Source organism: Macrotis lagotis, chromosome 5, assembly GCF_037893015.1.
Source record: "Macrotis lagotis isolate mMagLag1 chromosome 5, bilby.v1.9.chrom.fasta, whole genome shotgun sequence".
Lineage (NCBI taxonomy): Eukaryota > Metazoa > Chordata > Mammalia > Peramelemorphia > Peramelidae > Macrotis > Macrotis lagotis.
Window position 1 is genome coordinate 119,264,683 of NC_133662.1, and position 288,358 is coordinate 119,553,040.

Genomic DNA, 288,358 nt, shown 5'->3' on the forward strand with positions numbered 1-288,358 from the left:
AAGAAATATTGAAAACCCATAATATTTCAGGCCTTGTTCTAGGAACTGGATTTGAAAGGAAAAAAAATCAGTTCCTATCTCTCAAGAACTCACTTGAAAGGGAAAGAAATGTCAGGGGAGGGAATGATAGAAAATAGATGGTTGTAGTAGATATGAATAATAACTGATTATATTTTATCAGAAACTTAAACATAATGAGTAGAGGTAGCTAGGTAATGCAGTGGATAGAGCACCAAGTGTGAAACAGAAGGACCTGCATTCAGATCCAGCCCCAGACATTTACAGTTTTCTTCATTTGTTAGAGAGAGCGTTAAGCTTGGAAAAGAAATGAAGCTTCTAAAGGAAAAACGAATTAGACTAAGTAGGGAGAGCTTCATATTCTAGTGAATGTTGTGTCAGAGGCATGGAGGTTAGTTGAAAACACTCCTTTGGCTGATTTCAACTTAACCTTACGAATAGTTTCTATGTCACAGCATATTTCCTGGGATGATGGGAATCATATTATGAAGCAATTTCATTTAAGGTTTTCATGAGAGAGGTGCACAAGATGAGAACTATCTGATCATCCATTGATACAATTCTACCTAAAACTAAAACTAAAAATAGTCATTTAGAATGTAGCTTGGAGGGGAAAATGTTGAGGAAATGCCTCTGCTTTTGGACCCAAATCCCCATGTTAGGAATGGTGGGGGAAAGTCTTAGAAAAATGCTTCATGTGGGATAGGGAGGAGAAAGAAAGCCTAGGAGGTGTTATTAACCTGATAGAGGTGTAACAGTGGTAGAATAGCTCACCCAAAATGCAAGAAAGACTTGAGATTTCACATTTGGGGGTAACATGGATAATTTTTGTGGGAGTTTCAAAATAAGTCCACTTTCAATATAAAACAGATAGTAGATAGAGCAACTCCCTCCCCCATTTCACCCTCTCCACCCACCTACACCCACAAACCCCCATACAACCCCCCCACACACACACACACTTATTGAATTCAGTCCTAGCAAGGTAAGGGAAAGGAATACAGAGATGGTAGAGGTGGAGAAGGATATGTCAAGCAGAGGGGTATGGAAATGAGAGAAAGTTAGCCCCTGGACTGGGTTAGGCATTTCAGGCAAAGGAAAATGCGTAACAAAAACAGGAATTTCAGAGACTCCCAGATCTGGTAAGAAAGAAACTATTGTTTCAAGATGTCAGTTTCCAACACATCTTTGGAGAAAGCAATGAGCATCCTACCCAGTTATACTTATGTATAGACTTGATTACATTTCTCACCCCACTCCTCATCTCCCATTTTTCAGTTCTATATTATTGTGACTTTACAACAAAGACTAAAGGAGAAGAAAGAACTTTTGAGCTATATCAACATTCCCAATAGAAGTACAATTAGTTTTTGGTAATAAAAATCAGTTATTATTTTAGGGGGTCATTCAAATGATTGAGATCTAGAAGCATTAGTTATTCCAATTACCACTTCATATAAATAGATCATAATATAGACCTAAAAATTCAACTGAAATTCTAAAATGATGCACAAATGCTTTCTATAATGACAATAAGCATGAAAACCTGAAAATCCATGCCTAAATAATATGAAAAAGTAGTGACTTCTGACCAGGATGGAAGAGAGAAGACAGGAACTATTTTAAACTCTCCTATCTTTCCCTCAGAACTGACATGAATCAATTCTCTCTTAACAGATTTTTTGGATCCATAGAACTCAAAGAAGGGCAGAGGGGAACATCTCCCAGCAAGGTCTATCATGAGGGGAGCATGAGCTCGTCCAGGGCAGAGAGTAAACACCCATTTCAAGGGAGAAAGCTTCTGGAATTCCTTACTGGTAGGTCCATTGAGTAACCCCCTGGGGTTCCTAATCCCAGTGAGCAAAGTTTTGAGGGATTTCCACACCAAAGTTCTTCAAATCAACCCCTCCCCCAACAAAAAACACTATGGAAAGGCTTCAAAAATGAAGAAAGATACATGTAAATGGGATCCATTGAATATTACCTTGGAGAAAAGGCTTCTAGCTCAGAAAGGGAAGGAGCTTCAGAGGAGAATATGATTTGGTTTCCAGCCCAGAAAGATTTCTTAGAAGAAAGCAAAAAGGAATTTAAAAATCAAATGGAAAAAATGGAAAAAGAAATGCAAGAGAAAATTAACACTTTACAAGAGAAAATTAACATTTTATAACTAGAAAACAAAGTCTGAAAATACAATTGAACAAGGGAAAAAGAAAATAATTCTCTCAAAAGCACAATGGGCAAATGGAAGAAGAAAACAACTCCTTCAAAAATAGAATTGATCAATTGGAAAAGGAGACATAGAAAGTAAATGAAGAAAATTCTTCTCTTAAGAAAAAAGATTGGAATCTGTGGAAACTTATGGTTTCATGAGATACCAAGAATATGTTAAACAAAATAAATGAAGTAGAAGAATATGTGAAATACCACAATAAAAAAAAAGCAATAGATCTGGAAATAGATCCAGAAGAGACAATTAAATTATCATAGGACTACTGAAAACCTTGAAGAAAAAAAGCCTGGACTCCATATTCAGGATATAGTACTTCCCTGATATCCTGGAACTAGAGGACAAAAACTGTAATTGAAAGAACACATCAATCCCCTCCTGAAATGGATCCCAAAATGAAAATTGTGGGCAAATTCCAAAACTAATGGATCAAGGACAAAATCCTGCAAGTGTCCAGAAAGAAACAATTCAAACACTAAAGAGTCACAGTCAGGATGACACAGGACCTGGTTTCATCAACATTAAGGGATCAAAGGACTTGGAGTATGATATTCTGGAGAGCCAGGAAGCTTGGATTACAACCAAGAATTCATCATCCAACAAAACAGCCTTCTTTTTCAGGGGAAAAGATCAACATTTAATGAAATAGGAGATTTTCAAACTTCCCTGATGAAAAGAATAGAACTAAACAGAAATTTGATCTTCAAATAGGAGACTCGAGAGATACATGAAACAAAACAACACACACACACACACACTCACACACACATGCACGCAAACACATACAAACAAACACAACCCTTTAGAATCTGATGAACACTTTATAAAAATTATTTCTTATGTATCTTTTTCCCTTAATCCTAATTCCTCCTACCAAAAAAAAAGTAATCTTTTACCATGTTTATCAAAATATGGATATACAATGTTAACATGGACTGCTCACCACTGAGGGGGTGGAGTGGGAAGGGAGGGTGGAAGGAAATTTTGTAACTTAAAAATGGATGGAAAATAAATAAATAAATCTATAAAAAATATAAACTGCAAAAGAGATACATGAAAAGGTAAACAACAGAAAAAAAATCTGTTATTCAATAAGATTAAACTAGTTACTTAAATTCATTCATGGGAAGATTCTTATAACTCTTGAGAACTGAGACTCTATTTGAGGGAATATACTTTGGTAGACGGAATGGACATTCATAATTTGTCCAGGATTTTGATGGAAAAATTTTTTTAAAAAATCTCATGAAACAGAAGAGTCAATAAAGAGATGGGAGGAAGGTGGAGATTGAATGGAGTAAATTGCATCCCATGAAGAGATGCAAAGGGACTATTACAAAAGAGGGAAAGAAGGAAGGAGATGATAATCACTTGAATCTTACTCTCATCAGATATGACTCAAAGAGGGATTAACACACACACACACTCTGTTGAGTTTAGAAACTTATCTTACCTTTCACATATTAAAAGGGGATAGGGGCAGGAAGGGAAGGAGCAACTGACTGAAGGATGGAAAGGAAGAAGGGTTAAAGGAAAAGGGAAAATAAAAGTGATGGGATTGGATATAATGGAGTAAATACACTGAAGGAGGTAGCATTGAGAAGCAAAATATTGGGGAATAGGGGAAAGGTGAACAAAGGGGGAAAATACAAATGGCAGAAAGAAAGCATGGAGGGCAATGAAGAGTAATTATAACTTTGAATGTGAATGGGAGGAACTCTCCCATAAAATACAAGCAGCTAGCAGTGTGGATTAATAACAATAATCCCACAATATGCTGCTTACCAAAAATGCATTTGAAGCATACATACAGAGTAAAGGTGAATGGCTGGAGAAGAACATATTATGCTTTAGTTGAAGTGGAAAAACAGTTGTAAGATAGATCTCTCTTTAAAAGCGATAAGGAAGGAACTATATCCTCCTAAAAGGTACTATGGACAATGAAATAATTTTTTATTAATGTTTTACTTTTCTAAATACATGTTATGAAAGTTTTTTATCATTCCTTCTTATACCTATATATATTTCAAATTTTTCAAATTCAAATATTTCAAATTCAAAATTTCCTTCTGTCCCTCCTTCCCATCCTCCATGAAATGATTTCAATATTATATATGTATGCATCCAAATTATTAGAAGAGAAGCTGAAAGAACTACAGGAAGACATAGACAGCAAAACTCTAGTTTTGGGAGACCTCAACCTCCCTCTCTCAGAATTAGATAAACTAATCATAAAATACACAAGATGGAAGTTAAGGAGGTGAATATAGAATACTAGAAAACTTAGATATGATAGCCGTATGGAAAAAATGAATGGGGAAAAGAAAGAAATATATACAATTTTTTTTTGCATTGCGTGATACCCACACAAAAATTGACCATGTATTGGGGCACAAAAGCCTCATAATGAAATGAAGAAAGGGAGAAATATTGAATTCATCCTTTTCAGACCATAAACATAAAACTAATTGGAAACTAAATAACCTAAATCATAGAAAGTTTTAATGATTTCATCTAAGACAATGACAATAATGAGACAACATACCAGAACTTATAGGATACAGCAAAAGCAGTTATAAAGCGATAAATTATATCTGTAAATGCATTTATGAATAAATTAGTGAAGGAGATCAATTAATTGAGCATGCAATTAAACATTTAGAGAAAGCAAACTAAAAGTATGAAATTAAATACCAAATAAGAAATTCTGAAAATTAAAGGTGAAATTAATAAAACTGATAGCAAGAAAACTATTGAACTAATAAATAAAACCAATATTTGGTTTTATGAAAAATCTAATAAAATAGATGAACCTTTGGTTAATTTGATTTAGAAAAAGAATAAAACCAAATTACTAGCATCAAAAATGAAAAAAGGTGAAATTACCACCAATGAGGGAGAAATTCAGAACTATTTTGCCCAACTATATAGCAATAAATTTGATATTTGAAGTGAAATGGATGAATATTTGCAAAAATGTATATTACTCAAGTTAAAAGAAGAGGAAACTAAATACTTAAATAACCCTACCTCAGAAAAAAGAAATTGAACAAACTACTAATGAAATACCTAAGGAATAATATCTAGGATGAGATGGATTCACAAGTGAATTCTATCAAACATTCAAGAAATCATTGATTACAAGTCTACTTAAACTTATTTGGAAAAATATGTGAAATCTTAACTTTACATAAATTTTTTCTATGACATCAATATGGTGTTGATACTCGAACCAGGAAGAGTCAAAATAGAGAAAAAAAATTATGGCCCAATTTCCCTAATGAATATGGATGCACAAAATTTAAATAAAATATTAATAAAGTGATTACAGAAAGTTATCACTAGGATAATACAATATGAGCAAGAAGGATTTATTCTAGAAATGCAGGGTTGGTTCAATACTAGAAAAGCATTTAGCATAATAGGCAATATCAATAAAAAAAACCTAACAGAAATCATATGATTATCTCAATAGATACTGAAAAAAGCTTTTGACAAAATATAGGGCCCATTCCTCCTAAAACACTAGGGAGGGTAGGAATGAAAAGCAGTATCTATCTGAAACCATCAGCAAGCATTATATGCAATGGGGAAAGTCTAGAGGCATTCCCAATAAGATCAGCAGTGCAACAAGGATGCCCATTAGCACCACTACTATGTAATATCATTAAAAAATGTTAGCTTCAGCAATTAGAGAAGAAAAAGAAATTTAAGTTATTAGAATTGGGAAGGAAAAGACAAAACTCTCATCTTTTCAGATGACATTATGGTATACCTAGAGAATCCCAAAATGTCATCTAAAAATTACTAGAAATTATTAGCAACTTTGGTAAAGTCAAAGGATATAAAATAAACCCTCATAAATCCGGGACATTTCTATATATGACTAGTAAGATACAGCAGAAAGAGCTAGAAAGTGAAATCACATTCAAAGTAACGGCAGATAATATAAAATACCTGGGAGAATGGAAGAATTTGAATGAATTTATGCTGAGCAAGACAAGCAGAAGCAGAAAAACATTGTACACCCTAACAGCATCATGGGTGTGGTGATCAAACTTAATGGACTTGCTCATTCCTTCAGTGCAACAACCAGGGACAATTTTGGGCTATCTGCAATGGAGAATACCATCTGTATCTGGAGAAAGAATTGTGAATTTTGAACAAAGACCAAAGACTATTTCCTTCGATTTAGGGAAAAACAAAGTTATCTTATTATGTAATTTTGTGATGTCTTATACTTTATTTTTATTCCTTAAGGATATGATTTCTCTCTCAACACCTTCAGCTGAGATCAATGTATACCATGGAAACAATGTAAAGACTACCAGAATGCCTTCTCCTTGGGGTGTGGGGGAGGGAAGCAAGATTAGGGGAAAAATTGTAAAACTAAAAATTAAATAAATCTTTCTAAAGGAAAAAGAGGATGCTCATGAAGGGACACAGACAAGTAATGCAATTTTAGAATTTTGTTTAATTATTTAGACTTTAAAAATATGCATACAAGTTGCATGCAGTCTTTATATTCTTTTTTCTTGAATAAGGTAGTTTTCAACTCCTAATTTTTTTTCTTTTTAAAAAAAGTAAACTTTCATTTTCTTTCAAAAGAATAGCAAACCTAACAAAAATCATATGATTATCTCAATAGATGTTGAAAAAGCTGTTGACAAAATACAGTACCCATTCCTCCTAAAAACTCTATGGTGGATAGGAATAAGTGGATTGCTCCTTAAAATGATAAGCAGCTTCTATCTGAAACCATCAACAAGCATTATATGCAATGGGGATAAGTCAGAAGCATTCCCAATAAAATCAGGGGTAAAATGAGAATGCTTATCATCACAATAATTATTCAATAATGTATTAGAAATGTTAGCTTTAGTAATATTAGAAGAAAAATTATTGAAGGAATTAGAATTGGGAAGGAAGAAAAAAACTAACTCTTTGTAGATGGCATGATGATATGCCTAGAAAACCCTTAAAATATCATCTAAAAAACTACTGGAAATAATTAGCAACTTTAGCAAAGTTGTAAGATATAAAATAAATCCCAATAAATCTTTAGCATTTCTACATATTATTAACAAGATGCAGCAGCAAGAACTAGAAAGATAAGTCCGATTTAAAATAACATCAAACAACATAAAATACTTGGGAGTCTACTGTCCAAGGCAGAACTCAGAAATTTTATGAAAGCAACTATAAAACACTTTTCACACAAATAAAATAATATCTAAACAAATGGGCAAATATCAGTTGCTCATGGTTTCAGCTAATATAATAAAAATGACAATTCTATGTAAATTAAAATACTTATTTAGTGCCGTATGTATCAAACTTTCAAAAAATTACTTTAGTGTGCTAGAAAAAAATGTAACTAAATTCATATAGAGGAACAAAAAAAAAACCTCAAGAATATCAAGGGAATTAATGGGGGGAAATGCAAATGAAGACAGTCTAGACATACCAGTTCTAAAATTATATTATAAAAACATCAGTTATCCAAATTGTCTGGCTAAGAAACAGAGTGGTGGATCAATGGAATTGAGTAGGTACAAAAGAAACAGCAGGAAAAGATTTTTTTAATCTACTGTTCAATAAATCTAAAGAGTCTAGCTTCTGGGATTAGAACTCAGTCTGATAAAAACTGCTGGGAAAACTGGAAGATAGTGTGGCAGAAACCCAACATTTCATACCCTCTACCAAGATAAGGTCAAATTAGGTACAGGATTTAGACATAAAAGACAATATTATAAGCACATTAGGAGAACAAGGAATAGTTTAATCTGTCAGCTCTATGGAAAGGGGAGCAGTTGGACCAAAGAAGAGCTAGAGAAAATTGTAAAAAAATGAAGTGGATTATTTTGATTAAATTAATTTTACAAAGTTTTTGCATAAACAAAATCACTGTAACAAGATAAAAAAGAATGTAGTAAATTGGGAAACAATTTTTCTTTTTTTTCTATTTCCATGTATTTACTTATTTATTTATGCTTATTTTGTACAAATAATATTTTTATACCTTACTAAAATATTCTTGTTTAAGAGTAAAAATAATACTCCCATCCCCCCCAAAAATATAGACCCACATGAGTGATAAAGTAAAGAGAAAAAAATTAAAATAATAATAATAACAATAATAATTGTTATTATTGTTGTTGTTGTTGTTCTTGTTGTTGTTGTTATTATTATTATTATTATCATTATTATTATTATAGCCAGAGTGGTGCAGTGGATGGAGGACTGGTCCCGAAGCCAGGAGCACTCAAGCCCAAACGTGGCCCCATACACCCAACAATCTCCCAACTGTGTCACCACATGCTAGCCACCCCAAACCCATTGCCCTGCAAAAACCAGAAAAAAGACCCAAAATAAAATGAAACAATAATAATAATAATGATAATAGTGATGATAATAATAATGATGATGATGATGATGATAATGGTGGCCGGGTGGTGGAAAGAGCACTGGCCCTTGAGCCAGGAGCACCCAGGTCCAAATCTGGCCTCAGACACCCAACAAAGACCCAGCTGTGCATCCTCAGGAAGGCCACCGAGTCCCATTTGCCCTGCAACACACCCTCCCAAAGAAATAATAATAGTAAAAAATGTGCTCCAGTCTGTGTTCCAACACCACAAGCTCTGTCGCGGGTGGATCACATTCTTTATGATAAATCCATCACAAAAGTTACTTCCATATTTTTCCACCTTTGCCATTGCTGATCACAACGCCGTCCATTCATACTTCTCCACTACCATGTACTATATTTTCTCTCTCCTTTCACTCTGTCTCTGCTGTAGGGTAGCTGAGTGATGCAGCAGACAGATCCCTGGCCCTGGGGTCAAGAGGCCCTGAGCCAACATACCACCCCTTAGAACCAGCATCCACCAGGTCCTATGGGCCCAGACAGGCCATCCAATCCCAGCCTCTTGCAAGAAGTAAAAAAGAAAATGTATTGTATCTGACCACTCTCCCCCCCATAGTCCATCCTCTCCTCCATCACTCACACCCCCCCACTTCCCCCTGTCCCCCTTCTCTCCTTCTTAATCTAGATGTCTATATCCCATTGAGTATATATGCTGATTCCTCTCCTAGCCACCTCTGATGAGAGTGAAGATTCCCTTATTCCCCCTTGCCTTTCCCCCTTCCATATCATTGCAATAGCTCATTATAATAAAGAAAAATCTTATTATATGAAATATCTTAGCCTATTCCTCCTCTCCTTTTTCTTTCTCCCATTACATTTCCCTTTTATCTATTGACACCATTTTTACACTACATTATATCTTCAAATTCAGCTCTCTCCTGTACTTCATCTATAAAAGCTCCTTCTACCTGCTTTATTAAATGAGTATTATCAGTATCATTTTTCTATACAGGAATACATGTTGTTCATCATCATTAAGTCCCTCATATTTTCCCCTTCTCCTCCACTCTCTATGCTTCACCTGAGTCCTGCATTTGAAGATCAAGCCTTCTTTTCAGCTCTGGCCATTCCAACAGGAACATTTGAAATTCTCCTGGTTCACTGAAAGTCCATCTTTTACCCTGAAAGATGACATTCAGTTTTGCTGTGTAGATGATTCTTGATTGCATTCTAAACTCTTTTGCCTTCTGGAATATTATATTCCAATCCCTATGAGCTTATAATGTAGTTGTTGCTAAGTCTTGTGTGATCCTGACTGCAGCTCCATGATATTTGAATTGTGTCCTTCTGGCTGCTTGTAATATTTTCTCTTTGACTTGGGGGTTCTGAAACTTGGCTATAATATTCCTGAGGGTTTTTTTTTTTGGATCTCTTTCTCAGGGAGATCGGTGGATTCTCTCAATTTCTATTTTGCCCTCTGCTTCTAGGATATTCAGGGCAATTTTACTGTAGTAATTCTTTGAAAATGATGTCAAGGCTCTTTTCCTGATCATGAGTTTCAGGTATTCCAATAATTTTTAAATCATCTTTGCTAAATCTGTTTTCCATATCAGTTGTTTTTTCATTTAGATGCTTTACATTTTCTTCTAATTTTTCATTCTTTTGGTTTTGAAGTATTGTGTCCTGATTTCTCATAAAATCAGCAAACTCCCTCAGTTCCATTCTTTGTTTGAAGAATTTGATTTCCTCAGAGAGCTTTCTTATCTCTTTTTTCATCTGGCCAATTCTGCTTTTTAAAGCATTCTTCTCCTCAATAACTTTTTGAACTGTTTTATCTATTTGACCTATGCTGGTTTTTAACATGTTATTTTCTTCAGCATTTTTGGATCTCCTTGACAAAGCTACTGACTTTTTTTTTCATGTTTTTCCTAGTTTTTCTTCTACCTCTCTCACTTTATTTTCAAAGTCTTTTTTGAGCTCTGTCATAGCCTGAGCCGAATTTCTGTTTTTCTTTTGGAGTCTTTAGATGCAGGAGCTTGTGCTTCCTCATCTTCAGTTTGAGTGTTTTTATCCTTCTCGGGATCACAGGCAAAGTATTTCTCAATGGTGTTCCTTTTTTTCTCTGTTTATTCATTTCCTCTGCCAAAGCCTGGTTTGGGGGTGCTTCCTGAGCTTTTGATTATTATTGAGACATACCCTCCACAAGGATCTCCATGTGTGAGGCTCTGTCTTCCCTCCTGGTCTGTCAATGACCATAAGCACACCCCTCTACCATGGGGCTGAGGTGGGGGGGCGGGCTACTGTTCTATGGGGCGGGGATCTAGACTATGATCAGGATCTGAATGTGGTCAGAACCCTAGAGTCCTGTTCCAGGGACAGAGGACAGAGCTCTGCAATCTCTTTTCACTCTCCTCCCTAGGCTCAGTGCTCATGCCCTGGGGGCTCCTGCTTACAGTCTCCTCCTACTTCCAGTTCCTGGATCTGGGCTGCCATGGCCACACTGGTTGCTGTTTGCCCTGAAGGCTGGTCTTCACATGCTCACTTTGCAGAGGTCCACCCCCCTGCTGATCCCCAAGTTATGCTTGATGCTCCCTGGGGTGTAGTACAGGAAATTGCCCTCACTGCTGTGAGCCAGGGTTCCCAGTGCCCTAGGGCTTCCTCTGGGAGGCTTAAGTTCCTTCACTCTACTGGGCTACCCCTCCAACCCCAGGGTGCAGAGCCTATCTGCTCTTTTCCAGGTTACCTTGGGTTGGAGAACTGCCTCACAGCATCCCTCTTTGGGTTGTGTCTCTTGAAAATTTAGTTAGAGTCCTTAGTTTATAAGTTTTAAGAGAGAACACCTAAGAGACATCCTCTCTTGTCGCCATCTTGGCTCTGCCTCCCCCACAGGAAACAAATTTTTCAACAAATGTTTCTCATAAAAGATTCATTTCTAAAATATATAGGAAACTGAGTCAACTTCATAAAAATGTCATTTCCCAAATGACAAATGGTCAAAAGTATATGCAAAGGCAATTCTCTGATGAAGAAATCCAAGCTATCTATAGTCATATGAAAAATTGCAATAAATTAAAATTGATTAGAGAAATGCAAATTAAAACATCTCTAAGGTACCACCTCATTCCTCTCTGATTGACCAATATGACCAGAAAGGATAATAATAAATATTAGAGGAAATGTAGGAAATCTGCAACACTAATGCATTCTTCGTGGAGTTGTGAATTGATCCAACCTTTCTGAAGAGCAATTTGGAATTATACCCAAAGGGCAATAAAATAGTGCATGGCCTTTTGTACACAATACCACTTCTGGGTCTGCATCCTGAAGAGATTATGAAAAAAAGGGTAAAATTCCTCCATTAAAAAATATTAATAGCAGCTATATATCTATATATATATATATGTATATATGTAAATATATACATATATAGTAGCAAAGTAATGAAAATTGCGGGGATTCATCAATTGGGAAATGGCTGAACAAATTGTAGTATATTTATGTGATGATATACTACTGTTCTATAAGAAATCATGAGGGATGGTATTTTTGAAAAGCCTGGAAAATTTTGTTGAGTAAATGAACAGAACCAGAAAATCATTATACACACTAACAACAAAACAGGATGATGATCAACCATGATGAACTTGCTCATTCCATCAGTACAATAATCAGGGACAATTTTTAGGGGATTTATGCTGGAGAATACCATCCACATCCAGAGATGGAACTTTGGAATTTAAATGAAGACCAAAATTTATTATTTGCAATTTTTTAAAATTATTTTATGTGTAATGTTGTAATTTCACTTATTATAAAGTTTTCTATCTTCCTTTTGGATGAAGGGAAGAGAGGAGGGGCAAAGAATTGTAAAACTCAAAGCCTTGCAAAAAATTGATAGACATTACCATTGTTTGTAATTGAAGATAAATAAAATATTTATATAATAAAAATATAATATGCAAAAGTAGACAGCAAATGCATAATTCAGTGAAGAAAATGAGGAGAAAATGGCATTGTTCTCAATTGGGCCTTTATTAGTTTATCTTTACTCAATTACTGGTTTTAAGGTTCCTTGGAGGTAGGGACAAATTAAATATAGAGTAGGATATTGTGAATGCTTAGTAAAGAACTTACATTTACTCAGCAGATATTTATTATTGATCTAATTTTTAAATTCATATATAGGTAGGTGTATATGTATGTATGTATGTATGTATGTATGTATGTATGAATCTATCTACCCCTTTATCTCTTTCTAATTATTTGAGAAAGCCATCTTTTACTTTAAAAAAATAAATAAAATCAACAAGAGGGAACAGAAACCTTCTAAAGTGATGTTATATATGCAAAGTTCCATAGAGATGGATCCTTCTCTTCCAACACTATGCAAATGTTCCACAATTTCAGTCATTCCTCAATCTATGGATATCTACTTAAGAAAATTGATTGAGCACATATCTCACTTCAAAAGTGAGGAAATTGCTATAGTTTTAATAGCCCTTAAGAACTAAGCTTCTCCCAGAGGGAAAATCATTACAAAAGATGATTTGCATAAATTTCTAGTCAAGAGAAAAATGACTCTGTTGGAGCTTAGTAATTGATGGGTCTTTCTGGACTTCCAAGGGCAGAGTTAGGAGAATGGAGGAGCAGTAGTACTAAGGTAAGCTTTCCCAAAATACCTCAACCAACAACGTAAAAAATGACTCAGATCAAATTCTCACGTACATGACAGAGTCAACAAAAGGTCAGTATGAGCCATTCTTCCAGTCTAAGACATCTTGAGAGGTCAAAAGAGAGAAATGTGACTTGAGGGTAGACATTGGTCAAGAAGCAAAGTAGAGGTAACTTGAATAATGGGATTAGGTGGTGATGACAGAAGCAGAATCAGCAGCTTCAGAAGCTCTCTCTCTCTCAAGCCAGAAATAATAAAAGGATCTGGCAAGTGGTCAGTATATTTTAGAAGACCCTCTTTGTTCACACTGTTCATAGGACTAAATGCTGTTTGTTAACTCCCTTGCCTAGTAGTATTTTCAATCAAGAGGAAACAGTGGGGGGGTGGAGGTGGGGCAGTTAGGTAGTGCAGTCGATAGAGCACTAGCCCCAGAGTCAGGAGGACCTGAGTTCAAATCCAGCCTCAGACACTTAATAATTGCCTCCCTGTGTGACCTTGGTCAAGTGATTTACCCCCATTGCCTTAAATAAATAAAAAAGGTATCTTATGGTCACAAGGGAACAGTGATCCTGAAGATTAGCTTCCCTTTTGGTTCCAAGGGGCAGGGGTCTTGAGGAGGAATATTGATTGGAATGCTAAGGGAAGAGGAACCTTTCCTGGTTACGGACTAGAGCACAGACCAAATATGCTATTTTTCATTTTTTTTATCCTTTCTTTTTTCCTTCCTTCCTTCCTTCCTTCCTCCTTTTCATCTTCTTTCTTTTTTCTTCCTTTTTTTCTTTCTTTCATTCTTTTTTTTTAGGTTTTTTTTGGTAAGGCAATGGGATTAAATGGCTTGCCCAAGGTCACACAGCGAGGTAATTATTAAATGTCTGAGGCCAGATTTGAACTCAGGTATTCCTGACTCCGGGGCCAGTGCTCTATTTACTGCCCCACCTAGCTGCCCCATTCATTTTATTTTTTTAATTTGAAACTCTTGTACAAATTGACGAATATAGAAATGTTTTACATGATTATGCATATCAATTTACTTACGGACTTAGGCTGAGCATAAGAGATGGAGGAAGGAAGGGATAAAATTAAGAACTCAAAATTTTTTAAAACATCAAAACTCTGGGGACAGCTAGGTGGCGGTGCAGTGGATAGAGCACTGGTCCTGGAGTCAAAAGTACCTGAGTTCAAAGCCTGCCTCAGACACTTAATAATTACCTAACTGTGTGGCCTTGGGCAAGCCACTTAACCCCATTTGCCTTGCAAAAAAACTAAAAAAAGTCAAAAATTTAAAATGTAATTGAGGAAATATAAATATTATATATTAAATTAATATATTAGAATAAAAATGATATCAGGTTGATTTAACAATGTGGTTAAAGAGAAAAGTCTTAAGTAAAGAAGGAATAGAGAAAATAGTGAAAGATAAAGCAGATAACGTTGACTCCATAATGTTATTAAAAAGTAGTATATGATTTTGGTGAAAAGTTGTTATAATAAATGATGAGAAGGATGATTTCAGAAAAAAACTTGAGAAGTCTTATATGAACTGATGATTCCAAGGGAAGTGAACAGAACTAGGAAAGCATTTTGCATTGCACAAGTAATATTATGAAGATCGACTGTGAAAAACTTAGCTACTCTGATTAAGACAATGATCCAAAACAATTCCAAAGGATTCATGATGAAAAATGCTATGTACCTCCAGAGACAGCTAATGAACTCTGAGATCAACTTGAAGTCTAAGTTTTTCAATTTATTTTTCTTGTCTATTTGTGTTTTATTTTGCACCATGATTAATATAGAATTGTTTTGCATGATTTTTACATTTATAATTGATTTCAAATTGCTTGACCTCTCAAGGGATGAGAAAGAGAAAGAATGGGAAAAGAGAATATGGAATTCAAAATTTTAAAAAATGATTGTTAAAAAAATATTAATTGGAAAACTAAAGTAATTAAAATTTTAATTCAATTGTAATTTAATGTAAATATAATAAAAAATTAATGAAGCAAATAAAAGATAATAATGACCTAGGCTTTAGACACCCAACCTGATCAGTGCCTAATGCTTACTTGACATGCAGGTTCTCTTCTGAGTATATATTTCATTCCTTCTTTTCACAGGATGAATCAAGGGAGCCAGAAAGAGGGTGTCAGTTATTCTTTCCGTGAAAACCTAACTACCAAGTAGTTTTACAACCAAAAGCCTGACCTGCTCTTCTTGTTGACTCAGTTCTTCCTTCTACATTCACAGCACCTCTCTATGCAGTCCTCTTTACTTTCAAAGATGCCTCAAAGATGAAGCTTCATGAAACTTAAACCCATTGCCTTAAATAAATAAAAATTTTTTTTTAGATTTTTGCAAGACAAGGGGGGTTAAGTGACTTGCCCAAGACCACACAGCTAGGTAATTATTAAGTGTCTGAGGCCGGATTTGAACCCAGGTACTCCTGACTCCAGGGTTGTTGCTCTATCCACTGCGCCACATAGACACCCCGTAAATAAAATTTTTTAAAAATCTTCATGAGAACAATTACAGTCCCTCCTTCCAGCACACAAATCATTAGATTGTAGGAATTCATATTCTCCCTTCTCTACTTCATCATCCACAACATTGTTATATTATCTTCCTGTCTGTCCATATCACTTCCATGTTCAAAAAATCATAAGTGCTTTTTAAGTTAGGGTCCATATAATTGATTTTCTTTATAGTCCTATGTATTTTATTTTATGAATTTCAATGCATTTTCTAAGAAGGTATTCATGGACTTCACTAGAATGAACAAAACCTCCATAACATGAAAAAATATTAATAACTCTTGTTACAGGATGACATTTAAAGTCCTTCCACAATCCATCTCCAAATTCCCTTTCTAGAATTATTCCATCTGATCCACCTTCACACACTCTACATTCCAACAAAATTGCTGTACCAATTATTCCGTGAATTGACACTCTATCTCTTATCTCCTATTCCCACAGACTGCCTCCCATAGGAAATAACTTCCTCCTCATATCTATTTCTTTGGATGTTTAGTTTCCTTAAAAGGTTAGCTGAGTTTTTACCTTCTTTATGAAACATTTCCTGATCCCCCAGGTGTTACTATTCTTCTTTTGCTCACTTCATCTTATGTTTCATTATTTTTTACAAAAATTGTATCACCCTCCTGGTGAGTTCCTTTATGGCAAGTTCTGTTTGGTTATTTTTTAATGCTGAGGTATGAGGACAATGTCTTTACCTAGTGGGTGCTTCATAAATATTAATGAATCAAACAGAATATGGATCTACAGGTGTCATCAGGAGAGAGCTTGTTCAATAACAGAGGAAGGAGAAAAAAGGAGTGGTGGTTGTTGATTCCCTGCTGAGGGATATTAATGTAGCTATTTCTTGATACGATATGAATAATAGGGAGGTCTGCTCTCTCACTGGAGCATGTAGCTATATTTAAACAGCAGGGGATCTAAGTTCAGGATCTTGGAGAACACCATGGTAATGAGTGCATCATAGTCACAAAAATAATGCTATTAAAGCAATAGGAAAAATAAGTGGAAGTTTACACTTCTAAAAGCAGGTTGTATGCCCTGATAACATCCCTGTGGAACAGACTGAACAGATGGGAAGTTCCATGCATCATGGGTTTTATCTGAATAGAAGTATCACTGAACTAGCCCTGAGTAATATTTTTATAGTAAATTAAAATTATTGTGTGCATCACAGCTAAGTAAAAGTCTTTTTCACAATATATATCAGTCAAAATTTTAGCTCTTGGGTATAATATAAAATATTAAGACAAATAAATGATTATTATGATAAGGTCCAGATAAAGGTCTAACATTTAAAAAGTTCTTGTCTTTACATAAATAATATCTCCTACAGAATTCCTCATTAAGTATTTGAGGAAAACCTCTAGATATGTATAACTTGTGAAAAATATACTAACTTTGGGTGATTCATATAAAGTTGAATGATACTTCTAAAATGAATATAAAAGTGTTGCTAAAAATTATTAATTCTTAAGAAAATAAAGTACAATGAGACTGCAAAAAAAGATGAAAATGAAATTTTGAAATGTTAGAAATTATCATATCAAATATATGCCTACAAAGATAAAAATGAAATGAATTTCTAAATATTTGTAGAAATATCAAATGCCTGACTAATAAATTAGGAAATAAAGGATTTAAATAATATCACCTCAGGAAAAAAATTACAAAAGCCATAATAAATCCCTAAAGAAAAAGCTTAGGCATCAATTTACTTACAAGTTAATTATATCAAAACAATAAAAATAATATTTTTATTGTATAAAATATCTTTAAAAAGAAGGCACACTGTCAAATGACTTCAAGGATAGGAAAAAAGTCCTATTTTTGAACAGAGAAAGAAACGAAAGACCAATATCATGATGAATATTGATACAATTTATTAATAAGATTATTGAAGTTTTCTCAGGAATGCAGAGATAATTCAGTGTAAGAAAACATATACAAAGAAAAATACATATGAAATATATAAAACATTTAGCAAACTGACAAACTTCATAAATGTCCATTATCATAGCATGTATTAGTAAAACATTAAAATAAAATGTAAATCATATAAATATATGAAGAAAAAATTTTAAGAAAATACAGAACTTCAATAAAATACTTTAAAAAGCAGTAAAAACTTCTTATTATGATAAATAGTAACCTAAGACCAAGAACTTGTTAGATTTATAATGAAACAATATCAGAAATAAAAAGAAAAGACTTCCATTGTGATCACTATTCTTTAATTAAATTCTAGAAATGCTGGTCATAGCAATAAAATAGCAAAAAAGAAATTTCATAAATAGGCATAGGCAAAGAAAGTCAACCTTATCATATAGATAATATGATAACTTAATTATCAAATCCTAGATATTGAATGGAAAAAATTGAAACAATATCAGAAAAATTGTTTTATGGGAATACCACACAAAAATTTTCAATCTTGATGCATATTGAAAACAAAACTAAGAAGAAAAAAGTGGAATTTCATTCAAAATATCCACAATATACATAAATTATCTTGGAATTAATCAACCAAGATACTCTCAGGTCACTTAAGATAGAGTCAATTCGAAACAATCATTTTTATGCTTATCTTACTGTAAGGAAAAGGACCCATATATATATATATATATATATATATATATATATATATATATATTAAAATATATGTAATATCTATTTGTGTTTCCCTTTAGAAAGTAACTGGAAACTAAAGGGACACATCAATTTGAGAATTTGTGAGCAAATTATGCTTTATAATTATAATGGGTCCTATTGTCGTTCCCTAATAAATTATTGCATAGAATCCTGAGGAGACTTTGATGAATTGATTCAGAATAAATCAAAATAATAATTTCTACAATAATAACACTTTAAAAATAAAATCACTTTGAAAGCTTTAAGAAGTGTGATAAAAAAAATGAATACTCATGATTCCAAGGGACATATAATAAAGCATAATACTCACCTCCTGACAGGACTGATGGACTCAAAGTATAGAATTATCCAGACATTTTTAGACATAAGAAATGAGGAAGTTGACTTTTCTTTGTTGCAAATATTTCTTAAAAGTGTTTCCTTTTTTCATTTTTTCCCTTTATGTAAGGGAAGAAAAGAAGGGAAAAATAGGTTTTTATTTATAAAATAATTTAAATTAAAAATAATGCATCATTCTTTAGATCACTGTCCATGAATAATTTTCTTATTTTCCTACTTTTACTCTGAGTCAGAACTCCTTAATGTCAAATTAATACCTAAGTTCACAGAATTCCTTTTCCTATCACAATTTCTTTGCACGGGACATTCTCAATATCTTAGATGATCTCTTCCTCAACTCTACATTTTCTAAGTTCTAACTCCCTTCAAGATTGTCCTTAAATGCCACCTTTCCCATCTTCCCCTATTGACAGTACCTATGTAATATGAAATTTGTGCAGAAGGGAATTGCAAACCACTCCAGTATCTTTACAAAACAAACAAACAAACAAACAAACAGAAAAACAATTTGGTTCAGAAAGAGTTGGAAATTAATAGAATGACTGAATAGCAACGGTAACAACATACTTTGTGTTTACTTATACCCATGTTGCTTTCCTTTAGTAAGTTCCTTGAGGACAGGGATTGTTTCATTTTTTGCCTTTTTATCCCATAGCTGATATAGTGTTTAGCACATAGTAAATAAATGTTTCTTGAAATTAGTTGAACTGAATGGAGAAAGATGAGTAGGAATTTAAAAGTCACAAACTTTAAAGCTTCTTTTGTGTCCATCCTTAAAATTAGAGCTCTTGCTCACAAAAAAAAAAAAAACATGGAGTGATATTTTGAATTCCCTAAAAACGTCTAAGTTCCAAACTTCTACAAAGAAAATTTGTCAAAGATATTGAATTTGGCTCATTCCACATATTCTGCAAGTTAGGCTCAGTTTTATGTGAACCAAGAATTACCAGAAGAACGGGTTGATTTTAAAAGAGGCAGAGGGGGTGGCTAGGTGGCATAGTGGATAAAGCACTGGCCCTGGAGTCAGGAGTACCTGGGTTCAAATCCAGTCTCAGACACTTAATAATTACCTAGCTGTGTGGCCTTGGGCAAACCACTTAACCCCGCTTGCCTTGGAAAAAACCTTAAAAAAGAGAGTCAGAGAAACCAGAAACTAATTTGCTAGCATTTACTGGATTATAGAGAAAGCAAGGGAATGCCATAAAAACATCTACTTCTGCTTCATTGACTATACTGAAGGCTTTATGTGTATTACAACAAATTATAGCAAGTCCTCAAAGAGATAGGATTAGCAGATAATCTTACTTGTCTCCAACAGAATCTGTATGTGTCCAAGAAATAACAGAATCTAAAATGAAACAACTGATTATCTTAAAATTGGAAAAGAAATATGACAAAGCAGTATATTGTCAGTCATCTAATTTATTTAGCTAAAATTTAGAGTACATCATGTGAAATGTCAGACTGGATGAATCAAATATTGGAATTAAGGTGGCCAGGGGAAATATCACTAATTTCAAATTTGCAAACAATTCCATTCTGATGACAGAAAGTGAAGAGTATAGGAAGCTTTTAAATGAGGATGAAAGACCCAAAAACCCTAAAATCTTGGCAACTAGTCCTATCACTTCCTGGCAGACACAGAAAGAAGAAATGGAAGAAGTGTCAAATTTTATATTCTTGGGCTCAAAGATCACTGAAGCTAGTGACTGATACCATGAAATTTAAAAATGTTTGCTCCTTGTCAGCATACTAAAATGCAGAGATATCACCTTGCCAACCAAGGTCCACATTGTCAAAGCTATGGTTTGTCCCTTAGCAATGAATGACTGTGAGAGTTGAACTATAAAGAAAAGGGAGTGCCACAGAATCAATGCTTTAGAATTGTAGTGCCACAGAAGACTTTTGAGATGCCCCTATCAAGCAAGGAGGCCAAATTAGTCAATACTTAAAGAAATTAATTCAGGTTATTAATAGGAAGATCAAATACTGAAGCTGAAGATTAAATACTTTGACTATATAGTGAAAAGACAGAAGTCACTGGAAAATTCTCTGGTGTTGGGAAAAGATTGAAGACCAAAGGGAAAAAAAGAATAGCAGTGTATGAGAAAGATAATAACATGGAAACAGCAAACATGAACTTTTACAGACTCCAAAAGACTGTGGAGGATAGAAGAGCCTGGCATGCTATGTTTCATGGGATCACAAAATAGTCAGCCACAGATGAAAAGATGAAAAGCAACAAACTGAATTTGAAAACAGCTAAGTGGTGCTGGGGTCTGGAAGACTTATCCTCCTGAGTTCAAATCTTGCCTTAAACAGTTACAAGTTGTGTGACCCTAAGAAAGTCTCTTAAACTTGTTTACTTCAGTTTTTTCATCTGTATGTAATGAGCTGGAGAAGGAAATAGAAAGCAACTCCAGTATTTTTTTCTGATGAAACCCCAAACTGAGTCAATGAAAAGTTGGAGGCAACTGAAACAACAGCAGCAACAATGAGTTTGCAATCCTATTTTATAGAAACACTACCTCCTCTAAGTTTCTTTTGCATTTGCCATATATTGGGAAGTCAACTTGCTAAGTCTGATGGCAATATTTTTTTAAATTAAATTGTTTAAAGTTGGTAATAAATCAATAAATCTATGGTGTAATTTTGGATTTGTTGGAAGCATACAACTTCATTTAAATTATTTCAGTTTGATCATTAAGCCTTACAAAATTTTATATTTTAGTTAATATATATTAGTTAATATTATTTAACATATATTAGTTAATATTTAGTTAATATATATTAAACATTTGATTAAAAATGCATCATCATCAGAAATAATTAAATTTTTTCAGAGTAAAATCTCTGTCTCATAATAGATTAAGAAGGTTTCATTTTTGGTATAGTATATTTATTTATTTATTTATTTGTTTATTTATTTATTTTTTATTTTAGGTTTTTGCAAGGGAATGGAGTTAAGTGGCTTGCCCAAGGCCACCCAGCTAGGTAATTACTAAGTGTCTGAGGCCAAATTTGAACTCAGGTACTCCTGACTCCAAGGCCAGTGCTCTTTCCCCGCACCACCTAGCCGCCCCTAGTATATTTATTCATTGTCACATTTATCACAACCATATCATTTGTACAATTCCATTTGAATGCCCCCATATTTTCTTCCTATGTCCAAAATACTGCAAATACAGATAGAACACAGAGCTAAGGCTCAGTCTCAGGCTTTTAAGGTTAGAGGAACATCAATCTCTGCTGTAAAATAGGATCTTTCTCTCCACTACCTCAAATGTAGGTTTATTCTCAATCTGCCAGATCTTCATAGTCAGCCCAGCCTTCATTCACCCAATACCTATTAAGCTCTATCCTCTGCCTTCTTTCTATTCAGCCTACTGACTTCCACTTCTACTTAGTCATTGCTACCCTTCTCTCCTTTCCCAGGTGTCAGTTTTAAGAGAATCTCATTACCTTTCCAAACTTGATCACAGTGTCAAAAGAATAACTGATACATCCTGACTGGACTGAGTATGTCCAGACAAGTCAAAGGCCTCACCATCTTCCATGCATAACTGTTTGATTTACATCCTAATCACTCCCAGAGGCTAGCTTATCTACCTGTGAAAATTGTCAGAGGCCAGTGGACCACCTGTCAGGAATATCATATGGGGGATTCTTGCAACAGGTGGGAGTTTGACAGGATAAATCTTGAAATCAGTTTTCATTTCTAAATTCAGTGATGCAAAAGTATTCTCATGGACTTTATATTAAAAACATTTTCTCAAAAAACAATATTTTAGCATTTTCTTAATTTATTAAATTCTTTCACCAGGAAATTTAAGTTAAAAGCAACAAAATATATGACTGGAAATTATGTTAGAACTTTAAATTCTTAGTATTATTCAATTATAAAGATATAAGAAAACTAACTCACCTAGAACAACAATTTATTTTATAGACAGAAACTGTGCCTCAAAGAAGAGGCTGAGTCAGGATGCTGCTGATTCCAGATACCTGAACTGTTTTGTTTTGTTTTTTTTGCTATAATCTAATGTATGAAATTACTGAATATGACATATTGAATAAAGTTTCTGAAGGATGTCACTTTGAGCTCAAGTCATCTTTTCTATGTAATCTACATTTTACTTTATAAGATTCCCTATATGTTTTTATAAGCATGTAAATTTATTTTTATATTTTCCTTCCTAAATTATTTTCTCTTGATTGGTTAGAGGAAATTATCCTTTCCCCATTTATGGAAAACCTTCCATCTTTTCAAATTACTTTGAAGGATTGGCTTACATCTCACTATTTTTTTAGGTTTGAATCTTACGGCCCCAAAGGACTGAATAAAACATTTCTAGTTTTATTCAGTGTTAACAACCTTTACTCTAGAGAGTACATATAGTAGCTAATGTAACAAGAACATACAAGTCATTTGATAAAATTAATGAGTTCCTCTCATCCTCATAATAGCTTTGCATATTTCCTGTTGCTTGTTGAATCTCTAAGACAATGTGTTATTTTTGTCTTTTCCTACCCCCATCTCATCATATTCTACATTTGAATAGAGAAGTTAGCTATCTTTTGGAAAAGATAAATATGAGAACAAATTTAATATCATTTATTTGCAATAGTTACATGTCAAATGATTATGACTATAATTCCATATTATGGAGATGGTGGTTGAAATACAATATGAATAGAATTCATCTCTTCCTGGATAACACTGCTAGATTCATTACCATGATCATCTGACACAATGTGATTTTTGACGCAAACATAAATAAGAAATCTGCATGAGTTTTTGCTGTGAAATGCTAATAATCATTGTTAAGAAAAAAAAGAATTACTTTGAAATTAAATTTGAAAGGAAAAGCCAAAGTAGTTTGATGGGCAGCAGGTGGGATTGGATTTGAAGGCCTATGGCTTCTGAGCCTAACCATGGCAGCAATTATGAGGACTCTGGGGAAATCATCTCACTTCTTCAGTATCTATCTTCATAGTCTGGGTAAAGGAGTATTAACTTGGAACATGTTGTATTTGTGAGATATTTTTAAAGGAATGGCAAAGAACTTTGCCAATAAAATGATATACATTATGCAGTTACAATATTCATAAAAACCTAAATTTCAAAAATGCAAGAGTGGTTTTATGTTTACAGTAAAATTTAAATTTAATACATATTTTATGGAAAGTTTTTCATAGGAACTTCCTATCTTTTTATTTTTCTCCCATATTTCTCCATTGATTTCAATAGAGAACTGTTTCTAAGACATTTAACTTTGTATTTTGGTTGAAAAATGGATACATTTTGGCTTTCATTTTGCATAAATGTATGACATTTGCATATTATATTGGACCACTTTCTCCTTATAGATTTCATGAGAAATTGCAAATTTGAATGAAAATCAGAATTATTCTCTTAGAAAACAAAAAAGCCCCTTTATAAGCTCAGCAAGGATATGAGAGAACTTGCAAGAAAAGGACCTGCAGAATATGAATTAGGTTGTCTTTTAGGAACTTCTTCTGTATCATTCTCTTTGCCAGAGGATGGGTCATGCAGGATTGAAGTCAAATTTTGATAATTTACATTTCCTGAGTATGTGTCTAGGGGAAAGGCTGAGGGAAAGACAAAAAAGGGAAAGCTCAGGAGGTTATGCAAAAATTAGGCAGAAGAATGAAATGAAAAAACTCCAATCTTAGGTAGCTAGCTAGCTTTAAGCCATAGGCAAGTTTCCCAGCAAACTAGTAATAATTATAGAAGTTTCCATTTCATTCCAACTTTGAATGGTGTGGCTCAGAGATTTTTAGATGCCCCTTTCAAACTAGGCAATAGCCAATAGGGTGTCCTGATGGCAGGCACAACCAAGGGTAGGTGAGTTCGAAGGCTATACCGATGAAGACATTCAACTTTCTCAGACCAGGAACCGTCCCAGTCAAACAAGAACAAGAGAGCTATAACTTCACTGTACAAGAGGGCTTTGTGGGAGCTAGGTTCTCCTTCATCTTCTTAAGATCAATACTATTTAATTTATCTCCTAGATTTGAGACCAGAGAACTGATAATGGGTCATTGAGTTGAGCTTTCATGAAATACAATTTGCAAAATATCTATTTTATGGAAAGCTTTACATAGACTTAGTATCTTTTTATTTTCTTCTTTATTTCTCCAATTGATTTTAGCATAGAACTGTTTAACATTTAACTTTGTATTATGAAAATTTATATCTGTCATTTATATAATGTCTATTAAATGCCAGTACTATGGTAAGCACTTTACAAATATTATCTAATGTTATCCTTACAACAACAATGTAAAATAGGTGGTATTAATATTCTCATTTTATTCTTGAGGAAGCCAGTTCAGATAGAATTTAAGTGACTTTCCCAGAATCACACACTAGGAAATATTAAAGACCTGATTTGAACTCAGATTTTCTGATTCCAGATCCAAAGTTTGTCTCACTATAGCACTTAAATGCCTAAAAACAATATTTAGTGTTTGTATAGAGTTGGGTTTTTTCCTTGCAAGACAATGGGGTTAAGTGGTTTGCCCAAGGCCCCACAGCTAGGTAATTATTAAGTGTCTGAGACCACATTTGAACTCAGGTACTCCTTGCTCCAGGGCTGGTACTCTTTCCACTGTGCCACCTAGCCACCCCAGTATTTGTATAGAGTTTTAAGGGTTGCCAAGTATTTCATAAATATTGTCTCAGTTTACACAGCAACCCTGAGAGCTAGGTGAGCTGTTATTGTTACCTTTTTTTACAGATTAAGAAATTTTGATGGACAGAAATTAAGTCCAGTTTGAGATTGAGATTAGATTTGAATTCAGATCTGCTAAACTATGTCAAATGCCTTCTCTCTCTCTCTCTTCTCTCTCTCTCTCTCTCTCTCTCTCTATATATATATATATATATATATACATATATAAACATATATACATATATACACATACTTACCATATGTGTACATCGAGGGACAACTACTTGTATATTAGTAATCTTTGTCTGGAGTTCTTCATTCCTGTCAAGAATTATCATCCCTATATTTAAAATTATCTTCCAAAATTCAGAATTCTTTTCTTAGACATCATACTTTTAACCAGCTTTCACTTCCCAAATTGGCCTTTCTCTTCTGAAGTCTTGCCAATTTCAGCAGCGATGAAAACACCACATGTGGCAACAAACTTTATTTCCTTTTTTCTTTTATTTATTTTTAAATTTTATATCAAAGTTCTTTTTGTTGTTACATTCACTGTCATTTCTCAATGATTCACCCATCCTTCAATAGAAATATCTTTGTAATACAACTAAGAAATATACATCATACAATCACCATGTATTCTTCACCCAGTCAAATGTAAGCTTCCTGAAGTCAGAAATTATCTCATTTTGTCTTGTGGCATAGGATATCTGTTTTATAAATGTTCATTAATTAATTGATATGTTAAATACATGTTTTATTCCACATTTATAGTCTGCCATATCTCTGGTGAGAGACAGGAGGCACACTTCACTGTTAAGTCTCTAAGTCCAAGTTATTCATTGCATTGATCAGAAAGGTTCTTCAAACAAGGTGTCACCCATGCATTTATCAAAATTTAACAGGATTCCTTGAGAGATATCATAAAAGAGATAACTTTGTTCTTTGACCCTTGATCTTTAATGTCAGAAAAGTTAAAATGCAAAGAGCCATGACATACTATTTATCCCATGTCATGAAAAAGAGACAGCCCAGAGTTCAAATGGGGAGAAAAATGTCTATAGATATCATGGTATTTTTAAATGATAAAGTGAAACTGGGCAAGTCCCATAAAGTTGCCAGCCTTCCTGTATTAGACAGACAGACAGATAGATAGATTAGACAGACAGACAATCAGAAAGATAGGTAGATAGATAGATAGATAGATAGATAGATAGATAGATAGATAGATAATAGATAGACAAATTCACGTTTTTCTTTGAAGAAAGTAAATAGGAGAAGTGGAGCCAAGAAAGCAGAGTAAAGGCAGGGACATGCCTGAGCTCTCCCCCACTCCCACTCCAGACCCCTTTAACTACCTTTAAATAATACTTTAAACAAATCCCAAAGCAGTAGAATATGTAAGAATATAGTCCAAAGCAACTTAAGTCAGCAAAGAAGTGTCAGAAGCACTTGGGTACAGTCCAGTAAAGGACATGTCAGAGCAGGCCCCCCCTCCACTCAGCAAACTGGGAATCCACTGCAACAGTAACAGCAGCACTCACCTCTAGAGTGCTCAGCCCGCAGATGCTAAGAGGGGTCAAAAAACTGGTTAGGATTAAAAAATTACAGTGGTCTCTGGAGAACTGAGGAGGAATCTGTTGCTTTGCCCATACTTGTATATGAATGATATGGGTGGCAGTCAAAGGGTGAAGAGAAACACTAGCACAATAAAAAGTGAGGCCTCAGAAGAGCAGGAATCTGCCTCATAGTACTACAGCAGAAAAGAGTGTTTGTTATCACTCATGGACCATACACAAGCCAAGAAAATAGCAAAGATCTTTCCTTAAATATTACCACCTTGGAAGAAATGAAAATTTGGAGCACTAGAAGTATCTATGAAAACAGTTCGAAAAAATATCTTGAATTTTGGAACAGTCTGCAGTTTTCAGACAAAGTAATCAGTTACCTATTTTCAAGTGGAAAAAAAAGCAACTATTGATGAGAGAGATATAAATTTTAAAAACTGAGCTACTAACTCACACCTGTCAGATTGGCTAATGTGACAGAAAAGGAAAATGACAAGTCTTAGAGGGGGTATGGAAAAATCAACATACTGATGTATTATTGATGAATGGAATACTGATTCAATCACTCTGGAGAATAATTTGGAACTAACCTCAAAGGGTTATAAAACCTTTCATACTCTTTGACCAAGTAATACCACTACTAGATCTCTATCCCAAAAAGATATTTTTAAAAAATGAAAAGGATATATGTGTACAAAAATATTTATATCATCTCTTTTGGTGGTGTCAAAGAATTGGGAATTGAGGGAATATCTATAAATTGGGGAATGGCTAAACAAGTTGTATGTGACTGTGATGTAAGACAAATATACTTTAAGAAATAATGAACAAGGTTGGCGAGGTGGCACAGTGGATAAAGCACTAGCCCTGGATTCAGGAGTACCTGGGTTCAAATCTGGTCTCAGACATTTAATAATTGCCTAGCTTGTGGCCTTGGGCAAGCCACTTAACCCCATTGCCTGACAAAAAAAAAGAAATAATGAGCAAGATACCTTTACAAAAATATGGAAACAATTTTCACACTGAGTGATTCTGGCAAAGGACTCATTTCTAAAATATATAAAGAATGGAATCAAATTTTAAGACTACAAATCATTCATCAATTGATAAATAGTCAGAAGATTATGACTAGACAGCTTTCTGATAAAGAAATTAAAGCTATTTATGTCATATGAAAAATGTTCCAAAACATTATTTAGAGAAATACAAATTAAAACAACTATGAGGTACTACCTTACACCTATCAGATTGACTAAGGTGACAAAAAGGAAAATAATCAATATTGAAGAGGTTGTGGGAATATCGGAATATTAATGCATTGTTCATGGAGTTGTGAACTGAATCAATCATTCTTGAGAGCAATCTGGAAGTATACCAAAGAGCAATAAAACTATTCAAATGTTTTGATCCAGCAATACCAATATTTAGTCTAAAATATCACAAAGTAATCACACACAAAAAGGGAAAAGTCTCACATTTCCAAAAATATTTTTAGCAACTTTCATTGTAATAACAAAAAATATTGGAACTTGAGAGAAATTCTGTAAAAAGAGGAATGATTGAACAATTTATGATATATGAATGTTCTGCTGTATTATTGATCTGTAAGAAATAAGGAGCTGTCAGACTTTAGAAAAACACTGAAAAACTTGCATGAACTGATATTGAGTGAAGTGAGCAGAACCATAAGACAACAACATTGTAAGATGATCAACTATGATGGATAAGACTCCCCTCAGAAGTTCAGAGATCAAGAATAATCCTGAAAGAAGTGCTATGGACAATGCCAACCACATTCAGAGGAAAAAAACTGTAGGGTCTGGGTGCAGAGCAAAGAATATTATGTTTGCTTTTTAAAAACTTTTGTGTTTTTTCTTTCCTTCTCATGTACTTTTTTTTTCCTTTCACCTTAGTTCTAATTATCCTTTCACAACATTACTAATATAGGAATATGCTAAACACAATTGTACATGACCATCCCCATCTGCATAGCTATGAAGACTCAACTTCATTCTCTTAAGGGAAACATGGACAGAGCTGAGAGTTAAATAATTTCCCCATTTCCTTTAAAATTCACTCAGTGTCCTTGGTTAGTGACAGTCAACTGAATTGGAACTGGCAAATACTCCTCCTGTCTCTCTCAAAATCCATGATTTAGGTATCTGTGGTGAAAAGCTATATTTTTAAGTTCTTTTCTTTTCCCCATATTAGCTTATACAAAGCTATATTTTTAAGTTCTTTTCTTTTCTTGCCTACTCTGTGTATCCCCATTATTCCATCCTTCTCAGCCATCTCACATTTATGCCCTTCTGCACTTCCATTCTACAGTCAACAGACTGACTTTCATCATAGATTACTTACTTATATAAGGTTAATTTCATCTTCTTGCAACCCCCCAAATTCTCCATGTCTTCTTTTTCCACTCACCCTAACACTAGATGCACTTTCTCTCATTTCCCCCTTTACCCTAATTCTCTTGCACAAATATACTAGATTGGGCTGGAGACATGTGAAAAAGATTTCTTCTTTCCTCCTCACTGTCACTACCATACTATCCCTTATCTACTCTCACTCAGCAAACCCTCCTACTTCAAATTACCCTTCATCAAGATAGAACTTAATCCAATCTCAGATTCAGTCATCTACTGACTTCTTGGTCCTTTGCCCTCTTTTTTCAATATTTGACCCATAATCTTTCTTTTTACCTCAACCCTCAATCTAAAAATTAAATACACACATTAATATTTCATGAAGCAGGGGCAGTTACGTGGTGCAGTGGATAGAGCACTGACCCTGAAGTCAGGAGTACATGAGTTCAAATATGGTCTCAAATGCTTAATTATTGGGGGTGGCTAGGTGGCACAGTGGATAAAGCACCGGCCCTGGAGTCAGGAGTACCCGGGTTCAAATCTGGTCTCAGACACTTGATAATTACCTAGCTGTGTGGCCTTGGGCAAGCCACTTAACCCCATTGCCTTGCAAAAACATAAAAAAAAACAATAAAAAATGCTTAATAAATGCCTGACTGTGTGACCTTGGGCAAGTCACTTAACCCCATTGCCTTAAATAAATTTAAAAAAAAATTTTAAAAATATTCCATGAAACACAAAACTTGTTTCCCAGTTAACGACTCCAATCTATTCTCATATTTTTAGTCTATCTCAGTCACAGGAATGATCATATCTCATTATTTTCAACAATAATTACACCTTTATAACAATTCTAAAATTCATCTACCTGACCATGATCACTGTCCTTTTTGTCACTTATCTTATACCCAAAGCTAGTTTTATCATCACTGCAAACTCCAGTCTCACCTGCTCTCCTTCCTTTTGCTATATATATCACATCTGCTATGCATGTACTTACCAAGCATAAGAATCTTGATGTCATCAATAAGTTTAACTTTGTTTTCATCTTTTTGTAGATTTCTTACTCCTTTTCAAATTGCTTCTCACCCTTTCCCACAATTCAAACCTGAACTACAGTATTATTCCTAGCTTTCTGTGCTTCTGCTGATATTCTGCAATAATAGTGGAGGAAGCTACACTAGTTTATTGACAAGACCTCCCTACACATGTATAATAGCTAATCTTAACTAGTCTTGCACAGACATATAGCAATAACATTTCTGTAATTACCAATCACATTCACAACAAAGTAAGTTCTAAATTTTCTTTTCTCTCCTGAAGCTATCCATACCATAACATCACTTCTGTTTTCATTACCTCACATTTTTACTGATCAATTTCAAATCATCCATCATGAGCTTCCTCTTTTCCTAAATCTATAACTCAAATCCTGTCAACAACATTTCCAATTTAATTCTCTTTGGTTCTAATTTTGTATGGAAAAGTAGACCTCCACAAGGTTATGATTTCTTCTAGCTTTACCCTTGATTTTATACTTCCCTCTTTTCTTTTGACTCTCCTTAACCATTATATTGTTTGCCTTAGTGTCTACAAACTTTTTCAGATTTCCAAAATCCTAACACAAAACAATTTCAAACAAAAATTTCAATTCTTCCTTAAGATACGATTCTCACGATGTCTTCCCTTAATAAACTAGTCATCAATACTCATTTGCAAACCCACTTTTCTTTTTTAACCTAAATCTGTTCTTTCTTATTTTTATGTTAATAGTATTTTTCCATTACATTTAAATATGTTTCTAACATTCATTTTTTTAAAAATTTTCTCCCTCTTTCCCTTTCTTCCTCCTTCCTCAAGAGAGCAAGCAATCTAATATAGGTTATACAATGATGTTAAACATTACATTTCCACTTTTCAACCGCTTCCCTTTCTAGTTGACTGAAACTGATCTCAGTTAAGGTTATTAATAATCTTTGTTATAAAATATAGTGAACTTTTATTAGTTCTCATCCTTCTTGAACATTCTGTACATTTAACAATATTAACTAACCCTTCCTCCTAATTATGCTTTCCTCCCTAGACTTTTAAAACATTGTTCTCTCAATTATTTCTTCTACATACCTGACTACTTCTACTGAGTTCTCTTTTGTCTTTTGTTATCATTCATGTCCCATCTTTTTTTGTGTGTGGTGGGGAGAACCCAAACCCTGTCTGGGACCTTTCATATTCTCTATTTACACTTTTTCTCTCTAGTGATCTCATGAATTCCCAGGATTTCAAACACTGTTTCTATAAAAAGATACCTCCAAAATCTTCAAAAATTTCCTTCACCTCTCTCTCCTGAGTTTAAGCTCCAAATTATCCACTTACTAGACGACTTCTCCACCGATTTGTCATACAGACATCTCTAACACAAACTGCAAAACAGAACTCAGTTTTGTGACTCCTAAATCTCACCTTTTTTCTCTCCAAATTCTTCTAGTCATCCTAAAGTGAACCTTGATACTTCATTCTCAGTGTCCAAAAGAAGTAAAATAGGTCTACTTCACATTGCCACTGTCAGATCACATCTGGTACTATGTACAGAGTTCCAGGGGCAACCTTTTAGGACTAACATTGGAGAGGAAGTATCATATACAGAAAATAAAGAATATATTATGGTATTTATTTGCCATATGGGGATCATATGAAGGAACTAGAATGATTAGTCTGAAGAATGACTTCAAGTATTTTAACATCTATCAAAAGGAAAAGACATGAGATTTGTTATGCTTCTCCCAGAAGACAGGACAAGAGCTAGCAAAGAGCCAGATCTCAATTCTGTGAAAGATTTCTGATTAGGTATGATTTGAAAGAGAGATGAAAAACAATTAACACAGGTGATAGTAGGAGAGGAGGAATTGGCTAGAGTCAAGATGATGTAGTAATGAGAGCACTAGAATGGATAGCAAAGTCAGGTTTTGTTAATATATTTTCCATGTGTTTGAGGGGAATTTACTTCCCATCTCTTGTCCTCAGTTTCTTCTTTCATGAAATAAGGATCATTGGATTAAGTTAATTACTAACGAAACTTTCATTTCTCATTCTGAGAGATCATTAATTTCACCTTGTACAAAATGTTCTTCTCATTTACTTTGATCTTAATGCAATCTATTCATCAGACAGCAAATTCTCTTGGGTTCTACCTAATTTTGAAAGTTGGCATTTGAATATCAAGCAGCCTGTTGTATTATAGTCATGCCAATGTCTTACTAACTCGGATGCAATTAATCTACTTAATTCCCAGAACAAATATTTAAAAAAAGAGAATAAGGTAAATTTGAAAACTTATACAAGAGTATATTGAAATATTTTAGTAGAAAAGGAGGGGTGGTTGCCAAGAGTCTGAGGAAAATTTACTTTCATGAATGAGAAATGGAATCATGCTTTATGAGCAAACTGTATTTGGAAGCATGAAAAAATGTCTCTAACAACTCCCCTCCACTTTATTTTTCCTTCTCTCTGTAGACAAAGCTTACTGGCCCGATACCAACTCATACATCAATGAAAATAAAATGATGGTGGATTTTTCCCTTGTTGCCATTGGCTAATTTCATTATACTTTTCTAAGGCATGTGCACATTTGAGATAACACACTCTCCAAGTCACAAGGCTTTGGAGGCATTTATTTCAGTAATTCAGATCTAATTGCATAATTATTAAATCTAATGCTAGGTTTTGAAACATTGTTAAGTAACAATGCCTGCCTTTTCCTAAAGCATTACTTTTGTTCATCAGGGGTGAAAAATCCATTATTGAAATCTCTGCATGCTCATTTCCCAGCAAGTTGCATGATCATTTGGGTTGGGGGAAGGATTGGTATTAAGTTTCTCAATGTTTAGGGGCACCTGTCAGCCAGTCTCAATTAAAAACAGGGCCTGATTAAATGACCCTCTCTAGGGCCATTTTGGAAGCTTCATTAGTACTTCAGTTTATGACCACTGAACAAACCACATGGCTATAACTCCTGACGATTTTTGGAAGTCCTATTTGGGAACATAGGATAGTAGGGAACATTTTTGCACAGTTACAAAGTTTTGATTACATGAATTATACATGAGGAATGACCACTTTTGATTAGAGTGACCTGCAAATGGACACAGGTGTAAAAGCTATTTGAGAAAAAGCCTATTGGAGGAGAAGTTAGAGCTTAATAACAGAGAAGATCTCTCCCTTGCTGCTCCCTTCTAATCATGTGGCCCTGTGAAACCTTGGCTGAGTGCTCTCTATTACTTCTTGATGCTTTCTAGGTGAATTTGGAATGTAGGGAATAGACAGATGGAGAGAAAAAGAATAAAAGATGTGAGAAAGGCTCTGCTGGACAATTATTACACGCATCAAGGATTTCTCTTGCATGAATGCAGCCAAAGATTTAAAAGCTCTCAATGTCACTTGATGGAAGATGATACTCTACCTTCCAACAAATATCTGCCTACTGTGTTGCTCAGCACAGTTTATTAAAGCTTTAAGGGCTTTACTTTCTTCTCATTCCTGTTTTCAATGACAGCAAAGAACTTCAAATATTTAAGAGGAAAAAAGATTTAAGGAATAATTTATAGAATTTGTCTATATCTAAGATGTTCCATAGGATTTTTCTTTCAATTTGTTTAAAGAAAAACATATAGTTTGAACAATGATTATCTCACTACTATTTGGGGTAAAGGTAAGCTTTTCCCCCCTTCTATCCTTTTTGTTTAATTTGCAAAGCACTGGGTTTTATCAATAAATTTAGATGTATAGCTGTGTAGAAAAAGTAGATGAATGAGCATACTTTTCCTTCTATTAAGTCCCGTCTGAATAATGTACTTTGGAAACAAGCTATAAATACGATTTGGCATACCTATATCCCTTTATTTTATAATGATGACTTTGATAGAATTCCTATCATCATAGGAGTTAAGATGAAAATTGCATGAGACTGCCAGAAAATTGGGAACTCCTTTAGAAAACATAACTATATCACTTCCTACAAAGCAGCAATGAAGTACTGAGAAGAGAAATGTGATGTGGAATCATTACTGAACAAATAGATAATACTCCTAGTATGGCTTTAGAGGTAAAAAAGCATGGGAGTCAAACTGAAATAAAGCACACAAATACACACAAACTGACTTATATTTGTTTAGAATGACAGTATGCTTTATGATGGTCCCACCCTCTCTTTAAAGTAATTCCCATTCAGTTTATAGTAGATTGGTATACAATGAGGTCAGTCACAACAAATCAATTCTGCATGGATTGCATTTTAGCTATAGTCATATTTCACTAGGAAATCTTGCCAGAATCAGCTGTTCATTTGGAAGAACATTGATTTCCCTTCTTGTCATATCATATTCTCTCTCTCTCTCTCTCTCTCTCTCTCTCTCTCTCTCTCTCTCTCTCTCTCTCTCTCTCTCCCTCCCCCCATCACTCCCTTTTATCCTTCCATTTTAATCTCCCTCATATTTTCTTCTTTCACCATCATCCTCTTTCTTACCATTTGATTATATAATTGTTGGAGTTTGAACCCATTAAGTTGATAGAAAATGAGCTCTCCATGAGTTAACAATCACTATTATTAAATAAGAAAATCCTCCTCCTAATTCTTATATGGAAGGCTAATAATTTTTCAGTAAAATTCCATTCCAATCAATACTATTCCAAAACTATGTACTGCTAGAATTATTTTCATGTTTCTGGGGATGAACTATGGTGATAGTATCTTTGACCTTATCAAAACAATAAAAAAAAAAACAAATGATTCTGAAGTACTGCCAAAACATTCATTTAAACATCTTTCACTTATCACCAGGCTACAGTAATATGTATATGTTTAGTTTCACCTACAAATTGTTTAAAATCCAAGAATCTATTAAAAGCCAAGAAGTTCCATAGGTGTTGGGGATACAAAAAAAATGAAATAGTCCATAGTCTACTTTGAGCCTGTCATTGTATAAGTGGTAAAGAAAGACTCCATGTGTTCAGGTTTCAGATCTTCTCCTGTCAATTTAATTAAATCAATCAGAAATTATTTAAAAATTATCAACTTTTTACAAAACATAGACTAATTTGTGATTTATTGCTGGGGAGAAGTTGGACAAAGTTTTAAACCCTTCCCAACTAGCTGAGTACTTACTATTTTGTGAACCAAGAATGATGGAGAGAGGTTCAAATTTTTCCTCACTGGTATATTATTCAACTGTATTTCAAATTAGGATTTAGAAGATCAGCTATAGGCAATGTTATCTCCATCCAGAGGAAGAAAAACAAAACAAAAAATAAATAAAACAAAAAGAAAAACCTTAGGGGCAGCTAGGTTGCGCAGCAGACAAGCACTGGCCCTGGAGTCAGGAGTACCTGAGTTCAAATCTGGCTTCAGACACTTAATAATTACCTAACTGTGTGGCCTTGGGCAAGCCACTTAACCCCAATGCCTTGCAAAAAAAAAGAAAGAAAGAAAAACCTTCAGCTTCTGATGAATACTTAATAAAAATTATTGCTTATATATCTCTTTCCCTTAATCCTAATTCCTCATATCAAAAGTGACTAATATATAAACATGATTATCAAAAATATGTATGACAATGCTAACCTGATTGCTCACCACTGAGGGGAGAGAGGTGGGAAGGGAAGGTAGACAGAAATTTTGTAATTTGAAAATAAATATAGGCATATAGATAAAAGTTTTAAAAAACTTTCATAACATATATTTGGACAAGTAAAACTTCAATGAAAACAAAAATAAAAATTTTAAAAAGATTGAGAATAGCCTATCATCATTCATGTCAATGCAAGAATGCTATGACAAAAACAAAAGGGAGTTCAGATCATGATATTTAATAATTTCCCTCTCAATCCTATGAACCATTGATAAATATTCATTAGAGAAGCTGACAAAATTTAACTGGCAAGAAAAAAATTAAAAATACTGAAATTGATTTTAAAAAGACTCAAATACAGGGGTGGCTAGGTAGTGCATTGGATAGAACACTGGCCCTGGAGTCAGGATTACCTGAGTTCAAATCTGGACTCAGACACTTAATAATTACCTGTGTGGCCTTGGGCAAGCCACTTAATCCCATTTGCCTTGCAAAAAAAAAAATAAAAATAAAAAAAACAAAAAAAAGATTCAAATACATATATAAATATTCACACAAATTAATACACATAAAGAAAAATTTCCTGAGTACAATAGGAGGGAGGAGTGTGTCTTAGCTGAACAACAATTGATATAAAAAAATATAGATGACAAGTTGAATATAAATTAATATATCAACATGAAAACAAAAACAAAGAAACAATAAACAAACAAATGAAATGGATATTTAATTCACAATAGTTAAAGGTTAGTGTTTAAAGCAAGGAAGTTTCATTTTACCTCAATATTGTCTTCTTCAGACAATAGTTGAAATATTGTGTCCATTTTGAGTCAAAACATCCTAAAAGAAATACTCACAGATTGGGGCAATTTCAAGCAAAAATGACTCAGATTTTCTTTTTTAATTTATTTTTATTAAAGATATTATTTGAGTTTTACAATTTCCCCCCATCTTGCTTCCTTCCCCACCCCACCCCCACGGAAAGCACTCTGTCAGTATTAACTGTGTTTCTATGTTGTACCTTGATCCAAATTGGGTGTGATGACCGAGAAATCATATCCTTAAAGAAGAGAAGAAAAGTCTAAGAGGTAACAAGATCAGACAATAAAATTATCTGGTTTTTTTTCTTAATTAAAGGGAATAGTCTTTGCACTTTGTTCAAACTCCACAGCTCCTTATCTGGATACAGATGGCACTCTCCTTTGCAGACAGCCCAAAATTGTTCCCAATTGTTACACTGATGGAATGAACAAGTCCTTCAAGGTTGAACATCACTCCCATGTTGCTGTTAGGCTGTACAGTGTTTTTCTGGTTCTGCTCATCTCACTCAGCATCAGTTCATGCAAATCCCTCCAGGCTTCCCTGAAATCCCATCCCTCCTGGTTTCTAATAGAACAATAGTGTTCCATGACATACATATACCACAGTTTGCTAAGCCATTCCCCAATTGAAGGACATTTACTTGATTTCCAATTCTTTGCCACCACAAACAGGGCTGCTATAAATATTTTTGTACAAGTAATGTTTTTAACCCTTTTTCATCATCTCTTTCAGGGTATAGACCCAGTAGTGGTATTGCTGGGTCAAAGGGTATGCACAAAAAATGACTCAGATTCTGAAAAGATTGAAAATGATCCCATATGGCTGCTGATTGAGATAAATGGGAATATTATGGTTTAGAAGACATTTAGTTGGGACCTGTCCCGATATTCCTCTATGGGACTCAAGACTTCTGTCTTAATATGGCCCAGAATTCTCAAGATACCATCATCACCAATGTCAAGCAGCCTTCTCAATGTATAAAATCCCTCCTCCATTGTAGCCTCTTCTTCTTATTAGTCGATTACTCCTGGAAGCTCTATTCTGAGATAGGGCCAAGACCAGCAATGTTCACTCCTTTAAGTCTTCAAAGAGCTCCACTCCTGGTTATTTCTCAACTTTCTCTACCACATCTTCTTTTCTCTTTTTCAAACTTCTCTCCTTCCCTCACTTTTAAATTTCCATTTATGTTTTATATTTCTACCTCAAAATCTATGTTGACTGGAAGTGATTTTTTTAAATCCCCTTTTATATGCATCCCCAGTGCTAATCCCGATCATAGTAAGCATGTAATTAATGCTTTCCTGACTTTTAGACTTGACTATTTTCAGATCTTTAAAGGATTATCATTTAAAGAATCATTAACTTTGTTTTTCTTAGTCTAATTGACAAAACTATGAATAGATAGACAATTCAGAGAAGAAGATTACAACTAATCATAAAGAAAATGTTCCTATCAACTAAAAACTATATAAAATAGAATGTATTAGGAAATTTTAAAGAAGCTGAGAGATACCTATTTGAGAAGATCTTCAAGTAAATAATAGGTAATCATTTGGGAGTTGATGTTTTAGAGGTGATTAATATGGCTTAGATTAGTTGGATTGTAGTCCAACTACTCACTCCACAATTCTTAGAAAATTCTTGTGCTGATCTAAATTGTAAATTCTTGTAACTTTCAATCAGTGAAATATTATAGAACAAATATACTCCCTTTTCTCCATATTGACCCTTGAACATTTGAAAAAAGCTATGATATCTCCCCTAAATCTTTCTGGCTGCCACTGTGAAGTTGGTGATTTAACTGTAAAATGATTAGGGCATGCATTAGCCTTAAATGAACATGTTGCGTGAAAACAGAAGAGTACTTCCTTCTTTGCCTAATACAAATCACTAAAATGGGACCATGATCCAAAAGCACTAAAATGTACCCTAATATCCAGAATTGTGCTGGTAATCCTGGAGGAGGAACCTGGGATCCTGTTTCCCAGTAGGAGTGGGAATTGGCTAAAATACACTAGTCTATATGACTACACACACACACACACACACACACACACACACACACACACACACATACACACATATATACATAATGAAATTTGCTTTCTTAAGATTAATGAAGGGACAAAAGAGAAGTGTTTCAGATGAAATTTAACATTCTAACCTTTGATTCAAAAAAGAAACTACAGTGTAAGAAAAATGTAGTTGTAAATCAGTATTAGGGAAGGAGAAAGGACTAGAAGAAAAAAATAGAATACAAGTTTAACATGAGTCAGTCATATGATAAATCTGGCCACATATGACTTTAAAAAGAAAAAATACAAGAAATCATGAGGGCATTAGAGTAGATAACATTATTGTGTTAATTGTGGAACATGAATATAATAGAATATAGCTATTGAATAAGAAATGCATAAGAAGTCAGAGAAGTATCATAAGATTTGCATGAACTATTTCAGTGTGAAATAAGCAGAAAAAGAAAAATAATAAGCTGAATGATTACAACAAATTAAAATGGAAATTTTAAAACAGACTAATTATACATTGAAATGAATAGGCCTGATACCAAAGAAAGGATGAATAAATTCATTCCCATTAGTACAAAATGAGAAGATCTGGATGAATTAGGCTAAAACACCCATTTTCATAGCATATTGTTGTTGTTTTTATCTATTTAAATAATATTTTTGCTGTTATCTATTTAAATAATAAACCTTCAGTATTCTTTCATAAATCATAGCACCACACGTATTATTTTTGTAGCTTATATAATTATTTTTAAATGTTAATATCACTTCTTTCCAAATATGTATTTCCCCATCTTCAGTTAAGCAAGCCATAATTCATAACCAAAATTATAAAAAGATATGGAGGAAACAATTCAACAAAATTAATCAACAAAAAGATTCATAAGACTATTGCTCATTCTCTTAACTCTCCTTTATTCTTTCTTTCCTAATGTCACATAGAGTCATCTAATTACAAATCAGTAATTAATAATCACCATGATGTTTTTTTTTATATTACCAGAAAAAGGTATCCATCATTACTTCATGGAGTATAGAATGATCCAGCCAACTCCAGAATGATACAATTTTAAGGTTGTAGAGAATCTCATAGGCCAAATACTTAAGCAAGAAATGAACTACATCTACAACAAAATTTCAAGCCTCATTAGAGTGATCAAGAATCAATTATTTTTGGACTTCCACCCCAAATGGTGGGAAAAAAGACAGGCACTGTGTTAAAGTCTCCTGATCTTCCCTCATAAATAATATGAAACAAATCTCTTAACAGAAATATGATCCACTAAACCTAGAAAGAGAAGAAAGGAGAAGCACATCTACCTCAAGGTTTGTCTTCTGGGATCATGAGTGAGCCCAGGATCAGAGGGCAGACTCTGAAAGGAGAGCAGAACAGGGTGAGATCCTAAGAGCCTGAGAGAAGAACTGGCCTGATCTGCCACAGGGGTGGGGGCTAAATGTGGAGCAGAGGCATTGGTAGAATTGATGTTGTGGAGCTTGCCAGCAGGGCTGGAGGGTAAGTTCAAGTGTAGGAGAGTTGCAGACATAAATCCCTGGGCTCCTCTGGTCCAGAGGAACTCAGAGTCCATGCCTTCATTTCAACTGAGGCCTCTTCCCAGAAGGAACACAATTACAGCCTACCTCAGTCCTTGGCCCAGCTGTGAGCAGCATGTGAATAGGGAGAACAATTACCTTGCCCTAGGGCAAAGTCCACCATTGTTCAAAGATAAAATCTTTAACCACCCCCCTCCAGGCCAAGGGAGAGGGCCTCAAGTTAAGGACACAGACACTCCAGAAAAAGCACCCTGCACTCCCTATGGGCCAGTACACATGGAGTCACTAAATCCAGTGAGTAACACCAAAACTCTATGAACCAGCCCCTCCCCAACACAACATCTTAGGAAAATGAAGACAGGCCGGTGAAAAGGAGGATCCATAGAAAAAGTCCTAGAAGGAAAAGAACCTAACTCAGAGAGACCTAGAACTATAAGGTGAATATCATTTGGACTCAAGCACAGAAAGACTTCCTTGAAGATATCAGGAAGGAGTTTAAAAATCAATTGGAAAATTAGGGAGAGAAAATTAACACCTTGAAAAAAGAGAACAAATCCTTGGAAAATACAATTGGACAAATACAAAGTAAGAATAATTTTCTCAGATTGTGGATTGGGCAAATGCAAAAAGAAAATAATTCTCTCAAAATCTTAATTGGTCAAAAGGAAAATTCTTACAAAAATAGAATTGACCAATTGGAAAAGGAGTTGCAAAAGGCAAATGAAGAGAATTATTCTCTAAAAAGAAAGAATGGAGTTTGTGGAAACTAATGACTTTATGAGACAGCAAGAGGCTGCTAAACAAAGCCAAAACATTGGGGGGGGGGGGGAGAAGAAAATGTAAAATACCTCATCAACAAAATTGCTGACCTTGAGAACTGATCAAGAAGGAACAACCTGAGAATTATTGGTCTTTCTGAAAACATTGAGGCGAAAAAAAAAGTCTGAACTTAATATTACAGGATTTCATGATGAAAAACTGCCCTGATATCAGGGAATCAGAGGGCAAAACAATTATTGAAAGAATACATCTATCCACTCTGGAAAGAGATCCCAAAATGAAAACACCAAGGAATGTTATGCCCAAATTCCAGAACTATCAGATAGAAGAGAAAATCCTGCAAGCAACCAGAAAGAAACAATTTAGATGCCAAGGAGAAATGGTAAGGATAACACAGTACCTGAGTGCATCAATATTAAGGGATTAAAGGGCCTGGAATAAAATATTCCAAAGAGCAAGGGAGCTTAGAATGCAGTCTAGAATCCACTACCCAGCAAAGCTAAGCCTTCTCTTCCAAGGGAAAAGATGGACATTTAAAGAAATGAGGGTTTCCAACAAATCCTGATGTAAATACCAGAGCTAAATAGAAAATTTGGACATCAAACAGGACCCTCAAGAGATACATGAAAAGATTAAAAGGGGGGGGTAAAAAAATTCAATAAAATGAAACTGGCTATAACCTCAATTGGGAGATTCTCATAACTTATGAGAATAGAAACTTTACTAGAAAGAATATACTTAGCTAGAAGTGATGGACACTCATGACTTATCCATGAGACTGTTTTCCAATCAGATAAAAATGGCTATATCCCCACCTGAGAAGAAGACTCCAATAACCCTCGAGAATTGTAACTATTAGAGAGAATATACTTAGTCAGAAGTGATGGCCACTTATGACTTTTTTTATAATTTATTTCTGTTAAAGATATTATTTGAGTTTTACAATTTTCCCCCAGTCTTGCTTCGCTCCCCCCACCCCACCCCCACAGATAGCACTCTGTCAGTCTTTACTTTGTTTCCATGTTGTACCTTGATCCAAATTGGGTGTGATGAGAGAGAAACAATATCCTTAAAGTGAAGAGAATTCTCAGAGGTAACAAGATCAGACAATAAGATATCTGGTTTTTTTCTAAATTAATAGTCCTTGAACTTTGTTCAAACTCCACAGCTCCTTATCTGGATACAGATGGCACTCTCCTTTGCAGACAGCCCAAAATTGTTCCCGATTGTTGCACTGATGGAATGAACAAGTCCTTCAAGGTTGAACATCACTCCCATGTTGCTGTTAGGCTGTACAGTGTTTTTCTGGTTCTGCTCATCTCACTCAGCATCAGTTCATGCAAATCCCTCCAGGCTTCCCTGAAATCCCATCCCTCCTGGTTTCTAATAGAACAATAGTGTTCCATGACATACATATACCACAGTTTGCTAAGCCATTCCCCAATTGAAGGACATTTACTGGATTTCCAATTCTTTGCCACCACAAACAGGGCTGCTATAAATATTTTTGTACAAGTAATGTTTTTAACCCCTTTTCATCATCTCTTTCAGGGTATAGACCCAGTAGTGGTATTGCTGGGTCAAAGGGTATGCACATTTTTGTTGCCCTTTGGGCATAGTTCCAAACACCTCTCCAGAAGGGTTGGATGAATTCACAGCTCCACCAACAGTGTAATAGGGTCCCATATTTCCCACATCACTTCCAATAATGATCATTTTCCTTCCTGGTCATACTGGCCAATCTGAGAGGTATGAGGTGGTACCTCAGAAAAGCTTTAATTTTCATTTCTCTAATAATTAATGATTATAATGCATTTTTTCATATAGCTATGGATTGCTTTGATCTCCTCATCTGCAAATTGCCTTTGCATATCCTTTGACCATTTATCAATTGGGGAATGGATTTTTGTTTTAAAAATATGACTCAGTTCTCCATATATTTTAGAAATGAGTCCTTTGTCAGAATAATTAGTTGTAAAGATTGTTTCCCAATTTACTACATTTCTTTTGATCTTGATTACATTGGTTTTATCTGTGCAGAAGCTTTTTAATTTAATGTAATCAAAATCATCTAATGGGTTTTTGGTGATGTTCGCCAACTCTTCCTTAGTCATAAACTGCTCCCCTTTCCATAGGTCTCACAGGTAAACTAGTCATTGTTCTTCTAATTTGCTTATAGTATTGTTTTTTATGTCTAAGTCCTGTAACCATTTTGATCTTATCTTGGTAAAGGGTGTGAGGCATTGGTCTAATCTAAGTTTCTTCCATGCTAACTTCCAATTTTCCCAGCAATTTTTATCAAAGAGGGAGTTTTTATCCCAATGGCCAGACTCTTTGGGTTTATCAAACAGCAGATTTCTATAATCATCTCCTGCTTTTACACCTAGTCTATTCCACTGGTCCACCACTCTATTTCTTGGCCAATATCAAACAGTTTTGATGACTGATGCTTTATAATATAATTTTAGATCAGGTAGGGCTAAGCTACCTTCATTTGCACTTGTTTTTATTAAGCTCCTGGCAATTCTTGACTTTTTATTTCTCCATATGAATTTACTTACAATTTTTCCTAACTCATTAAAGTAATTTTTTGGAATTTTGATTGGTAGGGCACTAAACAGATAGTTAAGTTTTGGTAGAATTGTCATTTTTATTATATTAGCTCTACCTATCCATGAGCAGTTGACATTTGCCCAGTTATTTAAATCTAATTTAATTTGTGAGAAGTGTTTTATAATTGTTTTCAAAAAGATTCTGAGTCTGTCTTGGCAAATAGACTCCCAAATATTTAATATTGTCTGAGGTTACTTTGAACAGGATTTCTCTTTCTAGCTCTTCCTGCTGTTTCTTGCTAAACATATATATAAAAGTTGAGGATTTATGAGGGTTTATTTTATAACCTGCAACTTTGCTAAAATTGCTAATTGTTTCTAGTAGTTTTTTTAGATAATTTCTTGGGATTCTCTAGTTAGACCATCACGTCATCTTCAAAGAGTGAGAGTTTTGTCTCTTCCTTCCCAATTCTAATTCCTTCAATTTCTTTTTCTTCTCTAATTGCTGATGCTAACATTTCTAATACAATATTGATACTTATGACTTTTCTGAAACTCAGATAGAATGATTAAAAGACAATATCTCCTTATAAATGGGGACAGTAAGGAGATGGGAGGATAGAGAAGATTGAATGGGGTAAATCCCAATACATTAAGAGGTATAAAAGACATATTCTCATAGAGGGGAAGAAGAAAGGAGGTGAGAAGCACCTGAATCTTCCTTGCATCAGATTTTCCTTAAAGTTAATTTACAGACACACTCAATTACGTTAAGAAACTTATCTTGCCTTTCAAGTATTAAAAGGGGAAAGGGGAGGGGGGACGAGGAGGGAGAGAAAAAGGAAAGGAACGAAAAAGTAGAAAGGGGAAAGTGGAAAGAAAAGGGGAGGGGGGGGTGTTGATATAGGTGGGCAAACACACTGAAGGAGGTGATTTTCAGAAACAAAATACTGGGGAATATGAATAAAGTGAAAAAAGGGGGAAAATACAAACAGAGGGAAGATAACATGGAGTGCAATAAAGAGTTAGTAATTAAAGCTTTGAATGTGAATGGGAGGAAGTCTCCCTTAAAACATAAGTGAATCGAAGACTGAATTAAAAACCAGAATGTTACAATATGTTGCTTACAAGAAACATATTTGTAGCAGAGGGAGATAGATATATAGATAGTAAAGTGAAGAGTTTGGAGCAAAATAGATTTTGCTTCAGCTAAAGGGAGAAAAGCATGGGTTGCAATCCTTATCTCACACAAAGCAGCTGCAAGAAAAGATAGCATTACAAGAGATAAGGAAGGAAACTGTATCCTCCTAAAAGATAACATAGACAATAAAGTAATTTCAATAAGAAATGTGTATGCACCCAATGAGATTGCATCCAAATTCATAGGAGGAGAAGTTGAAAAAGCTACAGGAAGACATTGACAGCAAAACTCTACTAGTATGAGGCCTCAACCTCCCACTCTCAGACTTAGAGAAATCTAATCATAAAATAAACAAGAAAGAAATTAAGGAGGTAAACAGATTGTTAGAAAACCTAGATATGATAGACCTATGGAAGAAATTGAATTAAGATAGCAAGGAATATACTTTTTTTCCTGCATTACATGACACTTACACAAAAACTGACCATGCACTAGGGCATAAAAACATAATGATTAAATATATGGAGATTACCATCTGTATCCAGAGAAAGAATTGTGGAGTTTAAACAAAGACAGAAGACTATTACCTTTAACTAAGGGGAAAAAAACTGTTATCTTATTAAATTTTGCTATCTCTTATACTTTATTTTTCTTCCTTAAGGATATAATTTTTCTCTCTCATCACATTCAACTTAGATCAATGTATACCATGGAAACAATGTAAAGACTAACAGACTGCCTTCTGTGGGGGTTGGGAGGAGGGAATAAGATTAAGGGAAAAATTGCAACACTCAAAATTAATAAAATCTTTCCAAAAAAGAATCATTTTTTAAAATGATAGCAAAGGGTGAAGGAGATTTGAAGATATGAATATCTATATTACTGAATCTTCCTCTAGGTTAACTATGATAGATTCAATTTAACAGAACCATTTGAGGTTATGGAAAGAAGAAGGTTGAAGTTTTTTTTAGATTGTACTTTTGATCACCACATAGTGATAGAAGTTAGAGAGAAGTTAAAGTAAAAGGAAATTTATGTCAAAATTTTTCCTCTCTCTCCTCCAATTACTATGATACTGATGAAGAAAGAGACTTCATTACACAAAGGAGAGTAGTCCTCCAACTTAGAAAGTCACAGGTTCATAGCTGGTCATCTGATCATGGGCAAGTCACGAGCTCTCAGTTCCTGGTAAATTCTTAGACTATAAGTTTTGAAATCATTGCTACTCTATTTTGATTACATACATTTCCTCTCTAGGAGTTTTTTATATAATGAATCCAGTTTGAAAAAAATAAAATTAAATTAACAATGAATATAAACCATACAGCTTTACTTTCTGAAGTTGTAAATTACTTAGAATGAATAATTATAAATATTTGCAATCAAAAGTTATTTTACTGAATAAATTTGAATTATTTTCTATAAAAATATTTTCTTTTTTATTTCTCAAGCATCTCTTTAATAGCTTTATAGTATTCCTCAGGACTGTGATCTAATTTCTAGTAAAATTATAATGATTATGAATGTATTCTTGTTTCAAATTTTGTAAATATTTCAACTTGATCGTAAGCAAATTGTGAAACAATTCTGCAAATCTATCTTAAATTTTAAAATATTTCTTGATTTTTCACCATATGACAAAAACCTATTGGCTTGATTTTTGTGGTATTGTCTGACATAAAATGCTATAAGCACATTCAGGTTCCTGATAACTTTTCCCTTATATAAGCCCCTATGTCTAAAATTAATTGCCTTTTTAATTTTGCAGACTTCAAGTTAATCATGTGCAGTTAATCATGTGAAAAAGAAAGATAAGTAGATAAGTACTTCACTTTGCTGAAATATTCCCTAAAATTTGCCAAAGCATTTTATTTCAATATACATAATAACAATATTAGCTTATCTACTGCATTTCCCTGTCATAATATAGATCAGGACAAGACCTGAACATCAAAAATGCATAAAATTCATGGATTCAAGATTTCTATAGAGAACTTTCAAATGTTGATTTATCATTGACCCCAAACATGAAAAATCAGACTTTGTTATTTGAATGCCTTATTCAAGGAAACATTCCTCAGTTTTAAGCACTCACATTAGGCCCTTCATTTAATACCAGTTTTTGGATTGTACACATTAAAATCTAATCAACAACCAATTCCAACATCAGTAACAAATTAGCTCTTGCCAACATCCTACTCACCCATTAGCAATAAACCATTAAAGAAATGGCATTTATTGCAATCTATCATACCTTCCCACACTCAGCTTTCTTAAGTTTTCCCAATCCTTTTGCTAATGACTGTTCTTCCACATACAGTACTTTATTGTTTTAGTTTATTATTAAATATAAGTAAATATAAATATATGAAAATGATACATAAACATTTATATGTTATATTAATATTATTATTTATGTAGTTATCTCCTTATGCTTAATTTTGCATACATCCATAGAGTAAGATTCCATTTCCAGGATAACTTTCCATTTTGGATTTAATGTCAAATTTCTTAGTACACCAATGATTATAAAACTTTAGTTTGGATTGAGGGACAGAATTCATTTTCCAGTTGTCTTCCTTTTTTATCATCACTATTTTATGAAGATTTCCTTTTTCCCTCATTATAAGGATCATGAGAATGTATCTGCTCTTAATATATAGACTAGAATTATTATTCATGAAATCTCTCATTTCCATTCAGACAAACGTTTTCAACCATTTTTAAACCTATACAAGCAGAATTCATGAAGGTAAAACCTAGGCTTTAGAAATCATCTCTTTGAGAAATGATAGCAGATGCACTCCATTTATTTACCAACTGTTTTCTCCAGTGTGGGACCATTGTCCCTTACAATAAATTATTAATATGCTGAGTTGGCACAAACAAGAGCCACATCAGCAAGTGGCATGTGAATCTCTGGAAACACCAGGGTGTTGCAAAGGTTACTTCTTCTACATATGAAAAGGTTTCTGCCTGCTGCCTAGAGAATTGTCAAGGAAAGGCATATTTTTGAGGTAAGGGACTATTTCTCTATGTATTTCTCTAAACTGCTTCACATAGATGGTAGCTTATTCTTATAAAGCTATTCATTCCATAAATAATTGCTTTGTAGTTTTTTTTTGCTATTGTGATTGTTATTGTTTATTATCTTCCCCATTAAGTAAATTCATTAGGGTAGAGGATGTCTTCTGATTCTTTTTTGTATCAGCTGCACTTAACATTGTGCTTGGTAAATAGTAGTTGCTTAATAAATATTTGTAGATTAGTTGATTGGATAATATATTTATTATTATTATTATTATTATTATTATTATTGTTATAATATTATTTTCCCCATAAACATACATCCTTCTTCTGATTTCAGTGCTTTGTTCACTGATATTATCCTTTTTTTTAATTCTCCCATGCCATAAATTTAGGGATATTTCAAAGGAAGACCATGCTTTCTTTTTAATGAGACAAGTTCCTTCCTTATGAATTTTATACTTCTCATCCCATATATATAGAATTTTCCCATCACATGACAACTCTTAAAATAATTGAAGACAAGTATCATGCTACATTTTTTTCTTCTTTAAACTTATTTCTTCAGTCATTTCTGAAATGGAATGAATTCAACTCCCTTTACCATCTTGTCAGGTTCTTTTATACAATCTCCAGCATATTAATAGTTTTCTAAAATGCAATAGGCAGAAATTCCACATCAGCACGGAATACAGAGAGCCCATAAAACCTACCTAGCTCTGACATTTGTGAGATTTCCTTCCAAGTTGATGATGAATTATTATTGAGCATTCTTTGGGTCTAGCTATTAAACCCATTGTGAATCCTTATAATTACAGGATAGTCTATCCTATATTTTTCCATCTTACCTATAAGAATAATATCAGACATTTTTGTCATATACTTTGACAATATATAACTAGATTATGTCTACAAATTTTTTCTGATACATCAGTCAACTAAATCTGTCAAAAAATAAAATGAGGTTAGTCTAACATGCTTTTTTCTTAATATAGCCTGGCTCTTTGTGATCATTATTTCTTCTGATATTCACTAACTGTCCTTTTAGTGGTTTATTCTACTGTGAAATTTTGCCAACACTTGAAGTCAAGATCACTGGTCTATAAATTTTAGTGTCCATTCTCTTGTCTCTAAAATAAAATCAATGTACTTGAGTTCTTCAGTCCTCATTTTAATATTTTTTTTTCAAAAAGTAACTGACTAATTTAGGAATTAAATCTGCCAGGTTTTTTTCGGTCTCCTTTGAATTAAGACAAGTAAATACTCTTAATCTATTCTTACTTAAATTTTAGGTCCCTACTAGCCATTGGTTTTCTGGCCCTTTCCAAATAAGGATCATTTTACTCAGTTATGAAAGCAGAAACAAATCTTCCCTTCTCTCTTTCATCCTTCAATACTGCACGTGCATCTTAAAGTTCTACAGTCTTGTTGATTCTATTTTTATAATATACCTTAATAAAATTTAAAAATAGTTTTTTTTTTTAAAAAAAAGAAACTTCTGGCACAATGTAATTATATTTGAAGTCTTTTCATGTTCTTGTAGTCTGATTCATTCATTCAGTTAGCAAACATATCCCTGGAGTAGTTGTACTATCCTTACTAAAAGAATAGATTTTGTAATACCTCCCTTAGATTGACAACACTTTGGATCCCAGTCTCCCTTCTCTCCTTCATGAAAATATGCTTTCAGCTAGTTGTGACAATTAGAAACAATACTGCAATATTAATAGAGTGACAAGTCTTTCTTTGCCACTAAGAATTTCAATGGAGAACACTGATTTTATAATAAAGAAGTGAGCTCTAATGGTGGAATGTAAAGGCATAAGTGACAGATTGAGGGATAATGCTTGATCATTTTGGGAAATCCCCCTTGTAATCCTCCAGTCAAACAAATACTATGATGAAGGGGCAGACCCCTTATGCTATACAAAGACCAAAATGTTAAAATCAAACTATAACCCTACCCTTGGGGACTTTGCTTTCTAAACTGTGAAAAATTTCAATTATGGAAATTCTTTGTGTTTTTATATGAATGAACATGACTACAGCATTGTGCTTGAAAGCATCACCAATTTCTACCATAATTAGTTAGACCCAAGAATTTTAATTATATTACTAATTGACCCCACAAGAGTATAAGAAACAATAATGAGAACTAATAGAACCACTGAAAAACAAAAGTTTAAAAAATCCAGGGTTTGAATATTAATGTGAAATTTAAATAATAATGACAATAAAGGCATCATCTTATTAACAATAATATTTGTATTTATGCTAATTTGAAGAATTTAAAGGTAGTGTACCTTTTAATTGCTACAGGCTCTTCTTTTATTTATATTTTAGCAATAACTGAGCTATCAACTCAGACCATATAAAGGGATGAATGGTTGAGGGAATTAAATGTGGCTTCCCTTTTGTTCATTGCATTAGTGTGCCACTCTCCTGAAACAAAAGTCTCTTGAGAATCTTATTAAAATTTAGTATAATAACTGTATATTTCTAAGCTCACAAAGTACAGACTAAAGAAAACATCACTTTTTCTTTGTTCAAAAAATGATATTTCATCAGAAAAAGGAACATGAAATTCAACTAAAGAAGACAAATAACCTCACAGTTTAGAGTCTTCTTACAACTTTAAATTTTTTGTCTGATGTTAATACTGAATCATTTTTAGATGACATAGAGAAGCAAAGAAAAAAAGGGAAAAACTTGACTTTCAATTAAGCTTAAATGCATATACAAGTCAATTTCTAATTAGTCCAGTTCACCATATATGATCTGCAATTATAAGATAAATCTACCCACAGAGATTCATTAAACCTTAAAATTTTTGAACTGAAACTTCAATGGAGTTTCCTTTAAGCACTTCCCTGCAGGGACTGACACTAGTTCTTTTCCTAATCCTGCCCTGTTTCACAGGTACACTTTCCAAACAACTCTTTGAGGGAAATTTCTTTGTGCTAGAGAAAATGAAGTCAGATTTGTTTTTGGCAACCCTTACTGTTTTCTCTTTCTCTGTCCCCTTCTACAAGCAATGACAATGGGAAATTCATGTTGGAGTTTCCATTCTTTGTAAAAAGAGAAGAACATCAGGAAAGACAGTTGTCAACAACTGCTGCTTCTTCACCTAGTCAACACAGCTGGAGCTGACTCTGCTGTCAGTACAGTGAAAATCAACATAGTGTTTTGTATAGTTTTCGTCAGCCTAAGACTATTTTTAATGGTCTATCAGAGTCAAAGGTGTTGACTATCCTAGGGAACATTAAGGTGTGAAGCAGCTTTTAAGGGCAGCTAGATGGCACAGTGAAAAAGATCATTGGTCCTGGAGTAAAGCCTTCAAAGTCCAGAATCCAGTGCTCAAATCCCCCCCTCAGATACTTGACACTTACTAGTTATGTGACCTTGGGCAAGTCACAACTCTGATTGACTCACATCTAAGGTCATCTCCAGTTGTCCTGATTCATATCTGGCCATTGAACTCAAATGGCTCTGGAGAAGAACATGAAGCTGGTGCCTTAGCACAGGTGACTGGAGTACCCTCTGACTCAAATACAATTCATGTGCATGTCATGGCATCACCTCCCTAATAGACTGGTCTTCTTTAAAAAATCAAGGATAAACAATAATAAGATATGAAGCAATGTAGAATCCCATTTGCCATATGGAAACATAAGCTAAATTATAGGAGAAAAATTGCATAGCTTAGAAAAATAATTTCCATGTCATTTCATTCTGACCATTTACCCCATTTGGAAAAACCTTTTTAATAAAGAATTTCTAGTCCAGATTCTTAATTTTAAAGATTAGAAATGAGGAATACAAAAAGTTTTAAGGGCTTGCCCTAGGTCACAAAAATATGACTAAAATGAAATTTGTTTCAAAGTCTTTTGTATTCAAATAAAATAAAGGTCATACTATAAAATGTCACTAGGTGCTCCATCTAGCTTACTATTCAAATCCCAGTAAGTAGGAGTTCCTTGAAATAAAAAAAATATAACAAATTTCCATTGGGTCTCACATTATATATCCATCTATTCATATTCCTCTTCTTCCATGCAATTAGTCAAGCTACATACCTCATATTTATAAAGTGTGTGATCTTGGCAACTTAAATGGGTTCACTCATGACTAATGTGGAAATAAGTTTAATATGATTGTACATGTATAACCTATATAAAATTGCTTGCTGTCTTGGAGAGGCGGGAAGAGATGAAGGGAGGGAGAAAACCTTGGAGCTCAAAATCTTATAAAATTAATGTTAAAACTTTCTTTATATGTAATTGAAAATATAAAGTACAATTTACAAAAATAACTAAAATTTAAAAATCATTAAATGTTAGAGTTAGAAGTCTTAGAGATCATTTGATCTAATCCTTTCAATAAGGCAATAAGGCCAACAGAATATGAGATTTGTCCAAAGTTGCTTCAAATACTTTCTCAACAGCAAACAGAGACATATGTTGCTCTGGAACTAAGGAACAGAGTTGATTAAAATGTGCCATGTGGAGAGTAAATACATAACTTTGAACTCATTTATTCCACATTCTAAATAAATGAACTAACTGACCATAATGAGATAAAAAAACTTTGAGAAGAGAAAAAACTTCAACTTAAACAAAAAAATTAGCTACATTGATCGCTTAGAGGCTTCAACCCTTTTCCTGATACAGTTGTATTTTATGTTTGCTATCCCATATCATGTTTCCCTATAGGGCATAAGTTCTTCAAGAAAGATAGAGTTTCTAGGAATAAGAGAATTATTTTTCCACTGACCTTGATCAGAATATGGCAGATTATGTCCAGTTTAGGATTCTACAGTTTTAAAAGGCTATTAATAAACTATAGAACATCCAGAAAAAGGTAAAGAGAATGGTAAAGGTTTAATTCACAGGATTGGTCAATTGTTCCTTGAATATCCATTTTAAGGAAATTGTCCTGGTCTGCAATGTTCCCTATAGTGTTCTTCTAAGACTCCACTTATAACTCCCTGAAGTTCTTTTTCTACCATCACCATGTGGATACATATTCCATTTCTCCATTCTTTTATTCCCCATTTTCAACTTCCTTTTTCTATGTGCTCTCTTCCCCAAAATAAGCTCCTTGAAGTCAAGTTCTTTCCCTAGGATTTAGCAAATTGTCTGACACATTATAAGGCTTTCATATGTTTGAATTACAACTTTAGAATTCAAATATCTAGCAAAAAAAAATACTTCTAGCATGCTTGAATTAGCTATAGCTGAAATGTTTTTGAATTCTTAAAAGAAAATAGGAGATTAAATGTCAAAGATTCTGATAACAAGTTTCTCTTTTTTGAAAAGTGAAGAGAGATAGAGCTAAAATGAGAGACTTCAAAGTAGAAAATTTTCCTTAGTTCTGTTTCCTCCTACTTCACAATGACCTAGAAAATACACCAAATAGAATTCTAATAAAATCAAGCTAAGGAAAAAACGTATGTATATAGATAGATAGATAGATAGATGGATAGATAGATTGATAGATAGATAGATCCCAGAGTATCTTAAGAAATTAGAGGGGGAAAAAGAAATTAGAGAGATTTTGAGAAAAGGTTGTGTGGGTTGGCCCAGGAGTCTTATCAACAGAATCAGCAATTCTGATGCTCATTACCTTATTTCAGGTTGCAGTCATTCAAGTGAGCAGGGACCACAGGATTGCTAATGAATCAGTCCAGTAACAATCTACAGAAACTCAACCACACATGAGCCAACAAACCTGAACTAGGTAAAGGAATTTGCAGAGGAAAGACCACAAGGGTAGTGAACAGAATTTTTCCTGGATTATATATGACTTTTGAAGCCACAAAAATGTAATGGAGCAGAGCCAAGATGGTGGAGTAAAGGCAGGGACTTCCAAGAGTTCTGCCCAAAACATTCCAAATACCTATAAATAATGACCGACCAAATTCTAGAGTGACAGAATCCACAAAAGACTGAGTGAAACATTTTCCAGAGTGAACCTGCCCTAGCCATCTAGGAATAGGTAGCAGGGCCCCTGGGTCAGTGGCAGCAATAGTGATGGCAGTTTCCAGACCTCTTAGCCCAAGGATTGCCTAAATCAACTGGAAAACTCTGTTGCACAGGGGTGAGAGGGGAGCACAGTCTAATGGAGACCACAGAAACACAAACTGGACCCCAGTGGACTGGTAGCAGACTTTGAGAATCATTTCAGGAGCTCTCAGTCCATAAACAGTAATGGTAGGAGTTGAGGGAGATTGCAGGAGGTCTCTAATATTCCTGAGGGAGGACTTAATTGTTTTGTCTATACTCAGACTCAAGTCAAAATCTGGGGTTTCAGGCTCAGGAAAAGCAATAGAAGGACAAGAGAGATTACTGCCTTGGTGGAACAGGGACTCTCCACACAGTTCCAGGACAGAAAGGAGTGCATGTGGTCATCCACAGGTCTGGAGAACAGTCATAAACTCTCATAAGACCTTGGGGAAATTGAAAACTTGCAGGTCCCTGGGGGTTATCTCTGAAAAAAGTTTGAGAGAAACACCCCTCAAAAGCTTTGGATAGTGCATGTTCCACTATGGAATGGCCCATGGTAACAAAGAATTAAAATCAAATCATAAGTTGGGGAAATGAGCAAACAACAAAAGAAAAAACTCTGACTATAAGCAATTACTTTGGTTTTATGGAGGATCAAAAACAAACTCAAAATATAACAAAGTCAAAACTTCTGCATTCAAAGCCTCTATGAAAAATATGAATTGATCTCAGATAATGGAAGAGCTCAAAAAGATTTTTAAAAAAGCAAGTAAGGGTGACAGAGGAAAAGTTGGGAAGAGAAAAATGAGAGTGATGAAGGAAAATCATGAAAGTCAAGTCAGCAACCTAGTTGAATGAGATACAAAAAATACTGAAGAAAAATAGCATATTAAAAACTTGACTGTCAAGTGGAAAAAGTGATCCAAAAGACTAATGAGGAGAAAAGTGTCTTTAAAAATTAGAATTGGACAAATAGAAAAGAAACTACAAAAACTCACTGAAGAAAATAATTCCATAAATTACAGAAAGAAATTAAGCTGATGACTTTGTAAAAAATATCAAGAAACAATAAAACAAGACCAAAAAAATGAAAAACTAGAAGAAATGTGAAATATCTCATTGGAAAAACAAATTAAGGAGAGATAATTTAAAAATTGTTATCTGAAAGACATGGCCAAAACACATAGCCTAGATGTCATTTTTCAAGAAATTATTAAGGATAATGCCCCTGATATTCTAGAAGTAGAGGGTAAAATAGAAATTGAAAGAATTCATTGATCAACTCCTAAAAGAGATTTCAAAGGAAAACTGACAGGAATATTGTGGTCAAATTTCAGAACTCCCACATCAAGGAGAAAATATTGCAAGCAGACAGAATAAGCAGTTCAAATACCATAGAACCATAATCAGTATAACACAAAAATTAGAAACTTCAACATTAAGGGATCATAGGATTTGGAATACTTCCAAAAGGCAAAAGAGTTTGGATTACAACCAAAACTGAATTTTTCAGCAAAGCTAAGATGATGTTGATAACTCAAATGCACTTTCTCCTTAATTAGGAAAGTTTAAAAAAAGAGTATATTTAGTCAAGGAACAGGTGGGAGTTGAATTTGAAGGTATATTATATTTAAAAATTGGAGTTAACAGGCAAGGAAAAGGAGAGGTAGAATGGGATATTTTTTCAATAAAAGAGGCAAGAAAAATCTTTGGCAGTGAATTGGAAGAGTGGGAAGGAGTGAACCTTACTCTTATAGGAATTGGCTCAAAGAGAAAATTACACACTCAAAATTACACACCCTAGAGGAAGGTAGGAGAGGAAAGGGATGGGGAAAGGGGTTGGAGGTGGAGGTAGGTGATAGGAGGAAGAGTAGATTATGGGAGAGGGTAGTCAGATGCAAATCCTTTTGAGGAAGGACAGAGTGATAGAAGAGATAATAAAATAAATGTGGGTGGGGGAATAGGATGGAGGGAAATACAGACAGCAATAGCAATTGTGGGGAAAAGATATTGAGGCAAGTTTCTATGATAAAGACCTCATTTCTCAAACAGAGAATTGTGTCATATTTTTAAAAGGTAAGAATCATTTACCAATTGATGAATGAGCAAGAGATATCAACAGTTTTCAGATGAGGTTAGCAATGAAATCTAATCATTTTTTAAAAAATATTCTAAATCATTATTGACATGAGAAATGTGGGTTGGAATTATTCTGAGGTAGTACCTTATACCTGTTGGATTGATTAATAGGACAGAATGAGAAAATGACAGATATTGAAAGGGATATAGGGAAATCAAGACATTGCACTGTGATAGGAATTGTGAAAAAATTCAACAATTCTATGCCATGCCTTCCTTTTGGCCTAGTGGTGTCAAGGCTATTGCAGAAGAGATGAAATGTAGGAATAAAAGAACCTATAGTGGGTTTTTTTTTTCTGATAGCAGGGAGCTGGATAATGAGGGTAAGCCAATTGTTTGAGGAATGACTGAACTAATGTGGTATGTGATTGAGATGAAATGCAGTTCTATTATAGAAAAGAATGAAGAGGATGCACTTAGTAAAAAACTTACATGAGCAAATGTAATGGGAAAAGTACTGTAAACAAATTAACAGCAATATTAGAGATTGATCAGCTATGAATGATCTACCTCTTCTCAGCAATGCTATAACCCAAGAGAATTCTGAAGGATATTTGATAAACAATACCATCCATCCCAAAGATAGAGTTGATGACTGATTACAGATTGAAGCATGCGTTTTTCTTACTTTGTTTTTCTTGAGGTTTCTCTTGTTTAGGAGGGGGAGACTATGTTTACTTTAACAACATGATGATATGGTAATTTTTTTTTATGACTGCACATTCTTGACCTTTATCAAATAATTTGTTTTCTCAAGGATGGGCAGTGGGGTAAGAGGAAGGGAAAGAATTTGGAACTCAAGGTTTTAGAAGTGAAACTTGTTCTTACATTAACCAGGAGGAAAAAAATAAAACAAAATTTTTAAATGGAATAAAAAATAGAATCGATAATAAGCTGTGAAAGCTACAGGAAATAAAAGATAAAACCTCAGGAAAGGTACCATTCCCCCCAAGATTAGAAGAGCCCAAAATTAACATAAAGTACAAACTTGAGAAATAGGGAAGAAAAATCAGTCCCCCCCCAAAAAATATCCATAAAAATGTTACTATGGTGACTAGGAAACTGAAAACATGAATAAAAAAAGAAGAAAATGACTTAAAATATATCGATAAGCAAAGAAAATATGCAAATTAGACACAAGTCCAACAAAAATTGCTAGGAAAAAAATTATAAATAGCAAAAAAGTGATTGTAGCGCGGCTAGGTGGTTCAGTGGATACAGCACAGGCCCTGGAGTCAGGAGCACCTGAGGTCAAATTTGACCTGAGAAACTTAATAATTACCTAGCTGTGTGGTCTTGGACAAGTCACTTAACCCCATTGCTTTGCAAAAAAAACTAAAAAAAAGTGATTGTAGACTTCAAATAAAACTGGTAGAGGAAAATATTGGGAGGAAATTATGAAAAGATATTAGCATCTTAGTAGTAAAAGAAGCAAAATAAAAGTACTGAAGAAAATAATTCCTTAAAATTTAGAATTGGTCAAATGGAAGCTAATCTTCAAGACATCAAAAAACATTAAAAATGAATCAAAAGAATGAAAAAAGTAGAAGAAAATATAAAAATGTTCATTAAAAAAGAAAACAACTGGCCTAGAAAATAGGTCAAAGAGAGTTCATTTAAGAAGCACTGAGTTACTTGAAAGCCATGAATAAAAAAAAGAGACTAGACATCATACTCAACAAATTATTAAGAAAAACTGGCCAAATATCTTCGAATCAAAGGCAAAGGTAAAAATTAAAAGAATCTACCAGTTGCCTCCTAAGAGAAATCCCAAAATGAAAACACACAAAAATATTATAGTCCAAATTCAGAATTCCCAGATAAAGGAGAAAATAATTAAATCAGTATTCAAGCAATAATTCAAATACCATGGAACCCACAATAAGGATCACACAAAATTTAGCAACCATCAATATAAAGCTTGGAATGATATTCTGGAAAACAAAGGAGCTAAAATTACATAAAGCATAAGGTATACATAAAACCAAGCATAGTCACATAGGGAAACAATAGACATTTAACAAAGTAGGGAACTTTCAAGCATTTTTGATTAAAAGCCCCGGGAGGAATAGAAAAGTTGATATGCAAATATAAGACATATAATTGTGAAGGTGAATTGATGCATTCAATAATGAAAAGAGGGCAGATAGTAGAATGTATTAGTCCAATAATACACTCTTGGCAAGAAACAAATTTAAACAAAAAGATGTATAGAGTTAAAATAATGACCTCAAGCAAAATCTATTTTGGTTCAGTTGATGTAAAAAAAGTCAGAGGTGGTAATCATGCTCCCAGGAAAAGGAAAAGCAAAAAAACAAATCCCAATTAGAAGAGACAAGAAACCTCCATTTTGTTAAAAGGTAGAATAAATAATGAATTAATATCAATGCTACATATGTCATTTTATATATATATATATGTATATATATATACATATATATACATATATATATATATTTCAAGTAGCACAAGATCGAAATTCTTGAAGGAAAAATTAATGTTACAAGAAGAAATAGCTGAAATCAGAAGTGGGAAATATCAATTTATCATCCTAATCCTTAGCTAATTCTAACTACAAATTAAAGAATGAATTTAAGGAGATAAATAAAATTTTAGAAAAGTTAAATATGATAGATTTTAGATAAATATTTAATGGAAATTTTTTAACAGTTCATCCATTTCTCAACTCTGCAAGGCATCCTCACAAAAATTAACCATGCATCAAAGCGTAAAAATATCACAAGCAAATGCAGAAAAACAGAAATATTAAGTGTATTTTTCTGTCAATAATACAATAACATTATATTCAATAAAAAAGACCTTAATGACAGAAATGATTATTTAATTATAAAGTAAATAACCTAATCCAAAAGACTGAGGTCAAAAATCAAATTATTAAAAAAGAATCATTTCATTAAAGATAATGATAATTTAAGATAATATATCAAAATTTGGGGGATGCAGTGAAAGCGGGAATCAGGGGATAACTTTATCTTCAAGCTCTTATATCAATTAAAGGGAGAAAACATGGATTAACAAACATGCAAAAGCAACAACAGTAAAACTAGGAAAACTGACAAATGAAGAAATATCAATTATCAAAATAGAAATACTGAAAATCAGAGATCAATTAAATTGAAAGTAAATAAATGAATGAACAAATAAAACAAGTAGATGCTTCAAAAATGAAAGAGACAAACAATTGGCTACTTTGATTTAAAAAAAAAGAATGAAGGAAACCAATGTACTGGTATCAAAAATGAAAAGGATGGATTAAAAGGCAATGAACATGAAATTAAAACAATAATTAGGAGATATTTTACTCAGCCATGAGTCAATAAAATTGGAAATATAAATGAAATATATTAATAATTATAATAACACATTTTTTTAGGTAATTTTTCTGGCCTTTATATATACATGTAAATAATTTATCTTAGTAATTATATATATATATATATATATATATATATATATATATATATATATATATATGGATATAAACCCCAGATAAATTATCTAAGAAAAAAATTTAAAGTCATAAACAAGCTTATTAAGAAAAATCCTCAGGTTGATTTACCAGTAACTTCTACTTCTACCAAATATTTAAATATTTTTTCTAATAATATATAAATTGTTTGGAAAAAACAAGTAAGGAGGCAGTCCTACAAAATTTATTCTGTGACAAATACATTGCCATGATACCTAAACTAAGGAGAAAGAGACAACATTAAAAGTAAATTGCAACATTTCCCTAATGAGTATTGGTTTATTCTGTGACAAATACATTGCCATGATACCTAAACTAAGGAGAAAGAAACAACATAAAAAGTAAATTGCAACATTTCCCTAATGAGTATTGGTGTAATTTTCTAAAATTACTATTTATTTATTTTTCCAATTATATGAAAAGATTATTTTTTAACATTCATTTTTGCACCTGAAGTACTTAAAGCTATCTATAGTCATATAAAATTGTTTGAATCATTATTGATTAGAGAAAAGAAAATTCAAACTATTCTGAGGTAGCACCTCAAACCTATCAGATTGGCTAAGATGACAAAAAAGGTAAAATGACAAATGTTGGAGAGGATGATGGAAAACTGGTTCACTGGTGCATTGTTGGTAGAATTGTGAGCTGCTCCAATCATTCTGGAGAGCAATTTGGAACTATGCCAAATGGGCTATAAAACTGTGCATATCCTTTGAACCATCAATATCCATTATCACAAAGAGATCATAAAAAAAAGGAGAAAAGACCCACATCTACAAAAATATTTATAGCAGCTTTATTTATGGCAAAGAATTGGAAGTTAAGGAGATTCCCTTCAATTGGGCATTGGCTGAACCAATTGTGACATATGAATACAATGGAGTATTATTATTCTTTAATAAAAAAAAGGATTTAAAAAGCCTGTAAAGATTTGCATGAACTAATGCTGAGCAAGGTGAGCAGAATCACAAGAATATCATACACATTAACAACAACATTGTGAGGTATCAGTTATGATGGATGCAGCTCCTCTCAGCAGCTTAATGATTAAGGACAATCCTAAAAAACCTGTAATGGAAAATGCCATCCACAACCAGGAAAAAAACTAGTCTGAAGGCAGAACAAAGCATTCTATGTTCATTTTTTAAAACTTATTTCACATTGTTTTCTACTTTCTCAGTTTCCTCTTTGATCTAACTCTTCTTTCACAACATGAGTAAGATCGAAATATGTCAAACACAATTGCACATATGCAACTTATATCATATTGCTCACTACCATGGGGAGGGGGGACATAAAGAAGGTTGTAGAAAAATGTGAAACTCAAAAAACTTGCAAAAAGATGAATTTTGAAAAGCCATCCTTGTGCATGTTTGTAATTTTTTTTAAATTAAAAATGTTTTTAGATAAAAAGAAAATTATGGGAGCATGGAAGAAACTGCCTTTATATTCTATGGAAGGGAAAGATTTCCTAACCAAAGAAGAGATAAAGAATATGCAAGAGGTAAAAATAAATATTTTTGTTCATGTAAATTTTTTAAAGTTTTTATCCAAATGAAACCAGTTTAGTTAAAATTAGAATAAAAGCTGGAAACTTGAAAATCTTTGAAGCAAATTTTTCTAATAAAATTTCATCTCTCAACTATCTGAGTAAATATGCCAGATTTATAAGAATAAGAGCTATTCCCAAACTGGTGAATGGTCAAGATATATGAACAGGCAGTTTTTGGAGAAATAAATCTAAACTAATAATAGTTATATGAAAAAATGCATTAAATCATTACTAATTAAAAAAGTAAAAATTAAAACAGCTCTATTATACCCTTTATACCCATCATATTGATTAAGATAACAGAAAAGAAAAATGGCAAATACTGGATAGTATATGGGAAATTAGATACACTAATGCACTGTTAGTGAAGCTGAGTCCAACCATGCTGGAAATCAACTTGAATTATGCCCAAGGAGATATTACATTGTGCCTTTGACCCAGAAATATTTCTATTAGATCTTTTACCACAAAGCGATCAAATAAAAATGAAAATAACCAATATGTACAAAAATATTTTAGAACCTTTTTCAGGAGAGAAGCAAAGACCTGGAAACAGGTTATGCCTGTCAATTGAAATGACTGGATGTAATGGAATGCTATTGTGCTATAAGAAATGATGAGTTAGATACCTTTAGGGAAAAAAATCTATGAAGACTTATGAATTGATACAAAATAAAGTAAACAGAACTAAGAATAGTTCATACAGTAACAAAAACATTGTAAAAATGAAAAGATTTTGTAATAATCAAAAAGATTTAGTAATTCTGAAGAACACAATGCCTACCACAATTTCCAGACTCATGATGAAATTTTTTTTTTCCATTTCAAGATAGAGAATTAACTGGTGGACTCCTAGAGTGCAAATTGGAGCATTTTTTTTATCTTTGGGGAACATGGCAAAAATTGGTTTTGCATGACTTTAAATTTAAAATGAGTTGTAAATTTCTTTGTCTTTTCAATTGGTTAGTGAGGAGAGGGAGAAGTAGAAGCCTTGGAGCAAAAAATGTTTCTTTTTATATATGTTTCATTGTGTCCTAGCCTGCCAACATCACAATAGTTTTAAAATGTCATAAATCTGCAAAGATTTGATTATCCTATAACTAGTATATAGTAACCAATTATCTTAGAACATTCTGGGTTTTACAACTCTCCTAGCATCTAATCCTCACAGCAGAAAAGGAAATTTAGTGGAGAAAAGTGTACAGCTAACTTCTCCAGTAACTACTGGGCAAGAAATTACTAGGTAGAGTGCTGGGCCTTGGATTAGGAAGATGAGAGTTCAAATATGACTTTAGACACTTAATAGCCTCTGTCTACCTCAGTTTCTCATTGTGTAAAATAGAGACAATAGCAACTACCTTTGAGAGTGTTCTGGAGTCACCTCAAACTCATTCTCAAGAACCTATTTTTAAATATTCAAACTAAGTATTTTAACCTTGGAAATTGCTATATCATGATTCTTTATTACTTCTTTATTGATCATTTAGTCTTTACAATGATGGAAAAAATGAAAATCATAATAATGTATAATAAACTTAAAAATGATATTGTACCTGCAAATTTTTTTCAGACTTAGAAAAAAATTAAACAAATATATCACCAATTACCTCTCTGAATAAAATATGATCTGCTTTATAAAGCAAACCTTAGAAAATGCATATAGATGCTAGTGATGATGATGATGATCTTCATCCTGATCCTGATCATAATCATGATTTCATGATGATGATGATGATGATGATATCCTAAGAGACAAAGACAATGATGAGATAGGAAATTATACATGCCCAGTTGTTATTTTGTCTTAGAATTATTCACTTTAATATGTGATCTGCAGGAAGAGTTGCGTCTAAACATATGTATATATATACATATATATATATATATATATATATAATGTGATATATATATATAATGTGATATATATAATGTGATATATATATATACAAATGTATATAATGGTATATACATATGTGCATATATACATATATATGTATATAATAAGAGCAGCTCTTTGGTTTTACCCTGGAATGTTTAAGTGCTTCCTTAAATTAAACTGAACAAATTAAAAATGAAATTTAGTAATAATAAAAAAGACAAAATGACTGAGTTTTATTAAATACTTATTATGAGTCAGGAACTATATCAAGTGATTTATGAATATCTCATTTTATATTCACAGTAACCCTGGAAGTTAGATGCTATTATTATCTCCATTTTTTTACCAATAAAGAAACAGAAGCAAACAAAGCTTAAGTGACATGTCCAAGGTCACACAATAGTAAGAGTCTGAGTCTAGATTTGAACATAGATTTTCTTGTTTCCAGGCTCAGGCCTTTAAGACACCTTGTCATCTAGCTGCCTCCCAGCTAGGAATTTCTCAGAGAAGATCTACTGGCTAGTGATTACAATGGAGAAGGAATCATATCAATCAATCACAAATGGAGAAGCACAGCAGCCTGAGGTCAATGTGTGTGAGGTGATATATCTCAACATGCTTTAGTAACCCCAGAGGACCTTGCTGTAAAATCATTTCTGATCATAATGGCAACCCTAAAACATTGTGAAAAGTTTGGTGTGGTCAATATGCTCAATTTAATAAGGCAAGGAATTTGTTAATATGTTCAGAAGTATTTTAATTAAAAATTGGTAAAATGAAAGAAAAAAATTGCCACTTGATGAGGTAAAGTTCAATTATCTAGAAAATTAACCACTAGCACATCTCATTCCCTGACAATTCCCATATAGGGTATCCCTACAAGGTGAATGAAAAAATAATTTTGTCACTTACATATTAGTGCATACATCTTTATGGGTTCATAATGAGGAGTCATGGCATTTGCACCATTCTTTATTGTAACCTACATGTTAATCTCTAACCTTCTTGATAATAAAGTATAATAGTTTCTTCTCTCTAGATAATTACATGAAATGACAAGGTCAGTTGAAAATTGTACAGATTCAAATATTGCATCATAAAATGAACCAGTACAATTCAAGCAGCTAAAGTTGCATTATTTGCCCCCCTCTATAACTCTGAAATGTCTAATAAAAGCAAAACCAAAGGGTAGCATAATAATGTCTAATCCCAAGTCCAGTATTTCCAAAAAAGAATAAGATATACAACCCAGCGTTCCTTTCTTTTCCTGTGTCAACAACACCAAGAAGCAACTCACCTAGTAGAATGCAGTATCCTGCCATGTTCAAATCACATGAAATGAGGAACAGCCAATATTGGCAAAACAAAACACCTCTTTCTCCTTGACAGAATGACCTTGTTTAAAGTCCTCCACGCCATTCACCCTTCTATAGTTGATCAGCCAATTCCATTTATCATTCTAATTAGGCAGCATCTTGCCAGTTCAATCAGCCTCAATTACTTTAGGCCTCATTAGTGACTGACATTCTGTAACAAGTGCATCTCTGAATGAACAAGGTCAAATAGAGAAGTAAAGCATCCAGACAGCAAGTACATTTATGACTTGCTACATAGTACTATTAATTTTGGCAAGAGATTCAAAAGATATTCAAACTTTTTCTTCCTTATTCAGGTTGTAAATCTTCACATGGAATCAGCAAAGTGCTGACCTCTGTGTCTCAGGACAAATAAATGTATCTACATTATGTAAAGCAAATGTTTTCACAATCATTACTAGGATCCATATGTTTTTGTGGATAATCATGGTATCCTAAAGTTGGAAAGGGTCTTAGAGATGATCTATTCTCAGTCTCCTTGAAATATGAAGCTTTCTACAATATCCTTGACAATATCCTTTTCTAGTTTCTACTCAGAAACCTCCAGTGACAGGCAATGTTTCCACACAGAACAGTGCATTACATTTTTATACAGTTCAAATTCTTATGAAATTCTTCCTTATAACTTGAACAAAATTTTGCCTCCCTGTAACTTCAGCACAATGAAGCTGCCTGGACATGAATTCAAATCTAAACTCAAATAATTACTATGTGACCACCTAATCACTTGCCTCACTTCCCTCATCTGTAGTGAGTTGGAGAAGAAATGGCAAAACACTCCAGTATCTTTGACAAGAAAACCTCAAATGGGGGGAGTCACAAAAAGTCAACCATAAATAAATCAACAGAAACTCAGCAAAAATATTTTATCAACTATTCCTTGTTCTGATCTTTAGATTATATATATAATCCATTTTCCAAAGCAACCTTTTGTTTACTTAAAGAAAAAAATAAGAAAATTGACTCACTTAGGTCATGGAAATATTTCTCTTTCTTTTCATCTGTATTTCAAAGTCCCTTTTTTTTCCACCAGAAGTTCAATGCATCAATGGAATCCCAAATATACAAACATTTGAAAGGGCTACATATTTCTGGAAAGCTAGAAAAAATACATTCCAATATTTGCAATAATTGGCCACGTTTTATATTGTTGGCTATTTGAATGATCCTAAATTATTATTTCAGTAGAATGAAACCCTCCAGAGCACTTTAGCATGAGCTACTTCTTAAAACTAACTCAATTTAACAAGCATTTATTTAGTAATATGTATCTTATTCAAGTTTCTATGCCTGATTCTGAATATACAGAAACAAATTGAGAAATAGTTCCAGTTCCCAAAGTACTAGCATGCAAATGTGTGAAGGGTAAATAGACTATAGACATGAAAACATATAAATACATAGATGATAATTTAGCAATAAATATGAATAAAAACTTCCTATAAGCAGTGAATGGCACATGAACTTTGAAGGACATGAACTTTCCTTTGAAAGAAAGGAGAAATCAGGATTATTGGAATTAGCTTATGAAAAGACCTTGGAGATAATTTAATCTAACTACCTCATTTTATAGAAAAAATATAACTTAAAGAATCAGATTGGAGACCCAGGATTCAAATGTGATAGAGCATGAAATTAACTAAGCAAGGTGCAATCCATTCATACTCACACACATACACACATACATACATAGACATTCACATGCAAATATACATATACATAGTCATAATACATACAACAACATATATATGGCTGTGTGTGTGTATTCTATGTCTCTTTACAAGGTTTCATTTTCTATAATATGTACCTAGGATCACTAATAGATTCGTCCATAAATACCTAGTGATTGACTAGGAAATGTGCTGAAAAATCTTTTGAACTTGATTTATCTGACATTGAAACATATCTTTCCTTCTTGAAAGTTAGAAAAATTTTGGAAAATCATAGAAATACAGAGCACAGATTTATATTTAGAAGAAAATTTACTCATTTAGTCCAATCCCCTCATTTTACAAATAAATTAACTGAAATGTATTAACTCATTCTGGGAAAGTTGAATACCTAATTATCAGAAGGAATTGGTTCATGATCTTTCAATTTTAATATAACTTGTGATCTCATATATTGAAATATCTTTTCCACATAAAATCAGAAATAAATATGTATTGTCAGCACATCCAGATACTGGTATGTTCTTGCTAAATTATTTATGATTGAATAATTGATTTTTCTAACAATAGGAGAACTTCTAAATCAAAAATCTTGAATTTTCTAATGGGTCAACTTCAATACTTTAAAAAAAATCAGAGGACCATACACAATAGATTTAGAATTGTACCTACTTACATAGACACAAGTTATCTGTTCCATAACCTCCCTAAGAGGGATGACTATTATTTTTAATTATTCCCAGGGCTTAGTATATTGCATTAGTGCCTAAAATAAATATTTTTATTGAATTTATAAAAGGTGATTCTTTTTGCTATTTACTGTCTCCCTGTTAGGTTGTGAGTTCCTTCAGGGCAAGGGCTATCTAGAACCAAATAAACTGCCTGACCCAAAACAGTAATTTAATCAATATATATTGACTGATTAAATATTTATGATTTTTAATAGTTAACCAACCTCTTTGAATATTATTTTGTTAATCTTTCATCTGAAATTGTTGAAGTAGATGACTTTGAAGGTTCCTCGAAGTTTTAAATTTAGGATCTCATCAACTAATCTTCACCAGAACTTACACCAAGTTCCATTTCTTCTTAATTCTGCCTACAGAAATTAAGACCTCAGGCCAGGAATTCATCAAACCCCATACATTGTGCATTGTTGACCTGCTTTTTTTTTACAGGCCCATGTCCCCAAATCAAATGTCCCTAAAGTACTTTTTATCTTGTGATAAAGTAAAAAATATTTGGGAGGTTAATTTTCCCCACACCACAAAGATAAGACAAAGGGCAAAAAAAGAAGAAAGGGAAAACCCCTAAGCCTTCAACTCCTCAACCTGCTTGCTCTAGAATCTTTTGTCATTAAAAGATTAGGTACATGTATGAAAAGGTGATGAGCTGTTCATTGAACTTAATGAATATTTGAGGTGCCATGACATATATTTGTATGGTGGGAAATTCCAAATTATTTCTATTATACCTTAAGAATTTAAGTGCATGGTGAAAAGGCTAAGAATGTTTATAATTTTTTGGCATAAAAATATTCTTAAGCAGGGGAAGCTAGGTGGCACATTGGATAGATTACCAACCCTAGAGTAAGAAGGACCCGAGTTCAAATCCAGTCTCAGACTCTTAATACTTAGTAGCTCTTGTGAGTATATACATATATATACTCTCTCTTGGGCAAGTCCCTTAACTTATCTACTTTGCAAAAAACAACAAAAAAGATATTTTTAAGTATTTGAAAACTTGGATTCCAGATACTTCTTTTGGAGGAAAAGCAGTGACACAAAAACTCTGAGATTATGAATAGTTTCTCATTTTTTAAGTCTTTCAGGGTCATATTTTAATACTAATATTTTTCTTTGAAAATTAATTTTTGGGGCAGCTAGGTGGCATAGTGGATAAAGCACCGGCCTTGGAGTCAGGAGTACCTGGGTTCAAATCCAGTCTCAGACACTTAATAATTACCTAGCTGTGTGGCCTTGAGAAAGCCACTTAACCCCATTTCCCTTGCAAAAACCTAAAAAAAAATTATTATTTTCTATAATTGCTTAAATTCGAATGTTTATTAAGCTCCTATTTTGAAACTAGCATTATGCTTTGGGAGTAGAAATTTAAAATAAAAGAGATTATAAAATGAGTGATTTTATTGGAAAGATAAGTTGTTCACTTGGGGTATTTGTACAAAGTCAAGGATTCAGGAGATGGCATATCATATGCATATCAATATAAAGGCAAATTTTATTGGCACATAAATTATATAAGTGAAAGGTAGATGTGATCCCATCTGGAAAGATAAACTAGGGCCAGGTTGTGAAGGGATTTCACTGCCTTGATAATACTCAGACTTTTCCCTACAATATGCTCAGAAATATTAAAAAAAGAAACTGATTCAAGTTGTGGGATGGAGTGTCTTGTTTGAGAAACATTTAAGAGAAAAGGAGGAGAGGCTGTCAAGGTACAAGAAAACTGGACAGGTAAAAATGCCTCAAGTTATGAAGGGCTCTAAAAATTAAAGGAAGAATTTCATATTTTATCCTGTAGCCAATGGGAAGATATTGAATTTTGTTGAGTAATAGAAGTGACATGGCCAGACTTAAGTTTTAGGAAGGTCAGTTTGGCTGCTAATAATAATACTAATAACCCTAACAGTTAATATGTATAAAGCACCTATGATGTGTCAGTAGTCAGTATGAAACACTTTATATATATATATATATATATATATATATATATATATGTATATATATATATATATATATATATATATATATATATGATTTCATTTGATCTATACCACAACTGTGAGAAGTAGGCACTGTTATTATTCTCATTTTTCCAAGGTTAAGTGACTTATCCAGGTTAATACAGTTAATAAGTATCTGAGACAAATTTTGAATTCACGTCTTCCCTATTCTAATCCTGGAATTCTATGCATTGAACCATATAACTGCTCATTTGATAGTTGAAGGGAGGATGGACTGAAATGAGATGTGAGCAAAGACTATTTTATGTTTGTCTTTGAATGTTTAATTTCTAGCATAGGCCTGGTCTACAGTAACCACTTAATGAATGTTATTTGATTGACTGATTACTTGAATTCCAGCACAACCAAGAAAGTGATTTAATAGGATCTATGGAAGTGAGGAAAGGAGAAAGTACCAGGTAGTGACCTGGAAGTTAATTGTTGTTCCTATATTATGATGTTTACAATTAATTATCCATTGTATATAAATAATAAGCAGCTATATATGGTTGTTGCTTCTCTAAAACTGGACTTCCAATAAACTTCTATATCCTTATGTACATGAATGTGTGCTCAATTCTTCCTGGCCCATAGATCACCAATAGGGAATGAGTAAGTGATAACTCATGCTTCACATTAAATTCTTGGTGTATACAAAGACATTCCCTTTCCTTCAGAGAACACTGGCAGTAATTATATTGTAAAAATCTGAATATTTGCCAATCCACTACTATTAGATGCTAGTTTCTATAAAGTTAGAGATCTTAATTTATTGACTTTGTATCTCTTCAGTTGCTTAGTTTAAGAACATACATAGAGAAGAAAGTTAACAAATGCTAACTGAAATCAAATAATTATTTTAAAGTTTTAACTAGTCTATTAGGTATGCAATATCAACAGTAAAAGTCAAAAAGAAAAAGCATTACTCTAGATGATATCATTCAGCATCATATACTAGTGCACAGCATCATACAAACATACATACATATATATGTATAGGTATATATAGCATAGAATTTTGCAGCATAGGATGAACTATCCTCATTAGTTTTCTCATTTCGAATTCTTTTCTTTCAGACTCTTTAAATCAATGCAATTGGATTATCTCTCATTAAACTAGAAATCAAAGAGATATGTTGGTTCTTGATGCCAAGAACAATTAATTGATCCCCAAATCTGTTCATCCTACCTATATGCTTTAAGAAAGCTGTATCTAAATAGTATGAAATAAAGCATAGCTACAATGACTTATAAATAACAAAACTAGATTCAATTTAGAAAAGATGGAATTACTAGATGAAAAGCACTCTTAGATAAAAAGTTAAGAGATAATTTCTTCTTCATGAAGGTACAACTTGATATTTATTTTGGGTCAAAAATAAATCAAAATAAACAAAATTTAAAACCAAACCATGTATGATTTATATTTAAATAAACTAGATAAAAATAAGAAAAAAAATCTAATATATTTTCACATTACTCAGGGAAAGAATAATCTAATGCCATCTTTCCATTTTAAATATCTATGGTTTTATGACATTACCAATTATATTACAAAATAAATCACTATATCTTTGTTATTTACTACAACTGTCTCTGAATTTAGACTTTGATTAGAATGAGGTAAACAAACGTGCTCATAAAATTATTTAGGTCAAAATGAAAAACTACATCCTGTTATTTATGGGATTAAATTCTGTCTTCCTATATTTAACATATGACTTCCTCAAGGTAGAGTAAGAGGATTCTCTAAATACTTGATTAACTTTCATACAATTATTCCTTGGGTAAAGACAGTTATCATAACTAGGGAAAGAAGTAACCAGAGGAGAAATAGATGAATGAGATTGAATAGGAACATAAAGATATTGCCTGGATTCTTGAAGTAGATGATTAAATATAATTTACTTCTAAACTAAATAAAATTATTCATTTATTACACTTAATACTTTACAATTTATAACGAAGAATCATAGAATCACAGCATTTGCATTGAAAGAGACCATCTGGTCCAATGCATACATAAAGTAATCCTTACAATAACATAATTAGACATTGGCCATTTAGCCTCTGCTTGAAGATCTCCAAGGTGTGGGAATCTACCAACTCTCAAGGCAATCTATTCTTCTTTTAGATAATTCTAATTATTCAAAAGTTGATTTTTCCACACTACCAAGTCTAAATTAGCCTCTCTGTGAAATGTCTATTCATTAATCCTGATACTTCCCTCCCAATTCAAATGCCATTATGCAAAGTATCAACATTATCAACAATCTTCATAAACTAGTACCCAGATCATTACACAATACCCTAGATAACTTCTGACAAGAGCAGAGTACATTGAGATTTTCATCTCTCTGTTCTTAAAAGAATACTTTGCATAAAATAGTCCTCAATTTAGGTGAAAATAATCTATTGTAGAGAAGAGGTTGGCAAATGGGAGAGCTTGAAGGCAAGGAGATTGGGGAGGAGATTATTTCAATAGTCCACCTGAAAGGTGATTAAAAACGCCAAAGTGAGCCTTCTTAATGGAACAGAGGGAAGAAAATGTATATGATACACTTTATAGAGGTAATATCAAAAGGATTTAAGAAGGAATGGCTAGATGGCACAGTGGATATAGCACCAGCCCAGGAGTCAGGAGTACCTGCATTCAAATCCAGTCTCAGACACTTAATAATTACGTAGCTGTGGGGCCTTGGGCAAGCCAATTAACCCCATTTTCCTTGCAAAAAACCCCCAAAAAACTAAAAATAGAAAAAAAAGATTTAAGAAGTGGATATGACAGGAGGAGGGTGGAGAAAAGATATAAAAGTTGAGAATGACTCCAACATTGTGAACATGGATGACTGGATACACCATTTTCAAAAAAAATAGTTTTATGAAGGAAGATAAACTCTCTTTTGTACATGATGAATTTGCAATAACTGTGTTAGAAATGCCTTATTTTTAGATATATCCAATATATCTCTATGTTAGAGAAAGGTATGTACATATAGTATGAGATAAATTATAGCTACAATGACATATAGATTTAATTTAGAAAAGAAGAACCTCTAGATGAACCTGTGTTAGAAATTCCTTACATTTCGATATAACTAATAAGCATTTAGTGATATGGAACTTAAATCCAAAGGAATAACTAGAGAAAGAAATCTGGTCTTTTAAAATCATAATTCTGTGAGATGAGCAGAACCAGAAGAACATTGTATACCCTAACAGCAACATGGGGGTGATAATAAACCTTGATCAACTTGCTCATTCCATCAGTGCAACAATCAGGGACAATTTGGGGCTCTCTGCGATGGAGAATACCATCTGTATCCAGAGAAAGAATTGTGGAGTTTAAACAAAGACCAAAGACTATTACCTTTGACTAAGAAAAAAACCTGTTTTCTTAGTATGTAATTTTGTTATCTCTTATACTTTATGTTTCTTCCTTAAGGATATGATTTCTCTCTCATCACATTCAATTTGGATCAATGTATACCATGGAAACAATGTAAAGCCTGGCAAATTGCCTTCTGTAGAGGTGGGGGGAGGGAATTAAGATAAGGGAAAAATTGTAAAACTCAAAATAAACAAAATCTTTAAAAAAATAAATCATAATTCTTTCTTCCACCACTTTTTATATTGTCTTCTAATAACTTTGCCATAGATTTGTAACCTTACTTTTCTTCAGAATCATCCTTCTATCTAAAAATCCTAATATAGAAAGTGAGGGGAAGAAGAGCAACAAAACTTTGCTAGGGATTTGAATTGGATGTTAAAGTTTTCCATCAACATTTGGTGATTAAATAAATGAGACCTACATTATTAAAATAGGTTGCATTTTAACACAAAATGAAGAATGAGAATCTCAGAAGCAGGAATAATCAAAATAATGTCTGTGAACTTTTATTTCAGTAGTTCAAGAATTTGATCTCAATATTTTTGTCTTTGTAATTATATATATTTTATTTTACATTTTAAAAAAGGCTTTTTTTTCCTAAGAGGGGATTCATCAACTTCATCAAACTATGGAAGTGGTCCATGTTCTCCCCACAAAAACAATGGTTAAGTATGCTTACAGGTATTTCCACAGAGACTTATGACTTTATTTTTTTGCCATAGCTCTTGTCAGTTTCATCCAAGCTGCAGTTTTGAGACTGGTACATCCCATCTTACCAAGGATGCAAATAATATAACTAACTGATCAGCAGGGAAGCTTTGCCCTGTTCTTTTTCTTAATTGCATGACTTACCAATCCTTGGGCATTATGGGTGGCTACCTGCCAAAAAGATTTCAACCTATTAGGGAAATTTTTAGTAATAAAATATAATCCACTTAATCTTTAGGAGATCAGAAGACATTAAATTCAACTCTCAACTACTTTAAATCTCCCCAATAGGAGGAAGCTACCACACCTTGTATATCATCCAGGTCTTTTGTGAAAATATCTGCACTTCAAGATAACTTTTTAAATAATATCTGTCTTAAATTTAAATTTGAAATCAACATTTCTTAAATCAATCAAAATTTCTTAAATTCAAGAATTAACTTATGTTGATAAGAGGGAAATGTGTATTTAAAATTTTTTTAAAAAAAATTTGTTATTAATGACAAGCCAGGACACATTCCAGAAGGGTGCATGCAAAGCTTCAGAGAAAAGTGGAGAAAAATGAACAATGAAGATTTTTATGGATTCTCAATGTAGATATCTCTAAATTCCTTTTTAAAAGAGAGGATCTGAGAACTGAAAAAAAAAAAAGCTAAACTTCACAGAATTTTCCCAGCAATGGCTGCTTATTTTTTCCTTTGAAAATATTGGTTAAAAAATCATCTGGGAATAAATGAGATTCTTCCCCCTTCTCTTTTTTGTGAATGGAATTTAGATTTACCAAAGGGACAAAACACGCTTATATTATTAATAAATGACATACTTCAGTATCAAAGTACATTTTTTCTCATTAATCACAGTTCCAGTTCTTTGACATGTTTTATTTGTCAAGCAACTTCTATTACTACACCTACAATTCTCCTAACATGCTTTCTGCACTGCTCGTGATACTCTAGGAAAATTATTAGAGTCAGTGGCTAACTGGGTCACCATGATGAGAAAAAAAGGAGTACAAAGTTTCTCTTCCTCCCAAAGGACATGAGTGATAGAGCAGGTAGAGAGTCCAGTGGGTTATCTCAGTAATTCATTTTTAGATTTCAAATCCTTCCTTTTCTAATAGACCTAATTTTTTTTTAAAGTACAGAAAATGCTTTGTATTGTAAATCTTGCTTCCCTGAATTATAAACTTTTAGATGATAGGAAATTTGTCTTCTTTCCCCAGTGTTTTGAGCAGGGGCAAGTGTTCTGACCTCCCAAATATTAAATCATCCAATCCTTGGGACAAAGATTTTGCAAAAATATAGTTTCTCCTTAATATTCCTAGCTTTTTGCTTTCCAGTGAAGATAATGAAGAGAGTTAATCATATCATAGGTGCCAACTTTTCATTTTCCTGATGAATAGTCTTGTACTAAATCCAAATATCTCTATTGTAACAAACTTAAATTGGAAAAGACATGGAATATTAGGTCATCTTGTCTCATGAACTTATCTTCAGGAGGTGGAAGATTGCTTCATAAAACATGCTCCTGAGTGCTCACCCAGTCCTTTTTTAAATTATGAAAGCAATAGTCTAAGTAAATTCTACTTTACAAAATTAACATAGTGTTCAGCACAGAACTCTGTTTTTCTTTCCTTTAAACTTTAAAAAATAATAATAAATAATTTGATGGAATTGCATATTCTTATACTTTTTATTCTTTCCCAAGGAAATTAAAAATGTATGCATATGGAAAAGGTATGAGACCCTCTCTGCTTCATCTCATAATGTGGTGGAGTGAAAATAAGAGACAAACAAATTTAGACTGGCTATTTGGTGTGTGGGGGTAGGGGGTCGGGGTAACTATTAATAATTAAGCCTAAATAAGGGGCGGCTAGGTGGTATAGTGGATAAAGTACCGGCCCTGGAGTCAGGAGTACCTGGGTTCAAATCCGGTCTCAGACACTTAATAATTACCTAGCTGTGTGGCCTTGGGCAAGCCACTTAACCCCGTTTGCCTTGCAAAAAAACAAAAAACAAAAAAAAAATAATTAAGCCTATATAAAAGGAAAATAGGTTATCTCAGGAGTTAGTTGGCCTTCCTAGTTGGTACAGCATGCTCAATAAAACAATTATAATTGAACTTTATGACAGCAGATTTTTCTTCCAGACAAGCCATGGAAGATGACCTTTCTCTCAATATAAATTGAGAGTTGAGATTGTTTTGCTTTGTTTTGTTTTTCCACAGTACCTAGAAAAAGTTAATAAATGTTTGCTTGCTTGTTTGAATCTCTTTGTCTACAGGTAATCCGGATTATGAGTATGTTCTTCACCTTTATGTCCCCAAAGGTAGTTCTTTGATCTCAAATCTAATTGGTGCACTAGTTGATGTCCCTAACTCCGAGGACATTTTCATTACCTCTTTTCATTTTTTTCCCCCTTGGCAATAGCACTTAAGACAGACTTTCAGTTAATAGGTGGCCTGGCCATCACAGCTTTTCTCTTCCTTACAGTGGCTTTGCATAAAACTACTCTGTTCTCAGGTGGTAAGGTTAAGGGACAATTGCCACTGATAAGAAATGACAGTTCAGGGCCCTGACCATTCTGTTCCACTGACACTAGAAGAATACAAGAGAAGAGGGGAGGAGACCCTGGGCTGTCAAGGGAAGAAAAAGGTTAGCTAATTGGCAAAGTACAGGTGGGACAGTGGGAGTCAGGTGCATAAAGCATATCACCACAAGGTGCTGTCAAATATACTTATATGTTTCATTCACGTGGATGGCAATAGGTCCTTTACCACATTTTCAAACTGTGCCCAAAATGTGGAATTATTATTCATTCCTTTTTCAGCAGAAAAACACATTTTCTATTTTCTTTATAACTATAGATTTTTCCCAAATATTGATTTATTATCTCCTAGAAAAGAGCTCATAAATAAGTCTTTATTGTGACTTATTTTTCAAGAAATGTAAAATCTTCAAGTTGAAAGGTTAGAGGCAGAAAATCAATGTGATGTACATTCATTTCTTAAATCATTCTGACAATGTCATACTCTGTGACTTCCCTAAGTCACTGTGGGACATTTTTCAGAAATATACAACATGAAGTTCTTTCTTGCCCTATATGAGATCCTAAATTAATGGATGTTGAACATTTACAGGAGTATTAGTCTATTTCCATCTGGTGGCATTTTCATTTCCTGTATTTCAATAAAGTTTACAGGCTCAGTTCCAAATTCCAAATTCATTTACAAATGTTCCTGTGTTTAGGAAATTGAGAAGTACAATAGTGTAGTATATTGTGTTGGATATAATTGTTGCTGTTATTTTGCTTTGTTTGTCCTCAGAGAGTTCTTGGCCTAATTTAGTACACTGGTTACACAGATGCCATAGTACTCATCCTCTTAAGAATATTTACCAAGATAGGCAAAAGTATTCATGTTTTCTTGATTGATCTGCAACACTTGTACATGAGACAATTTAATGATAAAATGTTTTAGCTGCATATCATTGGACAAAAAATTCTCTAAGATCTTCCTGTCTTTCCTCAGGTTTTAGGACTTCATCTTTTTTTTTTACTCTTATTACTGCTATGCCATTCATTATATGCAAAAAAGATCACCAGTTTTAATGAAGTCTTCCTATAATCCTATCTTTTTTACAACCTCTCTAATCATCCTTTCCCCTTTATGTCCCTTCATAGTATTTTCTCTTTCTTGAGTAAGGAAAGGACTGTTGCCTCCTCATACATATTTTGCAGGAGTTAATTGAGACAAGTGATTAAGGCAACTAAATGACCCAGTGGAGTAAGTGCTGGACTTGAAGACAGAGAGATGTGAATTCAAATCTAGTCCCATACATCTACTGATATATGATCCTGAAAAAAAAGACACTTAACATCTATCTACTTCAATTTTCTCAGCTGTGAAATAGGAATCATAACAGTACCCATGTCCTAAATATAATGAGGATTAAGTAAAATAACCTACAGAATTATCACAATTCCTGAAGGATAGCTAGGTGGCACGGTGGACAGACCACAGACCTTGGATTCAGGAGGATGGGAGTTCAAATCCAACCTCAGACATGACTCTAATTTGCTATATGGCCTTGGGCAAGTAACTTACACTGATTGCCTCACATCCAGGGTCATTTCCAGTTGTTGTGATCCATATCTGGCCACTGGTCCCAGATGGTTCTGGAGGAGAAAGTGAGGCTGGTGACTTACCACTGAATCCCTCACTCAAATCCAATTCACTTGCTTATTATGGCATCATCTCCCTGATGTCATAGTCTTCTTCAAAAATGGACAAACCAAACAAACAAAAATCACAGTTCCTGACACACAGGAGGCATTTAAATATGTTGTTCAATTGTTTTTTCATCCCCTAGGACTTTAGCCAAATGTCAATAGCACCAATTTCAAAGCACTATGTGGAAAATTTCAAAATATCAGCAATAAACTGTTCTTTCCCCATGAAATGAAGCACCTGGATTTACTTAAATTTTACTTATTTTTGTTATCTTTTGTTTTAACATTATTACCATTTTCCCAAAAATAGGATTTCTCCTCATGTAAGGAATAAAATAATTCATTATATTGCATTACATTATATTATGCTACATTATATTATTATGTTATAATAATAATTATAGTGATTATTTTAAAAGGAAAAAAAGAGAAATAACTTCACCAAAACCAGATCAGATATGTCCAGTAGCATGTTATGTATTCCATTCCAAGAGTTCTTCAGATCTTCAAAGAGAGAAAGATGAATGTTCTCAATCCTTCATGAACAGGTTTTATTTATGAGGTTCTTCTCATTCCCATTCTCCTTTATGTTTACTAACTCTGTATTTCCCTCCATTCTATTTTCTTCCTATTTTTCTCTCTAAATTTTGCTTCTGTCTACCACCTCCGCTGTTCTGATCTTTCTTCCATCAGTCCCTGCCTCTTTACTTAATCTCCTCCCTGCTCTTTGCCCCAATCTTTTTTACTTAAATCTCCTTCCCTAAGACTTCCCTGATGTATAAGGTAGATTCCTAAATTTAGTGAATATTACTCTTTTCTTGAATCAATATTAATGACAGTAAGGTTCAAATGATACCCATTGCCCATCCTATTTTCCCCTTTAGTGTAATATATCTTTTGCACCTTTTCATGTGAAATAATTTAGCCATTGTACCTTTCCCTTCCTTCTGTAAACCTCTTGTTCATCCTTAAATTATTTTCATGTCATTCATTCAAATTCACTTTATAATCATACCCTCTACATATATTCCTTCTATCTGTATTATTAGTGATACAATTTTTAAGAATTAAAATATCAGGTCTTTATGCAAGAATGTAAATAGTTTCATCCCTTTGAAACCCTTGTTTTCTTTTACTTTTTTACATATTTATGCTTCTCTTGGGTTTTCATATAGAAACCAAATTTTTGGTTTAGTTCTGCTCTACTCTCTATGAAAACTTGAAATTTTCCTATTTCAATAGTGTCCTTCAATAGTTTCTGTTGATGCTTTATTTTTCTGGGTAAATAATTCTTGGTTATATTCCTAGTTCCTTTGTTTTACCTGCTAAGAGGTGTGTAATTCTGATTGTAGCTCCCCAACAACTGAAATTTCTTTCCTGTCACTTTCAGTGAATTTTCCTTGACCTGTCCAAAAAATTTGGCTATAATAGTTCTTGAAATTTTTACTTTGTTGTTTCTTTAAGGAGGTTATCAGTGGACTATTTCAATGCCTATTTTACCCTCCAGTTCCCAGATATCAGGGCAGTTTTTCTTGATAGTTTTTCCTGAAAGATACTGATCAAATACTCCTTTTGATTATATTTACCTTGCTGTCCAGTGATTCAGATACTGTCCTTCCTGGATCTATTTTCCAATCAGTTGGTTTTTTCCACAAGTTATTTTATGTTTTCTTCTATTTTTTATTCTTTTGAATTTGTTTGATATATTATTGATGTCTCATAGAGTCATTAGTTTCCACATGCCTAATTCTAATTCTTAAGGAGTTGCTTACCCCCCATCAAGTTTTTTTTAATTTTTTTTCCTATTTGACCAATTATACATGCCAAGCAATTATTTCTTTTTTCAAAGCTATTGACTCTTTTTTATAATTCTCTTATATCACTCTGATTTCTTTTCCCAGTTTTTCTTCTACTTTTCCATATGATTTTAATCTCCCTTTTGAGCTCTTGCATGAGTTCTTTCTGGGCTTGAGACCACTTCCTATTCTTCTTTGGGGTTTTTCCCACAGGTGTTTTGGCATTGCCATACTATTTTGAGTTTGTGTCTTGATCTTCCCTGTCTCCATAATCACGTTCTATGAACATATTTTTCCTATAGTTTGTTACTCATCTTTTTGGGAGGAATTTTTCCTTTCTTTAAAATTTGATCTTTGCTCCTAGCATGGAAAGGGCACTTTCTCAAGTTTCTTGTGTCAGGAGCTACAAGTCCTGCTCATCTACCTGATACTACAATGATGTTGCCCTTAGATCCACAGGGCATATTCATGTCTGTTGCTGTGCTAAAGGTTGAGAGGTGACTGGTGCTGCTGAAAGTTGTAGAGGTCTGGCAGTTTACCTGGTGCTGAGCCAAAGCCCTTGTTCTAGTGTCTAAGTTGTACTGAGACTAGTGGGGATGTTTCTGCATTTCCTGAGAACATATACATATATATATATATATATATATATATATATATATATATATAAATATATATATATATGTATATATACATATGTCAATAAGTGCTCTAGCCACTAACAGCTATCTGTTTAGTTAGGCATAGGTAGCATTGGCATTTACCTGGTTGCCTGGGGTTATACTGATGGGAATATGATTGAAGGAGGTTGTTTGATTGCCAAGGACTACTCTAAATCTTGATAATTCTCTGAATTGGAATTTTCCTGGTCCCCTAGCTATGTTGACTCTCTTTTGTGTGGATGGGTGTTAGAGGGAGGGGGGGAGTATATTGTTCTTGCCCTTTACCTGTTCCATGACATCAGAGCTCATGATCTATCATTGTTTTGCTAAGGTGATGTTTGCTGCTGGCTTCCTGGGATGTTTCTTCCTTAAACTACACTCCCCCTTTTAGATGAGTGAGACAGACCTATCCTGTTGATCTTCTAAGTTTATAGAACTAAAAGATTGCTTCACCCAATCTGCTGTTCTAGGATTTACTTTGGGCAGCTATGTTATGATTGTTTGGGAGTTAATATGAATTACTACAATTTACTGTTTACTCTGCCATCTTGGCTCCTGGAAGTCATCTTCCTAATATGTATTTTTGAATACAAGGCATTGACTAAAAAGCTGTCAGAGTCTCTGATCTCCACAAATCCCCAATCTAATTAGGGAGACAAGACACATACGAACAAAAATCATAGTCAATATTACTGAAAAGAACACTTGTTTTTTATTGGATACCTGGTTTCAAATGCTATCTCTGATACTTTTGAGTCTCTGTTTCCTCAAAAGGAGATCGTAATATTTGCACTATAAATCTCACATAATTATTGTAGAGAAAAGATTTGTAAACCTCCAAGTACAATACACATAAAATCATGATTATTAATTTAAACATTTCCAAATATCTGTGATTATGTCAGTGTGTGTACTTCCCCCACTGAAGTACATTGCATCACACTATGTCCTCAGAATAGAGTTTCATGGATTATTGGAAATTTTTTTTCAATCATTATTATTTGATCACTATTTTGAACACATCTTAAAAATCTCTAAACTTAGCTAGATTGATCCTTAGGACATAATCACCTGAACTATTATTGAAACCTTTTCCATGGTGAAGATGCTGTCAGAGAATGAACTTTATTCTGATACTCTTTAACGGTTCAGGGGCACCTTCATGTGTGATGTTGGACAAAACTCTCTAGGTCCCAGTTTTCTCATCTGTTAAGAAATAAGAGAAAATTAGACTAGATTTCTCAAAGGGCTATCTAGTGCTGAAATCTTTGATTTTAAGTGGCATCAGAGTAGGATGTTAGTGGAGGATATCTAACTATATAAGGCAGTAAATGATGTATCAAGTTATTAGTATAGACAAGGGATGCCCAACAGGTCAATTATAATCAAAAGGTCAATTGCAAAATTTAACCTGGTACATTTGGGGCCAAGACAAACTGCCACATTCTCTTCTCTTGTGTTATTCAATTTTACATTTGAATTTGAAGGAAGAATGGCTCATTGGCTGTCTACTTTAAAATACTAACACATTATTACTCACCTTTGTCCGTTCCCTCATATTCATTCTTTTTCCAAGACCTAATGTTTTCCCGTTTTCTACATATTTTTAATATGGACCTTTTTTCCTTCTTTAATATTGCTACCAACCTGGTAGAAACTCTTATCACTTCATTCCAGAACTATTACAAAAACCTTCTGGTTGATGTGCCTATCCCAAGTCTCTCCCTACTCTAGTCCTTCCTCCATTCAGTTACTAAATGATTTTCTTTTTTTATCTTTGATTGAATATTTTATAAATTTATTTCTCAATTAAATCTAAAGATAGTTTTCAACATTTATCCTTTCACAAGCTTTTGAGTTCTACATTTTTCTATCTCCCTTTCTTTCCCCTCTCCCCATGGCAGCAAACAAATTTGATATAGGTTGTACATGTATAATCATGTTTAACATATTTCCATATTAGTCATGCTGTAAAAGAATAATTAGAGCTAAGGGTGTAAACGTCTCACAGTGGAGCTGTTAATATGTGTGATGTTCTCTTGGTTCTGCTCATTTCATTCATTTCATCAGTTCATGCAAGTTTTTCCATGCTTTTCTGAACTCAGGTCACTCATGATTTCTTTTTTTTTTTTAGGTTTTTTTTTTTTGCAAGGCAAATGGGGTTAAGTGGCTTGCCCAAGGCCACACAGCTAGGTAATTATTAAATGTCTGAGACTGGATTTGAACCCAGGTACTCCTGACTCCAGGGCCAGTGCTTTATCCACTGCACCACCTAGCCGCCCCCACTCATGATTTCTTAAAGAACAATAGTATTTCAGGGTGGCTAGGTGGCGTAGTGGATAAAGCACCGGCCCTGGAGTCAGGAGTACCTGGGTTCAAATCCAGTCTCAGACACTTAATAATTACCTAGCTGTGTGGCCTTGGGCAAGCCACTTAACCCCATTTGCCTTGCAAAAACCTAAAAAAAAAAAAAAAAAACTATAGTATTTCATAACATTCATATTCCATAGTTTGTTCAGCCATTCCCCAATTGGTGAATATTATAAGTATTTCACAAAAATTCCACAAATACATCTCTAATTAGCTTTAGCCTTACAATGTCTCTCCTTTCTTATCCTTTTAATTAGATCTATTTTTACTTTTCGTTTGACTGAAATCAGGATTGCTAGCCTTGCTTTTTTCACTCCAGTTGAAGTGTAATATATTTTGCTCCAGTCTTTTACCTTTACCCTGTGTGGATCTCTCAGACTCAAATGTGTTTCTTGTAAACAACATATTGAAGGATTCTGGTTTTCAAACCACTCCACAAATTGTTTCCATTTTATGAGACAGTTCATTCCATTCACATTCATAGTTAAGATTATTGGTTCTGTGTTTCTTTCTATTCTACCATCTCCCTCATTATGCTTTTGTCTCTCCTTTCCCCTTATCTCTTCTTACTAGTTTTGCTTCAAACTGCTGCCTCTCTCAATCTGTCCTCCCTTCTATCAACCCACTTCCCTTTATGTCTCCCTTTCTACTTTTACTTAACTTTTTTAACTTTTACTCTAACTTCAACTTTATCTTTGCTTTTACTTTCCCCTTCATTTTTTATCAGTTTTACCTTCCCCTTTCTTTTTTCTTTCTTTTTCTTTCTTTTATCAGTTTTACCTTCCCCTTTCTTTTTTCTTCACCTTCCACTTCCACTTCCCCATAGGGAATAAATATATAATAAATATAAATATAAATATAATATAAATAAATATATAAATATATAAATAAATATAAATATAAATATAATATATATAATAAATAGAAATAGAAATAGAAAAGTATGTTATTCTCTTTTTGAGCCAAATTTGATGAGAGTAAGATTTTCTCAGTGTTTACATTCTCCTTTCTTTAACATTACTATAATAATTCCTTTGTGCCTCTACATGTGGTATTATTTATCCTCTAATATTTTATTCTCCTGGTATAATCCTCTTTTTCATGTCTTAATTGTTGTATATTTAACTTGAATCCTTATCCTCTGTCAAAGTATACTACTTTTATCTGTCCTGATAAAAACACAATTCTCAAGAACTGATTGATTTGTAAGCTTTATCACATCATAATCACTTCATACCAATGGCATCTTTTCCACTAAAAGAATATGCAGAATTTTACAGGAAAGTTGATTCATGGTTGTAATCCAAGCTCCTTTACTGTTTGGAAGAACATACTCTTGGTCTTCTAATCCTTTAATGTTGAAACTGATAAGTCCTGCTTAATGCTGACTGTGCTTCTCTGGCATTTAAATTGCTTCTTCTTGAGGGGTGGAGCCAAGATGGCAACATGAAGGGATCCAGTCTTAGGAGCTCTCTGATAAAAACTCATGAGCTAAGGACTCTAACTAAACAGAACCCACAAAGGGACCCAGTGAGGCAGTTCTCCTACTCAAAGTAACCTGGAAAAGAGCAGAAAGGCTCTGCTCCCCGGTCGGAGGGGTGGCCCACAGGAGGGGTGGCCCACCAGAGCAAAAGAGTGGAGGCAGTCCGAGGGCTCTGGGAGCCTCTGCTCACAGCAACAGGGAAGTCTCCTGAACTGCACCTCGGGGAGCACCGGGCACAAAGTGGGGGAACAGCAGGGGACCTCAGCCAGAGCAAGCACGTGGAGCCCAGCCCTCAGGGCACACAGCCAACAGCTTGGTCTTTCCGCAGCCCAGACCCCGAAACAGAAGCAGGCCCAGCCTGTAAGCAGGAGCTTCCAGGGCATGAGCCCATTGAACTGAGGGAGGAGAGTGAAGAGAGACTGCAGAGCTCTGTCCTCTGCCCCTGGAACAGGACTCTGGGGCTCTGACCACATTCAGATCCTGATCCCAGTCTAGGCCCCCCCATAGAACAATAGGGCCCCCCCCACCGCGGGCCGTGGCAGAGGGGGGCACTTATGGTCATTCACAGACCAGGAGGGAGGACAGAGCCTCACACACTGAGACCCTTGTGGGAGTGTCCCAAAAGCTCAGGAAGCACCCCAAAAAACAGGCTTAGGCTGGGAAAATGAGCAAGCAAAGAAATAAGAGGAAGACCATTGAGAAATATTTTGCAAATGAGTCCAAGAAGGATCAAAATTCTCAGTCTGAAGATGAGGAAGTACAAGCTCCTGCATCTAAAGACTCCAAGAAAAACAGAAATTGGGTTCAGGCTATGACAGAACTCAAAAAAGACTTTGAAAATCAAATGAGGGAGTTGGAAGAAAAACTGGGAAAAGAAAGGAGAGAGATGCAGGAAAAACATGAAAATGAAGTTAGCAGCTTAGTCAAGAAAATCCAAAAAAATGCTGAAGAAAATAGCATGCTAAAAACCAGCTTAGGTCAAATGGATAAAACAGTTCAAAAAGTTATTGAGGAGAAGAATGCTTTAAAAAGCAAAATTAGCCAGATGGAAAAAGAGATAAGAAAACTCTCTGAGGAGAACAAATCCTTCAGACAAAGAATAGAATTCAGGGAGATTGATGAATTTAACAGAAATCAGGAATCAATACTTCAAAACCAAAAAAAAATGAAAAATTAGAAGAAAATGTGAAATATCTCATTGAAAAAACAACTGATATGGAAAACAGACTTAGGAAAGATAATTTGAAAATTATTGGAATACCTGAAAGTCATGATCAGGACAAGAGGCTTGACATCATTCTCAAAGAATTACTACAGGAAAATTGCCCTGATATTCTAGAAGCAGAGGGCAAAATAGAAATGGAGAGAATCCACCAATCCCCCAGAGAAAGAGATCCCAAAAAAACAACCCCTAGGAATATTATAGCCAAGTTCCAGAACTCCCAAGTCAAAGAGAAAATATTACAAGCAGCCAGAAGCACACAATTCAAATATCATGGAGCTGCAGTCAGGATCACACAGGACTTAGCAGCAACTACATTGGAAGCTCGTAGGGCTTGGAATACAATATACCGGAAGGCAAAAGAGCTTAGAATGCAGCCAAGAATGAACTACCCAGCAAGGCTGAATGTCCTCTTCCAGGGAAAAAGATGGACTTTCAATGAACCAGGGGAATTTCAAAGGTTCCTTTTGGAATGGCCAGAGCTGAACAGAAGGTTTGATCTTCAGATACAGGACTCAGGTGAAGCATGGAGATTGGAGGAGAGGGGGGAAATATGAGGGACTTAATGAGGATGAACAGCAGGTATAGAAAAATGATACTGATAATATTCATATGAACCTTCTCAATTAATAGAGCAGGTAGAGGGAGCTTTTATAGTTGAAGCACAGGAGAAAGCTGAATTCTAAGATAAAATATGGTGTAAAAATGGAGTCAATAGGAAAAAAAGGGAAATGGAATGGGAGAAAGAAAAAGGAGAGGGGGAATAGTCCAAGATATTTCCCATAATAAGTTTTTTTTTTATTACAATGAACTATTGCAATGATATGGAAGGGGGGAGGCAAGGGGGAATGAGGGAACCTTTGCTCTCATCAGAGATGGCTAGGAGAGGAAACAGCAAATATACTCAATGGGGTATAGACATCTGGAGTAAGAAGGAGGGGGGAGCAGGGGGAAGGGGTGGGGATGTGAATAAAGGAGGAGAGGATGGACCATGGGGGGAGAGTGTCTCAGATATAACACATTTTCTTTTTTACTTCTTGCAAGGGCCTGGGATTGGAAGGCCTGCCCAGGACCATAGGGCCAGGTGGATTCTGGGCCTAAGGGGTGGTATGGGGACTCAGGGCTTCTTGGCCCCAGGACCAGGGATCTGTCTGCTGCACCACTCAGCGACCCTACAGCAGAGTCATAGCGAAAGGAGAGAGAAAATATAGTACATGGTAGTGGAGAAATAAGAAAGGAGGGAGTTTCAATCAGCAATGGCAACAGTGGAAAAATATGGATGTAACTTTTACCATGGATTTATCATAAAGAATGCGATCCACCCATGACAGAGTTGTTGGTGTTGGAACAAAGACTGAAGCACATTTTTTGTTATTATTATTTTGGGGAGGGTGCAGGGCAAGTGGGGCTGGGTGGCCTGCCTGGGGTCACATAGCAGGGTGATGTTTGGGTGTCTGGGGCCAGATTTGGACCCAGGTGCTCCTGGCTCAAGGGCCAATGCTCTGTCTGCCACCCAGCCACCCCTACTATTATTATATTTTATTTTATTTTGGGTCTTTTCTTCTTTTTGATTTTTGCAGGGCAGTGGGGATCGGGTGGCTTACATATCATATGGCTGGGTGATTATTGGGTTTACAAGGCTGGATATGGACTCGGGTGCTCGTGGCTTCAGGGCTGGTGCTTCGTCCATTGCGCCACCTGGCCATACCTACAGTTATTACTATTATTTTTTTGAATTTTAATTTTTTTTCTCTCCCCTTTACTTTTTTTCGCCCAAGCAAGTCTATCTATATTCATGGGGGGAGGGGTATTTTGTTTACTTGTAAACAAGAATATTTTATTAATGTAAAAAAACATTTGTACAAAATGAGAATAAAAAATAAATTAAAAAATAAAAATAAAAAAATAAATTGCTTCTCCTTTTTGGTAGTTTTCAGTATTTTTTCTTTATCTGAGAATTCGTAAATTTGATGATAATATTCCTTGGAGTTTTAATTTTGAGATCTTTTTTTTAGGGTAGTCACTGGATTCTTTCAAGGACTGTTTTACCTTCTTGTTCTAGGATATTAGAGCAGTTTTCCATGATAATCTCCTGCAAGATATTTTCCTTTTTAGGGGTGACTAGGTGGCGCAGTGGATAGAGCACTGGCCCTGGAGTCAGGAGTACCTGAGTTCAAATCCGGCCTCAGACATTTAATAATTACCTAACTGTGTGGCCTTGGACAAGCCACTTAACTCTGTTTGCCTTCCAAAAACCTAAAAAAAAAAAAGATATTGTCATTTTTGTGATCTTGACTTACAGGTAGAACATTACTTCACTAATTATCTCTTCTGGATCTATTGTCCAGGTCAATCATGTTCCCTAAGAGTTATATTGTTTTTTTCTTTTTCTTTTCAGTTTTTGGGGCTTTTTTATGATGGAGTCTTAATGTTTCATAGCGTCATTGGGTGTCATTTGCCCAATTAAAGTTTTGAAGGTTTTATTTTCTTCAGTTAGTTTTTATGTTTCCTTTTCCAATTAATTAATTTTACTTTTAGATGAGTTGTTTTCCTCTTCTAATTTGTCGGGTTTAGTTTTTGATGAGTTAATACCTTTTCCAGTTTGCCATTTTTATTTTTGATGGAGTTGTTTTCTTTTTCTATTTGACTAAAATTCTGTTTTCTTCAGTCAATTTTTCATAATTCTCCTGCATGACTCTCATTTCCTTTCTCCATTTTTTATTCTTCCTCTCTTCTTTGATTTTTTTAAAATACTTTTTGAAAGCTTCTATGTCTTTTTAGAATTTGAATCCATTTCTTCAATCCCTTTGAGGCTACACAGGTGCATATTTGGTCACTGATTTCCTCTTCTGAGATATGTTTTTTATCATCCCTGTTTTTTATCATCCCTATGAGAATAGTAACTATCAGTAGTCAACATTTTAAATTTTTTTCTTTTTTTTTTCTTAGGTTTTTTACAAGGCAAATGGGGTTAAGTGGCTTGCCCAAGGCCACACAGCTAGGTCATTATTAAGTGTCTGAGACTGGATTTGAACCCAGGTACTCCTGACTCCAAGGCCGGTGCTTTATCCACTATGCCACCTAGCCGTCCCAATTTTTTTTTCTTATTTTGTTACTTGAGCTCTGCTTCCAAGCTTTTTTGCATTGGGGGCAGGGATCTGACACCGGACTTCTCACTCTGACATTTCTGGTGTTCACTTTTTTGATCCCTGCCTTAAAATAGACCAGCACACTGCTAGCATTTCAAGGTTCAAAAACTTTCTCTCTGAACTAGGTTTGGGACCTCATTACCAACCTGCTGAACTGGGGTCTAAACTATACCAGAACTGTGCTGTGGCCTGAAGCCTCTCACTGGCTTTCCAGCATTCCTACCTACACTGGATTATATTTGCCATTTATCCTTGACGCAGACCTTTTCCTAAAGTTCCTCCAAGGTGTCTTGTTGAAAAGTTGTTTCATTGGGGTTTTTTGCTTGTTTTTTAGTTTTTGTGGGTTCTAGGATCTCTTCAGAGGCTTCATTCAAAGTTGTTTTGGAAAAAGCTCCAAGAGCTAACTAAATTTGTTCAATCATTGTGGTTCCACAGAATTCACCTATACTTCCATATCCAAATTCAGCTCAAGTAAAGGGCAAAAGTCTGTCATCTGTCAGTCACATATGATATTTACATGGCATTTTCATGTTTAAAACCATTTTCTTTATAAAAACTTCGTCAGTCCCATAATAATTATATTATATTCTTCATTATCATATGCAACTTAATTTGATTTCCATAATAGTCCATTGAGATAGTATAGGTACATTTTATTATTAGATTCTGAGATAAGATATATTGCCTATCCAGGATCACAGAATCATTAAATTCCAAAGTTAATATTCCAATCCTATATGTTAGAATAATTTTCTAGATGGAAGAATCTTCAGAGAAATCAAATCCACACCTATTTTAAAGATTAGGAAACTGACACCCAGGGTATTTAAGTCACTTGCCTAAGGACACATAAGTATTAAGCATAAGAGATGAAATATAAACATGTCTGTGTGTATATATACGGAGGAAAGGAGGGAGAAAAAGAAGGAAGGAAGGAAGGAAAGAGGGAGGAAAGAAAGGAGGGAGGGAGAGAGGGAATCACTTATTAAGCATATTCCATATGTCAGGCACTCTGCTAAGTACTTTGCAATTTTTGTATTATTTGATACTCACAAAACCCTGAACTATGGCAATTGTTATTATCCCCATTTAATACATAAAGTAACTCTGGCAATTAAATGTGAAGTGACTTGCTCTAGATCACACAGCTAGTGTCTAATTTCAGATTTTAACTAACATCTTCCTGATTCCACACCCAGTGCTCAATTCGAAGGTTTGTATAATCATGATTCTAGGGGCGGCTAGGTGGCACAGTGGATAAAGCACCAGCCCTGCAGTCAGGAGTACCTGGGTTCAAATCCAGGCTCAGACATTTAATAATTTCCTAGCTGTGTGGCCTTGGGCAGGCCACTTTTAACCCCATTTGCCTTGCAAAATCCTAATTTAAAAAATCATGATTCTAAAACCTCTTCTAGACAGTGGTAATTACAGGGGGGAGAGCTTTGTAGCTTCTTTCTTCCTCCCCTAAATATTCAGAGCCATTTGAACCACCCAGAAAGAATCACTATGAAATGAGAAAAAAGTAGTAAAAGATCAAGTGTCATTGACCTAATCTTGGGAGGAGAAGGGACATAGATGATCAAGTTGCCATATCCCAGAAAAGAATAAAAGCTAGAGACCAACTTGTAAAGTTGAAGAGGAGATATTTCCTGTAGTCCTGAAAGATTTCACTCTTGAAAGTCCTAAGCCATTGTACCAAAGAGGACTTCAAAACCAAGACAGTCTATTCTGCCTTTAGAGATTTAAACATGCAATAAGAAGAGAAAGTCTCTGGGGTGCTCTTCTCTTACACACTATGATAGATAATATTTCCCCTGGGAAAGGGAATGATCATCATTTTCTGAGACTGAGAATTGGAATTTTCTTTTCTTCATAACAACAGATGAGATAGGTAACCTCAGAATTATCTCCATTTTACAGTTGAGAAAATTAAGGTAATGGAAGAGTAATAGAAAACCATGTCACAGTCCATTAGGAATAGTGGCAAGAGTACTGAAACCCAAAAAATGAGTGGAGAGGCTGATTAGGAAATCTAAGGACAATAAGAAGAGATGTTTTGTTTGTTTTAAGTTTACTTAGTTGAGGAAAAGGCAATCAAAGGCCATATAATATGTTGTCCTAGAATAGTTGAGATGAAAATAGCTAGAATTTATCAACTCATATCACTTTTGTTTTTAGTAGCAAGAATAATGATGATTGGCTTAGAAGAGAAGATCAAAAAAAGCATGGATATAGAGTTGAAACCAAAGATAAGGAGACAGGCCATAAGAGAATCCCTAGTTCCCCTTAATGAGTTCAATTCACTAGGCCAAGATTAAACTACATTTTTAGTTGATATTTTAATTTATTTTTGAAGTGCATTCATCCACTTGTATATTTAGGTCATACAATTTTCTTCCAGCCTCCTTTCCCACCCCACTTCCCTTTAGCAGCAGTCTAAGGAATATTGTATAAGTACATTTGTGTTTAGCATGCTTACATATTAGTCATTTTTTGTATGAGGAATTGGGACTAAGGGAAAAGAAAGAAAACCATGGGATTGCAAGGAAAAACAAGAGAAATTTTTAAAAATGAATGTAGGGTTCATTCAGATTCTGTGGATTTTGGGTTTGTTTTTTCATCTGAATGTGGAGATAAACTACATTCTTGTTGCAAAAGTAAGAAATATATCAAATGAACTAATAAAAGCACAAGAATAGAATGGAAATGGTTTTCCATAAAATAATCCCTGTGGGAAAGGGAGAGAGAGAACAAGAAATTGTGTTCAATTTAATTCATCAATTCTTTATTAAGTACCTATTAATGAAAAACAATTCAATGCTACAAGAATATAATAAAAAACACAATACTAAAATACAATAAAAAGCAATATAAAAATACAAAAATAAGATTGAGATAATCTCTGGCCTCAGGAAATATTGTTGGGCTATTGAATATGCACATATATAAATAAAAAATGAAGTCAACACAAAATACTCTCGAAAGGAAGAAAAGATTAGTAACTGAAGAGATGATTAAATCATGTCATTAGAGATGAGGGAATCTAGATCAATCCTCTCATTTTACATATAAGGAAACAAGGTTTAGAAATATAATGATTTACACAAAGGTAGTAATTACTAAGGTGCTGAAGTTGTCTTTTAACACAAGGCAATTAATTTCAAATCCAAACCCTTTCTATTATAGTTCCAAACATCCATCCTCAGAAAAATTTCAAGGGCAAAGCTACAGCTCAACTATACTTTGAAGAAAGCAAAATTTTTCAATCATTACCTAAAATTTCTAAAAACAGTATTGCTTCTAATATGAATTCTATGTGTGTGCCATTGAACTAATCCATCTGTTCTTTATTTTCATTTAATGTTCCTTCTATTAACTCAGGCAACATATTAGGGACTATAATGTTAGAGTTTTATTGTGCTGACCAACATTTTATGGTCTAAACTATTTGTTATAAATATCTACACAGATCTGTTATATTCTTTTTTTTAGGTTTTTGCAAGACAAATGGGGTTAAGTGGCTTGCCCAAGGCCACCCAGCTTGCTAATTATTATGTTTCTGAGACCCGATTTGAACCCAGGTACTCCTGACTCCAAGGTGGGTGGTTTATCCACTACACCACCTAGCCACCCCAAGATCTGTTATATTCTTATATATTTTATTGGCCTTCCAGTTTTGTCCTTATATGCCCAGGGATGATCTTATTGAATTGTATTTCTCACTAAGCTTTTTGTAAATTTGTTTTTCCCTCCCCTGCTTTCTACAACTTTTGAGATAGTTATTCTTATTTTTTTCACCATTCTCCTCCCTAATTACTTGAAATTTAATGCCTATCTAAAGCAGTGTTGCCTTTTGACGTTATTTCCTCTCCATTTTATGAGATCAAGAGATTGCTAGCTGAGGTAATTTTTAAACTCTTGATTGTTTTTTTTTAGGTTTTTGCAAGGCAAGGGTTAAGTGGCTTGCCCAAGGCCATACAGCTAAGTAATTATTAAGTGTCTGAGGCCAAATTTGAACTCAGGTACTCATGACTCCAGGGTCCATGCTATATCTACTGCTTCACCTAGCTGCCTCATAAACTCTTGATATTTTGATTGATTTATAAGTTAAACTTCCTACTGGTTTGTGTTTCTGTATGTTCTTTTAACCATTTCCTTTTTCCTTGAGTCAGAACCTTGTTTAAATAATCTGTTCATGTGATTATATACAGATTGATGATTTAGAAGTTATCCCTATATTGGTAACAATTAGTTTCCTATCCACAAAAGAAATTCCATTTTTATGATTAATTGATAAAAGTTTATTAAACATCTATTATGTATAAAACACTAGATTATGCCTTGGTGAGACATAAACAAAAATGAAATGTTTTTAAGCACCATATATTATATCATGGAAGACAATATGATTATGTTAAGTATATAAAAATAAGCAAATTAATATAAGGTAACACAGGGGAGATAACAATAGCTAAAGAAATCAGAAAAGACTTCATGTGAGAGGTGACATTTGCCATGTTCAGTACTTCCCATCTCTTCTCCAACAAACTATTCATTTTATTTAGGAGTAAGATTTTTGCTTCATCTATAAGATTTTTAGCTCTCATGTTTTTTATTCATGAACTGTTTTCCGACACATTTTTCATCCTTCTACGTTATTCTCATCTTTGAAGTATAATTATTAACTGAAGGCTTATTGAATTTTTTACAGAATTTCTCTACCTCTTTTTCTTCTGCAATGGAAGGCTAATGAGATGCATTTATCTTGAGAAGCCTTTTTCAACTGAGCATTTTAGTTGGAAATGACCAAGTCTCCCATTGAATGATGTCTCTTTTTGCCTTTCAACAGAGGTCAAAAATAACTGCATCGACTCCTTTATTCTGCAAGGAAAAAAACCATCAAGCAGTTTTCCATAATTCCAATCTATATGTCCATTATTTTTAAACTTCTTAGTTTCATTCAGAGTTGGAATATAAAAGTAGAAGTGATTCATTTCTTCCAATAATATATTCTCTTTTTTGGACAAATGAAGAAAAATGAATGAATATTTTTTAAACACATATGTGTGTTAGATCCTTTGCTAAGTGTAGGGGATACAATTATAACTCAAAAGAAAGACAACCCCCCCCCCCAAGGAGCTTGCATTCCAATGTGGGGAGACAATTCATAAAAAAGGAACTAAAAAACAAAAATTGGAAGAGGAAATAATCAGTAGGACATGGTGCCAAATCCAAAGTTAAAAGCAGAGCTAGGACTGGATGGCTAGGCTTATTCCTTTCTCAAGTCCCACCTGGCCTTTTACCCCAGTGAGGCTAACCCAAATTTTAGATGGAGGTGTTTTCCTAAAATTTTGGAACCCCAAATTGCTAGAGACAGTAAACCACTAGGTTTGCTTCATTCCTGCATTTAACCATACATCTCTACTTCAACTCTTCCATTGGGCTCCAATAAAACATCAAGGAGAGGCATCAGTAACTTCTTTGTCCTATAGAGAAAGGTCCCTCCCTGACCTTCTTCCAGATTTTCTCCACAGCAGTAACTCACCTGAACTGTTTCTTTCAGGGTGAAGAAAGTCTGTGTCCCTCCTCTGCTTTCCTGCTCCCAGTTTCTTGTCTTTTAGTTCCTTCTCAGGGTCATCAGCTGTAGGTGGTTCAAGGACAAATCAACTTTGCTTTTTATTAATCTTCTGATATTTCTGGATTCAGCTGGTGTGTACCTGTTCTGAAGAACTGATATCTAATTTTATGTTGAGTTTGGCGAATCTGTTGTTAAAATGGTACTGTAGCTGCTGGATTCTTGAGTTCAGTTCTGCCTATGAGGAATCATTTATTCAGACCTGAGAAAGCAAGGCTGGAAAGAAAATAAAAATTTATTTAAAGAAGTTACAACAGACGGAAATGATAGGTAAAGAGAGATAGGGACAAGAGAGCAGTCAAGCAGAGCCTGACTGGGTCAATGAGTCCCAGAAGACTGGTGTCAAATGAAGATCCCACCCAGATTTTTATAGTCTTGTCCTTATCCAGAGGGCAAAAGGTGAATTCCCTCCCCCCTTATGGTCTCAGAGTTAGATAGATAGTGAAGCCTAAGGAGATCAGAATACAAATTTTACATTAAACAATGAAACAATGGTGGTCACTTTGCATCTCAAGAGTGGGAGACCTCCACCCAACTTAACAAGATTTAACAGCCTTTAAGATTTCAAGTTTCCTTTCGGCTACATTCATAATTCTCTACTTCTAGTCAATTTACATTTCAAGAGTAGGAAAGCTCTGCCCATTTTTAACAAGATTCAACAGTCTTTATGATTACAAATTTTGTTTCTGTTACAATCATAATTCTCTATATCTTTTCCCTGCATCAGTACTTGTAATCAGGGTTTTCTCAATGGCAGTTACCCAATGTGAAAACCACAAATTTACAATTCCTTATTCTTTTTTAATGTTCATCTCCCCAACACAGTTTTCTAAGCAAAAGTAGTAATGTCCATTAGGTTCACAGAAGGTAAAAAAAATTGATGGAATTATGTTTGTAACATTTATGCATTTCATAAAACTCCTTATACATTTGATGAAATACATTTTAATTCCCTCAGTTTCTGTTACTTCAGTAAACAAACATATAAAATAAAGAGAAAAAGTACCAAACAACCGGGGGTGACAAGCTGTCATTTGCTTCCACTTTGTGTTACACCCAAAATTACTTTGAGATATTATGAGTACCCTGATGTTCCCTGAATGGTGAAACCAATAAGAAACTGGAACACAATGAACCAATAGAAATATAGATTTCAAGGGTTATCTTACCCATTCCAAAAACCATGAAGTAGAAGGGAGAAAAAGTTAAATAGGAAGAATGAGTTTTGATTGTGTATATGTCCCAAAACTGAAAATTGTGGTCACATGGCTGCTTTTGCTCCATAGGGATACATTTGCTTAATGAGAGTAATAGACATAATTTAGCTTTGTGTACCTCTTTTATTGTTCTTTTTTGGGTAATAAATGCATGAAATATTAAACTATCTTCGGTTTATCTTTTTTGAATACTTAAAATGGTCATTAGGGCAAAGAACTGGTTGTTAATATATTTGAATTCCACCACTGTTCTGCTTACTTTATTTTTATGGCTCTGCCTGTCATAATTGGTCTCCAAGCTAGAGCATGTAGGTGATACAGTAGATAAAGTACTGGGTCTGGAGGGAGGAAAGACTGAGTTCAAATCTGATCTCAGACACTTACTATCTGTCTAGTCCTGGGTAAAGCATTTAAGCTTAAAGGAGCCTCTTGATTTAATTTTAAGTAAAATTTATCTTTCAGTTAAAAAAAACTCACTTAAATTTTAATTTAGTGAATTAAATAGACAAGAACATTGTCCTTATTCAATAAAGTTTTTCCTTTATTTTTACTAATTGCCTGGTTATGCATCCTAACAGAATATGCTATTGAATACTCTGGGACCAAGATGGGTCCTTATAATTGCTCATATTTTTGCTTTCCTTTAATGTTTTTTCTGTTTACATTTTATAGCACACTTTTTGTGTATATTGCCCTCTTGGGTCTACTTAACCAAGAATTAATTCATAGAAATCTTCCCAAGTAACTCTGAATTCCTCATATTCACTGTTTCTTATAGTTCAGTAATAGTGTATAGAATTCATTTGCTACAGTTCCTTACCTGATGATCAAATAATTCTCATTTGGTGGGTGTTCACTTTGCTTCCAGTTTTTGTTTTGTTTTGTTGTTGTCAACAAAAAAAGCCCAACTCTGAACAGTCTGATATTCAGGTTTGAATATTCTGATTTTGACCTCCCCAGGGATCATGCTAACTTGGGGCTAGGGGGGATAACTAAGAAAAAAAATGTGAAAAACTCAATGACTTCTCACAATTCCAAGTGACTTTCTAGAAACCAAAGCTACATGAATATTATACCATCGTGCTTTTGTCCCCACAGTCCCTGTGAAATTATTTCTGTCTTTATTATCTTTGCCAGTTTTCTAGGTATGAACTAAAACCTCAGAAAATTTTTAATATACAATATTAATTACAAGTGATTTGGAGAAATCTAGGGTATTTTTAGTTTGCATTATTTCTTTTGAAAAAAATGTTCGGGTCATTTTATTTAGCTCATTTAACAAAATGGTCTTTTTTGGTATACATATGTGTCAATTTAGGGAAATATTTTTTTCCATTATATATGCTTCAATTATTTTGGAGAACTTGGATCAAATATTGGTTCGCTTAAGGTTTTGCTCAGAGAACATTTTAATTTTAGTGTCTGGTTCCAGTGATGGAAAATAAATATTTGGTTCCTACTTGTTTATTAGAATTTTATCAAAAAATACTGGCATTACTCATGGTATAACTGAAAAATATTGGTTGTTGTTTTTGTAGTAGTATATTCAGTTTTTATTCTAGTCCAAGTTGCTACCACTTTGCTAATTTTAGAAGATAACTGCTGTTTATTATCTGAGGTTAAAAGAAGCATTCTTGCTAAAAATATCCTTAAATAACAATAGAAATAACATAACAGTATTAAACTCTCAAATGAGATGTATTTGTAAAGCAACTATTAAGCATTACTTAATTGCTTATTCTGTTTTCCTCTGTCTCTCTCAAAAGACTACTACTGCTTTGTTCAATAGCACCCTTCTTGCCCTATCTCCTTTGCAGAGGAGATGGAGAAAAATTGCAAGAAGAAGTTAATAAATGTGGTTTAAAAGGAGCTGGGGGATTACATAGGCAAAATCATTGAATTTAAAGCATAGAGGTCATGTGGCCTACCTCCAGAAGAAGAAGAAAGATAAGGATCAGGGACAAAGGGATTCAAGGACTATCTCTTCCTCTGTTTCATAAGCAATAAGAGAACCAGCATGAGATACAGAAATCCCTGCCAGTGAAAGTACACCAAAGAGAAAAGTATTAAACCTCTTCCTGAGCTAGAACTAGAATCTTCATCTAAAGTCCAGTCCTAATAGAGTTGAATATCAGATAAGAACTATGTTACATTATCTGTATTCTTTTGCCCATTTTCCACTCTTGGAAGGGAGAAAGGGGCAGCAAGTTAAATGGTGTATTTCCTAGAACTCCTAGGTTTGGAGCAGTCTTTTTAATTTATGGAGACTTTTGGGTATGGGAAAGACAGAATTCATGAAGCCAAAGTGGAAGATGTTTTTATTATGTAATGTTTATTGCATTATTGCTCTGTGCCAAAAGTAAAATATTGTATATTGTTAAGTATGTTCTGCTGATTCCTATAGGGAACAACTATATTATGCAAAACCCTTTTAAATAGGCTAAGGTTCAAGGAAGAGGCAGGGTTTTGACAGGAGTTTGGGAGCTCAGTGTTAACCTAACTTGATCATTCTTCTGCTGGCTGATGTATTCTGGTGTAGCCATAGAGAGAGATTTAAGTATAGAGAGAGTACTGGATCTGAAGCTGTGTGATGCTAGGAAAACCCTGTTTGCCTCAATTTTCTTATCTTTAAAATAAGTTGAAACAGGAAATAGCAAATCACTTCAGAATCGTTACCAAGAAAACCCATAATAGGATCACAAAGAGGTGGCCATGACAAAAATGACAGAAAAACAATAAAGCACCATAACCCCCATAATGTGGAATTTCCTCTATTCCTTTATTCCAATTAATGTTGAGCAGCGTCATCGTGGGAAAGGGGATTAGAAATGAGTATGGTTTTTAGTATGAATAAGGTGGTTAAGTAATTTTCCTATCCATAGTTGCACTGGGAGAACATTTGCTCTCAGAATATAAAACAAAAGGAAGAGGAAATGGGGAGTGTGAAAAAAAAATTTGCCTTTCATAGCAACTCAAAATAAAAAGGGAAGCTGTCTGTAGTGTTATCTCTATGGATATAGCCTGGTCAAAAGATTTCAGTTATAGTTCTATCTTCCCACCTAACAACACTGAGATTTTATTGACCTGGATGAGTCTTAGCGCCATCACCTATGAAATAGTGTTTGAAATAGACAAATCACAAGGTCCCTTCCAAAACTTATATCCTAATTCCATGATTATATTTCTATACAACTGATAAAAACCAGCACTTTCTTTCTCTCTGTAGGAGTTCTGATTGTATTTCAAATGTCCTACATAAATACTCTATCCTCTCATGCCAAAGAGATAATGTTTAAGAGAAATGATATCCTCTTACACAATTACACCTCTAATAATCCTCTGGGTAGTTAATTTCTAATATGGGTCTTTAGGGGTCTTTCAAGATTTCAGGAGTCTTGAGATTAAAGATAGTAAATTTCCTTACTTCATTTACTTAGTAAGGGTTCATTAAGAACCTCCCATGTGAAAAATACTTTGCCAGATGTTATGGTAAATACAAAGATATATGACATAGTTCCTTCCTCTAGGAGTGTATAATCTAATGGGGAAGATTAGGCAGGTACACAAATGTCCCTTGAACAAAGTCAGATAGGTAAATATCAAATAATTGAGAAATATAATGTGAACATTTAGAAAAGAATGGGTATATACAAGTATTCACTAGGGTTTGTTACTTTGTTTTGTCCAAAGCTAAGATTTAATCAGTAGAGTGCTTCTAATGTGGAAACTCACTCTACTTATACATTTTGGCTACTCATCTTCTATCTGGAGTGACTTCTATTACATTGACATTGCTTTCAGTGTCATAGGACCATTTCCATAACACAATGAAACTTCAGACTCAATATATATACTGAAACATCCCTCTAGATGAGGATTCCTTAACAAGGATTAATTAATTTCTGAGTGTCAAACACTAAGCAAAGCAATGGTAATATAAAGCCAAAAATAAAAACCCACTGTCCTCAAGAAACTTACATATAAGTAGGGAAAAGCCTTGAATAATTCTAGGTATATAACAAATGTTCACAAAATAAATATTATGTCATTGGGTTATGGTGAAGCACTAATTTTTGGAGAGCCTGGGATATAATTACATCTGTACTTTAGAAACATCCCCTTGATAGCTGTCTACTAATTTTTGCATCTCTTGGAGCTGCCATTGACCCCTCTCTGTTTTCTCTTCACACTCTTTCACTTGGTTCCTTTGGCAGTTCCCATGGGTTTAATAATAGTACTTAACCCACAGGGTAGATATGAAGCTGAAATGAGATAATATTGTAAAATCTTTTACAAACCTCAGCATACTATATGGGTGAGCTAATATTGTCAAAGGAAACATTAGTTCATATTCCCATTAAGAATTGTGACAGTAAAAAATAAATTAGGTTCTAGATTTTTCTGTTCCCTAATAGAAAATAGAACCTAATTCAAGTTACATAGCAACAGAAAGCAAGTGGAGTGAATTTTCTTGGCACAAAAGCCAGGTAAGAATTTACTGCATGCATCCTATTTATAAAAGAAAAATGAGGGGCAGCTAGGTGGCCCAGTGGATAAAGCACTGGCCCTGGAGTCAGGAGTACCTGGGTTCAAATCCGGTCTCAGATACTTAATAATTACCTAGCTGTGTGGCCTTGGGCAAGCCACTTAAACCCCATTTGCCTTGTAAAAATCTAAAAAAAAGAGAGTACTCCAATGGACAATTTTTTTCAACTATAATTTTGCAAAAGCTACAGAATTCATTTTTTAACTATGTAGGTCTCATAAAAAAGGGCTCACCTGTGGAATAGATGTTGGCCCCCCTCTTTTCCCTTCCCTCATGTCCTAGCTCTGTCAACTGATGGTAAGAATTTATGTCTGCTTAATTACCTATGGTCTTTCAGGGCTGAGAGATTTAATTAATGGCCATGAGAGTGGATAATAGATAGAGAGAGGAAATGTAAAGTGTAGAAGCATAAACCTTGAGAGTACCTCTAAAGAAAAGGGAGGATAAAGGAACTGATAATCTGAAGGAAAAAAATGTGCTTTTTTAGCTGACTTGAAAGTGGTATTAAGCTGTGTCCAAAAGATTTTCATAGTCACGGACTTGAAAGTTAAAAAAAATCCTGTAATAACTTTCAGTTTTCCATGTGTCCAGTCATCCCATCTTATTTGATATTTGGTGTATCCTCTTCATCTGGAATTGTCAAGTATGATAAAGGGATCAACAGACATGCATTGATTTCAGGCCAGTAGGACACCACTGGCAAGTCTTAAAGGAGAAAATCCTAATAGTTGTGGAAGAAAATGGTCTAGTGAACCCAAACAAGGAAAACAAATATTAGGAGAAGTGTGACCTATTACATACTACAGGAAAGAGTCCCAGACTAAAAAACAATGTGAAAATTCTGGACAACTCTAGTGCATCAGATAGATGAATAAATAGCTATTCAGAAACTTTCATAGCTATCAAATTTGAAGAATAGTTATCCAACAGTTACAAGCATTTGTCAAATAACTCCATGTATCAAACTCTGTTCTAAACAATGGGGGCTACAAAGACAAAAGTGCAATGGTTTCTGACAATAGGAAGTTTTCATAACATTAGCATACTCCTCACTCCAATCAACCTATGTTTAAGGAAGACAGGTCCTAGTGGACTAGACAAGGGCCTTGGCCACTTACTCTGAGAATGTAGTCACTGGGATTCTACTTCCAGGGGAGCCAAGATGGTAGCAAGAAGCTAACATACTCCCAGAGCTTCCCCTTACTGAAGATAAATGAAGCTCCTTCTCCAAAATTCAAACTGCAGATACCCCCAAGGCAAAAAGAGAAGATTAAAAGAAGTTTCAACTGAAGACATAGTGGAGAATCTTCAGTGAAGGTCTGTCAATTTGGGGGAGAAATGGGAAGTAAAGTACATGAAGTGGAAGAGCAGGAAAGCCAGCAGGAGGTTCTTAGTCACAGTGCAACCCAGGAACCAAAAGCTTAACAACAGCAGAGGTCCCAGCTGCTAGACAACAAGCCAGCAGAGAAGATCCCAACCCCAAACAAAGTCTGAACCCTGAAAACACCAGGGTAAAAGACAGGACTGGATCGGGAGCAAACCACTATTAGAGCAGAGCCTGGACATAAAGGAGGGGATCAAACTCATTTTTAAAGGCAAGGCCTGGACTACAAAGGTATCATCTTGGCCAACAACAAGCCAGGAATCATATCAGCCCCCCCCCCAAAAAAAAACACTTAGATCTATAATCCATATATGCCAGGAGCAGAGATAAAACAATAAAGATGAGCAAAAAAAGCTAAAAGAGCTCTCACTATAGAAAATTACTTTACAAAATTACATTACAAAAATGGTAACATTGTCATATCTGAAGAATAAAACAGTGAAATAACCCTCTGTTAGAAATAGATAAATCTATTATTGTTGTTGTTGTTATTATTATTAATAATGATAATAATTTTAATTCTTTTCTCTTTACTTTATCGCTCATGTAGGTCTATATTTTGGGGGTATTATGTTTACTCTTAAACAAGAATAGTTTAGTAATGTATAAAAAACATCATTTGTACAAAAATAAGAATAAATTAAAAAAATAAAAGCAAACAGTATATAAACAAGAAATAGAAAAATCTAACAACATAATAAGAAGGTGAATGAAATCCTAGAAAACTTAGATATGATAGATCTCTGAAGAAAATTTAATTGGGATAGAAAGAATATACCTTTTTCTCAGCTACACCAAAATTAACCATAAACTAGAGCACAAAAACCTTATAATCAAATGCAGAAAGGCAGAAATAATAAATATATACTTCTTGAATAATGATTCAAAAAAATTATGTGTAGTAAAGGGTCATGGAAAAAGAAACCAAGAACTAATTGGAAATTAAATAACTTTTTCTTAAATAATGGGTGGATCAGACAGCAAATAATAGAAATAATCAATAAACATATCTAGGAAAATGATAATAATGAGACAACATACCAAAATTTGTGGGATGCTACCAAGGCAGTTGTATGGGAAACTTTATATCTCTAAATGCCTATATGAATAGAGAAAGAGATTATCAGTGAATTGGGTATGCAATTTAAAAAAGCTAGAAAAAAGAACAAATTAAAGATCCCCAATTAAATACCAAATTAAAAATTCTGAAAATCAAGAGAGAGATTAATGAAATTGAAAGCAAGAAAACCTCATAAATTGATCTCATAAATAAAACAAAGATTTAGTTTTATGGAAAAAAACCCAATAAAATAGACAAATCTCTGGTTAATCTGATTTTTAAAAAAAGATAACCAAATTACCAGTATCAAAAATGAAAAGGGTGAGCTAACCACCAATGAAGAAGAAATTAAAGAGATAATTCAGATTTACTTTGCCAAACTATGCCAATAAATTAGATAGCCTGAGTAAATGGAAGAATAATTACAAAAATACAAACTACCCAGATTAACAGAAGAGGAAAGAAATTACTTAAATAACCCCATTTCAGAAAAATAAATTGAAGAAATCATCAATAAACTCCCTAAGAAAAACTGTCTGGGACAAATGGATTTACACATGAATTCTAGCAAATATTTAAGGAACAACTAACTCCTATTCTACATAAACTATTTAATAAATAGGAGGGGAAGGAGTCCTGCCAAACTCCATTTATGACAACAACATAGTGTTGATACTTAAACCAGGAAGAAGTAAAGGACAAAGAAAATTATAGCCCAAACTCCCTAATGAATATTGCTGCAAAAAACTTAAATAAAATTTTACCAATTAAACTACAACAAATTATTAGTAGGCTAATATACTACAAACAGATAGGATTTATACCAGATAGACAGGGATGGTTCATCATTAGGAAAGCACTCTACAGCATTAAACATATCAAATAGCAAAACCGAGAGAAATTATATGACTGTCTCAATAGATGCTGAAAATTGCAACATCCATTGATAAAATATAACTTCTATTTCTATTAAAAACCACTAGAAAGTTTAGGAATAAATGGAGTTTTCCTTAAATTAATAAATAGTATCTATCTAAAATCATCAACAAATATTATGTGTGATAGGAATAAACTCAGAGAAATTCCAATAAATTTGGAGTGAAACAAGTATGCCCACTATCACCATTACTATTCAATGTAGTATTAGAAATGCTAGTAGTAAAAATAAGAGAAGAAAATGAAATTGAAGGAATCAGAATTCTCAATGAGGATGCAAAACCTTCACTCTTCACAGATGATATGATGTTATACTTAAAGAACCTGAGAAAATCATCTTAAAAAAAGTCCTTGAAACAATTCACACATTCAGCAAAGTAGCAGGATATAAAATCAACTCATATAAATAACCAGCATTATTTTTGTGCTTTAATTTATACATACATATATATATATAGTCAAATATTTCAGGATTACATTTTTTCTTTAATTTATTTACACTTTACTAACATATTATTGTTTAAGACTAAACACATTACCCCATCCCCTACAAAAATATAAAACCTCATAAGAAATAAAGTGAAAGGGAAAAAAACCATGTTTCAGTCTATGTTCTGAAACCATCGGTTCTTTCTCGGGTGGATCACTTTCTTTATCATAAGTCCATCATAGAAGTTACTTACATATTTTTCAACAGTTGCTGATGATAATTGTAATTCCCTCCATCCATTCCTACCCAATACCATCTATTATATTTTCTCCCTCTTTTCACTCTCTCCCTCTTCAAAAATGTGCTGTGAGGCAGCCAAGTGATGCAGCAGACAGAGCACCAACCCTGGGGCCAAAAGGCCCCAAGCCTACATCCCACCCCCAAAATTCAGTAAACACAGGTCCCTGTGATCCCAGACAGATCACTCAATCCCAGCACCTTGCAAAAAGCAAAAAAGAAAATGTGTTATATCTGACTGTCCCCTCCTATGATCTACCTTCTCCTCTATCACCTATACCTCCTCTCCACTCCCCCATCCCCCTTCTCTCTTTTTTCTTCTAGATATCTATACCCTATTGGGTGTGTATGCTGTTTTTTTCCTTTTTTTTTTTTTTGGTTTTTGCAAGGCAATGGGGTTAAGTGGCTTGCCCAAGGCCACATAGCTAGGTAATTATTAAGTGTCTGAGGTCAGATTTGAACTCAGGTACTCCTGACTCCAGGGCTGGTGCTCTATCCACTGTATCACCTAGCCACCCCTCTGAACCATTTCCAATGAGAATAAAGGCTCCTTCATTCCCCCTCACCATTCCCCCTTCCACACCACTGCAAAATCTACATGAAATACCTTTTATATGAAATATCTTAGTCTATAACTCTCCTTTATGTTACTCCCAAGACATTTCCCTTTCACCCATTGACTCCATTTTTGCTATATATTATATCTTCAAATTCAGCTCTCTCCTGTGCCTCATCCATAAAAGCTCCTTCTACCTGCTCTATAAAAATGAAAAGGTTAATATGAGTATTATCAGTATCATCTTTCCATGCAGGAATTCACACAGTCCATCATCATTAAGTCCCTCATAATTTACCCTTCTCATCCACCCTCTCTATGTTTAACCTGAGTCCCATACTTGAAGATCAAACTTTCTGTTCAGCTCTGGTAGTTTCAGCAGAAACATTTGAAATTCCCCTGTTTCACTGTAATTCCATCTTTTCCCCTGGAAGAGGATGTTCAGTTTTGCTAGGCAGTTAATTCTTGGTTGATTCCAAGCTCTTTTGTGTTCCAGAATATTATATTCCAAGCCTGATGAGCATTTAATGTGCATGCTGCTAAGTCCTGTGTGATCCTGACTGTAGCTCCACAATATTTGAATTGTGTTCTTCTGAGTGTTTGTAATCTTTTCTCTTTGATTTGGGAGTTCTGGAACTTGGCTATAATATTCCTGGGGGTTGTATTTTTTGGACCTCTTTCTGGGGGATATCAGTGGATTCTCTAAATTTCTATTTCTATTCAAGGATATCTGGGCAATTTTCCTGTAGAAATTCTTTTAAAATGAGTCAAGGTTCTTTTCCTAATCATTGTTTTCAGGTAACCCAATAAATTTTTTTAATTTTTTTAGAAAGATTTTATTTATTTTGAGTTTTACAAGTTTTCCCCTAATCTTGCTTCCCTCAGCCCCAACCCTCACAGAAGGCAGTCTGTTAGTCTTTACATTGCTTCGATGGTATACACTGATCCAAGTGGAATGTGATGAAAGAGAAATCATATCCTTAAGGAAGTAAAGTAAAAGAGATAGCAAAATTATTTATAAGGTAACTTTTCCTAAGTTAAAGGTAATAGTCTTTGGTCTTTGTTTAAACTCCTCTATTCTTTCTCTGGATACAGATGGTATCCTCTATCGCAGATAGCCCCAAATTGTCCCTGATCGTTGCACTGATGGAATGAGCAAGTCCATCAAGGCTGATTATCACCCCCATGTATCTGTTAGGGAGTACAATATTGTTCTGGTTCTGCTCATCTCGCTCAGCATCAGTTTGTGCAAATCCTTCCAGACTTCCCTGAATTCCCATACCTTGGCTCTGCCCTTAGCATTTATGTCTATATATATATATATATGTATATATATTAAAATGACTATGGACAACATTAAATTCTTTAGAATCTGCCTCTCAAGATAATCTCAGAAAAATCTATGAACACAATTCTTGCCTAAACAAATTCAGATCTGAATAATTGGAAAAATGTCAAATGTTCATGGTTAGTTTGAGCTAATATAATAAAATGACAATTCTACCCAAATTAAATTACTTATTCAGTGCCTCACCAATCCAACTACCAACTAACTACTAAGCTAGAAAAATTAATTAAAAAAATTCATTTGAAATAAGAAAAAAGGCAAGAATAGCATGGGAACTGGTGAAAAAAAAATGTAAAGGAAGGTTGCCTAGCTCTACCAGATCTAAAACTATACTATAAAGCAGCAGTCATCAAAACTGCCTGATATTCATTAAGAAATAGAGTATTGGATCAGTGCATTAGGATAGGTTCAAAAGAAACTGCCGTAAATGACTACAGCAATCTACTATTTCACAAACCTAAAGACATCAGCTTCGGGAATAAGAACTCACTATTTGACAAAATGGTTGGGAAAACTGAAAAATAGTATGGCATAGATCCACATCTCACGCCCTCTACCAAAATAAGGTCAAATTGGTACAGGATGTAGATATTATAATGAGTGATACCATAGATAAATTAATAGACCAAGAAATACTCTATCTATCAGATCTATGGAAAAGGGAAAAATTTCTGACCAGACAAGAATTAGAGCACATTATAACCTGCAAAATGAATGATTTTGACTATATTAAATTAAAAAGGTTTTGCACTAATAAAATCCATGCTGCCAAAATTAGAAGGAAAGAAGAACATTGGGAAACAATCTTCACAACTAGGAGTTCTGATAAAGATCTAATTTCTAAAATATATAGATAATTGCATAAAATTTATAAGGTGGCAAGTCATTCCCCAAATGATAAATGGTCAAAGGATATGAATACTGTTTTCAAATGATGAAATTAATACTATATAAATAATCTTATGAAAAATGCTACAAATCATTATTGCTTAGAGAAATGCAAATTAAAACAACAATGAGGTATATCATCTCACACCTATCAGACTGGCCAAGATGAGAAAAAATGAAAAAATTTTGGAGAGGTTGTAGGAAGACTGTGACATTGATGCATTGTTGTTGGAGTTGTGAACTGATCCAAACTTTCAGGAGAGTAATATGGAGCTATGCCTAAAAAGCAATAAAATTGGTCATAGGCTTTGACCCAGCAATTCCACCTCTAGGTTTATATCCAGAAGAAATTTAAAAAAGGGAAAAGTTCCAAATGTTCCAAATATTTATAGCAGCTCTTTTGGTAGTGGCAAAGAATTGGGAATCGAGGAGATTTCCATCAATTGGGGAATGTCTAAACAATTTAAGGAATGATATTGTTCTATAAGAAACCATAAATTGTCAGCTCTAGAGAAGCATGGAAAGATTTGTGGGATCTGATGCTAAGTGAAGGGAGTAGAACCAATAAAACAAGAAATACATCAACGACACTGTGAGATGAACAGCCTTGATGGAAGCAGCTCCTCTCAGCTGTTCAGAGAGCTAGGACAACTGTATTATATTGGTTATGGACTATATTATACTCATCCAGAGGAAGAAAAATAAAACAAAACACACAAAAAAAGAAACAACCCTTCAGAATCTGAACATTTTATACAAATTATCTCTATAGATCTCTTTCCCTTAATCCTAATTCTCCATACCAAAAAATCACTAATCTGTAAAGAGTTTTATCAAAATATGTATTTAAAATGCTAACCTGACTATTTGCTCCTGAGAAGAAGAGGATGGGAAGGGAGGGTGAAAGGAAATTTTGTAACTTAAAAACATTCTTGTGCATATGGATGAAAATAAATAAATAAATTTAAATTAAAACAAAGAAAAAAATAAATAAATTAAAATTTAGAAAAAGAGAGAGAGAGGCAAAATGAGATGCGTTTTAAAAGACAGATTAACTTCGACAGGTTAAAATGGGAATGAAACACATGCCAAGCATAATCATTTGAGTAAAATCCTGTAAAAGTACAATGAATGAATTCTCAGGGAAGAGAATTACAGTTTATCAGGAGAGCAGAGGAATACAAGAACAATCTAGAAAATACAGTGGTACCAGTGGAAAACCTTGAAGGTCAGACAGAAAACTGAGTCTTTATTTATTATATATGCAGTAGAGAATCATTGAGAATTTTGGAACACTGCTAACATCTATGGTAAATTCTTTATATCCTAAGTACATAGTACCCTAGAGCCTGGCACAAATCAAGCATTTAATGAATATTTATGGATTTGAATTGAATAACCTGACCAATTGAATTTTATAATCTCACTTGGAAAGAGATAGAGGAATTTATGAGCATAATAGTTTTGAGGATAACTGTGGGATCATTTGAGTACTTCTAAAAAAAGTTGGCTGGGGCAGCTAAGTGGAGTAGTGGATAGAGCACCGGCCCTGGAGTCAGGAGTACCTGAGTTCATATCTGACCTCAGACACTTAATATTACCTAACTGTTTGGCTTTGGGCAAGCCACTTAACCCCATTGCCTTGCAAAAACTAAAAAACTAAAATAAAATAAAAACATAAAAAAGTTGGCTGCCTGAATTGAGATAGACAGATTAGGTCCTCTATACCTACTCCAACAGAAACCTAAAAATTAAAAGAGGTTTAATCACGGTCCTGAAATAAAATAGAAAACTCTGAGAAATGACATTCTACCCCCAGAACCAGCCAAAAAGCAAGATAGAAGTCAATGGGCAATTGGAAAGGGGGACACACATAGAAGCTACAGTATAGGCAAATAAGTTGAAAGCCTCCCAGATCAAACAGAGCTAGGCCAGAGATGCTCATAGCCTATGTAATTTCTTATCAAGAGGCAATAAAATTGAAAGCCCCATGATGGTTAAAAACTCTCAACAGGGACCTTGGAAGTCATGTAGAGGAATAGAGACTAACACAAAATGGGAACTCTCAAGTTAAGATACTAAAGGATTCTGATTTGCCCTGCATTCTGTCCATAGACACCAAAGATAATAGGTTTTTGTTTTTATCATAAAGTTCCAAGAGGATATAATCCCAGGAAATAGAAGTCATTACAGAAACCAAATTGAACCAGGGTGAGATTAAACCATAGCCACCCTGACATCTACAAAGTACAGCAGGAAACAAAACCTGGACCTAGGAAAAAACTTCCACTTGAGGAACTAAGGGTAGAGAAAGATGAGCAAATATAAGATGATATTCCCCAAATTGTCTAAATCTTTCTGAAAAAAAAAAGTTTAGAAAGTGTTTAAAGACAAAAAATAAAATTCAAACAGAGGCTTAAAGGCAAAAAAGAGACTTTCCACAAAGATTACATAAATACAAAAAGGAAACAAGATATTAAAAAGTGAATAAAAATTAAGGAAGAATTGGAAGAACAGATCAGAATAGCAAGTGGAAAACCTTACCCAAGTAACCAACACTCTGAAAATTAAAATGAATTTGACAGAAATCAGATTTCTTAAGACAGCAAGAAATATTAGAGGAAAAATATTTTAAAACTGAAAAAAGTAAAAGAAAATGCAAAATACTTGATATGGCCTTCTGCAAGAAATACCAGAGAATTGCAACAAGGATGAAAATATAGGATTATCTTTTGTGAAAATCAGGAATATTTATCTCATAAATAGAGGAGAAAAGAGAGAATAATGATACTAAGACGGTTTGAAAAGAAAATTAATGACCTGAAGAAGCTGATGTTTTATAGTGTCATTTTTTAGTTAAATAAGATAGTGAGTCATGTGGTGTAAGTAGGTAAGGGAAAATTGATTGTACATGATCAGAGTGAAGAAATGGCTTGTAATTATTGGGCAATATAATTAGGAGTCTATGAGAATAGAATAGGGAGATTACTAGGAAGTTTCAAGAGTCCATATGAGTTCATATACCTTGGATCTGTGGAATGACTTTAAACAGGAAGAAACCAGATTCTAGATGTGATTTGCATCTAAAGCAGCAAAACAGAATCATGAACAATGAGAAGTTAGTACAATGCTTTGGAGAAGAGTGTGACATGCTCCCTAAATGGTTATTTACAAATCACAAATGGTGAAAGGTCATGGAGAAAAGAGATTTTATTGATTGTATCTATTAAGATATTAAAGTCCATAAGGCTAAGGTCTCTTATCTTAGATAATTAGAAACATGTAAATAGAAAAAGGTAAAGCAACTAAAAAATCCATGCCAGAACTTGATACCAAAGGAATCCCACCAAACCTAGTGTTTATGCCTGACTTAATCATTCATGATTAGTGCATGCAAACATATCTGTGTTTGTGCATTTATAAAAGGTTCAGTTCCCTTCTTTCAACCTCATATAACTCTAAAGATTCTTTCTACCTTTCTACTTTAAGCAATTCTGAAAACTTCTCTTTATAGAGTTGACATCCTGGTTTGTGTATATATATTTTTGTTGTGAATATATATATATATATATATATATATATATATATATATACATATTTATTAGAATTGTCTTAGAAAGATTCTGAAGATCATATATGTGTGTGCATGTGTGTATACATATACATATATGTATATATACATATATATATATATATATATATATATATATATATATATATATATTAGAATTGTCTTAGATTCTGAAGATCACCTGGCAAGAGAAGATATCAGACACTTAGGTCCTTTCTCAAGCTAAACCGCCTAGTATTCCAACATTACGACAGAGAGTACAAATACAATAGCCTGGACACATTGTTAGAATACCAGATGTATGCTTGCCAAAAAACAAAATGCCGAAAAGCTATTTAATGGAGAACTCTTACAGGGCTAATGCTCACAAGGGGCCAGGAGAAACAATACCAATATACCCTGAAGATGTTATTAAAGAACTTTAAAATTAATTGTACAGCATGGGAGATACTGGCACAAGATCACCCAGTATAATGTGCCCTTATCAGTGGGGAGCTGCTATGAGCAAGGCAGAATTGAAGCAGCTCAAAGGAAATATGACATCCATAAGTGTAGCGTATCTACCCCTGGCATTCACATGGACTATTTGTTCCCAGTCTGTAGTAGAACATTTCAAGCTCCTATTGGTCCTTCTGATCAGTCACAGTCAGATACACCGTAATTTGTCTCAAACATAGTGATGTCATTTTGTTCTTCTTTGATAATGAAGTATAAGAACGAACCAACTTTCATTTTTTAGAAACAAACCAAGGCTGAGATATTGGTAACCGTGACATGCAAACATGGCTCCTTGTATCCTTTTTAAGATGGATATTGTTTCAATTTTTTGTTTTTATGTTTTTAGAAATCTTATTAAATTAGAGGTAGGTGTAACTCATTCTGCTCCTTGAATTGAAGAGTTAGATTAATACAGTAAATATAAAGGTAAATGAAACTATGAAAGGGAAATATAGATGAAAGGAATAGGGATGAGTTAAGCAACTGGAAGTTTAAATAGCTAGGGAGAGTAGATTTAGTATGAATCAGAGAGGAAGAGTATAGAAGAAGGTATGATGAAAAAACAGAATTTCAGAGTTCCATATTTTGGAGGTGATTTAATTTGTAGAAATGATGAGATTTAGGAAGCAACCACATGATACTATAGTGGAAACTACTGAAGTTGTAGTACCTGGGGAAATCTGAAGTCAGAATATTAGACATAGTTACCCAAAGACAATGGAAAGGGATGAAGAATATAGAAATTAAGGGAAATGATTGAAACCTTTAAATTTTTGAAAAGCTTGATAAAATGACTTAGAATTTAATTTGTTACAATTTCAAGGATAGGAAGATAATACAAAGTAGACTTCATGAACTTCCAAATAAGAAAAGATCATTGAGGAATGAAGGAATTTGCCCACCCTTCCTCCACTTGGTCCTATGAAATGAGAGAAGTAGAACAAAGAAAGAACTCTCATGCATTTGTTATAAAGGATAATGCCAGCCTCAGAGAAGACTCAGTTTTCTGTTCCATTTAAGCAAAAGCAAGAATATAGAAAATAGACATGGGGTGGGGAGATAAAATACACTTGGAATCCTAAAGGGTAATAAGGATTAAACCAGAAAATAAGTATCTCAAATTAAAATTAGCCCACAGAAGGGGAGGAGTGATCAGAAGATGAAAGTTTTTCAGGAACAATTTGGGCATGTGATTTGCATCTAAAGCAGCAAAACAAAATCATGAACAATGGGAAGTTAGTACAATGCTTTGGAGAAGAGTGTGACATGCTCCCTCAACAGGTAGAGCAGGTCACACAAATAAGCCAATGAACTTATATGGATTTACAGAGTTTATCTGTTCTGAGTTTTCCTATAGAGGCATTTTGTTATTTCTCCCTTAAGATTTACTTCATTCTGTGTTTTGACTTGTTAATTAAGGGAATGTGGCTTCCATTATCAAAGTTCTAAACTCTCATGTTCTGGGATATAGATTTCATCAAACTGTCAAATGAATTTTGCTTTCCCCCATTGACTAAGTATATTTTAGAACATTAATTATTTTGATCAGTTAATTGGTTATTATTATCATACTCATTGAGCAGATGAGGAAATTATGATAAAATGCTTTGCTCAATATTTGTAGCAGAGGCAGTATCAAAAATGAAGTCTTCTGATCACAATCCTATCACTTCTTTACTAAGGCACAGTGACTTGTGAAGAGAGAAGAGTCAAGTGGACAAGAGAGGATAAAAAAGGTAATTTTTTTTCATAAATACCAATATAAATGTTTTGTCTTTCATTCTTGAAGAAGAACATGACATCAGAGTAGATGATGCCATGACAAGTACATAAACTGGATTTGAGTGAGGAGATACTGTGCTAAGTCAACAGTCTCACTTTTTCCTTCAGAGTTATCTGGGTCCAGTGGCCAGATACAAATGAGGGCGACTGGAGATGGTCTTGAATGAATGACTTGCCCACACATACCTAATAAGTGTCTAGTATATTAGGCTAGATTTCGACTCAGATACTCTTCACTACAAAGTGTTCTGTCCACTGCCTCACCTAGTTGTCTCACCAATAGAAGTATTATACAAAAAAAATCAATCCCATTCACTGTCTAGACATTGAAATAATTCAATGTCAGGTGTAAAAGTGTGCAGCATTCCCAACACTCTACAGGCTTTTTTTTCTCTTCCTGTGCAAAAGAAGCAAGGTCTTTCATTCATTCTGTGCTCATAGACAGGAATTAGGATTAAGGCACTGGTTAGGGGGGCTTCTCAGATTTAGTGGTCATTCAACTACAATTCATTCTTAAGATCCTAGACATAAACCTGGTGTTGGAGAATAAATACACTCTTACATTTCAGCAGTCTATATTAGAACCCCCCCCACTGAAGTGCTTCCCATTTAAAACAATCAGTTACAATAAAAGTATTAACTTTTTTCTTTATTATGTTTATTTGCTGATTTTTTGACATTTTATTTTAATTTGGAAATCCAAATTCTTTCCCTCTTGCTCATCCCCCCACACATTAGGAAGATAAGTAATAAGCTATCAATTTTATGGGAGAATACATGCAAACCATATTAGCCATGTTATGAAAAGAAAAAAAAGCATAAAACAAAGAAAATAAAAAGTAGGTTTCAAGCTGCATTCAAAGCTCTATCTAGATGTGTATGTCATATTTCATCATGGATCCTTTGGAATTATCTTGGATTATTACTTATTATTGCTAAGTCTTTCACAATTGATCATCATTACAATACTGCTGTTCCTGTGAACAATATTCTCCAGGTTCAGTTCACTTCACTTTGTTTCAATTCATGTAAGTCTTCCCAGGTTTTTCTGAAATCATCCCCTTTATCATTTCTTTTAGTACAATAGAATTCCATCACAATCATATACAAAAGTTGTTCAATCATTAATCATTTGATGAGCATTCTTCAATTTCCAATTCTTTACCAGCAAAAAAGAGAACTGCAATAACATTTTTGTTCATCAGCATTTCTGTATATTACTAACAAAGCACAGCAGCAAGAGACACAAAGAGATATTCCATTTAAAATAGCTGTAGATAATATAAAATCCTTGGGACTCTATCTGACAAGGCAAACTCATACTATATGAAAACAACTATAAAACACTTTTTACACAAATAAAATCAGATCTAAATCACTGGGAAAATTGCTCTTGTATAGACTGAACTAATATAAAAAAATTACAATTCTATCTAAATTACTTATTCAGTGTCATACCAATCAAACTTTCAAATAATTACTTTATTGAACTAGAGAAAATAGTAACTAAATTCATGTGGAAGAACAAAATGTCAAGAATATCAAGGGAATTATTGGGAAAAAATGCAAAGGAAGTTAGCCTAACCATATCAGATCCAAAATTATGTTACAAAGCATCAGTCATCAAAATTATTTGGTACCAGCTAAGAAATAAAGTGGTGTATCAATGGAATAGATTAAGTACAATAGAAGCAGTAGTCAATAAGTATAGTAATCTGCTGTTTGATAAACCCAAAAATTCTAGCTTCTGGGATAAGAACTCAGTCTTCAATAAGAATTCTTGTTAAAACTGGAAGATAGTATAATAGAAATTAGACCACCACACACTATTTCAATGTAAAGTCAAAATTGATACATGATTTTAACATAAAAGGTGATGCATAAACCAGTTAGGAGTATACATGTCAGATTTATGGAAAGGGAGGCAATTCCTAATCAAAGAAAAGATAAAGAACACTATAAAATGCAAAATGAATAATTTGAAAAGTTGTTGCTCAAATGCCTCCCAGATTAAAAGGAAAGCAGTAAATTGGGAAACAATTTTTATGACTAGCATTTCTAAAAAATGTTTCATTTCTAAAATATGGAGAGAAACAAAATTTATAAGAATACAAATCATTCCCCAATTGAGAATTGTCGAAGGAAATTAAAAGACAATACTCAGATGAAAAAATTAAATCTATCTATAGTCATATAAAAAATTCTCTAAATCATTATTTAAAGATATTCAAATTAAAACAAACTGTGAGATACCACCTCACACCTATTAAATTGACCATGATAACTAAAAAGAAAAATGAAGGATGTTGGAGGGGATGTGGTGGAAATGGAATACAAATGCATTGTGGCTTGAGTTGTGAGCTAATCCAATCTGTCTGGACAGCAATTTGGAATTATCTCCAAAGGTCAATAAAACTGTGCATACACTTTGAACCAGCAACATCACTACTGTATTGGTATCCTGAAGTGATCATAAATAAAGAAAAAAGATGCACAAGTACAAAAAATATTTATAGCAGTTTGTTTTGAAGTGACAAAGAATTAGAAACTGAAGGGATACTCATCAATTGGTGGAATGAAAATAAGTTGTGGTGTATAAGAATGAGATGGAGCACTATTATTTTATAAAAAATCAAGAGGGACAGAACTTCAGAAATGCCTGGAAAGACTTGCATGAACTGATGCAGAGTGAAGTGAGCAGAACCAAAAGAACATTATACACACTAACAACAAAGAGTGATAATCAACTATGATGGATTTGTTCATTTCAGTAGTTCAATAATCATAGACAATTTCAAAAGGCTTGTGATGGAGATTACCATCCATATCCAGAGAAGGAACTGTGGAGTTTAAACTCAGACTAAAGCTTACTATCTTCAATTTTTTAAAATTGTCTTATGTTTTATTATTTTCTATTTTTCCATTTTGATTGAGTCTTCTTTCACAACATGATTAATGTGAATCTATGTTTGCCATGGTTATACATGTATAACCTATATTAGACTGCTTTCTGTCAGGGAGAGGAGGAGGAAATGGACAGAAGAAGGGAGAAAAATGAAAAACGTAAAACCTAGCAAAAATGATTGTTGAAAACTATCCTTGCATATAGTTCTACAAATAAGTAAATTTTGTATATATAAGTCTTTTCCTTTAATTTCTTTGGAAAGACCAATAGTAGTATTGCTAGTCCAAGGGAATGATCTTTGGGCAAGTTTTCTATGGATGTGGATGACCTTTTCCATCACAAGTCTTTTAGAATTGTCCTTGATCACTGAACTGCTGAGAGGAGCAAAGAGCATCAAAGATGATCACAGTATACTATTGTTGTTAATGTATACAGTGTTCTACTGATTTTATTCAATTCTCCCAGGATCAATTTTTGAAATCCTCTCATACATAATTTCGTAATGAATAATTGTATATCATCAATTAACATGCCATTATTTGTACAGTCATTTCCCAATCAATGAACCTCAATGTCCAATTCTTTGCCACTCAAAAAGAGCAACTATAACGATTTTTGTATGTGTGGGTCTTTCCCCATTATTTAATGATTATTTTGGGATATAGATCTATTAGTGTTACTTCTGAATTAAAGGGTATGAGAATTTTATTGTTCTTTAAGCATAGTTCCAAATTGCATTCCAGAATGCTTGAATCAGTTCACAGCTCCACTAACAATGTATTACAGTTCAAATTTTCCAGTTTCCTATTCAACATTGATCATTTTCCTTTTTTGTTACTTTAGGTAATATGATCTGTGTGAGGTGGTACCTCAGTGCTTTATTTTCTATTTCTCTAACTTTGATCATTTATTTATTAGGGGATAGTTCTTATTTTTAAAACTTTGGCTTAGTTCACTATATATTTTAGAAATGAGGTCTGATAAATTTGCCATAACTTTTCCCAGTTTTTTGGATATGATTATTTCTTAAACATAAAATGTTTACTTAAAAAAGAAAAGAAAAATAAAAAATAATTATTCATGACATTTACTGAATATAAGTCAAAAATAAAAATCATTAAAATATATGGGATGGTGAAACGAAGCTAGGAAGTTCCCAGAGTTTTTTCCCAAACAATTTTAACGAAGCCTCTAAATAGATGCTAAATGAGCAAAAATCTCCCCAAAAGTGCTAATCACAAAAAAGCTACTATTTTTATAAGAACTATTAAAAATGCCATCTCAGAAGAGGAAAAGTAGTGACAAAAATGCCTAATGTGAATCCTCAAAGTAGTTTTTGAACTGGTCTAATAACCAAAAAGATCTCTTGGAAGAACTCCCATGAATTTAAAGACCAAAGAAGAGAGGAAGAAGAAAAATGGAGAAAAGAAGTGAGAATCATGCAGGAAAATTACAAAAAAAAATTGACTGAAAAAATACCTTTAAAAGCAAAATTGCCAAATAAAAGGAAATCAAATCCCTTGAAAATAAAATTATCCAATTGGAAAAGGAGATAAATGAAAAAAAAAAACAAAAACAAAATCCTAAAACTTAGAATTGGACAAATGAAAATTAATGACACTATGAGACTTCAGGATTCCATAGAACAAAATCAAAGCACTGAAAAGATAGAAGAAAATGTAAAATAATTCTTAGGAAAAATGACTCACCTGGAAAACAGATCAAGAAGAGATAATTTATGAATTATTGATCTACTTGATAGAAATGATCAGAATGCCATGAACACAGTATAAAGGATATTATGATGAAAAACTGCCTTAATATCATAGAACACAAAAATAAAATAGTCCTTGAAATAATCCATTGATCGCCCTCAAAAAAAGAGATTCCAAAATAAGAATAAGGAATATTACAGTCAAATTTCAGAATTCTCAACTAAAAGAGAAAATAGTGCAAGTTGCCAAAAGAGAAGTAATTTAAATATCAGGGAGTCACAGTCATGATTACACAGGACTTATCAGCTTCAACATTAAAGAATTGGAAGGCCTGCAATATTATATTCCAGAGGGCCAAAGAGCTTGAATTACCATCAAGAATTAACTGTACTTCAAAATTAAGCTTATTCTGTCAGTGGTAAAGATGGCTTTTCAGTGAAATAGAGGACTTTAAAACTTACCTGATAAAAAGACAAGAATGGAACAGAAAATTTTATCTTCAAATACAATATTCAAGGAATACATAAAAAGGTAAATGGGAAGAAAAAAATGTTAGTCAATAAAACTAAACAGGAAGACAATGCCTATAAATCTTGAGAATTGTATTTCTCTTAGGACAGTTGAAAGGACCATAATTAGACAGAGAGTGTGGGTATAAAGTGATCATGTTATGATGATTTACTTTAGCACATGAATATTGTATTTGTAATGGGATGGTTGAAGGCAATTTATTGGATCAGAATGCATGGGTACAAATTGATCATGATGGTGATAATGCATATGACTCTTAAAAATTTTACTTCAGGAAAGTTGAAAAGAGTATGCTTTGACAGAGGGTGGGTGAACCAGACAGGTATAAATCAATTAAGACATGAAAATAGGATTATACTGGGAGAAGACATTCATTAGAGGATAATTAATACTACAGGAAGAGGCATAAAGGACCTATTATAGTAGAGGGAACAAAAAGAGAGTATAAAAACTGAGTAAATCTTACTCTTTAACTTACTCAGAGGGAATGTGATACATTCCCAATTGACTTTAGAAGTTTATCCTATCCTATAAGGAAGTAAAAGGGAAAAGAGAAAAGGACAGTGTGATACAGTTACCCAATCAGTAGCAAAACATTTGTGAGAAGGGATAAAGGGAAAAGAGAAAGAAAAATAAAAATGGCAGAGGGTAGGATGGAGCACAATAAATAGTTTTTGCACAACTAAAATCAATGCAACCAAGATTAAGAGGATCATAGAAAGCTGGAAAACAATTTTCACACTTAGTGTTTCTAATGAAGACCACATTTCAAAAATTCATAAGAAGTCAAATTCATAAGAATGCAAGTCATTCCCCAATTGACAAATAGTCAAATAATATGAACAGGCAGTTTTCAGATCAAGAAACTAAATTTATCTATAGTCATATAAAAATGCACCAAATCATTAGTAATCAGAAAAATGTAAATTAAAGTAACTGAGATATCACTTCATACCCATCAGAATGACTAAGATGACAGAAAGGAAAATGATCACTGTCAGAGAGGATGCAGGAAAATTGAGGTACTAATGCATTGTTGGTGGAGTTGTGAACTGATCCAATCATTCTGGAGAGCAATTTGGAACTATACCCAAAGAGCAATCATTCTGTGTATCCCCTTTGGCCCAACAATAATGCTATTATGTCTATATTTAAAAGAAATCAAAAAGGGGGAAAGCCCCATGTACAAGAATTTTATAGTCACTTTTTGTAGTGTTAAAGAGTTGGAAATTATAGGAATGCACATCAATTGGGGAATAGATGCTATATGAATACTAGGGGATACTATTGTTCTGTAAAAAATCATGAGTAGCCAGACTTTAGAAAAGCCTGGAAAGACTTGCAAGACCTGATGCTGAGTGAAATGGGTAAAACCAGAAGAACATTGTACATGTTAGCAGCAACAGTTTGAATTGATCAACCATGATGCCCTCAGCATTCAGTGATCAGGGACAATCCTGAGGGACTTGTTGATGGAAACTGTCATTCACATTTATATTAAAAACTAAGGACTCTAAATGTTTCTTTTTCTTTCTCATTATTTATTTCCCTCCTTAGTTTCAATTCTTCTTTCACAACATGCCAATATGGAAATGTGTTAAATGCATGAACAACCTATATCAGATTGCCATGGGGAAGGGGGAGGAAAGAGAGAGTGATAAAAATATGTGGAACTCCAAAGCTTGCAAAAATATAAAAGCTGAAAACTATCTTGAAAAAATATGGATAAAATTGGAATTTTTTTAATTAACAAAAATAAAACATAACATTGCACCTATAAATCTGATTCACAATCCCCTACCAACAGACATGGTATCCATTGGTAAAAAGTGAGTACAAATTTAAACTAACATTGAAACACATAAATAAGGCAGCTCACAACTCTGAATTGTAAACTCAGTTTTCTATAGTCTCTTTAAAAACAAACTGAACCATGAGTCATAGGGAAAAAAAAATTCTCTTTTTAAGGCTCTCCTTACTGCTGCACACAATCATTTCTCACCTCTCATCCTCTTTCTGAACCAAGTTGCTTCTCTTGTTTTTCTCTCAGGCTATGGATGATAAATTCCTTTAGGTAATATGTAATTCAATAAAAATTTATTAAGTGCCTACTATGTGTCTAGCACAAAAACCCTAAAGGCAATCAGTATCTTTAAAATGGGATCTACATAACTTGGTGTGATGTGGAAATCTTCCAGTGTAAAGCAGTTTCCACTAGATCTGGGATTTATAAAGCTTTTTTATGTGCAAAGGTTTGTACCTTTCAAGCCGAAGAGGTAAATAAAAATCAACATAGATTTGTAGAGTTGTACCTTGACAAGCTATAGATGGTGAAAGAGAGCAAGAAAGCATTTTCCCTAATCTTTCACTTTAGAGTGTTTTCCACTTTCCAATAAGATTTTTCAAATAGCAGAACTTTTATTGTTCAATCAGATCAGTTCCCCACATAAATCAAGCTGCATAGGTTTCTGAAGTAGCAGTTTTGTAAACTTCTTAACTTTTCCAAATTGTCTTCTGAACTACACTTCTGTTCTAACCTCTGACTTTATGTTTTCTGACTTCTAATGATTCATCTCTAATTTAATTGGAGAAAGTCCAAATCCATATTTCTATTAAATATGATATATATAGTTATTATACAATAGGCCCATAATGGCAAAACAGTTCTGTGATTCCAGTTTCCAACAATAATCTCCAAAATCCTGAAAACAATTTTATATAGAACAATGTATTATAATCGGAAGTCAGTACTTTTACCTCAAACAATAGGAGTCTCAGTAATTTTATTTAAGGTTCTGTCTTCTCTCAGGTCCTCAGAATTGTCTGTGGTTTTCTTCAAGATGTTTTTCACGTGAATGTCCTTTTCCTAATTATCTCAAAAAAATAAAATGTCCACCCAAGAAATAAGTAGTACTTTAAAGGCATATTTCGATTCAGTACTTCTACATCCAAGGGAAATGAGAGACAGAGGCATTAAGGAGAACATATTGATCTCAGGTTCAACATAATCAAGACTTAAATACTGCTTTTGGCATATCCTAACTATATGATCTGGATATGCCACATTATCCCCCTATTCTCCAGGTGATTCTCTAAGGATTAGGTATTTCAGAGTAGTCACTTACTTGCATCAGTGGAAAAAGCTATTTCATTATGAGTCTGGAGCACCAATGAAATCATAGATCAAAGAAGGAAAGTAGTAAGGAAATCTACAGTACCACAGTGAAGTCAACCTTAAAGAAAAGTGCCTTGAATTTTCAGAAATATTGAGACATTCATAGAAATGGATAAGAAGTATGGAAAGACATAAAACAACACACTGTATCACAGATATCTCATCTTAATATTGTCAAGACAGAGTCTACAGAGTTGTAGAAATACAAAGAAAAACATAAGATCCTTCAATGTAGAAAATAATGAAATAACTGCATAAGACATCATAAATTTATGTATGTTTAAATGGCAGAATCATTCCCCCATCTTTGCCTATCCTAGAGAAAATTTATTTTCTAAATTATTTTTGACAAACGAAAATGAAATTGACCACTACAAGGATGTCAATTACTTTATAGTTTAATGATTATGTCAAAATTTCTCTCTTATTTAAGCATCTTATGGATCTGAAAAAAATCTGTTTATTTGGTCTAGCCCTGTCCAATAGATTCTATTCCCTCAATATTACCCCTTCTCCTATCTCATAATTCAGCTTTCTGACTTACCCCCTTCTCTGGACTCCCCCATTCAGCATGCCATTCTTCCTTGACCTTCCTTTAATTTTGGAATCTTCTATCCTAGACAAGAAGTATCTAGTTTCTTATTGGTTTGGATATACAGGCCTGAGATCAAGGGGGGAGGAAAACAATAAGAACTCCCTAAACAGGACTCTTGCCTTCCATATGAAACACTCACAAAAGTCTTGGTATTTGACTTTTCTTGCTTAGCAAATTGCTTTGACTTCAGAATAACCATGCCACAAGGGATGGAGCTGCACAGGAGTCAAAAGTCTCATAGATTCTCACCTCCTGCTATAGCCTGAGGAGTTTCCTCATAATAACTTCCATTTTATCTAATGATGACCTTTCCTAGACCTTCATTGGAGGTTCCAATTCCAATGTGAGGAAATTTAGTGGATCACCTAGGAGTTTTTAAGCCTTAACACCATGATAATACAGATGCCCTAGTGTCAATCTCTTGCTCTCACCCCTATTTGATTGCACCTTCCATTGTTATTTGACTTTCTCTTTTGGATCTTTCCTTAACCACGCACAATAATATGCCTATTACTGTCAGCATTGATCAGCTAGTCTAATTCTTCTGCAAAAGCCTTTTAGTTCCAACAATGGAGCCTGACACATCTTCAATATTTTTTCATTAATTATGCAATATAAAGAAATATGTAATAATTTCAATCAGCTAGCCTCAAGCAGAACTTTGGAAAAAACCACAGTACTTTCATTCGCCTCTCACCCAATCCTATACCCCTCCCCTTCTTACCAGATGCTACACTCCCACCCACCCTCTGACCCTGACCCAACTTAGAGAACATATAGCATCAAAGGAATCATTCTTCACCTATGATTATTGATTCCTTCTAATTTTAATACTGTCACTCATGATGGATACAGTTAATTTTTGCTGTTCTGTATGTATATTGGATATTGTCATTTATACCATTAATCACAGCCATAATTGTCATAAGAGCAGAAATGCCTTTTCCCAGACATTTCATTCTAAAATATAATTATCCCGACATCCTGCTGTTAATGGCATTGAATTCTAATTACTTCAAAATGAAGCCATTATTCATAAATGTAGTGCCTGTAACATGCATGTTTACAGTAGATGGGACGTTATTATAAAATTTATCATCTATGGTGGAGTTTTATTTTCTAGAAACTGATTTAACTGCTCTCCTCCTTAGTGATGCTTTTTTTCCTATCCCATTAACAGATGACAAAGTGTTTCCATTCTTATTTTTTCAAAGGATAGAAATAGAAATCATCCTTTGCTGACTACTAACATTCAGAATCTATATAAACAAACCTCAGCAAAACTATATAGGTAATAAAATTGCTTTAAATTTAAAATGTGAACCATAGAAAATGAAAACTATCATTGAAAATACTTAACTGAAGTAGTACAGGAAAAATTGCAATATAAAAGCTTATCCTAAATGTCTTTGTGAATAGGTATATGCATTCTTACCTGCATATAACCACACATATGTACCTATATATACATATAGAAACATATAGAAACACACTTTGATTTCTATATGCATATATATCATAATTTATTTGTACACTACTATAACAATCAACTAGTACTTATTTTGCACCAACTATATAAGCACCAATCTATAAGCATTGCTTATAGATATGCTGGAGACACAAAGAAAAGAGAAATTATAATCCCTGCTCACAAGGAACTCAAGATCTAATAGGGAAGAAAATATTCAAACAGCTATGCGACTAAGTGGGATTTTGGATAGGGTGTTGCGGTTGGAGACAGAAAGACCTGAGTTCAAATATGACCTCAGATACTTTAATTACATGATCCTGAGCAAAACACAACTTGTTTTTCTCTCAGTCTCACCCATAACTGGTTATAACAAAATATATCACAGGGTTTTATTGAGGATCAAAACATTTTAAAGCTTGTGGCCTAGTACCTGGTCTATGACATTATAATCGTTGCTATCTCATCACCATTATCATTATCGTGGAACTGTTATTAACAAGCAAAATATAAATGAGATGAATTAAAGAATTAAAGATGAATGAACCTACCATTAAAGAGAACTGGGAAAGCATTCTTGCAGAGTCAAGAATTAACTGAAACTTAAAGAAAATTAGGGAATCCAAAGGGGAGAGGTTATGAGGGAAAAAAAAATTTGGATTGGGAGATAGCCAAAGAAAATACTTAGGGTAGGAAAATAGAGTGTCTTGTTGGGAGGTGGCACAAAAAAGAGTTCAGTCACTGGATCACTGTAGGCCAACAAGGTATGTTGGGGGAAGGGAGAAGACTAGAAAACAAATATTGGGGGCATGTTATAGAGGGCTTTCTAAGTCAAACAGAGAACTTTGTATCTGATGCTGTTAACAATAGGAAGTCACTGGAATTGATTGAATAGAAAGTTGACATGAACTGATTTGAATTTCCGGAAGATTGCTCTGACAACTTAGTAGAAAGCAGACTAGGGAGAAGTAGGTGATGCAACTAGAAGTCTATTATAACAGTTCAAGCATGGAGTGATAAGGGACTGGACTATGGTCATGGCAATATCAGAGAAGAGAAGGAAGTGTACATGAGAGATGATATGTGGAAGAAATGACAATACCTTGATTCAATTTGAGGGGTAAAGTGAGAAAGATGAGGATAATACTTAGGATATGAACAGGATGACTGGGAGAATGGTAGTATTCTCCACAATAATAATGAATTTATAAAGAGTGGAGGAATTGGGAATAAAGAGAGTTTTACTTTTGGTTTTGTTTTTGTTTTGGGGTTTTTTTGGACAGGTTGAGTTTAAGTTGTCTATGAAATAACCAATTTGAAATTTTCAATAACCACTTGAAGATGAGAGATGGGAGATCAGGAGAGAAGTTAGGGATAGATAAATAAATTTGAAAGTCAAATTCTTTGAAATATTTCATTAGAGAGCATGAGATGGTCAAATGAAGTAGTATAAAAAAAAGAAGATAGGATACAAGACAGAAACTTAAGGGACAAAAAAAATGTGGAGAAAGATCCAGCAAAAGAGAAAGAGGACTGGTCATACAGTTAGGATGAGAACTATAAGACAGCAATATCATGAAAAATTTTAGAGAAAAGTGTGATAAGGACATGGAAATAAAAGAGGATCATCATTGTCAAAGATTACAGAGATGCAAGTGTGAAAATGAAACTAGGTCATTAGATTTGATAATTAAGATATCTTTAGAGAGAAAGTAGTTTCATGGGAATGATAAAGTCAGAAGTGAGACTGCAGAGAGTTAAGATAAAAACAAGTGGAACCACTGATTGTAGATAGCATTCTCAAGAGTTTAGTTACAAAAAGGAGAAGAGTCATTGGGGGTGTATGTTTGTATATTGAATTGAAGACAGCAATTTTTTCCACATTTGATTTACATTAAGTTGAGACCTGAATTGAATATCAGTTCCAGTCTTAAAAACCTAGGGCCACAATATTGAATTCTTAAGTCAGATGTCTTAACATCAGATGTCTTATTTGTTTTTTTTTAATCAAGTCATTTAATGAAAGAAGATAGTAAAAAAAAATAGAAATATAATTCTTCCATTATCCTGTGACACATTTCATCAGTGGAATGGAATGTACATACAGATCATTCATTGGAAGCATACACTTAGGCAAACTATGTCTGAAACTTGTATGTAAGGTTACAAATTAGGGAACATGTGACCAGAGGAAACATATGAAGGGTCTACTCATGCCACTAATACTTCAGGTTTTCCCCTTTTCTTCTGATGATATCATTGTGATGCTTTTGTCTTGGTCTACTCTAAAGGGTGTGGTGTAGCTGCTAATCCAGGCTTCTTAATTTTAAAAAACTGCAATTCACAAAATGGACATTGGACTTCAAGCAAATTCTTTTCCAAATAAATGTGGGGAAATAGAAACAAGCACCCTTTCTAAGTGCACAGTTCTATTCATGAATAGGTTTTTAAATATGTTCCTCTAAATCAATAAAAACTATATCTAATTTTAGGGGCAGCTAGGTGGTGCAGTGGATAGAGCACTGGCCCTGGAGTCAGGAGTACCTGAGTTCAAATCTGGTCTCAGACACTTAATAATTATCTAGGTCTGTGGCCTTGGCCAAGTCACTTAAACCCAATTGCCTTACAAAAATCCAAAAAAAAAAAACTATATCTAATTTCTAGACATTTTGAGTCCTGTGATGATACATTATTGGATTTTTTTTTAATTCTAGAATCTTATAACATTGGAAGGGAAGATAATTAGATTCAGCAGAGAATTATGGTTTAGTTTATGTGAAACCATAGGTTATATCAAATGGAGAAATTTAAAATGCTGTGGACACTTACCTTGTCAGTATACTTTCCAGGGATATATAGACACATGTATTTTGAGGATGATACATGTATTAATAGAGCTAACAGCATTTCAAAGGTTCTGAAAGAGTGGGAGAAAAGAGTTGGTTAGACTGCATAACAAACTGAATGCCTACAGAATTATTGTGCTGAACTCATGGTTGTGTGCTTATGAAACTTGGACAGGCTATCAGTGCTTCAAAATTAAATCACATCCATTTGAATTGTCTTAGGAAGATTCCGAATATTTCTGGGCAAGATATGTCTTTGAACACTGAAGTCCTCTTTCAAGCTGAACCTACAAGCATTCAAACTCTACTTCAAAGAATATAATTCTAATGGACTAACCATGAATGCCAAAGGTTATGTTTGCCTAACTTGTTCAAGAGAAGAATTCACCTCGTGGCCAGAAGAAACTGTATGAGGACATACTAAAAGTCTTTTTGAAAAGCTTTAATACTGATTATGAGACATGGGAAATACTGACATGGGACTGTCTACCAGATGCAACCACATCAAAGAAGGTGCTGTGTGCTTTATGAGCAAAGCAGAATTATGGAAATACAAAGTAAATGTAAGATATGCTAAGTGAGAAACATCCCCTTTCCAAATATTCAGATGGACTATTTGTCCTCAAACTATGGTAGAGTCTTCTGAGCTTGTTATCAGACCCATCAACAGCAGTCAAACACACTGTATCTTGACTTCAGCACAGTGATATCATTTTGAGTCTGTTCCAGTATAAAAGATGAACAACAATGGGTTTGAAATCTACTGTGGACATTTTCTAGATCTGTGACCATGATCACTTAATCACTCAAAACCTAAATTCTGTCATAAGTGAGTTGGGGAAAATAATGTTTATAGAATATCTGAATCACAGACTGTTACATATATCAGATGAGAAGATAATGTAAAGTGTTACACGGTTATTCATCTTTATTCTAAAATTGAATAAGAAGTCTAATGCTAATTTTAGGGTCACAAGCACATAGATTTAAAGCTATAAATGATAACAGATGTTATCTAAGCCAACCTTTTATAGGTAACTACTCAAATAACTGAATCATCAAGAGTAAAGAGGTTGCCCAAAGTCACAAAGCTACTAAGTTTTGGAGATGGGATTTAAAACAATGTCCTTTGAGGCTAAATTTAATGTCCTTTCCTTTTTAAAATCTAATTTGGTTAATTTATTTTTCCAATTTATATAGGGATAATTTTCAACATTATTTTTGTAAGTATTTTTTCCCTCTCATCCTTCCTTCTTTCACCCTAAGAAGACAAGTAATCTGATATAGAGCATAAATTAACAATTGTGCTATACAAATTTCCATATTGGTCATGCTGGGAAAGAAGAATCAGAACACAAAGGAAAAGACCATAAGAAGGGAAAAACAAAAAATAAAAACTAAAACAAAATTAAAAAGGTGACTCCATATTTTTTTTCTCAGAATGTGGTTGGTATTTGCAATAGCAGATCTTAGACTTGTCTTTGATCCCTGCATTGCTGAGAAAAGTTAAGTTCATCATAGTTGATCATCACACAATATTGCTATTAAGAATGTGTGTTCTCTTGTTTCTGCTCACTTCACTCAGCATCAGTTCATGGAAGTCTTTCCAGGTTTTTCTGAAATTTTCCTGTTCATTTCTTCTTATAGAAGAATAACATTCCATTATAATCTTATGCTACAACTTGTTCAGTTATTCCCCAAATGATGGACTTTCTCTCCATTTGCAATTCTTTTCTACTGTAAAAAGAACTGAGATGCATATTCTTATACACATGGGTCTTTTCCCCTTTTTTGTGGATCTTTTCCCCTTTTTTGGAATATTGACAGTAGTGGTATTGCTAGATCAAAAAGTATTCATAGTTTTCTTGTCTTTTGGGCATAGTTTTAAATCACTCTTCAGAATGGTTGGATCAGTTCATAATCCCAGATTAATTTTTTTTTAGTGTACCAATTTTCCCCACATCCCTTCTTACACTTATCATTTTCTTTTTCTGTCATATTAGGTAATTTGATAGATGTGAGGTGGTACCTCAAAACTGTTTTAATTTGCATTATTCTAATTAATAGTGACTTACAAGATTTCTTCATATGACTATAGATCGCTTAATTTTTTTCTGAAAACTGCCTGTTCATAATCTCTGATTATTTTGCTATTGGGAAACCACTGTTTTCTAAAGTTATTTTATGAATTACATGCAAAGATAGTTTTTAACATTTATCTTTTTGTAAGCTTTTAAGATCCATGATTTTGTAATTCCCTTCCTTCCCTCCTCCATCTCCATGAAAATCAATTATCTGATATAGGTTTACATGGGCAATCATGTTCAACATATTTCCATATTAGTCATGTTGTGAAAGAAGTTTCAGAACTAAAGGGGAAAAATGTGAGAAAAATACATAAATCAAGTTTAAAAAGTTAACATACACTGCCTTGTTCTGTCTTCAGACTCCATAGATTTTTCTCTAACTGTGGATGGCATTTTCCACCATGTCTTTTAGAATTGTCCTTGATCTCTGAATTGTTGAGAGGAGATATTTCCTTCATAGTTGATCATCATAGAATATTGCTGTTAATGTCTACAGTATTCTTCTGGTTCTGCTCACTTCATTCAGCATCAGTTCATGCAAGTCTTTGTAGGTTTTTTCTAAAGACCTCCTGTCCATGATTTCTTGAAGAACTATAGAACTCCATCATACTCATATATACCATAATTTGTTCAACCATTCCCCAATGAATGAGCATCCTTTCAAATTTCAATTATTTGCCACTATAAAAAAGAACTGCTTTAAATATTTTTGTACATGTGTCTCTTTTTTTTCCTTTAATTGTGGTTTCTTTGGGATAGAGACCTTATAGTAGCACTGCTAGATCAAAAGATATACACAGTTTTATGGCCCTCCAGATATAATTCTTAACTGCTCTCCAGAATGGTTAGATCAGTTCCACTGTACCAACAGTGAATTAGTGTTCTAGTTTTCCCACCTCCAACACTGATAATTTTCCTTATTATGTCATTTTTTGCCAATGTGATATGTGAAGTGATACTTTAGAGTATTTCTTTAATTTGAATTTCTCTAGTTAATAGTGATTTGGAACTTTTTATATGACCATAATAGCAGATATTTTTTCATTTGAAAACCACCTGTACATATCTTTTGATCTTTACTCAAATGGGAAATAACTCATCTTCTTATAAATTTGACTCAGTTCATTATATAGCTTAGAGTTGAGGTCTTTATCAGAAAATGACTTTAAAAATTATTTCCCAGCTTTCTGCTTTCCTTCTAATATTGGATGTATTGATTTTGTTTGTGCAAAAACTTTTCAAGTCAATGTAATTGAAATTATCCATTTAGCATTTCACAATATTTTCTATCTTTTCTTTGGTCATAAATTCTCCTCTCTATAAATGACAAAAAAAAAGGATTCCTTGTTTTTCTAATTGACTTTATGTCTAAATCATGTACACATTTTAATTTTATCTATGTATATGGTATAAGATTTGTTTTTTCCCTAGTTTTTACTAAACTCTTTTCCAGTTTTTCCTGCAGTTCTTGTTAAATAGTTTTTAACCCCAAAAGCAGGAGATTTTGATTTTATCAAAAAGTAGATTTGTATAGCGGAATAGTCCATCAATCCACCACTTGGTTTCTTAGGCAGCACCAAATAGTTTTGATAACTGCTCCTTACTAATATAGTTTTAGATCTGTTATGGTATGATCCCATTACATTTTTCTTCATTAATTCTCTTGATATTCTTTATCTTTCATTCTTCCACAAAAATTTTGTACTATTTTTCTAGCACTAAAAAGGATCTTTTGGGTAGTTTGATTGGTATTCACTAAATAAGGACAGCTAAGTGACTCCATTAAGGCAATGACCTTGGATTCAGGAGGACAAGATTTCGAATCTGGCCTCAGTCACTTTCCACTTATTAATTGTGAGACTGACCTTGGGAAAGTCATTTAACCCTGATTGTCTCATATCCAGGGCCACTTCCAGTCATCCTGATTCCTATCTGGCCACTAGACCCAGATGGTTCTGAAGAAGAAAGTGAAGCTGGCAACTTAGCACAGTACCCCATCACTCAAATCCAATTCATGAACTTGTCAAGGATCACCTCCTTCATGCCGTGGTCTTCTTTGAGAGTGAAGGAAAAATATTATTATTATTCATTAAATAAATAGATTAATTTAGATAAAAATGTCATTTTCCCCACATTATTTATTTATAGTAGTTCTTTTTTAGTGCAAAGAATTGGAAATTGAAGGGATGTCCATCAATTTGGGAATGACTGAATAAATTGTGGTATATGAATGTTACTGAATACTATTGTTCTTTAAGAAATCATGGAGGACAGGACTTCAGAAAAGAATGGAAAGACCTGCATGAATTGATGCCAAGTGAAGTAAGAACAGTATACACACTAACAGCAACATGGGATGATGATCAACTTTAATAGACCCAATCATGTCTGCACTACAATAATCAGACTTCTGATGGAGAACACCATCCATATTCAGAGAAGGAATTATGTAGTGTAAATGTTGATTAAAGTTTTTATCTTCAAATTTTAAAAAAGGGTCTCACCAATTATTTCATTTTTCTCTCTAATTTTTTTCTTCTTTCATGTGGTTAATATGAATCTATGTTTAGTCTGATCATAGATATAGATCCTATATTATATTGCTTTCTATAACAAGGAGGGGGAGAGAAGGGAAGGATACAGAAAAAATGTAAGAAAAAAGTTTGTTGAAAACTTCACTGGCATGTAATTGGGAAAATAAATAAATTATAAACAACAAATATATTTTTATTTTATTAGCTTGGTCTACCCATGAACAACTAATTTTTTGCACTTATTAAGATCTGACTTATGCGAAAAGTATTTTGTAATTATATTCATATAGTATATTCATATAGTATACACATAGTATAGTATTTGTCTTGGCAGGTAGATTTCCAAATATTTTATGTTGCCTACACTTGTTTTGAATGGAATTTATCTTTCTGTCTCTTACTATTGGGCTTTGTTGGTAATGTATAAAAATGCTAGCGATTTACATGGGTTTATTTTATATCCTGCAGTTTTGCTATAGTTGTTAGTTATTTTAAGTACTTTTAAATAAATTTTCTATGATTCTTTAATTATTCCATTATACCATCTGCAAGGAGGGATAGCTTTCCCCTCATTTCCTATTCTAATTCCTTTCATTTCTTTCTCTTTAATTGCTAAAGCTAAAATTTCTAGTCCAATATTGAGTAATAATGATAACGAGCATCCTTATTTCACCCCTATTCTTACTAAGAAGGTTTCTAAAATACTCCTATTACATGTTTCTTGCTGATGCTTTTAGATAGATACTGCTGATTATTTAAGGAAAAATTTATTCCTATATTTCTAGTCTAAATAAGAATGGATGAGGGGATGGAGCCAAGATGGCAACAGGAGAAGAGCCTGTCCAATGTGTTTTCTGCACAATATATCAAAAATCTTAAAATTAAGACTCTAACTAAATTTGTGAGAGACAGAATACAGAGAAAGATCCAGTGAGGCAATTCTTCATACCAAGGTAACCTGGAAAATAGTGGAAAGGCTCTGCTCCATAGGGATAGAGGGGTGGCTGACCAGAGTGAAGAAACTTCAGGCTCTAAGAGGCAGCCCCAGGGTACCTGGGAGCCACAGCTAACAGCAGCAAGGGTAGTTTCCTGACCTATACCCCAGGGAGCACCCGGCACAAATTGGAGGTTCCGTGGAGAGGACTTCTGCCAGAGCAAACTCGCACAGAGAGCCCAGATCCTCAGGGCAGTTGCAGCAGTCAGTGGTCAGCTCAGCAGCAGCTGCCACAGGGCAGCCCAGATCCAGGAAATGGAAGCCAGCATGGAGCCAGTAAGCAGGAGACCCCAGCCAATTGAGCCTTGAGTGCTCAGCCCTCTAAAGGTAGGGGAGTGGAGAGAGTCTTCAGAGGTCTGTCCTCTGTACCTGGAACAAGATTCTGGGGCTCTGAATACATTCAGATCCTGATAGCAGTCTAGGCCCCCGAAGAACAAGGCATGCCCATCTTAGTCCTGTGGCTGGGGTGGTGCACTTGTGTTCACTCACAGACTAGGAAGGAAGTCAGAGTTTCACACACTAAGATCCTTGTGGGGGGGGTGTCCCAATAATTCTCAAAAGCTCAAGAAGTACCCCAAAAACAGGCACAGGCTAGAGAAATGAGTAAACAGAGAAAAAAGAGGAACACCACTGAGAAATACATTGTCTATGATCCCAGGAAGGATCAAAATACACAATCTGAAGATGAGGAAGTACAAGCTCCTGTATCTAAAGACTCCAAGAAAAACAGAAATTGGGTTCAGGCTATGACAGAGCTCAAAAAAGATTTTGAAAATCAAGCAAGGGAGACAGAAGAAAAATTGGGAAAAGAAATGAGAGAGATGCAGTAAAAAACATAAATAAGAAGTCAGCAGTTTAGTCAAGGAGATACTAAAAATGCTGAAGAAAAAAAAACATGTTAAAAACCAGCTTAGGTCAAATGGATAAAACAGTTCAAAAAGTTACTGAGGAGAAGAATGCTTTAAAAAGCAAAATTGACCAGATGTGGTCTGAGGTGTTAAAAAAAGACAAGAAAGCTCTCTGAGGAAAATGAATCCTTCAGATGTAGAATGGAGCTAAATAAAGCTGAACTTTTTGAGAAAACAAGACACAATATTTCAACACCAAATAATGGAAAATTAAAAGAAAATTGAAAATTGAAAAAACAACTGATCTGGAAAACAGATTCAGGAAAGATAATTTAAAAATTATTGTGATACCTGAAAGTCATGATTAGGAAAAGAGCCTTGACCTCATTTTTTAAAAGAATTTATATAGGAAAATTGCCCAGATATCCTAGAAGAAGAGGGCAAAATAGAAACTGAGAGAATCCACTTATCTCTTCCAGGAAGAGATCCAAAAAAAAAAAAAAAAAAACAACCCCCAGGAATATTATAACCAAGTTCCAGAACTCCCAAGTCAAAAAGAAAATATTACAAGAAGTCAGAAGAATACAATTAAAATATCATGGAGTTGCATACAGGATCACACAGGACTTAGCAGCAACTACATTAAGGGCTCATAGGGCTTGGAATATAATATTCTGGAATGCAAAAGGACTTGAAATGCAACCAAGAATCAACTACCCAGAAAAGCGAACATCCTCTTCCAGGGGAAAAGATGGACTTTCAATGAACCTGGGGAATTTCAATTGTTCCTGTTGAAACAACCAGAGCTAAACAGAAAGTTTGACCTTCAAGTACAGGACTCAGGTGAAGCATAGAGAGTGGAGGAAAAGGGTAAAATATGAGGGACTTAATGATGATGAACTTCATATATTCCTGCATAGAAAAATAATGCTGATAATACTCATGTAAAACTTCTCATTTAATAGAGCAGGTAGAAGGAGCTTTTATAGATGAAACACAGGAAAAAGCTGAATTTGAAGATATAATATTGTAAAAATGGAGTCAATGGCTAAAAAGGAAAAGTACTGGGAGTAAGAGAAAGGAGAGGTGGAATAAGCTAAGATATTTTGTACAATAAAATTGTTTTATTACAATCAGCTATTGCAATGATATGGAAGGAGGAAGGGGAAGGGGAATGAGGGAACCTCCGCTCTCATCAGAGGCGGCTTGGAGAGGAAACAGCATATACATTCAATGGGTTATAAACGTCTAAGGTAAAAAGGAGAGAAGAGGGACAAGGGAAGAGGGGGGATGCAGATGATAGAGGAGAGGAGAGGTCATAGGAGAGAATAGTCAGATATAACACATTTTCTTTTTTTACTTTTTACAAGGTGCTGGGATTGGGTGGCCTGTCCTGGATCACAGGCCGGGTGGTTTCTGGATCTCTGAGGTGGAACGTGGACTTGGGGCCTCTTGGCCCCAGGGCCAGTGCTCTGTCCGCTACACCACTCAGCTACCCTGCAGCAATTTTAGAAGAGGGACAGAGTAAAAGAAGAGAGAAAATATAGTATATGGTAGTGAGGAGGTATGAATGTAGGGAGCTGTGATCAACATCAGCAACAGTGGAAAAGTATGGAGGTAGCTTTTGTGATGGACATCAAAAAGAATGTGATCCACTGGAAACAGAGGTGGTGGTGTTGGAACACAGACTGAAGCACATTTTTTTTTCCCTCTCCTTTATTTTTCATGAGAGTCAATATTCTTTGTGGGGAGGGGGTATTGTGTTTCCTCTTAAACATGAATATTATAATAATTATTTTAAAAAAGCATCATTTGTACAAAAATAAAAATTAATTAATAAAAAAGGAAAAAGAATAGATGCTGTATTTTGTTAAAAGCTCTTTCAGCATCTGCTGAGATAATCATATGATTTGTGATAGTTTTTATTGATATGGTCAATTATGTGGATAGTTTTCCTAATATTGAACCAGTCCGAATTGGCTGATTGTCCCATGGGACCTGAATTTTTATTAAAAAAAAAAAAACTAAACTAGTGTTTAAAGCATGCCTAATTGCCCTAGCTATCTCAGTAGGAATGTGACCCTGGTCCAATTTTGTTGGTTTTTGAAACTGGGGACATGATTAAGAAAGACATCTGGGGGTATTGGTCTTGGGTCACTAGTGGTGAAATTCCCAGGATACAAGACAAACCAAAGCAAAAAATTTGACGAGAATATCTGCAGTAGTCTAGAACAAGAAGTCTTTTCATCCATTTATTCCCATAAAATCATATACTGTCGCTTTGTGCAGTATTGCTGGAGCACTGTGATGCCTTGCTCATATTGGAGGGACCCATATCCACAAAGCCAAGGTCTCCTACAGATCTAAGCCATCATTGGAAGTCATATTTCCTATTAAAAGAAGCCTTGGGGCAATAATGGTTCCAGAAAAAAGCAGTGAGAAGGCTGTATTTGCTCAATTTTCCCCTCACTATAATCAACATAATATGCATGGCATGCCATCATTACTTTGATGTCATGTTATTCTTCTACTACAAAGGACAACAATCAATCAATTAATTTCTAGCATAAATTCCACCTGGTCATAGTATATTATCCTGTTAATAACTTGCTGTAACTGCTTTGTTATTATTTTATTTAAAAGTTTTACAACAACATTCCTTATGGTAATTATTCTATAATTCTCTTTCTTGATTTTATGTCTTCCTGGTTTAGGCATCAGCACTATATTTACGTCATAAATTAGTAGAACTCCTTCATTTACTTTTTTCCAAAGTTGTTTATATAGTATCAAAATTAATTGTTCTTTAGATGTTTGGTAGAAATAGCCTTTGAATCCATCTGGTCCTGTAAAGTTTTTCTTAGGGAGTTCATTGATGACTTGTTCAAATTATTTTTCTTAAATGCAATTACATAAATTTTTATTTTCTCTTCTGCTACTTTGTACAATTTATAGATTTGTAAATATTCATCCTTTTCACTTAGATTGCCAGATTTATTAGCACATAGTTGGGCAAAGTAACTCTAAATATATTGATATAGTGATTATTATACTAATTAATTGATATTATTATTATATTGATATTATTTTATTAGTTAACTAATATTAATAATTAATGATATTGATTGGTTAATTGCTAATATAATTAATATGCTCATTAATATTAATTATTAATTATTTTCTTTCTATTGCAAAACATTTACACCCAAAGTGGTGTAAATGCTGATTAATGAATAGATGGTGTGATATTTATATGGACCTGTGTTGAATCATATGCAATTCTAGAATATTTTGTCTAATGTTCACTGTGCAATGTCTAAAACATAGTAGTAAATGTGAACATCAATTGCTTCTGTTTTGACCAGAAACTCTAAGAATCTTCTCTTCCCAAATTGATTCCCAAATTTGCCACATCACTTATCTATTATTAATCACTAAATGGACATTACCTCAATCAAACTGAGACTTGTTAAGGACCTTAGTTTAAAAAAGGCCACTGCATCCAGAGCCATCTCCACTCATCTTAATTGATATTTTGCCACTGAAATCAGATGACTCCAGAGGCAAAAATAAGACTTTGCACAATCCTCCCTCACTGAGATCCAGTTCACTTGCATGCCATGTCCTTACCTCTGATACCTTGATCCTTTTCAAGAATGAAGGACAAACATTAATTGATTGTTAGGATAGAGCAAAAAACAGTATGTTTTACATAGCATAATTCTATTCCTTTCAAAATGGCTACCAATATTTGGTTTGACAAAAAAAATCCCTTAAACTAGGTACATGAATAGTTTTGTGTCATATGATGAATAAAGAGAAATCTCTGAAAACGAATCTCATGATGAAAAGACAGCATAAAAATTTATCTAAATATGTCTATTATCTAAAATAATGTAAACTATATAAATAAAATAAAATAATCTAAAACAACATTCTAAAGAATTTTATAAGAACTATGACTTCATATATGTGAGTATACAGTCTATAGAATAGATAACAACCTATCTTTAGCTTCCCCGTCTTGTGCAACTATTGTCTTCGTGCTCCTATCAATCTTCCCTACAAATGCATAAAGAATTCTTCCATATATTTTGACATGATGTGGAAACCAAGGGAGCATTAGGGTTATTCACCCATCATTATTCCTCTGTGTTTCTATCTGACATCTAGTCTACTTCCTTTTCAAGTCATAAATCTCTCTGGTGATAGTCATCATGCCCTTTCTCCCACATAATGCACAATTAATAATAAATTTTAATCTACTTATTGATACTATACAACACTCCATTTGTTCTTTAGGTGAGTCAAATTTTATTATTTCAGGATTAAATATAAATAATATTATTGAGTAACATTCTTTTAAGTGAATTTTGATTCCCCTTATTTTTTTCACCAAACCAGGTTGTGCTTGAAATTTGAGTTCCAAGCTCTGAAACTACTAGTTTATTGGGATTTATTATATTCCAGCTAGCCTTATCTTCTGCTAACCATAATTTTTCTTAGGCTAAAAATGAAACAGCAAGGTTAGTTTATGAATGAAGGTTTATTCTCTAGGATCTTATCAAAATCCATGGGTGTGTGACATTCTTATGAATGCCAACCCTGATACAAAATTTGGGGGAATGGCATTTTATACAGAAAGGATAAACTAGGGGTAGCTAGGTGGTACAGTGGATAGAGCAGTAGCCCTGGAGTGAGAAGTACCTGAGTTCAAATCCAGCCTCAGACACTTAATAATTACCCAGCTGGGTGACCTTGAGCAGTAACTCCATTGCCTTACAAAAACAAAAACAAAAAGGACAAAGAATAATAAAAACTAAGTTAAATAACCAATGAGATTTCACATAGATGACATGGTTTTACAATATGATCCTCTCATATAATATTTGCTTAAAATTCCTGTTCGCCATAATCCCACTGAGATTGGAGAGTAAAAGTTTGCAAATAACAATAGAATTGCTTTCTTTTCATCCAAGATGTTTCTTATCTTGAGGTTTGTTGATCAGGTAAAAGGAATTTACTAGTGCTATTACTGAGTTTTCAAGGTAATAATGACATAAGCTCAGTCAACATTTGGGATGTGGAACTTTTTACACCCTGAAATATATATCTAATAGTTAAAAATTAAGAGCAAAAGTATCAGATGTATTAATTCCAAATTAAAGTGTATCAGATTAGACATCTCATATCTCCAAATGATATTTTGTGCTATATTACTTTTTTATAATTTTTTCAATTAATAAGGATTTATTTTTTTCTCTCTCCCACCTCCTAATATTTAAGAGGGGAAGGCTTCGGGTTTGGAAAATATTTAAATGTTAGAGTCGTTTCTATTCTATCTGGGGAGTCACTGGGAGTCACTGGAACTTGTCAAATAGGGGAATGGCATGGTCATATCTATGCTTAAGGAAAATCATTTTGTTTTCTGTGAAGGTAGATTGGAATAGGGAGAGATTTAAGGTACAGAGACCAAGCAGGAAGCTGTTGAAATAAGGTATACTAAAGGTGAGGAGGGTCTTATATAACATATGAATAGAGATTATCTAGTCCAACATCTTCAGCTTACATTTGAGAAATCTATAGTTTATGTAAAGTTTCAAGATAAGTATGTTACAGAGTCAAGGCTGGTACCAAATTTTCTTACTTTGGGGTCAGTCTGTTAAATATCCTCTCTATTTAAATTCTGTTATCTCATTGACTTCAGAATTAGAGAAGTAGGACAGTAGAGTCAGTGGCTAAAGGAAGGAGCAATGCAAATTTTATAAAATATTTTGAATGAGTTGGTGATAGTTGGAGATGTGTTTTTTCTCCTGAACATACTTGTAAGATGGAACTAACCAACAATAAACATTGCAATACAAAAGACCAGAGTATAGGGCCTTAGAGATTTGCTTAGTCTGTGTCTCAAGTAGTGAAGTTTCGGATTGTATTCAAAGATCCCCAGACCCTAACAATTTATCATCTAAGGCACATAATAAAAGACAAGGTAGGACTATAGAGAATGAAAACAGGAACAAAAGGGAATCATCAATATAACTGCCTTATTTGAAGGTGAGAAATGTATAGCTTTCCCTAAGCTTTCCAAAGATGGCTTTGGGCCAAGTCTTAGCTGCTGTCTGCTCTTCAACTGAGAGGTATTTGGGTATGTTACTTTGGGGTTTGCTTATTTTTTTAAAATAATGAATTTGCATTGGAAACTTACTGCAACAGTAACATCTTGTTGTGATTTGTCTTACCTTCAAAAAATAATTAAATTTCACTCTCATCAAGCATCCCTATTCATGTGGATTTTTAATGCATTCTTTAGGTCTCTTGAGAATTCAGTGGAATCAAACCATAGCCATATTCAGAAATACATTAGTGAGTACCTTGAAATGACAGCTAGCCATAATGTGATGGAGGATATGAAGTTACAATTTTTGGTGATAATTCCTATTTTCAGTCTATCCTTTGAATCCATTTATGCTGGCAGCTAGAATGTCATTGAATAAGGGTATATGGAAAATGGGTCACTTTTACAGACACTGAAAGATCAAAGGGGACTTATAGATCAACATCCATGAATATATAATAATAGTTGACCTTATCCTTTTCCATAAAGAAAATAAAGTCTGTTACTATCCCATCTTTCAAATTTTCAAATACAAAATAAATAAGTATTTAATAGCTTTCCTTCTTTCACTTCATGATTTATGACAGTATAAATATACCTCTTGAGTTTCTTATAATTAGACTGTTTATATAGCATTTTACAATTTATCAAAGCATATAACAAACCTGATAAAAATGTAGTACAAGTATTATTTTCTTTTAGAGATAAGAAAATTAGATTTCAGAAAGATTATTTACAATAAAAATAATAGCACATTTGCATAGCATGTTAAGATTTACAAAACAACTCCAGTTTCATCCTTTAAACAAACACTTCTAATGGTCTTTTATCTTTAAGGCACTGTTTTAGGTCCTGAACATAAAGAAACCAAGATGAAAATCTTTACCCTCAGAGAGCTTATATTATACCGACAATATAGATAAGTATTAATAGATTATAATTTAAGAAATAAATGAGCACTAATGGTCATCATTTTGATATAATGATGTTAATATGTTTGACTTCCAAATTTGAAAAGTGAATAGTATGTAAAAACTGAAAAATGACTGTGATTCTCTTTGTCAAGAATGTTGAACTTGAGGCCCCCAAAATTTTCAAGTAATGTCCAAGACAGAGTAAAATACAATTGAGAAATGTTTAACAAAATGAATAAAAGTATAATGCAGCATGCATAAATGTTAATTTGTAAAATTTTAGCTTGTGGGACCAATTTCTAATTCTTTGTTATAGTAACTGATTTCAAAAGTTAAATGACTCTGAAAAATAATGGTCACCCATTTCTTCACTTTCATTCTTTTCCTTTGTCTAGAGTAGACCACTCATGTAAAGAATACAGGATAGAATTATAATTTCTATCCAGTAAACTCTTACTGTTTTCTTCTAATTTGTTATTGAATATGACCTTTGATCTAAGCAATTAATAAGCTAACTAGGGAAACACATCTGATGCTAAATCTTTTTAAAAGTTATTTCTTTTCTTGTGATCTACTTATTTTCAATTTTATATGATATCCTTTGGCATTTGGCTTTATCTCTACCTTACATAAATATTCCTTAGGAAAATATTCACCCTGTTTTAGTGTCTCTTTTAAGTATCACTCAATCCATATTTTCAATCCATGAACAAATCTTGACTTTTCTACTTTTAAATATTTCTCTTACATTCCCTTCTTTCTACTCATGTAGCCATAATCCTTGTCATGTATACTTTTTGTAAATAGTATTTTATTTTTCTAATTACATGTAAAATAGTTTTCAATATTCATTTTTATAAGATTTTAAGTTCCAAATTTTTTCTTCCTCTCTCTCTCTCTCCCCCAATCCCTCTCCACTAGAGGGTAAGCATTCTAATATAGGTTATACATGTGAAATCATGTAACATATTTCCACATTAGTCATGCTGTGATAGGAGAAAAAGAACAAAATCATCTTCTTTATAGGTTTTCATGACATTCCTATAGTTTATTCTCCTCTTATCTGAATGCTCTTTCTCAGTCGCCCTTTATGATTCTTCACTCATAACTTACCCACTAATCTTGGGTCTTCCTAAGGCTTTGCTCTGAGTCTTCATTTCTTTTTTGTGATCTCATGAGGCCCTATGAGGTTTAATTATCATCTTTATGCAAATAATTCCTAGATCAATATAGCCCATCTTAGATCATCTCTTATTCTACAGTCATGGATCTCCAATTTCTTCATATACCTCTTGAACTAGATGTCCCATAGGCATTTGAAATTCAAAATATCCAAAACAGAAATCCTTATTTCCCCCCAAGTCCTCCCTTCTTCCCATCATCCCTTCTACAATCAATGATACCATCATTCTCTTAAGGTTTTCCTTGTGCTATTCTTGATTTATCAGTCACTTAATCTATAAATCCAATTCATAAACAAATCTTTCCTTTCTATTTTCACAATATTTCTCCAATATTCCCTTCTTTCTATTTGTGTAACCAAAATCCTTGTTCAGGTTTTTACACTTCTTTCCTGAACTCTGTAACAACCTTTTAAATGGTCTCTGGGCTTCAAAGAAATCATTTCAACTTATTTTCTGCAATCTGTAAATGTGATTTTTCTAAAGTGTAAGCTCATTCAATGAATTCCAGTGGTTCCCTATTACTTCAAGGATAAAAGTCTAAACTCCTCTGATTATTTACAACCTATATCTCTCTCCATTTTCTCAGTCTTCTTATATTTTGCCTCTCTCTACAGACTCTACAATCTAGTTAAAATATGCTACTTGTAGTTCCTCAAATTCAATACTCCATATCCTGTCTTAATGCCTTTGTACTGACTGGTCCCAATGCCTAGAATTTTCTGCCCAATCTCACCTCTACCAAGTTTTGATTTCCAAGAATTCCTTATATTCAATCTCCACCTCCTGAAGAAAGATTTTATTCCCACTCACCCACCTACAGTTGCCAGTAACTTCCCCCTCATAGTACTTTCTATCAAGTCTATACATATAAGTACCTAATTAATTTTTTTAACATTGCTGAATCCCCATTAGTCCATATGCTCCTTGAGGGCACATATTTTCTTTCCTTTTCTTTGTATTCTTCCAGATCTCATCACAGAATCTGGCATATAGTTATTTTAAACCATGTTTAAAAGCACTTATTGATTAATTGACATTAATTTTTGCATAATCTACAAGACCTATCTCAATTTACCTCTTCCTAGAACCAAATGTTATTGTTATCTGCCCTGTCATCTAACTTTTCATTTTTAATGTGAGAAGAGATGTGTTTACTTGGTTGGAATATATCAGCTTCTTTATAACCTTTTTCAACTTGTTTCTCTGCAATAAATGCTATCACATAAATTTCTATTTGTTTTACGGTGGTCTATTTGCTTGTATTTATCATAACCACAAAAACTAGATTTCTAACTATCCCACAAAGAAATGCTTTTTCTTGTCTTTTTTCAGAAAAATGAATCAATTCTATCAACGACTACCTTTTCTTTTCCTCTAAAGAAAACCTAAGAGCCATCTTTCCGTTTGGCTAGTTCTTCTTTGCCTTGTGGTTTCATGTTTTAATGTGACTGCATTTCTGTTCTTTCAGTACTGTATACATATTTAGTCATAGAATAGTGGTGGAAATGCCAAAAGATTCAACAGTTCAGGTAGAATTTTGCAGACAAATTAAGTACTTTATGATTATTAGCACACTGTCTCATTTTCTGCCATTGTCACTGCAGAAGTAGATGTAAGGCACAGAGGACCATTTTGCATTTTACTTACTACCAGATCAATATACCTAGTCCTACTATGTCTTCATCTATGATCACAGATCTCAAATTTCCTTTTAGACACCATGAAATGAATGCTCTGTTGGGCATATCACACTCACCACGCCTATAGCTTTAAAAGTCATCACCAATCATCACCAATAGTCAGCCTCTATGATGAATATCTTTATACTAATCTAAGGTTGTTTCAAGGTAAGGGGCTAGGTATATGGTCAAAGACTTTACCAAAAGCTTTCTCATTGTGGTGAAAAATTTCAAAACTTAAACATCATTGGTATAGATCTTTAATATGTTTAAGGATTCTCAACTCTGACACAATTTTCTTTCAACATAGAAAGATGTATAGGTCATAGATAGACAGAATAAAAAAGATAATCACATTTATTATAAGACTTATAAGTCTTAAATACATTTTTTAAATGTTACAAACATTACTTCATTTGATCTTTACAATAATTTATGGGGTAGGTTCTATTATTATCTTCATTTTGTAGATAAGGAAACTGAAGCAGACAATGGTTAAATGACTGACCAAGGATCACAGACATAATAAGTCTCTTTGAACTCTGATCTTCCTGACATCAAGTGCCAGAGCTCTCTCCACTATACCAACTAGCTACCTAGATGACAGAAGGATATTGATAGGTGAAGAGATAAATGATATTGATAAATAAATATAAAGCCATGAAAAAATGATAAATGGATCAATACGTCTTATTTATTTTCATTTTGTTTGATAGAAGGATATACAAACAAAACTATTTGATATATAGAGTGCATGTTTAATTAAGTTTTGTATTATTTGGCAGTGTTCACTTCTATTTTTCATAGCAAATGCACTGCATTTTAGCTACATTAATAGGTTTTGTGAACTAGTCCCAGTCTTCCATCTATAGCAATCTTTCTTAGGGAAAATGTATTTCAAACACCAAATAACTTACTTAAAAAATGAATTTTTGGAGCATGACCCATTTGTAATAAAGGACCTGGCTATGCTATTTATTCTTTGCCTTCGCTTGAAGATTAAAATATTAAAATGTAAAATGCTTCCATTTCTAATGGACAATCTTATGAAGACAAATTTGGGAGATCTTTATCATTTACTAATTACACAATAGTAGCTAAAATTGATACTTATTGCAAAGCTTAGCACAAATCCTTAAATAGAATAGCAATTGAATCCAGAAATCAGTAACATTTTGACAGGGTCTTACAGGAAAATTATCATTCATTAGAACTATTGTTTAGAATGGATTAATAAACTTAAGAAAGTTTTTTTGGGGAATATGACCAGAATTTGTAGTTGGAGTCCAAGAAACACCTTGAATTATAAGGACTGAAGGTTTTGAGTATTGTTGAAAATAATCTGTTCTCACCTTACTACTAAAAGAGAATCATAATGCTCCTTCTAAAGTAGAACTATGATGAGAGCGATTCCAGAATCAATAAAAGAATAGTATTGAAAATCAATTAAGCTAAACTATAGATTTTTTCAAAATTCTCAGGCCAACATGAACCCTATCTGACTAAAAAGCTTTTTTATCAGTGTCTAAACTGAATTACTTGTATGGAAACTCTAATATGCCAATGGAAAAGAAGATGAATATTCTACTACATTCCATTATTTAATATGTTTAGCTCTTTATTTTTAGCTGGTAATAAATTATTTGACTTAATTTAGATGGAATGTATGTGGTCATTGTGACATAACTGGGTTGTTTTGTTCTTGTTTTTGTTGTTTTACTGAGGAAAAGCTATAGTCATGCTATAGCAAAAAAAAGAAAGTTTTTTTTTTTTCCTTAAAAATAAGGTTTATCTGAAGCTTTGTATTTTCTCTATATGTATGTCTGCAGAGGATTTAAGTACATGACTTTGTAAAAAATTTTAAAAAGTCAATTCATGTTTCAGAGATCATCATTTGTTTCTGTGTTCTCTATTCCTTAACTATATATTAAGAAAAATGTGGGTTTTTAAAAAAATATATATCTTTATTTCTCAAACTAGGAGTCATGTTTTTTCCTAAGTCATTTCTCTAGTTTGAGTATAAAGATCTAAGGAGTATTACTAAGAAGATTTCTAAGAATCTAGTCAAAAGACTCTGGTGGAGAAGGGACTTATTCATTCAATGTCTAACTAATCAGAGCTTTGAATCACTTTGGAGACAGTGCCTAGGAGGTCAGCATTGCTGTGGGTTTGTAAAAGAGCACTGGATATTTGTTTATAAGTAAAGAAATCATATTATATGGCTCTCTGACCCAGGAGAGCAAGCAATGAACTTTAATCCACAGCTTACTGAAAAGGGTTACAAGTAAATTCATGGAGTCTTTTTTAGTTGGTTTTTTTGTTTGTTTGTTTGTTTTTAGTTTTTACAAGGCAAATGGGGTTAAGTGGCTTCTCCAAGGCCACACAGCTAAGTGATTGTTAAGTGTCTGAGGCTGGATTTGAACTCAGGTACTCCTGACTCCAATGGTCAGTACTCTATCCACTGTGCCACCTAGCCACCCCCATGGAGTCCTTTAAGGAGACAACAAGGTAAATAAAGTAAGGTGATTTTTTGTTTGTTTTTGCTTTTAAGAAAAATAGTAAAGTTAAGAAAAAAAAGGAGAGGACAGCTGCAAGGTCTTGCTTGCATCTGGGCTGGTAAGACAGCAGCAGGAGCAGTTGTGTCAGCCTTCACAGGTAGCATAAGATGAGGATAGGTAATAGCATAGGAGAAGCATGAAGAAGAGAAGGTTGGATCAGCTGCAAGAGGCTTGAAGGTGGGCTGAGAACAGCAACCTGGCAAAGAGGGAAGGCAGGGATTAAAAAGGAACCTAGAATGCTGTCTCTGTCAAGAGGAGCTGGGGAAGTGGCTAAGGAGTAGCTAACACCTAAACATGATTGGTGACAGACATATACCTTAGCAGGGTATATGACCTTTGAAAACCAATGAAAATGGGTAAAGGAGGAATTGGGTTGGGGGGAAGGGTTGAGGTTGTTCCTATTATCTCAGTGGAGTTATATCTCAGAAGTGATCATGATACTAGATAACAATGGGAAGGAAATTAGATAATATTAATATTTCCCTTAATATTTCTCCAGCATTTTTCCCCAGTCAAACAATTTGAACCAAATTTCTTTGGAAGTTGGGACAAAACTCTCTTCCTTTGGGTATTTACCAGGTTGTGTCTCTGTTAACAAGGCAAACATGATTGATGCCAGACCTTCAACTTGCCCGCCCCCCACCATTGCTCTGCAAAGTCAATACAGAAGGAAAAAGATTCTAACAATACAGAAAGAGGAGGATTATAACATTTGCTGGTTTACAATATTTGTTTCTAATACAGAAAGAGAAAAGATTACAATATTTGCTTCTAATACAGAAAGGGAAAAGGTTGCAATATTTCTCTCTACCTAGTGCTCTCCTGCTTTGACTTCTCATTTTTTTTTGTTCCCTTATTGGTGTATTTCTTCCCTTATCTAAAGCCCCCAATAGATCTATAGACTTCATTTTTCACAAATAAGAAACAAATCATGTCAGAAATTCATTTTCAAACACAGTATCTTAATTTTTAATAAATTTCAGCAAAGGTCAGCTAGATGGCACAGTGGATAGAGCACAGACCCTGTAACCAGTGGGACCTGAGTTCAAAATTGACCTCAGACATTTAATAATTGCCTGACTGTGTGACATTTGCCATTTCACTTAACCCATTGCCTTAAATAAATAAAAATTTTTAACAAATAAATAAATGTCAAGATCTGGAGCTAAGAAAGAAAAAAAGCAGAAATAGTTCTTGAACGCAAGAGCTTACACTTATAATGATCAATCCCAACTTTTTCTTTAAAATAGTTCTCTTTAAGTTTTGCCCATGATGAGATGCCTTTCCAATACTTCTCAAATAGTCAGAATTATCTTCACCCTTTAAAGTCCAACTCAACATCTCTTCCATTAAATCTTCCCTAATTCCCCAAACTAAAAGACATTTTGATTTCTCCTGAAACTCTATAAATCTTTGCTTTTATCTCTTGCAGAACTTAAATTTTGTCTTGAACTTTCTTAGTTTTTTTTAAATTCTAGTCCTATTATTTCTTCAGTGTTCATAATCCCAAAAATAGAAGTTCTTTCCATAGATCTGCAACTCATTTATAATTTATGATCATAAAACATTGAGTGAGGCACCAGGATGTAAAATAGCTTACATGTTCCCACATAGGTAGTTTTTGGAAACCTTAAACCAAGACTGAATTGTTATAGTCCTGAAGACTTTAACTATTAAGTTTTGCTACCTCTTCCAATATTATTTAATCTCCATTTTATTCTCTTCTAAAATTAAAAGATCTAATTTCCTTGAAGCAGGAGCAATATTTTAACTCATTTATAGTCTGCAGTTGAAAAAAATTTGAACTGTTTGTATGTTTGTGTGTCTGTGTGTGTGTGTGTGTGTGTGTGTGTGTGTTTCCCTTAGGGGAAAGTATAGGAAGCCAAGGGTTTATTTAGGAAAGAAAGAGAAATGAAATAAGAAAAAAATTTTGAACCATTAAAAATTTTAATATGTCAATGCATCAAGGATCTGTGATATTATTTCAGTTATAAAAATACCTCTCCCAAGATCATGAACATCTTTATCATATGAACTTTGAAGTGTTGAACAATGTTCTGAAAGCCTGAATGACTCATGCATAACCATAGAACAAACAAGTAAAGAAGGAGAGATTTGAATCCAAGTCTTCATGACTGCATATTGGCTATCATACTTTCATTATTTATATAAACACAAATGTATCTAAATATGTATAGTCTAATAACTGACAAAGAACTGAATCTATCATGTTTACTACAAAATCCAAGCACATATTTATCTATTTCTAATTCAAAGATGCAACAGTACTTTCATTCCTAATATTTATCTCATTCAGGCAACAAAAAGTCTCTATTGAATCTATGGCATGATTATTGTCTGGATGAATTCTGAAGAGCTGCAGTTCCTAGGAAACACATCTCACAAATAGATAAAGTCAAAGAAAAGAAGAAAATGTTCTAATATGTCATAATGTTTGAATTTACAACACTCAAGATTTAACCTGACACAAACCAGAGCAAGGAATATACCTGTGTTCAAGTCTCTTGAATTATTATGACTAGAAATGCAACTTCTCTGCTATTTATGTATTTATGAATCTCTAAATAACATCAAATATAAGACAAAAATAGAAATTTTTCTGGTTTTTTTATGCTCAGGACACATAACATCTTCCCTGTGGTATTATGAAGGAGAATGGAATATTGAATGAGTTGATTGAACTGCTTTTTTCCCCCTAAAAAATTTCTAGATTTTTCTCCATCAGCATAAACATTTCCCTTTTGTGTTTTATATTTCTCTATATGTCAGATTTTGTGATGTGCTTTTCTGTGATCAACAGTCAAGTGTGCAGGTGACTAAATATCATCTTTGCATATGTTAATTGGGAGAATCATCTTTGCTTATATAAAAATTGAAATTGCGGGGGTGTGAAATTCTCATCCTTACAGAGAGAAATAATAATATAATGACTAAGCACATTTGCATCCATCTTGCTATAGGTAAACATTTTTAATGTGTTAGTAGCAGTATACAGAGAGACTTCCAAAGTTTTCATATAGTGGTCCTAGCCTTGTCTAAACCAAAGATAATAGGACTTGGGAAGTCTTTCTGAAAGAGTTCACATTTAAACAAATTCAATATAAGGACCCTAGGAACAGAATTATATAATGTGTTATCCATTTTTCTCATTTACATAAGACTCTATGAGTTATAGCTTTTGCATTTGTGCAAATAAATTCCACAAACATAAGCAATTTTTCATTTAAAGTGCATTAATTGTTTGAGAAATCACCGAGCAAGACAATACTCCATAGTCTTTGGCCCAAATCCAGTTTCTTTACAGAAGATAAAGTGGGGAAAAGGTGCAGGGATACATCAACACTAACATGAATATGGAGCCAGGATATTAAAATTCATGAAGACCTGTCAACTGAACTGATGCAAACTCTATTTGCCAGAAATACATGATGACAATGCAAGCCAGCAAAGATGAAAGCAGCTCAAGAAGGCTCTTTCTGGTGCTATTTCATTCCTCTGAATGTCAAGTAAGTTACCTTTCTGCAAGATGGAGCAACATCCAAATTCACCATTCTGCTGTTAGGTCAGAATTGTCCTTGGTACCAAAGTGGTCTATCACTCCATCTTTACTACCACCATTCTCTTCTCTTCTCCCACCTTCATTCATCTCCCAGCATGGTCCTATCATTGCAAGTGGCATAATACTCTGAAGCCTGAATTGTATTTTTTTTCAAATTGGCAAAATCATCTTTTGTCATGGTTTGTATTGAAACTAAGGAGCACAATGTATGTTTTTGTATTTACATTCAGTAAAGCTAGCCCTCCCTTAGAATGCTAACTTCAAGACTATAAAGCTCAGGATATTTTCCTAAGCAAGAGAGATAGCTTCAACAAAATGTGGACATAGGCTGGTTGATTCACCAGTCTGCTAGAGGAAAAATTCTGACAACTAAGGGCTCTTAGGAAAGGATCTAATCAAACATGCAGCAAATGTTAGTAGTTTAAATTGGGGGAGCTTCTAAAGTTTGCAAATTAAATGGGACAAGTCTATTTCATTTACTTTGTACATGACATAGACAAGCAAACACTGGGATCTAAGTCTGACAGCATTCACTTCTCTCTTGGAGTCATCAATCATCTTGAATCCTTTCATTAAATCTCTTGTAGAATATGATCTGTTCTGGAAAAACTGCTTGAGGGTGAGAAGAATTGCTTATGATCAAGGAACATGTGTATTCTGTGAAAGACTGAGTGCTTGGCAAGGCATAACAGAGGCTTAATTATAACAATAAAAATAATTATAAATAGAACTGGGAATAACTTGTAAAGTCATCTAGTCCAACCATCTCTCTTTATTCAGAATCCCTCTTAAATCATGGAAGAAGATTGAACATCTGAACTAATTTTATAAAATCCTAGAAAGAAGATCCTATATTCTTATTTAAATAATCATTCTTATTAGTCAAAAATTCTTCCTTTTCTCCAACTTAACTCTAAATTGTGGCTTAACCACCTCATTTTAGTAGCATATAACTAATAATAATGATGATAATAATAGCATTTATCTAGCACTTTAAATTTTAAAATCTAATTCTCTCCTACACTAAACTATCTCCCAGTTAAGACACATCATATATTCAAGGAATGTTCTCAAAAATTCATAGCTTCTTGATTTCATTTCTTTTACTATATGATTTTTTTAAAATTTGTGATTTTTTTCCCCAAAACTAATCCTGAAATCCTGGACTTGGAATCATGGATATTTGGCAACATGTTGATCTTTCATACCAGTGCACACTGTTTTATTGATCTTTTTCTGACAATGAAACATTGGATACAAGAAGCAGGTTCAAGTCTCCCATTCCTCACAGCATTTAAAATGAAGTATACAAAAATGGAAAAACTATCTAATATTTTAGGGATCAAGACCAACTCTGATCTTTTAGTGGTGACCCTTGTTTGTTAATTACCATTTAGTGGACAAATCTGCATTAAATTGAATTCCAGGAAATAACTACTATTCACTTAAGAAGCATTTATTCAATGCATAATGTATGTTGATTTTTGGCAATGCAAAAAAAAATAACCCAAATCATTCCCTGCTTTCAAGGAGCATACATTCTGTTGGATGATTCCAGGTTCATATTAGGTATATACAGAGTTTGTCAGGCACTAGCAAATAGGGTAGTGAAAAAAATGTTTTCCTGCAGATAGTATGATATTAACAGAGTCATGAAGAAAGTCAGGGAAGCCAAGAGAAAAAAAAATAGGAGCATGGACTATTTGAGTTTCAAGCGATAGTCAGGACCAAGTGCAAAATAGAGAAGATGTCAGGGTCTGAAGAACTGCAAATAGGCCAGAATAGATAAATTATAGCATGCAAGGAGGTGAGCAAAATATAAGAATAAAACATAGAAAGAGGCTGGTTTATGAGGAGTTTTAAAGGCTAAGAGAGGGTTTTATATTTGATCTTGGAAGAAATAGGGAACCACTGAAATTTAATGAGTGGAATGGGGGAATGACATAGTCAGACTTACCCTTTATAAAAATCACCTTGGCAATTAAATACTGGGTGAATTGGAGTGGGAGACAGTCAAGACAGGTAGTCTAGTTGAAAACTTTTGCAATAAAATGGATGAAACAGACTGCTATATTCCATATCAATACATAAAATGTGAAGGATGGTTGATAAATTGGGTAGTTTTACTGACGTACTTTCTTTTCCCTTTTTCTCTATTATTTATTATTATAAGAGATGACTCCTTGAAGAAGGGACCTGTGAAAAATATAGATATAGATAATATAGGTTGTAGTTCAAGATATCAAGAAATAAAATTGAGATGAAAACAAATATCAATAATATTTTTAAAAGCAAGAAATGTGATATAACTTTGTTCCAATTTTCTGTGCTCTATTTTATATAACTAAGGTTCCAAAATGATTCAAACCTTCTTTAACTTGAAAAACTTAACTTGGGAAGTAAATTTTTCTTGATATCCAAAGAAATATTATAGGGAAGACCTAGTTCTTGTTACTGTCTTTCAAAGGATGTTATGTGTTTTCTTTAGTGAACAGCTAAGTTATAGCGTCCCAGGCCCTAGGTGAATGACCTTGAAAAAATGTTTCCTTTCTTAGGATGATGTAAGGTTTACTCATGTATAAAATGTATGAGAGAGGTGCCATAGTCTCTAAGGCTTTTGCCAGCTCTATACCAGTTGCATTTATCTCAGTTATTCTTTTCTCCCAGTGAGCTAAAATTCAGTCAAAATCACTAGTTTACTAAGCATTAAATATGTATTTATATTCATGTAAACATATATTTATACATGTTTTGGTTTACTGTATAAGCATTTCAAAGAAAAGTAAACTGAGGCACAGAGAAGACAGTAGGTCATCAAAACACAGAAGTTTAGTGCCCTTCCCTAAGAAAGGTCATTTAGAATGTATATGACTCTTGCCTGTGAGATTTACTCAAATCCTATACTTTTTTTCCTATTAAATTGATTATTTCTTTCATTGGTCTCAGTTTCCATTTGTTTGCTGTTTTTAAAATGTAATACAATAAGCTCTACCTTTTCAAAATTAATGTGTTATGAATTTATGTTTTGACCTCCTTGGTTTATTTATATGCTAACACCATCAATTCTTGAATACCTTTTGACAGAAATCCCTTTATTTCAATAAGAAGCATTTATTTTTAATTCAGTTTCAAGTTGAGCTTGAGACATTGAAAATAGTTTGGTAGAGGCAGTTAGGTGTTTCAGTGGATGGAGCACCAGTCCTGGAGTCAGGAGGACTGGAATTCAAATCCAGCCACAGACACTTAATAGTTAACTAGCTGTTTGTCCTTGGACAAGTCACTTAACCCCATTGCCTTACAAAAAAACCCAAAAAAAAAGGAGGAGGAGGAGGAGGAGGAAGAGGAAGAAGAAGAAGAAGAAGAAGAAGAAGAAGAAGAAGAGGAAGGAGGAGAAGAAGAATATAGATTGGTAAGTTAAGTCTCTATAATATGATCTTTTGGAGACAAGAAAAAAAGCAGATTCCATTTTTCCCATCACCCCCAACAGTCTACAAAAGTCTAACTCTTAAAACAAAACTGGTGCAGTTTGAGGAGGGAAGTATGAAGGGATTGAGCTCCCCCCTCAGAGCAGGTTATAGAAATAGGTCAGGCCTTGTCCCAGCCTTACAATTAAACAATACTCATGCAGAAAAAGAATAATGAAAGAATGATCATGCCTTATAAAAAATAGTTAAAGGAAATAGGAATACTTGCCTTGAGGAAAAGAAAGTTTAGAAGGGACTTATAGCCATAGGTGGCACAATATATAAAAAATGGTCCTAGAATCAAAAGGACCTGAGTTCAAATGTGAACTCAGACATTTGACACTTACTAATTGTGTGACCTTGGGCAATCTTATCTGGTCACCAGACTCAGATAACTCCAAAGGAGAAAGTGTGGGTGGTAACTTAGCATAGAATCACTTCATTCAAAGTCAATTCACTTGCTTGTCATGACATCATCTCCCTGTTGGCCATCTTCAAAAATGAAGGACACATATCATCATTAAGGATTCGTCTTGTTTTGCTGGGTCCCAAAGAGTATAGCTAGGATGTAAAGGAAAACTAAGACCATAACTATAACAAATAAATTTATAGTGAAGGAAAGTCATATAATTAACAATTAGTAGAATCAAGAAGTCTATAGGAGGTGTCATTTGAATGAAGCCCTGAAAAGAGAAATATCCAGTCAGTGGATGTGAAAAGGGAGAATATTCCAGACATGTGAGGCATGCTTTGTAAAACTATGGAGAGTAGAAATAAAATATCAGGTGTAGAGGGTCAGCAAATAAGTCAGTTTTGTTAAAACTTAGAGAGAGTAGCAGTGATTAAATGTGAAATCAGTCTGGAACAAAAGTTGAAATCATATTGTGAAGGAATTTAAATGCCAAATAGTGGACTTTACATTTTATCTTAGAGGCAATAAGAAACCAATGAAACTTCTCAATGGAGAGAATGAAATGCTTTGACAGTTGGATATGGGTTTTAGGAATGTCATCAGCCTGTTAACTGTGTGAAGGATGGACTTGAGAGAAAAGAGAATGAGAGAAGCAGGAAAATCAAATAAAGGAGGGCTTACTTTCTACTTAGTGATGGAAATATAAAGAATAGTAAAGGATAGTTTCTGATCTTAAAAACTCAGTCTAATGAGATTGCATGCAAGCAAAAATATACTAACAAGTTATACCAGGGCAACAAGGAGGCAGGGATGAGGAAGGAACATTTCAGGAATGGAGGATAACTTGTGTTTGAGATGACTGCAGTAGTCTGAAATAGTCACATCATGTGAGAAATGTTATAGTTGGGATTCTTGTTCAAGTACAGGTTTAATGAGATAGTCTCAGAGATCTCGTTCAATTCTCAGAGTAATGTTTATATATCTACCAGCACAATGTTTTAACATTTATTTGTTTGTTTTCCAGCTTGAAGATATAACCCATAACTAGAAAATGCTCAGACTAGTGGATTGTGCCTCAGCATTTTCACATGCTCAACAAGTATATTCTGCTGAATTTTGCTTCAAAACTATGTATCAAAATGAATGAGAGGCCCTATTAGCAATTTGGAAATTTCTATCAAAGTCACTTGAAGGTACTCTTTATCAAATGTAGAAAATAGTTTATATAAATCCTTCTGATGGTGGCTGAAGATAATATCAAAGTTCATAAAATTTTTAAATGTCATATTTTTAAAAGTATATAGACTTAATGATATAGACAATGACTGCTGTTCCAGAGCAAATGGGACCTAATTGCCTGCAGTCCTTGAATGGTGAGAAAGTACTAGCTTTCTTTCAAAATTCAGTGAACTGTCTTTACTTTATGAATAATGACAACCATTTCCCCAGTTCTTATTCCTCCTGAAATTAGCTGAGCAGACATCCTAAAAACATACTAAAAACATCAGTTGTACCTTTACCTGTGTTACCAAGCTGAAATGATGACTGTAACCTTTAATGGATTTTTCTGGCAGGGGGAAAGATTATCTGAAAGCCCAAACTAATAAATGTCTGTCTCTTTTTTGTGACCTAGAAAAGACTTCTTTTAGTAAGCAGGGAGAGTCTTTCGCTGCCATGTCATGGAAAATTGCTTTGAAGGAATGTCTTGATTACCCGTTTTGTGTGTACATGTGGAACGTACTCATTCTGATCAGCTCTTAACAACAGTCTTGAAATCAAAAGGGAGAGTGGCATGCAATTGTGAAGAAAAAGCCTGCTGCTCTTTCCAAAACAACTAGTGACCATATCACAGAAGAGTTATAATAAGAATGCCACTTGCTCTGCATAAAACTAACTACACTCTATGTATGTTAACTGCCTTTATTTCATGCTTCTCTTTTTTACTGATTGCTTCTACCCAGGGAAGGCTCTGCCCTCTTCCCCATTCCCAATTTCTTTTTTTTCATAATCCTAGTCATTCTTTAAGGAATAAGTAGAATAAGATTTCTTTTCTGTGGTTCCATAATGCAAAATTAAGAATAATAGGTAGGAGTTACTGTGAAGCAAATTGCCACTGTAAATTACTCAATCAACAAGCATTTAAACATTTACAATATTTCAGGTACTGTGATGAGTATTGGAGACAAAAAGAAATGTAAAAGCAATGTCTACCCTCAAGTAGCTCACATTCTAATGGAAGAAATGACAAGCAAAAAAAATGTGTACAAGAATAAATAAACAACAGATGGAAGGTTTTTTCAAAGGGGAGGTGCTAATAGTTGTAGCCTCTGGAAAAGAACTCCTACAGACAGGATATTATTGATGTGAGAAAGGAAGCAGGATTAAGAAGAAAGAAACTACAATCATGAGGGAGAGTCAGTGAAAAGGCATAGATCAGTAGAATGGAGCATCATGTCTGAGAAAAACCATGTAGGTCACTGTTACTGTATACAATGTGGAAGGGAATAAAGTATAAGAAGTCTAGAAAGAGAATTTCTTATTCAAAAATGCAAGCGATAATAGGGAGCCATGGGAGTTTGTTGAACAAGGAGGAAGAATCACATGGACATAACTGTGTTTTAGGAGAATCATTTTGACAGAGCTGAACGGATGATGGATTGAAAGGGGAAAAACTTGAAAGAGTAAGATAAATTAGAAGACTACTGTGATAGTTCATGTGAGGAATGATAAAAGCCTACACCAGGAGAGAGACTCTGTAAATTGAGGAAAGAGATAGGATATAAAATATGCTGTGGAGGTAGAAAAAAGACCAGGCAATATTTTCAATATAGATAGTGAAATTAGAGAATAGTTGAGGATGATACAGAGGTTGTACACCTGAATGGAAGGGTGGTGGTGCCTTGAGTAATAATAAGTAATTCAGTAGAGGGGAAACTGATGGGAAAGAAAATGAATTCTCTTTTAGCCAGGTAGAGTTTGAGATATCTATGAGACATTTAACTGAAAATATTCAAGAAGTATGTGATGTTCATTTCTGTCATACTTTAATGTCACAAAGGACTATAGTTATCTTATCAGATATATTTTAGCAAAGAATATATGGTCACCTGTGAGTGATATTCTAGGTTAAGATGGAGGAGATTCCTGTTTAAATTTGATATTGTTTAAATATATGCACTAGTGGTATCATTCTAATTTTATATTTCTATAAAATGTCATCTCCTACTTGATGGCATCTTTGATCCTCCCTCCTGAATCAAAAACAATCTTTCTCCTCTTGAGGCATATTTTATAACATAGACATTTGTATCACAGATCAAAAAGAAGCATATGTTGATATACTTAGTCTACAATAGTTAGCTAATGATGGTATTCCAATAAATGTTCCAAAGAATAGGTATACAGTATCTCAATGATATAGCAGAAAGAGGATTTGACTTTGACATATGGCAAGACTGAGGAATTGTAAAGATATAGAGGACTCTACTGCAAATTCTTCTACCCTCCCACTATCATCAATAACAGGAGAAATCCAGGAAGGCCACCAGTATATTGAATGTTCCCTTTATGGTAAACTTTTGAGTGAACATGAGCAAGATTAGCACCTAGACCCGTATGGATGTGTTAACAAACTTCATGTTTAGGGAATTCCAAAATCATTGAAATAAAAATCTGTTTTATTATTTGAGTATCTGAGAGTTATTTATGTATATATGATATTCCCCCTACTATCTTGTAAACCCCAGGATGGCTGATATTATGACTAACTTAACTTCTTATCCACAATTTAGATTCTGGATCATTGCCTTCTATATGGAGTTAATTTAATTTCTTACATTCATTTGGTCTGAGTACATCAATGAAAGTCTTCTCTCTGCTGAGGTAGGTAATAGCACAGTCAGAAATTCTTGATCTTTGCAATTCAGTGTCCTCCCATAAATCCTCTGAAGATGGTCTTTCTAATGTAGGAGAAGTTTTAGTAAATAAAGTAGTCTTTTGATACATATTTCTGGACATGTTATTTCAATGAAAGGAATTTAAATTGGTTTATAACACTAATGGGCAAAAGTGTCATTTAGGTTTACTGGGGTAAAATATAGAAGCAAAGATTTATCAAGCTGAAAGAAATCATAGGATCATTGATGTAGATATGAAAGAGACTATCTTATAAAAACCTCATTTTGCAGTGGAAGAAATTGAGGCTCATGAACATTAAATGATTTTCTCAAGGTTATACAGGTAATGGGAACCAATGGCAGCAACAAAAATCAGGTCTTCTAACTCCATAGTAAGTTTTCTTTCCATTGAGCAATGCTGAGTTTGAAGACATTAGAATTCTGACTTGTGTAATGACAAAGCATAGTCCAAATAAATGAAGGGTAAATATATCAATCAATTCCTAAAAAGATGATAAACTTGGATTGCGGGAAGAAACATACAATTTGGAAACAATTGATGCGGAAATTAGTCCCACCAGATCATTCAGTTATGCATTGAGGGTTTAAATTTTTTTAAAATTTTGGTCCAATGGGGCTGGAAGAGAGTGAGAGGATGTAGTAATAAAAATTAGTGTTAATTGAACATGTAAAAGATAATTCTTTTTTTCTTTTAGGTTTTTTTTTTGCAAGACAAATGAGGTTGGGTGGTTTACCCAAGGCCACACAGCTAGGTAATTATTAAGTGTCTGAGGCCACATTTGAACTCAGGTACTCCTGACTCCAGGGCTGGTGCTGTATCCACTGTACCACCTAGTCACCTCAAAGATAATTCTTTAAAAAAAAAAAAACAAATATCACCAGTAAAATGGTGAGTCATGATAATGATGTTTCTGAGGAACAACAAAATTCTATGAGGTTTTTGAATCATCAAACAGTTAAAGTTGTTTTTAGTTTAGTTTTAAAGACAGAGTTGCACATATTTTTGACTATGGTCTATACAATATCTCTAACTGCCTTACTCTGGCACTATACCCTAAGGAAAGGTTTATCTGGGCAGTCCAATTTTATAATTAGACTATGTTTATGTACCACGATTTCACAATAATCCTAAGTACAATATTTCACTTTATCTCCTCCTCTTGAGCTATCTGCCCGTTCCTCCTTCCCCCAACTCCACCTCATTTCTCATGCTGGAACTATGAATAATGATCTAATAATCTCCAAAATTGTTCCTAGAGAGTGCTGCAATCTATTCCCCTAAGGTCTTACTCACCATCTATTACTGTATCTTTCTGGATGGATTGGTCTTCTTTGATCAATACTCCATTATGTGAACTTTCTTTTCCATGAGAATACAGGCTCCTTGAGGCCAAGAACTAGCATGGATTTTATATTTGCTTCTGCTTTGCTTAGTACACAGAAAGTTCTTAATAAAGGTTCAGCATTCAATAACTCATTCAGTTATTAATTATTCATTCAATTATTATTATTACTCATCCCTACAGGGTACATTTAATAACTTTCCACCAAAGTATTTTATGAACCAAAGAATGCAAGATAATGGCAATTTTTTGTTTCATCAGTTGATTTGCTAAATAGACATCATAGTTAAATTACTAAATTCTATAGATGAAATTATGCATCAATCATTTCATTACTAGTTGTTGGATTCCATAAATTCTTCCCAATTCTCCTTACATTATTTTTATTTTCCTTATAGATCTAGTTCTCCTTTTTTGTTTGTATATTAAAAAGCTGTTAAAATTTTTCTTCCATTCCTATATCAAATAATATCAGTAAAGAGCCTCCAGATGTTGCAATGTCAGGAAGAAAAAACAAAACAGAAGAACTCACAGTGTATATTTTAGAAAAAAATTAAAGATCATCCCACAAGTTCATCAGTTTTTGCAATTGTGTGCCCATCTGGCCTCCCCCCCCCCCAACTCCAACAGTACTATTCCAGGGTAGCCTTGAAATTACTGTCATTTCAAAAGAATTCAAAGGCAGTTTTTTGTTTGTTTTTTTCATGGCAGGTGCACATTTTCTTCCTCTCATATGTAGAGGTCCAAGAGCTACTATTGTGCCAAAAGTTTTCATATAATGTCGGCACAAGGACAATCATTAAAATAGAATAGGAGAAAAAAAACAGTGATCAGTAAAAGGAGAGAGAAACAGAAGAAACTGAAGTGCAAAGGCATTATGTAATATAACATTCAGCAAGGTCCTTAGGGACTCTCCCCAAATCCCCAGTGTAACCAGTCTAAGAACTAAAGTGAGTCACAGAAAGGAGAGTGAAATACTGAAGATGTCAAGTGGCAAAGGTGAAGAGCAATCATACTATAAAGATAAATGCGATCTATCTCTACCACTCTCTCAATTGTTCATTTTCATCCTCTAAAGAAAACAATCCATCTACCTATGATGTACTGAGAGAACACAGACCAGGAATCAAGGTGGAAAAGGGAAGAATTGAACTAGGCCTTCCTAGAGGAAAGGATTGGTGGGAAGCAGCCTGCTTTCAGTTGAAAACGAAAGTATGAAAGAAAAAAAGGTTTTGATAAACAGTGAAAGAAGAGAAATAAGCATTTCCATCTTGATGGTCAAGTAGTCTTCTACAAAGTTAAGTAAACCAAAATTACTTTAAGAAGATAAAAGTATTCTCTATAATCTATTAAAATATAATGAAGCAAAATTAACAACCACCATAATGGTTACAAAAATGTTACAAAACATTAAAGACTAAACTGAAAATATCAAAGAAATAAAAATAGAAATTAGAACTCAAAGACAAAAAATCAGTAACTAAATAGAAAATAAATCTAAACTAAATTAATCAGGGATTTAGAGCAAAAGTCAGAGACATTAACTAGTATAATATATTTTGGGGACAATTTTTTTAATATTTATGAAAAACATGAGAGTAATGCAAAATTATAATAAGAAATCTAAAGATAAATTGTAAAAATATAATTAAGGTAAAAATGAAAAACAGAATCTTAATGCCCTTCTTTAAGAAATTATACTGAAAATAGTTCAGCAAGATTAGAAATAGATACCAAATTATAAATTGAGACTCCATGGAGCATCAACAGAAACACCAAACTTAACCTGCAAAGAAAACTTGCAATCAAATTTCACAATAGTAGCATCTAATAACTTTTTTCAGTGTAACAAGGGAAAGTATAAACCAAATTCCAATGAAAATCAATTTGAATAATACAAAAAAATCAAAGTAAATGTTGGAACTGTTATCCCAAAGACTGAGATTAGTTAGCATCCCAGAATAACATATTCTATAAAGTTAAATCAAGACATCAAAGAAAGTACTAAGCATTCAATGAAAGGAAAGTATTTATACCTTCCATTCAAAATGATATATTGCATGTAAAACATTTGTAATCCATGGAAATAATTTATATAATAGCACCATTGAAAAGACAAGCAATTTGGAAAAAAGAACTACAGTCAATACAATAGCTATCAGAGACCAATGCCAAGGCATGTGATCCACTTACTGATGGAGGGATCGTCCATCTAGGCTACAGAAAGAAAAATATGAATTTTAATAAATATATTTTAAAAATAAATTTTACCAATATGGAAATTTATTTTTCATGACTTCATATTTCAAAGCATTTTTATCTTTATTTTTTCCCAGTGGAGTTGGAGGTAGCAGAGAGAGAAAATATATCTCTGTTCATTAAAAAACTGGGAAATTATTGTATTTGTTACAGAAATGGAATGTTGCATGCAATTTCATATAAGGTCACTATTTTTTAAATTTTACTAAATTAATTACTTAATTGTGATGTTTTACTTTGTTGTAATAGATTCCTAACTATATGGGCATGATTTGTAGCTATAATAATAATTGGGGGAAAATTCCATCTATAAAATATTATTTAAAGAAATTTAGCTCCAAAGTAGATAAATTGTGAGATGTCTTTTCCTTCTGCTTTGCATGGCTATATTATTTTGTTTAGAGAGTATTGGGGTGTAAAGCAACAATTGCACAGGTATGACTCATACATAATGTCTGATTTTTTTCAATATGCTGTTTGTTGCTGAAATTTTTTCTCTTATCTTTCTTTTTAGAAAAAAATTTTAAACAGAATGAGGAATGGTAATTATATGAGAGAAAAGGGAAGAAGGAGGAGCACAGGTAAAAAATCTAGGATATATAACAACAAAAAAAAGTATTTTTAAAATCTCTTAAAAGGTAGAATATTCCTGGGAAGAGAATTCTTGTAGGACTAAGTGAATCTGATGAAATTTAAATACAAATTTTCTGCATTTTATTAGTCAATTTTTAAAACTTTTTTTAAAGAAAGATTACAGCTTTTTATCATGTTCATTTAACCATTTAACACTGATTAAGTTTCAAAATTCCTTACAAAACAAATAAATAAAATCATAAAAAATGAATTTGTAGGAAACAATTATTTTCATCCTTCTGCATTAATTGCTTCAGAAGTCCTTCTATTACCACTTTGCAGTTGATTAGAAGTAGAGCCGAACCTTTTTCATGAATTACCTATCTCCTCCTGGTGTTGGGAGGTAGGTTATAATCTTTTCTTTGACCATGGCTCTTTTTTCCCCTACCTTCTTATTCTCATTTCTATAAGATATTTATGAAAAATACATGCATTAATGAAAATACGAGAAAGAAATATTTCATTTGTAGATACTATTCTACAACAGGTTATATCTTCACCATCACCTGGAAGGTATACTACATTGTTTGCCAATTAGGAAAAAAACACTTGAGTAAGTAAGGGAAAAAACTTCCCAGAGTTCTCTCCTCAGACAAGGAAAGTTAATGCTAAAATCATAGGTCCCTTGTGGATTATAATGATAGAAGCTGACTTTGGAGTCAGATGACCTGGATTCAAATTCTATTTCAAATTCTTCATTTATAAAAAACACTTTGTTGCTCTGGTGGATTTGTGATTTCACTGATGAAGGTAATTTTTAAATTTATTTTTTAATCCATATGCACATGTATTTTTTTTTGTATTTTTTTAATTCTTTTTTTGTTTTTCTTTTTTTGGTCATATGTATATTTTTAAGTTACAAATTTTCCTTCCACCCTCCCTTCCCACTCCCCTCCCCTCAGTGACTAACCCTTGTACATACATATTTTTGATAAACATGTTTACAGATTAGTCATTTTTGGTATAAGAAATTAGAATTAAGGAAAAGAGATACATGAGATAATTTTCACAAAGTGTTCATCAAATTCAAAAGGGTTGTTTTTTCCTGTGTGCTTGTTTCTTCCTCTGGTTAGGGATAAATTGGTCCATGATGAATGAGATACAGTAGTCCTAGCTCTCAGGACTGCCAAGAGGAACTGTTTCCATCAAGGTTGTTTATTTCATAATGTTTTTAGTGTATACTTCATTCATCATCAGATCCCATAAATCATTCCATGCTTCTCTAGAGGTGGAATTGCTGGGTCAATGGGTGAACAGTTTTATCATTCTTTGGGTGTAGTTCTATATTGCTCTCCAGAAAGGCTGGATCCATTCACAACTCCACCAGCAAAGCATCAATGTCCCAATCCTCCCAAACACTTCAGAAGTGAGTAAATTTGCAAAACAAGACTTGATTTATTGTTTTGTTTATTCTGTAGACTTAAGAAAGAGATAGGAAAAAATGTTAATAAAGTAGATTAAACTTAAAAAGGCATCATGCATATTTTTTTTGTGAGTCAGTTGTTAAACATTTAATAGCACACCCTTCAATATATATAAGTGGCAAGATATTACCCATAATTACTTATGCTTGAGAAGTGGTGTAAAATGCATAATTAAGTATAAGCATGATTGAAAACAGAGTTTTCTAGGCATATAATAGCTAGAATGAGGGAAGACAGTTTAATAATTCATTCATTTCATTGGCATCTGAGAAATAAAAGAATCATCAGTCAATAAACATTGATTAAGGGCTTCCTATAATCTAGATACTGCACTAAGTAATGGCAATACAAATATGAAAAAGAAAACAGTTCCTGCCCTCAAAGTGCTAACAATTTAATGGGGAAGACAACATGCAAAAAATAGTCTAAAAACTGGGTAAAAGAGAAAAACAAAGGTACTCCCTACAGGGGCATAATGAAGTCCAGAACAGTGAAACTCAACTGAGTTGAGGGCATGGGTGCCCTTCTAAAATAGAGAACTTGTATGGAGCCATATTTTCTCCAGGCAGAGGAAGTAGGTTTAAAAGCTAAAAGGTACATATGAGGTTAGTTCCAGAGCTAAAATGACTTTTCATAACTAAGATTTCTGAAACATGAAGAAATTCAGAAAAGTGCAACTTAGGTTAGTGTTCTAGCATGCTGTGCGGTCCCTCAGATAAAATTTTGAAAATGTATGAATAAATATTGTAAAAGATAAGAATCATTCACATTTATATAGCCCTTTAAGGATTACAAAATATTTTTCTTCCCAACAACATTGTATAGTTTGAGGAATTACCATCCCCTCTTTCTAATCAAGGAAACTAGGCTCAGTAGTTTTAAATAACTTTCTCAGTCACAAAACTAGTCAAGTATCAAAGTATGGAATCAAACCCAAGTCTTCACTCAAAATTCAACACTTTTTCAGCTATACCAATATGCTGAAAATTATGAACTCAACAGTGAATGTTGGACATATCTCAGTGACAATGTGGATTGATCAAAATTGAACTGGCCATCAGACTCATTGGGTACCCTATATAAGTAAATGACACTGCATTATTGATTTGAATTTCTTTCCAGATATGATAATCAGTTTATGCATAGATATCCTATGTGAATGATCCAAATTCTCCTAGGATATTCATTCAACATCCTTGGGACCCTCCTGCCATTCTCCTACAATATCAAGTAGCACAAAGATAGAACACAGTTATCCCTTACTCATTCCACATAACCAACTGTCTTCATTTTTAATCATACATTTCTTAAATGGCATCCTTTATACAACTGCTTATACCTAATTCTTTCATTCTAAAGTTTGCAGCCCTCTTAGATTCATCATGGGAATGATCATCACCTTTAGATGATAGTCATGTTTAACTCCTGGGAAATGTTAGTACTTTGTGACTCATAGATGTTCAAAACCAACAGGATATGGTATGTAACTTTATACAGTAACAAAACTTGACATATGCTTTATGCAAGTTAAACAAATTACTTTCTCATCTGCCAAACTAGCATTTATTAAAATCTAACCATATGCTAGTTAACTGTGCTAGACATTGGGGAAACAAAGACCAATAAAAAGAATAGCCCTACCCTCAAAGAGTTTACATTTTATATGGAAACTATAACATCTTCTGAAGCCTACAAGAATGAAGTGACTTGATCATGGTCACATAGGTAATACATGTTAGATTTAGAATTAGAACCCAGATCTCTTAACCTCCACTTCAATATACTTCCCACTGTGTACCTCCCATGATGTCAATAAAATTAAATTCATACAATGGAATATCTTGTTTTTCAAACAAATCTTTTGATCAGCTTTAAAAAAAGCTAGCCTGCTCAAAATTATTTTTGAAAAAAAGGATTCTGGATGTGGATGTATTTCTATCTATGTAGAGAAAGAAAAAGCAATTCTCCAAAGAACTCCCTCTAAGTGTCCCTGTGCCCTTTATGACTAGATGCAAACCTTTATTCTGCAAGCTAGTAAGCTGGATTTTATGAAGAAAGATTTGTGCTAAGACTCAAGAAGATTTGTGTAATATTTACTCCCTTGCTAAGAAAAGATCTTCCCATTCATCATCGACCCTTGATAAGAAGTGCAGTTTTAACCACATTTCTGATGATGAATGAGCATATCCTCCTTTCATATTAAAACAAATATTAAAAAACAATCTTCCTGAATCATGGAAGAAATCTTTCAATACAGTTTAATCATAAAGGGTGGAAGTCAGATTAGCAGAGTGTCTCTCACTCAGTATTGAGCTGTAACTTCCTGCTATCTCCAGCTAGCCCTAGAATGGTCATGATAGAGAGCTGGATAAGCCCCTATTCAGGGAAGCCACTAGCACTTTATTGGTGTTAATAATAAATGTATATTTGTGTGTCTTATGCATTAGGAAACAGCCAAGTGACTTTGAACTCAAGTTAATTAGCTTTCCATGAAAGTGTGCCCCCAGGACATAGCACAAGCTCTCTCCACTTCACAACCCTCCCAGTTCAGAGGTAAGGAAATTGGTGTTAAGTTCTGTTGAGGGTTTCTGCAGTAATCTGACTTATTTGAGCTCCAGGGCAGGCTGTGAAAAAGGCAATTTTCTTGAAACTTGGAGCTTGATCTGTGATTAGTTCTTTTGTTACATGAGCGAAGGAGGATAAATGGGGTGGCCCCTGAATGCCACTTAATGGCCTTGTGAACATTTTACATAGTCTGCATAAATGCCATTTTGAAATGATCGTGATAATAATGGTTCTGGTCTCAAGCTCAGGCTCTTAGACCATTTCCATTAAACATCTCATTCGAAGAGGATAACAGTCAGTTATTTAAAGCCCTGTTTGGACTGCAATTTGGACAATTATTTCAGTGAAACGCAAATTCTGGGTTGGAGTTGGGGAGTGGTTTAAATAAGAAAAAACTACCTAAATGCTTCTCCTTTTATAATTTTTAACATTTCTGGCTCTCTGGGTTTCACTTTCCTCATTTGTTAAAAAAGGGGGGGAGGGGAGTTAGACTATATGATCTTTAATCTCTCTTTAATTTCCAATTTAAAAATTAAACTCTAGTGATTTTGGCAATGTGTCAGAAAAGGGTAGCTAGGTAGTACAGTGGATAGAGTACTGGGCCTAGATTCAGGAAGATCATCATTCTAAGTTCAAATATGGCTTCAAATTAGTTTCCTCATTTATAAAATGAGCTAGAGAAGTATAACAACAAAAAAAAATTCCACCCAAAATCTCGTGTCTCTAACAAAAAATCCCAAATAGGGTTATGAAGAATTAGACACAATTGAAACAGCCTAGTAACAATAAAATGATCAGTAAATATATTAGCATATTCCAATTACAATCCTAAAAAATAGTCAATAAACATATCATGAGATATACAAGTCAAAAATCCTTTCAGTGAATGGATTCTTGTAGTGTTACACATAGTTTTCTTAGGCTAAAAATGAAATTAAAAAAAGTTCATTATATCCATGAAGTTTTATTTTCCAAGATCTTTCTGAACTCATGGATTGATTAAAGCTTAAAATTACCAACCTTGATACAAAATTTGGGGGTCATTTTTATATAAAAAAGACAAAAACCAACCATCATTCTATATTATAATACTCCCATAAATAATAATATTTTCTTCACAGTTCCTATTGATAAGAATCCCTCTTAGGCTGGAGAGGGAATGTTCAAAAACATAGGATTTCTCTCTCCTCATGCAAGGGGAACTATTATCCTGTGATTTATTGACCCAGGAATTTATTGGTGTTATTACAAAACTGACCAGGTAGTATTGACATGGCCAAGTCAACATTCAGGTGTAAGAGACAGGCCTTGGAATGGCAAATTGACTTGTTTAAAACAGAGACAGCATTCAAATTTATAACTCTTAGTTGAAGACTGAGAAACCATTTTTTTATTAGAAATATAGAATAAAGCAGATAGTAGAAACAAACAAGTTTCCTTTTTCAGATATTCCTTTTGAGTAGTCCCAAGAAGAAAGAATAAGTACCTGTTTACTAAGGTAGAAGATAGAAGGAAATTTCTACTCAAATCTCAATAAAAATCTTGTAGAAAGAAACTTGTCTTTTTGAGTCCTTTACTGAGTTCTGAATGTTGGGCAAACTATTTAATTATTCCTTCTCAGCCAACTATCTGAAATTTGTTTTTGAAGTTCTTTCAAATTTTGGAGAAAATGAAGAGATAGGGAACCAAAACTATACCTCACGCTTCAATTTCCCCCTCGATTGCCAATTCTGCATTTCCAATGATATCTCCACCTGGATGACTTCCTAAACTTTAAGTTTAACATGTTCAAAACTGATATCATCATCTCTTCCCAAGATCTTATCTTTTCTTTAATTTCTGATGATAATATCACTATCATCTAAGTAATCAGGTTTTAAAAATCTTGGAGTCATATTGATTCTTCCTGCTCTCTCCTCTCTCTCCTGTTCTTTAATGAGGGAAAAGAGGAAAAAGGAAGTCCCATCAAATCCTGTCAAGTCCTATCAAATCTATAAATATCTCACATCTCCCTCTTTCTGTCTACTTTCTGTATAATTGCCCAAATTCTAACACATGTGACCTTTCACCTGAACTATTTTAATAGCCTCCTAATCTGTTTCCCTTTCTCAAATCTTCTTCTTCTCCCATAAATTATCAGAGAAACTCAACAATAGAGAAGGAGGTTGTGGGAATGGAAAACTTACCTATATGTGAAGCAATTGAGGCAAGAAAAAAAATAGAGAAGTTAAGTAACTTGTCTGGGATCACATAGCCAGTCTGCAGCAGGATTTAAACACAGGAGTCACTGAATCCAAGTCCAAAATTCTGTAAACTATACAACTTAAACCACCACATAGAAAAAATTATTTATTAATGTAAGGATTTAGACTGGATTCCTATGAAGACACAGGTTTTGCCATCAAGTAGGTTATATTCTGAGAACTCATTAGGGATATCCTTAATTTTTTTCTACCCAAAACAAGTAGCTTTAAATTATTATTCTGCTACACCAACATAGGAGTTTGTGGCATTATCCCCCCAAAAAATGACAAATCAAAATCTACTCTGTCCCTAGTATTGTAGTCTCTTCTAATATTTAGATCATGTACAACAATGTTATATTAATGCATTCCAGAAATAACAATAATCAGAAATGTAAGATTGAAAGTGTTAGAACCAAGAGAACAATGTACACATCAATAACAACATTATGAGATGTAACAACCTTCATAGAAGCAGCTCCTCTCAGGAGTCCAGAGACCTAGGACAACTGTATCTGACTGGTTATAGACTATATTATCCCCAACCAGAGGAAGAAAAACAAAACAAAAAAAAGCACACAGAAGGAAAAAAAAACTTCCGAATCTGTTGAACCCTTTATAAAAAATATCTCCTACTTATCTCTTACCCTTAATCCCTTAAACCTAACTCCTCATGCCAAAAATTACTAATTTGTAAGCATGTTTAAGAAAATATGTATGTAAAATGCTAACCTGACTATTCCCTGTGAAGGGGAGGAGGATGGGAAGGAAGGGAAATTTTGTAACTTGGACATACGCATGTACATATGGATGAAAATAAATATTTTTTTTCAAAAAAGAAAATTATGGTGTTGGGAGAGACTTCTACCTTGGATCAAAGACATCAACTTCTGAGGAATTGCCCCAAATGCCACAAACTCTCTAATCTTCAGTTGTGTATACAAAAATTCTACCATTCAGTGAGATTATGATAATAAAAACTGTCATTTATCTTAGCTTTCTTTTCTTTTTTGGAATAGCCCCTTCTTTTTACAGGGGCCAAAGTAAGAATTATAGATTTCATCATCTGATCCTTTTGGTTGTTGTGGTTGAATAATTTCAGTCATGTCTGATTCTTCATGACTCCATTTGGTATTTTCTTGGTAAAGATAATGGAATGGTTTGCCATGTATGTCTCCAGCTTGTTTTACAGATAAAGAAACTGGGGCAAGCAAGATTAAGTGACTTGCCCTTGATCACATAAATGTATAAGGCCAGCTTTGAACTCAGAAAAATGAGTATTCCTGATTCCAAGTCCATTGCTCTATCTACTGTGCCATATAGCTTCATTACAGATCAAGTGGATCTGACATGATGATTTTCTTTCTTAATATTTCCATTCAAAATAAAATAACAAGGCAAGTATACATAAGTTTCTATTATCACAGTTATATAAATCAATAAAATATAATACATTCAAGATTGCCAGAGAAAAAGTAAAGATATAATCTGTTCTTATTGAGATTTTTTATGAAATAAGCTCCTTCTTGGGTTGATGAAATTGTTCCCAACAGGTATTACTGCAAGCTAAAATATAAGGACATTAAATTGGAAAAAAAAGCCTCAAAATCTTATATAATAATGGAAAAGTAACAGTGAGAGGGACAGAATTTCATCACTAACTGATTTTGTAGACATGAGCAGTTTATTGCAGGTTTATAATGCCAGAATAAATTGAGATCAAATTAATTCTTAACATCTTGTAACCCAATTGCAGCTATTTATAATATCCAGGTCTCCTCAAATATCATTGGTGAACAGAAATACTAGCGTGATAAATATAATAGAATTATTTTGAAATGTTTTTTCAAAGCCAGGAGATTTTGGACATGAACTATCCAGTGCAGAATTACTGAATATATTCACATCAAACCCAGGGATTTCAGTTCGTAGAAGTGTAGTATTGAGATGACAAAAACAACTAAAACAACTCATGATGGACTTATGCTAGATATAAATAAGTATTTCCATAATAGATGTCAAATATATCTGCATAATGTCAAAACAAGTCATTAATTCAGTCAATTCAGTAAAAAAAAAAGCAAGTCAAACTAGTTAATTAAAATCAAGTAGATAAATGAGCCACTCAAATGATTTTTTCCCCACTTTTCAAATAAGTGATGTTACTATGGGTAATTATAGCAGATATCTTCTGAGTTAGTCAGCCTCTCCCTATAATATAAATGGCACCAGAAACTAAATTTAAACTGGGAATAGAAGCTACCCATCCCACTGGGCCTCAATTCTTTCATCACTAAAATAAAGACTTTAGATAATCTCTCTTAAGACCTGCCTAGTCTAAATTTTATGCAAGAGAGAATTCCTACTATTGCCTACTGCTCCCACATCTTTTTTCTTGCTTTATAGTCTCCTTATACCCTGGATGATAAAACTACTGCCCTGCATCATGTTTTTATTTTTGTTTTAAAATTTTGGAGACCCTATACATGCATTTTACTACTCAATTTTCTGTAATTGAACTCATTATATTACATATTAAGCAATTGCATTTAAGGTTATTTAATGGCTGCTTATTATCCTGAATCAATTGCTTCTGACAGCATGTAAGTCCTTTAAAAATGGGAACTGTTTTCATTGATGTGTTTATATCACCATAATTTTTATCTTTTTACTAATTTTTTTCAATTATAGGAATCCTTGTACCTTAGCCATTCTTTCCTCTGAGCTCTTCTAATATGATTTTCACAATAATTCTTGGAGGAGAAAGATGCTATTATTAAATAAAATCTACAACTGAAGAAACTGAGGTAGGCAGAGGTGTAAGACTTGTTCAAGGCCACGTAGCTAACAGGTACCAGAAATTGGATTTGATCCTCCTGACTCCAGATCCACCCTTTTTCCACTCACTGAAGCACCTAGCTTCCTGGAACTGCTGGGTTCTGGAAAATAGAAGACATTAATAACAAATATTTGTTGAATTTTATTAATTCATCTAATGGTATCTCCAATAGTCAACAAGTATTTATTAGTTGCCTACTCTGACAGGACCTGTCAGATATGAAAAAACATAAAAGATAGTCCCTGCCCTCAAGGACTCATAACTAATGGGGAAGAAATTAATAAGGGAGGGGAGGAAGGGGTCCAATTCAGGGGGTATGATCCACAAGAACCTGCGGTGAGGGAGTCAGTGTGGCAAAGCTTAATCTCACCTCTGACTGTGGTCTATCCTTCACAATCAGAGGTGATTTTCAGTTCTGCCTCACCTGCCACCACCACCCCCTGGGGTGATCATGATCACCATTATTCATGATCCTGGATGAAATCCTACAGTAGGATGAAAGATAATGAGGTGTCAGCACTGTTTCCCCCTCTTTAAATAGAGTATCTGGAACAAGTTTTCTGAAGTTCACCTTCCAAGCTAGGGATAGGCCCTGAAGGCTTGGCCTTACTAAAGAAGGAGATATTTTCAGAGATGATTCAATTTGCCAGATGATGAGTTACTGAAAGCAGTGGAGAAATCTAAGAGATAAGCCATAGTAGAAGATGAAGATTATTAAGTAGAGTTAATGTTGAGAAAAAAATAGTGGATTTTAATGGAGACTATTTCAAGATAACTTTGTTTTTTAAATTTATTTTTTTATTCTCATTTTGTACAAATGTTTTTTTACATTAATAAAATATTCTTGTTTACAAGTAAACAAAATACCCCTCCTCCTCCCCCATGAATATAGATAGACTTGTTTGGGCGAAAAAAGTAAAGGGGAGAGGAAAAAAATTAAAATAAAAAAATAACAATAGTAATAATTGTAGGTATGGCCAGGTGGCGCAATGGATGAAGCAACATCCCTGGAGCCACGAGCACCCGAGTCCACATCCAGCCTTGTAAACCCAACAATCACGCAGCCGTGTGACATGCAAGCCACCCGATCCCCAATGCCCTGCAAAAACCAAAAAAAAAAAAAAAAAAAAAGAAAAAAGAAAGAAAGAAAGAAAGAAAGAAAGAAAAGACCCAAAATAAAATAAAATAGTAATAATAGTAGGGGTGGCTGGGTGGCAGACAGAGCACTGGCCCTTGAGCCAGGAGCACCTGGGTCCAAATCCAGCCCCAGACACCCAAAGATCACCCCGCTATGTGGCCCCAGGCAGGCCATCCAGCCCTACTTGCCCTGCACCCTCCCCCAAATAATCATAACAAAAAATGTGCTTGAGTCTTTGTTCCAACACCAACAACTCTGTCATGGGTGAATCTCATTCTTTATGATAAGTCCATCACAAAAGTTATTTCCATATTTTTCCACCTTTGCCATTGCTGATCGCAACTCCCTCCTTTCTTATTTCTCCACTACCATGTACTCTATTTTCTCTCTCCTTTCACTATGACTCTGCTGTAGGGTCACTGAGTGGCGCAGCAGACAGATCCCTGGTCCTGGGGCCAAGAAGCCCTGAGCCCCCATACCACCCCTTAGGCCCAGAATCCACCTGGCCCTGTGGTCCTGAGCAGGCCTTCCATTCCCAGCCCCTTAAAAGAAGTAAGAAAGAAAATGTGTTATATCTGACCACTCTCCCGCCATGGTCCATCCTCTCCTCCTTTATTCACATCCCCACCCCTTCCCCCTGCTCCCCCCTCCTTCTTACTCCAGTTGTCTATACCCCATTGAGTATATTTGCTGTTTCCTCTCCTAGCCATCTCTGATGAGAGCAAAGGTTCCCTCATTCCCCCTTGCCTCCCCCCTTCCATATCATTGCAATAGTTCATTGTAATAAAAAAAAAAATCTTATTATGGGAAATATCTTGGACTATTCCCCCTCTCCTTTTTCTTTCTCCCATTCCATTTCCTTTTTTTTTCCTATTGACTCCATTTTTACACCATATTTTATCTTCGAATTCAGCTTTCTCCTGTGCTTCAACTATAAAAGCTCTCTCTACCTGCTCTATTAACTGAGAAGGTTCATATGAGTATTATCAGTGTCATTTTTCTATGTAGGAATACATGCAGTTCATCCTCATTAAGTCCCTCATATTCGCCCCCCCTCTCCTCCAATCTCCATGCTTCACCTGGGTCCTGTATCTGAAGATCAAACCTTCTGTTCAGCTCTGGCCATTCCAAAAGGAACCTTTGAAATTCCCCTAGTTCATTGAAAGTCCATCTTTTTCCCTGGAAGAGGACATTCAGCCTTGCTGGGTAGTTCATTCTTGGCTGCATTCTAAGCTCTCTTGACTTCTGGTATATTGTACTCCAAGCCCTACGAGCTTCCAATGTAGCTGCTGCTAAGTCCTGTGTGATCCTGACTGCAGCTCCACGATATTTGAATTGTGTGCTTCTGGCTGCTTGTAATATTTTCTCTTTGACTTGGGAGTTCTGGAACTTGGCTATAATATTCCTAGGGGTTGTTTTTTTGGGATCTCTTTCTCTGGGGGATCGGTGGATTCTCTCCATTTCTATTTTGCCCTCTGCCTCTAGAATATCAGGGCAATTTTCCTGTAGTAATTCTTTGAAAATGATGTCAAGCCTCTTTTCCTGATCATGACTTTCAGGTATTCCAATAATTTTCAAATTATCTTTCCTAAGTCTGTTTTCCATATCAGTTGTTTTTTCAATGAGATATTTCACATTTTCTTCTAATTTTTCATTTTTTTGGTTTTGAAGTATTGATTCCTGATTTCTGTTAAATTCATCAATCCCCCTGAATTCTATTCTTTGTCTGAAGGATTTGTTCTCCTCAGAGAGTTTTCTTATCTCTTTTTCCATCTGGCCAATTTTGCTTTTTAAAGCATTCTTCTCCTCAATAACTTTTTTGAACTGTTCTATCCATTTGACCTAAGCTGGCTTTTAGCATGCTATTTTCTTCAGCATTTTTTTGGATTTCCTTGACTAAGCTGCTGACTTAATTTTCATGTTTTTCCTGCATCTCTCTCCTTTCTTTTCCCAATTTTTCTTCCAACTCCCTCATTTGATTTTCAAAGTCTTTTTTGAGCTCTGTCATAGCCTGAGCCCAATTTCTGTTTTTCTTGGAGTCTTTAGATGTAGAAGCTTATGCTTCCTCATCTTCAGACTGAGTATTTTGGTCCTTCTTGGGCTCATTTGCAAAATATTTCTCAATAGTCTTCCTTTTGTTTCTCTGCTTGCTCATTTTCCCAGCCTGGGACTGGTTTGGGGTGTTTCTTGAGCTTTTGGGACACTCCCACAAGGGTCTCAGTGTGTGAGGTTCTGTCCTCCCTCCTGGTCTGTGAATGACCATAAGCGCCCCCCTCTCTGCCAAGGGGCTGATGTGGGGGGGGGGGCTGCTATGGGGGGGCCTAGACTGTGGTCAGGATCTGAATGTGGTCAGAGCCCCAGAGTCCTGTTTCAGGGGCAGAGGACAGAGCTAGGCAGTCTCTCTTCACTCTCCTCCCTCAGCTCAATGGGCTCATGCCCTGGGGGCTCCTGCTTACCAGCTCCTTCTGCTTCTGTTTCCTGGATCAGGGCTGGGGAAAGATGATGCTACTTGCTGTGTGCCCTGAGGGCTGGGCTCCATGTGCTCGCTCTGGCAGAGGTCCCCCCCTGTTCCCCCACTTTGTGCCTGGTGCTCCTCGGGGTGCAGCTCAGGAGACTCCCCCGCTGCTGTGAGCTGAGACCCCCAGCGCCCTGGGGCTGCCTCCGGGAGGCTGAGGTTCTTTGGCTCTGGTGGGCCACCCCTCTGGCGGGCCGCCTCTCCGACCCCGGGGAGCAGAGCCTTTCTGCTCTTTTCCAGGTTACCTTGAGTAGGAGAACTGCCTCACTGGGTCCCTCTGTGGGTTCTGTCTCTCGAAAGTTTAGTTAGATTCCTTAGCTGATGAATTTTATCAGAGAGCTCCTAAGACTGGATCCCTTCTTGTCGCCATCTTGGCTCCGCCCCCCTCAAGATAACTTTGAAATAATTTCTTCTCTCACTGTCCATGGTCAAAACAAAATGGCACCATAAAGATTATTCAGAACCAGGCTTTGGAGAGGCAGAAGCCTTGAATGCTGTTGTGGCATTAGCTCCAAGTTCTGGAACTTGTTGGTAGGTCTTCCTGAATCTAATTTAGTATCAATATACTACTTCCTAGCATACTAGCACTCAGCTTATTCTTACTTATTCTCACATTTTGTGCCTTGCTTGATGATCTCAAAGTACTTTAAGTATATTAGTCTGCTCACTACTAGGCACTGTATATTATATGAGATTGGAACTCACCCCAGTTGATAACCAAGTTGATAAGGAAGCTAGAAATCCTGACATATAAAGACTGTCTAAGGACCCAAAGGTATATAGCTTAGATATGAGAAGGTTTAGAGAGTTGTCTTTAAACATCTGAAAAGTTATCCTTTGGGTGAAGGGTCATATTTGTTCTGCTTGGGCCACTGAGGGTCACAGTTATGTGGAGATAGATGAAGATCTGAATTTGAATTCTAACACGTTTCCTAAAATGTGTGACCATGGGTAAGTCACTTGACATTTTTGTGTCTCAAGTTTCTCATGAAAAGACTGGACTTCATGACAACCTAGGTCCTTTATGACTTTAAATCTATGATTCCATTATTGAATGATTGAAAGTCAAAAAAGTTCAAAAGCTCCATCTTTTGAGAAGGTAGAATTCATACACTTAGAGCTCTTCAAAAGTCAAATGACCAAAACTAACCTCATAGGATAATTTGTGAGTCTCTCATAATTGAAAAAACCTTCAAGCAGAGGCTAGATGGCTATTTTTGAGTATGCATTAGATAAGATTTGGAATTTTCAGATGACACCTATTTTTGGTCTCCAGAGTGGGAAACAACAAGATTCAAAAGGGAATATTCTCTTGACCCAAGAGATATATGATCAACCAATTGGAAAGTGGGAAAATGAGACTCATTCTATTTTTCTCTGCAATAGACAAGTAGGATTTAATCTCCAACTCAGCCACACTATCCTCTAGCAATCCCCCGCATTGCCTTTTCTTTCTGCAGAACAAGATACCAATTTTCTGCCTTCTGATGAACTGACCGCTTAAGGTAATTATAATCTATTACATGGTATCCATTGTGGCCACTGTTTATGTGCTACTAGGAAAATTACCTCCCCTTTCTTCCTCTAAGCATGTATAACATTTTCCCCAAGATTGTTTAATATGTAAGAAGATCCATGGAGGGTTGTCTCTGCATTCTGAAGCAGTGACCAGTGAGTAAGAACCCTAACCCTCTCCTTTTTCCTTTTGTATGGGACAAGTCACACAGGATAGTCATGCAATGATTGTGATCATCATAGACATCAACAATTATGTACACTCATAAATTAATGAATTAGTAGATAAATAAAGAAATGAATGCCTATTGACTAAATTTCTCTGCTGCTTTCAGGGCAAAGACAAGATCACTTATGTTCCAGTCACTCATATTCATATCCTTGTCACTCTCCCAAATCTCAATAACTCAATCAATTGCCAAAAACCATAACTTTCTGCACCTGTCCCCTTCTCTACTTCCATAATCATAACCCAAGGTCAGATATTTATAATCTCCTACCTGGTATATTGCAAAAATATACTCTGGTCACCCTGCCAAAGGCATTAGTCCATTTACATGTCAGTCCATTCTCTACCCTCATACCAAAGATCTTACCATGTAATTTATCCTACTTGATAAACTCCAGTGAGCCCCTATTGATTCTATAATCATTGTATTATCTTTACCACACTCTTTTAAATTTTTTAAAATTTCAGGAGTTTTAAAACACAATTTCTTGTATAGAAGAATTTGGATGTAAATAAGTGAACTTTTAAGGCTCTTTCTTTCCAACCAAGTGAACAATCAAAAAATTGGTGTATTCATTAGGTTAGAACATGGGGCTAAACACCCAACACATTGTGAGATTGAGTCCTCCATGGACACATTTTTTTTTAGGTTCATAATATTCATTGAAAAGAAAATTTTTTTTGGTGGAACTATAAAATAAATCAGAGGACTTCATTTCAAACCCTGGAATGTGTTTCCCCCTTTGGAGACTAAAAATAGGCATCATCTGAAAATTGCAAGTCTTATCTAATGCATACTCAAAAGTAGGTATCTAACCTCTGCTTGAAGGTTTTCCAATTGTGAGAAACTAGCAAATTGTCCTATGAGGTTAGTTTTGATCATCTGACTTTTGAAGAAAACAATTATTTATTACCTGAGTGACCTTGGATAAGTTATTTAACTTTTCTGGACTTAGCATCATCAACAGCAAAAGACAGAAAGATTATTCAAACTTTAATCATTCTTCTAGTTCTAAAGCAAGAGTGGGAAACCTTTTTTTCTTCCAAGGACCATTTGGATTTTTATAATATCATTCATAGGTCATCCAAAGTTATCAATTTAAAAATTGGCCGGCTATATTTGGTCAAACATTTAACTAAATTCATCCCTAAAAAGCCCCTAGATTTATTGAATTTCAAGTCCCTCCTATGCCTGGTCCATGGTAACACCAGGCCAAATGATTCCTCAGGGCTTATATGGCCCCCAGGCTGGATGTTCCCCACCCCTGTTCTAAAGCTTTTGGTCTCTTTGAAGTCTTGGGTCCATTTTCCTTACTGCTTGCTGGATGGTCTTATATTCTTAGAACCAATATTGTTTTGTCTCTGGCCAGCAAGAAGATTCAGCTCATAAAGTAATGCTGGGTCAGCTGAGAAAAAAAAATACTCCAAAGTCATGATTAGTTGATTGATGCCAGTTTTCTTAATTATCATACAACTTATTCAGAACACATTCAGGAACTTTAACTTTACAGAAATATTTAAAGCTTCTTAATTGCCATCTTTATGCTTTGGTCTAATCCCCAGAATGTGAATTTAACCCAGAGAATATGATTCAATAATCTGTATACGAAAATGAATGGGAAAAGCAATAAAATCAATGTGGTATAATGCTTCCCTCCCTCCCTTATTTGCACTGTTCAGCAGAAGAAACTTTTGCTGCAAGTCATCCATGAGCTACAAATCTCTATTTTGACAGAACTGCTAAAGCAACCCAGAAATTAATTTGATTCATAAGGGAGTCTGAGGAACTCCTGAAAAAAATAAATGCTCTTTTCAAGCATTTCTTCATTATATATTTTCAATAAAAATGAAGTAGCTGAAAGAAAAGGCATGGGAGTGGGGACAAAATAAATTAGCATATTTCGATTCATTTGGGAATTATTGCATGGCTGGTTACAGCCTAATGCATATGAGGGCAGTGACAGACAAATCCCATCAACTCTGCATGGGGCCCCAGAGTCTGTTGCCAAGAAATATCAATTAAAAAAAAGAGAACTTTTATCTGAGTACCTGAATATGACAGTGAGAGATAGAGACAGTGACAGAGATGTGGGTGGGGTGAAGGATGGGTGTAGGTTCCAAGATAGGGATGATGGCACACCACATCTTTGAAGAAGGGGGACTGCCACTAAGGAGAAACTAGAACTTGTTATCACTAACCTAATCTCAGTTCTCTATTGCAATGCTATATCTGGTTTCCATAAACAAAATCAAACGTTGATATTTGTTGTCCAACACATTGAAAAATTAAGCATAAATAAGTTTTCAAAAATTAATGCCTGACATTGGGAGAAAAAGGAAATCATGTTCATATTTCTAGTCTTTTTTAATTGTTTTGTTTTTAATAAAGTCACTTACTAAATATCATATTCCATTATTCACCAAAGGGACAAGAGCCATGTAACTTATCCTACTTGATAAACTCAAGTGAGCTTCTATTGACTCAAATCTTTATATTATCTTTATCTCACTCTTTAACTTTTAAAATGTTTTGTCTTTCATAATACAGTTCCTTGTAGAGAAGAATTTGCATATAAATAAGTGGACATTTTAGAGCTCTTTGTTTCTAACCGAAGAATATTTTATACATTCCTCAAAATATTTGGAACTAGAATCATTGAGCTAGTAAAGTAATGCTGAAATAAGTTAATGAGGGAAAATTAATATGCTGAAATGAATTTGTCTTCAAAAAAACCTTACAAGTATGAGAAAGCAGTGAGTACAAAAAGATATATAACATAGGAGGTTAAAAAAAGTCAGGTTGGTGAATCCACTATTATAACCAGATGGTCCTCATAGAACCCAGAGGAGGTGGCCCAGGGGATTTTCTACACTTCATCCAAGAGCATGTCATTTGGAAATAGGGGCATTTTGGAGAACCTCAGCATCAGTAGTAAATTCTTACTTTGTTGAATCTTCTACAGAATGTTTTTCCAGGACATTGGCAAATATATTTGATGAATATAACAGACATCTTGTCTTATTTAGCACTTCTATTGATACTTTGTACATAATAAGTACCTATCAAAAGTTGGATGAATGAGTGAATGAATAAATAAATGAATGAAAGAATACTGGTCCTTGGTCATCTTTTTCTGCAAATAAAAAAAATATTTCAAAAAATTCAGCTATTCAATGTTTATTTTTATTTTTAAATTTACCAGATTAAATTCAACCACTTCTTTTTTCAAACAATTTGAAAATTGTATATTTATAATCTTAATCTAATTATTGGAACTTTACCTAGAATGGTTGTTTTTTGTTATTTAAAGTATATAATGTAGTATAAGAAAAAGAGCAGATAACTTGAATCAGAAGTCTAAGTTCTGATTTAGTTGCTTATGAGTTATATGACCTTACTCAATTAACTTGACATCTTTGAGTCTTAGTTTCCTCATCTGATAAAAAAAAAATGATACTAGGTAAACTATCTGCTTTGTTTGTTTATTTTGAAAATCAAATTTTATAAATATACATACATATATATATAAGGATTTTGTAATGTGAAATGTCTATGTAAAGTAGTTATGATTATCTCACACAATTAGAAGCATTTCTGAAAAAGTACAGAATGCCCTAGGATAAATTCTCTAGTTAATATCTACTTTAATTCTTTCATAAAGTCAAATTTTATATCAGATTTTCATTAAGAAAAGCATACTTATTACAAGGAGGAGTAATTTTTTTGTAATTAAGTATAATTTGGATTTTAATGGACCTGAAACCTGATTGATTATTTGTGCCTTCGTCTAAATATGAGCTTTTTGCACAAAGATCTTTTCACTTATTTTCATTGTATCCCCAGAGGCTAGCATATAATAGATTCTTAATAAATGTGTGAATTGATAGATATGAATAAGATCAAAGTTTAAAATGTCTGTATGCTAAAAAACTGATGTATCCAAGCAATATAACATTTCCATACCCTGAAAAATGAACCAGTTGTTTTCTTCCTAATAAGAACTCTTTGGAAGAATAGATTAGTGAGGTGTTAAGATGACCTTCTTAACATGCAATAATTTCTATTTGTTGCTGGTAGCCTTTGAACTGCTCCAATCTTTTAAGCATTAATCAGAATAGTGTCTGAATTTTACTTCTCTTTAAAAGAGCCCCCAAAACTCAGTGTATCATTAATCCTTTCTGAATAGCATGGAAATGGAGTCAGAGAATTTCAGTCAGGCCTACCCATGTGAAATGAACAGCACAAATAGAAGAGCACAGCCAATCTACTACTTTCAACCATTTTCACAATCAACATGAATTGTTGCCCAATCAATACAGTCACAAGATCAGTCTCCATCGTGAAAGCAGTGAAAATGGATAGATGGGCTTTGCTGCGGTCAGGTTTCTACACCACATATGGACAGCTCAGTCATCACCTTGCCAACTTTAACCTTCTTCCCTTTCATAAATATTCCCAATGATACTATTATTGTACATTTCAGTGTATTGCCAAAACGAAACATGGGCTATGAGACGCACTGACCTACATTTGGCTTCCTTGTGTTTAAATAGAATTGTGCTTATTATCAACTTTTTTCCTCCACTCCCCAAATGGAATGCTCCATTCATACACTCAGACTCATAAATTGTGGACTGAATTTTTAAAAAATGAATGAGATGTTCTTGACATAAACTTTAAAGGGAAGAAGAAGGTTTTGCAGGGTTGCACATAATTTTTTGTTATATAAAAGTTTTGTGGTTGTCCATTTTATTATATCACAAAATCTATTTCTAATTCTCTAATAATTTTTATATGACTTTGGTACAGAAGTGAACTATAGTCTCTGCCTAAACCTTTGCAAGTCTTCCGTGTATAAGTTTATTATAAATGTTTCACAAATTGCTAGCATTGAGCAGCTAGGGAGTGTTGGCATTCTTTGCCACTGCAAGTATTCTAAATAAATCTAACTCACTGATAATCTTAGCAAAATCTATTTGCCTCTGAAGAACAAAATATAAAAATCTTGACTTTTCTCATTTAGTGAAAGAATAGCAGATTGTTGAAGAACTCTTTGCACTATGTTGAAAGAATGCAACAGGATCACTTTGATTGGTGCAATAGGTAGATTTAGAATTGGGCAAATGAGGTCAAATACAACCTCAGATGCTCACTAGTTTTGTAATCTTAGGCAAATCAGTTAAGTTCTCTTCCTATCTCAATTTCTTTATTTCTAAAAATGAAGGTTACAATAGCACCTACTCCCCAGGGTTCTTGTGAAATCAAATGAGATAACATAAAGTGCTTTGTAAGCTTTAAAGGACAATTACTATCAATGCTAGCAAATAAAAGAGGGGAGGAGGAGGATGGGAGGAGGAGGAGGAGGAGGAGGGGAAAGGAGAAGAAAAGGAAAAGAAAAAGAGAAGAAGAATGATGATAATGATGATGATAATGATGATTTTTGAGAGTTTGGTAAAAAACAGTTTTATTTTTTAAGTATCTCTAATATCTGCAGATTTTATCATATGTGCCAGTGAGATGGTATGGGTTGGCAGATGAGCTTTGAAGTCAGAAAGATGTTTCAAAGTACCTTCACAGTCTAATTGTATGGCTCAAACAAATCATTTAAAAGCCCCCTCATATGTCACACACCCTTACCCCCTACCTACCTGCACCCTCATAATAACACAAATAAGTTGCAACTCTACATTAAAAAGGGGGTTTCTACACTGACAATTTCCTTTATTATTCAGCATTCCTTCCCAACCCCTTCAGAAAGGTCTTTGTCTATAAATGTTTAGGGAAATATTCAAAATAGAAATGAATTAAGCTGCTAAGGAGATGCAATTTTAATACATTACATTAATACTATTGAATTAATATTATGGAAAGGGTGATGAAAATATGAGCACCCCCTTTTATCTACTCTCCCAAAAAAGATCTTTTAGGTAGGAGTAAAAATCATTCCAAACTATGATATGAACATAACTTTATAAATACTATCTATAGACTCAAATCATTCTTCTCCTGTCTGCATTTCAATATAAACAATACTAAACTTCTATAAAGCTAGAGAAAAGACCCATATACACATTTTGGAAAATCTAATCAAAGATGCTTATCATATTTCCAAACCACTAAGATGAAAAATGCTATTCACCTCCAGAGAGAGAATGGATGAACTCTGAATACAGACTGAAGCATAATTCTTTTCACTTTATTTATCTTGGGGTTTTTTGGCACCATGGCTAATATGGAAATGTGTTTTTTCATGACTTCAAATGTATAATTTGATAGTATATTGTCTGCCTTCTCAATGGAAGGGGGAGAGGTAAAAAAAAGACTATTTGGAACTCAAAATTAAAATTGACTTAATTTTTTTTAAATAAAACAAAAAATTACTAGATGGAGAGTAACTATCCAAACACTTTCAATGTAAAGATATGTCATATTTTTATCTTTATATTTTAATTATCTAGAATAGAGTTTTATATGTAATAAATGATCAATATTTAAGTGCATAAAATGGAATACTTAATTTCTGACTATATCTTAAAAGTATTAATTTTCTACCTTTAGGAAATTTCATATTTTCAGACAGTTTTCTGATTTATTTTCCAGATAACAAATATTTCATTTATATTTGTTAATAAGTTTATATAGAATACATTTAAAAATCAAGGAATATTAGGCCAATACTCTACTTCCCCCCCCCCCAATTTCTTAGAATTTTGGAAGCTAGAATGGGCCTATAAACTATTTCATATAACTTGTTAATTTAAAAATTCTGGAATCCAAATTCTTTGGATCCTTAGGAACTTGGTTTGAAAATCATGACTGCTATTTACCACCTGTGTAATTTGAGGAAAGTTGTTTACCTTCTCTGTGTTCCAAATTCCTTATCTGTTAAAAAAAAAAAAAGTATAAATTGTAGATGATTAAAAAATAGAAATTTCACTGGCTGAGATCTTGGGAAACAGAGATTCAAAGAAGTTAAGAGACACATCAACAGGAGAGTACTAAAAGGAATTCTAATGTTGGCAAGAGTTGACTGTTAAATTTCAAGCATGAATATTTATACTTTAGAAATCAGCAAATGTTACATATCAAGGCTTGATTTATTGTTTTAAATTGTCTAGACATAAAAATTGTGAAACAAATATTTTAAAATGAAGATTCATTTATTTTTTATTAAATTTTTGTATAATTTCAATGTAAAAATATTTTTTAAAAAATTGAGTTCCAAATTCTCCCTTTCAATCTTTGTCTAATCCCTTCTTTTGAGAAGGAAAGTAATTTTGTATAGATTATACATGTGCCATCATGCACAACACATTTCCATATTAGCCATGTTGTGAAAGAAAACACAGACCAGAAAACAAAGTGAGGCCTTTATCAGAGAAACTTGCCTTAATATTTTCCCAGTTCCTGCTTTCCTTCTAATCTTGGATCAAAATCAAAATTATCCATTTTTGCTTTCTAAAATCCATTCTATCTATCTATTTATGAACTCTTTGTCATACAGTTTTCGATGTTCCTCTTATGATCTCATCATTTATGTCTAAATAAATTATCCAGTTTGACATACAGGGTGAACTATTGGTTTATACTTTTTACTTTTCCCAGTAATTTTTTGTCAAATAGTGTTTTCTTGTCCCCAAAGATGGGATTTTTAAGTTTATCAAACACTAAATTTTTGTAGTCATTTACTTGTGTATTGTCTAACCTAATCAATTTCACTGATTCACTCTATTTCTTAGCCAGATTGTTTTGATGATTACTGTTTGTTATATAGCTTGAAATCAGACATGTCAAGCCATCTTCCCTCACATTATTTCACTGATTCTTTTGTTACTCTTGATCCTTTATTCTTCCAAATGAATTTAGTTTTCTCTTTTAGTTTGATTGGAAAGGAACTGAAAAAAACAAATAAATTTAGATAGAATTCTCATTTATAATATATTGGTTTAACCAACTCATGAGTAATGAACATATATCCTATAATTTAGATCTGATTTCATTTGTGTGGAAAATATTTTTAATTGTGTTCATACAGTTCCTAGGTATGTCTTGGGAGGTAGACTCACAAGCAGTTTATATTTTCTGCAATTATTTTTAAGTGGAATTTCTCCATTTATCTCTTCCTATAGGATTTTGTTGATAGCATGTAGAAATACCAATGATTTTTGTAAGTTTTTTTAATAGTCTGCATCTTTGCTTCAGTTGTTATTTATTACAACTATTTTTAGTTGATTTTCTAAACATCATATTTATGCAAAAAGTAATAGTGTTATTTCTTCATTCTCTATTCTAATTTCAATTTATTTTTCTTCTCTTAATATGAAAGCAAGCATTTCTAGAATATTGGATGTGGTTATACTGGGCTTCATTGTTTCACCCAGTCTTACTAGGAAAGTTTCTAGCTTATTCCTATTAAAGATAATGCTTGCTGATGGTTTTAGATAGATACTATTTATCATTTTAAAGAACACTCCATTTATTCCTGTGCTTTCTTGTGTTTTAAATGGGAATGAGTGCTGTATTTTGTCAAAAGCTTTTTCTGCATCCATTGAGCTAGTCATATGATTTCTGTTGGTTTTGTTGTTTATATGGTCAGTTATGCTGACAGCTTTCCTAATATTGAATTAGTTCAGCATTCCTGGTAAAAATTTTATCACAGATATATCACTAAAATATTCTTTTTATTATTTCATTAAAAATTTTGTGTCAATACTTATTAGGAAAATTTGTCTGTAGTTTTCTTTCTCTTTTTTTGTTTTTCCTGTTTTAGGGATTAGCACCATATTTGTGTTATAAAAGAAATTTGGTGGATTCTCCCCCCCCCCCCAATTTCCTTTAAATGTTTGGTTGAGTACATTGGTGTATTCATTTGGTCATGGGAATTATTTCTTAGGCAATCATTTCTGGTTTTTTCCAATTTTTTTTTCCAAGGATAGGGTTATTTATGTCTTTTCTAGTTCCTCTTCTTTTAATCTGGACAGCTTTGAATATTTTTTTGTAAATATTCATCCATTTTACTTTGAGTATCATTTTTACTGGTATATAATTGAGCAAAATAATTATTGTTTTAATTTCTTGTTTTTAGAATTCTCTTTTGAACTCTTAAAGAATTTTTTCAGATCTATGATCAATTCACATTTTGTTTTGAAACTTTGCAACTTTGCATTTAGCTGTTTTGACTTGTGATCTTTTTGTCTGTGTCTTTACCTTTCCTGTCCTTGTAACAACTTATCTATGGTCATTTTCTTTTTCTGTGTTGCTCATTTTTCCAGGTTTGTTTTCATTAAGAAGACTTTGCTCCTGAAATAGAGTGGGCACTACCCCAAACTTTAGATTTTTCAGAACTTAGTCTGGGGGTCTGTAAGCTTTTGTTCTTCCTGTGCAGTATGATCTGAGGAGAGGTATGGTTGTTGTTTTCTTGTACTGTGATCTGGTCTGTGAGCAACCATGAACATTCTCTACCTGGAACTTTGACTAAGATTCCTGTTGTCCTGTGGTCACATGCATTTTTGCTCCTTATGAACCTAGAACTCTGTCTCTGGCTTCTGCTCTCCTAACATCACCAGCATCAGTCTTTCCTTCTCCCCTGTATCTGAGTCTAAAGACCCTGCTCCTCCTTGAGTGACCACAAACACTCTTCTCTGTCCTAAAACTATGACAAGAGTCAATGTTTTATAGAGTCACAAGAATTAATGTGCTAGTGTCCTCTTCATCCTGGGATTGGGACTCAGAACTATATTTTGAGCATGTAATAAAGTCCCACACCCACTGTCAGCAGAGCCCCATATAATCTCATTCTAGCTAAATGTCTGACCATCTTACCATTTGAAGGTTGATGGCTCTTGAAGCTACCACTTCAGCTGCAGTCATTTATGCTGCCCCTCCAAAGTCCACCAGAGTGCTATCTGCACTACATCGGACTCTGGGCCAGACCACCATTCCAGTGTGACAGACCTTTCCTGAACAAGTGCCAGGTTGTCTTGAGCTGGAAAATTATTTCACCCTAACCTTGTGCTGGTTCTGTTATTCCAGAATTTTATTTTAGACATTATTTTTAAATTGTTTGGAGGAAATTTGGGAGTAGGCAGGTGACTTTACATTTATATCTTGACTCCTTCCTCTCTCAGATTTAATTGAAGAGTGGTAAAAAACTTTTTTCAGAGTTAAGTATTTAACAGGACACCACTGAATGGGGGATATAGAATTAGAGGTATAAGGGGAAAAAATCATCATCAGTAAAAATGAGACTCTAAGACTCAGATTCAAGCCTCTGTAATCTTAAGGTCATCAACAAAATGAGGAATGGGGATAAGATAAACCCCTATTTTTTTTTGACATCTGGTTTTAAAGAAAATATATAGAGAGAGCCACTAGACAGTGACATGGGCAGAATTACATTTTGTTCATTTGCCTCCTTAAGATTGGTTTCTATGAGTCTTACATGAATTGATGCTGAGTGAATTGAGCAGAACCAGGAGACCATTATACACAAACAGCAAGTGTGATAGAAAACTATGAGAGACAGAGCAGCTAGGTGGCACAGTGTATATAGAGCACTGGCCCTAGAGTCAGGAGGAACTAAGTTCAAATCTGATCTCAGACACTTAATAATTACCTAGCTGTGTGACCTTTGGCAAGTCACTTAACCCTATTGTCTTGCAAAAGAAAAACAACAAACAAAAAAAAATAACTTTGAGAGATATAGACATTTCTTTTTTACCTTTCATGATTTTTTCCCTTTTGTTCTGATTCTCCTTTCACAATATGACTAAAATGGAAATATGTTTAACATAGTTGTATCAAATTATTTGCTATCAAGGGGAGGGAGAAGGAAAGGGAAGGAGGGAGAAAAATGTGGAACTCAACTTCTTAAAAAATTGAATATTGAAAACTATCCACATATAGTTGGAAAAATTAAATTTTAAAAAAGACTGATCTTTATGATTCAACTTTGTAAAGGATAGTAAGACTGAGTGAGTCTGATTCACTTTGGCCTATATAGTAAGACTATTTCCCATGCAGCAGAAACCAGTCTTTGAGTGTAGATTTACTATATATTTGTCATCACAACAAATCAAATTTCTCATAATATTGTTAAATCAGTGTCTGTCACAAATATTCAAACCTAGATTTAATGTAAGAGACTTTGCATGAAATAAACAAAGTCAATTGTATAAAGATGATATAGAAGAAAGAAAATTCTGGCTTTGGAAAAATATATTAGAAAACACAGGAACAGTGCAAAGGGAAAAGAACAGTCTGGAGTCAAAGATTCTAGGTTAACATTGTAAGATCATAAATTTAAAATTAAAATGGAACTTGGAGATAATCTAGCTCAATCTTTGCTTTAAAAATTCTACTGCTATTTTTTGTTGTTACAGTGCTTTGATTTCCAAATATATTCTTGCTCTCTCCCTAATCAATGAATCACATTTTGAAGAAAGAAAGAGAGGAGGAATGGAAAAAAGCAAGTCAATAAAACTGACCCACCAGCAAAACCTCACAATACCCATAGTGTTCATTCTGTGAAAAGAGAGAGGAAAGTCCATTTTCTCATCTCTTCTTTGGATTTATGCAGCATTTAGTTTTCTAACTTCCCATTTTACATATGAGGAAACAGTGATCCAGAGAGGAGTATCTAGTTCAATGTCATTTTGATAATAGTGAGAAAACATTGCTTTTGAGTTGCTTCTTTATCTTTAGAAAATCATGCTGATCTCTGATTTAATATGTGAAAACATATTAAAATAAGGGAATTGAAGTACATAATCTCTAAGTTCCCTTCCAGTTCTAATATTCTGTGATTTTGCCAGGAGTGAAAGTAGATGCTATAAGATTTGAATAGATAATGATGGAACAGTTGCATCAAGACAGATATAGTAATTCAATATTGCAAAGCATGTATTGATTGATTGTGCTCTGGAAAAAAAATTTAGAATTATTCTAATGCTGTCCTTGTAAGGGCCTTTTCACATGGAGCAATTAAGTGATAAAAAGAACAAAAAAGTGTTAGATTGAGAAAGTGACTAAAATGGCAATGCCTTTTGCCCAGAAATTCTATTGCTAAGCATAGAAGATCAGTGAGATAAAAAGAGAGGTCCTTTATTCACTAATACATAAACAAAGCAGATATTCATCCTACAGGGGAACAACTAAACATAAGCTATAGCATATGAATGTAGTTGAGTATTACTATTTTATAAAATATAATAAATATGATAAACACAGAGAAATGTGTGCAGATAAATGATTTGATGTAAAGTGAAGTAATCAGACCCAGGAAAATAATACACACAATTAAAGATTATTCTTCTGTAAATTGAATGACCAGTCAGAACAATGATAATGACTACCGGCCCCACTGCAGAAATATGAGATTGTACTTCGCACATTTCATTTTATGTCAGAATTATGCTATCTTTGCTAAAACTTATCTCCTTGTTTTTGTTTATTCTTTGTGGCTCTCAGAAGGAGAGGAAGAATATATTGAAGAATGAAGGCTGTATTAAAAAACAAAGGACATTATTACATAATTTTAAAAACCAAAAGTAAAGGAATTGAGAAGAGTGAATAATATATATATATGTATATATATATATATTTATAGTATTAATTTAATGAATGCTTGCTGAATGGGTTAATGAATGAGGATACTTAGACTCAAAGTGAAAGTAGCATTTAAAGGAGCTTGGAATACCTGCTTTTAAAAGATCTTATGCCATTGCCAATTTTTTTGATCTATAAATATTGCATATAAAGGCAGCCCTCTATTGTTGCCCTGACTCTGAAGGCCATTGATTGTAAGACCCAAGATAAAGTTTAATAGCAAATCTTGCAAAAATCATATTCCTTCTGGCAGTGAAAAATAGACTTCCTTCATTGTAAGCAAGTCTGAATTCTGAACATGTCGAGCTGGTTAGAGAATCTGACATACATATGAAAGAGGTTTCACCCAAAATCAGCAGCTCCCGCTGTGACAGTGACAGTGACGAGCTCTGTGTAATGTCAGTTCAACATGAGAGGCCACAACAAACTGAAAAGGAATCCTCTTGGCTTGCATTTCATGGCACTGTAGAATCACTTAAGAACCCTGACTAGGAGATGACTGAATAATAGGCCAGATGTGACACTTGCTTATTGTCCATTCAGTCAAAAGGAATTAATAGGGTTTTCCTCCTATTTTGTTAAAAGGACTTTTTCACTGATTTTACTGTTCCTTACACACTATATATTGACCACTTTTTCTGCAAATAGAGTATAAATTGATACAATTAAACTAGAAGCATTTGTCACCATGAAGAAATAATAATTGCATATTCTGATCACTTCAAGATACTTCCTAGAATTGTTACTTAGGAGATCAGACTGGTTGGGAAGAGAACTCAGTGGATGAAATTAAGTATTTTCTCTCAACCTGATGCCTGATGCTCTTGGAGTCAATTAAGAGGTCCCCATCACATGGTGTTTCTCTACGGTATGGATGACTAATAGTTAAACTAATATACAATGGGAAAATGGTCTATGACCTTTAACACTGAGTCTACAAACATCAACACCATGGCCATCTATATAGTAGCCTTTCTCATCTCTGGAGTGATTAAGTCCGCTTTTACTGTGTTAGGATTTATGTGTTTTGCACAAAATTGCACAACTGCCAGCACTATGTTGTAAATGATTTTCAATCTTGTCTATTGCCATCACTGACACTCAAAACCTATATTAACCAGACATCTCAGGGGAATAATGTTTTCTTGTTATGGTTCTTTCTCCTCATCAATTTGCTTTGAAAAGGTAAGTGGTTTCTGAATTTTTTTAGGGAAATGGTTTATATTAGGTGTTCTAACAATACTTGTTCAATGAATAAAAGCATAACTAGTCATTAAGTCATCAAGGGATAGTCTTACTGTCAATACTTCAAGATTTAGGCAATAGTTTTCCATAAACTAAATGAAAGGAGAAAAACTAATCTATGACTTGCCATTGCCAAGTTGTAAATAAATGGTTACTTTCTTTTTTATATATATAATTTTCTACTTCTCTAATCTTGTTCTGTCTGTACTATCTTAATGGCATTGTCCGTCCTTGACATAACCTATCTCATATACTGATGGTGACCAGCATTACAAAAGTCTATTTTCCAGATTGTTTCCAAGGTGGGGAGGAATTATTGATTTTTTTAATGTTTGTCCACTCTCTTGAGTATTTTTAATTTTCTCATATCCATTGATTAAATTTTCCACAGGTGTAAAGCTTTAGTGCTTTTTGACTGAAGTAATTTTGCGAACAGTGATATTTGTTGTTCACTCAGCTCTCAGAGCAATGAGATTAAGGTTGGGGGTGAGAAAGAGAGGAGATTCTAACATTTCCCTCCAATTAAAACTAGAAAGAAATGGAACAATTAATATGGATATAATACAAAGCACTTACCTACAGAATAAGAAGCTATAAAAGTCAATCACAATCTATCTGCTTGGTATCTGAGCTAAGAGCTGCCTCCAAATCCATCTTCCTCAAGGCTTTTTCCCCCATTGTTCTGAGGAGTGAGATTGGCCTCAAGTTACCTCATTTTCAACTTGGATTCTCAGTATTCAACATCCAATTTCCAATGGTTATCATAACATGAAAGAAAAATCAAACAGTAAGTCTTTATTAGGATTTGCTCTAGAGACAACCCATTACGTAACCTCATTATTTACCCTTCACAAGAATGGAACACTGAACTTCAGTAGCAGGCATGTTTTGGGATAGAAGAGCAAAGATTCAGTTTTATTTTCAGTTAATCTGTTCTTTTACCAAATAGCACAGGTAACTGAAAATTGACTCGAATATGCTATAAGAAGTTGTTTTCATTTCTTTTTTTGGTCTAAAAACATGCATGTGAGTACATGCGCATACAAAGGAAAATTTAGACTTCACCAACCTTAAAAAATAATTATTTCATCATAAATTTTATAGAAAAGTAAATCTTTCTAAAGGAATGTCCAGGCTTCACTGCTAACTTATTTCTACAGAACCTTGTCCATCATGTCAGAGAAATCTCTTCACCTTGGAAGAAATTCTTTTACATAGAAGAAACTTCCAGCCTCTTCTCTTCCCCATTCCCCTCAACCTCCAATTTAAGGAGAAGGTTCATATAAAAGATATACCACCTCACATCTATCAGATTGGCAAAAAGGGAAAATGATCAATGTTGGAGAGGTTGTGGGAGGATTGGGATATTATTGTACTATTGGTGGAGTTGTGAACTAACCCATCCATTCTGGAGAACATTATGGAACTATATCCCAAAAGCAATAAAATTGATCATACCCTTTGACTCAGTAATATCAATACTAGGTCTATATCCAGAAGAAATCATAAAAAATGGGAAAAGTCCCACATGTTCGAAAATATTCAGAGCAGCTTTTTTGGTAGTGGCAAACAACTAGAAATTGAGGGGGGATACTCATCCTCTGAGGAAATGACTGAACAAGTTAAGGAATCTGAATGTTATGGAGTTCTATAAGAAATCATAAATGTTTGGACTCTAGAGAAGCATGGAAAGAATTACAGGAACTGATGCTGAGCAAAGGGAACAGAATCAAGAGAACATTCTACACATTAACAATACCATTGCAACTTGATCAACTTTAAGGGATGCATCCTTTCAGCAAATCAGAGAGCTAGGGCAATCCTGGGATACCTGTCATGGATAATACCATCCATATCCAGACAAAGAAAACAAAACAAAACAAAAATTACAGAATCTGTGTTCACTTTTTAAAAATTTCTCTTGTTTTTCCTTCCTACTCCATTAATTTGCATTCCTCATTAAGAAAATGACTAATATTGCACACATGATAAACACAAATGTATATGTACAATGTTGGGAAGGGAGGGTCTAAGAAAATTATGTAACATAAATATGCATGTGGATGAATGTTGAAAAACTTTCTTAGCATGTAGTTGGAGAAGTAAAATAAAATATCAATAAGAAAAAAAGATGTCTTTATCTCTTTTTTGGCTTCATTGATGATTCTTATCCACAAGACTTTCTCTACAGTGCCCCTAAATACAGGAATTTCCCTTCCTTTCCTAGTTTCAGTCCCCTTTTATGTATTGTCTTTCTCCATTAGAATGTAAGCTTCTTAAAGACAAGAAACTGTCTTTCTCCTATTTACATTCCCAATATTCCTAACAATTAGCATAGTTCTTGACATATATTAAAAGCTTGATAAATGCTTTTTGTTTGGCTGAAGTGAGAAATTTCTTGAATTCTCTTATCATTGAAACATGTTAATGAATTCATTTGTGATTGAATAAGATCAAATAACAGAACTCTCCTCTTAATTATCAATATATTTTGTGTATTTAACTAATTCTCATACTTATCACAAATGAAAAAGACTTTTTTTTTGTGCTTCAGATTTACTTAAGATGACATTCATTTTCTTTCCCCAACAGAATATATGTTCCTTAAGGACAGAAAGTCCTATTTTTGTCTTTGTATCCAAGGAGCTTAACACTTAAAAAATCAAAACAAAACAAAACACACTAGTATAGGAAACCACTTCTGCTTATACAACAACAGTTCTGAAAGGTCTTCCAAAGTGATTCAGATCACTGAAAGGTTAAGCAGGCCTGGCCCAGGATTACAGAGTCAGAGACAAAACATTGACCTAATATGAAAGCTAACTTCCTAGTCATTGGCTAGAAAAGTGATGTTGCTTTTCATCTGACATACAATAGGCACTTAATAAATGGCTTGTTTATTAAATAAATCATCATAAATATTGATTTTAATCAATTTCAATTAATTTAAAGGTTTGCAAAACTATTGCTTCTGAGAAGGAAGATGAAAGGCAAAAAAAAATCTTGAAAGTTTTATTAGAAAAAAGGGGGGGATTCTAGTAATGCTATTTTCTACTTAAAAACCAAATATTAAATTTTGTTGAATTTTCACAAAAACAAAATATATGCCACAGTCAAAAACAGCCTTAAACTATCCAAGAAAAGACATTTCTAAAGGAAAAAATAAACATCAAAGCAAGAAAAATATTGAGGCAGTATCTATTGTCCTAGCAGATTAAAATGTTGCTGAAAAAGATGTCTGGCTAAAGGTTTCAGGGATTTGAAGAAGCATAAAAGAATTCCTTTAAAACATCAACTCTCACCTAGAAGAATTTAGGAACAAAAAGTTTATTTGCATATTACTGTGATTAGCAGAAGCTAAGAAAGAATACAGGCAGCTGAGGCAGTTGGAAATCACTGATGCACTAAGGGATAGCAGCAGCAGGAGTAGGGGGAAAAGCAGCAAAAAAGAGAAGTATAGGAACATGAGAGCTTATCGGGGACTTGCACTCCCCCAGAGTGGGGATGAGTCATCAGGATATAAGCACTAAGAAAAGGTATAGGGCTGGAGAGTTCGGGGGATGATACTCCCCAAGAATGGGCTAATTTCCCAAAGGAAGACAATTAAACTGAAGAGTGACTGATCTTTTAAAGGACAGAAAGATGGGCTAATTAGGCACATGTTGATGGGAGCAGTAACTCAGAGAGCAGAGATGAGGCAATTATGGATGGGTAGTTGAGGAGTGGTAGCTCAAAGACTTAATCCTTTCAGGATAGGGCAGGATCCATTGTTTTGTTGATAGGGGCTGGTCTTGTTGCCTTGAGCAGGGAATTTACCAGGAATTCTTCTAAAAGTTCTTTGACCTCATCTTGCTAGTTTGGACAATGGAATGGGAGGGTAGGGTGGGAGAGTAGAGAGGTCAGTGTCAATGTAAAGCATATAGTCAGTGAAAGGGGCATAAATTAAAGGACACATTTCTCTTAACATTTTCTCTACTGCACTAGTGGATTGAAAGTCCATAGTTATATGGTATAATACAAACACTTATTGCAATTTTAAGCTATTGAGGCTTAAAACTGCACAAGGACTTTAGGGACATCCTATATAATCTTGTGTCATTTTTGAAGTTCTACTTCAGTATTTCTTCTGTTTTGAAATAAACTGAGCATGGAGAAAAGTAGTTGACCTTTCAGATTCCATACATCAAGGTAATTTAGGGAGTTGGTGGTGGGAAGGGATCCATGCTAAGTTGAATTTAACATATGATTCTGGAAAAATGAGAGCAGGATTTTTAGCACTAACTCTATATGACTCTTTAGTGATTTGTTTCACTTTATAAAATTTGCCCTGATATGTTTGTTAGCCTCTAAATTTTTGTCATTTTTATTTTTCATTTTGTTAGTCCATCTGACCTTTTATTTAAGATTTGCTATATTTCTGAAATGAAAGGTGAAAAATTCATTCACCAGAATGTATTCACATATGCATCATGGAGACCAAACATATTGATGTTGATTTGTTTTATTTTCCTGCTTTTCAGAGGAAAATTTTAGACTTCAAATGATAAAACATAGTATGAGCTTTTCTCTCTGCCTCCTTTCATTTTCTCACAAAAATCACACAAAGGTATTTCCAGTCACAGTCTTCTGTGAAAATCAATCAGGCTATTAACTTCAACTGCCACTGCCCTTAGTCTATTTTTCTATCCTGTCCTGCTTCCACCACAAATAACCTAGACTCTGACTGGGATGGAGATGGTGAGGGAACTTCTGATCATAAATGCTAAGATACCTAAGAAGCTGATGGAACTGACACACACTCACTGAGTCACAGGGGAAAAAAAATTGTTTTGCTTCAACTATGAATATCAAAAATATTAGAATATTCATTCCTAAGAGACATTTTAACCAAGGCATAGAAAATATAATTTATTACAGGATGCTTAAATTGAGGAGGTGTCAACTGAATATTATATCCTAAGGCCCTAGTATTCCCAGCAAGATCCAATATTTCAGAAGCATAAAAACCATACAGTATCCTAGATAATACTTCTTTTCTAGAGAAAGCATGGTAGGGGATAGGGTGCCAGACTTAGAATCAGGAAGAGCTATTTTTGAATCTTCCCTTAAATAATTACTATTTATGTGACCCTAGGCAAAGCACTTTACCTCAGCATCACAAATTTGATTTGATAACAAGTATAGTATCTACCTAATAGGAAATTATGGGGATTAAATGAGGTAATAAGTAAAATGTTTTGCAAGTCTCAAAACTCTACTTAAATATTAACTTTTATCATTTTCCAGTGGCTGCACTAGGATGAAGTTCCCCATCCCATGCTTCAATTCTTCCCATTGTTAAATACAAAATTTCCTAATTATAACTCCTTCTCAATTAATGAATAATGTAAAAACCCTTAAACTTCTTTTAAAAGAGAAGAATGGTATATGACAGATGGATGTGAGACAATTTTAAATCTCTTTTCAAAAAAATGAATTGTATAAGGTGATAGATTTAAAGTCAGAAGAAGTCTTAGAGTTCAAGTCTAACCCCAACATTTTATAAATGAGGAAGCTAAGACTGAGAAAGTTTGAAAATATGATTTGAAGACATTTAATATAGATTTCTTGCTTTCAGGGAATCTCTTCAATTCAAGGTAATCGCTCACTCTACCTTCAAAATATAGTTCTGGAGTTTAAGTTTCATTCTTAGCATAAGGGCACTGATCCAGAGAGGAGCTGAAGCAGCAGTCATTTGTATAATGATACCATTCCTTACATAAGATATTTATTTAATAAATATTTGTGGAATTGATTTAAATTGAACTGGTTGAATCTCAAACCCTCTACTCCCTTTAGTTTTCTTCTAAACAAAATTTGTTTGAGCTAAAGTCCATCTCTAGTGCTTCATGCCTTCTACTGATTAGTAATAATAAGTTCTGTTTTAATCATTGCTTCTAAATGCCTTCTGAGCCAGATGTATATACTTGCTTAAGCAGACAGCAATGAAGTAGGATGTCAATGCAATCACCATAAAAACATGAAAAGAAAGAGCATTTACTCGAACTTTTTCCGTATTTCCAGTATCTCCCTATTTTAATAAGTGCTTTATTGTCAACACAAAAAGTTGTGCTTAATGAAGTTTAAAAAGTGAAAGGAAAAATAATATTTTATTTTTATGGAGAAACAATAAATAGCCCTTTACCTTTTTTCCTAACTATCTTTTGAAGCAATTTTGCAAAATCATTTTTCTTCAGAAGTGTACCAGAGGGCATCCTGGTAGTTCACTTTTTCTTTTTACAACTCAATAGATTTCTATCCTAAAAGCACAATGCTAAAAGCAGTTCTGGTAGAATGTCAGGACTACATTCATTTCAGGAGTTTGGCAATATTCCAGGTCATTTGCAAGGTACTCCGAGCATTCACTCATGTGGAAAAATGAGTCATTCAGTGCATACTTGCAGGGTGTAAATAAATAAATGGGGGAAGGCAGGATGCAAAACACATTATTCTGTGATTACCAGTTACTGGTGATGGTGTTGGTGATGATGTTAGTGGTGGTGGTGGTGGTGGTAGTGTTGTCTGCATTTTTCTAGACAAAACAGTGCTTCTTCCTAGATACCTTTAAAGAACCTGTATACAACCATGTAAAAAGTGCATTTAAATAGTGCAATTTCTTTACATCATCTCTCAGAGATACAGGATGATTATCATTGCCTATTACAGTAGTCTGAATGAGGAAAAAAATACCTTCATACCTCATTTGCTAAAAAGGAAATGATAGTGCTCTAGTGAGATAATAGGCGATTTCCTAGAAAATAAAATGTGTTTCTTCTTCATTCTGACATGTTATTCCATCTGTTTTTGCACTTTGAGTGTCCTCTAAATTCTGTGTAATATACATTCAAGTTTATATGCTGAAATTTAGCATTTGTAAATTTCCCACATTACGTCTGGTCAGTTTCTGAAGATTAGTGCATCTTCCCTCTGCTCTTTGCGGAGATGAAGAACTTTGCTTTAGAGGTATATCGAATATGTTAGATTTAGTTGAAGTATTGGTCATTTTTACTGAATTTTGATCACTATCTATTGTTTAAAAAGATGATGCTCACTGAAAAAGGAGAAAGTTAGATCAAAAATAAGAGGTGATGAGTCAGTTAGGTAGTGCAATAGATAAAGCAGAGGTCCTGGAATCAGGAGGACCTGTGTTCAAACATGGCCTCAAATACTTAATATTTACTTAAATGAGTGACTTTAGGCAAATCACTTAATTGAATTGCCTTGCCAAAAAAAGAGGTGATGTAAAAACAAAAGGTATCAGTATTTTAAAAATTGCAGTTTCCTTGATTATGGTGGTATGGTTATATGTCCCTCTAATCATCCCTTAAATATCTAATCAATCAATAAACACCATAGTAGATGCTTGAGACACAAAGTTTTTGTCATCTAGTATTATAGGGAGGAGTTAGGAGAAGAAAAGAAGAAGGAAAGATAGAAGAAATGCAAGGAAGGAAGAGGAAGTTATACTGTTCCAAATAAGAGTGGGATCAGAAATGGCTGTAGACATACCTCCTTGCCAAAGAACTTAATGGCACATTTGGTTTTGCCTTTGAGGACTGAAATGGATCATAGCAGTAAAAAAAAGTAAATTTAGGTTTAATATAAAGAAACTTAATAACCAATACTGTCAAAAAAGTGGAATAAGCTGACATGGGAGAGCATAGTTTTCTTCTTGGAGATCTTTATGTAAAGGCAAGATGATTCCTTGTCAGGTACCTTATAGATTTTTTTTTTAAAAAACTTGGTGTCTGGAAGAACTGATTTTTGAATCCTGTTTCAGCCTTTACAAGCTGTCTGATCATAGTCAAGTGGGTTAACTTCTTTGAATCTCAGATTCCTCATCTATGGAGTGAGATGATAGTACTTACCTCAGTTAAAGTGCAAATATTCAATGAAATAATATGTGTATATTAAATCTTAGATTATTATATAAATATGAACTATCATCATTATTGGTGTGGTGATAGTTGTAGTTGTGTTGCTGTTGTTCAATTTTTTAAATATGAATTTTACCAGATAACCTCTGAGATCCTGCACTTATATGTATGATATGATTAGGTGTCCCAGAGATAGGGCATTTCCTTCCCAAAGGTACAAAAATAATGTTTTAAAAGAATTCGGGGCCAATAAGTCCATTAGAAAGTTCTCTGGACCTCAGTAATGAATTCATTGAATTATCACTATAATAACAGAAAACAACAGCAATTAATCTCAGATATATGAGTCCAAAGTAGCTCACATTCCATTTTGATTATCTATTTCAAAGGAATTGAATTAGATGATAAGAAAGGTCACTTAAGTTCCAATAATCTAGAATTCTATGATCATCAGACATTCTGATGACAAACATCATTCCCATTAAAATCAAGATGAGATTACAAAAAGTTATAACATAGTCTCTTATCACTTTATATTACCAGTGGGTCAAATGTATTGATTCTTAAAGAAAGTAAAGCACTATTTGAACTATTATGAAAAAACATATTTCACAAAGTCAGCCATGACTACACAGCAGGTTGAGATGATTGAAGATTTTTATCATTATCCATATGCATCTAACCTTGACTCAAAGGAACCACTCAGAGATTTAGTTGAACTTCATTTCATAGGAAAATATTTATTTACTATATTTTTGTGCCTATCTTTCTTTCTAGGCTCTCATAGGCTTGTAGTATTTATAAGTTCTGAGGATATTCTCTGGACACCATCACCCACTGCTATAGCTTATTAGCTTTCAAATGTATGCTTTCCATTCATTATTAGCCAGTAGATAAAATTAGTTAAAAACCAACAGAATTTACTAAATTGGTATAATAAAATAGTAGCTAAAAATATTGCCTTTCCCCATAAATCTGTGTTGCACTCTCACAAAAATACAGAGAGAAACTTAGGAAGAATGAACATGGTCTTGGAATACATGGAAAGAACCAGAAAACTCATAACTAGTATAATTACAGTATATTCTTCTCTCATGGAGTCCTAGAATAACTTCCCCACTGTACAGCATTAATGTTGGATGAGAATTTCAGCTGGAAGCCTTCAGTTTGATCCTCTCCATGGTTTTCCTTCTTAATTATCAGGGTTGTCTCTTCCTTGTATCTACAGATAATTCTGTTCCCTGGTTCCAAGCATGATATTCTTTACAGTTCTATAAAGTGTGGAGGACAAAATTGGGTATCTAGGCAGAACAGTAGCTAGGATATCAGGAACAATATCTTCCTGAATTCAAATCTTGTCTCAAACTCTTACTAACTGTAGGACACTGGGCAAGTCAATTAACAGTTTTCTCATCTGTAAAAAGAAGTAAAGAAAACCAAGAAAACCCTAAAGGGGGTCATGAAGGGTCAGAAATAACTAAAAATTGTTGTTGTTGTTGTTGTTATTGTCATTATTATTGTAGTAATATATTGTTGCATTCCTTATAACTCTTCTATTGCTCCAGACATAATATTTCTTACTACCACATTTTGAATGGAATCTTTGTACCTCTCTATACATGTCTACATAGAGAATTCACTGCTTCCTAGTGAATGTGATGCTTCCTGCTGGTCAAATGATTGATTCCCTCTCAACAGATGAGGCTAGTCTTTAACAGTTGGTTACTGCCTAGACTGACTGCAGATCCAGAGAACTCTCACTTTATAAAGGATATCAGGTATGTAACCAGTCTTCATTTAGTCACTGAAGTTGCTGTTTCAAATTTAATCAAGGACAATTTATTCAAACTTTAAAAAGGAGAATAGAATTTCAACTGCCCAACTAACTTAATCAGGGAGAAACTCCTTTTTATACTTTGTCAAATAATAGCAAGATTTTGGTAGAGTTTTGCACTTCCTCAAAAGATTAATTCATTACATCTCTCATCTTCCCCTTGATTATCTCAACTAGGTGGGGGAAGAAGGAATTCCCCTTTACTTTTGTATGATTTTGTTGTCTAGGTTTTGGATTAGACCCATTGGGGTCTTCCAACATTGAAGGATATTATCTGTTCTACAATTTAGAATATTAGAGTGTTGCCTAGGGCAGAGTCAGAGAATTTTTTTTTCTCCCAAGGGTCATTTGGATATTTATAACATCATTCACGTGATATAGTTGGTCAAATAGTTGATTAATTCACCCCTAAAAAGCTCCTAGATATATTGAATTTTGAGTCCCACCTGTAGTTGCTATAGCAGTAACCCATATGCTATCCCTGACCTAGAGCATTGAACCCAGGTCTATCCTCTAAACCTGCCTGCCTGTCTTTCTTAAAATGAAATAATATTAACAATAACAACAACAAGCTTTTATGGACTCTTCTACAATTTATGAGGTAGTCACTGACATTTGATGGCCATAAATTGTATATAGAACACCAAATCAGACATTATAAAGGAAGAAAACTTCTGCCCTAGAGAACTTTATATTAATTAACAAATAATGAAAGGAATTCCAAAGCATAGATTACAGCCCTGTTGCATTTCAATGCAATGTTCCCTCTCTTTCCTATAAATGAGGTGAGCTATAGTTTCCCAGACTTCTTAGCCCTGGGAAAAATAATCTCAGTCACCTCCTTTGAAATGATCTCCTATCTAAGTATGTGAAAGCTACTGGCTAGTATAACCTGCTTGGCACCACTTCTAAGTTCTGAATGATTAGGCCAGTTATTTAAAGGCTCTATTCATAGCTTGTTGGATAACCTGGAACCCTAAAAGGACCTCTCCTCTTTTCTTTCTTCTCCTTTTCTCTTCTCTCCTTGGCTTTAGCTTATCTGCCAGACCCCTTTATATGTTTCTTTTTAGGCCACCATTTTCACCAGGGCCCTTGACAACTTTTAAAAGGAGATTTTGTCCAAGAGGGTTCAATCCATTGAATTATCACTATAATAACAGAAAACAACAACGATTAAATCACTCGGGAGACTTCTGCATTTTCACAAGTACATGAAAGCATTCATCTTATTTTATAGTCTGTGGAGGTGGTTCAGATACAAAGATTTCCTTAAGTCAAGAAAGCTGACTTTCTCTTCATAACTGAGGTAGAAAAAGTCAAAATGCTCCCAGAGGCTATGACATACTATCATCTTTACTATCATGAATCATGCAACAAGTCCTCATCACAAATTCTTAATTTTGGACCCAGGAAATGTAGTCTCTAAATCAGAAGCAGAGATGGTGCATCCTACTTTCCTTGCTCTTAGTGCAAAGGAATTTTTGAATACACTCTTTCAATACAAATTAATTATGCATTACAATTGCCAAGTGAAGAGGAAATTTTATCCTGCCTTTACAGAGACATATAAAAGGTTAAGTAATCTTATCAATGTCATGAGACAAGTTATCATCAGAGCCAAGCCAGAAGCCTTTGACTGTACTGGAGAAATATTTAATATTAACAGCTTTCCCCAAAAGTACAGGCAAATGTAATGAACATTTTTATATTGTATATGAAATGAAAAATGAGCCTGATCCAAGGGAAAAATCAAATAATCTTTCACTGCTATTCTAAGTAAGGGGGAAGTAATCCCATGTTATAAATACTCTCATGTTTCTACAGGTTTTGGAGGACACAAAATGGAGTAAGATTTTAAAGTCCTTAGTCTAGTGACAATATACCATCCTAAGTTATTGAAAATGGGTTTGCTAGAGTCCTCAAAATTCCTCACAGATAGGAAAATACGTCATTACTTCATAGACTGAGGCATACATCTGTGTGGTTTTTCCTTCTAAGAAAGCAGACCCTGTGATGTTTAAAAGGTTTGAGAGACATAATTTCTGGGAAACTTAATAATTATATTAATAATGCCAGAACTTTTAATAAAAGTTCAGTGATACTCTTGAATGCTAAAGATAATTATGGTGTCAGGATGCTAGTAGAAAAGGATAACAATCAACTCGGATTAATCAATAATTAATGAGAGAATGAATATTGCAATGAGGGGCTGGTCCTATTCTAATGAACTTTGATTATGCCACTTAGTTCTAAGTTGTCCTCAGTCTTGGGCAATCTATTCAAAGAATTTATGCTCAACCAAATCTGAGTAGAGTACAAAGACTTACCCAGTCTTTGGGGTGGGTAGAATCTGAACAAGATTGTTAAGAAAGCTAATTGAAACCAATAGAACAATGTACACATTAATAACAACATTGTAAAATGATCAACCTTGATGGAAGCAGCTTCTCTCAGCAGTTCAGAGAACTAGGACAACTGTATTAGAACAGCTAGGGAAAATGTTACCCCATTCAGAGGAAGAAAAACAAAACAAAATAAAACAACAACCACAACAACAACAAAAGAAAATAACCCTCCAGAATCTGATGAACACTTTATAAAAATTATCTGTGTATCTTTTCCCCTTAATCCTAATTTCTCATGCCAAAAATTACTAATCTGTAAACATGTTTATCAAAAATTCATAGTACAATGCCAACCTGACTGTTCCCCACTGAGGGAAGGGGGGTGGGAAGGAAGGGTGAAAGGAAATTTTGTAACTTAAAAATATGCATGTGCATATGGATGCAAAAAATTAAAAAAGAAAGTTAATACAATCTCATTAACAGTAATATTCTCCAGAGACTAAACTTTGAAATAAGAACTACAGAAAAAGGGTGAAACTCTGGATCTCCCCAAATATTGTTTATTGTAATAATTTCTTTTAATACTAATATGACCACAGTATATAGGATCACAGATTTAGAGCTGGAATGAAGCTTGGAGCCCAAATTTAAATCCCAAATGAGATACTAGAGTATAATGCAATTAAATGATTTGCCCAGTATTAAATAGAATATGAATCAAGATTTTCCTTATTCCATGTCCAATACCTTATTTTCCATACCGGGGGTCATAAACTAGAGACTAAGTATTCAGGTTAACCCCTGTTTTTTCCACATAAGCGAAGAAATTTTTTTTACATATAAAAAAATTTAAAATATTTTTAAAATAAAGGTTTAAAAATATAAAAACCATTCTTAGCTCTCAAGAGGCACAGAAATAAGTTGCTAGAGTTTTCCAACCTCTACTCTATATCATGGTAATTCTCCATATACAATAGAACAAAAGCCAGTATGCAGCACTTCTGCATTCAGGATCACCTCTATATTACTACCCCGAGGTTAGATTGCTCTCTGGACTCTATAGAATCCCCTACCTAAACCTAAATTTTGTTCAAGGGGTATTTTCATCTAATTGTAGATCTGTGGATAATGATAATGATAATAATTAAAATAGTCAGCATTTAACAAAACTCTCTAATGTTTCCAAAACACCAAAAATTTTGAGACTTTGTGATCAAAATTCCTCCATCATCACCCTCTTCACAAGCATCTGAAAATGAGACTTTCCTGGTTTCTTAGTCCTCTCTACAGCTAACTTGATCCTTAGAGGGCAAATACATTGTTCCCCAGTGGGGTCATATTCACAATTGGGTTGTTTTTTTTTTTCAGTTTTGTAGGACCTTCTGGATCTTGACTTCTACTGACTTTTCTTTCAAGAATCTGAGATCATTCCAACATTTTACATAAGTGAGACTTGCAGCATATCTTTCTTGAAGATATAAGTGAAAATATGTAAAACATATTGTCCCCCTTAGAATATTATAATTATTTTATCACAAATTCAATTTTGCTCCTGTAACTTTTCAAAGAAAAAAATCTCATCAATACGAAATTAAATTATAGGGGTGGGAGAATTTTAATACTTTTGCTTTGGACATTGATAATCCTTTGTTCTGAACAAATCTGAAAATGAGTTCCTGATGACTTGTAAACTGGCCTAATATCTGAAATCCTCAGGGACAAAAGCTGTACTCATTTAGCCAAGGTTTTCAGCTCAGGGCTAAAAATCTTGTTGAGCAAGCACCCTTGCTTTACAAAAGCCTCTAAGGAATCATTAGTGCCCATGCTGAGTAGATGATAAGCCTTTTATTCAGGTCTCATCTCAAGTCACACCTTTGATACATTTTTCATGTTCCCTACATTAAACATTAATGTGTGAAAGCAACAATAAAAGGGGCTGTTTTTCATTCAGTAAATAAATAGACCTAAAATCAGTGAAATAAATCAGTCATCCTTGAAACACTATCTATATAGGGCATAAATAAAGAAACAAACAAACAAATAAATAAATAGGTGATTGAATGAATGAATAAATAAATAAATAAATAAATATAAATACATAAAATAAATAAGTAATAAATAAATAAACAAAAATAAGGAGGTAGATATCATTAACTAAAGAAATAGCTTACAAGGAGCAGGTTCAAAGTTCAAACAGAGTAAAGAAAATCCTTAAGGAGCCAAACATAGAAAATGACATTTGCTTCCTCTTTCCAGAAATACCCAGTCCATCAACACCATTCCACCAATGCATATTTACTGTTAAAAGGACATATAACAGATGCTAGGTTCTGAATAATCCTTATATCTTAGCTACAATTCATGGAAGCAAACACAAAGATCATTTAACAATGAACATAGTACAAGTTTTCTGCGTTCCAACAAGAGGAGAAATTAAGTTAAAAATCAAAAGTATAAAAACAACATACACCAAATAAAAATGAATACTAACACTTCTTTTGTCCCTGACAAAGCCCAATAGGTCACATTACAGTAGCTAGCATTTATATAGAGTTTTATGATTTCAAAAGTGCTTTATGTGTGTGTTGCTTCATTCAATCCTTGAAATAACACTAATATTATCTCAATTTACAGATAACAAAACTGAGGCCTGAAAGGTCAAATAATTTTCTGGCAGGCATTTGCAATAGGATTAAAATTTGAATTTTTCTGACTAGAAGTCCTGTGTTCTATTCTTTAATGCCTATTAAATGCCTATATGATAAGAATAAAATAGATCAATAGAATAACTTTTCTATTAAAAATTTCTAAAAGGTTGTACCCATATTTATTTTTAATCATAATAGATCCCATAATATATGCAAGCAACTTCTTTATATATAATCTAAAACATTAATTATGTTGCATAAAAATAGATATATAATATCTTATTATATTATAATAAATAAAATAGATTATGCTTTGCAATAAATACAATATACTTACATATGTTAACAAAGTATTTTATCTATATATTAATATAATACTGTAATATATCATATGATAAAATGAGCTTTTTTACATATACATACATATATATATATATATATATATATATATATATATATAGAGAGAGAGAGAGAGAGAGAGAGAGAGAGAGAGAGACAGCTCATTTTCTTCTAAATCCCATTGGAGGTAATGGAGAAAGCAATGGCTTAAAAATCAGATTCAGAGGGGCAGCTAGGTGGCACAGTTGATAGAGCACCAGCACTAGAGTTGGGAAGACCTGAGTTCAAATCCTACCAAAGACACTTACTAGTTGTCTAGCTGTGTGACCTTGGGCAAGTCACTTAACCCCACTGCCTTAAGTAAATTTTAAAAAATAATTTATAAAAAATCATATTTGTGTTACAGTTCTGCTCAGATTCACATATGAATCACTAAAATTCCAAGAACCTCAATTTCTTCATGTGCAAAATGAAGGTTAAATTGTTTTTATTCTCCTTGTTTTTTATTAAATTATTTTCATCCAAATGCACATGTATATTTTTAAGCTACAAAATTTTTTTCTACCCTCCATTCCCAACCCCTTCCCCTCAGGAGCAAAAGTCAGGTTAGCATTGTACATACAAGTTTTTGTTTAACATGTTTACAGGTTAGTTATTTTGGGTCTGAGGAATTAGGATTAAGGGAAAGAGATACATAAGAACACTTTACAAAGCAATCATTAGATTCTGGAGGGCTGTGTGTGTGTGTGTGTGTGTGTGTGTGTGTGTGTGTGTGTGTGTGTTTTATTTTGTTTTGTTTTCCTTCCTCTGGATGGGGATAATATTGTCCATAGCTATTCTATTACAGTTGTCCTAGCTCTGTGAACTGCTGAGAGGAGCTGCTTCCATCAAAGTTGTTCATTGCCTATGTTTTTGCTGATGTGTACAATGTTCTTTTGGTTCTACTCCCTTTGCTCAGCATCAGAAACCATAAGTCATTTCATGCTTCTCTAGAGGCTGACCCTTATGGTTTCTTATAGAACAATAGTATTCCATAGTATTCACACAACTTATTTAACCATTCCCCAGTTGATGGGCATCCCCTCAATTTCCATTTCTTTACCACCACTAAAAAAGAACTGCTATGAATATTTTGGAACATGTAGGACTTTTCCCTTTTTTTTAAATAATTTTTTTCTAAAGGATATAAACAAGTTTTGTTGCCCTTTGGGCATAGTTCCATATTGCTCTCCAGAAAGGTTGGATCCATTCACAACTCCTCCAGCAATACATCAATGTCCCAAACCTCTCCAACATTGATCATCCAACCCTTTTCTCATCTTGGTCAATCTGATAGGTGTGAGATAATACCTCATTGATGTTTTAATTTTCATTTTGCTAATCAGTAATGATTTGGAGCATGTTTTCATATGATTATATGTGTGTGTGTGTGTGTGTGTGTGTGTGTGTGTGTGTGTGTGTATAGCTTCAATTTCTTCATTTGAAAATTGTTCATATCCTTTGACCATTTATCAGTTGGGGTTCTTGCCCTTTTGTTGCTCCAGATGAATTTTGTTACTATTTTTTCTAGCTCGGTAGTGTAGTTATTTAGTGTAGTTATTTAGTAGTTTGTTTGGTATGGCACTGAATAAGTAATTTAATTTGGGTAGAATTGCCATTTTTGTTGTGTTAGTTCAACCTAACCATGAGTATTTGATGTTTTCCCAATTATTTAGTTCTGACTTAATTTGGGTGAGAAGTGCTTTATAATTGTGTTCATGCATATGTTTCTGGATTGGTCTTGGGAGATAAATTCCCAAGTATTTAATGTTTGTCTATGATTGTCTGAACAGAGATTTCTCTTTCTATCTCTTGCTCTTGGGCTTTGTTATTCACATATAGAAATGCTGATGAGTTAGTTATGTGGGCTTATTTTATATCCTGCTGCTTCTAACCATCTAAAAAATTCCTTGAAACAATGAACCAATAATTCAGCAGATTATCTTGGGTTCTCTAAGTAAACCATCATGTTATCTGCAGAGTGAAAACCTTGCTTCCTCCTTACCAATTCTGATTCCTTCAATTTCTTCTTCTCTTATTGCTACAGTTAGCATTTTTAATACTACATTAAATAGTAATGGTGATAACAGGCATCCTTGTTTCACTCTTTATTTTATTGGAAATGCTCTGAGTTTATTCCCATTACATATAATATTTGTTGATGGTTTTAGATAGATATTATTTATTATTTTAAGGAAAATTCCATTTATTCCTAAACTTTCTAGTGGTTTTTTAATAGGAATGGATGTTGTATTTGATCAAAGGCTTTTTCAGCTTCCATGATAAAATCATATGATTTCTGTTGGTTTTGCTATTGATATGTTTAATTATGTTGAGTGTTTTCCTAATGTTGAAGCATCCCTCTCTACCTGGCATAAATCCTACATGATCATGGGGTATTATCAGTAATGGTTTATAATATTTGTCGTTTCGGTTCTGCCTGGTTTAGGTATCAGCACCATGTTGGTGTCATAAAAGGAGTTTAGTAGAACTCCTTCCTCTCTTATTTTTAAAATGGTTTATGTAGAATAGTAATTAATTGTTCCTTAAATGTTTGGTAGAATTCACTTGTAAATCCATCTGGACCTGGAGACTTTTTCTTAGGGAGTTTATTGATGGTTTCTTCAGTTTCTTTTTCTGAAATGGAATTATTTAAGTAATTTATTTCCTCTTCTGTTAATCTGGGCAGTTTGTATTTCTGTATATATATATTCATCACTCAGGTTATCCAATTTATTGGCATAGAGTTCAATAAAGTAGCTCCAAATTATCTCTTTAATTTCTTCCTCATTGGTAGCTAGTTCACCACTTTCATTTTTGATATGGGTAATTTGGCTATCTTCTTTCTTTTTTTTAATCAGATTAACCAAAGGTATGTCTATTTTATTAGCTTTTTCATAAAACCAACTCTTAGTTTTATTTATGAGATCAATGGTCTCTTGCTTTCAATTTCATTGATCTATTCCTTGATTTTTAGAATCTATTCTTTCTTCTAACTTTTTTTTAGTTACATACCCAATTCATTGATCTCTTTCTTTATTTTATTCATATAAGCATTTAGAGATATAAAGTTTCCCCTCGAAACTGCCTCGGCTGCATCCCATAAATTTTGGTATGATGTCTCATTATTATTTTTCTTAGATATAATTATTGATTGATTGAATTTTTTGCTATTTGATTCACCCATTATTTAAGATAGAGTTATTTAATTTCTAATTAGTTTTTATTGCATCATGTTCTGAGAAGTGTGTATATATTATTTCTGCTTTTCTGCATTTCATTATAAGGATTTTGTGGCCTAGTAGATGGTTAAGTTTGGCATAGATTAAGTCAAACCCTGATCTAATTAAGTGTAAGAATTTTAAAGATCTCTAAGTACTTACTGGGAGGCTCTGGAAATCTCACCTGAGAATCTTACAAATGATTATGTTAGAGAGATACTGATTCAGTTACTTGCAGTTTATGATGCTTAAAGGGCTCTAGAGGTTTAACCTGAGGTTTAAATTGCTAAATCTGCTTTGTTTTTATAAGCTTACTTGTTGGAAAGGAAAGCTTCTATTTGAATATGGGAGTCATTTAATGGAAAGAGATAAAGATGCAAAAAAAAAATCAAGAGAACAGAAAAAATATGACAAAACTATATAATTAGAAAAAAATTATTATTGTATCAAAATTTTGGGTAAACCTTATAAAGTTTGAAATCTAATTTTGTTAAGCCTTATAAAGTTTTGAAATCTCACATTTTGCCAAAGAAGAAGCCTGCATAAGACTGAAGAGCAATTTTTATTTTTCCTTGCTTTAATAGGCTTGAAAATAAATAAACAAAACAAACAAAAAAATTCAAAAAGGAACAAAAATAGGGCAATTTTTGTTTCTACCTTAAATTTGATTTATACTTTTTTAAACAATTCATATAACAAATCAAAGTTTCATATGTAATCCTTTTTTGCTCTCATCTATTAGAATGTGTGCTGTTGAGGATTAATAAATTCAAAAAAATTAAGAGGAAAAAAGTAAAAGAAGATTATGTCATAGATTTATTATGAAAGAAGTAGAAAATATTATATAAATGTAAACTTTGCTTTTTTCTGGTACTATAATTAATTAAACTAATGAAGACATACAAAATGGATTAGATCCATATAGTTAAAGAATTTGAACTATCATGTTTGCTTATAAAATTTAGACATATCTATCTAGGTGCTTGCATAAAGAGCTCCACAAGCCATACTTGGATTATATCTATTTCCTGATAAAGGAGAGAACTGGAATAAACAATTTTTTTAAAAAAGCATGGTCAAAGAAAGGCATCCTGCAAACCAGTTATGTTGTGCAATTTAGAGATACATAATTAATTGGACACATTTGTTGCACAGAGTAAAATCACAGGACAGCATGTAAATATATTATACTCCTTTGATAGAGCTATCATGTTGTGATAATTATTGTTGACATTTACATTGTCCTTTAAGATTTGTTAAAGCATTTCACATATATCATCTCATCTCACTCTGTTAGGCTATTATCTTAATTTGACAGATAAAGAAACTGAAGTTGAAATAGGATAATTGACTTGCCCAGGGTCACATAGCTAGCAAGTGTCTAAGGCAAGTTAAGTTCTCTTGAATGTAAGTCCAGAACTCCAAACTTTAAAGCACCTTGGATACAAGTGGTCCAAGACATTGGTCCAGACTAGAACTTAAGAATGGCAGAGAAATGAGAATCATCTTAAAGGTAGTTAAATTAATTTTTTTAAATTAATTTTTATTAGAGATATTATTTGAGCTTTACAATTTCCCCCCATCCTGCTTCCCTCCCCCCCACCCCCACCCCCACCCCCACGGAAAGCACTCGGTCAGTCTTTACTTTGTTTCCATGTCGTACCTTGATCCAAATTGGGTGTGATGAGAGAGAAATCATATCCTTAAAGAAGAGACAAGAAGTCTAAGAGGTAACAAGATCAGACAATAGGATATCTGTTTTTTCCTAAATTAAAGGGAATAGTCCTTGCACTTTGTTCAAACTCCACAGCTCCTTATCTGGATACAGATGGTACTCTCCATTGCAGACAGCCCCAAATTGTTCCCGATTGTTGCACTCATGGAATGAGCAAGTTCTTCAAGGTTGAACATCACTCCCATGTTGCTGTTAGGGTGTACAGTGTTTTTCTGATTCTGCTCATCTCACTCAGCATCAGTTCATATAAATCCCTCCAGGCTTCCCTGAAATCCCATCCCTCCTGCTTTCTAATAGAATAATAGTATTCCATGACATACATATACTACAGTTAGCTAAGCCATTCCCCAATTGAAGGACATTTACTTGATTTCCGATTCTTTGCCACCACAAACAAGGCTGCTAAAAATATTTTTGTACAAGTAATGTTTTTACCCTTTTTCCTCAACTCTTCAGGGTATAGACCCAGTAGTGGTATTGCTGGGTCAAAGAGTATGCGCATTTTTGTTGCCCTTTGGGCATAGTTCCAAATAGCTCTCCAGAAGGGTTGGATGAGTTCTAGTTGAATTAATTTAAAGGCATCATCTAACTATAGCAGCAGATGTTTCATGCAATGACAGGTTTTGCAAATTCCTATTACAGTCATGTTATAGAATATGATGATGGGTAATTTTCAGCATTATCCATAAAGTCCTATTCCATGTGGCACAAAGTTGATCTTGACTTTTCCAAAGTTATTTCAGTGTTCCAAACTCTTTGTTGCATTTTCAAGTAAAATCACAATATATCGAGGCAACTTTCTAAGAACCAGTCAGCCCATGTATGGAAAGATTCATCACCAGTAGGCTGGCCTTTTGGTTATGAATCTTCAAGTATAATAGCCTATTAAGGAAGGAAAAATAAGCTCTTCAGTCTTATGCAGGTTTATCCTTTGTTAGAAATAGTAGAATAATGTTAGATTTCAAAACTTTATAAGATTTAACCAAAATGCTGGTATATTAATAATGACAGTAAAAATTTACATACTACTTTAATATTTGTAAAGTGTGTTCCACAATTTATCTTTGATCATCAAATCAAAATCTTAACAGTGATGTGATTTTCTCTTATTTTACAGATGAGAAAACTGAGGATAAAAGAGGAGGTTAAATGACTTGTCTAAAGGCATACAGCTGATAAGCAGCTAAGGCAGGATTTAACCTTTGATTTTTGCCTTCTTCAAGGCCAGCACTTGGTCTACCATACTGCCTCAATGTTATGAGATTCAGAGCTGCTGTCCAAAGAGTAGATCTGCTATTGAGGAAAAGAATTTAATCCAAAATGACATTCTAACTATAAAATAAAAACTAAGAGAAGAAAGTTATCACACAAGTTCCTATTGTGAGGAGGGGGGGGAGTAATTAGTGTTATAATGAATTAAAGAAAAGAGAAAATAACTTTTTGAGGTAAAATTTGTCACCTAATATTGTAGTTCTCACTTTAATTCTTAGTAAAAAAAGACCAGGATGAAAATGAGTAAAGCTGTAAATATTCTCCCTCTTCATGTATCTCTATCTTCTGCCTTCCTTATATTCCTTCAAATCCTCCCAACTAGAGGAAGCCTTTCCTGTTCTCACTTAATACTAGCACTTTGCCTCTAATGATTATCTCCAATTGAAAGTCTGTATATTTTTTGTATGTAGTTGTTTTCATATTGTCTCCCCATTAGTCAGCAATTTCCCTGAGGACAAGTACCAAATTTTGCCTTTGTATTGCCAGGGTTTGGTACAGCAGCTGGTACATATTAAGTACTTGTAAGTATCTATTGATTTACTTCTATATCACAATTTTCTTCCCTTTCTAAATATTCACAGAATAGTACTTTTAATAACGTTTCAGAATTTTGTACATAACTGTCTGATATATGATTTATAACAATAATAAATTATGAACTTAATACCATTATATAATAATTTATTGAAAAGATTAGTTCCAGAATTTTGCCCAAAGCTCACTAATCTATAGTTTGTAGAATGTACATATTTCCCTTTATTAAAAATATGGACAATTTCCTTTCTGTAATCCAAGTTGACTTTTTAATTTTTAATTTCAAATAGAGATGGACAGCAATGATAACTGCTGATTCTTTCAGTACCCAAATTTAAAGTTGTTCCAGTCTGGAAACTGGAAACTGGAACACATTTAGAAAGGAAACAAGTTTTTATTAAGCATCTACCATGTGCTAGGCAATGTGCTAAGTTCTTTACAAACATGTCTCATTATTCCTTACAATAACCTCATTTTATAATTGAGAAAACTTAGGCAAAGACTGATCTGCCCAGGATCACACAGATATTAAATATATAGTGCCAGAGTGAATGCTAACATTTTCCTCAATTAAAACTTGAGAAAATAGAACCATCATCATGGATATATCCCTGTTCCATTCAGTTACTTCATCCAGTCAAACAGGTATTTTTGTTACAAACTCTTCAAAAATCTTTGCTTTCAACTTCCTGTTCAAAAACTTACTTTGTTTCCTTTTCTTTTTTATTAATCTCTTTGGTAGAAAGAGGAAAAAAGAAATAAAAGCAAAATTAGAATCCACTCATTCTTTCTATTATGATTATTTCATCCACCAGAAGAAGTAATCTTGTCCTAAATCTTCCTCTTACCCCAACCTTGATTTTAAAAACAAAATCCTTTTTTGTTTTCTTTAGCAATCAGTGTTAGCTTTTAGCTCTTTCTGCACTCTAGTTTACTTAGGCCTCTTCATACTCTTCTTTCAGGAACATGTTCTTTTAATCATTTTCAGTTATTTTGACTTTTCTTCTTTATGTATCTTTTAAAAGTTGAAATTAGTCAAGAAGTTTCTTGTGAATCTATTGCAGTCACTTGAAACAGGCCTCTATTTCATTAGAATCAGATAGGTTTGAACCACCAGAATTGTCTCTCTCAAAAATTAAAAATTCCCCATCTCTTTGAGTTGATTTTTCCTATGAAATTTGAAGTCAAAGAATCTCATTTATCTTTTCTCTGCACTCTTTGAACTCTGGTCTCCAAAGGCTAAGATATTTGTCAATCAATATCTTGTATTCTCTTCCTTAGCTTTAATAATAATAATAATAATAATAATAATAACAATAACAACAATAATAATAACTTTTATATAGTTCTCACATTTGTAGCAGATATTTTCCTAAATGCTTTGCAATTTTTATTTCATTTGATCCTCAAAACAACTCTGAGAGACAAATACTAATTTATTTCTTTCATTTTATGGTTGAGGGAACTGAGGAAGATAGCTTAATGATTAGGCCAGGTCACAGAGCTAGTAAGTGTCTGAGATCAAATTTGAACTCAGATTTTTCTAAAGTCAGGTCCAGCACATTAGCCAATACTTCCCAGATACTCCATAAACTTTCATAAATTCTGAGATGAAATTTTTCTTTCTCCCAAGGTTTGCATTCCTTATACTACAGCAACCAATTCTATCACATTCATGAAAATCAAATTCAAAATAGAAGTTATTTGCCCTACCACTGAATAATGAAATTATAATTCAAATAAATGAAAAATGTGTCTATCCTATTGCCTTTAGCATAACGAAAGCTCAGACAGATATTACAGGCAGATGAAGCTAAGGTAGGTGAGCAGAGAGCAACTGAGTTGCTTCTTCATCTCCATATCAGGGGACCCAGAAAAGGGGAAGAGAAGGTGGAGCCTATAATTGTTTGGGATATGAGTTTCAGTATCTGGTCTACATTTGGGAAGAGAGTTAAGATTCCAGTTTTGTTGAGCCAATCTTCTTCACACTAATGACATAATCCTTGGAATCTCAAGTCCAAGGAGGATGGATAGGAAGGGATGATATAAGCATACAAACAGAGTTGCCTTTTCTTTACTTCACCTCATGTTGGATCAGAACCAGCCACTCTCTATGAAGAAGGTAAGCTTGCAGAAGAATTGAGAGGCTTCCTTCCTGGTCATATGCTGTCCTAGGTCATGAAACCAGGGGCCAAGACCTAGTTTTGGTCATGTAGCATTAAGATGGATTTCAACAACTGACTTAAGGAATGTAGTACTGGGAATCTAGAGACTTAGGTCTAGTTGCTGATTTGGCACTAACTCTCAGTTTCTGTTTTTTTCATCATGCAATAAAAGTCATGAACAAGGAGTCATCCAAAGACCTTTCTGGTTCTAACAGTCTTTGAGCTTGGGTTCTTTTTGACTCAACTTCATCTCAGCCTCAATTTCAGTAAGATTTAAATGACCTTCTACAAGTTTTTGATGATCACCAGATCCATAGTGATATGCACTCATGGGTTACCTTTATTATCTCCATATACATCTTGTACAACATATATATTTTATTAATCCCAAAAGATTAAAGGTTTCTTCAGTGCAGAAACAATTTTTGACCATTTGGAGTAGATGATGGAGAGCTTCCCCTAAACTCATCATAGTTCCAAGCAAATAGTAAATACTTAGTAAATACTGATTTATTGATAACTCAAGCATATTCATGTGGTTAGTAGCAGAGTTGGACAAATACAAAATGAGAATGAATCCCTCAGTTCATCAATTGGACAAATACAAAATGAGAATAATTCTCTCAGATCCTCAATTTGGTAAATGCGAAAAGAAAATAATTATTTCAAAACCTCAATTGGTCAAATAGAAAGCTCTTTCAAGAGTAGAATTGACCAATTGGAAAAGGAGTTGCAAAAGGTTAGTGAAGAAAACTCCTCCTTAAAAAAAAAAAGAATGGAGCCTGCAGAAACTAATGACGCTATGAGACAGCAAGAGCCAGTTAAACAAAAATCAAAAAATAGAAAAAAATAGAAGAAAATGTAAACTACCTCATCAACAAAACCACTGACATCAAGAATAGATCAAGGAGGAGCAACCTGAGAATTATTGGACTTCCAGAAAACATTGAAGAGAAGAAAAAAAAAGCCTGGACTTAATATTACAAGATCTAGTGATGGAAAACCTGCCCTGATATCATAGAACCAGAGGGCAAAGTAGTTATTGAAAGAATACATCAATCACCTCCAGAAAAAAGATCCTAAAATTAAAACACCAAGGAATGTTGTGGCCAAATTCCAAAACTATCAGTTATCTGAGAAAATCCTGCAAGCAGCCAGAAAAAAAAAATTAAATATCAAGGAGCCACAGTAAGGATCACTCAGGACCTGGCTGCATCAACATTAAGGGATTGAAGGGCCTGGAATGAGATATTTCGAAGAGCAAGGGAGATTGGAATGCAGCTAAGAATTCACTATCCTGCAAAGCTGAGCCTTCTCTTCCAAGGAAAAAGATGGACATTTAACAAAATGGAAGAATTCCAAAAATTAGTGATGAAAACACCAGAGCTAAATAGAAAATGTGGACATCAAACAGCAGATTCAAGAGACACATGAAAAAGTAAAAAAAGGGGGAGGCAGTAAAAGGAAAAAAAACCCTGCTATCCAATAAGTTGAAATTGTCTATATCCCAGCATGGGGGAAGATTCTCATAAATCTTGAGAACTGTAACTCTTAACAGAGAGAATATACCTAGCCAGAAATGATGGACATTCATGATCTATCCATGAGACTGCTATCTAATGGCATGTAACTGGCTTTAACCCCACTTGGGAGGAACTCTCAAAAATTTTAACTCTATTAGATAGAATGTAGAAGTGACAGATACTCAGAATTTTCTATGACCCAGATTGAATGATCTAAAAAACACTAACTCCTTAATAAGGGGGACAGGAAAGAGAGGGGAGAGGGAGGGGATTGAATGGGGTAAATATCTTTACACTAAGAGGTACAAAATAGCTATGGTAATAGAGGGGAAGAAGGGAGCAGATGAGAAACACCTGAATCTTCTTCTCATCAGATTTGGCTTAAAGTCAACCTACACATACTCAGTTAACTTATAAAACATCTAACCTTTCAAGTATTAAAAGCGGAAAAGCGTAGGGGGGATGGAGAAAGGGGAGGGGAGTGGGGAAAAGGGGGGAACTAACAAAAGGAAGGGAAGGGAAAAGGGAAAAAGGGAAAGGTGAAAGAAAGGAGAGGTGTGATATAGGAGGGCAAACACACTGAAGGGGTGTGGTATTCAGAAACAAAATACTGAGGAATATGGATAAGGGGGGGAGGAGGAAAATACAAACAGGGAAGATAGCATCACAGGCAATAAAGAATTAGTAATCATAACTTTGAATGTGAATGGCATTAACTCTCCCTTAAAACATAAGTGAATAGCAGAGTGGATTAAAAACCAGAATCCTAGGGGCGGCTAGGTGGCACAGTGGATAAAGCACCAGCCCTGGAGTCAGGAGTACCTGGGTTCAAATCTGGTCTCAAACACCAAATTATTACCTAGCTGTGTGGCCTCGGGCAAGCCACTTAACCCCATTCACCTAACAAGAAACTCATTTGAAGCAGAGAGATACATCTAGAGTAAAGGTAAAAGGTTGGAGCAAAATATATTTTGCTTCAGCTGAAGTAAAAAAAGTAGGGGTAGCAATCATTATCTCAGACTAAGCAGCAGAAAAATTAGATAGCATTAAAAGAGATAAGGAAGGAAACTTTATCCTCCTAAAACTTACCATAGACAATAAAGTCATTTCAATACTGAATATATATGCACCCAGTGAGATAGCATCCAAACTCTTAAAGAAGCTGGAAGAACTACAGGAAGACATAGACAGCAATACTCTACTAGTGGGAGACCTCAAACTCCCACTCTCAGATCTAGATAAATCGAATCATAAAATCAAAAAGAAAGAAGTTAAGGAGGTAATTCGATTGTTAGAAAAATTATATATGGTACACTTATGGAGGAAACTGAATGGGGATAGAAAGGAATATACCTTTATCTCTGCAGTACATGGAACTTATACAAAAATTGACCATGTACTAGGGCATAAAAACCTAATGATCAACTGCAGAAAAGAAGAAATAGTGAATACATCTTTCTCAAATAACAATGCAATAAAAGTCATATACAATACTGGGCCAAGGAGATATAGACCCAGAACAAATTGGAAACTGAATAACCTCATTTTAAAAAATGAGTGGACCAAAAAATAAATTATAGAAATAATTAACCGTTTTATCCTAGATATTGATAATAATGAAACAACATACCAAAACCTATGGGATTCATTCAAAGCGACTCTCAGGGGATATACTATAGCTTTAAATGCTTACATGAATAAATTGGAGAAAGAGGAAATCAATGAACTTAACATGCAACTAAAAAATTAGAGAAAGAACAAATCAAAAATCCCCAGTTAAATACTAAATTAGAAATTCTAAAAATTAAAGGAAAAATTAATAAAATTGAAAGCAAAAATCTATTGAATTAATAAATAAAGCCAAAAGTTGGTATTATGAAAAGACCAATAAAATTGATAAACCTCTGGTCAATTTGATTAAAGAAAGAAAGGACACCAAATTGCTAGTATCATAAGTGAAAAAGGTGAACTCACCACCAATGAGGAAGAAATTAAAGTAGTAATTCGAAATTATTTTGCCCAATTCTATGCCAATAAATTTGATAATCTAAGTGAAATGGATGAATATTTGCAAAAATATAAGCTGCCCAGGTTAAATAAAGAAGAGATTAAATACCTAAACAACCCTATCTCAGAAAATGAAATTCAACAAGCCATTATTTCTCCAGGGCCTGATGGATTCACGAGTGAATTCTACCAAACATTTAAGGAACAATTGGTTCCAATTCTATATAAATTCTTTGGAAAAATAGGGAAAGATGGAACTCTGCCTAACTCTTTCTATGAAACCAATATGGTGCTGTTACTTAAACCAGGAAGAGTTAAAATAGAGAAAGAAAATTATAGACCTATCTCCCTGATGAATATAGATGCAAAAATCTTAAATAAAATCTTAGCAAAACGATTACAACAAGTTATCACTAGGATAATACATTTTGATCAAGTAGGATTTATTCCAGTTAGGAAAACTGTTAGTATACTCAATTATATCAACAAAAAACCTATCAGAAATTATATGATTATATTAATAGATGCTGAAAAAGCTTTTGACAAAATACAGCATCCATTCCTACTAAAAACACTAGAGAGTGTAGGAATAAATGGACTGTTCCTTAGAATAATTAGCATTTTCTATATGAAACCATCAACAAGCATTATATTCAATGGGGAGAGGCTAGAGGCATTCCCAATAAGAACAGGGGTGAAACAAGGGCACCCATTATCACCACTACTATGTAATATTGTATTAGAAATGTTAGCTTCAGCAATTAAAGAAGAAAAAGAAATTGAATTAATTATAATTGGGAAGGAAGAGACAAAACTCTCACTCTTTGCAGATGACATGATGGTCTACCTAGAGAATCCCAAGAAATCATGAAAAAGCTACTGGAAACAATTAGCAATTTTAGCAAAGTTGCAGGTTATAAAATAAACCCTCATAAATCCTCAACTTTTTTATATAGGTCTAGATACAGCAGGAAGAGCTAGAAAGAGAAATCTCATTCAAAGTAACCTCAAACAATATAAAATACTTGGGAGTCTATTTGCCAAGAAAGACTCAGAAATTTTTGAAAATAATTATAAAACACTTCTCACACAAATTAAATCAAATTTAAATAAATGGGAGAATATCAACTGCTCATGGATAGGTAGAGCTAATATAATAAAAATGACAATTCTACTAAAACTAAACTACCTGTTTAGTTCCCTACCAATCAAAATTCCAAAAAATTACTTTAATGAATTAGAAAAATTGGAAGTAAATTCATATGGAGAAATAAAAAGTCAAGAATTTCCAGGAGCTGAATGAAAATAGTGCAAAAGAAGGTGGCTTAGCCCTAATTATGACTCCATGAGACAGCAAGAGCCAGTTAAACAAAAATCAAAAAATAGAAAAAAAGAAGAAAATGTAAAATACCTCATCAACAAAACCACTGACCTCGAGTATAGATAGAGGAGGGGCAACCTGAGGATTATTGGACTTCCCAAAAATATTGAAGAGAAAAAAAAGCCTGAACTTAATATTACAGGATCTATTGATGTAAAACTGCCCTGATATCATGGAACCATAGGGCAAAGTAATTATTGAAAGAATACATCAATCCCCTCCAGAAAAAGATTCTAAAATGAAAACACCAAGGAATGTTGTGGCTAATCATTGAAACTGCTTTTGTATTGGCTAAGAAATAGAGTGGTGGACCAGTGGAATAGACTAGGTGTAAAAGCAGGAAATGATTATAGTAATCTGCTGTTTGATAAAACCAAAAGAGTCCAGCTATTGGGATAAAAACTCCCTCTTTGATAAAAACTGCTGGGATAATTGGAAGTTAGTATGGAAGAAACTTAGATTAGACCAACATCTCACACCCTTTACCAAGATAAGATCCAAATGGTTATAGGACTTAGACATAAAAAATAATACTATAAGAAAATTAGAAGATCAAAGACTAGTTTACCTGTCAGATCTATGGAAAGGGGAGCAGTTTATGACTAAGGAAGAGTTGGAGAACATCACCAAAAACCAATTAGATGATTTCAATTACATTAAATTAAAAAGCTTTTGCACAGATAAAACCACTGTAACCAAGATCAAAAGAAATGTAGTAAATTGGGAAACAATCTTTACAGCTAATGATTCTGACAAAGGACTCATTTCTAAAAGATATGGAGAACTGAGTCATATTTTTAAAACCAAAAGCCATTCCCCAATGGACAAATGGTCAAAGGATATGCAAAGGCAATTTATAGATGAGGAGATCAAAGCAATCCATAGCCATATGAAAAATTGCTCTAAATCATTAATTATTAGAGAAATGCAAGTTAAAGCTTCTCTGAGGTACTACCTCACACCTTTCAGATTGACCAATATGACCATAAAGGATAATGGTCATTGTTGGAAGGATTATGGGAAATCTGGGACACTATTACACTGTTGGTGGAGCTGTGAACTCATCCATCTTTTCTGGAGAGCTATTTGGAACTACACCCAAAGGGCAACAAAAATGTGCATACCCTTTGACCCAGCAATGTCACTACTGGGTCTATACCCTGAAGAGATGATGAAAAAGGGTAAAAAATCACTTGTACAAAAATATTTATAGCAGCCCTGTTTGTGGTGGCAAAGAATTGGAAATCAAGTAAATGTCCTTCAATTGGGGAATGGCTTAGTCAACTATGGTATATGTATGTCATGGAACACTATTGTTCTATGAGACACCAGGAGGGATGGGATTTCACGCAAGCCTGAAGGGATTTGCATGAACTGATGTTGAGTGAGATGAGCAGAACCAGAAAAACACTGTATACCCTAACAGCAACATGGGAGTGATGATCCACCTTGAAAGACTTGCTCATTCCATCAGTGCAACAATTGGGAACAATTTTGGGCTGTCTGCAAAGAAGAGTGCCATCGGTTTCTTAATAAGGAGCTGTGGAGTTTGAACAAAGTTCAAGGACTATTACCTTTAATTTAGGAAATTTAGTCTGATCTTGTTATCTCTTAGATTTCTTGTCTTCTTTAAGGATACGATTTCTCTCTCATCACACTCAGTTTGGATCAATGTACAACATGAAAACAAAGTAAAGACTGACAGATTGCTTTCTTTGGGGCGGTGGGGGGAGGGAAGTAAGATTGGGGGGAAAATTGTAAAACTCAAATAATATCTTTAATAAAAATAAATTAAAAAAAAGAAAATATAGCTAAGGTCTTTCAGTTACCAAACCCAGCATTCTTTGTACTATTCTAAATTGCATATTTGAAATACTTGGCAAATCTTGAAATGTTATATAAATGTTGCTTATTGTAACTATTTGCAAGTTTTATCTGCCCTACTGTACTATATAAGCTTCTTCATGTATAGATTATGTCAAATACATCTTTAAATCTCCAACCACTAGCATATTATTTCTTTAAATAGAAGACCTTTAATAAATGTTTGCAAAGTCTAAAAGGATCTGTTTTCTTCAATGCTTCATGCAGCAGTTAAAGCAACAAGGTGGATCAGTGGGTAGAATTCTAAACCTGTATTCAGGAAGACCTGAGTTCAACTGTAGCCTCAGACACTTAATGTGTGACCCTCAGCAGGTCACTGTCTTCCTCAGGTTACTCAAATGTTTAAGTGAGAAAATAATTGTACCTAGCTCTCAAGGTAGTTTTAAGGTTTAAATATTTGTAAAATACTTAGTAAAAGACCTGGCATATAATGGGGACTTAATAAATTCTTGGTCTTTAAAACAATCCTGAGGTACCATCTTACACTTATCAGATTGACCAATATGACAAAAAAAGGAAAATGATCAGTGTTGGAAAACTGGGACAGTAATGCATTTTTGGTGGAGTTGTAAACTGATCCAACCTTTCTGGAGAGCAATTTGAAACTACATCCAAAGGCAATACCACTCCTGGTTCTGAATTCCAAAGAGATAACAAAAAAGGGACAAGGCCCACATGTACATAAAATATACATAGCAGAAAAATTGGAAATTCGGGGGATGGCCATCAATTGGGGAATGAATAACAAATTGTGTGTGTGTGTGTGTGTGTGTGTGTGTGTGTGTGCGTGTGTGTGATGTAATAATATTGTTCTGTAATAAATCATGGGGGATAGGACTTCAGAAAAGCCTGGGGTGTAGGGCAGCTAGGAGATGCACTGGATAGAGTACCTGCCCTGGAATCAGGAGGATCTGACCTGGCCACAAGTACTTAATAATTATCTAGCTGTGTGACCTTGGGCAAGTCATTTAACTCTATTGCCTTGCAAAAATAGAAGAAAAGAAAAGGATAAAAAAAGAAGAGGAAAAGAAAAGGGATGGAGAGGGGAGGGAAGGGGAGGGGGTGAGAAAAAAAAAGAAAAAGAAAGAAAAGCCTGGAAAGACTTGCATGAACTGATGTTGCCTGAAATGAGAAGAACCAGGAGAATGTACATATTAACAGCAACATTGTGTCATAATTAACTATGATGGACTTGCTCATCTCAGTAGTACAATAAACAAAGACAACTCTAAATGACTTATAATAGACAATATTATCTACCTTAAGAGAAGGAATTGTGAAGTCTGAATGCAGTCCAAAGCTTACTGTTTCCAATTTTTTAAATTTGATGTATGTTTTATGATTTTTTATCTTGTATTTTTTCTTTTTATTCTGATTCTTCTTTCACTAACATGATTAATATGGAAATATATGTAACTTAGTTTTATGTGTATATTCAATATTAGGTTGCTCTTTTGTCAGAGGAGGAGGAGGAAGGAAAGGGAGGGAAGGAGAAAAATATGAAACTCAAAACTTTACCAAAAAATGATTGTTGAAAACTATCTCTTTGCATGTTGTTGGAAAAATAAATTAAGTAAATTTGTTTAAAAAAAATACTTGTACTGTCACCCACATGACCTGAATCCCAAATAACAATGTCTTATTTGTTGCTGAATACACTCCACCACCAGCTCCACTTCTTTTTCTTCAAGCTGCTTTAGGCTTCTGAATGCCACAAAGAATCTGTCAGACTCCTTCCTCATCACTTAAATTGCCTGGTTGGCCCCCACCCCCAAATATTCTACATAGGACAAGCTATTCTTTGGCATACAGAAATACCATTAGTTTCTTTCGGTACATTCTGTACAAAATCTTTCTTACATACATTATCTCAAACAAGTACAAAGATGCATATTGCACCAACATTCTGTTGCTTTTTTAAAAAATATAAATTACAATCTATCAGACAGAACAGGTTGTCTGTCTGAACCAGTGAATACCTTTGTCCTTATGGCCTGAATGACTTACATGTTTAAGCCCCTCTCATTTAAGAATCTAGCCCTTAGAGACTTCGAGAGTCAAACAGCTCCAGATGGCTTTAATCTTTCTTTATATATTGGCAAATCAACATCCTGAACATTGGACCATTGGTAGTACTGATCCAGAATGGCCCAAGTTTGGAAACAATATGAACAATCATTTTTCTTACTTAGTCACCAATTGACCATGGGTAGAATCCTCTACCATAGGGATAAGCACCCAAGAATGAAGTTGTCCCTTCTCTGAAACTTTTTTGCAATCAGTAATGTCAATTCTCCCTCAGTTCCTACACAGCTCCATATTAGGTCTGAAAAATCACCTTTATAAGATGTTCATGGCAAATATAGACAGTCATCTTCACTCTTAACCTCTATGATTATCATTTAAACATTTAGAGTAGATGTCTCTACCTCATCCCTACAAGTAGATCTCATATGATAATAATAATAATAATAATAATAATAATAATAATAATAATAATAACAACAGCTAAGATTTATAAAGTATTTACTCAGCCCTGGAGATTGTCTTTAATGCTTTATAATTATTATTTCATTTGATCCTCACAAGAATCCTGAGATATTTGACCCTCAATTATCCAATGAGGAAACTGAGGAAAATAGAAATTGTGACTTGCCCAAGGTCACACAAGTAATAAGTATCTAAGGTCAAATTTGAATTCAGGTCTTCCTGACTCCAGGTCCAGCACTCTATCCATGGTTCCATCTAGTTTCCCTGAATAGAACAGTATTATAGAAACATAGAGATTTTAGAGGTCATGTGGCCCAAGTCTCTAATTTTACAAATGAAAAAACTAAGGTCAAATGTTTTGCATAAGACTATTCATGTAATAAGAAGCAGAGAAGGATTTGAATCCATGTATTTTGAAGCCAGACTGCTAAATGGCAGTGGATAGAGTACTAGGTTTCAAACCAGGAAAACTCATCTTTATGAGTTCATATCTAACCTCAGATACTACAGCTGTAGATGAGAAAACCTGCCTTAGTTTCCTCATCTGTAAAATGAGTTGAAGAAGGAAATGAAACAACTCCAAAAAAAAAAAACCAATGGGGTCACAAAGAGTCAAACACAACTGAAACGACTAACATTTTGACTCTAAATCCAAGGTTCTTTTCTCTGTGTTATATTGAATTATATAGACTTTTAGGGTGGAAAAGATCTTAAACTTTTAAATACAGATGGGAAGGAATATGAAATTCATTTAATTCAAGTTCTTTATTTAAATCATGAGGTGATAGAGTGACTTATCCCAGATTGTACAGATTGTAAATGATTAGACCATAATTTAGCCCAGGTAATTTCCTTAGAGAGCCTCTAGTTCATTCTGTAAATTTAAACAAACTCAAGTAAAATCAATTGACCTAGGCAGAGTCTTGCAATCATAGATAAAAATCTAGGGAGGAACTTAACCTGCTCCTTTCATAGATAAGGAATTTGAGATTCATATAGGTAAATGGACTTACCCAAAGACATGCAGTTAGCAGTGAATTAGTTAGTAGTGAATTCTAGATTAGGACTTGGGTTTCTTAATTTTCTATCTTATGTCTTTCTACTATCCCACAAGAAGTCAAAATTGTTCCTTAATGCTCTTCTCCTTCTTCCGTTATGTTTCTCTTTTCTAGTTTACTAGAATTCTCAGTGGAAAAAGGAATATAGTCAGCCCTGCTGCCTCCAACAGGTTCTACTCAAAAGTTTAATTATAAAAGTCCAATCTCCAGGATTTCAATTATAAGCAAAACTGGGCCCATTTTATCAAGTTTTCAGAGAAACAAAAAGTGGATTCTTTCAGGGAATTTCAAGATTCCTACTGCCAAAAGGTCCACCTATTTCTCATCACTCAGTGAGCAGTGGCATGGTTATGTCATCCTGGGTCCTTGACCCTCAAGTTGTAAGCAATTAGAAATTTCCCAATTACAAAATACTACTATCCATGTCCCTGGCAGAAATTTTCTTCTGCTAACAGAAGACTGTTTATCAGCTGCTGGAAAGTCACTCTTCCCTTTGATTGGTTATGATTCTGGTGAAACAAAAAAAAAAAATAAGTATGACAATGGAGAGTAGCAGTGCCAGTTGGACTTGCCAAGCACAATGATGACAGTACAAATATGTCCCACAGCACTCCCAGTGCCAATGAACCAGATTAAAATGCAATTGGAAAATATTTTACAAAATAACTTACAATTCAATACAATACACACAACATTACATTTTAAAAATTAATTAAGTCAATACATAGCTCAAAAGGATTCTTTTTCCTTTTAAAAATTCTATTTTTTAAATTTATAGAATAAGACAAGCATTCCCATAACAATATAATCTTAAAAAGATGATTGCATATAAAGCTGCAAATCCATTATATATAACTTGCTTTTATAATAATAAAGGTTATATAAAGTTTTATAAATTTCTCTTTTCTTTCCTCCCCCACCCCAGACATGGCTACCATTATAAACAAATAAATGAGTGAATATGATGTATGCATATATATAAAACCATTATATCCATACTTCTATTTATCAGTTCTTTCTCTGAAGAGGATCTTCCTTCATGAGTTCTTTGTAACTAAAGTATCCTTTGTAGTCAAAATGACAGTTACTCAAAGTTGTTCTTAAAACTATATATTAAAACTGTATTATGTTCTATTGGTTCTGCTCATTTTACTCTTTATTACTTCATGCACATCTATCCTTATTTTTCTAAGATCATTAAACTCGTTATTTCTTACAGCATAATATTTTATTCTTTATTTTCTTTATTCTTTATTTATATTATATATAAATATATATATATTATTTAAGGTCCTTCCAGTTATCAAAATTGCTAATGACAGCTAACATTCAAGTGTTATATTAGGACTTGAGAAAAAACATTTCATGAAGTTTATTCTATTTGATCCTCACAATAACCCTTTGATGTAGATAGCATTTTGCAAATGAGAAAATTAAGACTGTGGATTATTATGTGACTTACCCAAGATCATAGAGAGATTTCAAAACCAGGCCTTCCTGATTTCTACTCTGACCAGTTGCTTTTAGCACGAAGAAGAGAAATGGGCCCCACTTATATTTTGGTTTCATTTCAAAAGATAATAGATAATTTGCAGAGATAACCTATGTTAGATTAAACCAGAAAATGGCATCCTGATGATACCCTAAAGCTTCTATTCCCTATTGGTCAAATGATGATAAAAATCAATTTCCTTTCCATCTACCTCATAATGGTTGCAATGATAATTAATTAAATGGGGCTTTTTAAATTCCTTGAGCCCCAGAGTTCACTCAGATCTGATTTTATTGCTTTTGGCCAAAGGCCACTGCAAAATTTGGAGACTAAAAGACAAGTACCCTGTGGTGTTCAGAGTAAGTTAAAAAGTTGGAACAAGCTTCTAAGCATGAGAATATGTCACATCTCAGAGGCAATTTGATAAAAGACATCACATCAGGTCAGAATATCACTTGGCCAATTTCACAGCAGTTGAAATAACTTCAGATCTTGTTTTTTTGAAGCAAACACTGAAAAGCCCAAGACTCTCAAAGGTGTGTATATATTTCTTAGTACACTTAACACATCTTATCAGAAATTAATTTTGAATAAATGTTAGATAGTGCTGAAGAACTACAGGTATAGAGTCACCTTTGAGATTTCAAAGAGTCAAGATAATATAGTGAATGATCTGAGTCTGTAGTCAAGAAGCTCTGGGTTTGAATAAATTCTGAGATTCAATCTGACATTAAGCAAATCATTAAGGTAATCTATGATTCAGTTTTCTCATCTATAGCATAGATATAATAAGATTCTGTTACTCCTGTTTCAGAATTGTTGTGAGGTGTGAGTGAGATGACATGGGAAATGCTTTGGAGCCCTTAAAATTCTATACTTATCAATAATCATCTTCATCATCATCATCATCAACCCATAGACTCAGGTTCATTAAGCCATATGACATGTATCTTAGATCATGGTAGCAGAACTCATTTGGAAGCAAATACTCCAGCAAATACTGAATTTTAAGAAGTTAAGTCTAACTTAGTAAAGTTAGTAAACTTGAGAAACTATTAACAGTCTATATCCATCAGTTTTTGCCACCTATGACACTTCGATACATCTCTAAAGATAAAAAAGTATCCAGAGCTGAAAGGGAAGATGGTTTAATAATAAAATGAACACTAGATTAGGAGCTGAGGAATTTGGTTATGAATCCTATTATAAAATAATTTGTGATTTATATTACTTTGAGGAAGTAACTTAACATCTCTAGGCCTCATTTATCCTCATCTGTAAAATGAGTCATCTCCAGCTCGCAATCAGCAATTCTTTGGCTCAGGGAAAACCAATACATATACATATAAACTGAAGGAATATCAAGAAATTTTCTCCAGGTAACCTAAATCCTCAAAACATTTTATTATTTGGATAAATCAATTCATTATTTTATATGGATGATCTGGATAATTTATTATGATTTTCTTGAAGGCAAGAAGCCAGGTGGTACAGTGAATAGTATGCCAAGTCTGGAATCAGGAAGATCTGAGTTCAAATTCAGCCACACACACTTAATTAACTATGAATAAGTAACTTAACCCTGTTTGCCTCAGTTTCCTCATTTGTAAATTGAGCTGGAGAAGGAAATAGAAAATCATTCCATTATCTTTGTCAAGAAAACCCCAAATTGGATCACAGCAAAGAAAAGGAAAAGTAAAAAAATGTAGAGGCAACCTGAATTTTTGCTGTATCAATGCATCCATAAAATGAAACATGATTGTAAAAATGGAAAAAAAAGACAATATAATGCTAATACTGAAAATGGTAATAATTAAAAATAATAATGACAATATCACTTTATATTCTAATGCAGATGTGTCCATCAGCATTGTCAGTCTCAAAGTCAATTCATGTGGCATTATTATATTTTATTATTATTCTATATATTATAGATTACATGTAATCTATTGTAGGCATTTATATTAAACTTCTACATATTGAAAATTAAACTATTTAAATTAAATTATTAAATTCTACATATGGTCCTTGACAAGTTTTTGTTGGGTGATATGGCCCAGAAGGGCTAATCCATGATCTAGTAAATCTCTGATTTTTGTCAGGGGAACAAATTCTGCATAATCATATATTTTTATATACCATGTTTTCCTATATAAAAAGTAAAAACCTTAAGGCATGAACAATTTCATTTTTGTCTTTATATCCATAGAAACTTTCACGGAGTCTTCATATAATAGACTTAAACACTTTTTGACTTATAGCTCACCACCTTTCTATGCTCCTTCTAATCCTATGTGTTTTAGCACTAGTATTTTTTTTAATAGTTTCTTCGATCTGTTTTAACCTGAACACCAGGACTGTTTACTTGGTGTGACTGCTATGCATGCTACAATCTGTAGCTGAGTAAGTGATCTGTAGCTCATAGTTGAGAGCTGAGTGCTAGGTAGACACCAAAACTGGATGAGCATCCCTGAAAAGGAATTAAATGCAAGCCCTTACACCAAAGGTGCTGATCCTCTGAACACAAACATTATGGACAACTAATGGAAAATTCTATAGTAACAAAAAAATTACTACATTCTTATTCTCAAATATTTCTTCAATATAATTCCAATCACTCAGTTACGTCAAAATATTAGAATAACTTAATTGTAGTTGAAATTATGACCTCTTTTCCACCAGATGTTTTATACCATATAGATAATCATTTCATAGAGTCCTAAGATCTCAGATCTACAAGGAACTTCATAGTGCCTCTAGGCCAACCCCTACAATAATTCTCTCTACAATATTAAAACAACTTGTCTTCCAGTTTTGTTTGAAGTCTTCCAAAGATGGGACTATGGCTATTATACAATGCATCCAATTTTTCCTTTGGATAATGTTAGGAACCATTGTGTATGGGAGCATTGTAAATTATCTTCATCTGGTATCCTTGAATACCAGGGGTCTTATCTTACTAAGTGCCATGAAAGTGGGAGTGGATTAGAGACTGGAAAGGTATTTAAGCACTGGTGTTTTGATAAATAAATGGAGCACTTGGAGTTCTTGATGGAGTACTTGTCTCCTTTGTCATCCTTGTCTCCCTCCCCTCCAACACTAGCCTGGGGAAGATTGAGGGAGTCCAGAAGTGGGACTCAAAAGGATAACAGCTTAAAATGCCTTCTATTAGTAAACATATCTGTGAATCTGATCTATTAACCCTAAATCTGTAATAGGAAACGAAGCAAATATAATCTCTCTTTGACTACTTTTTTTATTTGACAGTCTTTTTAATAGTGAAAGACTTGTTATCCTGTCTCAGCCCTTACAAATATTCCCTGGGTGTCTGAAAAAAACACCTTTACATACTCCAGACATGCCTCCTCTGGACACATTCCAGTTTTTCAATCCCTTTCTAAAATGTGAATAAACAATGTTAAACACCAAAATAAATTGGTTGTGTTATTTGTGGGGGGGGCAGGAAGTGCAGGAACATTTAAAAAAAACTGAAAAATCTTAATAATATATTTAATAATGCTACTTAATTTAAAAAAAACAAAACAAACTAACAACAAATGTGACAATATCTTGTTAAGGACCACATGTAGAATTTAATATTTATAAATAGCTATAATGTAATCTACAATATATAGAATAATAATAAAATATAATAATGCCACCTGAATGGGCTTTGAGGCTGACAGTGCAGATGGATATATCTGCATTAGGATATAAATTGCATTAGAATAAAATTTCCATTAATAAATTACATCTTCAAACAATTTATTCAATCTGAAAGAAAAGTTTGTTCAAGGGATTATGATTGCCATAATGATCACAAACGTGGATGGAAATTCTACAAAGCCAAGCTGTGAAATAAGGACTCTCCTATCATCTTGAGTTCTTTTTAATTCATAATTTATTTTTTATTGATGTTTTACTTTTCCAAATACATGTTATGAAAGTTTTTTAACATTCATCCATATGTCTATGAATAGTTCTATGCCTCAAAATTTCCTTCCAACCCTCCCTTCTCACCCCCTACATCCCCCTTCCCTCATCCTCAAACAGCCAGGTTAATATTGTCCTTACTCATTTGGAGTAAGCATGTTTACAGGTTAACCATTTTTGGTATGAGGAGTTAGGATTAAGGGAAAGAAATCATAAGGGATATATTTTTTTAAAAGGTTAATGCAGTGTTCCGCAGATTGTGAAAGATTTTTTTTTCTTCCCCTGGATAGGTATAGTATTGTGCATAGCAGGTCTAATAGCGTTGTCCTAGCTCTCTGAACTGCAGAGAGCAGCTGCATCCATCAGGTTAATCATCTCACAATATTGATGTTAATGTTTACATTGCTCTCTTAGTTTAATTTATAATTTCAAAAGGAAAGGGACAGGTATTTCTGAAATTCAAACTGAAGGGTCTTGAACTAAAACTTCTGCCACTAGTCTCTTATTCAAATGCTCAGAATATTCATTTGTGAGTTGTGCTGTGCAGATAACCTGCACCTGAATTGTTTCCAGTTATTTGTTTATACATAAACTGTCTTCAAAAAGACTTTATTTTCACATCCAACTTGTAGGAATAATTTTTAAGTAATAAAACAATTGTTTTATTCTATTTGAAGATTTTTTTTACCTCTGAAGTAGTACCTCCAAGAATCCCTAGTTGTCTTAGAATTTATCTTAAATAGTAACTTCTATGCTAATGATATCCAACTTAAATAGAAACATCTCTGAGGATACATGCATATATTGATTTAGAAAATCACACATTCACTTTGTGCTATTCTTTGCTTTATGTTGCTAAACATATCTCAATTATATTTTAATCGACTTTGGGCTACTTGGGTCAGACTGTTGAGTCCGATACACTTCTGGTTTACATGAAGATTTTTGATCCAAATTATTAATTATCAATTTGGTAAATAATTTGAAGTATTTATTAATGTCAATGTTGCTTTCCCCAGATAACATGGAAAAAACCTCCTAAAGCTTAGAAGTGATTCATTTTTATCTTCTATCCTTAGAACATAGTTCACTGCCATGGACATAGGAGGCATTTGACAAATACTTGTAGATTGATTTGTTATAAGTAACATTACCTATATTTTAAGTGGGAGAATCTAAGATGCAGAAGTTAAGGGATTTTCCTCGAGTTATATAGCTAATAACTGGAAGATAGAGGATTCAAAAATTGGTCTTCTGAACTCAAGACATGCTTTGCACTAAGCCACAGTACCTCTCTTTAGTGTGGCTTTGAATTTTACTTTGGGTTAATGGATATTTCCCAATAAGTAGCAATGGTTAAAGAGAAGTTGCTATCTTTGTTGTTCTGTAGGAGATATATTTAATGGAGACTCTAGTCTCTCTATTCCCTAAGCATTTGCTTAATTGCACACTGTCACTGAGGTTAGCATGTCCCTTTGTTCTTGAAAACTCAGTTGGTATAAGCCATTAACTTTCTATTAAGGCAGCATTAGTGAATTCAGCATGTTGATCCCCTTCTGATAGAAAATTCATATGCAATAAATAATTTAACATTAAGATTTACATTAACTCAGGAATTTCCCAAAGCAATATCAGGAAATATCATCTAGAACAAATTGGGGGCAAAATAATTTATATTCCTTCCCATAAATGTAAAGAAAAAGGTCTTCAAAAATGATCATTAAACACACAGACCATAAAATAGCATACAAAGTAATAATTCAAGGAAAAATTATCAAATGACATGCTTAAAACACTGACACTGAAGTTTAAATTAAAATTGGAAAATCAATTTTTTTTTGGAATATAGAAGTAAAACCAATGGATTATTTGTGATCAAAATCATCATACATTTCTTTTACTTTTACTTTTCTTTTAGTCAGTTTCTTCTCAGTAACAAGCTGGAGTTTAGTACTTGCTTTCCAAAGAGATGATCACCTTAACAAAAAAAAAATCACAAAATAAATTTTCAATGGATACTGTAATTATAGCACTGTAATCAAAATCAGAAAATTAATCTGGGTAATCTTATTAGTTCCCATGGGTAAAATCTCTGTTCTCCCCCAGTCTCACATGACCAAATACTTTTCAGACATCTTATACTGGATATCTAATAGACATCTTTAATGCAACATGTCCTAAATAAAATTCATTCTCTTTTTCCAAAGACTTTCCCACTCCCAACCTCCTAATCCTCCACATTCTTAGTGTCATCTGCAATTCTTCACACTCTCTCATCCCTGATAGTTAATCTGTTGTCAAGATCTATTAATTTCCCCTTTGCAACATCTCTCAAATACATCTCCTTTTCCTTCCTGATACTTTCACTACTCTCATGGAAGTCCTTATGACCTCATGCTTGAGCTAAAGCAATTACCAGTTGGTGATTACACCACCTCAAGTCTCTCTCTCCATGCCAACCCATGACCATTCAGTTGCCAAAGAAATTTTCCTAAAGCATATTACAACAATATCACTCCCATACTCAATAAACTCTATCACCTTTAGGACCAAATAACAGGTCCACTATTTGGTATTCAAAACTTTTCATAGCCTAGTGTCCTCCCCACCATGTAGTCTTTAATAAAGTGAACCAGTCTTTTTTTTTCCACAAACAAGACATGTTGTCTTATTTTCTTTATCACCCATGCCTGGAATGCTTTCCTTCTTTATTAAAGAAGTTAAAGAACTCCCAACATCTCTGACTTCCTTTAAGTCCTAACTAAAGGGGGCAGCTAGGTGGCATAGTGAATAGAGCACTGGCCTTGGAGTCAGGAGTACCTGGGTTCAAATCCAACTTCAGACACTTAATAATTACTAGCTGTGTGGCCTTGGGCAAGCCACTTAAAGCCATTGCCTTGAAAAAAAAATCTAAAAATAAAAAGTCCCAACTAAAATATCATTTTCTTCCTAAGAGCTTTTCATTTTAATGACTCCTCACTATTAATTATTTCCTAGTCTGTTATATGCAACCTGTTTTTATATATTTATTTACTTATTGTCTCTTATGAGTTCCTGGAGGGCAAGTACTGTCTTTTATATTCTCATTTTTAATTCCGGCACTTAACACAGTGGCTAGAATGTAGTTGACACTTAATAAATGCTTATCTGATAAGTGATTTTAGTTCTGATGATCTTATTTTTTTTGTTTACAACATTGTTAAGTAAGTCACACCCTAAGTCTCAGATTCTTCTTTTGTTAAAGTAGTTAGATGATGATTTGTAATTTCTCTTTTGGCTCCAAACATCTTTGGCTCTTGAAGTAATAAAAGAGATATCATTTTGCTAATTTAGTCTCACTTTTCTGCAGAGTATAATGAAAAGAATGCTAGATTTGGGGCCAGAGAAGTAGAATTTAAATAGTACTCTGCCATTTATTTGTACTTTTAAGGGAATTTAATCCTAATAAATTTCACAGATTGCAAATAATGTAAAATTTACAAAAAAGCTTTCAAAGTATTATCTCATTTAGTCTTTAAAAATTATCTTAATAGGTAGCAGATATTATTATATCCATTTTACATAGATGAGGAAATTGAGCTTCTGAGACAATAAGTGCATTGCCAAGGATGATACAACAGCTAAATGTCTAAAAAAAAGGATTAGAATCCAGGGCTTCTTGATTCCAGACACTATACTCTAATCACTATGCCAAAGGTTATTCTGTAAATCTTCAAACCAAAAAAATATTAATTTAAAAATTCTTTCTTATCATAAAGGACAAGATCATGCCCTTATTGGAGTAACTATTTTATTTTTTCTTTGAATCCTCATGACTTAGTAAAGTGTCTGGCTCATAGTCAGCTCTTAATTAATTATAGTTTCTTTACAATAGTAGCACAATACAATTTTTTCAGATATAGAGATACTCATACAAACACACATGCACAATATCCTCAAAAAAAGCTTCATTTTCTATTTGTTGAGATATTGGAAAAAAAGAGTGGTAATATTTTTAACATTAAAAATAATGCACTAGAGTCAGGAGGATTTGAATTTAGATCCAGTCTAAGATATTTGATACTTATTAGCTGTGTGACATTGGGCAAGTCACTTAACCCCATGGTCTTGCAAAAAAAATACCAAAAAAATCATGGTTGTTCTTTCAGAACTGATCTTATAATAATAAATAGGAAAGACATAATGAAATGTAAGGAATAATCATTAGTAGTGATTTTTTTAAAAGAAAAAGAATCCTATTATAAAAGGTCTATTCTCCTAGTTCTCTTATTTTTTCATTAAATTTTCTTCTTGGAAGGCAAGAATGTTAGAAAAAAATTATAAATAATTCAAGTAAAGAAATACAGGATTTTATGTCATACTTTATGTAAAAGAAAGTTCAAGGCTTTAATGTTACTACATTACATGAAGCCCACATTTCCAGATCTATAATTGTTAGTTGTTCTTTCCTATTTTATCTCATTTATTTAAGTTATCATATTAAGAAGCTCTGCTGAAAAGAAGAATTGAATAGAATCTAATAAAAAAGAATAGAGATACAAGATAGTGCTAGTAATATACCAGAAATGTTTCCTAATCTGAGCTGTGTGAATAAGAATAGGAGAAAGAAAGGGATGGTTACAACTTTTAAGCACTTTAGTAAATTTTATCAGATAAAAACTGTTCAAAAAATTCTAAGAACTGTTGGAGGAATGCATTTTTTCAGTTCAAATAATTATCATTTCTTTTATAAGTCTTATTGTAAAATATTCAATTCAATTCTATGAACATCTGTTAACCACTTCCTATGAGCTAGCATTGTGCTATCCATCTTTGGATAGTAATTGAGAACCAACAAACCCCATGTCCTAATAGGGATATTAAAACAATACACAGATAAGCATGATACAAAGCAGAATGTAATAAGAATTAAAGGGTTTATGTTGCAGTGGAAAAGCTGTTGGATTCTTAACCAGGAAAATTGGGTTCAAACTCTGCTTCTGACATTTAGTACTTCCATAATCTCCAGCAAATCACTCAATCTCCCTGCATCTCAGTTTCCATTTTTATAAAATTACAGGAGTGTACTAGAAATATCTGAAGGCCTTTTCCAGATCTAAATCTATCACCCTACCACTCTCTGGGGGTACAAGTCTTTACTCAGCTGGTTACTACCTCTTAGAAGAATTATTCCACCTCTTTGAGGTCCAATTTCCTCATGTACAAAAACATGAAAGTGATTTAGTCAACTCTTAAGGTCCTTTATAAATCAAAATCTATAATCCCATAATAGATAAAACAAGAGTAATTTAGACAAAAATAACTTGGGACTAGAAGGAAGGGATACACACATGCATATATATGTATATATATACTTATACATATATCTAAAAATGCTTCATGAAGAATATTACTGCAATTTTTCTTTAGACTTTGAAAAGCCTTTAACTCTTATATGTTTGGGTGAATAGCTAAGAAAAGCAATTCCTGTTTGCTTCCCCACTCACCAGGGATTCTCATGTCATACTGAGAGAATATTTTGCCTGGAAATATTAGCCATAATCTTAACAACTTTTCCTAATAGTTATTCATTCAAATATCAGCAGTTGCAGAGACAGAATACGGTCCTGCAATAGACCTTCCTTGACTATCCTTTAGATTCCATTATTAAATAGTTTTGAGACACAGAGCAAGTCATCTAAATTCCCTATTATTTCTGTTTCTTCATCTGTAAAATGAGAATGCTAATGATTTCCCTACCTATCTTACAGAGTTGTTTTGAGGAAAGAAGCCAATGTATGTGAAAAGTCTATGAAAAGTTTAAATGACAGGTAATGATGGTTGTAATAATAATAATGGGCAATACCAATAACTGGTTTCCTTTCTCAATCCAAACTTCTGATACCCTCTTCCTCTCTGACTTAGAAGAAAATGTAGGAAACAAATTTCAATAAGATTCCAGAAGTACCAACAATCTTTTTTAAAATTATTATTTATTTTAACATTGTTTCCTTTTTAAATTTGGTGTTCTAAATTCTCTTTCCCACTCCCCCTCACTACCCAATCAGAAAACATGCATTAAGATATCAATTATATGATGAAATCATGCAAAACATATTTCTATATTAATCATATTGCAAAAAAGCCAGAAAATGAAGTGACAAAATAATACTTCCATTTGCAGTCAGAGTCCATCAGTTTTCTTTCTGAAGGTGGATAATGTTATCTGGAATTATCTTGGATCATTATATTGATAAGAGTAGTCAAGCTTTCACAGTTGATCATCATCATCACATTGTTTTTATTGTGCACAATGATCTCTCAATTCCCCATCAGTTCATATAGGTCTTGACATTTTTTTTCTAAAAACAATCCACCTATTATTTCTTACAGAGTAATACTACTCTACTACAATTATGTCACAACTTTTTCTTATCTCCTTTCCCTCCTATTTCCCTACTGGATAAGATATATTTCTATGCACAAACAAGTCTGTGTGTGTGTGTGTGTGTGTGTGTGTGTGTGTGTGTGTGTGTGTGTATTCTTCCCCTTTTGAACCAAAAAGTGAAGTTCAGGCATTGCTCTCCAACCCTTCATTTTCCCTTCCAATTTTAAGCTCTTCCTTGTGCACCTCTTTTATGTAAAATTTTCCCCCATATTTCATCTCCCTTCCTCCTTCTCTCAGGGCATTCTCTTTCTTAGTATTTTTTATTTTCTTTTTATTTTTTTGGAGATCATTCCAACATAGTCAATTAATGCAAACTTTTTAACTGTCCTAGTAATGACAAAGTTCTTGATAAATGATGATGATGATGATGATGATGATGCTTTTCCTTCATTCTCAAAGAAGACCATGACTTCAGGGAAGTGATACCATGAAATGGGCATGAATTGGATTTGATTTGAGTGAGGGGGTACTGTGCTAAATTACCAGCCTCACTTTCTCCTCCAGAGTCATCTGGATTCAGTGACTAGATTTGAATCAGGACGATTGGACATAGCTCTGTATGAGAGGCAATCAGGGCTAAGTAACTCTAAGTGACCTGGCAATGGCACACAGCTACTAAGTATCTGAGGCTAGATTTGAATATAATGTCCTCCTACCTTTAGGACCAGTACTCCACCCTCTGCACCAGCTAGCTGCCTTTATGACAAAGTTATTAGGAATTACATGAATCATCTTCTCATATAGGAATGTAAACAGTTTAACCTTATTGAAACTTTTATGATTTCTATTTCATGTTCACTTTTTTTATATTTCTCTTGAGTCTTGTGTTTGAATGACAAATTTTCTATTCAGCTCCAAACTTTTCATCATCATCATCATCATCATCATCATCATCATCAAACAGGAATGCTTTACAGTATTCCATTTTAACAGACAGTGCAAATGGAATGTCAAAATGAGTCATGATGGGGGGCAGCTAGGTGGCGCAGTGGATAAAGCACCCACCCTGGAGTCAGGAGTACCTGGGTTCAAATCTGGTCTCAGATACTTAATAATTACCTAGCTGTGTGGTCTTGGGCAAGCCACTTAACCCCATTTGCCTTGCAAAAACCTAAAAAAAAATGAGTCATGATGATGATAACCAGACCCTGAAGAACTAGTGGACTCATTCACTGTCTCTCTGATCTGCCAAAAGCTTCTAAGGGCAAACTTTCCACTGACCCTATGCTTTGGGAAGAATGTGATCATAGCAGATCACACTGGGGAAAATTGGCAGCAGAAGCATTGGTCCAGGCCTGGGGGAGCTCATAGGATGTATGTGATTAATCTCACCAGCCATCCCAACCTCTGTTTCAGGGGGCCCATACAGATCACTCTGAAGACCCTCCAGCAACAGACCTTCAAGACAGACATTGTTTTGAAGAATATAGACAAAGCCCTGAAATAGAAGATTGAATCTGAAAAGGAAAAGGATACTTTTCCAGAAGCAAGTTAAAAATTAATTTATGAAGGCAAAATCCTCAAGAATGAGATTGCTCTTGAAGAATACATAATTGATAAGAAGAACTTTATGGTGATTATAGTAACAAAACCCAAAGCATCAGCCACTTGAAAACCATCAACAGTTACAACTCAATAGTCAAATTTTGCTACCATTACTGTAATTAATTCCTCTACAACACCATCTGTGACTCAAATCCCAATTCCTTTCCCTGTCTTGGCTACGACCCCTTACACCTACATCTGTCATTACAAAAACAGCTGCAGCTGCTTGTGATCTTATACCTACTAGTGTACTTGAGATAGATATAGAAATAAATTCATATATTCAGAAGCCATCCATGTGGCAACCTCTGCTATCCAGAGCACCACCAAAAACCTGGCATCAAGAGAAGAAAAGAAAGCAAGGAAGGAAGGAAGGAAGGAAGGAAGGAAGGGAGGGAGGGAGGGAGGGAGGAAGAAAGGAAGGGAGGGAGGGAGGGAGGAAGGAGGAAAGAAAAGAAAGAAAAGAGAGAAATAAAAGAACAGCCAAAATAAGTGCCATAAAGTCCATAAGGCTCATGCCTTTTCCAAAATTGGAAAATTCCTTATACTCTCACTCAAAACCTATTTGCATATTTGGGACTCCATTTTAATCATACTGGTTATAAAGAGGCTTCTTTTGGTAGGAACATTGATAACAGCAAGAAGTGACAACTAAGTATAAAAGATACTATAAAAAGTAGACAGAAGAACTGAAAGAAAATAATAGCATTACCATTTAATTTAAAGATAAATAATCCTGCAGACCTCAGTGATTGTGCAGATATTTCTTCCTCAAGTCCTTGTACAGTATAATAATAATGATATGCATCATTATTGCCCTAAGTCAAAGAAAGAGTTAAGTATACTTTGTTTAAGAGTTAGGGAAATATGTGATATGTTATAGAAAGACTTCTATCCAAAATTATTTTTTAAATTAAGACTTGACATAGTGAATTTCAATTATTCAGAAAATTTACATATGTGAAGTATTTCATTTGTCTGAGACTAGGGTAGGTAGATGGTACAATGAGTAGAGTGCTGGCCCGAAGTCAGGAGTACTTGAATTCAAATCTGGCCTCAGACACTAAGTGACCCTGGGCAAGTCACTTAATCCTGATTGTCTCACATCCAGAGCTATCTCTAACTGTCCTGATTCACATCAGGTCACTGGACCCAGATGATTCCAGAAGTGAAAGTGAGACTGACAATTTAGCATAGAACCCCCCTCACTCAAATTCAATTCATGTGAATGTCAGAGAACCACTTCTCTGATATTAGGGTCTTCTTTGAGAATGCACAGAAAACATAATCATCATCTGAGGCTGAATTAATGAAGTAAGCAGTCAATTTAAAAAAAAATTAAAGTCCTATACTACATTGGTCAGGTTAACAAGGATAATCATTTTAAGTAGGCAATTCAGTATATTTAAATAGTTATTGAGGGAGGAGCCAAGATGGCTGCATGAAGGCAGCATTTCCCCAGAACTCCAACCCCCCCAAACCCCAAAAAACAAAGGATGATTCTAGCCAAAAATTAGAGGGGCAGAACCCACAGAAAGACTGAGTGATACATTTTCCCAGTTCAAGATAACTTAGAAGTTCCATGAGAAAGGTATGTTTCACCAGGACCAGTGGTTGGAATAAAAGCCCTGATGTGACCCAGTCCAACCCAGCACAGCCCAGAGATCACTGGCAACAGTTTGAAGAGGAGGTGGGAGAACACTGCTCCACCAGAATGAATGTGGAGTGAGGGAGCACCAGCCACAGAATCTGCAGTGAGAATTGGGAGAAAGCAGGCTGCACCCCCAGAGACAATAAGGGAAGTCTGCAGAGATTTCTCTCCTCTCCCTCATGGTAGGGCTCTGCTGTTTGCCTACACTCAGATATTGCAGTTTGAGCTTCCATACTAAAATAGCTGGATCCCTCCTTATAACCCCAGGGCAGAAGGAAGTACTGGGGGGGAGGGCATCTACATATCAAAGCACAGGCTAGAGAGCATAAGACCTTGGAGGAATAATGGTCCCAGTGGGGTGCCCCCCCCAAAAAAACCCAAAGCCTTGGAAGGGCTGTAAATTTTAGTCCCATGGAAGATCAAAACACATACTCAGATGATGACAAAATCGAAGCTTCCATATCCAAAAACCTCCAAAAGAAACAGAAAATGGGCTCAGACTATGGATGAGCTCAAAAAAGACTTTGAAAAGTAATCAAGGAAGGTGGAGGAAAAACTGGGAGGAGAAATGAGAGCAATGTAGAAAACTCATGAAAACCAAATCAAAAGCTTGGTGAAAGATAAAGAAAAAAATGCTGAAGAAAATGTTATGCTAAAAACCAGTTTAGGCCTTAATGGAAAAAGCAAAGCAAAAGGCAAATTAGGAGAATGCCTTAAAGAGCAGAATCGGGAAGCTGGAAAAGGAGATAAAAAAGCTCTCTGAAGAAAATAACTCCTTCAGATGCAAAATGGAAATAAAGGAAGCTGATGACTTTGCAAGAAAGCAGGAAGAAACAAAACTCTGCCAAAAAAAAGCCAAAAAAAAATTAATTAGCCATTGAATATTAAAAAACCTTATTTCTTTCAAAAAAAAGTCCTACATCTCATTAAATGTCCATTTTTACCCTAAAAGAGTATAATCAGTTTTGCTGAGCAAGTGCTTCTTGGTTGCAATCTTAGTTAGCCTTTCAGAATATCAATATTTTATACTCTCCATTTCCTTAAATGGAAGCTATTAATTTTTGCATGATCCTGACCATTGCTCCATGATAGTTAAATGATTCCTTTCTTGCAAGTATTTTCTTTTTTGTCCTGGAGACTCTGGGATTTGACTATAGTATTCCCAGGAGTTTTCATTTTAGGATCTGTTTCAGGAGATGATTCTTTCAATTTCTATTTTACCCTCTGGATTTAAGGTATTCAGAAAATTTTCTTTGAATTTGAAAATTTGAAATTTGAAAATTTCTTAAAAATGGTGTCTAGGATCTTTTTTTCCTCATGATAGTCCAATAATTCTTAAATTATCTATTCTTGGTCTATTTTCCAAGTCAGTTGTTTTTCCAATGAGTTATTTCATATTTTCTTCTTTTTTTTCATTATTTTAACTTTTTTGGATTGTTTCTTGATTTCTTATGGCGTCATTAACTTCCATTCACCCAATTATAATTTTTGAGGGATAATTTTCTTCAGTGAGCTTTTGAATCTCTTTTTTTCAAGGAATTTTTATGTCTCTTTTAAAATTAGGTCAATTCTATTTTTTAAAATGTTATTTTCTTCAGTATTTTTGTTTCTTTTGCCAAGTTGTTAATTTTCTTTTCATAATTTTTTGCTTCACTCTCATTTTCCTCCAATTTTTCTTCCATTACTCCTCTCTTTCTTTAATTCTTCCAGGAATTCTTATTGGTCTTGGATCCATTTTTCTTTGAAGTATTGATTATGGCTATTGTCTAATCAGTGTCTTCTTCTGAGGTTGTGACCTGGTCTTCCCTGACATCCTAGTAGATTTTTAGGTCAAGTTTATTATTATTATTATCATTATTTTTTTCATTTTTTCCAACCTATTTCTTGTTTTTGAACTCTACTCTCTTGGAAGTGAAGAGGCACTGTTCCAAATTTCAGGCTTCTTCATGCTTCTATTTTCAGAGCTAGTTTTGGCATTTGCAAGTTTTCAACACTTCCAAGATTGTGTGATATGTGGAGAGCTGTGGTCACTGCTCACCTGATCCATGCTCTGTTCTTTACATAGGAAAGGACCCTACTCCTCTGTGACAGCAAAGTCTAGTCCTACCCTTAACCATGGAACTATGATATGGATCCCCTGTTCCCTAGGAACTGATCACCCCCTGAAACTGTAACCCAGAACTGCATATTGCCAATAGTTACTAATCAGTGCCATCTGTACTGGGTGCCAGCAACAAATCTCCTATAAATTTATGATCAATTGTCCAACCTTTGCCACTTCTGGACTGAGAACCCCCAAAGCCTCTACTGTTATTGTAGTAATTATTGTTGGTACAGATATGTGCCTTAACCCTAGTCCTCTCCTGTGAACCTTCTACATTTTCTAAGAGCAGAAAAATGCCCAACTCTGAGCTTTTGTTGGTTTTGCTATTCCAAAAGTTTTGCTACTGCAAAATTTGCTTTGTGGCATTATTTTAAAGCTGCTTGGAGAGGAATGTTGAGAAAGTTCAACTAGGTTGAGTCTCTTATCTATCATCTTGACTGAACTCCCAGCACTAACAATCAATAAAGGAAAACTGGCCTGTCTCTGACTCAAGTCCTTTCTAGGTCAGTCTAGTGGTACTCAAAAAATTCTCCTTTTATCTGTTAATTTGTCTCTTTGGAATTTTGAGAAAGTTGTTCTTTGAATTTCTTTGCTTTCTTTATGACTTTTCAACATTACCAGAGAGCTTTGTTTTAAGTTAATCACAACAGTCACCTTACCTAGAAACGGGATGGAGAAGAGCACAGGTTTGCTTAGTGAGCACTCACTCTGTCACAATCTTTACTGAATGATTTTTATCATCAATTTGGTAATGCTGAATGTTGGTGATATCAGACATATGATACAAAGTACTTGACATCAAGATAACAGTCAATACTTTTAGAGCAATTCATGTTTGCCAAGGAATTCACATATATTATTATCTCACATGATAGAATTACAATTTGAATTAGGTGCTATTATCTTTTTAATTTTACATATTAGAAAATTGAGACTTGGAGAGATGAAGTGATTTACCATCAATAGTATGCTTCAGGGAGGCATTCCCAGTAAGAGCAGGGGTGAAACAAGGATGCCCATTATCACCACTACTATTCAATATCATATTAGAAATGTTGGCTTCAACAATTAGAAAAGAAAAAGAAATTGAAGGAATTAGAATTGGGAAGGAAGAGACAAAACTCTCACTCTTTGCAGATGATATGATGGTATACCTAGAGAATCCCAAGAAATAATCCAAAAAACTACTAGAAACAATTAGCAATTTTAGCAAAGTTGTAGGATATAAAATAAATCCTCATAAATCCTCAACTTTTCTATATATGACTAACAAGGTACAGCAGGAAGAGCTAGAAAGAGAAATCCCATTCAAAGTAACCTCAGACAATATAAAATACCTGGTAGTCTATTTGCCAAGGCTGACTCAGAAACTTTTTTTTTTAGGTTTTTGCAAGGCAAACAGGCTTAAGTGGCTTGCCCAAGGTCACAGAACTAGGTAATTATTAAGTCTCTGAGACTGAATTTGAACTCAGGTACTCCTGACTCTGGGGCTGGTGCTCTATCCACTGTGCCACCTAGCTGCCCCTCAGAAACTTTTTGAGAACAATCACAAAACACTCCTCACACAAATTAAATCAGATTTAAATAACTGGGCAAACATCAACTACTCTTGGATAGGTTGAGCTAATATAATAAAGAAGACAATTCTACCAAAATGAAATTACCTGTTTAGTGCCCTACCAATCAAAATTCCAAAAAATTACTTTAATGAGTTAGAAAAATTGTAAATAAATTCATATGAAGAAATAAAAAGTCAAGAATTTACAGGGATTTGATGAAAAAAAGTGCAAAGGAAGGTGGCTTAGCCCTACCTGATCTAAAATTATATTATAAAGCATCAGTCATCAAAACTGTCTGGTATGGGCTAAGAAATAGAGTGGTGGACCAGTGGAATAGACTAGGTGCAATAGCAGGAAATGATTATTGTAATATGCTGTTTGATAAACAGTTCAGCTATGGGGATAAAATCTCTCTCTTCAATAAAAACATCTGGGAAAAATGGAAGTTAGTATGGAAGAAATTTAGATTAGACCAACACCTCACACCCTCTACCAAGATAAGATCCAAATGGTTACAGGATTTAGACATAAAAAACAATACTACAAGGAAACTAGAAGATTGAGGACTAGGTTACCTGTTAGATCTATGGAAAGGGAAACAGTTTATGACTAAGGAAGAGATGGAGAACATCACTAAAAACAAACTATATGATTTCAATTACATAAAATTAAAAAAACTTTTGCACAAACAAAACCACTATAACCAAAATCAAAAGAAATGTGGTAAACTGGGAAACAATATTTACAACTAATGTTTCTGCCAAAGGATTTATTTCTAAAACATACAAAGACCTGAATCAAATTTTAAAAAAAGCCCTTCCCCATTTGATAAATAGTCAAAGAATATGCAAAGGCAATTTACAGATGAGATCAAAGCAATCCATAGTCATATCAAAAATTGCTCTAAATCATTACTTATTAGAGAAATACAAATTAAAGCTTCTCTGAGGTACCACCTCACACTTCTCAGACTGATCAATATGACCAGAAAAGATAATGCTCATTGTTGGAAGGGTTGTAGGAAATCTGGTACACTATTACATTGTCAGTGGAGTTGTGAACTCATCCATCCTTTCTGGAGAGCAATTTGGAACTACGCCCATAGGGCAACAAAAATGTGCAAACCCTTTTATCCAGCAATACCACTACTGGGTCTATACCCTGAAGAGATGATAAAAAAGGGTAAAAACATCACTTATACAAAAAATATTCATAGCAGCCCTGTTTGTGGTGGCATATAATTGGAAATCAAGTAAATGCCCATCAATTGGGGAATGGCTTGGCAAACTGTGGTATATGTATGTCATGGAACACTATTGTTCTATTAGAAACCAGGAAGGATGGGAATTCAGGGAAGGCTGGAAGGATTTGTATGAACTGATGCTGAATGAGATGAGCAAAACCAGAAAAACATTGTACACCCTAACAGCAACATGGGAACAATGATCAACCTTGCTGGACTCACTCATTCCATCAGTGCAACAATCAGGGACAATTTGGAGCTGCCTGCAATGGAGAATACCATCTGTATCCAGAGAAAGAATTGTGGAGTTTAAACAAAGACCAAAGACTATTAACTTTAATTTAGAAAAAAACCTGATATCTTATTGTCTGATCTTGCTATCTCTTATATTTTATGTTTGTTCCTTAAGGATATGATTTTTCTCTCTCATCACATTCAATTTGGATCAATGTACACCATGGAAACAATGTAAAGACTAACAAATTGCCTCCTGTGTGGGGTGGGGGGGAGGGAAGTAAGATTACGGGGAAAATTGTAAAACTCAAAATAAATAAAATCTTTAAAAGAAAGAAGTATGCATCAGGGCTAGAATTTAAACCTGGGTCTCTCGACTCTGAGTCCAGAATTCCTTCCATTCATCAATATGAAATTATTAATTAAATCTTATTGGAAATGAGTGGGGAAGTAAACAAATTAAATAATCAAACAAAGAGACATGCAAATAAAAAATGAAAAAACAAATAAATAATGAATTAAGAAATAAATACTCCTAGTATAAAATGGAACATAGTGAATGTATACTTGGTGTGAAAAAAATTCTTATCAGAATTCAGGGGAGGGAAGGTGATATGACTGGCAGAGCAGGGAAAGTATAATAGAACTGGTAGCATTTCAGATGGACCTTGGAAGATGAGTAGGAGTCCAAAAATATATAGATTGTAGTTAGAATGGTTAGTGGTATACAAGCTATTATTCTATGAGTAGGAAAAGATGTACACACACACACACACACACACACACACACACACACATATATATGGGCATAGTGGTGGGAAAGTATCCACCTATTTGCAAAGAGGTATATATTGTTAAAACAGAATAGATAGATGATATAAGATTAGGCTAGAGGTTGATTACAGAGGATCCTGAATACAAGTCAATCATTTGTATTTATAAGTTAGAGTCACTGAAGATTTTGAATAGTGAAGTTACAGATTCATAAAGGAGAGCAGTTTCATTATTTTATATGGATGCATTTTACAAAGTCATTTTTTTCTTCCATTAGTGGATCCAATCCATATAGGTAAGTTTAAGAGGGATACTCTGTGACTGGTAAAGTAATTCAAATAGTCCTTTTTGAATAAAATACTGTGCTGATTGCATCAAGCCCTAGAATATTATAGATTTCTCTGGAAAAGATATATTACTATTCAAAAGAGTTTGGTTTGCTCATCCACAAAAGAAAAACCAAGGGGATTAAAGTTATATGTAGGTCAGATTATGACATTCAACCATATATGTAATCACTAGGTATAGCTTGGGTAAGTAGTACTAATGAGAAATGACTTAGATCCAAACTTACACAGAAGGATAGCAGACTGGACTACTTTCATAAATTACAAAACTTACTTATAACCATAAGGTTCTATTGGAAAGAAATCTCTATTTCTTTAATAGCAATCTTCTACCAGTGCTTTTGTAATACATGAATATCTCTTAGAATACTATAAATGAATGGTGGGTGAGAAAAAAGTACAATAACTAGTATGTTTAGGATTCAATTTTCTCAACTCTGAAAAGGAACTGATTAGAATAAATGCCTTCAAAAGTCCCTTCCAATTCTAAATGGCATTGTCTTTTTTTCTATCTCCAGCACCTAATCCTATTCTGGAATATTGTATCCATTTAATAAATATTTGCTCATTGATTACTTATTCCAGAATCCCATAATAATCAATGAAAAGTTTATAAGGAACAGAAGAAGTAAAAAATGATATCAGACAAATTTATAATTGCCAGTGTATATATATAGGCTGGTCATTTGGTGAGGAGGTAAGATGACAAAAGACAGCCATCATGTTGCACAGTCATCTTATTGGTCAGGAGAAAGGGAGGAAAGGTGTATTGAGAGGAAACTGATGTCAATTTAGGGGAATGAAGAGGGTATTCACAAGAGTTGTAAAGGGAAGGCCAGCAAGAATAGATTTTTGTTCTCACCACTGATGATAAATCTAAATTGATAAGATTACAGATTTATATGAATAAGTCAAAAGTCAGATTGTTGGTGCATGCTATCAGTTTGCAAATGAAAAGATCAAAGCTAAAAGGTGGTTGTTAATGAATTGGATAGTAGGCAAAAATTGTGGTGAAAGTAGCAATACATTATTGGATGTAACATGATTGTATGAATGTATGGAAGAAATAAGAGATGTTGGAAGATCCATTAATTATTTTTCTTGGGTCTCCTTCCCCTTTGATATACATGACCTGTCAAGGTTTGTGGCTTACCTATAACAAAGCCCTCACATAATGGATACAAATTCCATCATAATGCTATTTGTCATTCTAACTGGGCTTGCTAATAATTTACATTGAAAGTAGGAAGGTGGCAGGACAGGGCCCCAGTACCTCAGTTTGCCTAACTTTCATTTACACAGGCCTTCTGAGGTGTATTTTCTTCACAATAAACTTTCTGCAAGTATCATTAACTCCATTTTAGAGATTGAAAAACTGAGGTCCAAGAAACTAAAGTGACTTATTCATTGTCATCTAGTTAAGTAGCAGAGTGAGGGCTCATATCCAGGTCATCTGATTCTACTGTCAATGTTCTTTCCCTTATGATGTTATAAGTATATATTTCATAGATAGATTCAAAAATAGGTATGCAAAATGACTTTTTTATAGTTCTTTCAGTTAGTTGTCAAAGGTATTTGTATATCTGTCTGTCATATGAAAAAAATAAATAGTTCATCTTGTGGTTGATATCTTGTGAACTTGGATGAAAATTCACCTATGGGGGGAAAAATAACAGAAATATACATGATAACAACAAAATAACCAGAAAAAATGAGTACAGTCATGTAGACTTTTTAATATCACTACTATAATGGATTGGATGATAGGATTCAGATGGGTTATTATATTTCCTTGCTAAAATTAAAGCTGTACTTGCCATTCAGATCTAAGATATTTTTAGGATAGGTAAGAGAAATATAACAAATTTAATTTTAAAGAGTATTTCAGGAACTTTGAATGTTTGTTTCTTCCATTATTTTCTTAGATTCTGAAGTATCCTGAATGAAAATGATAAATATAAATAAAAATTCAAATAATATTCTAAACTGAAGAGCAAGTAATCCTCTTTCCCTGTTCTCCTTAGCCATCCACTCCCCCATCTTATCCCCAGACACTACATATACATCCTTTTCCCACAAAGAATCCCTACAAAAGCTTTATTTCACAGTAAAGATGTTATGGGTAAGTGCCCCTCAGGATTTGTGGTTCGAGCTTCTAATTGCAATTCAAGGGTCTTCTTAACATTCTCTCTGTATAATGAAGAAGAGTATTACTCTTTAATCATGGTTTGATGGATTACAATCAGCATGTCTAGACAAAGTGAGTTCATGTTTTTCTCCCAGGGAAATTAGCAGACAAGAATTATGTAGCTTGTCCATTTTTTTGTTGTTGTTGTTAGGGAAGCTTCAAAAGCATGAAGGCTCTCAATAGCTGAAGTCCTTGGAAGATGACAAATAGATCAATAATCCTTTAGTTTTAGCTAGCTTCAAGGTATCACACAGGAATTCTTACTGTTGCCAAATAGGAATTGCAATCTTTAGGCTGTTAGACTGAACACGAAGGGTTAAGAAATAGGAATATATCATTTTGTAAGGATGCATGTTCTGTTCTTTTTTGCCTACATAAATGCTTGATGACTTCTAACTACTTTCAATTTTGGAATTGTATAATCTTAGTATTGGAAGAGATCTTAGAGATCAAAGAGTCCAATATCTACATTTTCTTTTAAGGTTTTTGCAAGGCAAACGGGGTTAAGTGGTTTGCCCAAGGCCACACAGCTAGGTAATTATTAAGTGTCTGAGGCCGGATTTGAATTCAGGTACTACTGACTTCAGGGCCGGTGCTCTATCCACTGTGCACCTAGCTGTCCCCATTATCTACATTTTAAAAATGAGGAAATAGACCTAGAGAAGTGAAACAATTTGTCCATGGTTACATGTTTTACAAGTACATTTTGCATAATTTGTTCATGATTACATTACAAGTGTGTAGGAGGTCATAAATTCAAACTCTGTTTATTTGACTCCAAAGTCACTGCATTTTCCTTTATTTTATGCTATTTTTCCTTTTTAAAATGTATATTCATCACAACCTTTGAACTAACTCTTCAGCCAAGCACTTCATAGGATAATAGTACCAAATATTTAGAACTGAAAGAGAACTTACTTCATAGGTTTGTTTCAAAGATCAAATGATAATATTAATTAATCAATATGTATATCTATCTGTCAAGTGAAAAAAAAACAGTTCATCCTGTGGTTGATACCCTGTGAACTTTGATGAAAATTCACCCTTGGGAAAAAAATAACAGAAATATACATGGTAACAACAAAATAATTATATTAAATATTATTCTAATTTTAAATTAAATTTAAATATTAAATTTTATAGGCAACCCTTGACAAGTTTTTGTTGGGTGATATAACCCAGATAAACTAAAAGGTTGGACACCCTGCTCCAAATATTATGCAGACAGATTTTTGAGAGCACATAGTGAAGTTTGGAGAAGTAAAGAAACTTACTTTTTTAATGCAGCTCCCAAACTTATCAATGTTCTACAGGAGAACTGTCCAATATACTGAAAAATCTTTTTTTTCCCTCTGGTGTTTTCATACTTGGTTGATCAATAAAATATATGCTTGGTCCATCTATTATCCTTCAATTACACACACTGATTAATCCACTTCCTTTTCTTATCATATATTTTTCTAGTATTATCCCTTATGACACATTTTGAATGCTGGGAATATGCTTCATCTTATTTGTGTTGGTTTTTTTTTTTGTTTTGGTTTTTTTTTTTTTTAGGTTTTTGCAAGGCAAATGGGATTAAGTGGCTTGCCCAAGGCCACACAGCTAGGTAATTATTAAGTGTCTGAGTCCAGATTTGAACTCAGGTACTGCTGACTCCACTGCTTTATCCACTACGCCACCTAGCTGCCCCCTTATTTGTGTTCTTAATTGGCCTTTACGTTTCTATGCCACAACTAAACTGTGATCTTGAGAGAAGACTATTTTTCTCCTTGTTTTATCCCCAAGGTTCACCACAATATCTGACACAGAGTAGGTGCTTGATAAATGTTAGTGAGTGAGTTATCAACAATTTAACAACATGTCCACAAATAAGTACATATATATATATATATGCAAGGAATTGGGGATGCAGTCCTAGACTAAAATTAAAAAAATTGGGAGGGGCTAAAAATGTAGAAATTAGCACTTTAACTGAGTTGTAAAGGAAACTATAAATTCTAGGAGTTAAAGATGAAGAGTGAATACTTTCAAGGAAAGGGGAAAGCTTTCCAAAGATGGGAGATAGAGGGTCACCATGTGAAAAAACAAAAACAAAAACATGAAGGCCATTTTGACTAGAGCAAAGTAGTTAAGTTCAAAAAAAGTAGTTTGAAGCCAGGAAATGAAGAGCACCAAAAAAAGCCACATAGAGGAGGCTAGTCTTGGAGATGTCAAAAAAGAAAGTTTATATAAACTTTTAGTTCATAATCAATGAATATGGGCATATAAAAAAGCATCATGTGTTAGATATACTTAAATTGAAGAGGAAATGATATTAAGGTTGATGAATAATCATTAGGTAGCAGTAGATATTTAGAACCATCTGACTAAATTATATATAAATATATGTATATGAGTGCTTATGCATGCATGAATATATGTATACAGTAATGGATCATGATTATATAGATCAATGTGTACATTTGTATATGCACACAATGTGAGATGAGACATTATTTAAATGTTTATTTTCCTACTCTAAATTGTTTTCTCCTTAACTAGATTAGGTTTAAATTATTAAAATGGAACAAAGAGAAGCTTTCTAAGTTGAGAATACCATTTCCAACCAAATACTACATGGCAGAAGACTAAAGAATTTGATATCTATTTAAATTGCAATATAGCTCTCTTATTTTCCTAATTCCTCTTCTCACTAAAAACTCTTAGTCCCAATGATTCTATGAACATGACCAAAACAAAATGAAAAGCAATGATGATGATGATGTGAAATGGAAAAAAATCATTTTAATCCTGATCACTTTAATTATTAGAATTGATGACTTGCTTTATCAATCTGGGATCCTGAATGAGGGACACAAGAATGTCATTGAACTCTGCCCTAATGAAACTGCATTTAAAATAGTTCAAGGCACTAAGCTTCATAGTGAACTTGAATAAACTTCAGTATGTCCAGAGGAGAAGTTCCCAAAGGAAGCTTGTCTATGGACAAAAAACCTCTTTGGGGCTCTGTTTCTCCATAGTTCTGGTAAATCTATGCAACGTAAAAACTTGGAATGTTTATGCCAAGAATAATACCCTTAAAAAGGATATAATAGTAGCCTTCAAGTCTTTCAAAGGTTATCTTGTGGAAGGAAGGTTAATTTTATTCAGCTTGGTCCCAGAGGGAAGAGTAGGAGGAGATGGTGAAAAGTCAGATGTTAGGGGGAAGCTAGATGGTATAATTGAATAAAACCAGCTCTGAAGTCAGGAGGACTTGAGTTCAAATCCTATCTCAAACAGTTAATATTTTCCATATTTCCCTATGTAAAAGATGCTCCTATGTATAAGATACACTATAATTTTGGGGCCAGAAATTTGAAAAAAAATCACATAAAGTTATAGAACTCAAATTTTATTCATCACTAAATTCAAGGACATTTTGCTCATAGTTTTCAGGCATCTTTTGGGCAACTCTAGTGCACGTACATGCTTAGTCCATTGTGTTTCATGAACTTAAAGCATCAATTATGTCCTCCTTTGAAATCAATCACTCCTTTTTAAAATTTATTTATTTTCATCCATACACAGATGTTTATTTTTAATTTACAAAATTTCTTCCACACTCTCCCACCCTCCTCCCCTTAGTGGCAAATATTCAGGTTAGAATTATACATACAGATTCTTGATAAATGTGTTACAGATTAGTTATTTACCATATGAGGAATTAGGATTAAGAGAAAGAGATACATATGAGATAATTTTTATAAAGTGTTCATAAGATTCTGAAGCATTGGGTATTTTTTTTGAATGGGTGTGTGTTTTGTTTTATTTTGGGTTTTTTTTTCCTTCTGGATGGGGATAACATTGTCCATAGCCAGTCTAATTACAGTTGTTCTAGTTCAATGGATTACTGAGAGGAGATACTTCCATCAAGGTTGTTCATCTCACAATGTTATTATTGATGTGTACATTGTTGTGGTTTTGCTCCCTTTGCTCAACATCAGATCCTGTAAGTTATTCCATGCTTCTCTAGAATCCAATCACTTATAGATTCATATAGAACAATAGTACTCCATAGTATTCAAGTTCCATAAATTGTTTAGCCAATTCTCAATTGATAACCATCCCAATTTCCAATTCTTTGCCACTCAAAAAGAGTTGCCATGAATATTTTGGAACATGTAGGACTTTTCCCTTTTTTATAATTTCTTCTGGATATAGACCTAGAACTAGAATTGTTGGGTCAAAAGGTATGAGTGGTTTTATTGCTCTTCAGGCATAATTCCACATTGCTCTCCAGAAAGTTTGGATCTATTCACAACTCCACTGACCATGCATCAATGTCCCAACCATCCCAAAGCCTCCAACATTGATCATTTTACCTTTTTCTCATCTTGACCAATCTGATAGATGTGATACGTAATTCTTGTTTTAATTTGCATTTCTCCAATTAATAATGATTGGAGCATTTTTTTCATATGATTATATATAGCTTTAATTTCTTCTATTCATATCCTTTGACCATTTATCAACTGGAGAATGACTTATGACCTTATAAATTTGATACAATTCAATATATATTTTAGAAATGAGACCTTTATCAGAACTCCTACTTGTGAGGATTGTTTCCCAGCTTTCTGTTTTTCTTCTAGTTTGGGCAGTATTGGTTTTATTAGTGTAAATCCCTTTTTAACTTAAATATAGTCAAATTCATTCATTCTTCAGGTTATTATGTGTTCTAATTCTTGTTTGGTCATAAATTTATACCCATTCCATAGATATGATATATAGAGAATTTCTTAAACTATTAATTTGTCTATTATATCACTCTTTATGTTGAAATCCTGGACCCATTTTGACCTTATTTTGGTATAGGGTGTGAGATGTGGATCTCTGCTTAGTTTTTGCCATGCTATTTTCCAGTTTTTCCCAACAATTTTTGTCAAATAGTGAGTTCTAATCCCAGAAGCAGATATCTTTGGGTTTGTCAAATAATAGATTGCTGTAGTCATTTCTTGTTGTTTCTTTTGAACCTGTCCTAATCCACTAATACATTTTTAATGGTACCGGGCACTTTTGATGACTGCTGTTTTATAGTATAGTTTTAGATCTGGTAGAGCTAAGCTACCTTCCTTTACATTTTTCTTCATCAGTTCCCTTGTTATGTTTGCCCTTTTGTTGCTTCAAATGAATTTTGTTACTATTTTTTTTCTATCTTGGTAGTGTAGTTATTTGGTAGTTTGGTACAGCACTGAATAAGTAATTTAATTTGGGTATAATTGTCATTTGATATTTTTTCAATTATTTAGATCTGACTTTATTTGGGTAAGATTTATAATTGTGTTCATACAGTTTCTGGGTTTGTCTTAGGAGGTAGATTCCCAAGTATTAATGTTGTCTATAGTTCTTTTAAATGGAATTTCTCTATCTCTTGCTCTTGAGCTTTGTTGTTCATATATAGAAATGCTGGTGATTTATATGAGTTTATTTTATATCCTGCTACTTTACTGAATTTGCCAATTGTTTCAAGGAGTTTTTAGATGATTTTCTTGGGTTCTCTAAGCATGCCATCATATCATCTGCAAAGAGTAAAAGTTTGGTTTCCTCATTGCCAATCCTGCTTCTTATCATTGCTTTTTCTTCTCTTATTGCAACAGTAGCATTTCTAATTCTATATTGAATAGTAATGGGGATAATGGGCATCCTTGTTTCACCCCTGATTTTATTGGAAATGTTCCAAATTTATTCTCATTACATATATTCGTTAATGGTTTTAGATAGTTATTATTTTAAAGAAAATTCCATTTATTCCTTAAATTCTCCAGTGTTTTTAATAGGAATTGATGTATTTTATCAAAGGCTTTTTCAGCATCTATTGAGATCATATGATTTCTGTTGGTTTTGCTTTTGATATGTTGTTCAATTATGTTGAACATTTTCCTAATGTTGAACCATCCCTGCCTACCTGATCTTGGTGTATTATCCTAGTAATAACTTGCTGTAGTCTCATTGCTAAAATTTTATTTAAGAATTTTACATCAATATTCATTAGGGAGATTGGCCTATAATTTTTCTTTGTCTTTTTTTGGTTTTTCCTGGTTTAGATATCAACACCATGTTGGTGTCACAAAAGGAGTATGGTAGAACTCCTTCCTCTCCTATTTTTAAAAATAGTTTATGTAGAATAGGAATTAATTGTTCCTTAAATGTTTGGTAGAATTCACTTATAAATCTACCTGGACCTAGAGAATTTTTCTTAGGGATTTTATTGATGATTTCTTCAATTTCTTTTTCTGAAATGAGATTATTTAAGTAATTTATTTCCTCTTCTGTTACCCTGGGCACTTTTTATTTTTGTAAATATTTATCCATTTCACTCAGGTTATCCCATTTATTGGCATATAGTTCAGCAAATTAGCTCCAAATTATCTCTTTAATTAACTCCTTATTGGTGGTTAGATCCCCCTTTTCATTTTTGATAAGGGTAATTTGGTTATCTTATTTCTTTTTTTTAATCAGTTTATCCAAAGCTTTGTCTAGTTTATTGGCTTTTACATAAAACCAAATCAGTTTTATTTATGAAATTAATGGTTTTCTTGCTTTAAATTTTATTACTCTCTCCCTTGATTTTCAGAATTTCTAATTTGGTATTTAATTGGAGATCTTTAATTTGTTCTTTTTAAAGCTTTTTTTAGTTGCATAACCACACTCACTTCTATTTCATCAGCAATTCTTCTTGCCTCCTGATGAACCATCTTTGTAGACACAGAAATTCCAATTGCCCTTTGCTCTTCAATTCCCTCTCTAAATCAGGCCATTTTGCTAACTTTCCTCTCATGGCCTTCTGCTGTGGTGCTTTCAGTAGGGTTTCTTCTTCCCAAAGCCAGTCCCAGACTGTTTTCTCAGTTGGAAGATGACCAAACTTGCATTCAGCAACATGATTTCCATTCACCTTTGCAAACTGGATCACTTTTAATGTGAATTCAGCACTGTATGAAAATCTTCTCTGACCCATTTCTGGGAGTAATGTAGCAAACTGTAACTTAATATACCACTAACAAATGGTATACAATGCAAAAGCAGCAAGCATGAAAAAGTAGGAAATACAAATAAAAAAATCTACAGTCACCATATAAGATGCTCTCAGTTTTTAGACACCAAATTTTTTTGAAACAAGGTGCTTACACATGGGGAAACACATGGGGATAATGGGGACCATGGGCAAGTCACAATCCCATTGCCTTGCTAAAAAAGAAAGTCACCTAAATTTAAGGAAAAACTGAGTAATAGTAGTAACAATTAGAGTCGTCAAAAACAGATTGGGCTGCCTCTGGAGGTAGTGCATTTCTCATGACTAGAGATCATCTATTGAATCTAGATGTTCACAGAATCTTAGAATCTCAGAATTGGAAAAGACCTGAGAGACCCACTGTTCTAAAGTGTTCCTTAAAAAGAATTTCAGACCTAGCAAGTGATCATTCTCTTGGAAAGAATATTGTAGATGATGCTTCTCCTCAGGGGGTAGAGAAATTAAGTAAACTTTAGGGTTTTCCAGTGTTAAGATACTATAGTTCTGTGTAGATTGTTTGGAAGCAAGAGCAGTTATCAAACAATACGATTTTCTTGTTCCTAATCTAGTAGATCAACAACTCTAAGGAGAAGTGTACATACCAGCACAGGGAGAATAAAACTTGGGCTGTGATCCAAAACATACATAAAAAGAATGATTTGGTATCTCTTGCTACATATGTGGGTATATGAGTATGCATATGCAAATGAAAACCTATTCTTTTTTTAGCCAATTTGGATCACTTTCGTATATTTTTGGAAAACTTTGTTCACTTCATCTTCTTGACATTTCATTATACTTTACAATCACAAAGTCAACTCTCCTGCAACAAAGCAAAACATGGCTCTTTGAAATAAATGTTGTCATTAACAAGCCACACCAGGCACAGTGACAGATTTGCAGCTGTAATGAATAACATTTCCTGCAAAGTTCTTCTGTCTGACAGAAAAGCTGTGACATTACTGCAGGCAACAGTGTTGAGAACTAAAAGATTGATTGATGCCAGTGGATAATTGAAACCTCAGTACTGTCAGTTGCATGTCAGTCTAACAACCAAACTATACTCTGAGATAATATTTATCATGTTACAGGCTTTCTATGAATAAAAAAAATTCACATATTGAAAACATGGAGTATGCCCCATTAAATATGATTTAGGAGATTTTGTTATGGATGACTCCATCATTGTGGATAAATTTAAAAGTTTGCAGACTTTCTCTTCAGTTTGCCCTTTGTTTGGTTAAATTGCACCAGGGAGGCTTGCTTGTATCTTGTGAAAGGTAGATGTCCCAGAATGAAATGAGTATTTAACTTTCTAAGAAGTAAAGTGGGAGCATTGTATAGTAGATCAAACTGTCTTGTGGACTTAGAATTATGATTTAACCTCTCTCAGACTGTTTCCAGATTTGAAGTATGAGGATAATAAAAGCATTTCATATTTTCAGATGATGTGAGGCTCAAATGAGATAATATTCATAAAGTGCTTTGCAAAACTCTAAACATTTTATATATTATATAAATATATATAGATATATAGATATGGATATGGATATATGTTGGCTAGTATTATAATTAAATAAGAGGAATGACTTTCAAGATCTTCTGTAATTGATCAACTTATCTGAAGCCTATTTCTCAAACCTTAGCTGCCAGAACCAAAACCTTGCTAAAAACTTATTATTCAGATGTCATATTCTGACTTCCAACTTTTATCTCCTTGGGAAAGCTGCTTTGAAACTCTGTATAACAATTATTGCTTTTCATCCTTATTGTTTTGCCAGGCAAAAACATTTAGGAAGAGATTTTTAAGGAGCTAAAACTGCAAAGAATCTTATCTCTTAATTAACTTTAATTAGAATTATTTTCTCCTTTTTAAACCAGTTTTTGTCATCCAAGGACTTTATAATTTTAATAACATAAAATACAAGGAAAGTAGCATTTTTTCAACTGGCATAGTAGAAATAATAGACTATAGAGTAAAGCTGACATTCAAAGTTTTTAATCAAATTTATCTTATATTGTTATACTGTAAATGTCAAATATCTTCTAATCCTATACAATGTTGTTTTATTTCCTTTCTGATCGTCCAGCAGTGTATACTTTTCCAACTTTTTTCTCCTCTTTTTAATGATGCCTCTTTTTATTTTGCATTTGCTTTTTTTCAATTATTTTTCAATTAACATTCATTTTCTTTTCTGCTGCATATTCTGATTTGTCCTTGTAGCATAATCCATATTTAGTCACCTCCTCATCTTTTTTCCCATTTAATTCAAAGCTACAGATAGATTAAAAATGTATTTAGTTTCCTAGAGAGGTGCCAACAATAGCAGTCATGCCCAGTGAGGCTAGATAGTGAAATATAATGTGACCTAAGTACTGAAATCACAATTTAATGTTTATTAAGCCTCTTCTTTGCCTAGTTCAAATAAGAATTCAGTAAAGTCTAAATCAATAAACCTAAGATTCAATGAGCTTTGTAGTTCGTTCATTTTTTCACTCTTCCATTCAACTTATATTTAATAAGCATTTATTATGTGCCAAAGACTGTTACAGACACACACACACACACACACACACACACACACACACACACACGAACAAATAATGACAATAAAGTCATATTCTCAAGGAACAGATATGAGTATTTTAATATAAATATGTTTAAAGAAAATGAATAGCAATTTGTGGAGGGGGGTGGTTTTAACAAGGAAGATCAGAAAAGGCTCATATTGAAGACAGAAGTAAAACTTATACTTGAAAGAAATTGAGAACTCAAAGAGATGGAGTTGAGGAGCAAATAAGTCCTCATAAGAATAAAAGAGTCTGATAGAAACTCAAGTACAAGAACAAGTAGTCTAGTTGAGCTGAAAGATAGGGCATGTGAATGGGAGGAAGGAGCAATAAGCTTGAAAGGTCTGGAGATAGAGTGGGACAATTCCAAATTGTCATTAAATGACAATAGGAGGTCTTGGGTCTTTTTTTAAAATGTTGCGTCGACAGGGAGTCACTAGAATTTTAGGAGCAGAGAAAATGACATAAGATTTGTGCTTTAGGAATCTCAACTTTGTAGCATGAAGAAAATGGATTGATTGACCTAAGCCTATCTTGACAGACTTATCCCCAACTTCTTGTTTTTGTTGCTGCTTCTGCTGCTACTACCATAGGGCTGTTGCTGTTCAGCATTCTTCTCAAAGAGAACCAAAGACTTCACTTAGGGGAACAGTTTGACTTGCTCATGAATGTAATGCTCATGTATTTAATTTAAATGAAGCAGAGGTGGGCAAAGTTATCAGTTTTTGCCCTATATAAGCCCTGACCTATAGTCATAAAAAGCTCCTTAATGTGCCCCTACACAAACCTTGAGTTTATAGACTCTTTTCCAAAGTATTCTAGCAATATAATATTCTCTTCTGTGCTTTCAGCATTCAAATACTCAGGTGATACAGGCATAAGCCTCTACCTCTAAAATATTTTTTTTTAAGTCTACCTCCTATGTGATTATAGATTTTAATAGAAAATTTGTACCCATTCTATATATCTTCCTAGATTTTATATGGGGAAAAATTAAGTAGTTTGGGAATTTTGTCTTTATTTTTGTATCTATGGGAGTTCAAACAGCAATAAGGATGATGGCAGTGGTGGCAATGATGATAGTGACTACAACAACCTGGTTTCCTGAATCTGGCCAGCGATAAGCTATTTCTGCTCTAGTTATACTTTCTATTTCAGTTGTGTGAAATTTAATCTCCTAGAGGAAAGGGATCATATGATTTATGGCTCTCTTTATCCATAAGTGTTTAACATTAAATATTAAGTCATTTTCATAAATGCTGTTGGCTTTTGGTTGATGCATCCATCCTTTCATCAAATATCCTATTCCTGGAATTTTCTAAGCAAAAACTTCCAGGCATCATCCTTGCAAAACCTCCTACACCTTGCCTCTACCTTGTTGTTTGAAGAATGGAATCCAGACATCCCTATACAGAATAAGAAGTGAAAAGAACTTTGTGTAACCTGCATGTCATGGCAGAAGGGCAGCCTCCAATAAGATCTTTGATCCTCTCTTTCTCTAGTAGTAGTCATCTCCCTTTCTTTTACATATGTATTGTTTTTTCTGACAGCTATGAACTAGCCCACTCCACTCCTTCAGTGGCTATGATTTTGAAAATAGCCTTTGGTTGTAATACCTCTTCCCTTAGCTCTGGGTTATTCAGACTAGGCTGTATATCCAACTGTGAGTGAAAATTTGCATAATAGCCTGTTGTACTGGTATTTTCATATATTCTGCTTCTTCTAAGAAAACTTCACAATCTCAAAGCAATTGGGGTAGCTAGGTGGCACAGTGGATAGTGCACCAGCTCTGGAGTCAGGAGTACCTGAGCTCAGATCCAGCCTCAGACAATAATCCTAATTGTGTAGCCTTGGGCAAGCCACTTAACCCCACTGCCTTGCAAAAAACCTAAAAAAAAAATCTCAAAGCAATTGATAAAGATGGGGACAGTCTAAAAATATGCTTCTAGGTATGTTTTGCTGAACTGACTCAATTTTCTATATATATTTTTTCTCATTTTCCATGCCTTTCTTAATTGTATTTTCTTCCTCTTCATAGACCCTTTCAGAAAACAAGTACTATTTCATTAAGTTACATATATTAGAGGAAGAACACTATTTCAAAACTCAAATTCAACAGTTATTTATCTTTTACAATGTGCAAGGCACTGTTCTGGTGCAGGAGACACATTCTATAAAATGTAAATACAATGAAAAAGATTAAAATTACCAAGAGAATTAGAACAGCAAGTGGTAGTGAGAATTGAGTGAACCATACTAAATCCATCTTGTAATGCAATTCTGGAGCTAGTTCAGTTCCCTTTCTATTCAATTATGAGTCTAGTCTAATTTCTTTCTTGTGAGAAAGCTGTATTATATTGTGAGAATTGTGTTGAAATTTATTGCATTGTTTGAACCTATCCCTGCATAGCTGGGAAGGTGTACCACCTCTACCTGCAGCTTAGAGACCCTTACCCAAGAATCTAGATTATGCTTATAATATTTCCTCTAACTAGGAAACAGATTAATTTGTATTCTGACTGCTTTCTTTTAATTAATTGTGCTTATTTGATTGTTTTTAATTTTAAAATATCTATTTCCTCCTTTATTCAACACGTAGTGCTGAAGTTGAAGCTGGTTCCAGTTCATTGAACAATTGTCATGTCTTACTTAATAAATTGTTCAGAAGGTCCAACCTTTGTTTTATCAGTTATTTCATCTTCCATTCCTCACTTCACTGTTTGTCTTTTGGATTCTTGGGCAAACAAAGAAATATGAAGTAAAATGTGATGGATAAAAAGAAAAGAGAAAGAAGAGTGCTGTAAGACAGTATGCATAAAGAACAGGTGCTTTTATCTGAGGAAATCAGGAAAGACTTCAAGGACTAGGTGGCATGTGATCTGTACTTCTAGGAAGAAAAACCATTCCAAAGACTGAATTAATGAAAAAAGTTAATTCAGTACTGGAGGGACAATTTTTTGTAAAATTATAGGGAAGGAAAAGGGCAAAGATCAAGGAATCATTAATAGTCCAGGATAAGAAAACCACAAAAAGTGTTGGTTTCCTATTGGGGGGGGGACTACATGAAAAAAATATATGTAGAATAAATATATCTGAAAATATAAGTTAGAATAGGATTTTGAAAGACCTTAAATGCAAGATTGAGTTTATATTTTATCTAATGATAAAGACTCATGTAAGGTATATTCCTCACAACAATCAATAGATAATATGAAAATTTTGGACAAGAGAGCAACATGGTCAGACCTGAGCTCAAGAATGTTATTTTGGGAGCAAGAAACATTGGAGAGAGTGCTAAATTTGGAATCAAAAGACGAGTTCACATCTATCTTGGAAACTTAGAGTTTTATACTGAAAAAGTCACATATAATTTCTCTGAGTCTTTGTATGAAGTATGAAATGAAGGCATGACATTTGATGACCCAAGTCCTTTTCACCTTTTATTCTGTTGTAAATTCAAAGAAAAAAATAAAGAATTAAGAAACTTTTAGAAAAAGCCAGGTTAGAAGGTATGAGGACTTGAACTACAGTGGAAGACATGTGACTGAGGTTAAGTTATAATAAAGGTGGAAGAGGTGAGATGTAGTCACAAAAAAGATGTGAAAGTCAAGTCTTAACATGGCAAAACTCAGTGCCCTCTTAAGGGAATTCTTTGTTCATCCCACCCTAATTATGCACATAAGTTAATGTATATGAGATCAGTGGACTAAGGCAAAGTAAATATACAGATGACTATGTGAAGTTGTCTACGTGCTTTCATCAATGAGAGGATTTTCATGCCATTGGTTCATAGAACAGAAAAGATATAAGCATGAGATTAGTTAATGGCAATGTAATGACATGTCATTGAAGGTACCATATGTTTTGTCTGCCATGATTAGTTAGGTTTTTTTTTTTAATAAACCTGAGGTCTCAATTCACCCAATCTCAGACAAGGTATCTATAAGTTACTGATCCTCATATTCCAGAGATTCACTAGGCAACTCATGCCAAACAGAATAAAGAGCCCCATGATAGAACCATATCAAACAGGCCCCCTATGCTGGATAGGTAAGACAAGCCTATGCTGAGCCCAGGTAATGCACATCAAGAAGAAGGGACAAGACAACTGCAGCTTCAGTCAGGAAAATGGTTTGACCAGTAGAATCAATATGTATGAGCACTCCAGATTCAAGAGCCAGATACTTGGGGCTGCTATCAGTGAGTGTGATCTCCCTTGGTTATGTCTCATCATTTGTATGAGCTGGAACCACTCCCCTAGGATGTGCAAAGAGACAGAGCACCTTCCAAGTGCCTTTCTTTCATGTGGTTTAAGTCAATAGTTGTGGCCTTTGGATGAATTGTAGCTTTTGGATGAACCAACAGTAGATTAGGTGATAGCCATAGTCTTTTTTTTTTCACTTTTGTGAGGTAATGGGGTTAAGTGACATGCCCAAGATCACACTGTTGTGCTGAAAAAGGTGTGAGATCAAGACCAGCAGAGTTTTAGGCTAAGTTTATTGCCAGAAACTGTATGGAGCTAATAGCCCAAATCACACAGTGATTTATAAAGGCTAAAGTTTATAAAGGCTAAACACAGAGGGAAGGGGGCTCTACAGCACAAGCAAGAGTTACAGAAGCAGGAAATACAGCAAAGGTTAGGTTACTCAATATCTGGTGAACATCTAGTAACACAAAAGATGTATGGTATATCTCATGACCTCAGAGTCAGTTATTTGCATAAGACATACCTCCCTGTCCAGGATGTTCCCTAGACTTAGAGGTACCACGAAGATATATATTCATAGCTGAGAAGTTCTCAGGACCCAGAAGTTTCAAGAACCCCTTTTTGCCACAGCACAGGGGTTATACAAAGTTCAGCATTTCAACACAGCTAGATAATTATGTCTGAGGTTGGATTTGAACTCAGGTCCTCCTGACTCCAGGACTAGTGCTCCATCTACTATGCCACCTAGCTGCCCTTATAGCTATAGTCTTAAGAGATTTTGTAAATTCACCTAACCAAGAGCAATATGCTAATAACATCCTTGAAAATTCTTAAATACACATTGCCTTGATACCTACCTTCAAATGTTCATGTTATAAAAGAAATAACAGAGATGAAAATGGTCTTGGAAAATGATACTCTTATTAACCATCTTCAGGAGAAGGGTCCTTCTTTGAAGGTGTGTACATATGTGTGTGTGTGTACATAGACATACATGTATGTTTGTGATATTGACTCATTTATATTTGGCAGAGGAAATGAATATGGTACAGATGTGTGATTTTAACCACATTAATGCAAAAACTCACCTATTATTTGCATTATTAGATAACAGCCTTAAACTTTGAGAGGTTAAGTTACTTGCCCATGGTCACAAAAATTACTGTTTGACCTTCATTCTTTTTTTTTTTTGCAAGGCAAATGGGGTTAAGTGGCTTGCCCAAGGCCACACAGCTAGGTAATTATTAAGTGTCTGAGACCGGATTTGAACCCAGGTACTCCTAACTCCAGGGCCAATGCTTTATCCACTGTGCCACCTAGCCGCCCCTTGACCTTCATTCTTGAAGGCTTAATTTATAAGTGAATTAAATATGAGTGAACCAGAGAAATACAAAGTCACCAGTCTCACTCTCAACTCCAGGGTTATCTGAGTTCAGAAGCAAGAGTTAGGTAAGAATGACTGTTAACAGCCACAGTGGGAGACTTTGGCTTTTTAAGCTAAGATCTTTTCCAGGTCTCAGTTTATATGAGGTAAGATACATACAGCCTAGTATACCTTCACCAAAGAATCAATAAATTTTGTTCACATACTTTACAAGGTATCTTGGATTTTAGGAGCTAGATGTTTTCTTATTTTACTTATTTATTCTATCTTTTTTTTTTCAAAAGACTGTGACAGTTAACTTTTTTGTCTCATGTAACTTCATTCATGATTTTTGGAAATATAGCTCTAGATTAGAAAGTCAGGCTTTGATAAAATCCATTGGGATTCAAATGGAGCTTCTTGGGATACTTGCTGATTGGTCAGTATGAGGTCATAATCAAGTCTCACCTGGCTCTTTGTTTGGGTTTTGAAGACTAAGTGAAATTAAGTAGTAATTGTTTCTATTCTATTCCAAAAGCCTAAGGGTCTTTCCCTCCCCATCACTCTACTTGTCTGTGAAAGAAGTACGATTTAAATTGAGGTATTCCTCAAGGCCAGCTCTCTAGACTAACCCAATAAGATTTCTCAGGAATCCATATAAGAACTACTGCATAGATTCGTCCAAATTGACTTAAATTAAAATAATCTCCCTCCTTTCATTCAATGCATCTTGTTTTGACGCCTATAGCAATTGGGAGAAATTCATTCTACATAGATCATAATTGTGGGCTTCCTAACCTCTCTGAACTGTAAGTAGATTTTAATTCTTCAATATCTATGCAAAATAGTTGCTAAATGTTAATAACATGGAAAATGAAATGTACTAATAACCATTTGGAATTTTTTATGAGAGTCTATGAGAAAAAATTTCAGTCTACACAATTGTTATGAGCCCATACATATGCTGTACTTATAATTAACAGAATCATTTTCCAGTTAATGGAATAATCATTAAGAGGAGAAAATTTAATAATGTGCACCCATGAATTGTTCACAGCTGATCTTGCTTGACCTTTGAAGAGAAATGATTCCTTCTGGATCCTTTGTTGTGGAAAGAAAAGGAGAGCAGGTTTTGTGGTTGAGGGCAATACTGAGGTCTGTGGATATAAAGACTATTGAGAGAGTAAAGGGAGGGAGAAGAAAATGAGTTTGTGGTCTGCTGCCCTGCCTTGCAATGTGTCAAGCAGCAAAGACCATTAGGTTACAAATCAAGTTGATATCACTGTTTATTAAGAGGGGAAAGTATAATTAATATTTCCTTTTAAAATTTTATTAAAAGGAAACCTAGGACTACTGAACTGCCATCTAGCCCATCAACTGTAATTATCATTGGAACATGACCCAGTCTGATGACTATCATTCTTTTTTTTATTTTTCAGAGAAAGCTCTTGCCTTTTTTCTATTATTATCATTGTATCAATTTTAATCAAATATATTCAATTGTCATTTTCTAGTATATGTTTTATTAATATCTGTGCAAATTATCCTGGGGAAAAAGTCTTGTTTTATAGCACTGTCAGATTGGGTTTAGGAGTAAAATCATGCTCCAAGTCCCCTGTTAGATATGGGAAAAAGCTGAAATCATTAAGCTTCCATGTTTCAGTATCAAAAAAAGATACTTTTTACAACTATCATCATCACCAGGGATAACTTGGAGTTGACATTTTTGAAAAGTATGGCTTAACACATCTGTGGTTTACTAGAGGGGGCATTGCTCTTATACTTCCTGTCCTCTGAGGTGGCAAAGATCAGTAACATTTCTAATAGAAAGTCTTATTTGTTACTTTAGTCTATCATGTCAAAGTTAAATTAGGTTAACCAGTGCTGTTGTTTTTTTCCTTTCTGTTACTGCCATCAGAACAGCAGGTGATGCATATCTAATATACTTTGAAAGCACAACAAATTAGATTGATATTCTTTAACTTGTATTAAATACACTTAGACCCATCTTATATTAGGTGTGCTGTAGTCATCTTTCATCTCTGACATATTTGTTCCCCCCTTAAAAGTAGGAATACTGGTTTTGTGATCATATTTATTAGAAGGGTTTATCCATTAACTTTTGGTAAAATTAAAGATTTAAAACCTAAACTCCAAGAAGTTTTGACTAAGTAAATCATCTTAATATTCACAACCTGCTCACTTATCTTGTTTAGTTGTTTGTTTGTTTGTTTGTTTCATTGAAAGGACCCATTTAGTCTTTTGGTCTTTTTGCATCACTGATATTCAAATGTCATGTCGTTTCTAAGACTCTAGATATAAATTTCTAAATACCAGTAGTGACTAGTATTTGTTATAAGTTATGCCAATAGTCCTTTTATCCTTCTCTTTTTACCCCCTAGTGGAGCTATATTTTTTAAAAGTTATTTTCCACATGTAATGAACTGTTTATGTTATTGCAATAATGAGACATAAGCTCAAAGAATAGAATTTGGGTTTTCAAATTAGTATTTTCTCTGTAATGATCAAACCACTGCTGAACACACTAATCCTAGCTCATGCTGTCATATCCATTATCTGCAATTATTCTTTATTCAAGTGTAAAAGTAGCATTAACACAAAATTGTAACAAAGCAATGAGTAATAAAAAAGAAATTCAAAAAGAAACAGTAAGTTCATCTGATGCTCTGAACATTCTCTTTTCTCCATTGCTTTGCTGGCCATTGTACTTCATGTTTAATGCAAGGAAATTAATCAGTAAAAAATCAATTTGGATAGCAAACAGTAGCTCTGGATTTGTTCCTGAAACTTAACTTCAAATTTCAAGAATTCCAGCATGATTGCTATGAGGACTCTCTCCACTGATACAGAAAATCATATCTCCATGCCTTAGTAAATGAGTCTCTATGGTCAAAATCATTCACCATCTAGTGACCATTATCCTAAAAATGAGCATCCTCAAATTTAGAGGACCAGACTAGCTAAGAACCAGATTATTACTGGATCTGTATTAAGACCAGCAAATTGATGGATCTATACTCAAAATCTTTTTTTTAGTGTAATAGAATTTGGATGAGTTTAGCTTGCTGACTTAGTCTTCAATTTAATATCAGCTAGATAGAGTACTGGACCTGGAGTCAGAAAGACCTGATTTCAAACTTAGCATCAGACACTTAGCTATATGATCCTAGACAACTCACTTAACTTCTGTTTTTCTTAATCCACTGGAGAAGCAACTACTCTAGGATACCAATCAAGCATACCCTATGGACCCATATTGACTTAATAAGGTCCATGGAGTAATGAAGGATCAGACACAATGAGCAAAAATAAATTTCTTTAAACTATTTCCATGCATTCAGAAGATTCATACTTTGAGGCAACTAGGTGGTGCCCTTGAACTAAGAAGGCTCCATTTTTATGAGTTCAAATATAGTCTCAGACATTTACTACCTGTTTGACCTTGCACAAATAACTTAACCCTTTTTGTATCAGTTCTTCATCTGTAAATTGGACTGAAGATAGAAATTGTAAACCTCTCCAGTATCTTTGCTAAGAAAACCCTAAAATAGGGCCATGAAGAATCAGACATAAATGAAATGACTCAACAACATGCTTATAGACAGTCTTTCAGGGCAACTAACTGATACAATGGATAAAGCACTAGACTTGGGATCAGGAAGACTCATTTTCACAAGTTCAAATCTGACTTCAGATACTTACTAGCTGTGGAATCTTGGGCATGTCACTTGACCCTGTTTGCCTCAGTCTCCTCATCTATAAAATGAATTGTCAGGTGAAATGGCAAACCACAATCATTCACTTGAAGGATCAACCTGCTGAAGAATATTATGGCAAGAATCTTATTAGCAATGACTAAAAGAGAAACACCTTGTGATTCTCATAGAACAATCTATTCCCTGCACTACTACTTCAGTTGAATGTGAATATTTAGCTTGGAGAATATGAGTCTGTGATCAGTCCAGTACTCTGCACCACACCTTGCCTTTGTCTCTCTCACATTCTATCTGTCTTTTCTCCTTACAATCACATAGTCTATTAGATGCCAATGTTTGCTGTGAGGGTGTATTCAGGAAGATTTATTACAAAAATGAAAGACACTATTGGTGATGAGAAAGTCATGAGATGAACAAGTCTTCAGTACTATGACCATTGCTATTGCTGTTTCCAACTCTGTTCTTCCCTGGACTCTTACCTATATCTAGTATTCTAAGTCTATTCCAGAATTAAAGTCACCTAGAATTAAAAGTGTATCCTCTTTTAGTTCATTGATGATAAGGGTCTCTAGATCTTCATATTTTTTTTTTTACTTCAGAATTCATCATCATGGGAGCATCAGTACTAATGGTGGTGGCATGGCATTTTGCTGCAAGTGGCAAATTCATTAATTATCATGAATCTGTCTTTCACTCCTTTTGATAGACATGTAAGCTTGTTGACTATATTAGTTTTGATTCATGATAGTCTCCTTTGCTGCAACCACTCCAGGAAAATGTGTTTTCAGTTCCAACTTCAGCAAGCTGGCTTTATTTGCAAGCCCTATTTTACTCAGGGTTGCTATTGGATATGATACTGAGTTCTCTTGCAACATGACCTATTGGTCTTTCCAGTCTGCTGGATTTTGTGTTGTCTATGAGTGTATGCACATTCCATATACCATTGGAGAGTGGAATTGTATTTAAAGAAAGTTCCATTTTTTTTTTTTTTTTGTATTTCAACAACAAGGTGAGATACTCACTCTCCATGGTAATCAGACCAGGTTTGAACAAGCAGTTTTTAGAGCACCTTTTCCAACCTTTCCTCATCCCAGGAGTTGAGCAATGTGATCCTTAAAAGGGCTACTCAGTCATCCAGGGTCTTGCTAATTCCCACAGCCGCTTATAGTGAGAAGATGACCCTACAGACTCCACAGCACTGGCTAAAGCTGTTTTCGTGGTCTTGGAATAAATTGTTCTTATCTACCCATTTCACCAGTGGAAGACTTCACATGCTTGTGGTAGACATTCCCCTAACTCACCAAAGGGTTTGAGACTCCTCTGTTACTTTCAACCTGGTTTAGCCTAATGTGAAACAGTTTATGGGGTGTGGTCTCTGTGCATGCTATATCTTCTTGGAACCAGTGGTAGATTGGTGGCTCAGGTGGACAACAAAGTAGAAAGCAACCCTGAATAGGGGTTAGCAGCCCTCAAAGCAGAGGTACTATTCTTTCTTGAACAAACTGTACACAATCTTACATGATCCTAATTGCATCATGAAGACTCAAATACTACAAAAACAGTCTTCAAAGACCTAGGATCACATCCATATTATAAGAATAGGTAGTTACTGGAACTTACATACAAAATTAACTTTTACCCTGGTTCGTTTAATACATATGTATGTATGCATGTATGATATATGAATGTATATATGTATATGTATTTGTATGCAAAGTCAAATGAGCAGTTTTTAGTTTCTTTTTTGTTTTCTATACTTTTTTTATTTCTTCTGAACTCTATTTAGTAATCCTGAATCTAAAATTCTAAAACCAATGGAAATTTTCTTAACTTCATTTTGTTAAGATTAGACACTTTATGTATTCAGTTTATAGCTCTTTTAATGATGAGTTAAACCATATGGATATATATTATTTCATATATATTCATTTATGGGTGTACTAATTTATTTAGTTTCTGCTTTGTTTTCTGAATTTGATCACTTTGAATGTTTATATTGGTTCATAAAAGTAAAATTGTCTTTCAGTAAAATCCTTAGTTTCAGAGAAGCATATAGCTTGATAGTCTTCAATAATAAAAGAAACAATGGTACCTTGGAAAGAATACTAGAGTAAGTCAAAAGACCTATGTTCTAGTCCCAACTATACTGCTAATGAGTTATGTAATTGATAGAAGGCACTTGAAGTTGCCAGAACTCAGTTTCCTTAAACTGATATCACAAAAAGATTTTTATAAAATTCCTTCCAACTCTGAAGGGATGTTTTTATATTTATAAGATATAATATAATTCTCACCAGGTGCATTCAGAAACTTTTCCTTTCTAATAGAAAAATGTGGAAACTGAAAGAAGTGGAAGAAATATGCTTCCTCAGATTTCAGTTGATTGACTATGAATTCTGAGAGCTAACACTTCATCGTGCTGCCAAGCACAAGGACATAGTGTAATAATAGTTGAACATTTGTTATGGTCTAGGGGTAAAGACAAAAGAATAATGAAACAATAAAATGGTAATATGGACAAAGTCCAAGCATGTGTTTATTTTTTTCTCTAGATAGCAAATGTTGACACTAGTAGAGAGAAAAGAAAGGTCAAATAATTTTCTTCCCTCATCATTTTAAATTTTAATATAAGATTATTCTAACTACCTTCTAAGAGGAAAGGGTTTGAATGAAGAAATGCCAATCTAATCCATTGGTATTTCTCTTTAAGCAGACAAAATACTGGTTTTCTTCATTTAGCAATTAATATTATGCACAAAAGGATAGCAAAACGCATGTAAATACTGTATCCTGCTGAATGGGTTCTACTGAGCAATTTACTCAAGCTGACTCCAATATAATGAAAGCATTAAATACGCTTCCTATAATATAAATGAACCCTGCTACAGACAGATTCCCTGTTGTCAAATTTCCATTTTCTCAAGTTTTTCAAATGATATGGACAATTTATTGTGTTTGGAATCTGTACTAGTACACATACAGTGTACAGTGGACATTGTACAAGACACACATCTGTACTAATCCAGATGACAGACTGGAAATGTCATTGTCTTTCATGATACTTCAGCATGAGTTGAAGTTATTTAGCTAGTTTTGAGAGACCTAAACTATAGCCCATAATAGTTAAAAAGTTAATGTTAAATGTTAAAATTAACTTAAGAACTAAATAATAATAATAGAATAATTCCTATGAAAATAACTCCATCTTAAAAATAGGAAAGCTTGGGAAATATGACAAATATAATTTAAAAAAAAAATTGATTAGAAAAAAGTTTATTCCATCTCCTCCCTACCCATTAAGGACAAGGTTTTTTAAAGAAAATTTAAACCTTGGAAGGGGGGAGGGTGAAAGAATCCAAGTCCTAAGTTTTCTGAGTTTACTGGTAGCCAGAAATATGCCAGTCAAGTATCTCTGAGCTCTACAGGTTTTGTTAACTACTACTATCACCATTCTTATTCACTAAAGCGCAATTCCCTTACAAGTGATGGAGATTAAAATCTAGCAAAAGTTAACTACATTTTCTTTTTGAAAATTCACAAATGATTTCTGTCCTTTATTTCCACATATATACACAAAACCTACCAAAATGTTCTCGAACCTTGGATATTCTGACCTATATCTTGAACCCCTACATTTGGGAATGCATTTTTCTACTTGGAGTTCAAGACTCCATACCTTGAGTTCAGGGAATTCTGCACTTATCTTCAGTTAGTTAAACAAACAATTTTTTAAAAATTTTTCATTTATTTATTTAGTATTCCAATTACATGGAGTTAGTTTTCAATATTCACCTTTTTATAAGGTTTTGAGTTCTACATTCTACATTTTTCTCTCTCTCTCTCCTATCCCTACTGTTGAGAGTGAACAATCTGATATATTAAACATATATAACTGTGTTAAGCATATTTCCATAAAAAAGCATAAGATGGTAAAACATCATAAGATAAAACATTTTTTTAAATGGAAAAATAGTATGCTTTGGTCTGCATAAAGTTTCAGTAGTTCTTTGGATGTGGATGGTATTTTCAATCACAAGTCCTGTCTTTGATTATTATATTACTGAGGAGAGCTAAGTACAACATATTTGATCATTACACAATGTTGCTATTAATGTATACAAAGTACTGCTTTTGTTCAGTTCATTCAGCATCAGATTATATAAGTCATTTCAGTCTTTGCTGAAGTCTACCCATTCATGGAGTACAATAATGCTCCATCACATACAAAGTTGATTCAGTCATTTGTCAATTGATGGGCAACACCACAATTTCTAATTTTTTGTCATTACAAAGAGAGCTGCTATAAATATTTTTATACATGTGGGTTTTTTCCCTTTTGAATGATCTCTCTGAGATACAGACCTAGTAGCAGTATTGCTGAATCAACAGATTTGCAGTTTTATTGTCCTTTGGACAAAGTTTCCAATTATTCTCCATAATGGTTGGATTAGTTTACAAAACATTTCCCAGTTTTTCTATATCCTTTCCAACATTGATCATTTTCCTTTTTTTGTCATATTGGCCAATCTGAGTAGCAATAACAGTAAAGATGTTTTAATTTGCATTTATCTTATCAATAATTATATAGAACATTTTTATGACTATGGATAGTTTTAAAACTGCCTGTTTATATACTTTGACCATATTTCAATTGGAATGACTTGTATTCTTATAAATTTGACTCAGTTCTCTATTTTAGAAAAGAATCCTTTTTTAAGAAATGCTAGCTATAAAATTTTTTTGCCCAACTTTCTGCATTTCTTCTAGCCTTTGTTGCATTGGTTTTATTTGTGCAAACCTTTTACATTTAATGTAATCAAATTGGCCCATTTTGCATATTATGATCTTCTCTATCTCTTGTCAGACAAACATTTTTAAAGCATTTTTAATATGCCAGGTATTATGGTTGACATTGGGAGAGTGGAAAACAAAAATGAAATATTACCTATGTTTAAGGAACCTTATTCTAGTAGGCGACAAAGCATATACTTAAATTATATAAGCAAAATGTGTGCTAAGTAAATCTATGGGAGAAAGCTACTGTTATCGATGAGATAAGGAAATCTTGTATGCCAACTTGAGCTGAATTTTGAAAGAGGTACATTAAGAGAGATGACTGACGGCATGGCAAATTGTGCAAATATGATGGGGCATTAGATGTAATTTCATGTTTGAAGTACAGCAAAAAGGCAGTTTGGCCAGGCTGTAGAGTGAAGGAAAAGGAGTAAAGTATAATGAAGTTGTAAACCCTTGTATTCACTTGTTTTGAAGATCTTCAGTGTTTTAATTTTTTTCTCTCATTACCATTTCAAGTTTATGCCATTTGGTTTGTCTAAAGCTTACCCTATAAACTAAGGAATTATTCCTCCCCCACCCCCATAATTTTTTTTCAGTTCTTAATTTTTCAGTTTCTCTCCATCCACTTCTCCCCTACTCATTGAGAGAGTAAGAAATACAATAGCCTTTACACATATGAAGTACCAAAAACCATTTTACATTAGTCATGTTATGGGAAAAAAAAGTAAGAAAAATAAAAGAAAGTGAAAAATGTGCTTCAATCTGCACTCAGAATATATAAATCTCTTCAAATGTAGGTAGAATTTTTCATAAAAAGTCTTAGAATTATCAAGGAGCATTTATTGATCCAAGTAGCCAAGTCTTTCACAGATGATTATAATTAAAATATTATTGTTATTGTGTATACTACTTTCCCAGTTTTATTCGCATTACTTTGTAATAGCTCATATAAACTCTTCCCAAGTTTTTTTTTTCTGAAGTCATTCCCCTTATTTTTTATGGCACAGTGGTATTCTGTTACAATTATATACCACAACTTGTTCAGCCATTCATCAAATTATAGACATCCCTTTAATTTATGATTATTTACCATCATAAAAGAGATACTATAAGTATTATTATAGATATGAACCCTTTCCTTTTTCTTTAATCATTTTTGGGATTCAGAATTATTGTTGTATTATATGGTCAAAAGGGTATGCAGTTTTATGACCCTTTGTTTATAGAATGGTTAGATCAGTTCACAATTCTACCAAAAATGTATTAGTGTATTTATTTTTTTCTATCTCCCCTTCAACATTTGTAATTTTTTGTCACTTTAACCAATCTGATAGGTATCAAGTGACACCTCAAAGTTGTTTTAATTTGAATTTCTCTAATTATTAGCAATTTAGAGCATTTTCCCCCCATAAAAACAAGTGATAGTTTTGATTTCTTCTTGTGAAAACACCCCATTCATATGTTTTTAAACACTTATTGCCTAAAAAATGGCTCTTATTTTTATAAATTTGGTGCAGTTCTCTCTCTCTCTCTCTCTCTCTCTCTCTCTCTCTCTCTCTCTCTATATATATATATATATATATATATATATATATATATATATATATATATTTGAGAAATTAGGCCTTTATCAAAGAAACTTACCATAAAAATTTCTCCATTTTCTTCTTCTAATTGTAGACGCATTTGGTTGTGTTTGTACAAAAATTTCTTAATTTAGCATAATCAGAATTGTTCATTTTATTTTTTTCATCTTTCTGTCTCTTGTTTAGTGAATTCTTCCCTTAATCATACATCTGAAAGGTATCTTTTCAATGCTTTCCTAGTTTATTTATATTATCCTTTATAGTAAAATTATGTACCAATTTTGAACTTATTTGGGCAATCTATGTCTAGTTTCTGTTGAAAAGTTTTCCAGTTTTTCTAGCAATTTTGAAGAATGATGAGTTATATCTTTGGGTTATTAACCCCTAGATTACTGTATTCATTTACTTCTGTATATTGTATACATAAATTCCAGTTATTAACCACTCTACATTATATCTAGAACCAGAACCAAATTATTCTCAATCTTTTATTCCTACAAAAAGATTTTATTTTTATTTTTCTAGCTCTAAAAAATAATTCTTTGGCAGTTTATTTGATATGATACTGAATAAATAAATTAACAGGGAGTAGTGTCATTTTTTTATTGATTTGACCTTTCCATGATAAATTACTACACCTCCAAATGTTTAGATATATCTTTATTCATGTGAAAAGTGTTTTGTAATCATGTTCGTATAATTTCTATGTGTTTCCTGCCAGGTAGATTCCCAAGTATTTTATACTATCTGCAATTATTTTAAAATGAATTATCTTTTCTATCTCTTCCTGCTGGGTTTTGTGACAAATACATAAAAATGCTAATCATTTATGTGGGCAATGACCAATTCTACCCTTCAGTGAGGCTAGATTTCTTCATCTGTTTTTCTAAGCATTCTTAATTTAATCTCCCATGTGGTCACCAAGATCATCATATTTCTCTGAGACTTATCTACTTCTTGATAGCTCCTAATAATAGGTAAAGATAAGATTGGCTCTTTTTTAGGATTATCTCAACTTCAGTCACTTAAACTGTTTGCCTCAGTTTCCTAAACTATGTAATGTGAATAAAAATAGCACCTAACTCATAGAATTTTGAGATTCAAATAATATGTTTGTAAAAAATTTTTTTTAAAACAATCACATAGCGTGACTCAGAGTAGGCACTATATAAATGCTTATTTTTTCTCCTTCCTGTCTGTCATTTCTACCAATTTCCTGTTTCTTATTTGATGGGTATCTTCACTTGCTCATACCTAACATTTTAAGCCTGCAAAAGGACATTAGTATTGGTTCTATTTATTCTTCCTCTTTACTTCCCCAGCTTCTCTCTAGTGGCATAACTATGGGTTTTCTAGAAGACTGATTGCTCAGAAGACTTATCATTGCAGTTTTATATCAAAAATATCAGTAATCAGATACTTTTTCAGGGTTTTGGAGATTGAGAGAGCTATCTATAGTCATTTTCATTTCTTAGACCCCAAACTGCTGTGATAATGGAATCTTGAGGTCATCAGACTTACACAGAGATGCCTCTTCCTGGGGAGGCTAGGTGGCGCAGTGGATAAAGCACCAGCTTTGGAGTCAGAAGGACCTGGGTTCAAATCTGGTTTCAGACACTTAATAATTACCTAGCTGTGTGGCCTTGGGCAAGCCACTTAACCCCGTTTGCCTTGCAAAAGCCTAAAAAAAAAAATGAGAGAGAGAGATGTCTCTTCCTAATGATACCTTCCTAGGGGGTTTTTTAAAAGATGACTCGTTGATGACAAGGATTCTATGGAGTGTAGTTTGTAAACTGCAGGTTTCCAGAAACTTTAGAAAGCTTCTTGGTGTTTTCATTCTTGAAAGACTTTACTGCATCAATCTACTCTACACAATACAACCAAAATAAATTTTTTCCTGAGTTGTTCATGTCATCCCCACCACTCAAAAAATTTTAGTGACTTCTGAAAGCCACTGAATGTGAATGAATAAGGTTTAAACTCATCAGCGTGATTCTCAAGGCCTATCTCAAACTGGCACCTCGCTCCCTTTCCAACCATAGTTCATATTATTCACCTTTATTCATTCTAAATTCCATTCCAATGGAACTATTCTCTGCCCTATGCTTATATATCTTTGCTCCCCATGGTCCCTATATCTAAACCTGATTTCTGTCTTCTTCGGATATTGAATTCCTACTCATAATTTGAGGCAGCTAGCTGGCACAGTGGATAAACCTAGAGTTGGGAAGACTCATCTGTTTGAGTTCAAATCTAGTCTCGGATATGTTCTAGCTGTGTGACCTTCAGCAAGTCATTTAATCCTATTTGCTTCCTTTACCTCAACTGTAGAATGAACTAAGGAAAGAAATGGCAAACCATTCCAGTGACATTACCACCATAAATGGAATGATGAAGAGTAAAACACAAATAAAAATAACTGGACAAAAAATAGCAATTACATTATTATTATTATTATTATTGTTGTTGTTATTATTATTATCATTGTCCTTAAAAACATTGCACTAACTGTATCTATCCTTCTATGCAATAGAATAATCCCACTTCCTAAGCAGAAGTGCTGTCTTTCAAAAGCAAAGACACAGTTCCTAAAGGATCTACCTTATTTTTAAAAGGCAGAGAAGCTTGTGAATTTGGAGTCTGCATTCAAATTCAATTAGGTACCAGACTGGGGAGGAGATGTAATTGGAATCTAATCAAGCCATCAATATTGCTAAGATCTGTTATCTGAAGAATAGTCACTTCTGGGAGAGGAATAGGTACTGGAATTGTTTGCTATTTACTTAGAGGAAGGCATTCAAGATACAGATACATTTCAACAGAGTACCTCAGAGAATCTTTCTGCCATATCAAGAAAACAAAAGTAGAAACAAATAAGAGGATCTTTTGAAGGCAGACAGAACTTGTGACACAATGAATAAGAATTAAGGTTAATAAGTGAATTTAAGAGCTGCACAATTCTTCTTGGTGCTAATAAAGAGATTTGTCCCTAAAGACTGGAAACCTCATTAGAAAATCTGCAAAGAAGGACTGATAGGTACTTAGGTGTTGATGGAGATTTATGGCTAGTGTTTATACTGAGGCCCCTACTTCCAAAAGCAGTGCCAGCTCTGGAAACAAAAGGAGTATTAGCAATTCTGCAGTGTGGGTCTTTTAGTTAAAACCTTTGTTTATCTCCATTGGGCTAAATGGGATATGCCCGCCTACCTCACAGGATCCTGATAAGGTACAAGTCACTCTTAAGTCTTTTGCATGTAAAGGCAATTCTGTCAAATTTAACACCATTTTTTAAGTTTTCTTTAATTGTTCTAAATATTTAAAAATAAGTTAGTTTTTTCTAAATTCATTCCTAAATATTTCCTACCTGCCCAAGTCTGGAATTGAAACAAGATCATACTTTCTCAATTTTATAGATTGAGAATTAAATGAGACTTCAGAGGACAATGGACCCAAGCAAAAACAATCAATATAATGTCTTGCTCCCATTTTACATGATCAAATTGATTGTAGATTGTAACATTCATACATTACTTTCCTCACTATAACTTGTGATGTAGATTAACAAATGTATTGTTATCACTGTTTCATATACTATAAAACCAAGATTCAGGGAAGTAATTTGACCATTTCCATTTATCTACTTCATCAACTGTCAAACCAGGTCAAATCTGTTTCCTGATTCCAGTTAGAAAGAAGGAAAAAGACCTTTTCTTTAGATCATAATATATTTCTGAGACAGAATATTCCACTACAGTGAAGATCAATAAAATATCAATGGTGACTTTTTTTAGTTTTTATTTGAAATTGAAATACTACGAAATATCCTTTAAGCATTTTAATTCTATCTGTAAGTTGTACCTTTTATTGGTATATCCTTCCAGTTCAAGGGAATACCCTTATACACACACACACACACACACACACACACACACACACACACACACACAAATGTTCTTCCCTTAGTTCAAGTCAACTTGACAACATTGACAAAGTCAATGAAGGAAGCAAAGTCACAGGAATTAAATTAACCCTAAATTCCTTTGGTGTTAGTTCAACTACAACTAACATCAAAGAATAAAAAAAAAGAGAGATCCTAATTCTCTTTTCTCCACATAGTTAGGAGGTATGTCTATCTCCATAATATACTTAACCATTCTGGTGCTTCTGATTTCATGAAAAAGTCAAACTGGTTAAGTTTATGTCAGAGATTCTCATAACCCAAGGAGTCTTCAGATGTATTAGAAAAAGTTTTTGCTTCTTCCCCACTCAGAAAATTTGATAAAAAAAAAAAAAGCACAACTGAAAACTAGCTATTAGGTTAGTACCTATTCTCCTTGAAAGAATACCATTAACAATAAAAAAGCAGAAGGTAATAATGATTGAAATACCAGATAAAAGAAGAGTACTCCTGGAAGAGAAGTCAAAATCATTAGGTAGATGCTTCAGTAGATAGAGTAGTAGGCCTGGAATCAGGACACCTGAGATCAAATCCTCATATTGTATAGTTACTTGTTGTGTGACCCTGAACAAGTCTCTTAATCTCTCCTCATTTTAATCATTTGTAAAATGGGAATAATAATAGAATTCATTCCCCAGGGGATTGTTATGAGGATCAAGTGAGAAATTTTTTTTTTAGTTTTGGATTTTTTGCAAGATAATGGGGTTAAATGACTTGCCCAAGGTCACACAGCTAAGCTAGTATTAAGTTTCTGAGGTCAAATTGCTCTTGCCACTGTGCCATCTAACTGCCCAAGAAAATGTTTTTAACAACTCAACTCATAGTAAGTTCTTTTAAAATGCTATTTATTATTATTATCATAATTATTAAATGAGCAACTCTCTACTGAAGACATAAGTGAATCTCAATTATTTATTGAATCTTCCTACTCTTCAAAGTAGTTCCACCTTAGTTTGGTGTTTCTTTCTACAAGTGAAGTGTATCTAGAGGTACAGGTCCCTGTGACATTTCCTGTTTCTTCTTTCTTTCCTTCTCTCAAAAAAAGGAAATTACAGAAAGTTTCATGGAGAAGATGACAGTTGAGTTGAAATTCTAGGATTTGGTTAATGAAATAACTCAAATGATGAAACTTACATAGAGGGAGGCATCTTTTCTCTAATTTATATATTTATTGAATTGTCTAGAAAAATGTCTTTCCTTGGGTCAGAGACTGGACTCAAGCCCATATCTTTCTGGTTCTATGCTCACTATGGTATGGGGAACAGAAAAGATTTCAAAGATCAGGAAAAGCTTTATGCAAAAGATGATACTTAAGTAGAGCTCTCAAGAAAGCTAAACAGGTCAAAGATTACAAACAGACAGTTCTCAAGGGAAGAAACCTAAGCTATCTTTAGTCACATGGGAAAAAATCCATATCCCTAATAATTAGAAAAAGGTACATTAAAGCAACTCTTTGGCAAAGAAGTAGTGATTAAATTTTCCCCCTCCATCAATTAGGAAATGACTAAATAAATTATGGTATGTGAATGTAAAGGAATATTATAAGAAATTAAGAAAGATATGATTTCAGAAAAACCTGGAAAGATTTTAAAATACTGATGCAGAGATTTTGTCTCATGCCCATCAAATTTTAAATAGTCATAAAAGAGACTGTAGGACAAAAGACATTTTGATGCATTATTGTGGCATCATGAATTATTACAGCCATTCTGGAAAGTAATTTAGAATTATGACCCCCAATTTACTAAATTGTGGATATATAACCTTTGAACAGGTGATAACACAAATAGATAAAAGAAATTAAAGATCCTAGATGCCTGAAAATGTTTATAGAACTATTTTTATGATGGCAATCAACTGGAAACTAAATTCTCTCCATCCCTCCACCCCCATCAATTGGAAAATGGTTAAATAAATTATGGCATATGAATGTAAATGAATATTATTGTGCTATAAGAAATTAAGGAATATATGAAATCAGAGAAATCTGGAAAAATTTGAATGGACTGATTCAGAGAAAAATAAGATTAGCCAGGAAACAAATTTATTCTATACCTGAATAGTATAATTTTAAAAAAAAGGGAAAAGAAATTGAGAGACTAAAGAACTCTAATCAGTGAAAGGAACAACAATAATTCCAGAAAACAGAACATCATATTTAAAAAAAAGAAGAAAAATTGAAAGAGCTAAGAAGTCTAATCAGTGCAAGAAAAAAACTTTAATACCAGAAGACAGGTGGTGAGACACACAGGTTTGGACATGGTCAATATAAGAATTTCTTTTGTTCCTCTAAATGTGTTTGAAACAAGGGTTTTTTCTTTTTCTCTCTTTTTCATCAGTGGGAATCAAGAACAATAAGAGAGATAGAAAAGCAATTTTTTTATTCATTGGAACAAAAATAAAATGCTAATGAAAAACAGAAAGCTGAAGATTTTTAAGAGGGGATAACAAGAAGGGATTATACTTTAGGAATGAAATCTAGGCTATAAAAAGATATTAAAATGAAAATACAATATAATATTTAGGGAGAAACATAACTGGGCAATAGCATGTATGAGGAAAAATAATGTGAAATAAACCTGAAAAAGTAGTCTGGAGCAGGATGGGCAATGTAATACTGGCTCAGAAATTGCTACCTGTGTGACCTTGGACCACTTAATTAACTCATTGGACCTTACTTTCTTCATTTATGAAATGAAAGGCTTAGATCAGATGCCCTTCTAATACTATGTCTATATATTCATGATTCTAAGATCTTGACATGAAATCTAATTTTACAGTTATATTGAGAATAGTTTTAGTTGAAACCTGGAGTACATTTGATCTAAAAATTAGAGACTTCAAATTAGAGTAGTTTATTTCCACAGAAGAAAAAGGCACAGATTCATCATCTATAAAGTTCTAATTGTGCCCATAACCAAGGACATTTACAAATGAAAATACAGGAATATGTGACCTTTGGAATCTCTTTATAAATCCTCCAAGACATTTCCCCAGAATGGAGTGGAACACAGGGATTCGGTATTGATACAATGAAAGTCCTTATACTGGGTCATCACAGTTTAATGGAAAGGGAACAAAGGAAGCTTTCTGGATCTTGAAGTTCCCGTTCTGGTTCTTAAAGTTAATACCTGCATGAGCCTGAATATAACTAATTTTTCTTGCCCTCTGTTTCCTCAACTATAAATTGTATAGGTTGAACTTTAAGGTCTTATGATCCTATTTCCTTCCTTTCCCTAAAGATTTTCTGTTTTGGCTTCCCTATTGGACTAATAAAAGCTATATGAAAGTGGGGTAGAGTAATTTGGGAAAGGGTTCCCCAGCCTTGTTTAAACAAATGTTGTATAATCATACATCAGGAAAGATGGAGAAGGAATTCAAGTTTCTAGGAGAAGCTGGTATTTCCAACTTGAGATTCTAATTTTTTTTAAATTGTTCAAGATTTGAATGAACCAAATTTTTGAAATGAAAATTATTAATAATTTGAAGCTTATCTCAGGGTTTCAGTTTGGGCATTTCCCTAACAAAGCAAATGAATTTGTGTTTTTATCACTTCCATTCAGCTGCTTTCTCATGCTGGAGATGCCTCCATTCCCTTCAGGCTCCTCTCATTGATAAGTTCTTACCCAAAATTTCCTTTTGAGGAAATCCAAGAGGCCAGTCATGTTCATTTCCAAACCAGTTCTGCTCCTAATACTATATATATTTTTTTCTTCTTCCCAATCAATAACTCCATGCTCACCATTTACAGCTCCCTTTTATGTGTTCTTTTCCTCCACTGGTCTGTGTTTTCCTTGAGGATAGGGACTGTCTTTTTTGTTTGTTTGTTGACTTGGTATATGGTAAACATTTGACACATTTACTTTCTGTGCTTTCCTCAGTGTAATTTCTCATCCAAGGCTGTCCATCCAATATGACTATTTCACTAATTGACCACAAGTGATTAACCAACATAATGGGAGCTTTCATTGGTTTCTCTCAATATGGTGAAGATATGTATGGCATGGCAATCTTTCAGTCTTCCCACATGACTTGCCTATTTATGTTTTTTAATTCACAAATTTCTTTGATGACATCTTTTTTTTAACATGTTGCAGCCTGAACACATTCACCATGTACCTCAAACTATTGTCCTCAGTGTGATATATATATTTTTATTCTTCAGAGAATATAATGTTTTATAACTTGTAGACATCCAACATCAGTGGTAGAATATTTGTATTAAAACGTAAACCTTTGTTTCATGGAGAATTTTGAAGTCACTAAACAAGCTTTGTAATTTCCCCAAATCAATTTAGCTTGCTCTCTTCCTCCTAACTCAACTGATTGTTTAGTTGTACTGCTTGTCCAAGATACACATGTTGATGAATAACTGTAAAAGTTGTCCACTTCTGCATACCAAAAGACTTAACTTCTGTTTTTGTAAGGTAATGGGATTAAGTGACTTGCCTAAGGTCACATAGCTATGTAAGTATTAAATGACTGAGTCTGTATTTGAACTCAGGTTCTCCTGACACCAGGACTGGTGCTTTATCCACTATACCATCCAGCTGCCCCCATGACTCTGAACATCTATTGTTGAAGCTTTGAGAATTTTTTTTTCAGTCTGTCGTTACTGTGGAAGTCAGATACAACTGATAGTAATTAGATGGTGTATATTCTTGCACTAAACCTTGGAACTCTTTACTACCTGAAGTAGAGTTTTAAGAGGTATTTTGCTAGTATGTTATCCATGTGGTTTCTAATTGATGGATTTGTATCCTGCTTGCATTTCTGAAATATTCCATTTGGTAGAAGGAACCTGAGTTCACCCTGTGTTATCACACCTAAGAAAATTAGACTTCTACTATACAGATTCATTATGAACATTATACATTTGAGCATTTGTGTTGTGAAAAAGAATGGCTAAAGCTAGATAAAATATATATAAATAGGCTTGATATATAGTACCAGATGATGGTCCAATATCTGGGTTAAAAGTAAAAAAAATACAAAGAAAAAACAAAACAATGATCATAATTAAAATTAGTTTACCTAAAAGGAAATTATTTCCAAGTAAAGTTTGCTTTGAACTGTGTGAAAAATGCAACCAAAAATTTGACCCATTGTAATGCATGATGTATGCCCAATGCCAGTAATTAAATGGTCCAACTAGACATATATATTAAAGAAGCATGGAAATTTTAGAACCCAGGTGGTTAGGAACCTGCTTGATGAACCTTTATGAAATGAAATGAGAACATTGTAAAAAAAAATTGGGCAATCAAATGAAAGCCATTTAATGTGAACATATCTTTATAATTGTTGTTCCTAATCCTAAAATAAGAGAGAGTAGGAGTAGACAATCCTATTTAAGATTCTTATTTCTTTTAAACATTGGTTTAGATGAATAGTATATTAAAGCAATTATACTAAAAAGGTCTGGTGATTTGATACTTGTCAAGTCAAAAGCATTCTGCATCTTTATCCTTGTTTAAAAGTCAATAAAAACAATTTTGAATGACTTTTGTCTTTTTCCTTATATATCTCTGTCACTGTATTTTTTCTTTTGTCAGGAAGAGTTAACTGTTGTGTCCAGGGTCACATAGTTAGTTAGTAACTGTCAAGTGTATGAAACTGGATTTGAACTCAGGTCTTCCTGACCCTTAGGGCTGGTACTCTTTTTACTGCATCACCTAGCTACTCCTTCTCACAATGTACTTTGAACTTTTTATTTGGAACCTAGGTTGTATCCAGATAGTTGGGTGGAAAAGAATAGACATAGAATTATGGAATCCTAGAGTCAAAAGGGATTTTTCAGGTCATCTATTCCAAATTTTTCATGGATAAAGAATGTTTTTTAACCAAAACTGTTCAAAGCCCAATTAGTATAGGGCAGATAAAAGCAATAAAATCAAAGTCAAGAGATTTAGGTTCAAGTAAAGTTCTCTAGACCTCAATTTCCTCATCATTAAAATGAAGGGATCGGACTAGATAGCACTAAACTATCTTTTAGGTCTAAATCTTAGCATCCTAGAGAATTCCAGGCAGAGATTCCACAGGTTGTTTTTTCTTTCTATTTCTTTTAAGTTGAGGAAATTTCACATCTCAATTTATGAAGAGTTTGAAGATGAATCTTTTGGTGCAGGAATTTAGTTCTTACTATATTCCCCAAAACTATAGACCCAAAATGAAGAGATTTTTCTTAAGGTAATTTGTTTCAAACAGGAAATAAGCTCATCATTTAAAATATATTGGACTCTTTCTCCAGTCCTTCCCATAATTTAATAAACAGTTGCTTACTTTCTTGTATTCAATTCTATCCTTGCTATAACTGCTACCCATCTTAAGATCCTAATTTTATTTAAACCAAGAAGAGAATGTCTAAACTAAGAAGGTCATGCTGTTGTCATAGATTAATTTGCTTATTCAATTCATTCATTAATTTATTCAGAAGTCATCTACTGAGTCTTTACATGTGAGAAGCAACACTGCAAAGTAGAGATCAATTCAGTCTCAGAATCAGTAATCTTACCTCTGATGCACATTAGCTATAGGTAATCACTTAACCTCTCAGTAACCTAGGCTATTATATAAAACTATATGATTAAATAGGTACCCATCCACATTGGTAAAGATAATTTCTTCAGTGGGAGTTTACTTTCCAGTCATATGATAGATATCTACACTGTATATTTTATACAGTGGACTGTGCATTAGTAAAGAGATTGTCTTTGTCCTCATCCATCTTCTCAGGTAACTGAACTAGAAGTCTGGTAGTAACTGGTAGATATTTTAAAAATGAATCTGGGGGCACCAGCTTTGGAGTCAGGAGTACCTGAGTTCAAATCCAGCCTCAGATACTTAATAATTACCTAGCTGTGTGGCCTTGAGCAAGCCACTTAACCCCATTTGCGTTGCAAAAAAAAAAAATCTAAAAAAATGAATCTAAAAAAGAAAAATAACAAAGAATATGTTTATGTGTAATCTGCATATTACCATTTTCTGCATCATTTTCTTATGTCTAGACAATAAAATAATAAATCAAGATTTGTAGCATTTGCTTATTTCTGAGATTATAAAAATTCACACTAAAAATTTAACAGGCACTTTCAAGTCATTAAGAACAACATACCTTTTTGATATAATACAATTGCAAATATACTTTAATAATAGAATCCCATAATGCTGAGTATGATAAAACATGACATAATTCTGTGTAAAGACTAAAGATGGAAAGATTGTTTTAAACTGTGAAAAAGGGAGAGTTTCATGCAAGACAGATTTTGAGTAACAACCCTAAACGTTAAGTGGAATTTCAAGAGGGAGGGAAAACATTTCAGCCACATGAAAAAGAGTGAAAAAATCAAAGAAACTGGAAAACAGAGAGATGTTACTGTAGTAAGAAAAGAGGACCTTGATTCAACTACTAGTTTTGACCCTTAATTGTCATACAGCCTTTGACAAACCACAAATTGTGTGAGTCTCTTTTGAAAAATGAGGATAATAATATATGCACTAACACCACCCCTCTTCCAAGGTTATTATGCTAATAAAACAATACAGCATCTTTATAGCACTATACTTAACACACTGCATAAATTATTCCTAAATATATGAAAGACAGTTGAGGTAAAAGGTAGATAGGGAAGCATTAGATTGCGGAGGGCCCTGAATGTCAAACTGATGAGTTTGATCTTTATTAATAGCAATTAGAGAATCATTGATGATTTTTAAATACAGGTGACATGCTCAGATCTTTGTGCGAAACTTAATTTGACAATAGTGATTCCATTAGAAAACTATTTCAATAGTCCTAGCAAATGAAAATGTGAACCTCTAAGTAACAAAAATTATAAAACTACTCATCTTGTCAGTTGTAGTTAAAGAGGTATGGGACTTACTACTCAAGAAACCTTGTCCCTGGAGGTCCCCCACTACCATATGAACCACCACCCTATAACTGACCTCAAGTCAGAGGTCCAACCCTTTTACAAAGAGTAAAGGCACTGGGGATAGAAAGAAAAACAAAACATGGATCCAATCCCTTGAGGATCTCACAGAGAGACAACTTGTAATTAAGTAAGTAAATATTTGGTAAATATAGAGTAAATAAAAGGTTATCTCAGAGAAAAGGCACTAGTAGTTGAGTGAATGGAAACTTCCTCAAAAATGGGATATGATTTGAATTTAAAGGAAAGTCAAAAAGGTAAGAGGTAAAAGTGAAGGAGACCTTTCAAGACATGGCAATGGACAGTACAAAGGCACAAAGGTATGGAATAAAATTGAGAATATGAGGAATAGAAAGTAGGTCAATGTAACTGGACAATAAAATTCATGGAATAAGGTGTAAGAACAATGGAAATGCCCAGAAAAGTCAGATAATGTGGGGTTTTAAATTCCACACATTTTCTACTTGATTGTAGAGGCAGTCAGGTATGAATCATTCAACTTTATTCAATCAGGAGGTGACAAGGTCATACCTATGTTCAATCAAAAAACATTTATCTGCTTTCTTATCTGCTAAATATAGCATATGGGGTAGGTAACTAGATGGTGCAGTGGATAAAATGCTGATCCTAAACAGCCTCAGACACATATTGACTATGACCTTGAATAAGTCACTTAATGCAGCATGCCTGAGTTTCCTCATCTGTAAAATGAGCTGGTGAAGAAAATGGCAAACCATGGCAATATTTTTCCCAAAAAAACTCCAAATGGGGTCATGAAGAATCAGACATGACTGAAACAACTGAGCAACAACAAAATTCACCAAAAGAGAATCAGTAGAGAACGATGTCCCTCAACTTAGAGAAACTACAAGATTCAGAAGGAAAGGGTGAGCAACAATGTCAAAGATTGTAGAAGCTGTTAAACATAAGAATTGAGAAGATAACACTAAATTTGGCCATTAAATGTTCTTTGGTAACTTTCAAGAGGATTCATTGGTTTGAATGATTAAGTAAGAAACCAGATAGCAAGAAGTTTAAAACAAGCTGGGAAGGAAATGTAGTCACTTAGTATTGCTAGCTTTCTCAAGGATTTTAGCTGGGAAAGAAAGGAAGAATTTAATTTTTGAAAAAAATTTGCAAAAGCTATGTATATGCAGATAGTACATTTACTTTGATAGGAATTTAAAAAAAAAGATGTTGGAGTAAGATTACAGAGATAACACTTCACATGAAATTCATTCATTACATCATTCATAGGTAAGCATTTGGAACAAAAAATTTTAAAAGGACTGAAGATAAACCCACTGATGAACTGTTTTTTGAAAAAAAGAAAGCCTTTGAAGTGATAAAATCTTGACAATACTTTGAATGAGATTTGTCTATGATAAGCTTTTGCTCTATACAAAATTTTTCCAGTAGTCCTCTGGTAAAGTAGTTAATGGTTCTTAAATTTAAAGATGAATTAAACAATTTTTTTTCCAAGAATTAATTCCAAATTGATTATCTTTTTTTCTGTGATGACACCTTATATTGATATGCTACCTAGAAGATTATTTTTGAAAAATTAAATGATCTGTGAATTTAAAGTAAAGGGGTTTTTTTAATAATGAATGACAAAAATTGTTTTTTCAGTGAAGAATACTATGGTCAGAGCATTTTGAAAATGAATATTTGCAAATATTTCCATCATTACATGATTAAATAGCTAAAGGTGATATCATATCACCTGTCTTTCAATTGTACACTTCAAACAATTGAAAAAACAATTTTCTAATGTATAAAAATCTTCCAAATGAAACATCTACTGAGTTTTGAACTCCTGTAATAGATATACAAACAACCTAACTCCTTCCAATTAGTTTTCAAGAAAAGCTTATTGGAAGATGGAAATTTACATCACAATTTCAATAAAAAAAAACCCTTGTGTAATTGCCAGATAGAATTTAAAAATGAGCATCATGATTTAGTAAGCCTAACCAGGTATGGATTTCTTCTATTTGCATATACATATCTTTGGAAAATATCTTTTGCAGCATCAACAGCCATTAAAATCAAACACTGAAGTGAGAACTATATCTTCAAATCTCTATATTACCAAGTATTAAAGATTTTATTAAATAATGAAGGATATTCCACTACATTAAAATATTTCACTTAAAATGTCATTATTATTAATAACATTTCAGTAAGAGAAAATTAATTAAATATTTTCAAATTATAATTTCACATTTAAATCCTCTCAAGTATTTTATGCAAGTTTTGTTGTGCATGTAAATATTAGTATAGTATTACATGAAAATTTTAATTTCCAGAAATTTGAGTTGCATAGTTTTTTTTAAACTTCTTTTAACCAAAAATGCTTGGAGATAATGGCTCTAACCATCAGCTTTGTTCTGAAAAGCACATTGTTTCCAGGCAAAAAGAATATTGCTCCATTTTACTGGACTTCCACTTAGATTGCAGTTTTTGATTGTATTATTGATTATATGATGAACCAGATAGCTTTGACTACAGGGTTTTTTTTCATAACAGTGTAGTTTGTGAATGTTCAAAATTCCTGGAGCAGTAAATTATGAGAGTATCGAGTCAGGGTGCTTATTTGTTTAATTGTACTAAGATATTGCATTAACACATGGTAATTGGTGGATATTTATTGGCCCATCACTGCTATTACACACTGTACTCCAGATGCCAAGCATTATGGACTGGATACATCAAAAATGATGTAGAGCCTTCTGGTTGGGCAAGGACTGCAAGATTAAGCCTTCTAGTATTGCAGCAAACTCAATTAGTCTGTCAAGTAGATGGTTGCTGTCTGCCAGGAGAGGTTCTCAAGTGCATATAGGTCTTTACAAAATAGGACTTGGAGCTAAAATGAATAGCACCAACTGAGAACTCTAAAGTTCATGATCAAAGCTACTCTTCTATTTTTTTTATGTACAAACATTATATTTTTTAATCTTCTCTTTTGACAGGGGAATGCCAGATAAAGTTAGAGTCATATGCCTAAAGGTACAAGTAATAGACTCACATTCCTAGGGATATGAGCATTTAGTTTATTTATTCATTTTATAATTTTACCATAACTTTTATTTATTTTTTTATCTATTTATTTATTTGTTTATTTTTTAATTTTACAGTTTTTCCCCTCTAATCTCTCTTCCTCCACCCCCCCACACTTACAGAAGGCAGTCTAATAGTCCTTTACATTATTTCCATACCATATATATTGATCTAAATTGAATGTATTGGGAGAGTAATTATATTGTTAAGGACAAAAAAAAATTAAGATAGCAAAATTACATACTAAGATAACTTTTTTTAAATTAAAGGTAATAGTCTTTGGTCTTTGTTCAAACTTCACAATTCTTTCTCTGGATATAGACAGTATTCTCCATCGCAGATACCCCAAAATTGTCCTTGGTTTTTGCACTGATGGAATGAGCAAGTCCATTAAAATTGATCATCTATGCCATGTTGCTGTTACAGTGCATTGTCCTTCTGGTTCTGCTCATCTTGCTCATCTCTGCTCATCAGTTCATACAAATCCTTCCAGGTGAATTCCCATCCCTCTTGGTTTTGTTTTTTGTTTTTTGATTTTGACTTTTGCAAGGCAAATGTGGTTAAGTGGCTTGCCCAAGGCCACACAGCTAGGTAATTATTAAGTGTCTGAGACCAGATTTGAACCCAGGTACTCATGAATCCAGGGCCTGTGCTTTATCCACTGCGCCACCTAGCTGCCACCCCCTTGGTTTCTAATAGAAAAATAGTGTTCCATAACATACATATACTACAATCTGTTCAGTCATTTCCCAGTTGATGGACATTCAATTAATTTTACACTTTTTTATAGTCTCTTCAGGGTAAGAACCCAGTAGTGTTATTGTTGGACCAAAGGGTATGCACATTTTATTGCCCTTTGGGCATAATTGCAAATTGCTCTCCAGAAAGTTTGGATGAGTTCACAGCTCCATCAACAATTTATTAGTATTCCACAGTACCCAAACATCCCTTCTAATATTGATCATTGTCCTTTCTGGTCATGTTGGCCAGTCTGAGAGGTATGAGGTGGTAACTCAGAGATGCTTTAATCTGCATTTCTTTAATAAGTAATGATTTAAAGCAATTTTTATATGATTATAACTTTGATTTCCTCATCTGTAAATTGTCTCTACATATCATGATCTTAGGTTATTCTGGCTCTCACCACCCCACCCCAACCCCTCTCTGCTCTCTATCCCTGGCTAACCCAAGATTCCCAGAGACAGACCTTTGAGAAGATGTTCTCCTAGCTTCTTTTTCTGGTTTTTGTTGATCAAATTTCTGCTAAAGGTTTATTTAATATTATTTATGAGGGAAACCCAGGAGACCTGAGCACAGTGGCTTCTTCTCTCTGCCGTCTTGGTTGGAATTCCTCTATTTACTTTATTTTTAAGATTCCCCCCCAGCTATAAGTTAAAACAAGTTTCAGGATTTACTTCTAAAACCCTGAGTTGCAAATTCTCTCCCTTCCTCTCTACCCCACTATTCCCGTTGAGAAAGCAAGTTACTTGATATTTTTGTATATACATATATTCATATACATTTTTATGTATATGTATATATGAAAAAGAATTTCTGCAACAATCAAGTTCTTAAAGTGAATATACACCTTAAAGAAAGAAAAATATCAAGAAAAATAAAGTGAGAAAAAAATGTATGCTTCAATTTGTATTCAGACATCATCAGCTCTATTCTTTGGATGAATAGCATTTTTTAATGTCCAACAGAGAAATTGCTTCAATATTTTTCCCCACAGTTGCTATGGCTAGTTTTCCATCCTGTTTCCTCCACCCATTTTTTCTATTCTCTCTCTCTCTCTCTCTCTCTCTCTCTCTCTCTCTCTCTCTCTCTCTCTCTCTCTCTCTCTCTCTTTCTCTCTCCTTACATCCTGTTCCTCATCTGACTACCCTCTCCCATAATCTTCTCTCTCCTTTATCACTTACAACTTCCTGCACCCCAGCCCCACCCCCTGACCTTTCTCCCATCCTTTTCCTCTCCCAATTTCTTCTAGGATAAGATAGATTTCAATATACAATTGATCATGTATGTTATTCCCTCTCTGAATCAATTTTGATGGGTATAATGCTCACTCATTCCCCTCTCACTTGCCCCTCTTCCACTCCATTACAAAAACTTTTTGTTACCTCTTTTATGTGCAACAACTTACTCTATTCT